The sequence below is a fragment of the Strongylocentrotus purpuratus genome, unplaced genomic scaffold (assembly GCF_000002235.5).
Source record: "Strongylocentrotus purpuratus isolate Spur 01 unplaced genomic scaffold, Spur_5.0 spur5_scaffold_4, whole genome shotgun sequence".
In the NCBI taxonomy this organism is placed as follows: domain Eukaryota; kingdom Metazoa; phylum Echinodermata; class Echinoidea; order Camarodonta; family Strongylocentrotidae; genus Strongylocentrotus; species Strongylocentrotus purpuratus.
Genome location: NW_022145610.1, coordinates 19,810,597 through 20,066,149, shown reverse-complemented (window position 1 = coordinate 20,066,149; position 255,553 = coordinate 19,810,597). Strand labels below are relative to the sequence as shown.

General features: G+C 37.3%; 8 protein-coding genes and 8 long non-coding RNA genes across 17 annotated transcripts; 8 read left to right on the top strand and 8 right to left on the bottom strand.

Moving 5' to 3' along the window:
• Positions 1–51,469: 51,469 nt before the first annotated feature.
• LOC115917944 (probable ATP-dependent RNA helicase DDX58) lies at positions 51,470–59,953 on the bottom strand. The gene is made up of 10 exons (XM_030997218.1): positions 59,782–59,953; positions 59,007–59,372; positions 57,870–57,989; positions 57,018–57,263; positions 56,432–56,704; positions 55,927–56,103; positions 54,990–55,155; positions 53,572–53,695; positions 52,562–52,844; positions 51,470–52,040 (listed from the first exon to the last, which is right to left on the bottom strand). Exons 1-10 carry the CDS (start codon positions 59,951–59,953, stop codon positions 52,000–52,002), a joined length of 1,968 nt encoding a protein of 655 aa, XP_030853078.1. The 3' UTR covers positions 51,470–51,999.
• An 8,122-nt stretch (positions 59,954–68,075) lies between these two features.
• LOC591092 (probable ATP-dependent RNA helicase DDX58) lies at positions 68,076–82,444 on the top strand. Its single transcript, XM_030997863.1, has 8 exons — positions 68,076–68,406; positions 70,871–72,793; positions 73,903–74,547; positions 75,029–75,211; positions 76,491–76,656; positions 77,547–77,670; positions 78,317–78,554; positions 79,952–82,444. The coding sequence occupies exons 1-8, from the start codon at positions 68,124–68,126 to the stop codon at positions 80,143–80,145; spliced, it is 3,756 nt and encodes a 1,251-aa protein (XP_030853723.1). The 5' UTR covers positions 68,076–68,123; the 3' UTR covers positions 80,146–82,444.
• Positions 82,445–89,745: 7,301 nt separating this feature from the next.
• On the bottom strand, positions 89,746–102,184 carry LOC105441782 (probable ATP-dependent RNA helicase DHX58). The gene is made up of 7 exons (XM_030997834.1): positions 101,167–102,184; positions 97,917–98,570; positions 97,198–97,380; positions 94,800–94,965; positions 94,330–94,453; positions 92,693–92,924; positions 89,746–91,921 (listed from the first exon to the last, which is right to left on the bottom strand). The coding sequence occupies exons 1-7, from the start codon at positions 102,137–102,139 to the stop codon at positions 91,731–91,733; spliced, it is 2,523 nt and encodes an 840-aa protein (XP_030853694.1). The 5' UTR covers positions 102,140–102,184; the 3' UTR covers positions 89,746–91,730.
• LOC115929069 (skin secretory protein xP2-like) lies at positions 102,180–105,441 on the bottom strand. Its single transcript, XM_030997216.1, has 3 exons — positions 105,330–105,441; positions 102,395–103,074; positions 102,180–102,212 (listed from the first exon to the last, which is right to left on the bottom strand). The coding sequence occupies exons 1-3, from the start codon at positions 105,439–105,441 to the stop codon at positions 102,180–102,182; spliced, it is 825 nt and encodes a 274-aa protein (XP_030853076.1).
• A 6,716-nt stretch (positions 105,442–112,157) lies between these two features.
• LOC100889605 (nuclear hormone receptor FTZ-F1 beta) lies at positions 112,158–153,238 on the top strand. Its single transcript, XM_030997116.1, has 5 exons — positions 112,158–112,295; positions 114,546–116,067; positions 133,068–133,615; positions 144,980–145,235; positions 151,817–153,238. The coding sequence occupies exons 2-5, from the start codon at positions 114,642–114,644 to the stop codon at positions 152,065–152,067; spliced, it is 2,481 nt and encodes an 826-aa protein (XP_030852976.1). The 5' UTR covers positions 112,158–112,295; positions 114,546–114,641; the 3' UTR covers positions 152,068–153,238.
• Positions 117,304–122,573, top strand: LOC105441635. Its single transcript, XR_004066307.1, has 4 exons — positions 117,304–117,403; positions 119,777–119,886; positions 120,282–120,412; positions 122,087–122,573. It is a non-coding gene; the product is annotated as an uncharacterized LOC105441635 (long non-coding RNA).
• On the bottom strand, positions 123,620–124,963 carry LOC115929039. Its single transcript, XR_004066309.1, has 2 exons — positions 124,048–124,963; positions 123,620–124,004 (listed from the first exon to the last, which is right to left on the bottom strand). It is a non-coding gene; the product is annotated as an uncharacterized LOC115929039 (long non-coding RNA).
• Positions 125,693–129,519, bottom strand: LOC115929038. The gene is made up of 3 exons (XR_004066308.1): positions 129,140–129,519; positions 126,765–126,874; positions 125,693–126,486 (listed from the first exon to the last, which is right to left on the bottom strand). It is a non-coding gene; the product is annotated as an uncharacterized LOC115929038 (long non-coding RNA).
• LOC115929040 lies at positions 136,251–141,361 on the top strand. Its single transcript, XR_004066310.1, has 2 exons — positions 136,251–136,410; positions 141,212–141,361. It is a non-coding gene; the product is annotated as an uncharacterized LOC115929040 (long non-coding RNA).
• Positions 153,239–164,950: 11,712 nt separating the features above from the next.
• Positions 164,951–168,344, top strand: LOC105436941. The gene is made up of 3 exons (XR_004066423.1): positions 164,951–165,156; positions 166,326–166,638; positions 167,596–168,344. It is a non-coding gene; the product is annotated as an uncharacterized LOC105436941 (long non-coding RNA).
• Positions 168,345–170,328: 1,984 nt separating this feature from the next.
• Positions 170,329–176,898, bottom strand: LOC115919025 (acyl-CoA-binding domain-containing protein 6-like). The gene is made up of 5 exons (XM_030997215.1): positions 176,716–176,898; positions 174,981–175,045; positions 173,066–173,242; positions 172,298–172,524; positions 170,329–171,212 (listed from the first exon to the last, which is right to left on the bottom strand). The coding sequence occupies exons 1-5, from the start codon at positions 176,896–176,898 to the stop codon at positions 171,061–171,063; spliced, it is 804 nt and encodes a 267-aa protein (XP_030853075.1). The 3' UTR covers positions 170,329–171,060.
• A 775-nt stretch (positions 176,899–177,673) lies between these two features.
• Positions 177,674–197,411, top strand: LOC587663 (rab-like protein 6). 2 transcript variants are annotated; one of them, XM_030997741.1, is made up of 15 exons: positions 177,674–178,122; positions 179,443–179,615; positions 182,291–182,425; positions 183,355–183,556; positions 184,430–184,570; positions 185,637–185,742; positions 186,488–186,591; positions 187,541–187,638; positions 188,639–188,941; positions 189,517–189,772; positions 190,944–191,547; positions 192,121–192,241; positions 194,184–194,332; positions 195,161–195,461; positions 196,094–197,411. In XM_030997741.1, the coding sequence occupies exons 2-15, from the start codon at positions 179,489–179,491 to the stop codon at positions 196,099–196,101; spliced, it is 2,655 nt and encodes an 884-aa protein (XP_030853601.1). In that variant the 5' UTR covers positions 177,674–178,122; positions 179,443–179,488; the 3' UTR covers positions 196,102–197,411. The 2 variants fall into 2 exon arrangements, with proteins under 2 accessions (XP_030853601.1, XP_030853600.1); XM_030997740.1 differs by having other exon boundaries at positions 190,944–191,655.
• Positions 197,412–206,601: 9,190 nt separating this feature from the next.
• On the bottom strand, positions 206,602–208,303 carry LOC105437550. Its single transcript, XR_004066340.1, has 3 exons — positions 208,257–208,303; positions 207,497–207,616; positions 206,602–206,732 (listed from the first exon to the last, which is right to left on the bottom strand). It is a non-coding gene; the product is annotated as an uncharacterized LOC105437550 (long non-coding RNA).
• Positions 208,304–235,375: 27,072 nt separating this feature from the next.
• Positions 235,376–238,998, bottom strand: LOC115929370. Its single transcript, XR_004066448.1, has 3 exons — positions 238,642–238,998; positions 236,164–236,310; positions 235,376–235,396 (listed from the first exon to the last, which is right to left on the bottom strand). It is a non-coding gene; the product is annotated as an uncharacterized LOC115929370 (long non-coding RNA).
• Positions 238,999–239,891: 893 nt separating this feature from the next.
• On the top strand, positions 239,892–247,069 carry LOC100892682. The gene is made up of 4 exons (XM_030997214.1): positions 239,892–240,018; positions 242,726–243,324; positions 246,069–246,282; positions 246,843–247,069. Exons 1-4 carry the CDS (start codon positions 239,922–239,924, stop codon positions 247,067–247,069), a joined length of 1,137 nt encoding a protein of 378 aa, XP_030853074.1. The 5' UTR covers positions 239,892–239,921.
• A 439-nt stretch (positions 247,070–247,508) lies between these two features.
• Positions 247,509–249,281, top strand: LOC115929353. The gene is made up of 2 exons (XR_004066439.1): positions 247,509–247,775; positions 248,314–249,281. It is a non-coding gene; the product is annotated as an uncharacterized LOC115929353 (long non-coding RNA).
• The last annotated feature ends 6,272 nt before the right edge of the window (positions 249,282–255,553 follow it).

Genomic DNA, 255,553 nt, shown 5'->3' with positions numbered 1-255,553 from the left:
GGAGAAAATAATTAAAGTCAGGCAAACTGGACCTTCCTTGAAGATACGTAGACCAGGGATGTGATAGAGAAGGAGTTGAATCAAGTCGCTCTCCTTTGACCCCATGCTTCAAGTCCAAGCCGCCGAAAAGTTATGCGCAAAGTTACATACCACTTTCTCAAGTTAGCTTCATATTTTCACGAAGTAACGGTAGTGAGGAAAAGCCGCACGCAAATTGTACGCGATTTTCATTCGCTACCGCCACTTCGTAAAAATAGGGACAGATGATGTCACAGGTAGAATGAGATCTGGAGGATTTTTAGGGTGGAGCTTAGCAAGTTTGAAGAAGAAGACAAAATAGATGACACACATTCAGAAGTTTACATATTAAAATATGAGATGTTTGCAGGAATACACACCAACAGGAATAAACCTTCATTTGGATGACAGGGGTCCTTTAAATCATCATCATCATTAAATGGCTAGCACTTCCCCATTTATATTGTGGTACTATTCGTTTCTATTCATACCTGTATGATAAGCTTATGTAGCCTTGCTAGATGTTGAAAGTGATGTCCTAATCTATCATGCGAATTTATGTTCTGAAGGCTGTACAAATAATTATGTTTAATGGCTAAATTTACTTTATAGATGTAGTCCCACGAACATACAATAATTCTTCACCCCCCCCCCTCCTACCAACAAAATATGCACCGGGGGTATCAATTTTGACAGACATGGCGCATTATAAATGATGACTACTATTATCTTCTTTTTTAAAATTAAAAATAGCAAAAGATGAAGTGTCAGTCAGCAATCATTTTAGAGCGCGCGCATGTAAGCAACTACCAAACGAAATGTATGCATACTCTGAATTTAACTTTAATGAATTATAATATCAATTATTCCGTTTCCTTGACAGTCATTAGGAATATATTCTCCAAAATGACAAGGGTCAAGTTCTTAAAATATTTGCTACTGTTACGTCATGATGATGAGTTGATAAGTCGTGTATTAGGTGATGGTACAAACTGCACTGTTTTCCATGATATTATTAAGTTGGATTACATTTCACCCATTTCACAAAGCCCTTTTTCAATGACAAACGACAAAAATCAGTGACAAATCTGTTGATGACCAATCAGAAGCAAGGATTTCAGTAGCTAGTATAAAAAAAACCGTCATTTGTCACTGATGACAAGTTTTGTGAAACGCCCCCAGTTTCTCACCTCATTTCATGGAAATGATTGTGACAATAGTAATCTTGATAGATAAATGTTGTATCTTCTCAGAACTTTACTGATTAATAAAGACTGATCCATAAGATTGCTCAACAGAGTTCTGAAAATATATTCGTTTATCCGCTCATATCCATTTCAGAAGAAGAAAAAGATATACAGTGTAATACATAAAATAGAGACATTATATCATTAATAATTGTACATTTGATATCTAAATAACTGTGACAGAGTGCATTCATATAAATATGTTAGGTAATATGAAAATGAGAGGAAAAAAAAACTTTTAAAAGGCAACAGGGCCCTTATTAACTAAGTCCTCTTTGATGGATATAAACATTATCTATCAAAAATAAATCATATTGTCACAATCATTTTAATGAAAAGAGGAAATATTTTTCTAACTTCATGGGTAACGGTGTAATTAGCGAGCGGACTTTCTTGCGTGTAGCAGATGAAAATGCTTTCACTTGCATGCACGTACTCCATTAATCTGGTGGCGATTCTACCCCCCCCCCCCCATTTCGATGACATGGGCTTTTGATAATCAGGTCTTTTGTCATATCTGTTTACGTTGGGTCTTTACTTTGCATGCTTTGTAGACCCTACAGAATTTATACAAAAGGTCTTTTGTAATCATTCCAAGTCAGAAAATAGAATCTGCGTGCGTCATATTTGCTTTAGTCTTGTTTTGGGGCACATCGAGCTCGGGGGTATGGTAATTATAAAATAGAAAGTTGAATTTACAGTGAATTTGCTGTCATTTCCACAAGGCATTTGAGGGATTTTTAAAGAGTGATTGTGTTCAATCATAAGGTTTTAAAGATGATGTAACACATAAATAATCGTTCAAGATATCACGGTCATTGTAATTTGAAACTGTCAGAAGGTGAACGATTTCTTAAATCATAGGACGTTTCGAATGTGGAGCAGGAAGTCGCTGGAGTTTCATACTTGCATTCGTATTGCATATTGATTAATGAGTCTTATCATGAGTTCATCTGAAATAATTTGGAGGTAAATGTCAGGTTGGAGTCAGGGGTGAAATACCTTAAAGTCATCATGATCAATGTAATGTAAAACTGTCAGAAGGTGAACGCTTTCTTAAATATACTATGTCCCTTTTGCAGCCAACATCAAATTCTGTAGAACTTTGCAGGAATTATGAATATGTCATGTATGTCCTACCTGTGAAATTTAAACGTTAGCAGTGTCCTTAATAGTCAAATTATGCAAGGAAACCTGTTTACTTGCTAGACTTCACGGTCAGACACTATTGAGTGACTGTCTGTTATTTCTTCTTTGGTAATAACATACATAAAATGAGCAGTAAAGGGTACATGAGCATTTGTCTACATCAATAACCCACTTCTTGTAATGGCCAAAATTAAACTGATTGAATCTTTCTGCAGTATAAAACGTACGACCATTCGGTACAATGAAAATCTGACTATTACAGTACTGGCTCTATAGCTCTTAAGTCGATTCGACAACTAATAGTCTTTATTTTCCCACTTAAATATATTTTCAGCTCCCCCCTTTTTTTTAAGGAAAGTTCTCAATTAGTATTATCATTCAAATGCCGTTGGAATTTAACCTTTTCTTTTTTTTGGCCTGCAAATGGGACAAATGGGACATACCTTTAAATCATCGGGAATTTAGAATGTAGAGCGGGAATTTAGAATGTAGATCAGATATTCACTTGGTTTTTCATACTTGTATTATTACTCCTGATCAAAAGGAAGCACCGGGTCACTTCACAAAGTAACAATGAGCATTTCAAAAAGTCGATTCGTTTTCTTTTGAGGCATTCGTTTGAGTAAAAATCGTTTGTGACGTTTCAAATGAATCTCGGGGGTCAAACAAGTGTCAAATACCGGTGTTGATATACTACACCTGAGAAAAAAAAATTAAATTACACTGAAGGGATATGATGACAACCCATTGCTATATGCCTGATGTCCTGAAATTTATCATAATAAACCTGAATTATGTCATTTGTCAAAAATGTTGCATTTTCACTGCTACTGATGTATTGTTATCATTAATTTGTGTATCTAATGATCTAATGCGAATGATTTCTTATCAATAATTCATTTTAGATAAGATGAGTGATTATTATCTTCTAGATATAAACAGGTTTATATCATTTGAGCTTAAAACTTGTTATACGACCCATGCTCCTGCGACAATATTATTGTTCTGCAGTGAGTGAGTGCAGTCAGTTCTTGCAATAATTACACCTAACCCCAATCTTTAAACCATTCTCTAAAACCCAATCGCATCGCTAACTATAACCATATATATATTTAACGATATAAAGCCATGAGCAATCACCACTGGATGAAAGGTCGGATCTCCTTTAAAATTTTCCTTCTTTTCGATTAACTCTCAGGGTTTTTAAAAATCTTATCAAACAAAGTTATCCTCAGTCATGGGAGTAATCTATTTCTTTGAGAGCTTTGAAAACATTAACAAAATACACTTAATTTTTTTTTCTTCAAATGCTAAAACGCCCATTGCTCCTTTGTAGTTTCCGTACATAAATCACTTACAATAAGAACTACATGTATGTTCGCTCACCTATTGCATATATTGGGTTGCAGACAAAAAATAAATTAGTCATGAACCTGCATGTTGAAAGAAACTTTCTATAAAAACGGGCTAACCTGGCGTGAAGGAATGTTATTGTTAGGAGATATGTGGCGACATTGAAAGAGATTGTCTGAAAAACATGCAAATATCGTGAAGGTGGAGGCTCGAGTGATGACATCACCGTCAGAAATGCAAATTTGCTGTTTGCATATCTTACAAGCAACATTGTTCTCCTTCGTGCTAGGTACGCAAAATATTACCGAATCGATTCTCAATCTTGAATTGGCAATGTTACAATGTGGTCATAGGGACTTTTAGATTTGCGAGTCGACATAGTGGACTGCTACGTGTGATGTCCTTTTAAGGCACTGCGACTACGTGCAGGGGCGTACGCAGGATTTTTTCAAGGGGGGGGGGGTTTAAAATCTGGCCCAAAATATTTTGCTCCCGAAAATTTGAAAATCGCGCCGGCCGACCGAAAAGTCGCTAAGTGGGGGGGGGGGGGGGGGGGGGGGGGGGGGGGGGGGGGGGGGTAAGAGGACACTTTTTTTTTTTTTTTGGTATCGAAATTTGAAAATTTGACATTTTGCTCCGTTGGGGGGGGGGGGTAAGGTCATCTTTTTGAGGTCGGCCACGGGAAAAAAAAAAATCCAAAAGGGGGGGGGGGGGTTTAGGGAAATTTAGGGGGGGGGGTTTACACACAAAAAATTACCAAAGGGGGGGGGTTAACCCCCAAACCCCCCCCCCCCCTGTGTACGCGCCTGGCTACGTGTGATGTCCTTTTAAGGCACTGCGACTGCTACATGTGATGTCCTTTTAAGGCACTGTGACGTCCTTTTGATACACTGCCAGTGCCTTATAAGGACGTCACACGTAGCAGTCCACTATAATTATGTCGACGTGCAAATCTACAAGTCCCTAATTACAGAACGCCTCAATCGCTCTGAGAGGAGATGTTTGTGGCATATACACTGGTAGTAGATAGATGGCGCTATTTATTTCTTCTCGTGTTCATAACTTGCTTCCTTTCTTTGAATGGACAAGTTCATAGGCGAATCATACAATGACATTTGATATTAATGATAACACCACAGAGCTGTTTTAGTATCACTTTCATAACGCCCTTGTGCGTTTAGGAATTGATTCAAAAAGACCGACAGGAACTGAGGTTTGCTATATAGGCCTATTTATTTCCACGAGAGTTGCCAAAGCTTTTATGTAGGCTTTATTATCTTACATTTATATAACTATCTTGTATATGATCTGAGGATCAGGTAGAACGAGATGTACAGTTAATATAATCTAATTTAAATTCACGACGCTACATGGAATACACAAAAACCAAGTTTTAAATGTTAACAGGCCCTTTCAATTTATTCTCTTCAGGTAAAGTGATGGGAGTAAATTAAAAGCACATTCAAGTTCTTCTTAGGGAGTAAAATTAGACTTGTCGGGGAAGGAGGGGGATCATTTTCTGCTTAAAGTCATGAATTAAAAATATATATATATATTCAAAATACTTTATCTGTCCTAACAAAATCAGGAGTTTTGGAGCATCTAATTCATCTGTACATAGTTACTTTGTTATAACAAAGTGATTTGATATGATGTCTTTTCATGAAGACAACAAATCTTAGGTGTACTGCCCTCTAACAATAAAGGTTTTGAGAAAGATTCTTACATTTATAGAGATACCATGGATGAATCTTCGCAAGAGATGGCTAATCTCTAACAGTTGAGGGCAGTGTTGTCGAAACATTAGTAGAGCCATCGAGGCACAGTTTGGCCAACTTGGTTTCACTTGCGTTTATTCGTTTGTTTTGTGCTTGCCCAACAAAGCAGTATTAGCTAAATTTTTTCCGAGCTAGAAATTTGAATCATAAACCTCTGCCAAGTTTGCTTCATATGTCATATTTTTGTAATCTCTATCAAACGGTTGAGGAAATGTTGCAACATTTCATGGAATATAGGCTACCTAGTGTTTCTCCTTTATTAGGTTACAAATATGAACTGTCACTGTGGTATAAACTACACATAGGCTCATTACTATCCTGGCTGTGTATTGAAAGTTGTGCTATTGATTCTCAACATTTCAAACACTACTGTACAAACTCAACTTATTTCACTCGAAATCAGTACTTTAGTGACGATTGATAACACCTAATTAGCAATAAAATACAATTTTTTTTTAAATTTTCCGATGTTAAAAAGATCAGCTGCATCGGTATGATTGTGTGCATCTGTGTGTTTTAAGTGTATTGACTATTCGTGTATTCAAATGCTGCCTATTAACACGTATTGCAGTGCTAAAGGTCAATACGCATTAGCATTGACTCTCTATGCTTTGCTGGAGTGGTATAAAGCACTACTCTAGTAGTGAGTGTCTAGCTCACCATGGACTTAATACGGATGGACATTCAACGTGATTCTTCCTTTGATCCAATCATAGTCGCCGCCTTCTGATTATGTGCATCTTAAAGATAAACTCCAGTTCTGGTAAAAAAAAAAAGAAAATTAATTCTCACAGAATCAAACGAAACTTACACTGAATGTTCAAGATTACAAATAAATGACATGTGCCAAACAATTTGGAAGAAAATGTATACTTGCTGAGTAATGAGCATAGAAAGACAAGGAAATCAAGGTAGTACTAGCCCCGACACCATGTGTGTTATCCCATATATAGCTTTCTGTGTACAGTGATTGTTACTTTACCAAGACTCGGTCAAATTTATTATGATTTTGATGACTCCAGAACCTTGCAGTGCACACCAATACTTACATGCTACATGATCAACTGTTTCTGATCCTTTCCACACCTTTTCTTTCACAATGCAATCGCATTACCAGTACTAAAGTTTATCTTTAATGAGAACATTCAGCTGTTTTAACAATAACAACTGCGTAAGCATTTTCGGTCATTGACAAAGGAGCAGTTTCCTCTCTTGGGTTTTGTTTAGATGGTGTGCTCTGTAAGAGTGTGTCTCAAATAAAAGCATCCTCAATGGGGAGCAGCAAAGTTGAAAAGCAGACGATTTTGGTGATATGAAATGTATTATTACTGATTCGCAAATTTTCGCACACACCTATGACCTTATAAAACAATTAGAAGGCCATGGTCTGTATCAGCCCTGTGCGTTGTAACTCTGGAATATTATGAGGAAATAGGGGGAAACGGGATTTTAAATCACAATCAAAACATCCAAAAATAACCTCTATCTGGTAATATCAACATGTTTTTCAAAAAAAAAAATACATGTACAGTACACGGAACAACAATTTCCGATTATAAGCCAGAACTGCACATCTATTTTCCATGATTTAGGCGAGTAATAATCTTCTGCGCATGTAGATTAACATGTGTAAAATCACTATCTTGATTCTGTCCCGGCTTTTTGCCGGCGACCATGATGAGACCAAAGGGAAGAAACATGTACGGAATGTTATTGAGACGACATTGACGGAGACAATTACAATGAATTCGTTAAGAAAACGATGAATGTCCATCCGTAATAAATCCATGAGCCCAAGCACACCAACAACACAGCTAGTGGTCATTTTAGAACGATGCACTGTCATATTCTGTCAATTGTTGACAAATATCATTTCCCTTGCATGGCCCCATTCTACTCACTAAACTTTTCTTTTCATATAACAATATTGTTTCTTTCCCTTTTCTGTTTTCATTTTTGTTTCGAATATACTCCAACCATGGCGACTTTAAAGGGCCACTCTAACCAAAACGGGCTTTAAATAAAAATGAAAAAAAAGATAAGTAGAACAATTTTTGACGGATATTCCGAAAATGACAATGATTTTTTTTAGAAATCATCAATAACTCTGGAATCTAGCTTTAAAAATGACGACTCAGAACGCTCAGTTTCGGTGCTGTATTGCGCAATAGCATACGACGTCACTGCAGGAGCCTCTCCGGTGAAACGGAGGGTGATTTAGGTCTTTTAAAAGGCAAACTATGATATTAATTGGAGGAAAAATCGACATTTATTTGAAAAAATAATATGCACTTGATAATTATAATCCCAGTACGTTTCTGGCAATTTCGTCATTCCTAATAATGAATTGCAATGTTGTAGGACAAATGCAAGGACATTCCCACAATGACGTCAAATGCGTCATCAGGCCACGTGACCGTATGGGGCGTAGCCCAGCAAGCGTGAGATCTGTGAAAATGGATGGTTATTATCATTTTTTGGTCAATTTAGAGATTTTCTGAAAAATCAGAGGCTGGGATTTTAATAAGTAGAGGTGTATTAATGTTTTAAAAGGCTATGTTAGTTGGGTAAGAGTGACCCTTTAATAAAATATTAATAGTTAGACTTCTCAAGCTCAGTAGGGGGCTTATGATAATTTATTGTGACAGTTTATCTTTCATTTCGTACACAATGATCATTTGATTAATCACCGTAACTCTTCAAATCTGACATGATAAGAATAAAGGAATAATTTCAGCTTCGTTGAACATGATTTAGTATTATGTCTACAGATGTAGGTATGATCCCACGATGCTTTAAAGGCATTGCAATCTCTTATCCTTTGATAACAGTGATTATTTTAGAATTGTTAATGAGATTCTCAATCGAGGATAAAGGGATTCGAAATAGAGGAACTGCCTTCCAAGATAGAAGGTGGCAGGAGTTAGCTAAAGTAGATGGGCGTGTGAACGTTAACGCGCTTACTACATGCTTGTATGGAAGTTGACCAACAATAGATAAACACATAAAATTAATGAATGATTGAATGAATGCATGAATGAATGAGTGATCGAATGAAGTAATTAACTAATAAATAAGTAAACAATAACAAATTAATAAACAAATTAACAAATAAATTAATAAATGAGAAAATTAGCAAGATTAATCAATAAATGATTAAAAAATAAAAAAATAAGTAGGCCTATCTATAATTGTGTGTGTGTGTGTGTGTGTGTATTCTTTTGTTTTGTGCTTGCCCAACACAGCAGTAGTCGCTATATTGTGTCCAACTTGAACCGGGTTGGCCAAACTTTGTATAAAGATGGCTCTGATCCCCATCAGTGCCATCGATTAGGAGAGTTTGGCCAACCCGGTTCAAGTTGGACACTAGTATAGCGACTACTGCTTTGTTGGGCAAGCACAAAACGAAAGAACATACGCCATGTTGTAACCCAGTGAAACCAAGTTGGCCGAACTCTGTGTATAGACATTAGGGCCCCTCTATGGCTGGACACATCCTTCACCCCGTTTTCATTCAGTAAAAAAGATGTTACTTTATTATAAATGTAACATCTCGTATTGCACAATTTGAGGGATTTTATATTTCAGTTTGCGACTTTATTGTAGTTTTCGGTAAAGAAAAATAGTCTTAATATAAAATGATCTCTAATGCAAAAAAAAACAAAAACAAACAAACAAAATTAAAAAAACAAAAAAACATTTATCGTACATAAGGACCACAGTTCCCCAGCCGCCCACAATACCTAATTGATGATGTATAGGCCGTCTGGCCTTGGGAGATATTTCAAAATCTTCACAAAAGTTCGTGAGAATCCCCCGAGACAATAAAATGCAGAACCCTTTCCATCTGCATGCCCCCACACATTAGCCCTTTTGATATTTCCCTTTATGTTGGCCTTTAAAACAAAAGTATTTAAATGACGTTGGGGGCATTTTTGAAATGCCCCCAACGTACTATTTCGACAATGATATCTTTTTCTTTATTTTTCTTTATCTTTCGTTCTTCATTTCTTTTTACTTTCTTGAGTAATCCACAAAAATACAAGCACTGCTTTTTTGTGGATTTTTCAATTCCGTTGAAAATAGTAGGCCTATGCTTAAATACATGTATCTTATAAAATGCGTTTCTAAGTTATCAACATTGAATATTGAATAGTTACAAATAAGTTTAATTTTCTATGTTATATTGCGAATGTCATTTGTTACTAATTTTGTGTTAGCATTTTTTTTCATATTTTGATTGAGTTTGGGAAATAAAATAATTTGTATTGAATTGAATGGTAGTTGCCCGTGAAAGGACGTTAAAGTTAATCCCGCTGGTTAATATGAGTAAAGATGAGGGTTTTCGTTCCCCGAGTGTGCCTTTTCTTCGTGGAACTTTCGAAACCAGCTGAAGACTTTAAAAAAGAAAAAAAGACTCTTACCTTACTATCAGCGGAGCCAGCTTTCTTGATCAAGCAAATTTTGTTGTCGCATTGAGAGAAGAAAAAAAATACAATTATTACAAATTCATTTCCTCAGTGCATAGACAGAATATGGAGTATGGATGGGCCGGGGGAACTGACCCCATGACCACGTTAATTGTCATTATATATAATAACTGTTTATTATTATTATCATCATTGTATTATTGTTGTTAGTACTATTACTATTATTATTATCGTTATCATCATCATCATCATCTTCATCATCATCATTGTTATCATTATTATTCAATTCAATTCAATATCAACTTATTTTTACATTAAAACTATAATAATTACATCAGTGAATTCATTCTTGATTACAATGCCTTTAGCGCAATGATTGATAAACCAACAGGAATAAATGATCGGTCATCAACACATTACATTTTGTTTCCAATCTGGTTTGTTCTATCGTAATTCTTTTGATAATCTACCTATCTTTTGCCTTTTTCATGCGTTATGATTTACAAACTAACGGCCAAAAGAACAAAGAAAATATACAAACAATACATTTTTCTGAAGACAATTCAATTCAATTATCATCATCATCAGAATTTGTACGTCATACCGCAATAAAACCACGTGTAAATATGAATACGTCAACTCGTGGAGTATAAATTATTAAGCACAAGCTATTACTACATTTGGTTGGTTAACATGACAGATTAATATTTCAATCCAAATATGAAACAAATAACAACACCATCAACCAAAAGTGACAACTAACGAAATAAGTCATACCTGTTTCAATACTTCAAGGCTGCATTACTTCCGTTAATATGACATTATGTCGGAAGGCACCATTGACCTTTGACATCGTAACGCGGTGATGACATTATCGTCTGGGGCAGGTAGTCTCGGCTTTAGCTTTGAAGTTCACGTCCGAAGATTTAAAACTCTTTCAGGCATCTATAAGTCATACCTGTTGCAATACTTGATTTGATTTGATTTGATTTATTTCTTTCTTTTTGATTTTCTTTTTCTTTTGCATTTTAAAAAATATATAACAAACTAACATTGAAAATTTACACATGACAAAAGCAAATATGTAGAATAAAATAAGGCTGGCTGTAACTAATCGAAAACATCAAACAGGAGGGTTGACAAAGTAAGCAAAGATTGATAGTATGACTACCCTCAAAGGATACATAATAATACAAATATGGAGGAAAAAAATATTGGTAAAAGGGGAAAACGACAGAAAAAAGAAAAAAGAAAGAAAGAGGGGATGCACATCAAGATTCACAGATGTACGTGGTAGTTGGATTTCAATTTGTTATATAAAGATATAAAAGAAGAAGCAAATTTGAATATTGAGTGGCCAACTTGTGATATAATAGAATGAGAAGACTCGCGAGGTTCGGACAATATGAATGTGAATGTGAGATCAGCGAGCTGGTTTTAAACCTGGGTCTGCGAGTCGGAGCCTTGAAATGTTTGTATACAAAACAGTGTTTAGTCAGTATCCCAAGTAGGCCACTCTTTATTCATACGTTTATTCATGGCTTCATTATTCCGATTATGACAAGCAACACTGTGACCTTTGATATTGTAACGCGGTGATGACATTATCGCCTGGGGCAGGTAGTCGCGGTTTTAGCTTTGAAGTTCACGTCTGAAGATTTAAAACTCTTTCAGGCATCTATGATAGAGTGCAGGTGTTTCTTATAATAATGTCACATCTGCTTCCTCGATCATAAAATCCGACAGAGCATAAATTTGTATTACTTTGCGCATTTCCACGATGTCGAGTTGTCTGTCACTTGGATGGACCGTATAGTTCCCTCGATGATCGAAAACTGTTGATTAACGTTACTGGGAACTCCGACACACGATGATTTAAAAATGTCCAAAGAAATTAGCACGAATTATCATCACCAAATATCATGATATTAAAAAACCCTTCAATAATGGCATTTCAATGATACATTTAGTAACCCAATAGAGGAAGAATTTCTTTAAGCATACCGACGAACCGATAAACTCAAATTCAAATTTATCGTAACTCTATTTCTAACGTTTATTTATTTTATTCTAATCAGTGTCGTGAATAATCTGAAAATTGCCCCCTATACTTAAACCAAGCGCCCCAAAGACAATGTATATTTTAGTCAGGATACTACAAGATTCATCGTTACCAAAATGCCGTGAGTTAATTTCAGAATATGTAATCAGTCGTAGGTATATGCCACACGATGTATGAGTAATAGGCCTATTTCACAATAATAAATAGTTTTTTAAAACATCAAAGAATCATTCAGTATTCCCATTTCTCTTTGTAAAGGAGTCATGTCGGTGGTATATGTCATGCCATGTAAATGAAAGAACGCAATATAATTCCGTATAGATACAAGTTTAGGTTTCTTCCATGTAAATCTTCAGACATAAAACTTTTTATTCACATTTGTATACAAAATTAGATAAAGTGGCTTTTCATAATCCAAAGCAAAGCAAGATACGCTATTATCTGCAAAGTTCTTTCTGACTGACTTGTAAACGTATTATATGTGGCCTTAAATGTAAAGGTGGCATCAAATAAGAATATTAGTCGGCTTTTCATTCATCGGGGCTTATAATCATTGAAAAGAGAAGAGCCTGAATAGAAGGAAAATCGATATGTAATTATTATCCCTCGCAGAGAAATATTTCAATTTCATCGCCCGGCAATTCAATAAAGCCGACTGATTTATGAAAGGTATCTGTGTCGGTATGCAGTACGAATTTGTTTGTGTCGAAAATGTGTGTGTTTATGACCATCCAACCGCTTTGAACATGCCAATATTGAGAGAGAAACATACTGATTAGAATTTGGAAGAAGACACAAAAAAGGGATAAATGATACGGAAGAAATAGTTTATTTTCGTTTTGTACATAAAATTACCTGAAGCATTATTTTCTCATTTTTAAAATTGAATAACTTACTAATTCATCGAAGGGTAATAATGGAAATGCATAATTTGTGCAAAAACGTGTACTCTAAAAACAAGTCGTAAAATCAGCATCTAAGAGAGATAAGGAAGCTAAGAGCACTTTTCAGAATTGGATCCAGTATTTTGAAAGTGATCTTTCATTTTGTAAAGAGGTCACATCTCAGATCATATAAATGGTTTAATAATTTAGTTTTTAGAGTAGGCAAGGGAGGGGTTTCCAAAGTGGAAACAGAGAAATGTATTTGATACAAGCATAATAGACACACAGAACAATACATTGTTGTTACACATCACTAGCATGATGATGTTATGGTAAGATGGAAGGCAAACATGCACATGTGGGGATACACTGACAATAATTATTCAGCAGACTGAGAGAGAGAGAGAGGGGGGGGGGGGGGGGGGGTAGGGCCCCGGCCCAGACCATGAAACATAATATTACTGAGCGCTGGCATGCTGGCTGACACGTGCTCTGGGAGGAACCTAGCTGGCAGAGGCCAACCACGTTGCTCTTACTTTTGCTGGATGCAATATCAAAACGTTTGAAGCTAAATGGACCCTATTTTATGGTGGCTCTAAGGGACACGCAAACACAAAAAAATGACGTATACCTATGCAACAAATTTTTCGATTTTTATACGTCAAAGACGTGAAAATCCACAAAATTGACGTATACCTATGCACAAAATTTTCTTTTTTTTTACGTCCAAGACGTGAACAAAACAAAAAAATCTGCGTCCAATATTCACGTCTGCGTGTCCCTTTTGGGAGACGCAGACGTGAATATCGGACGCAGATTTTCATGTCTGCGTGTCCCTTCAGGGCTATTGAGTACAGAAAAACGAAAAAATTACCAGGCAAAGATATACGTCGATTATGTGGATTTTCACGTATTGAACGTAAAATACAGAAAAACTGTTTCATAGGTATACGTCAATTGTTTAGATTTTCGGAATTTTTGGAATTGAACAAAAATGCACCAGTCATGCTCTGAGCACACAAGAGATATTATGAACCTGTCATGAACTGACAGATCACTCATGATGATCTCTGTTTAGCCGGTACCGCTCCACCACTGTGCGTGGACCGTGACAGAGACTGTAGGCGACACAGTTTCAAAACTGCATCATCTCACCAAAAACTTTTTATTATTGTTCCACATTTAACCAAAAATATAGACATACATACAAAATTAAAAAAATTACAATACATGTAGTATAAACGAGCACGTCTAAATGATTTTCAATTCATATAATAGATTAAGTAGAATGTGAGGAACCTATTAAAAAGCAGTGCCTGTATATTATAGGTTCCTGGACAAATAAGTATTGCAGATGAAATAATTGTGGCAGTAGAAAAAGACGTAATTTAGAGGGGAGAATTTAAAACACAATGGAATAAGGAAGTTTGTACACAAAATAATGCATTATCACCGGGTGACCAGAGTCACCCGGCTAAACGAGTCTTATATGGTTGGAAAGATAAAGTTACATAGAAAAATGACTTTATTAAACTAAAATTTAGAAGAAGGCGGTATGCCAAATTGTGACATGGTCATGGTAATACATCTCTGTCGCCCGACCCGACACAGAAAACGAGCTGAAAAAACAGTAAATTGACTACTGTAACAAATAAAACGCGATAGTAAATCATAATAAAATTGTAATTTGTTTGCTTTACCCGAAATCCTCTGTCGTATTATAATAGTCAATATAGGCAAAATATGTGGTACTTTTAGCAGAAATAATGAGAATAGACGTAAAATATGACGTGTTTTTCACGTCATTCTCCATAGAAGATGTTTGGTAATAAAAAAAAGCACTGTTCAGTGACCCAAACGATTATGTTGGGAAGTAGAATTGTGTGATGACTCGGAATAATAATCACTAGCATGATAAGTCCGCCGATTATTTGACATTTCTGTGTTTCAATAATCTGATAATCAACAGTGACCTTTGATAAAGGCCTATAAATATTATAATACTTAATCTGGAATCGTTATCCTTTTATCTGTAATTGTCTCTCGATGCATGTGCTTTCACTCAGAGAAATGTATTTACCAATTTTGGATGCCAGAGTGTAATGGGAAAAAATATGGAAACAAATCTCTGCGTAAACAAACAAGCATTTTGAATTTTGTGAATTATTTTATTGAATCAAATAAACAGCAAAGTAAACAAGCACATCGTCTTATCACACCCATATAAAAGGAACAAGCATGTTTATAGTCATTCACTTTTCAAACATAAAGAGCATAGTACCATCTAATGAAAATGCATAATAGACAGATGAATTATTATGAATAACCAATCTTAACCTAATTCAACTTTTGAAATTGAGGTTATTTTGCTTGATATGATTGCAAAAGATATACACAATGGTTTGTAGAATAAATGATGCCGGCTTAGAGTAATCTTTGGATTTTTTAAAATGTTTTTAGTCGATGCTGAGCTGATACAAGGTTTGCCTTAGATATGATCAAATACACATGGGGAATGTAAATATACTCATATGTCATTGATCATATAAAAGGACTTAACCCATAGATGATGTCATCGAAATTATAAATTCCTATTTTCTGCTTTTCTTTTCTTTTCTTTATGTAATACGTTCTGCGCTATATATACAAGGACTATTATTATTATTATTATCATTATTATTACGAGGGGGGGGGGGGGGTGTTCAATAGGTTCATAGCCCGAATATGAAGGAGGAGGTATTCAAAGTTGGACCGTCTATAAACATATTGAAAGCCCATCGTATTGAATAAAAGTATAGCATTTGTTTAACGGACGGTGAATAAGATATTCACGCAGTCATCTTTTATACGCTGTTGGTCATAAAGGTGGAATAATCTATTTACCCCAATTTATGGAATGAATTTGACAATGATTTATTCCTAATAGATAATAATAATAATAATAATAAATCACATTTATAACGCGCCTAATACATTGTTTCTAGGCGCAGATCTAGATAATAGTATACATTCCCAGATTGCATTTCATTTATTTATTTCACTCTCTTTTAAAAAACCATCAAAAGTATATACGTCCTTATTTAAACATATTTCTGGCTTACACCCATGCAGTAAATAAGATAGATTGATCGATCTGTATTGAAAAACAAGTCAGAACAAATCTTGGAACCAGCGGATCGATCAATCGATCTTATTTACTGGGTTTAAGCCACAAATATGTTTAAATAAATTGAAATTTCTCCCAGGAAGCATTACATTTATATAAGTTATTATCCTATGGCGGACTAATGAATATTAATAAGTCAGAATAAATCGGGAGAGCTTGGGTATTTGTTTCTAGTTCATCGTGACTGTGCCATGGTCCAGTGATAGCCTGGTGGTAGAGTCGTTGCCCGGCAAGCAGTAGATGCAGGTTCAAATCCCGCTGGTTCCAAGATTTTTTCTGACTTGTTTTTCAATACAGATCGATCAATCGATCTTATTTACTGGGTGTAAGCCACAAATATTTTTAAATAATTGAAATTTCTCCCAGGAAGCATTACATTTATATATAATATATACGTCATGTTTGTTCAGGACTATAGCATAAGATAACATGAAGTGGGGAATCATGAAAGCCAAAATTGGCTTGATGAGAATGATCCCCAAATAAATACTTAGCATAAACAAGTTACAAACTTATATAAAAAAAAACATAGTACATACATTCACAACAAACGGAGGAAATATAAAGATAACATAAGGTAAAGACAGTTATAGGAAGGTAAGAAGAGATAGAAGATAAGAAGAAGGAAGTTACAGCTTGAATTTTTACATTCAACATTATAAATGACAATTTCATTTTGTTCCGCTTAAATAACCATTATACATATATTTGAAGCGTTTCAATGTATTGCACTGTTTTATGTCATCTGGCAAACTATTCCAAATTAATGGGCCATGAAAAAAATATGTAATCTTTAGAGGTTGAAGTACGGTGTACAGGTAAATGAAAATCAAGAACGTGTCTAGTACTATATCGTGGATTTGACAATTCATTGTGAAACATTCCCTAAATGAATCTGGTAAAGGTATATCTTTCAAAAGCATGAACATGAAAGTGGCAACATTGAATAATAATTTGCGAGTGTTTGTTTTGCGTGAATGCGAGAATGTATTCTATTATCTAGATCTATTATGAATAAATCATTGTCAAAATCATTCCATAAATATGGTTTTAAAAATAATTATTCCACCTTTATGACCAAAAGTGTACATTATTTAGGCAAGTATAGACACTGGCATTTTTTTAAATATTGAGAATAGAAATAAAAAATAAATTGATATAAACGGAAGGAGATTCATTTGATATCTGCCGTTTCTATTTTGAACTATATCATGTTAAATATTCTATAACACAAATGTGAAAATCGGAATACTGATGATGAGTGCGAACATGTTCTTCTAATTTTGACACAGATGGTGTACAAAACCTCGTTTCTTTGAAATCCTTTGTGTAGAGAGATGAATGATTAGTTGAGAAAAGAAAATGAACCGAAAAAGCGGTCTTAAATCATGACAAGGTACCAATTCTACCTATTCTACCCTATCGTATTTACTGTAATATAGTACGGGGAGATTGTGCTAAAACTCATTTAAATCGAATTTTAATTCTTCAGAAACGTGCTATACGAATTATATCTAACTTCTCCCACACTGCTCCTGTATTTAAAAAACATAGTATTTTAACAATTTATGATATTCATAAGCAAGAGATTGGTATCTTTATGTTTTCTTACTCTAAAAATATACTTCCAAAGTTTATAGAGGATTGTTTTATTTGTAATAGAAATGCGACTTAATTATGAAACTCACCAATCAAATCTTTTCCACCTACCAATGTTTACTTATGACTTCTCAAGAACAACAATTATTTATGCCGGACCAAAATTATGGAACAAATTGCCTCAAGAATTTCAAATATGCCAAACAGTGTCAATTTTTAAAAGAAAGCTTAAAAAATATATTGTAAATGAATATGTATAACTTGGATTATATTTTTTTTTTATATAAATGCCTTTTCTGTTTTTGTTTTTTGTAATGAATTTGTCTGGTTTAATTCTATATATTGATGTTTTGTGTTATTTTAATATTGGTATTTCTATCTTGTTTCTAGTATGTTTAAGAAACTTTTAATGTAAATTTTATTATCTTTGGGAATAACCTCGATAGGCCATTGGCCTCTGTTTTTTCCCACCACATTATGATTTAAATTGAAGATGTTTCATTTTAACGTTTGTTATTGTATATATAAATGCATATAAATTGTACTTGTGTTTTTAAAATCAGATGTGGAAATAAAACTTGAACTTGAACTTGGATGTCTAATTGAATACTTTTTACTTCATTGGTATTTAACAACTTCAGGACAAAAGAGGGGAAACAAAGGAAACAAACTATCAACAGCTTAATATCTTGTTCCTTTTGCAGGAAAGAAACCCATTCCGAAATATTACAGACAAATAATACACTCCATTTTCCAATGTCTTGCACTGCGCGAGGTTGAAAGAAACCCTGCCTACTGAACTATTTGAAATCAATGACGGTCATCCATGCAATGTTGAGCGAGTTCAAACATCACCGAAATCAAAGAAATATGGTTTCATGCATATCTATAAGCCATTTGATGACGAGACCTTAACCCATACACCTTGTCATAATACTATTATGGACCTACTGTTTCATCCAAAGGAGTCTATTCGAAGGACTGAAAAAGTTGAAACAACTTACCCGGTTATGCAAGCATACAGCTTTCAATTAAAATGCAAACAAAACAAATACCTCTTAATTTTCTTCTCGTAGGAAAATCGTTGTCTCCAGAGCCGTCTAAGCCTATACCACAAGTTGATGAAAGATGTTTCGCCCTCCCTCTGCCTTCTGAAAATCATAGGACCACGCCTAAAACTGAAAGCCACATTCTGCATCAAAACTGTATCATGAGATCCTACCATTGAGAATATGCGCGCTGAGAAGTTCGCGCCATACCAGTCACGTGATTAAACTTGTTTCGGTGGAGTCAATTCGAACGAGCGTCGAATGAATGACGATGTTGGCGATGAGCCAATATGAATGTTTTGAATGATCAAAATAGTAGTATTTCCAGACAGGTCAAGACATGAATGTCTACACATCAATGGGACATAACCATGCATGTGTTTTCTCTTCATGAATACAAATAATGCTTCACTTCGAACAGTTGTCTCTCTTTGGATTGTGGTAATCATCACAATGAAAACAAAAACCTGTCAATATTGAATCAAATCCTATATTATTCACGGCTGATGGTTATGCTGAGAATTTAAACAGATATGCCTATTCTGTACAAAATGTGCTTCTAGCATAATAATGCTGAAATAATGTTTTTTTTTTTTTTTTATATCTATCCATTCGTTGTACGGGATACCTGTTTAAATTGTCAAATTCCTTTGAAGGATCCTGTCAACGACGTTTCTTGTTATATCCCTCGTCTTTTCTTCAGCGATGAAATATATATATATATAATTTATATACTCTTTTTTAGGCAAAGAGTGTGCAAAGAGTGTGCAATAAGAAACCATGCACAAATCTTCAACAGTGTTTCTCCCTTTGTAAATTTCATTAGGGTTCTTGCGATAAACCTGACAGTGGGTCCTTCATTGTTATAACTGCGTACTACCCTTTTGTTAAACTCTTATGAACTTAGGATGCTGCACTTCTCTCTTTCTCTCTCTCTCTCTCTTTCTCCCTCTTTCTTTCTTTCTCACCCCCTCCTCCTTCCTGTTCCTTCACTTTTTTTTCTCCTTCTTCTTCCTTGTATATCCTATTCTCTCCATTACCCCTCTCGCTCTCTCTTTCTCTCTCTCTCTCTCTCTTCTCCCTCCTCCTTTTTTTTGTTTACCTTTTCCCTTCTCCTTCTTCTCTTTTTCCCTCTCTGTCCTTGCACTAAACTCTTCCACCCCCCCACCATTTTTTTCATTCTTGAAAACAAGTTTGATTTTTACCTAACAGGGGACCTATTGCTTCACAAGCTCTGCTTTCTGTTATAGGTTCCTCCACTTTTCCCAAATTATGATGTAATTAAGAATGATTATATTTTCTACAATTCTTTGATGATGATGCAATGTATATGTTCACTAAAGTATGTTTATTATTAAATAATGGCAACACTATTATTGTACCGATTCTGGTAATACACTGCTTTGTTTTGTTCATGTTTTATTATACATGTATGTGTAATATGATAAAGCGAAAATAAATTTGAACCATTGAACCAATTCAATTTCAAGTTTTCATGATCAGAATGCATTTGTCAACCAACGCCTTTGAAATGGACCTAATAGCTTCCTGTTTTTCCGAGAACAGCGCTTCACTTGACGACCTCAAAAGAACACCTTAGATATATATTTCCTTATTCTAATGTAGATCTAGAAAAAAGAGGAAAATTATGCATTGAGACCCAGAAAGGGGCCTTAGATCTATAAACAGTAGTCCAACAGTCCTGAAAATGCAAGTGTACCATTCAAAGTTAAAGAAAAGTTTAGTTCTGGTAGAGGTAAAAAAAAAAACACAATAATTTGAGAGCTTTCCTATTCTTTTAATGTCAGTCTTTAAAAGAAATATCACATTGGAAAATGTCCCCTGAGAAGGAACTCTCTTCGAATGCCCTGTTATTCGAAATATGTGAGAAATAACTGCAAGTTTGGACAAAACTTTCGCACCACATATTATGACTGTTTCTGTATGCAGTGCATGAAGCCAATTCTAATCAGTTTGATAATTCCAAACCCTCATAGTATACACCAATTCTTCGTGGTACATGATCGACCTTTTCAAACGCTTCCCGACAGTCTATGTCGCAATGTGATCACATGACTAGAACTAAACCTTTTCTTTCAACCAGAGAGATAGGAAATTAAAAAAAAAAAAGTTTTTCTGCATTTTTCAACATAATATATACATTGAAGTAATATACAAACTAGGTAAATAATTTAATATTTTAAAAAGGAAAAAGATATTATAATTATAATCATTTTAATCAATGATCATTTTAAATCTAAAATAGTTATACCTTTCTAAAAACAACATAGTTGGTTGTGCCCAGGCGCGTACGCAGGGGGGGGGGGGGGGGCTAAACCCCCCCTTGAGTTTTTTTAATGTGTATGTTTTGTGTATGTTTTTTGTGAACCCCCCCCCCCCCCTTTTGATTTTTTAAATTTTTTTTCTTTTAATAATAATAATTTAAAAAAAATCATGCCAATGGCTGACCTAAAAAAAGGTGACCTTACCCCCCCCCCCCCCAACGGAACAAAATGTCAAATTTTCCAAATTTCAAGACAAGGCTGACATAAATGATGCTTAGAATTTAAACAGGTACGCCTATTATGTACAAAATGTGCTTCTATAGCATAATAACGCTGAAATATTTAAAAAAAAAATCTATTTATTTATTGTACAGGTTACCTCTATCAATATTACAAGCATAAAGTATGGCAAACATTATAATGATAGGATAATATTACCATAGGCCGACAGGATACCTGTTTACACTTTCACATTCCTACCAACGACATTTTTGATTTTTTTTTTTTTATATACCTCTCGTCTTTTCTTTGAACGATGAAATATGAGGTGTTGACTCACAGTGTGCAATTCAATTTCAAGTTCCCGTCAGAATACTAATTTCAATCAACGCCTTTGAAATGGACCTAAGAACTTCCTGTATTTCCGAGAACAGCGCTTCCCTTGACAACCTCAAAAACACACCTGACAGACTCTCTTTATTCTAATGTAGATCTAGAAGAAAGAGGAAAATTATGCATTACGAGCTAGAAAGGGCCTTAGATCTATAAATAGTAGTCCATCAGTTCTGAAAATGCAGGTGTACAATTCAAAGTTAAAGAAAAGTTTAGTTCTGGCAGAGGTAAAAACAATAATTTGAGAGCTTTCCTATATTCTTTTAGTGTCAGTCTTTAAAGATATATCACATGGGAAAATGTCCACTGACAATGCCCTGTTATTCGAAATATGTGGAAATAGCTGCAAGTTTGGACAAAAATGTTCGCAGCACATAATTAAGACTGTTTCTGTATGCAGTGCATGAAGCCAATTTCTCATCATTTTGATAAGTCCAAATCCTCAGAGTATACACCAATTTTTCGACCTTTCCAATCGTTTCCCGACAGTAATTCTTTCGCAATGTAATCACATGACTATAGAACTCAACCTTTTCTTTCAACCAGATAGATCGGATTTTTTTTGGTATTATTATTATTATTCCTGCAAATAAAAAGGAATATACAAACTAGGTAAATATATATATTTTTAAAAGTAAATAAACATTATATAATCATATCCCAATTTGAATCAATAAAATAATTATACCTTTAAAAAATAAAGTCGACAAATCATTTTAAAAATTGAAAGATGAATTAAAAGCGATTCATACAGTCATGTCAAATAGTGCAAGACGAAGTTTTACTTTTAAACTACTGAGTAGGGCTAGATAAACAGGACATACAATAAATAACTTGGAATGTAGGCTTTATCTTGAGAAAGTGTTCAAAATTGAGCGAAAGACAATTTCGAGAACATTATTTTATACTTTATAATGATTACACCTTTACAGCAGCACGTATCTGTTTAAATCATTTTAGATTAAGGAATCAGATTGTGAAAATAAGATTTATGAATTACTATTTATACCAAACGGCCTCCAAAGAAGCCAACCATCAACGCCCTCCAATAATCCGAAATTGCAAATAAAAGTTTGTTGATTCTACCTGGACGTTTTTATGTCAATAGTTATATAGGAATACTAATATGCGGCATAGTATTCCTATATCAGTATTGGCATAAAAACGTCTATAGAAATTCACCGAATAACACTCTCATCTTGGGGGTAAGCAGCATTTGTTAACTCTCTCAGCCGAACGTCGCGGGGAGGCCGGTGGTAGGCATCGACCAGCAACTATTACCCCCTGAATTAAGCGTTCTGAATTAAAAGTCATGTAGCAATAATATACGCTATACGGAAAAATACATTCAGCACCGTCATTCAGCAGGATACGCGCCGGGAGCGGGCCCGGGAGAAGCGCCAGGAGCTGTTACCCTGGTAAAAACTCCGCAGATATCTGAAGTCCCTTCATAAAATGACAACGTTTAAAACTTTGCGATTGAACAGTACCACTTGAAATGATGTTAAATGTGTCCACTATTGTATTGGAATGAATAGCAACGAGTCAAATTACCATCAGACAATTTGATTTTTGCTTTTAGATTTTCGCTTATCTGATCTTCCTCCTTCTACAGTGCTTTCACATATTATCTCTCTCTCCACCCTCTTACTTATACTTTCTTGATAATTGTGTACACTCCTATTCTTTTAAAAGGTGTAGGAACATTTCAACAGTGTACGATTTAATGGTATAAGAGTATGTTAATATGTGTTTGTGATTTGTACAGAGCCCTGTTGAAGACCAGTACCGTTTTTAATGCATTTCTATTTTAATTTCTTTAAATTGGGAATGAGTTTTATACTTTAATAAATGCATATCTGTAACTAAAGAGGCAACTCTGGTTAAAATCATAAATAAATACCAAATAAATAATAAATCAATAGATCAATCTATAAATCCGAAAATAAATAACTAGCATACAAAGACATAAGCTTTAGAAACACGTGAATGACAAGAACGTTCGTTTTTTCTGACTTGTTTTTCTATAATTACAGGTCGACCAATCGATCTTATTTACTGGGTGTAAGCCACAAATATGTTTAAATAAAAGAACGTTTGTGTTGGGGAAATTAATTTGTTTGTCTTTTCATTGATTAACATACAGTGTAGTTTGGAAATTAATTGCAACTTGCAATTTATGCCTGAATGTGGAAAATATAACACAGGAGGACTATCTTTGATTTGTTCCTTCCCACTAGCCTTAATTTCATGAATTAAGGTGATGGTTTAATAGTAGGACGGTAAAAGTAAAAGATTTCTTATACAAAGCTCAGGTGCTAGTCTGAAAAAAAGGAAACTAAATCGGTTACATTAAAGTATTAGAACCATCAATTTAAAAACGAAAATCAATGTTTTCTCATGAATAGCACACATAAAATGAATGTCACATTGCCAGATTATAATTTCACTGTACAGATTTAATTTCATTTGAGACTACATTTGAATGTGACCCCAAAAGGCTTATAATCAAAGGTTCAAATAGGGCTAAAATATTGATATATACATATTTTTGTTATCATTATTATTCAAAATATATCAGAACATACATTGCAAGAGATATTCACTATTACATGCTTTTACATGGTACTGAAACAGAAATAGCTCGCAAATTATTTCTTAAATTTATAGTCTTCAACATTCCCGTCAAAGAAATTTATTACCCATAAATACATTATGTAACCTGCCAAGATAGGGCCAACCTATCTCTCAGCAATGTATTCGAAAATCAATCCTCTTCTTCTCGGTTTATTTATTTCGTACAATATTTTTTCTTCAATGCTATTGATTATTAAAATCTCAAACAATTTTAAGACAATAAGTGCACAACATCATACGATTGAAAACACAAGTTAAATGTCACAGATTATAGCATCTTAATAACTATTACACAATATAGCCTGTATCATCAAATGATGAAAGAGAAGAAACAAATTATTCTTGTTTGTTTCAAGCTGAAGAGAGAGCGTGGAGGACCCATACGAGAAGCGAAGCTTGTAATAGGTTCTCTTACATAAATAACTTACAAAATATAAAAGAAAACGTGACGAAAGAAAGAGAAAAAGAAGGAAAGAATGAGAAAGGGAGCGGGAGGAGGATGATGTGCGTTAGAAAAAGGGGGTCCAACTAAGATTATAGTTGAAAAAAGATAGATACAGAGAAACATATTGGAGAGGATACTTACAGAGAAGGATAGTAAAGAAGGGAAAGAGAGAGAGAATCACAAACTAATACATCAATGAAATCCATTTCGGGTTATACAAGCTTTATATATATAATGTGAAAATATAAAAAAAATGCTCAAAGCAATAAACAAATAGCATTTCCATCATTAAGTCACTTGATATTGCTTTAAAAGAAGCCCTTTTCAATTGAAGTCTAAATGTATACAATGTAGAAGCATTTTTCAGATTAGGTTCAAGTGAATTCTAAAATTTGGGTCCATTGTACATAAAGGTATTGATTGCCGATACTGTTCTAACACGCGGTAAAGAATACAGGTTTTGACTGTCTTGTAGGATATAATTATATTTAATATTGTTGATTTTCGGAAAAGAAAGTACTAAATATTTTTGGTAAATCTTTTGTATCCAGTTGAAACATAAATTGACCAAGGAATCCAGCGTTGTTTAAAATTCGCAGTGCCTTTTATTGCAATGAACGAATTCTGTCAATTTGAGTTTTTGAGGAATTTCCCCTGCAAATAATTCTATAATTTAGATAAGGGAGTACAAGTGTAAAGTAAAGCATTTTCAGAATGTTCGATGGAAAATAGTCTTTCATTTTATTATTCCAATATTTCGATTAATCGTCCAAGAAAGTTTATTGTCAATAATAAGGCCTAGGAATCATATAGAAGATACTTCCAGTATGTTAACATTATCAAAGATTATGTCACTACACGAGCCCGGTCCATATACTGTAACAGTAACCGCGTGTTATATTTTGTTGTCTTATACATTTATATAGCTTCGATACGAACTGCCGCCGCTAAACGCTTTACATATATTATTATTACCCCGGTCATCGAATTCAGTGTGCCCCAATTTGAATTCCAATGAGGAGTATTTCTACCATGAGGGCCATACAGTGAGGGAATAATTATGGCAATGTCTATCACAAAGGCTTTAGTCACCCTACCAGGTCGATCCACAGTTCTATCCTTGGTAGGGAGTGGCAAATGTAGATTAATCCAAATGACATAAGTGCCGTGACGGGAATCGAACCTTTGCCACGACCTTTGCATTTCAAGTCAAGTGCTTAAACCATTCGACTACGATGCCTCTTTCAATCACTTACAGCGAAAACTTTAAAGATAAGCTTGAGTTCTGGTAATGATAGAAAATATTTTCTCACAGAATCCAACAAACCTTACATTGAATGTTCAAGATTACAAATAAATTACATGTGTCAAACTATGATGTATAGGGGGTGAGTAATTAGCATAGAAAGATGAGGAAATCAAGGTAAGTAGGCCGTGACGCCATGTTTTAACACAGGTATCCACGTACAAAATAATGAGAGTTGTGGTTTTTTTATTGAAGATAATTTCCAGCAAGTTTTTGTGGGGTTGTTTTTATTTCACTGGTTAAAAACAACCACTCTAATGCAGGATAAACAATCCAATCTCGACAGACGATGCCATTACCAGAGCTTAAAATTAGGTTAAATAATTTCGCAGTACACGATCACACTTTCTGTTCTGTAATAATTATCGTCACAGCCTTCAGTGTACACTGATATCAATGAATATAAAGAATACAAGTGAAAATTCCCCTCAGGGGAAAATTGCACAATATCACTTTCGAGCGCTTAAAATGGTTGTCTGTGCTGTGACCCTAGCGATGGGTCAAGAGCAAATTGCACGCGTCGAACACGTGCCATTCAGATTTTGTCTTCTTCATTACGATAGTATATCCAGGATTCTCTGGCGGGGGGGGGGGGGGGGGGAGCGGGGAGTCAAAAAATGATGTGACAAGCAAAAACAAAGGAGTTATCTATTCCATGCTTCTTGTTTTCTTTTTCTTTTATTTCCGTCCTCCCTTTTCTCTGTATTTTTTGTGTGGTAGTGGGGGGAGGGGGTGGGCGCGTGCCCCATGACCCCCCAACGGTTTCGTCAGTGAAACAGGTCAGATAAATAGGTCACGCACGTAACATTCATTGGTAGTCAACAGTTCAGTAGGCTTATAGAATTCCCTTATATGGGAAGAAGAAAAAAGCATACGATCAGACTAAAACTCCCTTTTGAGAAAACATTGCGCAAAATTTAGATTACTAATGATCCTTGTAATTATATCGCATGATCACAAATTCGAGAAATCTACCTCAGGCAATTAATTTACAAAGGCCTTGTGAAATACCTTTTGAAATTTGTGAACAGTAAACTGACACATTTCTCAAGCTGAACATGTTTTCTAAAGGCATTGCAATTTAGGGTATGGAAATTAACCTCGTCATTGTGCTCGTGTTAAGATAATGAAGGCATACTAACATGTTACAATAAACTATCAAATTATACAGAAGCTTGTACAACGGGGCGTTGTGGCGTGCGCCTGTAATGCAGCTAAAAATGGAAGTTACAAACTGATTCAGCCGAGGTCGCAGGTTCGAAACTGAGTCACGTCTTTCGGATGGTGACGTCAAAAGGTCGGTCCCAAGATGTAAATAATCATATCTGATTGATACAATTCTTATACACATGATGGTGCAAAGTTAGAAATTAAAAAAGAAGACTATGTCAATATCAATATCATAACGCCACGAACATGGTACATTAAGTGAGATGACGTAAAATATAACGGTCAAATTTGGAAAACACTTTATAGGACTTCCATATGTTATAAATGTTACATGAAGTTAGATCATCCTTGTTACTGTTATACAAGACATAATGTGAGAACGTGATATTGAGTATTGAGGATGAAGCATTTTCTCGACTGGGGATGAATATGATACAGTAATGTAAAATGTGACTTTTATACAATAGGGAAGAACATTTTCTTTCCTGAATTAAAATAAAGATTGCCGAGATGAAAAGTTAATCCATTTCATTATTATCCGGGTTAAGAAATTTAGTCTAGATCAGTCACATGTATTATCTTTGATGATTTTTATACCTATGGTATATACAAGAATTCATTGTAAAGAAACACAAATCCACTTGAATTCAAATGCTCAGGAATATGGAAGAAGGGATTACTTAATTATAACAAGGAGATATGATTAGCTCCTTGATTATATTCGAAATCAAACAGATACTCAAAAAAAAAAATTTGCTCAACTATAATTGTGTTTAAACGTAATGCATAAGAATACATGTTGGAGGTTGTTGTTGTTTTGTTATGGGTGTGTTTTCTTTGCCCTTTTTTCGGGGAGGGGATACAATATTTATTATCCACTTGAATTTGAACTATTTCACTATATGCATACAAATATTCCACCTTGATAGTAATTTATCTACAGTTGGAATTATATTTTCAATTTAGTGGACCAGAATAAATAAACTATCAAATTTTCCAAATGATCAGATGATGTAACGTTTGATTAGAAAAGGTATAGAAATCTACATGTATTATCTCCTATTTCTTTTCTACCGATGCCCCCCCCCCCTCCATAACAAAAAAAGGGGGGGGGGGACACGAACTGCCTGAATATTATTTTTAATAGAAGCTATTTCCTCCGGGAAACGAAACAAGAAAGACCTTGGGCTGGAAATCTTGAATTCTACCACACTCAAATCAAGTTTACAGAAGTCTTTCCCCCCTGATTTTCCTGGGAAAAATCCATATCAATGTCCTTCCACACACACACTAAAAAAAACAGGCAATTTTCCCGCATTTTTGAAGTCAAGGCTAACCGCAGAGTTCGCGTCTGTAGCTCTGCATGATGACTCATCGTGAATCATGCACGTAGCAATATTACCACCATCGGGCCCGATTGGTCATCAAGCTGGTATACATAAATATTATCTACAATATGATCTATTGTCTGACTTCTCTCTCTCTCTCTCTATCTCTCTTCCCCCCCCCCCAAATCGGACACACCCACCATTCAATAGACCTGATAAAGCAAACATTATATTGGTAGAGTGAACATATATTATTTTGCCTTGCGGGACCTAAGCCAAGGCCAAGTTTACAATAACCGGGCATATATTATATAGCTATTCAGAAACACACTGCAAGGTCCTATGGGTTTGAAGAGGTTTTTTGATTATTTTTTGTCCCTACAATTTTGATTTCCCGCCTATGGTATTTCGAAATTAGTCGTAGTAAGATTTGATATGCCAGAAATATAGTCTTTCATTGTTGTTCGTGATTGTTTTTTATTGCAACTAAATATAACTTCTTAATATAGATGGAAATGTATAGGTAACATTATAACACATGCAGTTCATAAATTTGGTTATAACTGTAACACAAGAGAGCAACATAATGTCTATGCACGAGAGAGATAGGCACACTTGAGAGGCCTGCCTAAAGGGATATCAAAAGTATATTTATCTTGGTATTTGTGTGATCTAAGATTACATATTCTATCAGCTTAATACATAATACGATCCGGTATGCTACGCTGTTGCCTATACAGTTGGAATTATTTTTTCCTTACCTCTTTCCAGGAAACGGTTGTAACAATAATCTTCTCAGAACTTTACTGATCAATCTCTACGACTCTTCCGATTGATCAATAAAGTTCTGAAAACGAAAACGAATTATTATTGTCACAATCATTTCATGAAAAGAGATGAAGAAAACTCACACGGCCCCAATGGAAATCAGTCTTGTAACTGTTTGGGCTTTTTAACCGTGTATAAATGAAGATATCAATTCAATTCAATTCAATTTCAACTTCAAAGACAACAGTTTACAATCTTACTCTTATTGTTCTTTAGGACGTTATCATAATTCTGCTTCTGATTGAACACTGGCATCAGGTATATCGAACAGAATGAAACATGACGACACCGCGTTACCAATCATACTAACTGCTGGTGTTTTTATAAATGAATAAAAAAAAAACTTGTTTAAATTCCATGGTGATGTATTTTCTTGATAATTATAGAGTGCTCATATGTGAATTTCAAACGTAATCTAAATAAGTGTATGGAATCAAGAGCCATTAATGAGTAATCCCCGTCCCCTTTAAACATTTCATATGTATTTTTAGTGTATGTTGTATTTATTTTGTAATTATTATTTTGGATTATGTTGTATGTATGTTACTTTTATATGTATGTTTTTACGTGTGCACGGCTCTACTGAAGAATAGTCCATGGACTGAGTTGGCATTCGTGCTTAATAAATGAAATGAAATGAAATGTTAGTCTACAGTTGAAATAATTTCTTTGTAAGAAAAAAAATTGAATAAAAAGTTGACAATACTAATTAGTATATACTCTATTGGAAACAAAGAGAATACAATAAACAATACGCAATAAGTTATGTTTTCACCATGCATATATTGATTTTGCCGAAACTTTTGCTAGACTGCTTGTAATCACATGCAGGTCCATGTATATTGAGTCGATTTATACAACAAATGGTAGGTTTGCAAGAAGTGTACAATATAATGCAGATGATGGTTAAACACAAGACTGCAATGTTATATGTTAACAGTGTTTCGGATTATTTGCACCACTGTTTATCTAGGAACAAAAGAAAAATATAGGCAGTATGTTTTGCGAACATGTGTTCTAAAAAATAAAAAAATGTTATGCAGAACTGAATGAAGCATTAGCGCAGTGCATTGCTATTTTGTCTGACCAAACATTGTACAGAGAATTAACTGTTTTTTAAAAACTAATTCATTTGTTCATCTATTCATCAATTATTTGGCAAACTCGACATACATCAGATAAAACAATAATTTCAAATACAAAATGAAAGGAAAAATAAATGAAAACACTTGCTACATGCATGCACAAAAGGTGTTAAGTGGGTACCCGGTAGGATGCGACTGTCATTGTTGGTCAAACAGTTTTTGAGCGTCAAGTAACGCCTGACAAGTATTGAATGACCGGGGTAATAGTATATCAGTAAAGCGCTTAGAGCTATATAAAAATGAAATATTATTATTATTACTACAAAAAGAAAAAAAGTATTGACTGACAATACTGACAGCGCTATGTAGCTTGGTTGTCTGAGTATGGAAACAGCTACCAAATGACCATATGACCCGCAGGTCTTCCTCCCCAACCATGCCGGCGCAACCAGGGTGGTTATTGATACGTACATGTATTGCAAATACATGTATACAATTATGAAACAAATCAGAACTATGTATAGCTTTTGGGATGTCGGTTGATGAATAATAACAACAAGAAACATCTTCCTTCATTAATGATATCGCCAGAGTAATCAAAAACTAGGTTACAATAAATATAAATGTTGCTTAACTTAGGAAGTCAATTTTAATCTCATTTACACATATCTCAACATAACATTGCTGTAAATCAGCAAAGACGAAGTTGAACATAGTCAGAAGCCAGATATAGATATTGACAACTTGAATACAATAACAGATGTCGTACAAATATGGTAAAGAGAATAGAATCGAAAATACATTAAAGGAAATTACGATGTTGGTTACTATAACAAATAAGTTACATAAGCTTATAGGTAGATAATCAATCGGTTTCCCAGGCCTCTTTTCCTGCGGCTAGATATAAATATTAACAACTTGAATACAATAAAAGATTTCGTACAAAATGGTTAACACCACCTGCCATGACCACATCGTACAATATTTGATTTTCCAAGAAAGTCAAATATTAATGTAAGCAAATAGTATGGTGAAAACAAACTTCAAAAAATATTACGACCTATACAAATACATAATACACACATAGTGAATAAAACAATAGTCTCTTAAATGACTTGAAGTAAAACTGTCCTTTCTATAAATGACTACATGTATTTATATGATCGGTTGTAGTTTTATAATAGTTAAGGGCATTTTGAGAAAATTTGAAGCTATAATTATGCAGTATGAGATATATGCTGCATTATAATGCCAAAATCATCGCGGAGGAAAAAATCATCAAAGCAAATCAAGGTGGTTCATGTTGTTCTTGAGCGTAGTCATAATGGAGTAAATGTGTCACTGAGACGAGAAGAATCATATTACTCTACAATGATAAGTTCACAGGCCCTATCAACACGATGTCCTCTAACTACACATAATCTACCACTACCAAGGAAACATGAATGAAATTTTCCATAATGTAGTTTCGATCGTAGTAATATTGGTACGGTACAATGTGCCTCAGCTGCTACGATCTTATTAAATACAATTAACAAGCAAATTATTCATACCCCTTGTAAATTTAATGTTTTTGTGTTTTTGCAACTCTAGAATGAAAGATGGACTGGATGAATTAGGTCCTTTGTTAATTACCTTCAGATATAAGCTTTTATATGTCACATCATCATGATGAAACATATAGTTCAGAACTAAAAATCAAGTTTTTAGATAATTACAAAACTTGGTAAAGGTTTATAATTATGGATAATTTAGTTGGTAACTGTATATCTATTGAGTTTTGGTTCCAAAACTAAAACATTTTAATAATTATATTCTTTTTTTTAAAGTTTTGTATCAATTTCTAGCATTACTGCGACTCTCATTCCTGTACAAGCTTGAGGTCAATACTAATCGGTCTATGGCTACAAATAAAAATATTATAAGCAGGCTGCTGACAACATCACGGCTGTCATCGGCCTTTCGTAGGCCGATAATGTCCACACTGCCCTTGTGTTTTAGGCCTGTTGTGTGTTCAAATCGTGCTGTTAATATGTTTGTTTGTAAAACATATCTATTGATTTTGGTTTAGCTCACACTCATTTATAATTACAAACTTGACGTCAACTTTAATCGGTGTATGATTCCAAATAAAAGAAACTACGTTACTAACAACCATGATGACTACATCACTGTTATCGGCCTATTTTATAGGCCTACAATATAATTATGTGTGTTTTAGGTTTGTTATAATGCGTTCAAATCATGCTAATATATAAATGTGTATTAAATATGGAGTACGTAAATAAGGTTTTGTGAACATGACTTGTGTTCTAAAAAATAAAAAAATGTTATGCAGAACTGGATGAAGCATTAGCGCAGCTGCATTGCTATTTTGTCTTAACAAACATTATACATAGAATTAAATGTTTTTTAAAAACTAATTCATTTGTTCATCTATTCATCATTTATTTGGAGAACTGACATATATCAGGATAAGACAGTATATTCAAATACAAAATGAAAGAAAAAATAAATGAAAACACCTGCTACATGCATGTACAAAAGGTGTTAAATATGTAGGTACCGGTAGGATGCGACTGTCATTGTCGGTCTAACAGTTTTTGAGCGTCAAGTAACGCCTGACAAGTGTTGAATGACCGGGTTAATAGTATATCAGTAAAGCGCTTAGAGCTATATAAAAATGAAATATTATTATTATTATTACTACAAAAAGAAAAAAAGTATTGACTGACAATACTGACAGCGCTATGTAGCTTGGCTGTCTGAGCATGGAAACAGCTAACCAAATGACCATATGACCCGCAGGTCTTCCTCCCCAACCATGCCGGCGCAACCAGGGTGGTTATTGATACGTACATGTATTGCAAATACATGTATACAATTATGAAACAAATCAGAACTATGTATAGCTTTTGGGGTGCTGGTTGATGAATAATAACGAAAAGAAAGATCTTCATTCAGTAATAGTATAAGCCAAAGTAATTGAAAACTAGGTTACAATATGTAAATGTTGCTTAACCTATAGGATGTCAATTTTAATCTCATTTACACATAACTCAACATAACATACAGTATCAACGTAAGAGCAAAGACAAATTTATACATTATCAGAAGTATGAATGTAAGTTGTGGCCAGATATAAATATTAATAACTTGAATACAATAACAGATTTCGTACAAATATGGTAAAGAGAATGGAACGGAAAATACATTAAAGAGAATTACGATGTTGGTTAACTATTAAAAGAAAAAAGCTATATAAGCTTATAGGTAGATGATCAATCGGTTTCCCAGGCCTCTTTTTCCTCCTCTTTTCCTGCGGCCAGATATAGATATTAACAACTTGATTACAATAAAAGATTTCGTACACATATGGTTAACACCAACTGCCATGACCACATCGTACAATATTTGATTTTCCAAGAAAGGCAAATAGTAATGTTAGCGAATAGTATATGGTCACAGGAAACTACAAAAATATCACGAGCTACAAACATAGAAACACACACACAGTGAATAAAACAATAAATCTCTTATGACTTGAAGTAAAACTGTGCATTTCTATGGATTACTACATGTATTTATATGAGGTTGTATGTTGTTTTATAATATTTTGGAGCATTTTGAGAAATGTTGAAGCTATAATGCAGTATGAGGTATGCTGCATTATAATATCAAAATCATTGCGGAGGAAAAAATAATCATCAAAGCAAATCAAGGTGGTTCATGTTGTTCTTGAGCGTAGTCATAATGGAGTAAATGTGTCACTGAGACGAGAAGAATCATATTACTCTACAATGAAAAGTTCACAGGCTCTATCAACACGATGACCTCTAACTATACATAACCTACCACTGCCGAGGAAAGATGAATGAAATTTTCCATAATGTAGTTTCGATCGTAGTAATATTGGTACGGTACAATGTGCCTCAGCTGCTACGATCTTATTAAATACAATTAACAAGAAAATTATTCATATCCCTTGTAAATTTAATGTTTTTGTGTTTTTGCAACTCTACAATAAAAGATGGAATGGTTGAATTTGAATTTGAATTTTGAATTTGAATTTTATTAGTAAACTTTATTCATATACATGAACATTTTGTTTCACAATACATAAATAAAACAAATATATAAATAAGAAATTCAACAAGTGGTATAGTTTCTCAAGTAATCACAAATTAACAACAAACAATATAGCTTGTATATACAGTGGTAAATGATATTATTACAAAATAATTATATAAATGATATCATTAAAAAATAATTATATGGTTGAATTAGGACTTTTGTTAAATACCTTTAGATGTAAGCTTCAATATTTCACATCCTCAAGAAGCATAGCTCGGGACAAATCAAGTTTTCAAATAATCGAAAAATTACAAAACTTGGTAAGGGTATATTATGAGTAGTTCAGTTGGTAACTGTATATCTATTGAGTTTTGGTTTCAAAGCTATAACATTTTAATAATTATATTCTTTAAAATTTTTTGTATCAATGTCTAGCTTTACTGCGACTCTCATTCCTGTACAAGCTTGAGGTCAACAATAATCGGTCTATGGCTCCAGATAAAAATATTATAAGCAGGCTGCTGACAACAGCACGGCTGCCATCGGCCTATCGTAGGCCTATAATGTCCACACTGCCCTTGTGTTTTAGGCCTGTTGTGAGTTCAAATCGTGCTGCTATGTCTGTTTGTAAAATATATCTATTGATTACGGTTCAGCTCACACTGCGACTCTCATTCATAATTACAGACAAGCTTGAAGTCAACTTTAATCGGTCTATGATTCCAAATAAAAGAAACTAGGCTACTAACAACCATGATGACTACAGCACTGTTACCTGCCTATTTTATAGGCCTACAATATAATCATGTGTGTCTTAGGTTTGTTATAATGCGTTCAAATAATGCTGGTATATCAAATATCGTGTTTATCAATCAGGTTAAAATAGATTTCACGCTCGAGGGGAGGTTAGCACCGAGATAACATTACCTTGATGAGAATGGAACACAATATGTTTTGCCGTGCACAGACACGATTTGGATTTAATTCTGCAAGCTACAGCAACTATATTCATGTATGCATGTATAACATTGATAGGTGTTATTATTGACAGGTGAGAAGGGTGAAATTGAATAAGGCTGGACTTGTCAGTGCTTGTAGATGTAAATTTTCTTATCGTATTTCAGGTTCATTTGTTTTTCTTCCACATTATTTTTAAATAATAATACTTGACAGATTCATTTATTACACTAACCCTCTTCATAAATAACCTAAACTATACAAATGATTTGTCTAATAATAGTGGAGTATAATCATGATAATAGTAAAACATGCAAGTCAATTATAACATAATGCATAATTTCTTATCATTCATTGTATAAAGTATAGCTGAGGGCCTACAGTAAAGCAAGGCTTATTGTGGATAGGCCTGGAGAATGATTTGGTACAAAATGTAGAATTAAAAGCTGCAAATGCTAGTTTTAAATGTGCAAGTGTTCAGTTATCTTCATGTCTCTAACTCGGCAATTAATTTTTTTTTATCGGAATGACACTATTACTGATTAAAATCATGGCCATAGATTTAAAGTATTGTTCCACTTATTGTGGACAGCATAACATAATTTCTGGTTCAGTATTTAGCTCACAAACGCCAATCACTCGAAAGTAATATTTTCCGATTATTTCTGGTCAGTAACCATTTCGCTATATCACGCCCTAAACAGAATGAAGTTCAAATATTTCTGCCAATATGGTTACTCAAATTATATGATGAAATTAAAATCATATATATTCATTAGGCAATGTAACCAGCAAAATGAAAAGTGTAAAAATGTACATCATGGATAGAACCATAAGTAATATGATATTTTAATAGACCTGGTTGGAACCGTCAGAAATACTACCCTGAGCAAATTATAGTGTTCAAACAAAAATATATATTAAGGAAATAATAACACTGTGGGTCTTAAAATAAACTATGCACAGAAAACAAGGATGAAACTGTTTAGATGGTTGTGGAATCAAGAGAAGAGTATAGCTCTTGGAAACACAAAACGCGTTTTTAAATGTGCATGTCTGTCTAACTTATACGTTTAATTGTTTATTTTTTTTTTGTATAAGAGTGGTAACATTGCATAATAATATTGCTTAACAAAAGTTGAACAATGTAACCAAGCATTGTGGTGTTTTTCTTAGCTGCAATTAGAAGTTGCACAAAAGCACCATAACTAAAAAGCTTGCAAATTTATGATATAAATGAATAATATGATGGACAATTTTCGATGGTAATTTTGAAGGGGAAAGTGGCAATGAATCATCTTTCATATTTATTAAACTGTTCATTTATAGAACAAAACAAAAGATTTTTACAGGCTTACAAATAATTCATTTTAGAGTTAAGACATCACATAAAGCAAATATCGACTGGACCAACAAGTAATGATTTTTATTGTGATAAAAGAAGGCCAATCAGATTCCACTTATTAATAAGATTTAGTTGTTGAAGACAATAATGAAGATTTTATGATTCTGACATTCATAAAAAGCAGTGTGAAAAGTGTATTCATTCGAAATTCTAATTTCATTCACAATCTATACAATTAAAACATAGTGACAACAAATGGGAACGTCCTCAAATGAGATTGTAAAATTTCATGTACCATTCACAGCATAATTACAGAATTATATCTACCTATAAGAATACAATTTATTCATGATGACAATATTACATCCCTGTGACATTTTGAGCAAGTTATGAATAACATGATACTAGACTGCAATATGAAGCGGTGACAGGAGAAATATACAGTTCGATGACATGAAAATATGTCATGAGTCATTTTTTTATATCAGTTATATCAGTTATATCAGCCTCTTTTGTTTGAATTTATTTCAATTAAAGGACATTAAACATTCATAATCAAAAGGGGGTATCATCGTAATGATTTGATTATCAAAAATACATTTTCTGTATCTCTCTTATTTAAATGACGTTATATTGAATGAAAAAATATCTGAGAAAATTGAGAGAAGAGTCAAAAGTGTCTCCCTATTTCACCACTGTTTGATAACGGACATGAGATTGCAACGGTTAATGTAAAAAAAAAAAAATCAAAAAATCATACTGTCAATAATTGACCTAAAACCGTATCCCCGTGAAAGTACGGTGTAACAGATCAACACGTTTGCAAAAGAATGGCAAAATCACCTTCAAAATAAAGATTTACATCACATTTCAATTAATGGTATACAGTTTGTATACCTCATCGCTTAACAAATAATGCGAATTTGTTTTTGGAATGAGAAAGTGACCTTCAAAATTAAAGTTATGAATGAAATCTCTTACCTCATCATTCTACATGAATTGAGCTGATGACGAACGTATGCGGGTTTGCGATGCTAGTTTGTTTAACGAAGTAAATGGTAAAAATGCAACGAAGAAGATAGATCCAGACCATTCATTGCTCTTTGAACCATTAATTCGTCAACTACAAAGACTTTTATTGCAAAAACAGGCGATGAATAAACAACAAATCAGTCTCCCCATCTAAAGTCATGCATCCAGCATCAAGTCACGCGGTTGAACGGTCTAGTGTGAGATGCGACGCCCAACGTTCGGGCGGACATATCCCAGACATACACGGTGACACAAATAATAATTATCGGCACTCGAATTGGATGGGGTATAGAGTAAGGATGCACGTAGACGAACGTGCTTTTTGGTTAGGAATTAGATGCACTCTATTCAATTAGTAGTATTTAATTAGATAGATACAGGTTATAGTAAGTAAAAGGGGTTATAGACATATAGACTTATTAAAAATCAATTTTTATTTCATGAGCATTTTTTTAATCAATTGGCCTAAATTGTTATTATCAAAATACATACTGCTATAATAATCTCTTGTTTGATAGGCCTATATTGTTTTGTATTTATTATTACAATTCCTATGAGCGCCATATTATGGCCATGTAGGCTAACTTTGGTAACAATAGTTATTTTCATGCCATAACACTCGGTCAGGCACTGTTTAAATACGGCCAGTGCAGCTAGCTCCGAGCTCCACGCTATGTACAAGACAGTGTTCAGGGCCCGCATTGGTTTAGGCCGATAACTCCCTATATACAAGCTTATTGTGACTTCATGGTTAGGCCTACTTTGTTCCAAGTAGCACCTCATTATATACCTTAAGGAAGTAAGATGTAAATTGGCATGTATAGAAAAGAAAATTATATAACTGTTGTTTGGCAAAAATAGTGATCATAGCGATGAAATATTTTCAAAGACAATGAGATCACTTTGACGGATCATTGTTTTACCTCCATGGCACTTTCAAAAAGGCGATTCGCCAATCCCGACTGAATACAACTATAGAAATATCTCTAAAGGAGGCGTTAATCGTCGATTTTATCGTCGTTCAACAAAGGTTTCATTCAATGCATACTTCTTTATTATTCAGTAAAATTCTCAAGTGGGAGTGTCACGTATGACTATAATTTTTCAACAAGGAAATATTTCTTTAGGCCTATATGGGCCTACAGCAGAGTGTCGTCGCCTGAGTTTCGGGCATGCAGGCGGATGTGAAAACCAGGCAGCTGAGAGCTGAATACAACGTAGCTCCCATATAGGAAGTAGCCCGATGGGTTGGGCTGCGACCGGGCTGCGATGAACATCATGTTCCGTTGCTTCGTCTGAGCCGCGACTTACGCCTTAAAAGCATTATAATATAGGTGGATTAGGCGACCGTTATTCACGGCTATTTTGTCAAAATATCCCTAGCTTCGTATGAAGTTTAGCATATTTCACATTAGCATGTTTTATATTATGCAGGAAAAGAAAATCCTTAACCACATCGCTCATCGTGATTAATAGCAGATAGAAATGAAATCGAAAGTGCAACTCCTTCCTGCCTTGACCAAGCTTAGTTTCATGAAAGATGCTTATAGGCTCTATAAGCATGCATTGGCTAAATTTGGAACATTTCTTGACCACAACTTATTTTAGTACATATTGCACAATCGTCTTTTCAATATATCGGGGAAGTAAAACTATTCAGTTGCAAATACTTGCAAGTAAAACTAAAGCGACTAGTTGGCCTTGGGTTTGTTACTGACCGAAATGTCTGTTGAAACCCTTAATTAACATATGATCCTTATCATGCTTTGCAATTATATATATATATATATATATAACTAGACTTAATTCTCACTGCCAAGATTCCAATTATTTTTTTTAAACAGAGAAAAGCACTGTAACTAACTATTTTTAAAAAAATGATTGTTCTATAAATTTTATTTATAAATGAATATAAGACCCCCCCCCCCCAAAAAAAAAAAAATATATATATATTTATGTAAAAAAATGATGATGATGAAATATGACTACAGATAGGATATCTAATTTTGAGTTTTCCTACTTTTAATATTATTCCTCTCTTACATGACTTGTGGTATAGTTATGTAAATATGTTTAAGTAGAAAACGAGGCAAACAGTTAAAATCATTTTTGGAATTCAACAAGGTCAACATTTTATACTATTGCAATAATAATTATATAGTATGTTTTCATGCAGGATTTTTCCTATTAAAAAAAGAACTCATTTTTCCAATTGGCAAAATCATGAAACAGCAAAAAATGAACTCGTATTTGTTTTGTATTTTTGTATTTTTGGGGGGAGGGGGTGGGGGGAAGGGGCGATGCAGGGGTATTTGTCTTAGTGTTAGTTGTCCTAAATGCTTTGAATTTGTATCTGCTTTAAGATAATATACCACAGATTTCAAATCTATAAATAAAATTCTACGTTATTTCAATAGAAAAAATACATGTAATCGTGCTATACCATAAAGTCAGACAATAGCGTGAACACTTTATAGCAAAGCTTTTTTTTCCTTCAAATTGTTAACTTGCTCAAATCTCAGCATGAAAACAGGTGTCGCTAAGACAGAGAGTACCAAAACTTTATCCTTAAACACAATTAGGGGCAAAAATGTGATTGGTATCGTAACTCCGTTGAGCCAAGGATGCTGTTGGACTGGATTTCCATACTTTGAATGATTTAAAGATTATAGACAAAATGTGCAGTGGTCATTAATGCTTTCACCTCTTCGTACGTTGAGTAACAGAATGTTATGTATACATTTTATTCATGTCTCGCAGTAACGTGAATGAATCTTTTAAACAAATTGTGAATTACTTGATCATTTATTTTTTATTTTTTAAATAAGACCCCAAGAACACTCCAAAAAGTGTGGATTTAAATAACCGGGGACCGATGTTTCTAGATAAAACATTTGAGTTCCTATGTAGGATGTATGTGTAGCTGCTGCTGGACAGAACAAATAGCAAAAGACAATCGTGGATACCTCAATATACAGTACTTAAAGTACATTTCGAATGAAATATTTAGTGTGACTCCCAGCTCATTCTACCGTTTGCAGATAGAACTGACGTAGTTTCACTGATTATGAAATAATCATAAAGACAGACGTGGAAACCTCAATATACAGTACTTAAAGTACATTTCAAATGAAATATCTAGTGTAACTCCCGATTCATTATGCCATTTGCAGATAGAACTGACGTAGTTCCACTGATTATGAAATAATCATAAAATTATCATTTGGATTGATAGTTTGCAAAGATGGTACTATTAAAAAGAGATGTGCAGGTTGGATAAATATCTAATAGGTTATCTCGGTAAATGTAAATCGTGCAGTTCATAATCAAGCAACGTGGTACCCTTAATATATTAAAAGAAGCATTTGGGCACAGTGTAGATCGTTATCCAGTTTTATATTAACGGAACTTACAGAAGGAATCATGGGACTAGGAATGTTGTAATTCTCGTTAAAAAAAGGAGTCCCAGGAAATTATAATTGTAGGTATGTCAATATCACAATCATCAAAAGTTTGTAATTTTCAATTAGTTTATTTTATCCGCTCTGCTTGATAAAAAATGTGTTAATCTTTTTCATGAGTTTTGTCTGGGGCTGTCGTATTATCAAGCAATCTGCTTACAATGACAGTCCTTCTTCCGCCAATAATTGTATAATGTTTGAGGAAATTTAGTATTTATGACAGTTTATCATTTCGTTTCTTTAAAATAATGATTTATATATATATATATATATATATATATATATATATATATATTTGCTTATTTATGATTCATTGTCAGAGAAAAACGTATCGTACTTTATATTATTATCGGTTATCGAAAAACTGTGTAGTTACATGAATGCAGAAGAAAATCAAATCAAATCAAAATCAAATACGATTAGCCTTAACAAAAATTCAGTGTCACCATTGTAACTTATTTCGTACCAAAAATAAACGTTATAATCAAGTTATGTGGCATTGCCATTAAGTCAGTTCTTCCGGTGCACTCAAGCAACGTGTCGCTAACTTTAGATGTTGTACACTTCATTCACATTTGTGGTAGGTGGGAACAAAAGGAAGAGCAAATGCAGTCTTGGCTATTTGGTCAGGTAAATAATCTCATAACAAATTTGAATTTTCTAGTCTATATTATACTCTATCTCTTTTCCATCCATCGATGATTAATTGAAAGAGAGTAATAGCAGCATAGAACATTGGATCATAAAGTGGTACATTCGATTGCAATTTAGTTAGCCTAAATATTCCATTAAATCGATGATTTTATCAAAAGTAAATTAGTAAGAGTAACGTTAAAATACATTTATAACTTATCGTTACAGCTAGAATTTACAGTGAGTTCATAAGATGGTGACTAGTAATATTTTTGAAAACATACTAGATAAAATCACCAGCATTATAGCTAAAATGTGACGGAATTTCTGTGAAAAGTCATTCATGATCTCGTACGCATAGATTTCCACATTTTCTCGTTGCATAAGACCATCTTGGATAGTATTCTTGTATAATCTTTGATCAACACAATTCAAGTTATTACACAAGCTTATTTTTCCCGAGTGGAATACATAATTACGCCTTTAACATGTTCAGTATTATGAAAAGCAGTGATATAATTATATTTCCATATCTTTCAATCTTTAATACCTATGAATCTTAAATTTTACCCCAAAACCCAAAATGGAATGCCTTGTTATGACTAGATAAGAAATCATTTATTAATATTGGTTAGAATTTCAAGCCGGTTTGAATGAAAATACATATATCTAATGTCCACAGCTCTAACTGCACGTCAAACGCACCATGAAAAAACATGCGATATAAATAAAACAAACATGTTTTCTCATATTTTAACATAATTTAGATAGCCTAGGTGTTAGGATTGTTTTGTGAAACTATATAATTATATAACTGTAATTGTAGCAGAAAAAACAGTTAAAAAAATTAAACAGAATTATGAAAGTCACAATTTCTTTAAAAAATATTACACTAACTTCAGTGGTATCAAGACTGTATAGCCCAATGCATTTATGGAGACGTGTTTGGGGTGTTTTTTAAAAGCAACCATTGAACCATTCAGCACCATCTTCACTAAGTATAAAAACTGAAGAGCTAAATACACAAAAATTGAGGTTTTAAGCCGGGGTTTTAAGATAAGAAAGGAAACACTTTTCAATAAGCAATGATTTAAACAAAAATATATAAATGGAAAGAATTACATACCCCATTCAAGTGACAGCACTCTGACAGGCTTTCCTCATAACTTAACAGCAGCCATCTGCCCAGGAGCACAGTCGCATAGCTTCTGCCAAATCGCTGCACAACGCCTGGTAGGTATACCTATGGGTACGGACACGTGTGTGATTACGCAAAGGGGAATTCCCTATATATTTCGCGCCTTTTTCTCAAGCGCTGATTGGTTAATACTGTTTCCATGCATGGCACGTGATCGATCTCATTGGCTAAAAGGCCTTGACAACTGTCTACCAATCAGAGGCACTCTGATGGACCATGATCAGTCTCACTGATTCGCAAGGGCCAGGGTGACACCACCCTATAGTAATTCATTTGGCGGGAAACGCACCTTCGTGGCACATTTCGTGCGAGGAATGCCGGTGATATTTCTTTGATGATTGTTTTCGTATAGAAATAGAGCATTTAAGCGGGAATTTTGGGGTAAGGTTCTATATAATGATTTGAAGCCTTGATGTAAAAGCATAAAGTCTTTGCACGTTTGGTTATCATGTTGACTGTGATAATGACAAAGGGCATCATTGTAGATGTAACATCTTAAATTAATGCGGATGCTGAATATATAATTGTTTGTATTATTACGTCCTCTATGACTAAAGAGTTATATAAATCCAATGATATAAACCCAAGTGAATTCAAATACAGAACAGTGCCAGCTTGACTAAAACATCTCCACAAAAGGCGTTTACCTAGTACCCAAAGATGGTTCAATAAGCATGGAAGACGTCTGAAATATACTCATATTAAGCAGCTGACTTTACAAAACATAGGGCATGAGTCAAGTGAAAATCGATATAATATTATCAATCAATCAGTGGTGGATCCAGGATTTTAAAGCAGTAGGCCGAGGCAATAATCTGAAAAATCTGACAATTTCGGGGTTTTGGTTCCTTGTTGGGTCACAAATTGGAGATGCACATTAAAGATACTATGTCCCATTTGCAGCCAATGTCAAATTCTTTAGAACGTTGCAGGAATTATGCGTTTGTCCTATCTGTGAAATATAAATGTTAGCACTTAGCAGTGTCCTAATATTCAAATTATGCAAGGAAACCCGTTCACTTTCTAAACTTTAATGTCATACACTATTGAGTGACTGACTGACTGACCTTTTTTTTTGGTAATAACATACATAAAATGGGCTGTTAAGGGTACATGAGCATTTGTCTACATCAATAACCCACTTCTTGTAATAGCCAAAATCAAACGGATTGAATCTTTGCGCAGCACAAAACGTACGACCATTCGGTACAAGGGTATGAAAATTAGGCTATTACTTCAGTGATTGTAATCAGTCGATTCGACAACCAATGGTCGTTATTCCCACTTAAAGACATGTTCAAGCCCTTTCGTTTGGAGGGAAGTTCTAAATTAATATTATCTTTCAAATGCCGTTGGAATTTAACCTTTTCATTTTATTGGCCTGCAAACGGGACATAGTACCTTTAAATTCTGTGTACTAAGGTGTATCTGATTGGAATTTTCCAGGGGACATGTGAAGCCTCTCCGTACTCTGGAGTAAAGTAAAAGTATATACATGTACATGAGTTTGGGGTTTTTGCCAATGAGCATGTTATTATTGTTTGCAGTCTAATGAGCAATCATGTAATGGAATTAAAAGAATCAGGTGGAACTGGACGAGATTGAATCACATGGGGAAAACCCCCTCCTTGAGTGTGAGAGATTTATGGTAGACCATGGATTCCTCGCTTTCGAAATATCTCACCAAAAGGGAATTTTAAGAAAATTCAGGAATTCAAAGTTTAAAACAGAACATAACAAGGTCATTATGTAATTTCAAAATGACTTTTTATCTAAATCGAAAGACGGCACTCTGTATTCCTAAACGTTCTTCCAAGAGTTACACCATGAATCTTCAATTATGTTTCATGTTTCACTAGACTGAAAGCCCACGAGACCGAAAAAAAAAAAATACATGAGAAAACAAAGGAAAAAAAAACGAAGTTCCCAACGGCCCACGAACAAGATGAGACCGACAAAACGTGTTGTTTTAATGTCGGTCTCGGGGCTTTGGGCAGCTATTGAACATGTACATGCTTATGTAAACATAGTTACAATGTTTTAGGTGACCAATGCAACGTGTAAAAGCTTATAAAAAAATCAAAATGCTCGTAAAGGTCGCCAAAAATTGCAACTTTGTGTAAAGAACCTAACGAATGCAACCAAAACATGATCTGGATGCAACAGCTGCTTTCACTTCGTAATATTGCTCATGTTTCTTCTCTATTCAAATTGCCAAGGCACTCTTGAAATCAGGGGATAATGGACGGCACTATATATAGCGCATGAACCCGGATCTCCCTCTTCCCAGGCCAGGGATGACAAAACAAGGGAAAACAACGGACACTGGTCGATGAAGAAGATGATGAACGTATACCCAAGCACCTAACGATTATTTACTCAAACGTGTGGCTATTAATGATCTTTTTGTGTGCAAGCGCCTAAACGAGAACAAATTACGGCCTTTGAGTGATACAGACTGACGGAAACGTAGAAAGTGACAATGAAAATGTGCGAGAGAGAGAGAGAGAGAAATCAAAGTGAGAAGGGGAGCGGACATGATAAGGTGAGAGAGAGAGAGAGAGAGAAAGAGCAACACTATAATTCGAAATATTATGTCATTTGCTTGTAGTGTAAAAACCCGTTTCCACAAAAAGCTTGATGTTTCTTTTCGTCTTTTTTTAATAAAGGGGACCCCCCCCCCTGGCAAAAAAAGAAGGAAAAACAAGGAGGAAAAAAGGAAGGAAAAAATAAGAAGGAAAAAAAAAGAAGGAAAAAAAAGAAGGAAAAAATAAGAAGCAAAAAAAAAGAAGTAAAAAAAAAGAAGGAAAAAAAAAGAAGGGAAAAAAAAGAAGGAAATAAAAGTGAAAAGAAATCAAAGGTATCAAAATAAGCTCATCTGACCGTAATTAAATGCCTAAAACCCCTTGACTTCCGGTGGCTCTGCCCCTTGGACCCCACATAGGGTCCTAAGGCGGATGGCCGGATGCTAATCTGACTGTAATTTGGTGCTTAAAACCCTGAGCTTCTGGGGTCTCGGCCCCCTGGACCTTACGCTAATTAGTGTCCTGCCAGTGTCAACAAATAAAATAAAAACAAATATGTTCATCTGACCGTAATTAAATGCCTAAAACCCCTAAGTTTCCGGGGTTCCATTCCCTCGACCCCACCAGGGGCCCTAAGGCGGGCCCCTGGATGCTCATCTGACCGTAATCTATTACCCAACACCCCTGAGCTTCCGGGACTCCGCCCCCTGGACCCCACGCCAATTCGTGACCTGCCAGTGTCACAAATAAGGTATAAAATTATGCTCATCTGACCGTAATTTATTGCCCAAAACCCCTGAGCTTCTTAGGGCTCCGCCCCTGGACCCAACACCATTTTGGGTACTGCCAGTGTAACAAATAAGGTATCAAAATATGCTCATCTGACCGTTATTTATTGCCCCAAACCCCTGAGCTTCCAGGGGCTCCGCCCCCTGGATTCCACGCCAATTCGTGACCTGCCAGTGTCACAAATAAGGTATAAAATCATGCTCATCTGACAGTTATTTATTGCCCAAAACCCCTGAGCTTCTGGGGGCTCCGCCCCCTGGACCCAACACCAAATTGTGTCCTGCCTGTGTCACAAATAAGGTATAAAAAATGGACATCTGACGATAATTTAATGTATGAAACCCCTGAGCTCCTTGGGGCTCCGCCCCCTGGACCCAACACCAATTTGTAGCCTGCCAGTGTCACAAATACGGTATAAAAATAATGCTCATCTGACCGTTACTTATTGCCCAAAACCCCTGAGCTTCCGAATTTTCGAGGGCCAAAACAAAATGTAGTGCTTACTACCCCCCCCCCCCCCCCCCCCACTGAGTCTAACATGGCGGTTTAATTTGGGGATTCAAAGGCTAACTGTAGCCCGAATACACCATCATATCACAGCAATACTCGAAGTGCATGTGTAATGTATATCTAATCCCCAAACGATTCTCATGAATTTGCCGGTGAGATCTTGAAACATAATATTTTGTTTTCTCCGCCAGCCTTAGAATAAAACCAGCTTCATAATAATTATGCACCACGATGATAATGCTTCCTTCTCAAGTACTTGGCGGTGTGCAATAACAACCATTTGTTTCCTGTGATACTATTTTTAAATTCATAGATCAGGCAACAGACAGTAGTTGTGGTCAGACCATGAAAAGGCTATTTTTAGACAGGTTTGGAAGCAGTCTGTTTGCTCTTCTTTCGATGATTTGTGTTCATGGGGGGGGGGGGGGGGGGGGGGGGGGGGGGGGGGGGGGGGAGGGGGAGGGGAAGGGGTGTCTGTGTGCTGTAAATCACAATGCCTATACAAGTTCATTTTATTGCAGTTTCATTTTAAATGATGGACAAGAAACACGCCGATTGAAACTACTGTCGAAAAATCAACCTAACGCAACTTCAATAGTCCCGTGCGTGACATATTGAAATGAGCGAACAGTATACTATTGGAATTGCTCTTGAGGTTTTTTTCCCGAAAGTCGTTGCCAAAGGGAGTTTACACATGTCTACAGGGATAAAAAAAGAGAGAGATAGTGAGCAAAAAACAAAATGGAAGGGATGGGATGTGACGGAAGAGTAACCATGATGAATTGAGCTTAAATATAAAGTGGAATTCTGGTCATGTGATTGCATCGTGAAAGGAACGGTGAGGAATTGATCCGTAAAAGTTGATCATGTAGCGTTTAATTATGGTGTGTACTGCAAGGTTCTGGAATTATCAAAATGATGAGAAATTCGGCCCAGTCTTGATAAAAATAACAAGCACTGTACATAGAAAGATGTATATGGGACTACACAAACATGTGGCATAAAAATGAGGCCAGTATTTATGAGCTATTACATGTCATATTTAAAATATGAAGACATTTTGAAGAGCCATGCTTTTCAGAGATCATTTTTTCTCTGATGTTCTCTTCCTAACTTAATTGCATAATAACTATGCAAACGCTCACAAATTATTTTTTACCTCTCTCAAAACTCAACCTTCTCTTTAAAGGTAAAGACCAGTATTGGAAACGCCCCAATTTCAAAAAATGAAATGGAAGCTCTCATTACCAATCATGTGAAAGAATATGTTTTGACTAATACATGATGATAACAAATTTGCCGGGAAACCGCCTCCTAATTCATATATTTGGTAAATTTGTTTCTCTCATGGTCTGTGAGAGATATAGGGTAGTCCCATATACATCTTTCTGTGCATAGTGCTTGTAACTTTACAAAAGAAAGGGCCAAATTTCTTATCATTTTGATGATTCCAGAACCTTGCAGATGCTAGATGCTAGATGATCAACCTTTTCTGACCGATTCCACAACGTTTCTTTCACAATGCAATCGCATGAACATAACTGGTCTTTACCTTTAACGTCGAAATTGGGAAGGGCTGTTGTATCAAAAGAAAGAGGGGTTGGGTCGACAGAGAGTGGGATAGGGGTGGAGGGAAATGGAGCTAATGTTGTTGTGCTTTGTAGGAAGGCATTTTGAACTACAGTCGTCGATAGTCACAAACACTTAAGCTGCGAGACTATACCTGTATCGACAGACTGAGCGGTCTGCGACTTTTTTAAAACCTTGACCAACCATCCCAGCGCTGCATTTGATTGGCTCTAAAGAAACATATACGTCATGCGTTTTCATAAATATTCACAGAATCTGATGCGATAATGTATCATATAATGAGATGTCGTATAGTGCAAAGCTATGTTTACTTACAATAAATGACATCGCGAGAAAATCGGGAGGCTTAGCCTATCCTATCGTAAACGAATAACTACCTAGGTCGAAACTTGTCCTTAATAATTGCGACATACCGGTTAGTCCACTATCTGGCCGATTTAATTTTGATCTCCACCACACCGTACCAACGCAAATATTCAATTATTCAAGTGCAGCGCTAATATAAAAGTTGGTCTAGGTTAAAACAAGACGCGAATGGCCTTTTGCACCCCATATAGTCGCGGTATAATGATGGTCTTATTTGACATAGCCAGAGGCAGGCTCTTCTCAAGACTTTCAAGGAATTCTGTTAAATAAAAATTTACAGTCTGTGTCTGCAGTCTAAGTCATATATAAGAGTAATTCTTTCTTTTTTCTCTTTTGGGGCAGAATCTATGTGGTAGAGTGTTATTTAGACATGACTTTTGTTCTATATAATTGATTTTATTTTATTTTATTTCTGCATTTTTTCCAAATATAATAACAGAATAACAAAGAACATATAAACGTAAGGTATAACACAAAATCTACAAACAATGATAACTTCATGTCAAAATGTTTTTTTTTTTTTTTTTTTTTTTCATACGTACATAGGCCTATAATAAAGAAACTTAATATTTCTATTACATATTATTATAAATTTAGAGTATTATCCAAACTATCAGTTGAAAAAGTACAGGAGACCGCAATCATAAGCGAAGCTTGAATAGGATGTCGGCCTCAAAAAGAAGAAAAAATAATCTTAAGGTAAAACTTAAAATGAAAAAGTGTTTAAATGTTCTTTGTGTATAATGTGGGCCTCCTGCCGATATTAATTCTTTATATTGCATTTTATAGTGTATAACTTAATTTGCAATGGTTTAAATGAAATTTGTAAATAAATCGATACTGATCTCATCTAACACAGAATATGTCACTTATTTAAGTGATACACACACGCAAATTATAAAACAAAAGAACAGAATATACCCATAAGATCAAATATTTTACATTTCAAAGTAAAGAAAATATCAACATTGCACAATGAATACAATATGTGTCTTGCCCTCTCAACTTTCTCTCTGCTCTCTTTATTCATTTATCTTGATATATCCGTACCCCCTCTCTCCCCCTTTCCTTCTCTCTCTCACTCCTCTATACTTCCCGTATTTTAAGAAAAAGAAAAAAAAGCATGAGATCAATTTAAGAACAGGTAAGGATGCATTCCCCCAAAAATACGACATTTGGTCATCATATAGATGATTCAATTGCAGATTGTATGGAAAGCTGTATTCAATTGCATAGTATTGTATTTCAATTCAAAAGGGACAAAGCTTATTACAGATCGAACTAAACAAAACAAAAACTAAATACCTACATGTAGATAAGCACTACATGCATTAGTTTGAAATCCGATATTCAAGTATATTCATTATTATAATTATATAAAGCTCATAAACAAATGTGATTCTATCGTCATTGTCACTCATTAAAAAAAAATTGCTGCAGCAGACATTGCAAAATCACAACAGAAGTATTGTATTATATCTACATTTAATCGAGATTCTGACATTTGAATAAAACATAAAATATGTTCAGATTAATGACATCATATTTTTGAGTGATCAAGAAGAACTCATGATACAATTCAGCAATACAGACATTGTCTAATAAAACAAAGGTAATCGGGGCGCGTATTATAGTCTACACATAAATCACATAATAATGATATTTATTCTATAGATCTAGAATATATATTGAGAATAGGATATTATATATGTGATATACGTTGTATTGTGCTTCTCTTTGGTTAATGTCGCTTTACAGTGATAGTGAATTAAAGAAACAATACAGTAATACAGATAATTTTATAAGCAAAAAGGAGTACTCGGGGCGCCTATTATTGTCTAAACATAAATAAAAATTAATTAAATATTTGTACAAAAGATTTAGAATATCTATTAAGAATAAGATATTATATATATTATAAATGTTGTATTGTGCTTCTCTTTGGAGTGATAAATCCCTAAAGATACATACAGCGATACAGATATTTTATAAACAAAAAATGGTACTCGGGGCGCTTATTATAAAGTCTACACATAAATCACATGCTAGAATATTCATCGATAATATATATATAATTTATGTATATATAATTATATATATATGATATATGTTGTATTTTACTTCTCTTCGGTAAAGAGTCTCTTTACAGATGAACACAATATTCATCTCAGGTGGTAATAATGGGCATAATATTACAAATAGATGCAAAATAACTTTAAGCTATATAAAGGGAGCCTAGTATTTTTGACACTGATAATGAGAAACAAAGAATCAAATAAATTTCTAAAAACATTAACCTGTTGTTGATTGATGCAATTTTTATCCATCATTCACTACTAGTGTTTCCTCTAATAGACATGTGCGAATAACGTACACAACAGAAGCCTCTTTGAACACACATGTAAAAGGACTAAATCGTAATCAAAGTGCACAATTTACGTTTAAATTTATCATTATCATTATGATGATAATGATTACATTATTATCATTGTCATCTATTAATATTATCATGGCTTTTAAAAATTATTCGTCATTATTATTATCATTATTATTATTACCATCATCATCATTCTTGTAATCATTATAATAATAATTGTTTTTAATATGTTTGAAAAACCGTGTTCTCAGCCAAATTAACCTTTAAAACTTAAAACATGTGTGTATTGTTTTAAAGTTTAAAAAAAAAAATGTCTACATAAATGCAGATTCTGTCACGTCACAATCTTGGTGGTGAATTAATGTTAACAATATTTATATGAATAAGCGTTTTTGACTTTTTGAACTTCCAAGACTTTCCTGGAGAGATGGGGGTCACATCTATGAAAAAAGGACGATGGAAGTAGTGGTGGATGAGGGGGAGAGGGTAACCTTTTTAAAACCCAAGTGGTATACGTGAAATACCCACGCAGGCGATTATGCATCCCTAGTTGATAGGTGTCGTTTATGAAGCGCCTATAGGTCCCTTAAGAATGCCGCTCGTGGTTGTACTTGCGTACACAAAATTCTGCTCTTTTTTAAAGAGTGGCAGCCCCCTCCCCTCCCCCCTCCCCCATTCTGTAAACTTCTAGAACCACTCCTGGACTGAAGATCATCGACTGGTGACAGTTCTTCCACAGTTACGACAAGAATCTAGACGGGGGAAAAAAATGGAAAACGATAAACGGCTGAGAACAAAGAAAGCAGGTATATAAGTATAAAAACGATTCTCCACGTATGCTTCTTGTCGTAAATGTAATAGAGTGATACAAATCAACAAATGGATCCATGATTATTCATGAATTTCTATTTTGTCTAGCCTTGTCATCAAACTACGCATTTTAGAATGATAAATATTTGGATTAAGAAGGTTTAAAATCAAACAAACTGTCATTCTTTTAGAAATGAGTTCTACGGCCCATTTAAAATTAACTGGATTTTAGGTATAACAAAAACTTCTTTCTATAAATGTCCAAACAATCGTCATTATTGTTCAGCAACCTGTGATTCCGTTTTTAACAACTAACCACGTCTTTGTAAGGAAAGGGGCAAAACCATAACCTAATTAGGATAGGTCTTTTCAGATCGGACGTCAGGCAATTCCTAAATTTGTTTGGTAATATTTGTAATTCTTTACGTATAAACCTCATCAGGGTACTGGTCAATGTGCATACCTGCTCTTTGCCTCTGGCCTGCAGACATCCTAGAGAGTGACGTCACGGCTTGTTTTCTCGCTCTGTCCGAGAGCATGTTTCTCGCCGCCATCTGAACATGGTTGGGAGCCTCATCGTCATCATACAGCGCGTCGACGCCCGATCGTGCGTACTTTCTGCAGTGCGTGCATAGAGAGCGAGATGGATGGTTTGCGGTAGTTCGGATCGCTAATGACGATCGTGATGTTGAAGCCCGTGTTGAAGTAGCTTTCTGACTTGTTCCCTTTACTCCTAACATATCAAGCTGTGAGAGAGGAAATGACAGAGATTGGTCTTGCTATCCATAACAGTTTTCCGATATGAGCAAGGGACCCTTTACCCACATAACGAAATATGTACTGAAAAACCATGTTCCACTTAAATATTGATAATTGTGAAAGGATATGAGAAAATTTGAATTTCAAACGTCCCTCTTCGGAGTTTCTTCCCTCAAAACTGTCTCTCTTTACAACATAATGTGGACAAAACATTGCAAAAGGGGACAATATGTTACCTTCTTTTTTATTTACCATATCCATTTCCCCCCTCTCTGTTCGTGGAAGCATTGAAAATGTAAAGCTAAGTATATTTCTTTAATTATCTTTACAGTGCTTGATGAATTAAACCAAATCAAAATCGAATCCATTGAAATTACCTCAACCTCTAATCTGAAACCTCACATTTGCATACTCTTATATGACTATTTTATGTTGACATATTATGTACAGTAGCATTCATTTATAAGTAGATTCATTGTTGTTATGGCCTTGAATTATTATACTACCATATTTTGCATTACTATGATGTATTGCTTATTTTACTTTGTTATACTTTGTTATTTAACTCCTTTTTATATGATGTTTTTAATACCAGGTCCAAGATGCAAAACAGATTTACCTCTGATCTTGAGTACCTGTATAAATATGTTTGAATAAATAATAACATATAACATAAACGTCATCTGCATTTGATTCCGTAAAATTGTGTCTCACTTGTTTGTCTCCGACTTTGCCAAGCCATGTTTCTTTGTCCATGGTGTTGATCTTCTTGATTGCTGCGTCCATGTCTCTTACCCTTGTCCTGTTTTGATGTTCTCTCTTCTCATTTATGGAGTCTCTGTAACATTAAAGATAAAGGTAAGTTCTGGTCATGCAGTTGCATTGTGAAAGAAACGTTGTGGAATGGATCAGAAAAAGTTGATCATGTAGCGTGTAAGTATTTGTGTGTACTGCAAGGTTCTGGAGTCATCAAAATCATAATAAATTTTGCCCAGTCTCGGTAAAGGTACAACCACTGTACACAGAAAGATGTATATGGGACTACGCGACACGTGCGGGATATCTATCAGGTTACCAAATATATCAACTAGTAGGCGGTTTCTCAGCAAAATTTGTATCATCGCGTATTAGTCAAAACATATTCTTTCACATGATTGGTAATAAGAGCTTCCATTTAATTTTTTGAGAGGGGGGGGGGGCGTTTCAAAAACTGGTCTTTACCTTTAACCGTGAGATTATTTGACACTGTGGTTTTGTGTGAACAAGCCCGCCAGGAAGTACGGCTTCACAAATATTGCAGAAACATTGAACGCACAGTGTGTACACGTTCTCAACAACATGGAGATGTTCCAATGGTGTGGTTATACTGTGTTGGGGACACTTTGAGCTTCCCTATGTGACCACAGTATGCCCACAGTATACCTCCATCTTTTTACGTTGTTACTAGCATGGAAGGAATCTAGATATGCCATTATGGTCTCACTGTGGCGCGTACGCAATTGTTTAGTTTCTTTATGATCACAGTCTGCTGCCAGTGTGAACAATGTCTTGACACTGTAAAAAATGAAAGTGTGGTTATAATGCATTGTGTGCACTCTGATTCCGTATTACCACAGTCTGCACCAATAGTGGACGGTGTGTTTACATTGCTTCTACAATGAAAGTTGAAACCACAATGTGTGATCTCACTGTGGTGTGAATTTGGTGTGGTTCTTTCTGTGACCATAGTCTGGAATGTTGTTCACATAATTGAAAGTGTTCAAAACCCAGTGAGTGATCTCGATTAGAGGTGGACACAATGCGAAACTTCTATGCCCACAGTATGTAAAACTTTTTCACACTGCGGAAAAAAGTGTGAGCATAGCACTTTTGCGTAATCAAAACTATGGAAAGGCTTCTAACTCTATTTATACGCTTTTCTTTTTGAGAGAACATGGCGTATTGAAAAACCATCTAACTATATAATAAAAAAGGAAACTTAGAATAGAGCGCAGGTGAATCTTAACCCAATCTCGATCTCCTTCTCTATCGACTTTGTTAGAATAATCGAGGAATTAGTTACTAATTTCAAATCTGGCTTTGTACTTCCAAATTGAAGTTAAAAATACATGTGTAGGAGCATAATTATTTACTCTTCTACAAGGAGGAAGCACTGTGAATTTTGAGCTCTAGCTCGTCCTTTCGACTGCACCGTTCCGATCTCATTGCTGACGAAGTTGTACCGGATGATGAAATTACAGGCAGGGACGTCGAGGCCTTCCTGCACGATGTCAGTGGCGATCAGGAGATTGGCCTCGCCTTCGAAAGAGAATGAAATCGTCGGACATGAATGATTATAGGTGCCCCAATATTACGCCCAGAGGACTTTTGCTCCAGGCTGTATTTCGATAGGGTCAGAGTCATGATTGCCATTTTTCTTACGGTTGACTTTTAGTGTTAGGTATTGTGCTTGCTCTAAGGTTGAAGTTAATATTTCTGTTTTTACTGTAAGGATATTAATTGCGAACTATTGTTGTCTAAATGTATGAATAAAAAAAAAATCACATTTAGTAAAGCAACAGTATGTGATTTATCTTATTATATGTTTGTTTTGCTATCGACCTCGGTATATTTAAACAAAATGTACTGAAAACAACCACTTTCTAACGGCTCTAGTCTATACATCAAGTACATATCTCGTGGAAAATGTAATTTGTTGATAATGATGTGCTATTTCATCCAAGAACATCTCTTAACCGACGTGTAACTGATATTCACTGGTGAGTAGCACGTTGTATCCTGCAGCTTCCATCTCTTCGGCTTTAATAAAGCCTGGCTTATCCATCTTAGTAATAATAATAATAATAATAATATTCAGCTTTTATATCGCTTAATACATCTCGGACGTCTCTAAGCGCTTTACAGATATATTATTGCACCGGAAGTAAAAGAAAAGAAAAAAGTAAAGAAGATTCTAATATCAGGAAGAAAAAAAAGTTTTAAAACTTTGTATACAGTGCTTATAATACATCAATAAATGATGTTAGAAGGAACGGAAACAAAGTAAAAAAAAAACGCAAGACCATTCACCTGTCCTGAATTGATTAAGCGCAGCTTCTTGTTTTGCCGCAGTTTGGGCATCTTCCATTTCTTTGCCCTGACCGACGATCCGAGTCGGTCGTACCTTCGATGTCGAGTAACCGAAGTGGTATCCGATGAAGTCATACAGGGCTCGGGTAGCGAACCGTGTCCTTGCGAGTACAATGCCTGTAAAAGAAGACCAACATGTTTCCATAATGTCTGAGAATTCACTAAGGGAGCGGATCCAGGATTGTCGGAAAGAGGGTGGGGGCGAAATTGCTCCCCATATTACTTTATCTGGAGGAAATAGAGTACCGAAGCTGTGACATCATAAAAATCTATTTTCAGAATTTCTCAATTTTTACCTCATTTTCCGAAAGAGCATACAAAAATAATGTCCAAAGGTCAAAAACCAATTGAACATGTTCAGTATTGACTGAGATATGACCATCTGAATAAATAGATTGCCTATAGGAACTCGGTGTTATTTTGCTCTAGTTCGTAAAATATTTACCTCTCGAATTTGGTATTGTGGTGAATACATGTTTCAGCTTGTCAACCAGTTCTTTGAGTTTAGGAGTGCTCAGGGGATCCTCCTTGCGTGCCAGCTGCTTCAACTTGGCCACACGGTCTTCATACATTTCTCTGCACGCTTTTCCCGCCTTGTTCATGTCAAACTCGAGCCGCTTCTGTTCCTTAAAAGCCTCTAATGCATGCAAAACGTAGCCGGCTGGTAGATCCTCGTAGGTTTGGAGGGCCATGTTTAGCTTCAGAAGATAGGACGCGGCTGTAAAATAGCCACATTTGTTTTCATTGAATCAAGAAAAAAATATATAAATCGTGATAGTTGGCATGACTTACCGCTAGTATCCACTCTACCATTAATCTTGTAAATATCTATTTAATAAAAATCAATATCATAACTTCTTTCTTCAGTAATATAATGTGATGGAACTGTTTTACGCATCTGTTTATTTATTGTTTTTCTTCAGATTCATTGATTTTATAAACGCGATGGGACTTTTTGGTTTTAGCACTCCCAATTAACTGATATTGTAATTATTACTATTATTACTATTATTATCATTATCATTATTTACCAATAAAGAGGGACATGTTCTTCTGTTCTGCTGTGGATGCTATTTGCCCAATCCATGTCTCATATAAGATCGATCCGTACGGTCGGGAAGGATCACCGACCGCCTTTCCAATCAAGAAACGTTTCTCCATATCTACCATAAGAGTCTTTAGTGTCTTCAAGAAGCAGGTGCTGATTTCTGAGGGCGCCCTGGGAGGGGTAGAGATTATTTCATCCAGCTCGGGGGGTCTGTTGATACCTTCCAGCTCTGTGCGATGATAAAATATGAAAAATAATTGAGATCTTGATCCGAAATTTATTGTAAGACTCGACATCCCTGGCCTGCTGGAGTATAGTGAGTCGGACTGTGTGCACGTGCCCATGAAAAATTATTTAAAAAAACACAGGTGATCCGACGTTTGCTCTGGCGACACTTGCCCTTGACTTTATTTCGATAAAGGGATAGAGATAGGATTAGGGTTAAGATTGAAATTGGGTTTTATGTTAGATTTCGCGTAAGAGTTAGGGTTAGGCTTGGGGATACGGTTGATGTATTGTTATAGCGTTGGGTCCAGGGTTGAAGTTAAGAATTCGCTTATTGTAGGAAATGGACGCGGAGTAATCGTGCCAAAGACAATTGTCGTTCGATCCCCACCCCCAAAAAAGTGTTATTGATTATGTTTTTGCGAATACTAGTAAGCTTTTAAAGTTGCTCATGCGAGGGTATATAGAGGGCAGAGGGAAGACGCTCAAATCACTCGAGGAAATACTTCCTACCAGGTATTCTACACCTGGATGGGGAGAAGCATATGTAGAATAATGTCTTGCCACAGGACATGTGGGGAACAGAACGATGGGACATCTTTTTTCATACCTTTGACGTTGGAAGGATCTGTAACTGTTACAACACCAGTGCAGTCCAGGTTAGCGCACAGATTGACGACGTGTTTAACTGCGTCAGCTGACCCACCCGTCCCAAGAGATGCTGTTAAACCTGGATTTTCAAAGAGAACATGCACAAAGGGCCGACGAAATATATCATCATTTGCGAATCATATGCGATACAAATTCCCCTTCTCAATTCTTTGAAACTGAGGAATATGTATGTCAAAAGATTCCCCTTGATTAAAGGTGAAATGCTTCTATTCAAACACGATCACAAGACTTTCGAGAAATCAACTTAAAGGCAATTTCTATACCCTGTTGTATTGCCTTGGTAAACTTGTTGTGATTTTGTAATATGTCATTGTACTGGTTTAAGGTGACACAAAGGGCTATAGTAAATTATCTTAGGTTGACTTTTTGAGAGTGTGTACGATCTTGTTCGATTACAAGATTGCCCTCTTGCAAGAAAAGAAACGAAATTTCTTTTGAGATCCTTTAATTAAATCAAAATTATATTTTGAATCGTGCAAAGGAAGGACCCGTACGACTGGTTTGAAATCTTACCCAGATCAAGGAAAATGCACCTTGGAAGATGAAGTCTCATATTTGTAATAATTCTTATTTGTGTCTCATCTAGCCTGCATCATATCTTATTTCTCCTTCCCAGTCTTCTAAAAACACGATCACTCGGGCTTTCGCGAAATCAACAAGAGACATTTCTAAAACATATTGGTTTGCTGTTAGAAATTACGTTCCTGTTACGTAATGCCTATGAATGATATCCACTCGATCATTCCAATGTGACACACAAAGGCTTTTGAAAGTGTCATAGGTTCATTTTTCGAAAAAAAAGTTGCGACTTTCGAGATTTCTTTGGAAAGTTAAATCATCTACTGATCAGCCTCGAATATAGGAGGCGCGATAGCTCAGTAGAGCAGTGGTCTCGTAATCCGGTGACCCGGGTTCGAAACCAAGGCGATGCGCTAGTGCCCTTTGGTAAGGCATTAATCCTCATCGGAGAGGACCTAAAGCCGTCGTCCGTCTGGTTGCTTACTTACAAGCATTTATGCTTTCTTAGCAGTCAGGTAAAATTACCACCACCATTCATTCATGTGTAGCTGCTTACCGACAATCTGAGGCAGACCTCCAAATGGCAGCCCAACCAACCAAGCTCCTCTCGTCTTCCTATCAATCAGCCGCTTCTTCTCTTGCATATACGCCTTCATGATCTCATTGTAAGGGTGCTTCTGCGTCGTATGATGACACTCGTCAAAAACCAGCATCGAGAGCTCCTCAAACCGGAAGTGGCCATGGTGGAGGGCGTTGACCAGGATCTGAGCGGTGATCATGAGGACGTTGACGCGGGGATCGTCGAAGGTCCTTCGGAATTGGCTCGTCTTCGTAACGGCCACGGCCGAGGTCGGCTTAAAGATATCCCAGAATGCATCGCGTTGTTGACCCTTCAGATGACGTGTGGGGACGATGAAGGTGGCTGACTCCGGAGGGAGAGAGAGAGAGAGAGAGACGGATTCATAATTGCGAAAGGGAATTCAGATTTCATTGACAATGACAGTCAAGTAACATCATTGTTTTCAGTTCCCCTTCAAGGCTAAGAAGTATTAGAGATGGTAAAACATAATAAACATGCCCCCTTTGTTTTGCTGTTTTGTTAGTCGACGTATCTCTCCCCCCCCCCCAACAAACAAAATAATAAAGAAACAACCAGGTAAAGAATCCCGGTTATGTCTTGGAATTTTGTGGATGGTTAGATTCATCAGGATTTTCACTATTTTCTTAACAGGTAGAATACGTTTCCTGAGGTATGTCTGTCAGTTTCTGGGGAAAACCGTCAGACACAGATCGAAGGTGGAATATTGTACTTTAATGACTTGTAAAATTACCTTTAAAGCGCTCTCCTTGTTTCTGCAGTTCGACCATCCTACGATGGCAGAGCGAAGCAGCCGTCATAGTTTTACCGGAACCCGTAGGGGCACAGATGATGTAGTTATAGCCATTTAGCCCTGGAACAGCGAGCTCCTCCTGGTAGTGTCGAAGCCTCTTGCGCTGACTCATGGCTCTAATGATGTAAGATATCCTGGTATTTAGAAGGGCTAACGATGTCTTAGAAGACATTATTTTCCCTAAATGTTCGAAATATTCCTAAACGCAGATCAGTTTTCAATTAATCAAGTTTCGTAACGAATGGTTTGCTACAGAGTCTCGTCGGCTACCATAGTCGGGCCATTATAGTCTACAAAAGTCAATTGAGGCTCATAATCTTGGTAAAATAGATGTACTTTTAAAAACTCCTCCAACTATTGCGATATCTGTATAGGTACTGAAAAGATGGCCACGTGTCTCCAATATACATAATTAGATTTAGAGCGAAAATAAAGCATGGATTTATGACCAAAGTAGTTTTGCCGAACGTGCATGCGTTCATTCGTCTGATTAAAATTTGGTACAGTATATATTCCAAAAGAATAGCTTAAGCCTTAAAGGTACTATGTCCCATTTGCAGCCCCAAACAAATGAAAAGGTTAAATACCAACGGCATTTGAAAGATAATACTAAATTAGAACTTCCCTCAAAACGAAAGGGATTGAAAATGTCTTTTAGTGGGAAAATAACGACCATTAGTTGTCGAATCGACTTTAGTGATTGCAATCATTTTAGTAATAGTCTGATTTTCAGACCCTTGTACCGAATGGTCGTACGTTTTGTGCTGCGCAAAGATTCAATCAGTTTTATGTTGGCCATTGCACGAAGTGGGTTATTGATGTAGACAAATGCTCATGTACCTTTACAGCCCATTAATTTTTTATATGTTATTACCAAAGAAAGAAAAAAAGTCAGTCAGTCACTTAATAGTTTCTGACAGTGAAGTCTAGAAAGTCAACGGGTTTCCTTGTACTGTATAAACTTGACACTGCTAACGTTTAAATTTCACAGATAGGACATACTTGATATTTTCTTAATTCCTGCAAAGTTCTGCAGAATTTGATGTTGGCTGCAATTGGGACATAGTACCTTTAAGGTACCTTAAACAAAATGTAGGTGCCTTTGTTATTGTGGGATGAACCTTAGTCCGTAATGTCGGCAAAAAAAGAATAAGATCTGGTCATCTTTGAAACATGCTCTATATAAGATGGTCAATTGCTCTGAAACTATTACGTGCAATAAATGGAAATCAAATAGTCCAGGAAATATCGTTTTTGTAACATCAAAAATTTGTTCCAGAGATGTCGTTCTTTAGCCCATGAGGCTATTCGTCAACGATATTATTATTTTGAAATGTAGTGTGAAGACCAGGGGAAATTCCAGGATTTTCCAAGGGGGGGGGGGGGGGTCAAATGTACGAAAATGCGAGCTCGAAGCCTTTTCTGCGTGGGGTCTGGGGTCCGCTTAAGGGTCCCGCACAACTTTGAACCTTCGTACGTTCGTGTCTTCTTAGATCAAGATAATTGTATCTTGATCTTCGGAGTAGTTGCTACAACAGGCCGTGTCAGACACGTTGCCCCGGGGTGCGAGATAGGACTCTTGTAGCGTGCTCCCATTTAACACAATTATACAATAACAATTATCATTTCATTTAATTAAAAGAATGAAGCGATTAATATTACTCTCATGTTACGGGGAAAGATATTGTATATATTATTATGAATCAATTTATTTGGTCGATCCAGGTTGAGGGCACAAACACTGCACTACTGGACAGAGATCCTAATAATTATAGAGCTTGGTCATGTTGCTCTGTTCGCCAGCAGTTTAAGGATATGGACTGCTGGCGAACAGAGCACCAAGACCAAGCTAATCAAGTTAATAATGGACTTGTTAATATCAAAATGAGATTAGAAAATGGGGTTAATGTTGGTGTTAATGATGCATAACTAATTTTCTAATTCATAAAAGGGGTTATTGGTCATTTAGGAATAAATATATTCTAGGCAAGAGGTAACTAACTTGATATGAAAAGGATGGGTTTTATAACATGCCTATAATGTAACCAGGTATGTTATGCTCTGGTAAAGCCGTCATGCGATAGTGGATCTCCAGCGCAAAGCAACAAGAAACCAAGGGATAAATGGGTTGATTGTTTGTACACAGGATAATGCAAATTTAAATAGATATTTAATTTTAGCCCGTGGTCGCTTACAAATAAAATCTTGATAATGTTTCACTTCATCATTTCAAGCACGGTCAAAACCATGTGATTTCCAGACAGATGAACAGAGATAGGATATTGATTGACAGTTTAATAATAACGTATTTAGGTCTGTTTGGAGCCAGAACGACGTTAAAGGTAATACAAAGTTTGGGGAAATTTTGAAAATTGGGTGGATAGTGATTCTTTACAATTCTGATATATTTGGATGCCCCTGTGGTTATATTAAAAGCACTAGAAAATTTAGGCCCTAAAACACTTCTGCTTTCGAGAAAATTTGAATATAAAAATTTACCAGTGCTCCCGGTTAATTTTGATAAATTTCAAATAGCGTCTACGGCCGTATAATGGCAGCTGCGACCATGAAAATCTCAGTATATGTAGTTGTGATATATAATTTCCAAACGGGAATAGCTAATCGGTCGATTTTAGTCAAGAAACATTGTTTTATAGCTTAATTAATATCTTGACCTTGAGAGGGGGCTATACAACATAAAGAGTTTATTGTTTACAATTTCATAACTTTAGACTCGATTTCAACCGCGACAACGATCAATGAATATTGTAGGATCGCATATGCTTCCATTATGTTAATTTGAACCAAATTCATGACCCCATACCAAAACTTTGTATTACCTACATCCTCCTCGTTATTCCAAACAAACAAACTATTCCACCTTGTTTTAATACAGTCAAACCCGTCTATTGAGGCCACCCAAGGGAAACAGAAAAAGTGGCCATTGTAGACAGGTTTTACAACACACATTTGTTTCTCGAGGGAGACAAAATACATGGCCACTAAGACAGGTTTGACTGTAATTGAAAATCTAACCTGACAGAGAAACAAAGATTCTGTTCACAAGAGACTCTGGACTATATGCCCTAAAAGAAATCAACGCTTTATGGTACATTCTGAGGCATTTTGAAATTAGTAAACTGAACATTTACTTAAAAATATATTTTGGGAAGGTAAAAGGGAGCGTGCGCCCTCAGGCCCCCTGCACGGATCTGCCCCTGAAGACCACACCACACGATAATCTGACAACGATCAGATTTTGGAATAATTTGCTATAGCATTTCATAAGAATATTCAAATGTAAAATCTAAATGACCGTCGGATGATCTGAATGGTCACAGCCATAGAGTTAATGATATTGAAATTCCAAGGCGTTTCAAGCTTCCTTAGAAAAAGAAAAAAATCGTGATGTCAGTTTTGTCACACCAGTCGTGCGATTGTATACGATTCAATGGCTTTTATTCTGACTATAGAAGAGGTAGATTATGCACTAAAATTCAGATTGTTGGTATTCTTATCATAATTTAGAACTTACATCACGAGAGTGATGTGTTAAGACATCATTGTATTGAGCATTGCGTGTACGCATGCGCAGAGTTGAGACTTGGCATAAAACATTGGAAGTCAACAGTATGATGGTAACTTTGTTTAAATGTGTCCTGCTTACTGCGTCTTTGCAACAAACCCACATATTTAAAGCATAACAATTTTGGCGACGAGGAACGGATTAGATTATGGAACGACTGGATTGAATTGTTTTGCATGAGACACTGGGAAAAAAAATGGATGATTATGGATTCTGATTGGATTGCTCATCATAGTGATTGTGAGCCTGTCAATGTAATGACATCTCTAGTCCTACTCGTAGCTATGAAAAGAATTTGACAGCAAGACAACCTGGCTTAGAGGGAAGGTGATTTCCAGGGGCGGATCTACCATTTGAAATTTGATGTGCATAGAAAACGCCATCATATGTCCATACCCACACAGTATGAGTAGATATTAGTCATAGAGCTATATACTACTATCTCTATGATATAAGTAGATGCCAGAAAACATCACTCATGGGGGTTCAAAATAGCACCCCCAAGAATTTTTTTTTTAAAAGTCACTCCCCCCCCCCCCCCCCCCCCCCCCCCTTGGCAAAAAGCTAGATCCTCCCCTGATTTCCACAATTGCTTTGTCCACGTTCACCATAATATAGTTAGAAGATGATAGACAAGTACGTCGCCAACATTGTTATGTATACGTATGTGGGTTGGTGCAAAGACGCAGTCAGCAGGACACATTAATAGATCATCATAATGTTGACTTCCATTAACGCCATGTTTACTAGTGCAAAGTCTCAACAATGCATATACGTGCAAGCAATGACGTAAAACACAACTCGATACGTAACATGATGCTTGTTTAGATTTCCTTATCTGATACGATTGCCATTTCTTTGAAGATCAGGTCGCAGTAGGATCGTATAGTATGTGGTGGGATTGAACATTCTCGATCGTGCGATTTAGTCAACTGTATTGACCCATACAATTATATAAACACATGCATGTGTGTAGGCGTAGCCAATTAAGGAATTCCCCAACCAAATAATGAAACTCATTGGCACACTCAATATGTCGGCATAATTGAACCTACATGTATTTTATTTATATTCAATTTGTCGTTCTCCATGGCTGTATATATACTACTCCCCCCCCCCCCCAACAAAACAAAACAATATATATATATACATATTATTATTTGGTTATGTAGATCTATATTATAACGCTTATAATAAAATAATAATGATACAAAACATTGTAATAACAAATAAGAATTGAAAAATCTTACAACCATGAGCAGGGACTACATTATGATATAATACTCTCAACAATTGTAGAACCTTAACATTGAAGATATTTATTTAAAAAACTCTGTCAACCTTGTATTGCCGATCACGAGGCGGAAATAAACGTCACAGTCCAACTCAATTTAATTAAATGTGGAGCAGAGATAACAAAAAAATATAAAAATTGCATGCAGATATGATGTTATTTGATGGATCTATGCAATGGCTAGGTGAAATATTAAATTTGATATAATCTTACCTGGCAATGCTGTTATGTAGAATCTTCAGGCTGAAACAAGAGAGAGGTTTATTCAGGTCGCAGAATGCAAGAGTAAGACCAGAAAATGAATCTCAGAAGAAGATCCTGTTTATCTGTAGAAATACTGCTCTCTCTCTCTCTCTCTCTCTCTCTCTCTCGATTGATCGATCGATCGAACAAAGAGGGTTATTGAAGATATGAGCAAAACGCAGCAAATGAACAGTGTTGAATTCGAAATCGTCGCCTTGCACCAACTATTTCGCAATTGATCGCAGTTTTCCGCACTGCAGAGCACAGATTACTAACTGAATCTGCTATACGGAATGCTGGGAATCCCCCAAACTTGTCTTTAAAATCAGACGCTTTTAAGCTTTATGTTTCCAAAGTATTACTCTAGAATCATCCTCCAGCTTGCAATATTAGACAATTTAGGGATACATTTTGGCACACAGAACAGAACAATACAGGTTAATACCTCATCACACTAAATGTTCATTCTAAATTCATAAATCCTCAAAAACAGGTCTGAATTTGAGAGCCCATGTACGCATGCGCAGTTTTGGGGAATCCCAAAAGCATTGACCCGACTGGCGGGTGACCTCTGCTTCAGAGGAGAGGAGTATTGACAGTCATTTAAAATATACTGCTCCCATCTCTCTCTCTCTCTCTCACTCCCTCTTTCTCTCTACCTACCTCCTCATTCATCTAATTTCTTCCTTTCCCCTCTGCTTCAGCCTATCTATCTCAGTATCTCTCTCTCTCTCTCTCTCCCTCTCTCTCTCTCTCCCTCCCTCCCTCGCTCTCTCCCTCTCATATCCCATTACATGTTGGGGTTCATTCTCTTTAATAATTATTCTATCCCATGCAATCCATTAAGTATTTCATATAGTGCCTCTTCCTTGCAGCTATGAGGCAAGTCTTTGCTTGTGCTGGTAGAGAGTAGAAGAGAGAGAGAGAGAGAGAGAGAGAGAGAGAGAGAGAACAATGTCTTTCAGGGGCGGCGGAGCGACTTCCAAAGTGGGGGCACCAACAAAACAAAAAAACTTTCTGGACAAAAGAAAGCACATTACAACGGGAAATCTCAACAAAAAAATATACATTTCTCAGACATTGTTATAAACCCCTACATTGTGATTGCATCCCCCCAACCACTCAGTGGTAATAGGGTATACGCGTATGCATGTTCCCTCCTTTTGAAACACCCCCCCCCCCCCCTAAGTCCGGTGTGTAAAGTCAATACAGGCCGATTTTGTGTGTGCTACGAGCCAGACGCGTGCGTGAAAAGTACCCCTTTACCGGAAATTTTGGGAACATGAATGCGGTCCCTCTATTCCCGGTGTGGGGGGGGGGGGGGGGGGCGGGATTGCATTATCTGGGATGATTTCTTCATTTGTTTCTCTCTATGCATCATACAAGATATTGCTTAAGCATCGTATAATACTTTGCAGTTGGGTGGAATGGTCTGAATATTCATTTGCGAGTGAACGAAGCGAGCGTGGACAATGACATTATAAAGAGGAAACAAGGGAAACGCTTTTCGCGGTCTCGCCTGTATTGCGCAATTCGATATGATGAAAAATTGAGGTTTGGACACTTATCACACTTATCACACACAAAACGGAGCACATGTCAAATTATGAAAATGGAGCACTTCTTACACTTGAAAAGAGGCAGTCGCCGGCCAGGGATGAAAAAAGGCACTTATGAGAATGGGCATGAGTCGACGGAAAAGGGGCACCCATCAGATGTTGATAGATGCATTTATAAGAGGTGAAAGGGGCATTGACCAGATATGAAAGGGACACTTTTCATAGGTGGAAAGGGGCATTTATGAGAAGGGGAAGAGGCTCTTAAATCATAAGGAAAAAGGGGAACTCATTAGAAAGGAAAAGGGGCACATATGAAAATAAAAGGTGCGCTTATACGATTTAAAAAAGGGTAGTTATTAAAAAGGAAAGGGGCAATAATTATTGTCAAAGTAAAATGGGCATCTCTCAGATTTTTATAGGGCAATTATCAGGGGACACTTCTCGTACCTGAAAAGGGACACTTACTATAGAGATTAAAAAAGGGCACTTATGAGAATGGAAAAATGGGACCTTGTCGAAGAAAAAGGGGACGTGTAAAAAAAAAATGGGCACTTATCAGAGGTGAAAAGGGAAAGGAATACTTTTACAAAGTAATAGATGCACTTGTCAAAGAAAAGGGGGCACTTTTCTATGAAAGGGGCACTTTTTACAATGTTAAAGGGGCACTTTCTCTGTAAAAAGGGGGCACTTCTTACAATGTTAGAGGGACACTTTTCCTATGTAAAGGGGCACTTCTGGGGTACTTTAAAAAGTGGGGAGGAGGCACTGTGACCCCAGTGCCCCCCCCCCCCACCGGAGCGCCGTCTCTAATATATGTTGTATATATATATGAAATGGAAGCAACATTTTAATTATGCCAGAAAACACCATGTCAAGTCTCACGTTTGAAATTTTCTTTGTGAACAGAGTCTCTCCCTCTTTCTACCAGTACCAACAATAACATTCATTAGCAATAGCAGACATATTTGATTGGTGGATAGGCTTACTGCTTTAAACGATATAGGGTGGCCCCTGTTTATCTACTAATGGATGTCATGCACTTGAACTGCTAATTCCATTATTCCATCACATAAATTATGAAAATCAAAATTGTCATCGCAAAGATTCCATCAGCTTTAGTGACGTCATCCTGATGTATTCATCGTTTTGAACCTAGCAGCTAGCCCTTGTTCTCTTTACGTGAACAAAAATAAATTTTGGGGATTCCCCACTGTCAAGCAAGATCATACCACTCGTAAAAGTGGGGGATTACTCCTTCAAAACTTAATCCAGTTTTGATAACTTAATGCTATTTTATATATTTTTGACTGATATTATTTATACATAATCATATAAAGAGCAAAGTCAATAAGATGAATTAATTGATTTCTTAATAACAAAAACAAAAAGCCACACACAAAATCTTGACTAATAATTTGACCCCTCTTTGAATGCAATCGGGCGTCCGTAACCTCGATCATACCTTATGTGCAGCGCAACTATACCACCGGTGCGTGTACATACACTCTACTAGACTCGCCCGTCTACAGCTACGTGAGTGAAGGGACCTGAAAAAAGTTTACTTACAGTACATAATATTTCGTATAATTTTTCTTTCGCGATGGCTGCTGAATTCAAAATTAAGAAAAAGCCCACTTTCAGGAGTATTTTGCTGCATATTAAGAAAAATTTGACTAAAGAGGATCGAAAGGATTTGGTGTATTTAAAACAATTACCCAAGAAGGATACAGAAGAATGTGAGCAAGATTTCTACCATTTTCTTGATTACATGTCGAACAGACCAAACGATTTTGGTTATGGCGAGGACGATCCATGGGAACTGTTTGAAGACCTGAATGAGATTGGACGTCAGGATATATGCAACACAGTCATGCAGAAGTATGGTAATTATAATAAGCATTAAAAAAGATTAGCCTGTCATATGCCCGGCCAGGACGCGTCTTTTTCTAACCTAGACCAACAATTTCTGTCTCTTTCGTTCGTTGGGCTCTGATTTGGCCATTTTGGGTAGTCGACCCTACCCAAATCAGAGGCTAACGAACGAAAGAGACAGAAATTGTTGGTCTAGGTTAGAAAAAGACGCGTCCTGGGCCTCCAGCCGGGCATATAAGACGTATAAGTCTTCGCTACGCCTACGATTTGTGCGCTTGTCGTCCAAGTCAGATTTTTGCTAGATCTAAACAGTAGAAGTTTAACCATTCAGAAGAAATATTAATTCAATGACATGACACGCACACAGGACCAACTATCACAAGTACCAGAGGGCGCCGGTGGTTGGCGGTCACTAATATCCTTTTCATTGGCAACAGGTATAGACCCTAAAAATAAGTGATCTAACTTCAGTCAAAGAACTTTTGATAGTAAGCAAATATTAATCGACTACGAGGGTAATGGTGAAAACTATCATCGCCGAGGTGATCTCGGGGCTACTATCTATGGTAGCCCCGAGATCCCCGAGGCGATGAAATTTGTATCCATTGCCCGAGTAAAGGAGGTTAATATTTGTTTTATATCCCACATCGGCAATAATAAGGTCTATTTAAAGTGAATTTTACATAATAATAAGAACTGATTCTGCAGACAGTTTAGCTTCAGCTAGATTTTACAAAGCGTAACATGCATACATCTAATACAGTCGATGCGCGCTCATTTGACATTGACAATGACTCGCGTAAACTACTTTGCTATGCGTATTCAATGGGCAAGGGTGCGCAAGTGGGGTAGCAACAAAAAATTACTTTACAATAAGTACTATCTCAGGTAGATAGTACCTATACCTTTTTCGTGCTTTGTACAATCACAATGCAAACAACTATACATGAGGGATATAACAATTAATAACAATAATAATACACAATATTAATTAGGCGCTTAATACGGGTGTCTCTAAGGACACTATAGTCTGACTAAAAAATCATTTACCAAAACTTAACACACAACTTATACATCTGTATACACCTGGGGGGGGGGGGGGGTATGAGGACACTTTTTTTTTTTTTTGGTCTCGAAATTTGAAAATTTGACATTTTGCTCCGTTGGGGGGGGGGGGGGGGGGGGTATGAGGACACTTTTTTTTTTTTTTTGGTCTCGAAATTTGAAAATTTGACATTTTGCTCCGTTGGGGGGGGGGTAAGGTCATCTTTTTTAGGTCAGCAATTGGTATATATTTTTTTTTTTTTTTTTTTAATTTTTTTAAATTAATTTAAAAAAAAAAAAAAATTAAAAAAAGTTCACAAAAGGGGGGGGGGTTTAACCCTCAAACCCCCCCCCCCTGCGTCCGCGCCTGTACATAAGGGTTATCAAATATCACAACTCCTATGACACATATTCCAGGCCACAAAGTCAAGGTCAAAGGTCATTTTTAGGTCAGTAGACTTGGATGATGTTTCACAACTTAATATGAGAATTAATAAACCAATTTCTGTTATTTGTTCATATTCTATTAAAGGTAATACAAAGTTTTGGGAAATGTTGAAAATTGGGTGGATAGTGAATCTTTACAATTTTGATATATTTGGATGCCCCTGGGGATGAATTATAAGCACTAAAAAAATTAGCCCCTAAAACACTTCTGTTTTCGAGAAAAATTAAATATAAAAATTTACCGGTGCTCCCGGTAAATTTTGATGAATTTCAAATAGCGCCTATGGCCGTACAATGGTAGCTGCGACCATGAAAATCTCAGAATATGTAGTTGTGATATATAATTTCCAAACGGAAATAGCTAATCGGTCGATTTTAGTCAAGAAACATTGTTTCATAGCTAAATTAATATCTTGACCTTGAGAGGGAGCTATACAACATAAAGAGTTTATTATTTATTATTTCATAACTTTAGACTCAATTTCAACCGCGACAACGATCAATGAATATTGTAGGAACGCATGTGCTTCCAATATGTTAATTTGAACCAAATTCATGACCCCATACCAAAACTTTGTAATACCTTTAAAGTTATCGATCTTGGTACAAATTATAGTAAATAATTCTTCTGATGATTCTTAGTCAATATTCACTTCAAAATGCTGAATATATATATATTCAGAGGATTTTACTTTGAGGGGCCTGCTTATGGGCCATCCTGGCTATAAATAATGTCCCAACCTCAATTTTTCTTCATATCGAATTGCCTAATGCAGGCCATTTCCCTTGTTTTGTTAAAGCAGTGAAATTTCGGTATGCATGATTTTTGTTTATACAAGAGAAATAAAGAAATATAGTGCGGACACTTTCCTGTTCTTCCTATTTTAAAAATGTCATTGTTTTACAATTATGCTGCATGTATTTCATTGCCACTGAATCTATTCATTGTTTCCATCTTTTGTTTCACCTCAATCTGAATTGTAGAAGAGCTTAAACAGTACAAGGATTCTCAGACAAGAAGCCAGGGACAAGGATCTACAAGCCCTTCTGGATCAGGAACTCCTGCTCCAAACCCGCCGTCTCCTGGATCACCTGTTGTGGGTAGTAATATTAGCCAAGGTCCTATTCCATCCCCAAGCACACCCCAAGGTCAGCCTTCTGCATATTATCCAGTCTCTCCACCACACAACAGCCCAAGATATCATCAAGGTGGTACTTCACCTAGAGCAACAGCTTATGAACCACCATGCAAAGTCCCTGGCTCACAGTTTCAGGGTTCAACACCGGCAGCTTCACCTACCACTTCACCTGGAGCAACAGCTTATGAACCACCATGCAAAGTCCCTGGCTCACAGTTTCAGGGTTCAACACCGGCAGCTTCCCCTACCACTTCACCGGGAGCAACAGCTTATGAACCACCATGCAAAGTCCCTGGCTCACAGTTTCAGGGTTCAACACCGGAAGCTTTCCCTACCACTGGAAACCTACAACAGAGCTCAGCATTAAGCCCAAATCCTGGCGCTGGTACTACTTCAAGTCATGGATTAACGAGCACAGAGACATTACCACCAATGCTAAGCAATGTCGTCCAAATGCAAGGTTTACCCAGTGACCAGTCATCTGCTGGAGTGGTCCATGCCAACATTTGTCAAGATATCAGTTCAGTTAGTTTACCGAGATCTCTAAAAAGCAAGAAACCTGTGGGTAATTCTGCGGCTGTTGATCATGGCTTGAAGAGCTCAGAGCCACTCCGAACAGTGCAAAGTAATATGGTACCAGGGCAAGGTGAGCCTGCTTCAGCTACCCCTACTCATCTGTCTCCTGCTTACTCAAACTCGCTCATCAGTACAGCATCACCACTTATAAGCAACGATCCATCTGGAATTGGCCATTTAGGTAATGCTAATGCTGAGCAGCTTCCACATTCCAGTTCAGGATCGCTGATGAGTTCAGCAAGATCCTTGCGCACTAGCGATGAACAAGCAGCTTCACAGATACAAGTTCAAACACAAGCTTCATCCCTGGAGGCTGCTGGTAACATCAAACACACCCTAGAACATGCGATCCAACCATCCTCAACACCTGATCATCTAAGGGATGTTATCCAAGGACTTGTCTATCTCAGTCTCAGTGAGGCAGAGGAGATTGCATCAAGGGTTAAGAGTAATCCACACCAACAGCAGCCGGTCATTGGTGAAGGCGACACGGTAAGAGATTGTGCAAATGCACCTTCTGGAGCAGATGATCTCTCAGCAGATGTTGTCAAAGACTCTGCATCAGATCAAGAGCAAGTTGGTGAAACTGCAGCAGGGGCACGTGCTTCTTCCATTCTTGACTTCCCTCAACCTCGAACAGACAAGGAGGATCCAAAACCATTGAGAGGCTACCAGGTGGAATTAGCTGACCCAGGACTCCAAGGTGTCAACTATGTAATCTGTGCTCCAACGGGGTCAGGAAAGACCATCACCGCAGCTCACATTTGCTACAAAAATATGATGAAAATGAAGGAAGCTGGCAAAGAAGATGATTTCAAAGCCATCTTCATTGTTCCTACAAGGCACTTGAAGAAGCAGCAGCGAGATGGCTTCCAAGATGTATTCGTTCCAGGACAGGTTACATCACTTGCAGAAGGGCAGATGTTCCGTGATGCCTTTAAGAAAGGCAATGTTAGAGTCTTGATGATAACTTCCCAGGTGCTAGTGAATGCCCTGACCCAGAATGAATTCAAGCTACCTGAAGTGTCTATGCTGATATTTGATGAATGTCACCACACCACCCTGAACCATCCTTACAATGAAATCATGAGACATTACCTGAGGGAGAAGAAAGCTGTTCTAGTTCAGCAAGGAATACCTGAAGAGCAGTGGCCTGTAGGACGTCCCCAAGGAAGAATACCTCAGGTGGTTGGTAAGTTAATTGTCCAGAATTTAAATACATTCTTAAATGTTTGCCTGCTTTGGCTGACTAAAGACCTGTTCTCATATGCATGCAGCAGCAAAACCTCGCAAAAAACACCTGCATTTTTTAATGTGTATTTATAAGGGAATGGCAATGTTGAGTAGATTTTTTTTTTTAAACGCTGTGGCACCATCGGCAATTAAAAATTAACATTAGTATTCTAATTGTGTATTATGCGATTCTGGAATCATCATAATTAGACAAAGTGGGCTAGATCTTGCTGAAAATTACAAACAAAGAAAAGCTCTAGACAATTACAGAATGAGACATGGAAATATTTAAGTTATTTTGAGTCATAAATAATTGCAGTTTCAGGAGCAGTTATGTTGATGGTTAACGTTTTTTATAACACTACGGTCTTTTGGGGAATATGAGTATATTATTTAAAAAAACTGGTCATAACTCAAAGATTTTTACTTGTTTGAGGCACTTCATGATCATTTTTAAGCGCAACTTTTTTAGGCCTTCAACATTACACCATATCACAGATGCTGATAACACGTAGGTACGTTCGTGCATCTCAGATTTGGCATTTTTTAACAATGCCTTAAAGAGTTAGTAGATGCGATTAATTTCAAGTTATGATTGCTTCAAATCAATCATAACTCTTTATAAGATATGGCCCAACACTTAAAGGGATCGTTTCATAATGTTTAATCTGAGATGCACTGCCCTACAAGTACGTGTTATCAGTGTCTGTGATATGGTGTTACATCAAAACCCTACAAAAATTGCGCTTCAAAATGATCAATAAGTGCCTCAAAAAAGTAAAAACCTTTGAGTGACCGGTTTTACTATACTCGTTTTCCCCAATAGACTGTAGTGTTATGAAATCCGTTTGTCAAACGCAAAATTTGAATTTGTTTTTCAATCATAAATATCTTGATAATTAGACAGGCGATCGGCTTGTAAAAGTCATGGGGTTCTTGACTGACCTAAAGGTTTATAATTTTCATTGCAGCATGAGCTAAATCAAGGATTTTTTTAAAGGATCTAAGACAAAGTTACCGGATCCCTTTAATGTTCTTTTATTCTGTTTGAATACATTTCTTTTCTAGGGCTAACTGCATCGGTTGGTACTGGCACTTCTGATGATGCACATGGTCACATTGTTACGCTATGTGCAAACTTGGATAGCTCTGAAGTCAAGATTGTCACCGAGCCACACAATGTACAAGAACTGAAGAAATACAACAAGCCACCAGAACAGGATCAAATACTTGCACTCCCTAAGAAAGAGTCGACCCCAGAAAGTTCCCGTTTTATTGAGATCCTGAAAACCATCATGGAAGAGATTGAGCAGAAAGTCCTAGCCAAGCACCAGGACGACCATGAAGACATCACTTTCTCCTCCCCAGAAAATGGAACTCAAGTGTACGAGAACTGGATTGCCAAGATTCGTGCCGATGCAGAGCTTTGCTTCCCCAACCTTGAAATCTGTGCCAATTATCTGTTCCGTCTAAACCTAGCCCTACTGCTGTACGAGGATTTACGCGCCACAGATGCACTAGACTTTATTGAGAACTTCAAGCTACAGATAAAGGATGAATTAAGGGATGGGCGGGACTGCAGGATGATCTATGAGGAGAATTTGCAGGAACTGAAGGAACTAGCTAGTAAGGAGAATCCGTTGTCCAATCCCAAGTTACTCTGTCTACATGAGATGATCAAGAGGGTGTATAGCAAGGAACCTGAATCAAAAGGTGAGTATCGTGGCTTTTATCAGATCTTCAATCGTAAATCCTAATATATGATGCGAACAACTGCCACACAATAAAATAATTTTATGTGTGATGGAATGTTAAGTGGGGGAAAAGGTAGTGTCAAACAATATCTTTTATATCTTCATACGTTTTATTAAATAGTTTTAAATAAAGAATTACTTTTCAGCTTTGCACAAAACAACTCCTGTATTATAGATTTAAAAATGCAAGATGTGGATTTCCTTAAATTGATGTCAATTGAATATGAACTTAATTGTCCCATCTTGCCCAATACGTTTGGTTTAAATAATAATAATAATAATAATAGGCATTTCTATAGCGCCGTCTATCTAGATAGTTCTATTCCGAGGCTTATAAGATTTGTTTTTCACAAAACAAGAGTAGTGACAGACATCATGGCTCTGTACTTGAATGTACAGTGTATATTAACATTTTTTTTAATTGTTAATTTGCCTTGTAGGGATTGTGCTAGCAAGGACCCGTTTTGCAACGCATGCCTTGCTGAAATTCATCAATGAGTGTGATGAACTGAAGAAACTCAAACCTCCAATTCAGCCAGTCCGAATAGTTGGACAGAGCGGAGATATTGATCCAGGACTAACACTGGCAAGACAAGAAGCTGCGTTGAATGACTTCAAAAGCGGTAATATGCCTTAGAGTTTTCTTTTAGAATGATTGAGGATACTGTCTTCAAGGGTGCTACCGTGCTTGTTTGTAATACAGTGCAAGTAGCATATCAATCTGCTCTTGAAGATTGCTACCCCACAGATAATACAGATATTGTAAGGTAGTTTACAGAATAATTAAGACTCAAGATTGACACTTGGAATCCATGAAGAATTGAATGTTCCATTGAAAGTAAATCATCATGTTTTAATCTGCTGAAACCAAAGCTCAAGATAACTAAGGCTGGAGTGTACTTAAAGAACATATTATAAAAAAATCAAGTAGTCTTCGAGGGGTTGTAGGAATATACATGTGCATAATACTTGTTGATAACAGTACAACAAGGTGTTTAATACAATGCAGTATGCTTGCTGGTGCACCATGTGAGAGGGAGAGGGAGGACTGAAAAGGACTCTCTGTAATCTTTCTTGAGGGTGTGTAGTCCTGAAAAGGACTGTTGGTGTAGTGTTGAGAAAGACTGTTGATTATCTTTCTTAGCTTATAGTTCTAAGGAGAACTATAGCGCTTGGAGAGGATGAGTGGCGGGAGGGCTCGGCGTTTCGAACAGGTTGACTATCCATCGAGTGGAGAATAGCTGGCGTGCGTGAGCTTAATTCACAGGGGTGCGGACGTAGGGGAAATATATATGACCGTGTAGGCTTGAGTCATCGGGAAGTGCACATGGATGGTCTGCTCGTCCGTCTGCCTGTCCGTTTTGGCTGGAGTCCACGGGTTGCGGACTTCTGGGAGTTTCGAATCCATGAGTGGGGTGTGCTGTCGGCGAGACGCTGTGTGTGTCCCCGACGTAGGCGGTGTTGTAGTCTGCTGTCGTCTGCTGTGCATTGTAGCTGTGATGCTGGCGGCTGCTTTGAGGGTTCGGCGGGTGGCGGTGGTTGATGTACGGGTGTCTGCGGGGGTGGTGAAGGCGGTGATGGAGGTGGTGGTTGAGGAGGAGTGACAGGGTACTTGTTGATGAGGGGTTTCCAGATGTCGTTGATGTATAATCCTGAGTCTTGGGGCACGGTGTTGTGGCGGTAGATTTTGATGGCTTCTCGGATTTGTCGTGTATGCCAGTGCTTCATTATGGAGCTAGATGAGATGACTGTTATCCCATTCGATGGTGTGTTCGTGTTGCTGGGCGTGTTTGACGATGGCGGACTTATCCCAATCGCTGAGTCTGAAGCTGGTTCTGTGCTCCTTGAGTCTTGTTTCCAGATTCCAGTTTCAGTTTTTATTCTCTTTGTTTCATTATAAAGATCAAGCTAACCTCCTTGTGGCCACTGATATCGTCCAGGAAGGTCTGGATATTCCTGCTTGCAATGTAATCATCAGGTACAACTTTGTCAGCAATGAGATTGGAACGGTGCAATCAAAGGGACGAGCAAGAAAAGAAGGATCCAAATGCTTCCTCATCGTTGAAGAGTAAGTTGTAGATTGCTCCGAAAAAAGGGCTATTTTTCCTTTTTCATTCATTCAGGGGACTACTCTAACAGATTGTACAAACAAAGCAAACAATGTGAATGTAAAAAGAAACTTTATGCTGACCGAATACTGAAGAAATCTGAAATGGAGCCACTGAATTACTCACTTCTATAAAATTAAATTCAACTTTATCCTGTTTTGTTTTGTTGCTTTGTTGGAAATATCTAAACATTTGAAAATAAGTGACAATACAGTTATACAGTGTATACTGTATAGTTAAGAAAATCTAATGTTTTCATGTTGATTACTTAGTTAAAGGTACCCTGTAATACAAAGTTTTGGTATGGGGTCATGAACATATTGAAGGCATATGCGATTGTACAATATTCAATGATTGTTGTCGCGGTTGAAATTGAGTCTAAAGTGATGAAATTGTAAACAATAAACTATTTATGTTGTATAGCTCCCTCTCAAGACTAATATTACTTTTGCTTTAAAACAATGTTTCTTGACTACAATTGACCGATTTGCTATTCCCGTTTGGAAATTATATCGGAACTGCATATTCTGAGATTTTCATGGTCGCAGCTACCATGGAATGGCCTTATAAGCGCTATTTGAAATATTTGAAATTTACTGGGAGCACCTGTAAATTTTGATTATTCAATTCATGAAAGCAGAAGTGTTTTAGGGGCTAAATTTTCTAGTGCTTATAATAATACATCCACAGGGGCATCAATATATATCAAAATTTAAAAGAATTACTATCCATCCAATTTTCAAAATTTCTCAAAACTTTGCATTACCTTTAATGGGAAAGATTTTCTGGGATGAAGTTGACCTGGATTTTTAAGCTTTATTTTTGCCCAATCTACTTTTTTTGTGTGCAGCAAATCAGCAAACAAAGAAAGAGAACGGAAGAACAGAAAGAGGGTTGAGCAGATGGATAAAGCGATTCATGATGCAAACGACTTACCAAAACATGTGTGGCATCAGGAAGTACGTCAGAGGCAGGTATGTCTAAATCAAGAGAGTCTGCCATAAATGTCGAATGATAATAATATTCTGTTCTTTACAGTTCAAATCACATTATGATATCATGTTTCCATGCACTTCAGAAAAACTTTGGAAGTTATTGTGTGTCTCTTAAAATCAGCAGATTGATATGCAAAGTTTTTAGTGATTTTAAAGAGGAGGATTATAAAAAAAGTATGTTGCACTGTATGTTACGGGCTCTATGCAGCTATACTTGTACTATATTCAAAATATTAGCTTCAAATGTTACTTCTGTATTAAAAGATATTCAAATGTATGCAGTGGATCTGTATGCACTTGCTTAAGATAAGGATATGCAAGGAACCAGAGTCTGAGTTTATATATCTTTTATTTTCTTTATACTCTTAATAACTGTTAACAGATAATGTTGAGTACCGGTATTGTTTGAGGGGTTGATTTACAACATGTCCACCAATTATTTTACACATTTTACAGTGTGCTGTCCTTGATTTAAATTATCTACCTGTGTTGTTTCGTAACCCAACTCTTCAACTTACATAAGTCCTAAAGGCTTTTATGTGAATGTGAAAACAAATAAATTTCAAACTTATGAGATAATGAGCAAGACCTAAATAGACGGTTCTTTCACTTCCCTTTTTAATAGCTGACCATCATCAAGGATATTGAGGAGAAAGAAGAAATGAAGAGAATTCATCAAGCGGAGAGCCAGCGAGTAGATGTCAAGCTTCTGTGCCGCGGCAATAACTGTGGGAAATACATTTGCAAATCATCTGACCTGGAGAGGAGACTATTGAACTACACCTGTCTCGACCCCACTATCGCTGACAGGACATGCAATGTTCGCACCGTTTGTGACACTTTTAGAGAGTCCAGAACAATCGGTCAGTCTAAAAAAAATGATATTCTTTGAGGTGACCAATCACAACAAAAAATATTTTGCTTCGTATACATCGGGTTCTATTTAAGCAACGTGTTTAAAATACATGTATCAGCTTTATATACATGTATTTTTCTTATAAAGAAATATTTTAAGGGTAAATATGCTCTGATTAAAGTTAAAAAGTGACTTTTTATATTGTGTTTATTGATTTGTTTGCCACTGCCCACCGAAGGTGGTGCTGGAGGCACTATGTTTTTGAGTTGTTCGTTAGTTTCGCTTTCTTGTTAGTAGGGACTTTTAGATTTACACGACGAGAACGTGGACCACCACGTGTGACATCCTTTTAAGGTAATGTGACGTCCTTCTAAGGCACTGGCGAGCACGGCCCAGTGCCTTAACACAATGTCACACATGGCAGTCCACGCTCTTGTTATGACAATATGTCAAGAACTTCTTGAGGTATGAACTTCAAACATGGTGACAGTCAGTATTACTTTTTGGGGCTAGTAGTACAAGATCATACATAGTCGTCAGTAGACATTTTATCATATATGCTTTTTTGTTTTCATTGTGGTATGTCAGCAATAATTCCATCCTTTTCCTATACTGAATTTAGGGCAGAGGCATATAGAGTGGTGAAGTGTGACGTCATCAAAATCTATTTTTAGAATTTCTCAATTTTGTCTTCATTTTCTGAAAGAGCATCAAAAATAATGTCCAAATGTCGAAAACCAATTGATAATGTTAAGTATTGGCTGAGATATGACCATCTGAATAAATATACTCCCCATAGCTAGGAACTCAGTGTTATTTGCTCTGGCTCCTAACCATTAGGAGCCAGAGCAAATAACACTGAGTTCCCATAGGCAATCTTTTTATTCAGATGGTCACATCTCAGCCAATGCTTCACATATTCAATTGGTTTTCGACATTTGGACATTATTTTTGATGCTCTTTCAGAAAATGAAGAAAAAATTGAGAAATTCTAAAAATAGATTTTTATGATGTCACAGCTTCGGTACTCTATAGGAGTTTATTGCTTATATTGTGATTGGTGGGGGGGGGGGAGGCAGTATACTGATCCTTGCTTTTAACTCTCTATATATATGCCATACAAAATATTTAATATTTATTTTTCCAGTTCAAAATTAAAGATGCCAATCAAGACTGCAAATGGGTAATTTTGCAAAGCCATTGTGTTGCACAAAGCAATCGTTCAGTCAATTGGTGCCTATTGTTTTGTCCAGAATTGCATGTGTGGAAACGAGTGATAGTGCAGAGCCGTGAAGAAAGCAACCACAGTATCAAGTGCCCAATTGCATATCTCTGATACAGATGAACTATATAAACTATATATAACTATTATCCTCCCATTTCTACCATTCTTTACCGAAACAGGCTTTGTAAAATGCCTCCACTGTGATAACCAGCTTGGACAATTCTTGGAGTTCAAGCGTCTGGATGTATGGGAACCTGGATATAACCTGAGCCCAAAGAGCTTCTTCTTCATGTACAATGATGACCCAAACAGCAAGCGAGTCTTTGCCAAGTGGAAGAAGGTGGATTTTCATATTGCTTCCGAGGAGCAGTAAGCAAGGGGTTGATCCTTAAATTGGACACTCTTGCTAAGCCCAGAAAATTGATAAAGACATTTTTTAAACTTAAATGTAAATTTAAGTACGATTAGACTAACATTGCATGCATGTTTTCCATCATGACTCAAATTAATATCAGGTAAATATATTTGCAATAAAAAGGAATATGAATTAGTGTTGGAATAGATACCCTGATTATGTCTAGTGGAAAACAGAATAAGTGATGTATACTCCCTGCCCCCTCTTGAATCTGTTGGTCTGATCTGAGAATGGCTATGGGCAATTACAGCTGTATCTCAATATCAAATATATATTTTATAAGGATGTGATTATGGGTGCAAAGCAATGCAAATATTTGTGATTTAAAACAAAAATCTATGATGGGGCATAGCAAACTGGCCCCTGTGTTCCATCTTGTCAAACATATTCCAAGGCAAAATGAAATACAGTTATAAAACCTGCTTTAGTGACCACCTGTATTGGTTAATAGGAATGTATAGAAATACCACCTGTCTATAAAGACCACTTGTTGTGTTAAAGGGAAAATAAGGGAATACCAGGTATACTATAGTTATTCTCATTCAAGTATGTACTAAAGGAACCTGTACATACAGGCCATCCTTACCATAATAACCATCTTCTTGTCTCACCTGATAGGTCTTTATATACAGGTTTCACTGTATATGATATACATATAATGTTAAATTGTGTAATATAACATTATATTCATCATTGTCATGCTTCTTTATTTGCTTGTACATGTATGTATCCATTTTAAATGCTATTAATGCTTGTAATGACAAAATGTACTAGTATAGATATTGTAGGTGTAGCCTAAGGCATGCATGCTTCAGTAATGAATTTTTATTTTGAAGGAACCCCCCCCCTTTTTTTTTTTACCACATAGCCTCACATCAATGACCAATCCATCTTAGTGTACCGGTTGATTTGTTGGTAGAACAGTTTACTTGTGGATAAACCTACTAGCTATTGATATGCTGCATTTTTAGGCCCCTTGTAATTTTAAATTTTCATCTTTATTTTGTTTTGTTTGTTGCCATTTTTATATCTCTGTTATTTTGCAAATACTATAATGACATTATCTTGTTGTAGTACTAACGGAATATGTATCAGGAGATAATTCACAGCTTTTATGAAAATTGTACTACCTGCAGGAAAATTTGTAGACAAAAATTGACACAAAGTACTTATTCCTTAGGTTTTATTTTTGTATTAATTCAGAATTTCTGTTGTTCATATTAGTGCTAGTTACATGTGTGTTAATTGTTGTATAACGAACTGAAATTGCATGCTATATGCGATGTTCAAGCTACGCTCACACACGGCCAACTATCTACAGACATTTAACTACTATGGCTTGTTCTAATGTAGATTTGAGGTGACGGACACTAATTTAAAAAAAAATAGTTTTGAGAATACCACTCTAGATTGATAATCGGTGAAACTACAATGTGTATGTCTAGTGAAGGGGAGGGGTGTTTTCTGTATCTTTTTCTTTTCCATGATGATGCTGAGGATAATAAGAAACATTTAGTTATTAGAAGTAACGATTTTTTTTTGCATGAACTGTACTGTTGCAAGGACTGTATCTGTATTAATTAAGCCTTTCATGACAATTATTTCACATTTTGTTTTTGGGTCATACATTTTTAACAGAGCCCTAAAAAAATACCAGATACACAAGTATAAAGGGTAACTATTTCTGCTCCTACTTCATGCAATTTATGTTTCATGACTATATTTCATTTGATGCTAGGAATTTTAAAAAGAGAAATAACTTTTAAAATCCTTAAATTTACAGCACAATGAGAGATTGGAAATCTGTGTTTGTTTTTTGATAAAAATTGCCATTATAAAAAACTTGTTGACAAACTTCTTGCCCATGTTTATTGTTTTCAGTGAAATGGCATTTTTATTCTATCTTCGTAGTGATTAAAGAAAAATATTATTGTTGCCAATTTGAAGAACAACGTGTCATTGGCCGATTTAGCCCTAAAAATAAACCCTGTCCTAAACTGTTAAGCTAGGGAATAACTTTCACTTTTCCAATTCTATCCTGTGCCTTTCTTATGCTCATTATTTGTGTGTGTAGGCCCACTCGGTTTTCTGGGTTATCTGGAAATGACACTCATTAATAAGATTACTTTATCTTCTTCCAGATAAGTTTAGATATTGCATTAATTCTATTTCATAATTATGTTGCAGTACTGTGAAATAATTGTACTTTTAGATTCATCTCATCTCTTCAAGTAATAAATGATAAAACATGCCAGTAATAAATGGTAATACATGTACTTGATTTTTATTACTCTTTTCAATTATGTTGGTAATGTTATTAATTCTGTTATATAATCACATACTCTCAAACGAAAATTGGATAGTAAATAATAATTTCCAGTCTGAAGTTTGCTATTCTGGAAAAATTGATTTACAAGAAATCCTACTGTACATGCCCCCCCCCCCCACCTTCGTTGAGCCGAACAAAACAAATGGTGATCACAACAGTGACGGATCCAGGAATTTCTTACCGGGGGGGGGCATAAAATCGCAAGGGGTGAAATATATGAAAAACGATGGAGCGGAGCGACCAAGCGGGGGAGTGTCTTGGAAGGCATTTGCAATTTTAGAACCACATTAGGCACATTTTCAGGCACTTCCTGGAGTAATATGACGTAAAATTGCTTCCTCCTACCCCCTCCAAGAGTAGGCAGGCGCGGATTCACGGGGGGGGGGGGGTGCCGAATGGTCCGCCCCCCTGGCAAAAAAAACAAAAAAACTTTAAAATAAAAATTTTAAAAATCCCCCGCCAAAAAAAATAGTGCTCTTACCCCCCCCCCCCCCGCTTATTCAACGGCTGACCTCGTCTGAATTCAGTTCCCCCCCCCCCTCCGCGCAAAGCGCGGAAGCTTTGACGTTTCATTAAATTATTAGAGAAAGACGATTCGTTTACTCTTCCCGACTCTTAATCCTCGTCTGAATTCAGTCCCCCCCCCCCCCCGCTCTTCGCGCGGAAGCTTTTACGTTTCATTAAATCATTACAGAAAGAAGACGATTCGTTGTACCATTCTCGACTATTAATCCTTGTCTGAATTCAGTTCCACCCCCCCCCCCCTCGTGCGCGAAGCGTGGAAGCTTTGACGTTGCATTAAAATGATTAGAGAAAGAAGACGATTGGCTGTACCGTTCTCGACTCTTAAACCTTGTCTCAATTTAGTCCCCCCCCCCCCCTGCGCGAAGCACGAAAGCTTTGACGTTTCATTAAATTGTTAGAGAAAAGAAGACGATTCGTTTACTCTTCCCGACTCTTAATCCTCGTCTGAATTCAGTCCGCCCCCCCCCCCCCCCCGCTCTTCGCGCGGAAGCTTTTACGTTTCATTAAATCATTACAGAAAGAAGACGATTCGTTGTACCATTCTCGACTATTAATCCTTGTCTGAATTCAGTTTCCCCCCCCCCCTCTTGCGCGAAGCGCGGAAGCTTTGACGTTGCATTAAAATGATTAGAGAAAGAAGACGATTGGCCGTACCGTTCTCGACTCTTAAACCTTGTCTCAATTCAGTCCCCCCCCCCCCCCCCCCCTGCGCGAAGCACGAAAGCTTTGACGTTTCATTAAATTATTAGAGAAAGAAGACGATTCGTTGTACCATTCTCGACTATTAATTCTTGTCTGAATTCAGTTCCCCCCCCCCCCCTCTTGCGTGAAGCGTGGAAGCTTTGACGTTGCATTAAATTGTTAGAGAAAGAAGACGATTCGTTGTACCGTTCTCGACTCTTATTCCTTGTCTGAATTTCAAAATGTTCTTTGTCTGCTCCTTTTTCTTCCTACGTCCCTTTTCCTTTTCTCTCCTCTTTTTTTTTGGCCTGTGTTTTTTGGGGGAGAACCGCCCCCACCACGCCCCCCCCCCCCGCCCCGGCTAGGTGCCTTGTCCGCCCCCGGGCGCTAAAGGGTTTTAGGCATTTGATTACGGTCAGATGAACATATTTTTTATACCTTATTTGTGACACTGGCAGGACACTATTTGGCGTGAGGTCAAACAGGCAGAGCCCCCAGAAGCTCAGGGGTTTTAGGCATTAATATACGGTCAGATGAGTATCAAGGGGCCCGCCTTTGGGCCCTAGGCGGGGTACAGGGGGCAGAGCCCCGAAAGTTCAGGGGTTTTAGGCATTAATTACGGTCAGATGAGCATATTTTGATACCTTATTGTGACACTGACAGTTCAAAATTGGCGTGGGTTCAAGGGGCGGAGCCCCCGGTAGCTCAATGGTTTTAGGCACAAATATACGGTCAGATGAGTATCAAGGGGCCCGCTTTAGGGCCCTTGGTTGGGCCCAGGGAGCAGAACCCCCGGAAGCTCAGGGGTTTTAGGCGTTTAATTACGGTTAGATGAGCATTTTTTGATACCTCATTAGTTTGTGACACTGGCAGTTAACTATTCTTTCTTTCTTGTTCTCTTTAATATAATATACTTTTTCTAAAAAAACTGTAGGGGAGAGAGAGCTAGAGGCTCCCGATCCCCGCCGTTCCGCGGGCCCTGGCATGTAGGCATCTCAAGAAGCATAATTCTTGCCTGGCTGTAAATTTAGAAATTTGTCATTTTCCAACAAACGCATAAAGTGTATAATTTACTAAAAAGTGAGAAAAAACCTCGGAAAATAATGTCATTTCAGAATTGTGGGGGAGGGGCATCACTCAAGCCCCCCCCCCCCGATCTACACCTTGTTGGCGGGAAAATCGCAACTGATCTCCCCTACCTTTCTTCTTTCTCCTTTTTTTCTTGCTCTTTCTCTCTTCTTTCCCTTTCCTTTCCCTTCCTTTTCTCTCTTTTAGCTTTCAGCCCGCTCCACACGTTGTTGGCGGGATCAACCGCAAGTGATCATCCCTTCTTTTCACCCTTTTCTTTTCTTTTTCCTCTTTTTTGTTCCCTTTAAGCTCTCCTCTTTCCCTTTTCCCTCCTTCTTTCTCTTTTTTTTTAGCGGGGGTGGGGAGGCAAGTGCCTTTTGCCCCCCCCCCCAACCCCGATCCACAACTTGTCGGCGGGAAAATTGCAACCGATATCCCCCTTCTTTTCTTTTCTTCTTCCTCTTTTGTCCTTCCCTTTATCTCCTCTTTTCCTTCCCCCCTTTCCTTCGTTCTCTCTTATTTTTTATTCGGGGGGGGGGGGGGGGGGAGGCCACAGCCTGGAAAGCAAGGCCCTTTCGGCTCCCCCGATCTCTTTCTTCCCCTTTTCTTTTCTTCGTCCTCTTCTTTCTTTCCCTTGGTCTCCCTTTTCCCTTTCCCTTCTTTTCCTTCTCTCTCTCTCTCTTTTTTTTTTAGCGGGGGGGGGGGGGGGACAAGGCCCGCTCGCCCCCCCCCCCCCCTGGATTCGCGCCTGGTCTCCATCCCGCCCCTCTCTCTTGGTAGTATTAGTTACATAATATTATACAAATAATACACAGCAGTGAGGGCATTAGTAAGAAGTATACCCACACAAAATTTGGAACAGTCTATAGCTGAGGGTGTTTTGACCGTTTTTGAAGGTACCGAGTGTGGGTAGTTATACCATAGACGTAATACAAAATGCCCGAACAAAATGATGTGTATTATTTGTTTGATTATGTTTATATGTTTTATAAACTACCGTTTTATAACATGATTTTACTAATGACCGGTCATTATCAAATTTACGCCTGAGGCAAAATAAATGCCCGGTCACGTGTACGCTCGCGACCAATCATTTGATTAGAATCCACGTCATCATAATCTCAAATATATCTGCACAAAAAACATTGCTCCTATACCAGCACAAGCAAATTCTTGCTTCATAGACATAGATGCAACGACGGGCAGCATGTGAAATACTTTATGGATGCACCTTAAAATGTAATGGTATATGAGAGATAAAGAGAGAGAGAGAGAGAGAGAGAGAGAGGGAGAGAGAGAGAGAGAGAGGGGGGAGGGGGCATGTGCGGTAGGAATTCTTGTAAATCACTCAGGGGCGGATCTAGCTTTTGCTAAAAATGGGAGGGGTTGACCCAATGACGATGCCGCATAGCGGCAAGACGATTTTTCCCCCCTTCTATTTCACTTTTTTTTTTTTTGGGGGGGGGGGGGGTTGCTATTTCACTTGGCAGCCCAAGGTTTAAACCCCCTAACCCCTCCCCCCCCCCCCCCCCCCCAAAAAAAAAAAAATAAATAAATAAATAAATAAATAAATAAATAAAAATAAAAAAATCCGCCCCTGTCACTTCTTCTTCCGAAATAACAAACTTCAGACTTGAAATTATTATTTACGACCAATTTTTTTTTGAGAGTTTGGGATTATCATAACAGAATTACTAACAATACCAACACATTAGAAGAAGTACTACATAATTGAAAAGAGTTCTCTTAATCATATATTATGTTCCCATTTATTTCTTGAAGAGATGAGATGAATCTAAAAGTACAATTATTTCACAATAACGCAACATAATTGTATAATAAAATGCGACATATACATTTCAAATAATTATATGTTTTCATATCAGATGGCATCTGGAAGGGGATAAAATTATCTCATTCCATATTAATGATTGTCATTTCCAGATAATCTGGAAAACTGAGTACCCACGCACAAAAAAATAATGAGCATAAGAAAGGCACAGGATAGAAACGCAAAAGTGAAAGCTAAACATGTAAACCATCGCTTAACCCTTTCAGGACAGGGTTTATTTTAAATTGATCACGTGATGTTCTTAAAATTGGCAACAATATTATTTTTCTTTAATCACTACAAAGATAGAATAAACTACTAAGATAACAATAACCATGGACGAGATCGTTGTCAAAAAGTTGTTTTAAATGGCCAGTTTTTTAAAGTTTTTTTAAGCAATGATTTTAAATCTCTCAACGTGTTGCCAATTTAAGGTTTTTAAAACGTATTTTCTTATAAAATTCCTTGCATCAAATGCTATATAGTCATGAAACAAAAATGGATGAAGTATACGCAGAAATCTTTGCTCTTTCTACTTGTGTATCTGGTATATTTTATAGGGCTCTGTATCAAACAACAAAATGTAGAATAATCCTCATGAAAGGCTTAATACAATCATTGCAACAGTACAGTTCATGCAGAACAACACCCCTTCCCTTCACATGAAATACACATTGTAGTTTCACTGATTAATCTAGAGTGGTATTCTCAAAACTTGTTTTCTTTAATTAGTGTCATGTCAAATCTAAATTAGAATAAGCCAATAGTTAAATGTCTGTAGATAGTTGGCCGTGTGTGAGCGTATAGATTGGACATGTAATCTAGCTTGCAATTTCAGTTCATTACAACAATTAACACACACGAACTAGCATTAGTATGAGCAACCAAAATTCCAAATGTATAAAGAATGAAACCTAATGAATTAGTACATTGTTTCATTTTATTCTTCAAATATTCCTGCAGGTATTACCATTTTCATAAAGGCCGTGAATTATCTCCTGAATCATATTCCGTTAGTACTCCAACACAATAATGTCATTATAGTATTTTCAAAATAACAGAGATATAAAAATGGCAAAAAAACAAAAACAAGATAAAGATGAGGAATGCAAAATTGCAGGGGGCCTAATAAAAATGCAGCATATCAATAGTATCCACAAGAAAACTGTTCTACCAACAAATCAACCGGTACACTAAGATGGGATACTCGTTGATGTGATATGGCTATGTGGTAAAAAAGGGGGTTTTCCCCTTCAAATTAAAAAAATCATTACTGGAGCATGCCTCGCATCTAAACTATTACTAGTAACAGATTTCGTCATTACAAGCATTTAAAATGCTGCACACATACATGTACATGCAAATATAAAAGCAATGTCAATGATGGATATAATTTATACTACACAATTCAACATTATAGTGAAGCCTGTATATTAAGACCAATCAAGTGAGACTAGAAAGTGGTCTTTATGTACAGGTTCCTTTACTACATGTTTCATTGAGAATAAGGATTCATTTAAACACAAAATCTGGTCGTTATAGACAGTGGTATTTCTATACATTCCTATAGAACATTACATTGTCAGGGGTCACAAGTTTCAATGTTTTTCATTTTGCATTTACAAAGATGAAAAAAGGGGGCTAGATTGCTATTCCCCGTCATAGATTTTCTTTTTAAAATCACAAACATTTTCCTTGCCTTGCACCCATAATCACATCCTCCTCATAAAATAAATGTTTGATATTGAGATACAGCTGTAATTTCCCATAACCAATCTGGGGGGTGTTTCACAAAGATCCTAAGTTGAACTTATCTCTAAGTTGGACTTATCAGTTATGGAAAGCTGTTAGCATCTTTGAAAATATTTTGTTTAAGTTAGTTTAAAAAGCATAAAATGTTGATTCAAATCGTTCATATTTTCCATTATCAAGGAGATTTCATGTTCTTGCTGTGGAATTAAAAGTCTAAAATACCTGAATTTTTGCTTTTGAATATATTTTATTTCAAGGCTACAAATGACTGTAATTCAAACTTAGAGTTAAGTTCTACTTAAGATCTTTGTGAAACACCCCCCTGGTCTCAGATCAGATCAACAGAAATGGGAGGGGGCAGGGCAAAAATGCTTGCTCTTTTTACTGGGAGTATACATCACTTATTCTGTTTTCTGCTAAACCTTTGCTCTCTATTCCAACACTAATTCATATTCATTTTTATACAAATATATTTACCTGACGTAAATTTGAGTCATGGAGAACATGCATGCAATATTAGTCTACTCGTACTTAATTTTACATTTCAGTTTTAAAAATGATGTCTTCATCAATGGCAACAATTTCCACAATGGCATATTAATGGATGTTTTAATATTTTATTTCTGTTATCTAGTACAAATTCATTTATCAGAGCAGATATTTCGTTTGGCACTGAACCTTCTGCATGAAGTAGTTGTTGCTATGTTAGTTCAACCATAGACAATCTTCTGAATGTTAATTACAAAAATGTTAAATCTAAATACAGAAGAGGGTCTATTTTCTCCATTTCATATATATCAGATCATCAGAGCCCAGTTCAAAATGCGCAATTCAGGAACACTTCATAATGATAAATTGATGATAAAGAAATAAATATATATATAAATATTCTATAGAGTTAAAGATTACGTTGGTGTTGCATTCCATTTGGTCTTAAAGTGTACCGCTCACCTTTACAAAGAATTAAAAAAACATTGGATTTGACTACATTTACAAGCAGCTAGAGTGGATAAATCAACCTCAATAAAGCTCGACTCGGCTTTATATGGGCTAACGGATAAGGAGTATGTAGAAGATAATGAACAACATGAAATCCAAGTCAGATATGGGTTCTGTGCGGGCCCATAATTTTTATGCGAGTGCATACAGGTACATCACTTTGACTACTCACCAGTTCCTTTTATTAATGTTAATAGAGAGTGTACTGCAAAAAATCTCTTCACAGAAGTAATATTGAAACTCATATTTTGAAAACAGCATTACAACTTGGAACTGCTAACATACAGAGCAGAATACAATTTGGTAATCGATACACTTTAAGCCAACATCGTTCATTCTATACCGTCCAACTTTTGGATCAAAGTGGTTAGGCCTAATATAGGTAATGCTACCCTAAACCTAACCCTAAACCCTACCCTAATCCTGACCCTTAAACCTAACAAAATGTATCAACCATAGGGCCAATGGCATTTCATGGGTGTTTGCATTAAATATGTACTGGTAATACAAATAGGCATTCTGGATTAGGATTCAACTGTTTCAAGCTCAAATACAGTATATTGAACATCTATTCTAATATAGTCTGTTTGGAGCCAGAAGGGTGCTGACTCTGCATGACAGCCCTTCTTGCCCCGAACAGATGATAACTTCTTCTTCTCCTTCTTCTTCTTCTTCTTCTTCTTCTTCTTCTTCTTCTTCTTCTTCTTCTTCTTCTTCTTCTTCTTCTTCTTCTTCTTCTTTTCTTATTTGTTTTTCTCACCAGGCAAATTAGATTTAGCTAAAACAACTGGATATAAGTATCTATTCAAGATATATATATTACTTTTTCTCTGGTATTTAAATTCAGATATACATGCATATAAGTATTTGCTGTTTGCTTTGAGCTAACACAGAAATTGCAGAATATACCTTTACACATAAAAGAGAAACAAAAGAGAAAGAAATAATGATAACAATATATATTTTTAAAGCACAGTATCCCAAAACCAGCAGGTACTTGATTGCAATTTTAGAGCTAATCTTGAGATCATATCATGGAATTTTATTAGGATAAAAACTAGCTACAGGTCATGCTAAATTCATTATCATGCAAAAAATGAGTTGTATGGACTAGTAATATATCAGAAAATTAAAGAAGAGAAAAAATTACTGAAAATGACATTCACTGAAAAGCACAAGAATTAACCAATGCCAGTGACATACACTGATATTTCTTTCATAATCTTTAAGACATAATATACTTGAACATGTACCTCATGGGTACACCTTATCTGCTCATTGATTCTATGAAAGATGCTTGATTCTATAAACAACACTATCGACTCTATAAACAAGGTTTCTTTGTTAAAAATTTGTATACAACTTCTCCTCTCATAACGATTAGGGCTGTATGACTGGCCAATTCATTATTTCTTCTCTGCAGCAAAAGGAACATCGCACTTCTCCCACTCCGCAGGGACATATTATGAATATGTCTATTTTGGTCTCATCATCTGTAGATGGACCCAAGTGTAGCTTGCAAAATTCAAAGGTCAAAGCAGCAACATCTGATTTTGCAGAACGATTCTGATATAATCATATTAACATTCCATTCCTGTATTAAAGGCATGTATTACATCATGGAATAATGACTGCATACCCTTACAAAGCAGTATAAATATGGCATATCAAAATTCTAGGCCTTTGATTGGTCAAAGCTGCAGGCAAGAAATGCGCTAGTAATTGCGGGGCAGTATAGCAAAAAAATATTGACTGGGCATAGTTCTACTTGCACATAGAATAAAAGGATGCAATGGTTACGAGTGAAGATAACACGAGCAGTGAGAAGCGCAATGATCTTAGATGGGTAAATTTCCCCAGACTCGACAACTAAATTCATTTTGTCAGGCATGTTTTGTTAAACTATCTCTTTTTGTAAAGAATAGACACTGGGATGCAGTATATAAAACAAATATTGACTGCTCATTTTGTGGTCAAAGGTTAAATTATAGCTCCTCTGTGATCTCAAGACTGTACTATGCCCCTCAACATCATCTCAGGTCTCAGTACAGTTTTGAGATCACCTTGGGAAATAATTCTAACCATGCCCCTCAAAGCAGTCAATATTTGTATATTATTACCCCGGCTCTAGCTACGATATCCGTAGCTCTCGGTGCATTTATGGAATACATCCTACCAGGTACACAATGAGTTTACCTCGGAAAAGTGTCGCAATCGTAGACGTCAATTAAAATCTGTCTGTGGGAGGGAATCAAACCCTATACCTTGTGATCTAAAGTCCGATGACTTATTAACTCGACATCAACAACATTTTCCTGGGCTTAGCAAGAGTGTCCAATTTAAGGATCAACCCCTAGCTTACTGCTCCTCGGAAGCAATAGGAAAATCCACCTTCTTCCACTTGGCAAAGACTCGCTTGCTGTTTGGGTCATCATTGTACATGAAGAAGAAGCTTTTTGGGCTCAGGTTATATCCAGGTTTCCATAAATGCAGACGCTTGAACTCCAAGGCTTGTCCAAGCTGGTTACCACATCTGCATTTTACAATGCCTGCATTGGTAAAGAATGGTAGAAATGGGAGGATAATAGTTATATATAGTTTATATAGTTCACCTGTATCAGAGATACGCAATTGGGCACTTGATACTTTATCTGCTTTCTTCGCATCTCTGCTTTGTCACTCGTTGGCCACACATGCAATGTTAGACAAAACAATAGGCACCAATTGACGAAACGATTGCTTTGTGCAACACAATGGCTTTGCAAAATTACTCATTTATAGTCTTGATTGGCTACCTGACAACCCTTTTAAAGCTTGTATAACTTAATTTTGAACTGGAAACAGTCAAATATATTTAAGCCTCTGATATATCTATCTCATAATAAATACAATGTGGCCCTAGTTGACGTCAGTGACCTTTGACCTAGTTACTCCAAAATCTACTGGGATTGCTTTCCCATGGTGATACATACTATCATCAAGTTTGCAGTTAATATTTCAAGTGGTTCTTGAGATATTGCGATAACGAGAAAGCGGGACGTATGGACAGCCCCAAAACATAATGCCTCTGGCACCACCTTTAGTGGGCGAAGGCATAACAATTAATAACCACGTTATAAAAAGTCACTTTTTTAACTTTACCGTAATCAGATCATATTTACCCTTACAATTTTTGTCTTCATTTATAAGAATAATACATGTATATAAAGCTGATACATGTATTTCAAATACATTGCTTAAATAGAACCTGATGTATACAAAGCAAAGTATTTTTGTTGGTGATTGGTCACCTCAAAGAATATCACCTAGTTTAGACTTACCAATTGTTTTGGACTCTCTAAAAATTATACAGCCGGTGCGAACATTGCGTGTCCTTTCAGCAATAGTGGGGTCTAGACAGGTGTAGTTGGATAGTCTCCTCTCCAGGTCAGATGATTTGCAGATGAATTGCTCACATTTATTGCACAGAAGCTTGACATCTACTTGCTGGCTCTCCTTTTGCTGGATTCTCTTCATTTCTTCTTTCTCCTCAATATCCCTAATGATGGTCAGCTATTAAAGAGGGAAGTGAAAGAACCGTCTTTTATTAAGGTCTTGATCATTATTTCATAAGTTTGACATTTATTTGTTTTCACATTTACATGAAAAGTGATTCAGACTCATACAAGTTGAAGAGTTGGCTACGAAACAACGCAGGTAGATAACGTAAATCAAGGACAGCACACTGTAAAATCTGTAAATACAGTAAAGTTTTGAGGGAAGAATGATACAACAGGCAACAGGAAATTAAGGACAATACATAGTGTGAGGAGCCTAAATAAAAAAAGGACAGTTATACCGTAATTATGATTAGGCTCCATACACCTTTCAGTTTATGACAATGCAGCAAATCAGAGCCATCTATACACAGAGTTTGGTAAACTTGGTTTCACTGGGTCACAACATGGCGTATATTCTTTTGTTTTGTGCTTGCCCAACAAAGCAGTAGTCCCCATATTGTGTCCAACTCGAACCGGGTTGGCCAAACTCTGTGTATAGATGGCTCTGCAGTAAATATGCCAATTGCTCCACCCCCTCTCTCTCTCTCTCTCTCTTACTGTCTCTTTCTTTCTCTCTCTCTCTCTCTCTCTCTCTCTCTCATTTGTGAATTACAAGACATACAAAAAACATCAAATTCACAAGGGGTATGAATGATTTAGATGTTAACTGTATGTATGTATTTCCATCTCAATCTCTGTCTCCCTCTCGTCGTTCTTAAATGGGAGGAACAATCACCAATCAAAATAATTGGTGGACATGCTGTATATACAAAATCAACCTCTCAAACAATACTCAACGTTCTGGGTTAAAAGGTACTAAGAGTATGAAAGAAATATAAGATACATCTTTAACAACTTAAATTCGGGTTCCTTGCATATCCTTTTCTAAGCAAGTGCATTCAGGAAAATAGCCTAGTCTACTCGTCACTTTTACTCTTATTCAAATTTGAAATATCTCTTTTACAGAAGTATCATTGAAGGCTTGAAGCTAACATTTTGAATATAGAACCGGTTTAGCAGTATAGAGCCTGTTACATACAAAGCAAGATACTGTTTTGATGATACTTTAAAATCATTAAAAACTTTGAATATAAATCTGCTGATTTTTAAAGCGTATCTGCCATAGTTTACAGGAGGGATTAGACTGCCCTGCAAGGTCACTGGACAGGTGGTTATCTCATCAACTCAGCTCTCAGTTAACATAAGAAAAAGAGGATCATGGGGGACCAATGGTCACTGATTAGGCATGGTTTGTTATATAGAGGGCGCAAGTAGCTACAAGCAGTGCAGTGGGCCTTTAAGGGACACACAATACATTCCAAAGTCCATCTGAAGTGCATGGAAACATGATATCATTATGTGAATAGTGTGGTAAAAGTATAGAATATTATTGAGTCTCTGGATTTAGATCGACATACCTGCCTCTGACGAACTTCCCGATGCCATTCGTGTGGTTGTAAGTCGTTTGCGTCACGAATCGCTTTATCCATCTGCTCAACCCTCTCTCTGTTCTTATGTTCTCTTCCTTCGTTAATTGATCCACTGTACACAAAAAAGAATAGTAGATTGGGCAAAATTAAGCCTAAAAAATCCAGGACAACTTCATCCTGGAAAATCCTCATTAACTCTTTTCCCACTTTCCAGCATCCACCAAGAGACCCATGCTATGGTGACTCAACTTTCCTATGCAAGATAATGATTTGGGATACAGATATTTTCAGGGACAACAGGGACACCGGGCATTTTGGCAAGTAATTAAAGGCTTGTTCAGGTGCCCTAAACCCCCAACAAAAATCATGCATTAAAAAAGAACAGCCTGAATAACTTTGAATTGCATTGCATTGACCATATACATGCAGAGCTGTCAACCTTGCAAACTAGATCTTACCTCTCAACGATTAGGAAGCATTTGGAACCTTCTTTTCTTGCTCGTCCCTTTGATTGCACCGTTCCAATCTCATTGCTGACAAAGTTGTACCTGATGATTACATTGCAAGCAGGAATATCCAAACCTTCCTGGACGATATCAGTGGCCACAAGGAGATTAGCTCGGTCTTGAAACAAACAAAATAGAAACACCTTGTTGTACTATTATCAACAAGTAATTGAATATGGTGGTGGTTATTTTACCTGACAGCTAAGAAAGCATAAATGCTTGTAAATAAGCAACCAGACGGCCGACGGCTTTAGGTCCTCTCAGAGGGACCTGGTAATGAGGATAATGCCTTGCCAAAGGCAGAGCTGCCAACCTCTGAAACCAAAATCAGTAATCTGAAAGCTAAAAATCAGTAATTTTGGATGGAAATCAGTAATTTCAAGCGCGGCGCTTTCAACATCAAGAAGACTGCATTTGCACGTACATTGTAGAGCTGCACACAACACCACAACACAAATACTAGTACCATGGTAATAGCATCACTCTGAATGACAGGACTTGAAGTAAAAACAAGAACATTCTGTTTATAACATCATTTTAAGTGCTATAAAAAAACAATGGTTATTAGAGGATTGATGTATCATTACCCTGTTTCACTTACGTGTGTATATTCACTTCAGGTTTTTACAATTGCAATTTTACTGTCAGGGAAGGCATTTTTGACAAGTTGTGAAAGGTGGTCTGCTGCTGAAAACGCGATGTTGTGCTCTATCAAAAATTGAGTAAACTTCACTTCGGCGTTCGTGACAGAATTGTCCTTTGCGACGAAAAACTGGGCGATGTCATGACTGCGGGAATTGGAACTTGCCTCCGCCGCTGCAGTCCGGTGCTTCACCGACTTCAGATGTACCTGGATATCGTTCGAACCGCCATGACCAATTCCAAAATCGGATGAGCAATGTGTACAACAGGCACTGTTTGTATTCCTTTTCGACGGAACAATGCATTACCATTTCACCTGAGAAGGTTTGCAGTTTTTTAGAACGCTTCTTCGATGAAGTTGAAGTCATTTTTCTCCGTCGGTTACTCGAAGTTTGACGCGACCACGGCCGACCTGCTGCACATGCGGTAGTGTAACACTCGGCCAATGCATATTTCGCCTAGATAAATATCGTGCCACTTGTTTCAGCACATCCACCATGCATGCGCTTTCGTATCGGTCAAAACTTTGTGTGTCAGCTCATTCAAAATTTATTCGTGTATCATATTTTGTTGTCAACAATGAAAAGGGGTATATGAATAAAATGAAATGAATAAACATGATCCAACAAATAATGTGAAATAAAACACAATGACAATAATTGTTGAATATAAATTCAAGTTTAATCAAGGAAGTACATTCATTTTCCTTATGACAATTATCATCATCATCATCATCATCATCATCATCATCATCTTCATCATTAGTCGAGTCGTACTTTTATTATCATAACAATGAGAACCCATCACTAAGGGGAAAAAAATTGTAGACCTGCTATAAACTACACATGGACATGGTACCGTACGGGTTGGTTTGCAAGGTGGCTAAATGGACTTGTGACGAGTTTGCCGTCTCCCCGATATATATTGCATGCTGAAAGCTAGCACACGCAGCCCATATGGGCAGGGCGGTGTGTATATCTTTCGATGGTAGCTACATGTGTGTGCAGTGGTCGTGGCTGAGGCGTGGATGATATTTCCGTGCGCTCAAAAGTTAACCACCGGGCCGAGGCCCGGGAAGTATCGCGATCATTACCGCTAAAACACTCGCATATGCATAATGCATGTGTTAATACATAGGCATGTCCAGAAATCGGGGAATCCGTAATTTTTGAAGGGGTTTCCGTGCTTCCGTAATTGCCGTTGATTTCCGTACCAATTACGGAAAATCCGTACTAGTTGGCAGCTCTGCAAAGGGCACTAGCGCATCGACTTGGTTTCGAACCCGAGTCACCGGATCACGAGACCACTCCTCTACCGACTGAGCTATCGCGCCTCCTCAATTATTAGTCAAAGTATTATGTGCATGTATATTCCTACCAACCCCTTGAATATTACTTGATTGCTATATAATTTGTTCTTTAAAAACACTACACCGTGAGTTATCTTGGGCTTTGAATTCGGCAGGTTAAACATGATGACTTACTTTCTATAGAATGGTCAATTCATCATGAACTACCAGTGCAAAGTACTTGAGTCTTATTCTGCTCTGGATTCTGTAAACTACCTTACAATATCTGTATTATCTGTGGGGTAGCAATCTTTAAGAGCAGATTGATATGCTACTTGCACTGTATTACAAACAAGCACGGTAGCACCCTTAAAGACAGTATCCTCAAACATTCTAAAAGAAAACTCTAAGGCATATTACCGCTTTTGAAGTCATTCAACGCAGCTTCTTGTCTTGCCAGCGTTAGTCCTTGATCAATATCTCCGCTCTGTCCAACTATTCGGACTGGCTTAATTGGAGGTCTGAGTTTCTTCAGTTCATCACACTCGTTGATGAATTTCAGCAAGGCATGTGTTGCAAAACGGGTCCTTGCTAGCACGATCCCTACAACGAAAATGATATTTTTAAATGTTAATATACATTCAAGTACAGAGCCATGATGTCTGTCACTATACTCCTGTTTTGTGAAAAACAAAGCTATATAAACCAAACGTATTGGGCAAGATTGGACAAGTTCTAGGAAATCCACATCTTGCATTTCAATCTAAAATAATAATAATAGTTTTTAGTTTTTAGTTTTTATATAGCGCTTATTAGAATCCCTAAGCGCATCCAAACTTGGAGATTATTACCGGCTTTAGGTGTGATGCCATTTCGGTGCTCTAGCATTTCAAAGAATAATACAGGAGTTGTTTTGTGCAAAGCTGAAAAGTATGTTAATTCTTTATTTCATACATATGGTACAACTATTTAATAAAACGTATTTATATATTCATGAAGATATAAAAGGTATTATTTGACACTACCTTTTCCCCCACTTAACATTCCATCACACATAAAATTATTTTATTTTGTGGCAGTGGTTTACATCATATATTTGGCTTTACAATTGAAGATCTGATAAAATCCACGATACTCACCTTTTGATTTAGGTTCCTTGCTATACACCTTCTTGATCATCTCATGTAGACAGAGTAACTTGGGATTAGACAACGGATTCTCCTTACTTGCTAGTTCCTTCAGCTCCTGCAAGTTCTCCTCATAGATCATCCTGCAGTGTCGCCCATCCCTTAATTCATCCTGTCTTCCCCTTGTCTGTAGCTTGAAGATCTCCATAGACTCTAGTGCGTCCGTGGCGCGTAAGTCCTCGTACAGCAGTAGGGCTAGGTTTAGACGGAACAGATAATTGGCACAGATTTCAAGGTTGGGGAAGCGAAGCTCTGCATCAGCACGAATCTTGGCAATCCAGTTCTCGTACACTTGAGTTCCATATGTTGGGGAGGAGAAAGTGATGCCTTCATGGTCGTCCTGGTGCTTGGCTAGGACTTTCTGCTCAATCTCTTCCATGATGGTTTCCAGGATCTCAATAAAGCGGGAACTTTCTGGGGTTAACTCTCTCCTAGGGAGTGCAAGTATTTGATCCTGTTCTGGTGGCTTGTTGTATTTCTTCATTTCTTGCACACTTTCTGGCTTGTTGACAATCATGACTCCATAGCTATCCAAGTTTGCACATAGTGTAACAATGTGACCATGTGCATCGTCAGAGGTGCCTGTACCAACCGATGCAGTAAGCCCTACATGTAAGAAAGAAAAGTATTCAAACAGAATAAAAGAACATTAAAGGGATCAGGTAACTTTGTCTTAGATCCTTCAAAAAAATCCTTGTTTTAGCTCATGTTGCAATGAAAATTATAAACATTTAGGTCAGTTAGGAACCTCATGACTCTTACAAGCCGATCGCCTGTCTGATTATCAAGATATTTATGATTGAAAAAACAAAATCAAATTTTGCGTTTGCCAAACGGTTTTCATAACACTACAGTCTATTGGGGAAAATGAGAATGGAAAAACTGGTCACTCAACGGTTTTTACTTTTTTGAGGCACTTCTTGATCACTTTGAAGCGCAATTTTTGTAGGGCTTTAATGTAACACCATATCACAGACACTGATATCACGTAGGGCCGAGCATCTCAGATTTAACATTCTGAAATGTCCCTTTAAGTGTTGGGCCATGTCTTATAAAGAGTTATGATTGATTTGAAGCAATCATAACTTGAAACAAGTCAACGCAAAGCGTAGCATCCCCTCGCAGGGTTACCTCCATTGGTCTATTATATTACTAGGCAAGGAAGTTAACCACATTTTCACATATGTAATTAGGTGTTTTTGCATATTTAATGAGCTATGACCTTTCACCTTTGACCTACATACTCAGCAATTGAACTAAGGCTGTGTTTTGATACCATGTACCTTCATATCGAATTTCATTAAAATTTGTCAAATATTACTCAAGTTATGGAATGGAAACCAGATTCGCATATTTAATGAGCTATGACCTTTGACCTACATACTCGGAAATTGAACTTACTGTAGGCTGTGTTTTGATACCATGAACCTTCATATCAAATTTCATTAAAATCTGTCAAACATTACTAATGTTATCGATCGGAAACCAGATGTGTATTTTATCGCATATTTAATGAGCTATGACCTTTGACCTTTGACCTACGTACTCCACAATCAAACTTAGCCTGTATTTTGATATCATGTACTTTCATATCAAATTTCATTAAAATCCATCAATCATTACTGAAGTTATCAATTGGAAACCAAATTTGTTACGGACGCACGGACGGACGCATGGACTGGCGGACGGCAGCGATTCTATATCCCCTCCGACTTCGTCCGCGAGGAGATAATTAAACGCATCTACTATCTCTTAAAAGCATTAATTGTTCAAAAATGCCAAATCTGAGATGCATGATCAGCATCTGTGATATGGTGTAATGTTGAAGGCCTAAAAAAGTTGCGCCTCAAAATGATCATGAAGTGCCTCAAACAAGTAAAAAATCTTTGAGTGACCGATTTTTAATTTTCCCCGGCCAATAGACTGAAGTGTTATAAAAACCGTTGGGAAAAGGGTTGATGAAATTTTGAATGCCAATCATAAATATCTTGATAATCAGACGGGCGATCAGCTTGTAAACATCAAAGGATTCCTGACTGACCTAAAGGTTTGTAATTATGATTGCAGTATGAGCTAAATCCAGGATTTTGTTTAAAATCTGAGACAAATATACCCAATCCCTTTAATACACAGTTGCGATTAATTTTGAGTTGCAATCAATTTGAATCAATTCATTCCCAACTCTTTAAAGGGGAAGTCCACCCTGAAATTAAGTTAGTTTTAATAGGAGTAGAAAAATGAGAGAAACAAGTCAGTGAAAGTTTGAGCAAATTCCGATTAAAAATAAGGAAGTTAGGATTTTTTAAGTTGTGATCAATCAAACACAAATTGGCAACTCTATGACGTTAAATGCGAGCTCAACTTCCATTTGCTTAGTACTAAAAAAATCTAAAATTTTCATTTTCCCTCAAGAAAAATTTCAACCATACATGCACCCTAAATATAATAATTGCAAATATGTTTCTATACTCCCCCTGCAAGGAACAAATATATATTCCGTCATCAATAACGAAGAAAACATGATTTTATGGAATATTATGCACAAAGCAAATGAAGGAGAGCTCGTATAATAAGTCACAGAGTTGCCAATTTGTATTTGATTGATCACAACTTCAATAATTCATAACTTTCTTATTTTCATTCAGAATTTGCTCAAACTTTCACGCACCTGATTTTCTTATTATTCTGCCTCTATCGAAACAAACTTATTTTGGGGGTAGACTTTCCCTTTAAAATACAGTCCCCTTGTAAAGATAGAAAATAAATTGCTCAACTTTCATGTTAATATACTTTTTATTCACATGTGAAAGAAATTAGGTAGCAACATCCCAGCAACATAACTGCTCCTGAAACTGTAATTATTTATGACTCAAAATAACTTAAAGATTTCCATGTCTCATTCTGTAATTGTCTGGTGCCTTTCTTTGTTTGTAATTTTCAGCAATACATACCGGTAGCCCATTTGTCTAATTATGATGATTCGAAAATCTCATAATACACGATTAGAATAATAATGTTAATTTTTAATTGCCGATGGCGCCACAGCGTTTAAAAAAAATATGTATCCTCAAAATTGCCATTCGCTTATAAATACACAAACAAAAATGTAGGTGTTTTTTTGCAACGCTTTGCTGCTGCATATTTGAACAGGCAGCCTAAGCAGGCAAAAATTTAAGAATGTATTTAAATTTGGACAACTTACCAACCACCTGGGGTATTCCTCCTTGGGGACGTCCTACAGGCTGTCCTATAGGCCACTGCTCTTCAGGTACTCCTTGCTGAACTAGAACAGCTTTCTTCTCCCTCAGGTAATGTCGCATGATTTCATTGTAAGGGTGGTTCAAGGTCGTGTGGTGACATTCATCAAATACCAGCATAGACACTTCAGGTAGCTTGAATTCATTCTGGGTCAGGGCATTCACTAACACCTGGGAAGTTATCATCAAGACTCTTACATTGCCTTTCTCAAAGGCATCACGGAACATCTGCCCTTCCGCAAGAGATGTAACCTGCCCTGGAACGAATAAATCTTGGAAGCCATCTCGCTGCTGCTTCTTCAAGTGCCTTGTAGGAACAATGAAGATGGCTTTGAAGTCATCTTCTTTGCCAGCTTTCTTCATTTTCATCATATTTGTGTGGCAAATGTAAGCTGCGGTGATGGTCTTTCCTGACCCCGTTGGAGCACAGATGACATAGTTGACACCTTGGAGTCCTGGGTCAGCTAATTCCACCTGGTAGCCTCTCAATTTTTTTGTAACCTTCTTGTCTTTTCGAGGTTGGCGGAAGTCAAGAATGGAAGCAAGTGCCCCTGCTGCAGTTTCACCAACTTGCTCTTGATCTGATGCAGAGTCTCTGACAACATCTGCTGGGAGAACCTCTGCTCCAGAAGGGGCATTTGCACTGTCTCTTACAGTGTCGCCTTCACCAATGACAGGCTGCTGTTGGTTGGGATTACTTGTAATCCTTGACGCAATCTCCTCTGCCTCACTGAGACTGAGATCGACAAGTCGTTGGATGTTCCTTAGATGATCAGGTGTTGAGGATGGTTGGATCGCATGTTCTAGGGTGTGATTGATGTTACCAGCGGCCTCAAGGGATGAAGCGTGTGCTTGAACTTGTATCTGTGAAGCTGCTTGTTCATCACTAGTGCGCAAAGATCTTGCTGAACTCATCATCGATCCTGAACTGGAATGTGGAAGCTGCTCAGCATTAGCATTACCTGAATGGCTTATAAGTGGTGATGCTGTACTGATGAGAGAGTTTGAGTTAGCAGGAGACAGATGAGCAGGGGTCACTGAAACAGGCTCACCTTGCCCTGGTACCATATTACTTTGCATTGTTCGGAGTGGCTCTGAGCTCTTCAAGCCATGATTAACAACCGCAGGATTACCCACAGGTTCCTTGCTTTTTAGAGATGTCTGTAAACTAACTGAACTGACATCTTGACCAGTGTTGGCATGGACCACTCCAGCAGATGACTGGTCACTGGGTAAACCTTGCATTTGGACGACATTGCTTGGCATTGGTGGTAATGGCTCTGTGCTCTTTAATCCATGACTAAAAGTAGTACCAGCACCAGGATTTGGGCTTAATGCTGAGCTCTGTTGTAAGTATCCACTGGTAGGGGAAGCTGCTGGTGTTGAACCTGGAGACTGTGAGCTTGGGACTTTGCGTGGTGCTTCATAAGCTGTTGCTCCCGGTGAAGTGGTAGGGGAGGCTGCTGGTATTGAACCCGGAGACTGTGAGCTTGGGACTTTGCGTGGTGCTTCATAAGCTGTTGCTCCCGGTGAAGTGGTAGGGGAGGCTGCTGGTATTGAACCCGGAGACTGTGATCCTGGGACTTTGCGTGGTGCTTCATAAGCTGTTGCTCCAGGTGAAGGACCACCTTGATGATATCTTGGGCTGTTGTTTAGTGGAGAGACTGGATAATACGCAGGAAGCTGACCCTGGGGCGTGCTCGGGGAAGGACCAGGTCCTCGGCCAATATCACTACCCACACCAGGTGATCCAGGAGACGGCAGGTTTGGAGCAGGAGTTCCTGATCCAGAAGGGCTTGTAGATCCTTGTCCTTGGCTTCTTGCCTGAGACAGCTTGTACTGTTTAAGCTCTTCTATAATTCAGATTTAGGTGAAACAAAAGATGGAAACAATGAATAGAATGGGCCTGATCAATTGCCAGCTACATGTAGATTCCTCAAAGAGTGTGCCAAGGAGCTGGCTCCCATTTTATCAGCAATCTTTAACCAAAGCCTTAACTCAGGTGATCTTCCCTCTGACTGGCTTATGTCCCACATCACACCTATCTTCAAAAAGGGCAACAAAAACTCACCCGGCAACTATAGACCGATCGCACTAACCTCAATCTGCTGTAAGATCTTTGAACATATCCTTACTAGCAACATCATGTCACATTTAGACCGACTTGATATTCTTGTGGACTCTCAACATGGTTTTCGTAAAAGAAGGGGGTGTGATACTCAACTTGTATCTACAATCAGCGACATCGCAAAATATTTTGATATACATAAGCAAGTCGATGCTGTTCTATTGGACTTCTCAAAAGCGTTTGATCGCGTTCCGCATACACGACTGCTCAAGAAGCTCCACCACTACGGGATAAGAGGAAAAGAACTTGGCTGGATTAAAACCTTTCTAACACAAAGAAAACAAAGAGTAACACTTGATGGGAAACTATCTTCAGCTACAGAAGTTACATCAAGTGTCCCACAGGGTACTGTCATCGGCCCTCTGTGCTTCTTAATTTACATTAACAACATGCCTGACTGTATCTCCAAAGGTACCAAGATACGTTTATTCGCTGACGATGCATTAATCTACCGGGAAATAAATTCAGAAATGGACCCCCAAACTCTTCAAAAGGATCTCGACACCCTCTCTAAATGGGGCTCCGACTGGCAGATGGCTTTTAACACGGACAAATGCTTTACCATGCATTTCACATCAAAGAAATCTCCAAACATTACCCCCTATAAATTATGTAACAACACTCTACAGGTAACTTCTAGCCACCTACTTGGGCATCACCTTCAGCAGCGACCTAAAATGGAACTCTCACATTAACAACATCACCAAGAGCTCTAAGAAGGTACTGGGAGTCATCCGACGCAACTTCAAAGCATGTACTGTTGACGTCAAATCACGACTTTATCTATCACTTGTACAACCCATACAAGAGTACGGCACGACTGCATGGTACCCTAGCACACAAAAAGAAAACATCAGCTTGACATGGTCCAAAGAGCTGCTGCAAGAATGTGTCTCACAGACTACTCAAGAGAATCCAGCGTGACAGCCATTATAGCCTCTCTCCAGTGGACTGACCTCGAGACCAGACGAAAGATTGCCCGACATAATATGATGTACAAAATCAACGCAAACCTCGTAGACGTCGACTGGAACCCCTACTTAACCAGACCATCTCGCCAACTTAGACGCACACACCCAGCATCCTTCCAGAGACCTACATGTAGAACCAACTCAACAATTTACTCAAATAGCTTCTTCCCATGGACTGTTAAATATTGGAACGACCTGCTTCATTACATCCTAGACGCCCCAAACATAGATATTTTTAATAGAAGGCTCTGTGATTTTTTCACAAACACCACCAAACGGAAATAATTCCACCAATCCCGCTTTGTCGGAGTAAAATCCAGAACCAGAACCAGAATGCACAGTAAGGTTTTCAAAAAAAGGCCAATGTTCCTCGCATTTGTTTAAAGCCCCCAAAATACATAGCAATTATTCCTCTGAAAAAAGAATGGTTGGCAGCAATGGATAATGTGGAGTTTACAGGTTTGGTGAAATTAGCTGTACACTATACTTATTAACAATTAACATTCAGATTAAAATTACACTTGATAATTCTGTACAGAGCGAATTGGAGGGGACCTCACAAGATAAGTCACAGCTTTGCAAATTTGTGTTTGATATAATAATACAACTACAAAAATTCATATCGGCGTCAACATCAAACAAGGGAAACGCTCTCGGCGGTCTCGATAACGCAATTCGATTTGATGAAAAACTGAGGTTTGGACATTATTTATTGGCAGGTTGGCCCATTATCAGGCCCCAAAATAAAAAATCCTCTGAATATATATAATCAGCATTTTGAAGTGAATATTGAATAAGAATCATCAGAAGAATTATTTACTGTTATTTGTACCAAGAGCCAATATTGATAACTTTAATGAAATATGAACAAATAACAAAAATTGAAATCATAATTCCCATATTAAGTTGTGAAAATATAATCGCAGAAGAATTTAAATGCATACTGTATATGAATGATTATGACAGGCTATATTCTTGATGCACGCTAAATAATCATGATAATAATTACCATACTTCTCCTTGGCTTTGTTGTGTAGATCCTGACGTCCAATCTGAAGCAGATCATCAAACAGGTCACTCGGATCGTCTTCGCTATAATTAAAATCGTTTTGTCTCTTCATCATGTAAGACCAGAAATAGAGGAAATTTTTCTCACAATCTTCTGTATCCTTCGGGGGTAAATCTTTTAAAAACGCCCAATTATGTCTTTCTTCTTTAGACAAATGATTCTGAATATACAACAAGATACCCTTGTAGCTAGGCTTTTTAATTTTGACTTCGGCAGCCATCGCGATTGAAAAATTATACGAAATGTAACGTAGATCTAGGCCTAAGTAAACGTCTTTCGGCCTCGGGTCCCATTCATGTAAATGACAGGCGAGTAAATCATTTCATGTACACTATGATTAGACTAAGTAGAAGTACACGGTGCGAAGGATACACTCACCGCAGTTTTCTAAACCTGGAAGAAACCAAGAAGAAGAAGAAGGTGCGGTTGTAAAGTCACATTTCCCGTTTGTTTTTTGCGTTTGATAAATTAAGCGTGCAGATATAGGTATAGCTGATGGTGGTTGATGGGGCTGGTTGATGGCATCGCATTGCGTGCGTGGCTATCTGCGCTAGCGCTGATATGATCTGAGGTTGCTGAAGCGCGGTTGCATTTATTAAAGAGGGATCAAATTATTAATTTTATATTTTGTGAATGGCTTTTCATTACTCATATAAATCAATACATTTCATATTTTTAATTTATTACTTATATAATTAGATATGAATGAAAACAATCAAAAATTATGTAAAAACGCATTGATTTATTAAAACTCATATATATCAGAACCCCCATTTTGCAAGTGATATGATCCAAAAGCGAAAAGTCGGCTATGCAGTGGGGAATCCCCCACATTTATTTTTGTCAACGATGAATACACCAGGATGACGTCACTGAACCTGATGAAATGTTTGCGAATAACAATTTTGACTTTCATAAATTTTGTGAGAAAAATGGAAGGACAGCACATGTGATGGAATAATGGAATAGGCAGTTCAAGCTCACGACATCCATAACTGAATAAACATGGGCTTCCCTTGTATATATCGTTCAAAACAGTATGCACCAAGTCAGGCGCGTGCGCAGAGGGGGGGGGGGGGGGGTTACCCCCCCCCCCTTTAACGTTTCTTTTGTGTGTTTTTTTTTGTTTTTAATAAAAAAAAAAAGAAAAAAAAAAAATAGAGATCCCCTCCCCCCCCCCCCCCCAAAAAAAAAGTCCTCTTATCCCTAGAAAATAATTGAAAGGGTGTTTCGTGGCATATTTAAAATACTGCTTCCATCTTATATACATTTATATATAAAATATATTGTTGAGTCTCTCTCTCTCTCTCTCTCTCTCCCCTCTCTGTCCCTCTCCCTCTCTCCCTCTCTCTCTCTCTCTTTCTCTCCCTCCCTACCATTATGGGTTTAACATTTTGTCAAAATCTGATCTAACATGACTATCATGCAAGTGATTGGTGATTCTAGATAGCGCTCTCCGGTCTGCGCATATTTTTTTTACACAACTGTTTAGCCACTTCAGTCAAATATACTGTGCAAACGACTAGAGACAGAGTCTAGCATTAGTTGCATTACCCTTAGCAGTTTTGTTGGATTGCTGGAGTTGTACATGTGTACATACTCGTTATTTGTTTCGGGGTATATCTATCCTCTCTTCTCTTTCATTATGTATTTTGGTGTTCTCCTTCAATCTATCCTCTTCTCTTTTGTCATGTATTTCTTTTTTTTTATCTTCAATCTATCCTTTTTCTCATTCGTTAATTTTCTTTGTTTTTCCTTCAATCTATCCCCCAGTTCTCATTCGTTATGTATTTATTTTGTTCTCTTTTATTCTAACCTCTTCTCTTTTGTTTTATGTATTTCTTTGTTTCTCCTTCAATCTATCCTTTTCTCCTTCGTCATGCATCTATTTCTTTGTTTTAATGATAGATTCCCTTTAAAAAATTCTCCTTCTTTATGTATTTCCCTGTTTTTCCTTAGTCTAGATCTATGATCCTCTTAGCTCTTCAATTATGTATTTCTATGTTCTTCCTTTGACTTATCCTCTTCTCTTTCCTTATGTATGTCCTTGTTGTTCCTTCTCCATATCCTCTCCACTATCCTAATTGTTTTCCCCTTTCTATCATCTTCCCTTCCCTGGGTGTACGTGCTTGCACACAGTGCGCTGACGACCTAGACTCTTTCACCAGAGCACTTCTTGGAATTTTTTCGCGAAAATGGCTAAACAGTTGTGTAAAAAAAAATATGCGCCTCCGGTCTCTTGCAGCCCTTATAGCTACTTGCGCCCTCTATAAAGGAAACAATGACCCTCGGTCCCCTTTTTCTTATGTTAATTGAATTAGACAGGCGGCTGTCTTGCTAAATTCTGATTTGATGAAATAACCACCTGTCACTGACAGTGACCATGCAGGGAGGTCTAATCCCTCCTGGCCAAACTAGTGCAGTGGGGGCACTGTGTATAAATAGCTCTCTCTTGCATGATTCTTGGGTATTACCATCGATCATGCGTATTCAGTCATCATTTCCAGATTATAAGTATGGTATGATCAGTTAGAAGCCAGTCACAACGATAAGCGGTGTCACACAGAAAAATCCCGACCCATCTTGAATAAACCAGATTTTAGAAATCTAGTTTTTTCATTTGAGTCGGTGACAGACAGGCTACGAATAATCCGGATAACTAAAATCCGGATTTTGATGGGCCATTGCGCACGCGCCGTTTAGGTAGATAAAGCATTGTGACATTACATGTTCAATCGAAGTATGCGCCGTTTAGGTACATAAGCATTGTGACATCACACGTTCAATCGAAAGTATATGCGCCGTTTAGGTAGTATGACATCACACGTTTAAATGCGCGCATTTAAACGTGTGATGTCACAATGCTTATTAAAAGGGATTATTTCAACATTGGTGTCAGACAGAAAAATCCCTTTAAAAAACCCTTCAAAAATCCTTTCAAGAGAGAATAATCTTGCTTCATATGAGGTTTTTTGAAGGGATTTTTGAAGGAATAATTGATGTCAGACAGCCAAAAGAGGATAATTAAAAACCGGATAACTAAAATCCGGATTTGTTGGCCTCTGTGTGACACCGCCTGATGAGGACAATAAAACATTCAACAAAGTAACACTACATAATTATCGTATGACCAACAAAAAACAAAAAATATTGTTTATATAAAATTGTCAATTTAGAATCGGTTATGACTTTCGCCGATTTGACTGAGTTAAGGCCGAACCATATTTAAGGGAATACAAATGAAATATAAAAATGATAATTAAAACAGTTGAAATTTAAGTCCTCGATCGAGAGTTGAACTGTCAATGACTTTTATTTCAACTGTTTTAATTATAATATAGTGCTATGATTATTTCCTGACATTATCATCTTGTTGACCATCATTCTAAATCATACATGTATCACAATTAAAGCATTCGTTTGGATGTGGCTTGCCATTGCCCAAAAACTCATTTGCCCCGACAGAGGAATTATTTTCTGAATAATCTATTGGTATATCGGTCAATAAGTTTGGTGTCGCTGAAGCCACAAGTCCGTCTCGTTGGTAACGCGTGGTGGTCCCGGGTTCGATTCCCGACTGAGACATTTTTCAAATCTTTTCCAAACATTTCCTTTTCGCATTATATATAATTATATACACATAATCAAAGATAAGAAAGAAATGTATAGACTAATTATTCGTTATCTTTTGTTCCTTCCTTGAAATGAATCGAACTGAATTGACATCATATCTCCATGAGGTATATTGTAAATGCCCTGCATTTAAAGTGAATTTCATATACATATCTGTCAGCTTAGCTCAAATGTATGTATATTGTCCTATTTCGATTGGAATGTTACATAGAAGAAGTGGCATTTATGTTAAGTTGATACTAGTCTTATACAATTTTGTAAGTACATCTTTAGGCTACTCTATGCCTGTTGAGAGAAAAAATAATTGGAAACAAGGGAAAGAAGAATTATAAAGAAGGAGAAGAAGAAACATAAGAAAAACAAAGAGGAGGAGAGGAGGAGGAGGAGGATGAGAATAGAAAAAGGGGTAGTCTAAATACGTGGGCGTGCCAGTCAACCCACGTACGATTGGGTTAAGGGTTATGGGTGTCTGGACATAAAACCTTCTCTTTTGTATTCGGATTTAACGAAAAATGTTCATCAAAATATAGCTCTAATCATGAATAATGTCCTTTAGATGATCTATGAAATGTTGCTTGTAAACTTCTTAAAATTGCCGTTTCAATTCAACTGTCCGTAGAAAAAATACAACCAGGTGGCACACAACGTCTGGGTATAACTTCGTCTCGATATTCTAAACCACGATTACTATCTACAGTGACCCAATAATGTGCATGTACATTACACCCACAAGTACATGAGCATGAACCCCCTCCCCTGGCCAAAATAAAGAAGAAGGAGAAGACCCCCCCCCCCCCCATGGATTTTGTTTGTGTTTTTTTGTTAATGCTCAAAGGGTGGGGGAGGGGGGTGGGTGTTGATTAAAAAAAAAAATAGAGGTCCATACCCCCCCCCCCCCCCCCCCCCCCCCCCCCCCGTTGAGCCAAACTAAACAAATAGTGCTCACTACGTATACCCCGCTTATTCGGCCGGTCGGCTAAGTCGCCGCTTAATATTTTATCACGAATTGGGGCCCCTTCCTCGCCGCCGGATCCGCCCCTGGTATGAACAAACTCGTCATTGCAATGCGATTTTAATTTTAGAACATAATATTGTTATAATTTTGTACAGCGCCATGAGCGTCAGAGCCTGGCGGATACCGGCGTTACATTAATATCCATATTATTATTATTATAATACCCCAGGCGCGGATCTAGGGGGGCGAGCGGGCCTTGCCCCCCCCCGCAAAAGAGAGAGAGAGAGAGAGAGAGAGAGAGGGAAAAGGGAAAGAGGAGAGAAAGATTTAAGAGGAAGAAGTAAAGAAAAGGGGGGAAACTGTGAGATCGGCGCTGAAAGGGCCTTGCCTCCCCCCCCCATCAAAATAATAAGAGAGAAGGAAGGAAAGGGAAAGAAAAAGGAAAAGAGGAGATAAAGGGAAGGAGAAGAAAAGAAAAGAAGGGCCGAAAGGCCCTTGCCTCCCCCCCCCCCCCCCACCCCCTTACCCATAAACGAGAGAGAAAGAAGGGAAGTGAAAGGGAAAGAGGAGAGAAAGGGAAAGAAGAAGCACAAAGAGAAAGAAAAAAGGTAGGGGAGATCAGGTCCGATTTTCCCGCCAACAAGGTGTAATGGGGGGGGGGGGGGGGGCTTGGGGGAAATATAATTCTAATTCCATAACGGTCGTTTACAAATAATGCTAAAATGACATAATTTTCCGAATTTTTTTTCCTCAATATTTAGTAAATTATACTTTTGTATGCGTTTGTTGGAAAATGACAAATTCCTTGGGTTTACAGCCAGGCAAGATATATGAGATGCCTACATGTCAGGAACGGGGGGGGGGGGGGGGGGGATCGGGAGCCTCGAGCTCCCTCCCCCCTACTTTTTTTTGTGGTTAAAGAGAAATAGAAAGAAAGAGAGCAAGAAAGAGAGAATAGTTAACTGCCAGTGTCACAAAATAATGAGATATCAAACTATGCTCATCTGACTGTGATTAAATGCCTAAAACCCCAAAGCTTCCGGAGGCTCTGCCCCCTGGATTCTAGGGCCCTAAGGCGGGCCCTTAGATGCTCATCTGACGGTAATGTATTGCATTAAACCCCTGAGCTACCGGACAATTTTATTGTATCAAATTATGTTCATCTGACCGCAGGCGCTTAGCAAGGGCGGGGGGGGGGGGCGGTCCCCCCAAAAAACGCCAGCCCCCCCCCCCCAAAAAAAGAGGAGACAAAAGTGGGGAAAAAAAGGAGCAGACAAAGAACATTTTTGAAATTCAGACAAGGATTAAGAGTCGAGAACGCCGGGTACAACGAATCGTCTTCTTTCTCTAAGATTTTATGAAACGTAAAGCTTCCGCGCTCCGCGCAGGAGGGGGGGGGGGGGGGGGGGGGGGGGGGGGTGGGGGTGAAACTGAATTCAATTCAGACGAGAATTTAAGAGACGAGAACGGTACAACGAATCGTCTTCTTTCTCTATTAATGTAATGAAACGTCAAAGCTTCTGCGCTTCGCGCAGAAGGGGGGGGGGGGGTGTGAAACTGAATTCAGACGAGAATTTAAGAGACGAGAACGGAACAACGAATCGTCTTCTTTCTCTAATAATTTAATGAGGAGGGAGGGGGATCGAACTCGCCCCTCCCTGCATCCACCCCCTATTACGTCAATGCTGGTCTCCGATATTTGGCTCGCATAATTTAAAATTTGCCCCCCCCCCCCCAAGAAATCCTGGATCCGCGCTTGTATTACCCTAAATTAAAGATTTAGTTTGCATATGTTTTTGACTGTATATTTTAAAAGCGATTATTTAGAAATAACTCTATGGAAAAAAATTGAAAATGTATGTCATTGTCAGTTAAACATACTTGCTCCAATTAAGAGAATATGGCTTTTTAAAGTAGGCCTCCAATTTTTCACCAAGTCCGAGTTTGTTCCTATAGCCAACGGATCCATGCACAGTCAGTTGTTTAGCTCCAGCCACAGCGTACTGAGAAAAGGTTGCGACATGCGCAAGGGTACACACTATCCATTTGAGCTCCAAATAGTACCTCCCAGATGCTAAGGGAGGAAATTATTTCAGCGCTCCATGACTTGCGCATGTCACAACTATCTCTTTCATTATGCTACGTCTTAATTAGTTATCTCTGACGGCATGCGCATGCGCATTGCATGATTTGCTTCTGTATTACGCCGATATGCCATAGAAATATGGATGGAACCAGAGGACGGACGGGTCCTGTATGTAGTGTCGGGTCGTGAATTATGATGTTTATGGCACGGTGCATTCATCGTAAAATGCATGGTAGGTACAAAAATCTGTGACTTTGATCACGTTAAACAATATTTTCATCAATGAATGTGTGTAACCTAGCATAGCTGTAGGCTGTACCGGTACTAAGTTAAAACCGAACGAACGCTTGCCAGGCTAGCGCCTGCGCCAGCGCCACTCCGGGGCCACACATCACATCACAGCTGCATTACTGCTATCCTGGCTGTGTATTAAAACCTGTTCCATTGATTCTCAACATTTCAAACACCACCTGACCACTGTACAAAACTCAACTGATTTCACTCAAAATCGGTACTGTAGCTATCATGATCTAGATCTAGTGACAATCTAGCAGTGCAGTAGGGTGAGTAGGCTAGTAATAGTAAATTCAATGTTTTCAACTCGCTAAGACTAAGTCTATGTGTGATTTGTGTATTGACTATTCATGTGTGCATTTGCTTCCTATTAGCACATAGATCTAGTGCAGCGCTAGAGTTCAATATATGCATTAGCATTGACTCTCTAATCTGCTTTGCTGTAGATCTACATGCTGTATTTAACTCCAGGAAGCTCCGACGCCGATGAAGAGAAAGTAGGCACTACCAGTAGGGGCGCTGGTTCGAGAATACCGGTAAGGATCGTCTTCATAAACAAAGATTATCTTTGTAAATGTGGACTAATGCCCTCAAAAACAAGGATCGTCTGCAAAAAATGCAGATGTTCCATATTTTTGATCGGCACATTGGCGATGCAAAAAACGGATTACGGGATGATTTTCTTGATGCATTTTACATTGACTTTGTACAGAGACCTCCACATTATGAGCAATAAATCCTTTGGAAGACGGACAACCCATACAAGTAGACGGTCATCTAGGGTTAATTTCCCCTGGGGAATCCAAATTTGGCATTGCCAGCGGGCGGTTCGGTAACCCGAAACCCGCAGAGCGCCGATGAAAAAAAATGTCCGTGAAAATGCAGACGATCCTTGTTTATGAGGACGCATTTTGTCCGCGTTTATGAGGACGATCCTCATTCTCGGACCAGCGCCTCTACTGACTACCGCGCATGCGTACTTTCTCTTCGCCATGTTGAGTCGACGATACAACATGGAAGAATCGTCGGGGTAGGACGAAGAATCACCCCTTTTTCCCCCATATAAGACTTCTTCAAATTATAATTTCAAGTGGCCAGCCAGATGCCCAGTAGCCTTTGAACAAGGCCACATGTCTGATAGACGCCGAGCAACTAAAAAGAGACTAATCGCGAGTGAATGACAGAGCAAGAAGCACAGCCACGGTAGCCTTTGGTAATCCAGTTTGGATTTCTTATGTTAACCTTTGTTTCCGACTGGAATTCTCTACCGAAATGTTAGCGTCCAATCATCGAACGTATCCTTGCATTACATCAGCATATAGTATCCATCACAAACACACAGAGTAAACTGTACTTATAGTACAAACATTGACCTACTATAGATGAACTGACGTTCGGGCTATGACCACTGACCTCTACATGGAATGAAAACGAGACTGGTTCATTTTATATACAGGGAAAGTCCAATTATCTCACTAATGATTGTTAGCATAAGTCATCAAATGCTTCCTATTTCATTGTAATTTTGCATTTAAATTAAATTTGAATATAACGTATTTACGTCTTTTACCTTTTCTTACATGTTTTGATAATGAACGAGTCACGAACGAAGCCAACTGGGGGATGGGCCCATTCTATTTGTTCAATAAATCCAATGCTATGAATAATTCATGCGGAGCAGTAATATCTAGATTGCAAAAGGCTCTCGGGGCGGTTGCGCGTTCACCCCGGGTATCTAGACTCGTCTCAGCCGCTTAGCCAGAGTCACGAGGCCTTGTCAAAAGGTGCCCAGAGGAGTCGAGCAACCTATTAAAGTCCAAATTGTAATTATTCCCTTTGCATATTTTGAGATAATGTTTCCCAACCCGCTGTTTGAATATTTGCTGATGCACCTGCTAAAGCTTCGACATCGGCGTCGGAACTTCCTGGAGTTACTTTGCTGGAATGGCCAGGGCCCAGGCTTCAGTTTCTTATCGATGGCAATGCAATAGTAATTAGAGATGTAGCCTCTGTGACCATGTACTAGGTCTACTAATTGGTACACAATGAAAATATGCACCGACTTTGAAAACTTTCAATTGTACAGAACTACAATTGTACAGACATGATGATGTACCATTCCCCCAACTTCATAAAAAGAATCGGTTTCATTAAATACATAATCCATTTTCTTAAATTCTTTGTACAGATCGATGCACTTTGATGTGGACTTCCCAATATGATTCATGCAAACAACAAGAGGAGGAGGAACGATGATTTCTGCATTCCAAGATGATGTCTGACAATGTATAGACATCATGAGCACCAAAGTCTTGGGCAAGAACAACCTGCCAGTCCTACCACATCAACAGAAAGATGCATCCCTATTAAGCGTCGTTTGCTTAACAAATTTTACTCGTCCAAAAGAACTGCAAGTGCTCAAGCAAACGGTAGAATACCAGTGTCAGATGCAGAGCTGTCTTGTCATGGTGTTGAGCAAGCAGAGGCACTAGACTTACGCAAACGAAAGAAAGCAACGAGTAGCAGTTTACCTCGTTTCAAGTGGGAGAGTGCGGATAGGCAGGAACAGGCGAGCCAACAGCTGCAGAGTCCGGACACAATCTTGGAACAGTGCCTTAGAGGTGTGGATCCCGTAACTGGAAGGCCAACAGTGCAGAATGTCCTTCGATATCACGATCTCTCCAAACTATCCATTGGGGAAAGAACCGAGTTGGATAAGATGCGTGATGATGAGATTCTAGCAAAGTATTTGAAAACTGCTTGTGAACAACGTGATCGAGCATTGTACCATTCCGAGTCATCTGCCAGAAGGCCATCAAATTCAAAAGGTACGATATCAACTATGTTGTTTGATCAGGAGCCACACTGGGACGGGCCTGACAACTTGGGTTCAAGGCTTTCAAGAAAACCTTCAAGAGCTGATGCCTTTGGCCGTTCGAAAGGCACAACCCCCACAAGGCAACATCAACTATGTGAATCGCAAAGTGAAGCCTATTCTGCAATACCGCAAGATCTTGCAAGGATGGGAAGTGATCTCTCCACCATATCAGTCAATGATCTCTGGGCCCCTGTTATTGGTTCCCACGATCTTATTTCTGTGCATCAAATTTCATCACTCGCCGCAGATGAATCCGATAACTTTCCACAGATTGGAAACAGTAGTATTAGAACAGATTATGAGATTCCATCAAACTCGAGAAATGTGACGTTGAAACAACCAAAGGGGGAACAACATTTTGTTGCTCATTCTTGCCAGAGGACAACAAGCCATAGCAATGTTTCATCAGGGGGAACGGCAAGTTCAGGAGAAGCGGAACACTTACATGTAGGTGTGGTAGAGAGGTTGCACAATCATATTGAAAACATAGTTGTGAAAAGTGAAGCTGACACCTGTAGCTTCGCAGAAAATGGGCAGAACTTGACACAAGCAACTAATGCCAAAAGAGACCCAGAGTCAAAAGCCACTGTCGGTGTTAAGAACGCAGCAGGTGGAAAGTGCCCTATTTGTTCCGATGTAGTTTCTGGATACCATTATGGCACGCATTCTTGTGAGAGCTGCAAAGGTTTCTTCAAGCGAACTATCCAAAACAAGAGAAATGAGCGCTTAGCTTGTGCCTTAGCTGGCAGCTGTGTGATTATTTTGCAGAATCGTAAACACTGTGCCTACTGTCGTTTCAAAAAATGCCTGGATGTTGGCATGAAGCAGGAAGGTAAGTTTTTCCCTTTTTTTTTCTTCAAAAAGTTTTGATACACATGATGGCTGGAACAAATTTCCTTCAAGGTTTAATAAACACTACCACATTTTCTTGTTCTCCCTTTGGGGAAACAAATTTCAAGGGGAAATCCACCCTGGCATCATGTTTGCTTTGAAAGGACACAAGGGAAATAGATCAGTTAAAGCTTGAAGAAAATCAAAGGAGACACATATGTACAGTAAATGAAGTTCCAAAGTTGTGATTGTGCAAACAGAGATTGGCATTTCTGTGATTTGTTATGAGGCGCCGTTTGTAAAACAATTATATAGACAAATTATATGTTATATAATCATTATTTAACAAATAATAACCATTATTTACATATAATGCAAGATAATGTACGTTTTTATTTGTATATAATTCTTAACACATTTTTATTATTTATAAATAATGACAAAGAACTTTGCATTATTTATATATAATTGCCATTATTTATAAATAATCACAATTCACACTTTCATTATTTATATATAATGAAAAGCATATTTCCATTATATAATATATAATGAAAAGCACATTTCCATTATATAATATATAATGAAAAGCCATTTCCATTATATAATATATAATTAAAAGCGTATTTCCATTATATAATATATAATGAAACACACATTTCCATTATATAATAAATAATGAAAAGCCTATTTCCATTATATAATATATAATGAAAGCACATTTCCATTATATAATATATAATGAAAAGTGTATTTCCATTATATAATATATAATGAAAAGCACATTCCATTATATAATATATAATGAAAAGCACATTTCAATTATATAATATATAATGAGAGGCGTATTTCCATTATATAATATATAATGAAAAGCACATTTCCATTATATAATATATAATGAACAGCGCATTTCCATTATATAATATATAATGAAAAGCGCATTTCCATTATATATTAAATAACGATTGTGTATGCAAATGTCAATGGTTGGTAACGCCCATAATATGAATATTCATGAGCTTGACTGATATTATTATCCTCTATTCCAGGCACCTTTCCATTTTGTGTTCTTTGTGCATTCTTATCAGAACTCCTACGTGCGGTAAATAAGTCTCTGTATCACTATTCTCCTTCTTATTTGTATGCAGATTTGGTTATAATGATTGATAACTGTAATCATCCTCATTATTTTAATAAGAAATTTTTCTATATGTGATGGAAGTTTTTATGTACGATTGCCTGATCTGAAGACAAGACTTTCGCTGCATGCATATTTAATGTATGACGTCACCCACACAGAGTGAGAGCTCGAGGTTTTCTTTGAAAGTTTGATGGTGAGTACAGCTGTAATTACGTTCAAATCTCGTAAATTGAATCATATTTATAAACATATTTGCTGTAGGTATGAATCTGCTGATTTGTCTGTACATTGTGAAGTGGTTTATAATGGTTATATCTGATGAATTTAGGAGTAATCTACACTCGAACTTTTGATTCGTTATTTATCGTCGTAAGAATTATTGCAGCTCGATTGCCATCGTCACTCCTTGATCCTTGCCCAAACTTTCGGGCGAGACCCTCTCTGAAAATTAGATACGAGTATAGGGTCTATAGGCAGATCACTTCACTAGCGCTAGCTGCATCAATGATCCAAGCTTTTTGTTACTTTTAGGTCCAACTGTTGAAAAACTACTTTCATTGTTAGGTCAGAAGAAAGTTAATAGCTAACACTAAAAAGCATGGTCACAGTTGACATGAGTTGTGAACAAGCGCCAAAATTTGGACCAGATACCGAGATAGACGAGTACGAGAGTAGGCCTAGAAAATTTGAGGCCTAGGCCTACAGACCAGTAATTAATTGGACTACCTGTGAACAGGCGCGGATCCAGGATTTCTTAGTGGGGGGGGGGGGGGGGGGGGGGGGGGGGGGGGGAAATTATGCAAGCCAAATATTGGTACATAATAGTGACACCGGCAGTGGCGAAATGAGCAAAAAAAAAAACCGAGGGGGGGGGGGGGGGGTAGACAAAAAAATCTGCACCACCCCACTCTTACATACAGGTTCCGCTAGACGTTTCTCTATTAAAGTAGGTGGGGGGGGGGGGGGGGAGTATTTACGATCGAGTAGAGCGTTGTGAAATTGGCGTGGTGTCTAAGGGCGAAGAACCTGCGGGGGTCAAGGGGTGGAACCCCCAGAAGCTCAGGGGTATTGGCATTTAATTGCGGTCAGATGAGCATATCAGCATACCTTATTTGTGACACTGGCAGGACACTAATTGGCGTCACTATTCTTTCTTTCTTTATGAATTTGCCATTGTCCCACAAACGCATTAAAATAGTATAATTTATTAAATATTGAGGAAAATCTCAGAAAATTATGTCATTTCAGCAACATCTGTAAATCACGGTAATCACCGGTATCGAATTAGAAATAAACCACGTTTGAATTATATTTGGGGGCCATCTGTCAACCCCCCCCCCCCAAGTCCCCTTCCCCATCAGTACGCCAGTGCCCCACCCCCCCCCCCGATCTACACGTAACTGATCTCCCCTACCTTTCTTCTTTCTCTTTTTTTCTTTCCCTTTCTCTCCTATTTCCCTTTCCTTTCCCTTCCTACTCTCTGTTTTAGGTTTGCTAGGGGGAGGCAAGGGCCTTTTGGCCCCCCCTCCCAGATCCACACATTGTTGGCGGGATTAATCGCAACTGTTCTCCTCTTCTTATCACCCTTTTCTTTTCTTCTTCCTCTTTTTGTTCCCTTTTAGCTCTCTATCCCTTTCCCTTCCTTCTCCTTTTTTTGGGGGGGGGGGGGGGGAGGGAGGAGGAGGCAAGGGCCTTTGCCCCCCCCCCCCCGAACTACAACTTGTTGGCGGGAAAATTGCAACTGATTTCCCCCTTCTTTCTTCTTCCTCTTTTTTCCTTCTCTTTATCCCCTCTTTACTTTTTTCTTTCCCTTTCCTTCCTTCTCTTTTATTTTTTGATGGGGGAGGGGGAGAGGTTACAGCTGGGAGGCAAGGCTCTTTCGGCCCCCCGATCTCCTTCTTTTCCCCCTTTTCTTTCCTCTTCCTCTTCTTCTCTTTCCCTTTCTCTCCTTTTTCCTTCCCTTTTCTCCTTTTCCCTTCTTTTCCTTCTTTTCCTTCTCTCTCTCTCTCTCTCTTTTTATTTTTTGCGGGGGTGGGGGGGGGGGGGGGCGGCCCCCTGGATCCGTGCCTGCCTGTGAATGTGATACTCGTAGTCGTACAGAGTCTCATAGCTGTCTAACAAATTAAAACATGATCCCCCAAAATTAGACTACACTGTATAAAGGCGTACGTATAGTGGTGCCTGTGTGTTTCTTAAACTCTTTGTTGGCTTAGCCTAATTTGCCTCTGCTCTAGGCTCTATCTTTGAATTTTTGTTTGCTGTAAACACGATTAAGTTTTCTCTGTCATATATAGATCTAGGTCCATATCTATTTTGCGTTTTTTCAATTTGATAGAATGAACAGTTACGAGACATGCATCTAGATCATCTAGAGACTGTAGATCAACTAGATCTGGATCAAGGAATTGAATATAAATTTCAATGTTAGATAATGAAGGAGGGATTTTTTGGTAAAGAGAAAATCCAAAAGAGAACAGTTAATTCTGCAAATGCTCATCAATGTTTTAATGATCATGCTCATTTCCTTTTATTCTAAGAATTAAACCCCCCCCCCTCTCTTTTACAGGAACATGTACAGAGACTTGTCGCAGTTAATGCAGTACCAAATGCTTGCTTTCTTGGAGTATGTGCTTGAAACAAGAATGTCCTGGAGAAAACAGACCACCACAAGAGAAGGTAAACATATTTACTTTTGATCTAACTTGATCTGTTTAGTTTTTTTCAAGTAAAACAAAATTTTGAATAGGTGAGGTCAAGGTCAAACTGAAGGGGATGCAAAGGGCTGGTTTGAGAAGTATGTATTCATGGGATGGCTATGTATGAATCCACATGTCTACTAACACGTTGCTGAAGTGTTTCTCTTTTTAGAATTAACATTTTAAGCTCATGTGCGGGGGGAAAGGGGGGGGGGTCCAATACATGAAAAGGAACGACAAGCAAAAAAAAAAAAAAACAATTGACCTTCAAATTTTGCTGAAAAAGTAAACGTTAAAGACAACTAAAATATTAAATAGTGCTATTTATTTCAAATTTGGTTAATATTTATTGAATTGTTTATAATTCTGTTCCAGGGATTGAGAAGGAGGGCTTCCTGTTGACAGATCAGGGGGTGCCTTGAGGTTCCACTCTTGATGTTCTGCCCCTTACCTGAAAGCGATGGCCTCTTGTGCCTGACATATTAGGAGCAAAGCACAATGGACTGGTAATTAATAATGAATATTACAATGTTTTTTTTAAAATCTGGTAAAGAAACAGATAAAGTCATAGCAAGTGAGCCTGTCATGGCATTTCGAGTGACCAAACATTTGCTCCTGCAACGACTGCTCAAGGCTTTATTTGTCAAATGTGTAGGGTTAGGCCGAGGGTTGCAATTGGGATTGAGGTTAGGTATAGGGTAAGGTCTAGTGTTGGATCCTGGGATGAAGTTAAGTATTTGGATAATAGTGTAGGAAATTGATGTTGAGCAAATGTCTTGAGGAACAAGTGTCGTACAATCAGATTTTCCAGGTGCTGGTGGAGCTGTATGTATTGATACTCATCATTGGCAGTTTAAAAATCTTCCTTTGTATTAGTAAACTAAAAATACGCTGACCCCCAGTTTGTGAAACGTGTATCTGATTTTTACGACCTGCTCTATTGTTTAGTGGTTATGTTGTAACACAAAATGAATTCTTAATCTTAATCCTGGATCCATAGCTAAACGTAATATTAACCCTAAAGCTAATCTAAAACCCTATCACAACTTGAGCAATAACCATATCTTGATGAAATAAAGCTTGTGTTAAGCATTGGCAGACCCAAAGTCAGGTTATCCTAAATTCCTTTCTACATACTGCTATTGTACAAAGTTGATATTTAAGTACATCCCATTGCAAGTTCTAAAATTTCGGTAAAAACCTTACCCTGCTGCAAGATGATAGTGTGTGAAGTAAGTTGGCTCATAGTAGAGCATGAATTATTACCTGCAATTCTCAACCAATACACCCTTGCCACCTGCAATCCATCTCACTTTCATAATATATTCTTTAAACAACATTAACTGAAGTTCAAAATTTTGATTAGTTATCAAGAAAGGCTACAAAGAATTGTATTTTTTTTCACACTCGTATAATAGAGGGGGAGGGGGGGGGGGGCAGGCTAGCAGTACAACATCAAATTATCTTATATGATTATATCCTGCAAGTGTGATAAAGAAAAATATTTTTGTGTACTAAAAGTGAAACAAAAACAAATCACTGGAAACTTTTGGTTGTTAATAACTCAAAAGTTACACTCAAATCAAAACGAGGTTTTCAAAGCTTAAAGTTTAAGGATGTAAATTCTATGCCATTTCTATGAATGCTAATTGCTATTCTTAAAGCCCCACTGTCCTACTTGCTCTCTCTATATAGAAAACTTCCCCAATCGGTGTCTGTTGGTCCCCCATGATCCTCTCTTATGTTAGTTGAGAGCTGAGTTGATGAGATAGCCAACTGTCAGTGACCTGGCTGGGTGGTCTAATCCCTTCTGGCCCAGTAGTATTGACTGTCTTTAAAACAATGGTCGGAATGTTTGATTAGATCTTTTACTCAGACATGTAGTATATTAGTAATAAAATACATGTTTGGCAATATGGTATTTCATTTCAGACCATAATGAGAAGTAATATTTTAATCTGGGATCTCTCGTTGGCACAGAAAATAAGGAATGTACTCCTGTTGAGCAAACAGTGAATTTATATAAAACTAATAGCCCTTTGAAGATTACTAGAAGAAGAAAAACAACAAGAAAGAAGAAAAAGAAATATACTTGTGATGTCAGCTTTAGATCTTAAAGTGCTTGTAACAATATTGGATTTTTTTTTTCTTCTTTCAATTAACATTTTATTCATGAACAGCTGGCTTATTGGAATTGGTTACAAAGATACAAGTGGACTTGTCTGTAGTAGTTGCTGAAGAGGAGCAGTCAGCACAAGGAGCGTGTGCCTCCAAAACGACGTGGGAACTTCTCCCAAGTTCATCTCAAATCACAAGGCTCTTCGGGAATCAAGATGTAACAATGGAGGTTGAGAAGGAGTTTGCGACCCTCCAGATTTGGACTACTCGCTATATACATTCTCAAACAATGGATTGTAGCACTTCTGCACAAAACTCAACAAGTCATGATTGAGGAAAACGCAACAAATACTCAGTTGAGCATTGATTTATGTGACTGGTATTAGGGTAGGTTTCAGCTTGGTAATTTTATATAAACTATGTCCCAAAAGAACCTCGTTGGTCCTTATGGTTCCACGCCACAAGCTGCTCCCTCCCCTGTTTCGGTATACCGAACCCAGACTATCAAGGGATCAAATGAATTAAAATCCACACTTGAGTACAAATGAATTGATCTTTTGAATATTGTCATCATTTCAGGGTGGTTTTGGTTACGGGTTAGTGTGAGCTTTCTGTGCGTAAAATTGAGGGTACTTCATGCGGAGATCAGTGAATGGATATTTCATGTACAATGCAAGAGAGGTGTCTATCTTCATTGGAATTCAGGATGTGAATTCCAATGAAGATGGCTTGTTTATAAGGAGAGAAGCAAGATAGATTGATGTAAACTTAATGACATCAGGGAATGTTTGCCTGTATTGTTTGAATGACACGGATATTGAATAACATGAAGTTAAGTGGAAAGAATGGCATAATATATTCGATTTGTACACCATCCTATTGAATTTTTTAAAAATAGCATTATATGATAACATTTGTGCACAGGTCTATGGAAAACCAGTAAGTGGCATATACAATAAGATCATTTACCGCAGCTCAAGGAATACCGTAGATATCACTTACCGCAGTTGCTGCTATTTGTGCCCACATGCATATTAATATCAAACAGTTGAAGCTAAAACTAATATAATCTAATTAACAGGGTTTTTTTCTCCAATTATCATAACAAGAGAGAAAAACATACTTTTATAATAACTTCCATTATTTCTTTATTTGATCCACGAGAGAGTAGTCCAGCCCTTGTGAAACTGTATGTTCTCCAGATTTCATTGTCAGGGCCTATCAGGGGGGGGGGGGGGGGGGGGGGGGGGGGGGGGGCGGATCTAGCTTTTTGCTAAGGGGGGGGGGTTGTCCCTATGACGATGCAGAGCATCGCCCACGAGCCGCATTGCGGCGAGGCGATTAATGCATTTATAAGATGGATTTTTTTTTTTTTTTCTCTCTCTCGCTGTCTCACTGCATTATAAATTTTTCATTTTCACGACATCAACATCTCTCACCATTAAACAGTTCTCTCATTTCCTTTCCTTTCTCTTTTGCTCTCTCTCTCTCTCTGAACTCTCACCTTCTGTTTCCAGATTTTTTCCACATATGATTCTATTTATCCAACCATATATGCACACTAAAAAGAAAAGATATGAAGGGAATACTGTATATAAGATAATAAACATGTTTAATTTATTCATTTTATTACAACAAACTAATATGTTTACAGATTATAACATTGATGGTCAAATATTAAGCACAAATGACCTCATCTGCTACTTCCATTTGTAGATTACTTTTTTCTTTAAAAATTCAACAAAGCATACTTAGGCTAAATCTGAGCACTATTTTTTTCTCCAGGGAATGTATTGTATCATGACCTGCACCCTTCATTATAAAACACATTATAAAAACATTTCTTAAAAAAAAAAAAATACCTATGACTCAATGACTGCAATTTTTTCCAGAGAAACAATAATACTGTACAATAGTATATAACATCCTTTAGTGTGATGGTTACTCCGTGGTCCACACACGCACCAAGGTATATCAGACCTTTATTAACAGTTGCTTGTTTTATACAATATATAAATCATACTCATAGGCCCATTCCCAAATGTTATAATTATTATCAATAAACAGAAATTGATAAAAGATGACCCCTCCCCAAAACTCTTATATTCCAAAAGTTTGATCTTGGCTGACAGGTGGTAACTTGAGTACTTGACTACATCTTATTTGCCCTATAGACACATACTTAAAATGGATGCCTTGGCAAAGCCTCAGTTTTATAAATGATTGCTTGACTTAGACTGCCGATGAACATATTTGTTGTGTATTTATCTACACCATTAACTTTTCTCCACATCGTGCTGTCAGATTGAGATGCTTAGTGTGATATACTTAATGTTTTACATCATGTTTTTAATGAACTCCTACCTTGCTTAGTTATGCAGCATTGGGCCCTTTTTTTAAAACTTGCGATAGCAGTGGAAAGGATGTGCATAAAAGAAGAGGCGGGACATCCATACTACTACCATGTACTACTACAACATGGGTAAAATTGCATCATTGTATTATACCTTGGTTCCTGGTTACCTCTCCTCGGTAGTTTGAAAACTATGTTTCAGTACGGGTAATCATTGTAATAGTGTTTCTGTTTCATGGTGTCACTGGTGTGGTTGTGTGTATGAAGGCCAAATTTTCTATTTTCCTGCTTCGCCTGTCCACAATCACTAAACAATTTGAGCTGAAATACAGGGCCTAATATACAAGGTGATTAAAAAATTAAACATACTGCTTGCAAGGTGAAGTTACACGTACTGCTTGAAGAGAATTGTGAATGATATTTATCTATTGGGAGTTTGACAAAATCCAGGTTCAAAAATTCAGCTTTGGAGGGGGGCACATTACCCCTCAACCCCCCCCCCCCCCCTGTGCGCGCTTTTGACTGATGTGTCCCCCCAGGAGTGGCGGAGCGTCTTCCAAAGGGGGGGGGGGGGGCACCAACAAAATAGGCACTTTCTGGAAAAAAAGGGAATCTCAAAGCGAAAATATCCATTTTTTAGACAATGGTATATACCCCTACATTGTGATTACATTATCAGGGACGATTTCAACATTTGTTTCTCTTTATACACCATACATATATATCTTTAGTTCATGAATTAGTTGTTATGTGTAATTTTGTTGTATTAATATTGTAATATTGTAAAGCGCATTGCTATTTTCTTCGAAGATGAAATGCGCTATATAAGTCTAGGTTATTATTATTATTATTATACAAGATATTGCAGTACAAAAAATTGCATCTTATTAAGAGGGAAAAAACCAATCCTGATGGGGTTATAAGCACATTCTCACAATGGAAGACTGAAAAGACCTTTAATAAGTAACGTAATTATATCATCTATAAATGCGAGCGAGCTTTGGGGGAAGTTACTCTTAGTCGCTTGAAATTAGGGGCGCGTTAATGATGAGAGGAAAAGGGGACACTAAAGGGATAAGGGGAAAAGGAGCATGTGTCATGTAAAAGGGTAATTATCAGAGGTGAAAATGGGGCACTTCTTAGACCTACAGAAAGAGGCACTCACCAGGAATGAAAAAAGGCACTTATGAGAATGGGAATTCTCACGTGATTGGGAATACTTGATAACCCTATAGTCTAAGTTTCATTGACTAAAAACTTAAACTTTAAAAATTATATCAAAAATTCAAAAACTTAACCTTAGGTTAAGTTTTGATGTTGACGCCGTCGCCGCCGCCGTCACCGGAAAAGCAGCGCCTATGTCTCACTTTTTGCTTGTAGGCGAGACAAAAAGGGAGGTGCAGATCAGATTTTAATAGGGGCATTTATTGGAGGTGAAAGGGGGCTATTCTGAAAACGGGGAAGTGGCTCTTATTAAAAAGGAAAAGAGGCACATGTTAAAGTAAACAAGGCACTTATGAGAGATGAAAAGGGGTAATTATGAGAAGGGTAAGGGATACTTATGATCAGAAAAAAGAGCATTTATTAGGAAGGAAAAGGGGGCGTGTCAAATAAAAGTGGCAGTTATTAGAGACAAAATGGGACACTCATCAGAGATGAAAAGAGCACTAATCAGGAGATGGAGGGGGCACTTATCAAAAGTGAAAAGGGGCATTTCTCGTAGTTGAAAAGGGGCACTTACTAGAGATTAAAAAGGGCAGTTATGAGAATGGAAAATGAACACTTATTGCATAGAAGAATCGGAACTTGTCGAAGGATAAGGGGCACTTATCAGAGGTGAAATGGGGAAGGGGCAATTTTACAAATTTATAGGGGAACTTGTCAAAGTAATATGGCACTTTACCTATGTGAAAAGGCCATAAAAGGGGCATACTGGGGGTACTTGAAAAAGTGGGGGGGGGGGCACTGACCCCTACCCCCTGGCTAACAACATATCTCCGCCACTGGTTATGAAGTTTATAATACCAAGGTTTTGATACCCAGTCGCAGCTCCAGCAGTTCATTGAAGAGGCTAAGTAGAACTTCATAGTCCATACTGTACATGTATGTCTGTTGAATGAAAAGAGAAGAGAATGAAAGTAAAACATTGATACCTACTTCATACATGTATCTCTGTTGTAACATTAAAATGTCTTGCATGTACATTGTAGGCCTAGGCCTCAAATTTTTTCATGTGGAATCATACATAGCCATCCCATTAATACATACTTCTCAAACCAGCCCTTCGCATCCCCTCCAGCTTGGCCTTGACCTCACTCATTTCAAAATGTTGTTTTACTTGAAAAAAAATAAACAGATCAAGTTAGATCAAAAGTAAATATGTTTACCTTCTCTTGTGGTGGTCTGTTTTCTCCAGGACATTCTTGTTTCAAGCACATACTCCAAGAAAGCAAGTATTTGGTACTGCATTAACTGCGACAAGTCTCTGTACATTTTCCTGTAAAAGAGAGGGGGGGGGGGGGAATTCAATTCTTAGAATAAAAGGAAATGAGCATGATCATTTAAACATTGATGAGCATTTGCAGAATTAACTGTTCTATTTTAATTTGGATTTTCTCTTTACCAAAAAAGCCCTCCTTCATCCTTCATCCAGATCTAGTTGATCTACAGTCTCTAGATGATCTAGATGCATGTCTCGTAACTGTTCATTTTATCAAATTGAAAAAACGCAAAAAAGGTATGGACCTAGATCTATATATAACAGAGAAAACTTAATCGTGTTTACAGCAAACAAAAATTCAAAGATAGAGCCTAGAGCAGAGGCAAATTAGGCTAAGCCAACAAAGAGTTTAAGAAACACACAGGCACCACTATACGTATCCCTGTATACAATGTAGTCTAGACTGAATATTTTGTTTTGGGGGGGATCGTGTTTTAGTTTGTTAGATAGCTACAAGACTCTGTACGACTACGAGTATCACATTCACAGACAGGCGCGGCCGAGCGGGCCTTGGCCCCCCCCCCCCCCCCACCCCATCCAAAAAAAAAAAAAAAAAAAAGAGAGAGAGAGAGAGAGAGAGAGAGAAGGAAAAGAAGGGAAAAAGGAGAGAAAGGGAAAGAAAGAAGAGGAAGAAGAAAAGAAAATGGGGAAAAGGAGATCGGGGGGCCGAAAGGGCCTTGCCTCCCAGCTGTAACCTCTCCCCCTCCCCCCATCAAAAAATAAAAGAGAAGAAAGGAAAGGGAAAGAAAAAAAGTAAAGAGGGGATAAAGAGAAGGAAAAAGAGGAAGAAGAAAAGAAGGGGGAAATCAGTTGCAATTTTCCTGCCAACAAGTTGTAGTTTGAGGGGGGGGGGCCAAAGGCCCTTGCCTCCTCCTCCCTCCCCCCCCCCCCAAAAAAAAAAGGAGAAGGAAGGGAAAGGGATAGAGGAGAGCTAAAAGGGAACAAAAAAGAGGAAGAAGAAAAGAAAAGGGTGATAAGAAGGGGAGAACAGTTGCGATTAATCCCGCCAACAATGTGTGGATCGGGGGGGGGGGCCAAAAGGCCCTTGCTTCCCCCTAGCAAACCTAAAACAGAGAGTAGGAAGGGAAAGGAAAGGGAAATAGGAGAGAAAGGGAAAGAAAAAAAGAGAAAGAAGAAAGGTAGGGGAGATCAGTTACGTGTAGATCGGGGGGAGGGGCACTGGCGTACTGATGGGGAAGGGGACTTAGGGGGGGGGGGGGTTGACAGATGCCCCCCAAATATAATTCAAACGTGGTTTATTTCTAATTCGATACCGGTGATTACCGGTGATTTACAGATGTTGCTGAAATGACATAATTTTCTGAGATTTTTCCTCAAAGTTTAATAAATTATACTTTTTAATGCGTTTGTGGGACAATGGCAAATTCATAAAGAAAGAAAGAATAGTGACGCCAATTAGTGTCCTGCCAGTGTCACAAATAAGGTATGCTAATAGTAATATGCTCATCTGACCGCAATTAAATGCCTATACCCCTGAGCTTCTGGGGGTTCCGCCCCTTGACCCCCGCACGTTCTTTGCCCTTAGACACCACGCCAATTTCACAACGCTCTACTTGATCGTAAATACCTCCCCCCCCCCCCCCCCCCCCCCACCCTCACCTACTTAGAGAAACGTTTAGCGGAACCTGCATGTAAGAGTGGGGTGGTGCAGATTCTTTTCAAATTTGGGCCCCCCCTAAGAAATCCTGGATCCACGCCTGTTCACAGGTAGTCCAATTATCTACTGGTCTGTAGGCCGAACTTTGTTAGGCCTCAAATTTTCTACTCTCGTACTCGTCTAACTATCTCGGTATCTGGTCTAAATTTTGGCGCTTGTTCATGTCAACTGTGACCATGCTTTTTAGTGTTAGCTATTAACTTTCTTCTGACCCAACTATGAAAGTAGTTTTTCAACAGTTGGACCTAAAAGTAACAAAAAGCTTGTATCATTGATGCAGCTAGCGCTAGTGAAGTGATCTGCCTATAGACCCTATACTCGTATCTAATTTTCAGAGAGGGTCTCGCCCGAAAGTTTGGGCCAAGGATCAAGGAGTGACGATGGCAATCGAGCTGCAATATTTCTCACGACGATAAATAACGAATCAAAAGTTCGAGTGTAGATTACTCCTAAATTCATCAGATATAACCATTTTAAACCACTTCATAATGTACAGACATATCAACAGATTCATACCTACAGCAGATATGTTTATAAATATGATTCAATTTACGAGATTTGAACGTAATTACAGCTGTACTCACCATCAAACTTTCAAAGAAAACTTCGAGCTCTCACTCTGTGTGGGTGACGTCATACATTAAATATGCATGCAGCGAAAGTCTTGTCTTCAGATCAGGCAATCGTACATAAAAACTTCCATCACAGATAGAAAAATTTCTTATTAAAATAATGAGGATGATTACAGTTATCAATCATTATAACCAAATCTGCATACAAATAAGAAGGAGAATAGTGATACAGAGACTTATTTACCGAACGTAGGATTTCTGATAAGAATGCACAAAGAACACAAAATGGAAAGGTGCCTGGAATAGAGGATAATAATATCAGTCAAGCTCATGAATATTCATATTATGGGCGTTACCAACCATTGACATTTGCATACACAATCGTTATTTAATATATAATGGAAATGCGCTTTTCATTATATATTATATAATGGAAATGCGCTGTTCATTATATATTATATAATAGAAATGTGCTTTTCATTATATATTATATAATGAAAATACGCCTCTCATTATATATTATATAATTGAAATGTGCTTTACATTATATATTATATAATGGAATGTGCTTTTCATTATATATTATATAATGGAAATACGCTTTTCATTATATATTATATAATGGAAATGTGCTTTTCATTATATATTATATAATGGAAATACGCTTTTCATTATATATTATATAATGGAAATGTGCGTTTCATTATATATTATATAATGGAAATACGCTTTTCATTATATATTATATAATGGAAATGGCTTTTCATTATATATTATATAATGGAAATGTGCTTTTCATTATATATTATATAATTGAAATACGCTTTTTATTATATATAAATAATGAAAGTGTTAATTGTAATTATTTATAAATAATGGCAATTATATATAAATAATGAAACGTTCTTTGTCATTATTTATAAATAATAAAAATGTGTTAAGAATTATATACAAATAAAAATGTAAATTTTCTTGCATTATATGTAAATAATGGTTATTATTTGTTAAATAATGATTATATAACATATAATTTGTCTATATAATTGTTTTACAAACGGCGCCTCATAATTTGTTATCCTGGCCGGGTGAGCTGCTCTCCATTTATCATTTTTTTATGCCTCCGTTGCGAAGTAGCCGGAGGCATTATGTTTTCGGGTTGTCCGTCCGTCCGTACGTTAGTCATGTATGTATCTTTCAGAGCTGATGAACTGATTTGATTTTAAGGTCACGAGGTCAAAGGTCAAAGGTCACAGGGCTCATTATGTATGCAAAAACAGCTCTTGATCGCGTTATCTCAAGAACCGATTGATCGATTCCTGCCAAACTTAGGTCATGTATGTTACTTGCAGAGCCGATGAACTGATTAGATTTTGGGGTCATGAGGTCAAGGTCAAAGGTCATGCGGCTCATTATGTATGCAAAAATAGGCTGTGAACGCATTCTCATTAGAACTGACAGATGGATTACTATTTAACTCGGGACATCTTGCAGAGCCAATGAACTGAGTAGATGTTAGGGTCATGAGGTCAAAGATGAAAGGGTCATACATGTATATGTACATGTATATGAGAAATTGCTTGTAATCACGATATTCTGAGTACTGTTAATGGATTACAATTGAACTTGAATTTGAAAAATTTCTTCTATTTTGATTTGTAAATTGCTCTATGACGGAGGCATCATTTCAACTGCGCGCAGTCGAAGTTCCATCTAGTTTTTTTTTTAAGAGTATAATTCTCCAATTTTCTCCCAAAGTTTGTCGTTCCTTTACCCTTAACATTTGTACATGCCCCTCTTTGTTAAACAAGGAAGAAAAGGTTATTCTTAAAGTTAAATTCAATAAAAGTCACAGAATGATTGGGGAGATGGTTTCCAGCAAAGTCATGGATTCATCAGTTCAAAAATTCCTGTTTTTCAGATTTTCTTCAACCTTTTACAAACAAGTTTCTCGTATTTTTCCTGCTTTTATTTAAAAATAACTTTATATCAGGTTGGACTTTTGTTTAGTTGTCTTACTCTTGAGCCAAATTGATTGCCTACATTGTAAACGTAGTCAATAGTGTCTTTATCCTAAATGTAGTGAATATTGTCTTTATCCCAAATGTAGTCAATAGTGTCTCTATCCCAAATGTAGTCAATAGTGTCTCTATCCCAAATGTAGTCAATAGTGTCTTTATCCCAAATGTAGTCAATAGTAGTGCTGTAGCCGAACCGCCGAACCGAACGGAAGTTCGCCGAACATGGCACTTCCGAACCGAACCGAACTGAACCGAACGCAAAGGCCTGGTTCGGATGTTCGGCATAAAAATGTAAATGTTTTTGCAAGCTAATAAACTTGTCATTTTGTACATGTACCTAATTTTCATGTCATGATTGCTCATTTTTTACTTTTTTCCCATTTTCCACCTTTGTGATTTATGCCTATCCAGTGGTGGGCGCAACTTCACTGGCACCATTTAAATCCCAAATCCTGACCACGCTACGTCGCGATCGCAAGCCATATAAACAAGAATACATGTGTGTGATCAAAACAGTTTCAGCTCAAACCCACTCAACAAAAAAAAAATATTTTTATTGTAACCATATCGGACAAATTTTACAATATAAATAATGAAATGAATACATACATGTATATATTCTAGTATGGTATTTATTTATCCAGGAAAAATAGGGATTTTATATTTTTTTATTGAAAATAAAAAACTTATAAAAAAACAGTTATTGACAAGGCTGAGTCTCTGTTCAAGATGGCAGCTTTCATGACTCTAACATTAGACAAAAACCGTCTCGGAAAATCTTTAAAAAATATCATTTATCGACAAATTGAAAACATGATTTTTTTTTAAATTGAAAATAAAACACGATTCAAGACGGAATACGAATGTAAGTAGTATTTTTCTTCGCAAATAATTACGTTTAGAGCAGTTTTTAACGAAGTAGCCGGAGGCATTATGTTTTCGGGTTGTCCGTCCTTTGGTCATGTATGTATCTTGCAGGGCGATGAACTGATTAGATTTTGGGGTCACGAGGTCAAAGGTCACAGGGCTCATTATGTATGCAAAAACAGCTCGTGATCGCGTTATCTGAAGAACCTATTGATGGATTCCTGCCAAACTTTGGTCATGTATGTATCTTGCAGAGCCGATGAACTGACTAGATTTCGGGGTCACGAGGTCAAGGTCAAAGGTCATGCGGCATCATTTTCGACTGCGCGCAGTCGAAGTTCCATCTAGTATAATGTGAAATTCGTGCTAGTCGGAAGCAGTGTGTAGAAGTCCTCCGTGCTGGTCGGGCCTGGCAGGGCAGGCGGCTGCCGCGGCCGCCCAGTACCGACCGCCGTGGCTCTAATGCTGCTTGCTATTATATCACCGAACCCCGAACCGAACCAAGTTCGGGTGAAAAATCGCCGAACCGAACACGAATATAGCGTCTGACTTACAGCACTAGTCAATACATGTAGTGTCTTTATCCCAATTGTAGTCAGTGGTGTCTTTATCCAAAATGTAGTCAATAGTGTCTTTATCCCAAATGTAGTCAATAGTGTCTGTATCTCGAATGTACATGTACATGTAGTCAATAGTGTCTTTATAAATCCCCAAAGTTGTCAATAGTGTCTTTATCCCAAATGTAGTCAATAGTGTCTTTATCCCAAATGTAGTCAATAGTGTCTTTATCCCAAATGAAGTCAATAGTGTCTTTATCCCAAATGTAGTCAATAGTGTCTTTATCCCAAATGCAAATGTACTCTCTACTTCAATTTTCTCAATATTTGCAGTTTTGCACTGCTTTGGTACATTGTACATGTACATGTACATTTTTCATGTGTCTATTGAGTATGATGAAAATCTGCATAATATCATGTATCTATAATAATGACTGTGCTTTAGTTTTTATCAGTGTTTTCCAGTTCTCACTGCCTATGTCCTTTTATTCTATCTAGCTGTCAGAGGAGACAGGCAAAGGGGAGGAAGGAGTATGTACGAAGGATCCTCTGAGCAGAGAAGACGGCTGCAGCTGCAGACACAGCAGCAGCAAAACGAAGCCCTCGGACAAATCAAGAAACGTAAACCTCGTAAACGGGCCCCCAGTACAGCAACTCAACCTCCGGCGGGGGACAGAGACGATCAAAGTCTTGAAATCATGAGGATACTCCCTCAGCAAACTCTTGGACACCAGGAACGCATGCTGTCCAACCCTGTGACCTCATCTGCTTCAATACCCACAACTTCAACGGACATCTCTATTAAGCCGTCAACGTCCACTGGAAGCACAACAAGTAGTGACTCCTGTGACGAATACATTCTTTACCTCAGAAAACTGGAAAGCATTGAGGCAACGTTCTTCAATCCCTTTGGCTTGCCAAGGATCTCCATTGACCGGTGTCACAGTGAGAAGAGTCTCCTAACGGGGTCCTATTATCTTATGGATCATTTCTGCAAGAAGATGCCTTCATGGATTGAGATGCTGCCATACCTCCATGACCTAGAGGTAAGTAGCCTCCATTCCTGTAGATTCATACAAGTACATACGTATACATGTATGTATAATTTCAGGAATTTGTCTATGAACCCATTGACTGCTGAAATAGGTTAATCCCATAGCTTTAATACAGGAACTAGGGCTGTGCACAACAGTGTAATGAGGTACCGAGTACACTCCCATGCTCACAGGCGAATACTCGAATATTCAGACGCCATGTTTTTTTATAATTTTTTTGAATTTTTTTTGAATTTTTTTGAATTTTTTTGATTTTTTTTGATTTTTTTTGATTTTTTAAATTTTGTTTAATTTAATTTTTATTTTATTTTTTTATTTTTTTTTGCCACTACCATACCACTCGGCAGTTTCTCAGGTCCCTCGCTGAAAACGCATGCAACTTTACTTTGAGTTGCAGTTGAAGGCGCCGATTTAATAAGAATAATAACAGTAAACAATGCTGTTTTTAAAAACCAAAGATGGCAGAATAATCCATTTTCCTCCAAGTCCAAACAGAAATCTGGACATTTGGTCCCAGTTTCTGAAAGGTGAGTTTGACAGTGCTTGAGTTGGGAACATTTTTACCAACGGTACCATGCCAGCGGACGCCGCTCTCCCTGGCACGGGTAAGTCTGGGCCTGGACATTTAAAATTTTTTTTTTTTTTTTTTTTTTGCGGCCGAATATTCGGGTACAAGAAATCGTACCCGAGTAGTTGTCAACCGTGCGGGTACTCGAGCATTCGAATACCCGTCGCAGCCTTAACAGGAACCCCTCTGCTCTAGTAGGCAATGGGTTAAAGATAAAGTTGAGTTCTGGTCATGCGATTGCATTGTGAAAGAAAAGGTGTGGAATAGATCAGAACAAGTTGATCATCACTATGAATATGGCGGACAAAATATACAGTTCCTCAGGTAGACAAAGGAACATCCCTTCACTGTTATTATGTAAAAAGGTGAATATGCATGTGACACCTGTTCTACACATTTTTACATAATAGCAGTGACGGGATGTTCCTTTGTCTACCTGAGGAACTGTATATTTTGTCCGCTTTCTTTGTCAGTCATATTCATAGTGCATGTAGCATGTAAGTATTGGTGTGTACTGCAAAGTTCTGGAATCATCAAAATCATAATAAATTTGGCCCAGTCTTGGTAAAATAACAAACACTGTATACAGAAAGATGTATGGGACTATGTGACACGTTCGCGATATCTATCCGGTCCACATAGATATAATAATTTACCAAATATATTAATTAGTAGGCGGTTTCTCTGCAAAATTTGTATCATCACGTACTGTATTTGTATCATCACATATTTAATAGTCAAAACATATTCTTTCACATGATTGGTATTAAATAAGAGCTTCCATTTCATTTTTTTAGAGGGGGGCGTTTCCAAAACTGGTCTTTACCTTTAATACAGGAACCCCTCTGCTCTAGGAGGCAATGGGTACATGACATGTACTAGTTTGCTGACATCTCATTGAAACAGGTTGCCTGTGTATAGCCTGATGGGCAATAACTCAAACATTTACTGTACTTTAAAGTTAGCCGGTTGGCAGGTTTAGAGGGCAACAATCAATGACTTTGCGAAGCCAGTCCCATGACATTTACAATATTTTGGCGCACCTGTTTCATTAGAACGTTGGCCAACCTTTTACTTCTGATGGTTCCTTTAAGAAAAATGTGTTGTCGCTTTCCAGATTTGTTAAGAAAATGGGAAGGAAGTGCCATGTTGTTTGCTGTACATACACATGTACAGTTGTAGATGTTCCAACTCACAAAAATACTGAAAGGTGAATTTTGAAATTAATTTCCTGATAAAATTTCATGTTTCAGATGCTCAACAATTGTTTACATGTGGATTTTCAATGCCTCATTGTCTACATTTTTATGTCATCCAATACTTTTCCATCGGTGTTACAAGTATGCAATATATGATATCATGTGCTACAAAATGAAAACAAGTTGAAATTGAATTGAATTATTAACCTTTGACCTCGTGCTGCTTTTACTATGTCAATACAGTACACCCACTCTATTATTCACGGTGATACATTCATGTATTAAAAAAAGAGTGAAAAATTACAAGAGGTTTGTGCTCCATTCCAAAATAAGCGTTGCCAATTTTAGTGTCCAGATTTTTCAGAATATTCTCTCTTTTTTTGTGTCAATTCGATAGAATATCACATATTATTATCTACATATAAGGCTTCCAAGGGGTACAATAAATCAGTGTATTCAATATCTTTAGCGCAGTACCCGGATGACTGACCAATATTGTTTAAATTGTATTGCTCAGTCATCTGGGAACTTCAACAACTGTATGTATATTTACTGAGGTACACACACATACTTGTACATGTACACATGTATGTAAGTCAGACTGATATAGATAATGATATTGTATGGCTTTGTTTTCGTGTGATACAAGAACATATTGCTCTCGCTAAACTCGTCTTCGACTCGTCCAATATTGTCATACATGTGTGTACATGTAGCTCGATCAATATATTTTTGTTTTTCACTCAAAGCCATCCAATTAATTATATAAATATTACATAGGAGGTGGTAGGGGATGATAAACTAGGAAGCAGGTTTTTTTTCAAAATATAATATAACCTACAAGTACAAGTACAGTGTACATGTACACTACTGCCTAAAGGTTTTGGCAGCGGGCTGCGGGCGCGGGCAAGCTACTCGCGGGTCGCGTATTTTTTTTGAGTGTCAATTGCCAAAAATGTGAGCAAGTTCGGGCAGATTTCGGGCAGATTTCGGGCAGATTTCGGGCAGATTTCGGGCAGGTTTCGGGCAGTTGAATTGAACGCACGCGCGGAATTTGGGGGATCGCCCGAACTTCGAGCTGCTTTGTTTACTTTGTTGCTATGCGCCGTTGCTTTGCGCGCAATGTCTGTGAAAAAATGCGCATCTGCGTGGAATGCTAGTGCTACGCGGCTTTGTGATGTCATAATGGTTATCTCCAAACGTCACAATAGTCACTCTAACTCGATGTTTTTGTCAAGAAAACAACCATTAAACAGATTTAATTAACATGCGGTGAAAGTCTGCCGAGTCGGCGTTCTCGAACTCATGTCATTTTGTCAAAGTTAAAATAAACACGATGGAAGGACATAGCTAAAAATTAAATCAATTTACAATTTAAGTATTTAGTGTTGAAGTATTATCACTTATTTTGGTACAGTTGTCGCCTAACTTTTTTGTCAACTGCGGACTACCGCAGATTTTTTTCTTCTCCAGGCGGCTAATTACAAAATAGACGAAATTAACCGTCTGGTACGAGGATAAATGCTTTGATAAAACCAGGTAGGTGACCCACACGCATCCGGTAACCCTTGCTTCACACTCAAAGAGGGATTGACTGGCGATTTTTACCAGAATCTGGCGAACAGTTTACCTTTGCTTTTGTTCATCTGGAATCAACCGAAAATATCAAAACATCCAAATAATTATAAAGACTTACTTCAGAGTTCGTACACTTACACATTTTAAAAATTCCATGACTTTTCATGACTTTCCAGAGCAGGATAATGTAAATTTCCATGACCATTTTCAATGATGAACATGTCTTAATTTAAAGCGTACAACTATACATCATCGCAATACTAGAAAGCAAATCACAAAACTATAAGGCGCACCCCTATTTCGAAGATCCCCCCCCCCCAAAAAAAAAAAAAATCTGGAAAAAAAAAATCTGTTATCTTTAGTTGAAAAAAAAAACATTGTTAGTTGTTACTAGACCTAGGTCTAACTTAGTTCACAAGCACTTCAACTGTGCCTCGTATAATGAAAAGTGAAAGTATTTTTCGAACACTGAAATAAGACGCGATCTGATCTGGTTAACAAAAAGCCACCAAAAAAAAGCCAACATTGGTCTTTTTGTTAACATCAGATCGGCTCTTATTTCAGTGACAGTGTTAAAAAATACTTTCATTTTATTACGAGGCACGGTTGAAGTGCTTGTGAACTGAGTTAGACCCAGTAACAATGTTGTTTTTAAAACTAAAGATGACAGAATTTTCCTCCGAGTCCAAACAGAAATGTGGACAGGCTAGTTTTCGTGTGGTGATTCGTTATCCCTTGTGTGAGCTGCATCATACAGGTGAGTGAGCTGAAGACAAGGTAGAGCTTCGGCCGGCAAAGTGCCTTGTGACAGGGCATAATTTATCGAGACTGAAAATAAAAACTGAAAAAACCCTCTCTTCCTTTCAAATTAGGAACGTAGTTTAACTTCAAATAGTAGATCCTATTCTTAATTTGCATTATGTAATTCATGTTGAGACACAGAGATTTTTTGAAAACCACTAAAAAGTAGCATTTGAGGACTCAAATATCCTGTTCCTGACTATTTAAGGCGCACTCCCGACTTTCGATATTTTGCTGACGGAAAAAAGGTGTGCCTTAATTGCGGACGTTAGGGAAAGCAGCAACCACGAGGCTAAGCTAGTTAACTACTGGCTGTATTGCTCGTGCTCGCATAATGGACGCCAAATGTGGAATCAAATGCGATTCAGGGTTGCGATATTCGAGTAAAGAGCAACACAATATTTAAAGGGGTTCTTAAGAAAACACGAGTGGCTCATGATGCATAGTTATTTACATTTAAATTATTGTTTTATGAATATTCTGTGGCCGCTCGCGTGGCCCCTGTCAAATTCCACCAGCCTTCAGCATGGACCTACTACGAACCATCATGATGACAGAGAAAGTGCATGTTACGCAATGTTTACGCCTTTTCTGTTCTTTCTACAAACCGCAGCGGCATGCATGTCTGAAGTGAGAGGGCAACTTCACGAAACAAGGCTTTAGTAAACAAATCAAATTTCTAAAGGGAACCGCTTTGTGTGGAAAAGGAAAGTTATTGCCCAGTCACTGAAGAGATGTTGAGTTGTTCTGATGATACCGATTTATCGATGGTGACCGTAGTGATGATGATGGTGATGATATTGATGGACGATGATGAAAATGCTGGCTGTATGTATTGATGGCGATTAGTAAAATGATGATGTAGAGAGACTCCAGCCCCCCCCCCCCCCCCCCACTTCACAAAAATACACACACAAGATAGCATGGCGATAAACAATGAAAATACGTAATACGAGTAATACATAAGGAAATAACAAAGAAATACTTGAGGATTGAGGAAAAAATAGAAAATGATTGAAAAAATCTAAGAAATACATAAAGTGAACACATTTACGAAGGAAACCAGAAGAATGATTAATAATTGCTTCATAAAGCTCTACATACGTATGGAAAGAAAAAATGATAATCGAAAATACATGATTGATAGAAAGAAAAACATGGAATTAAACAAGGGGGTGATTGTGGAATGGGGTAATTTCCAGGGAAATGTAAATGTCCACGGGGGGGGGGGGGGGGGGGGGAGTAATTGGGGGGGTGATTGCCCAAGGGTAATTCTCCTAGAACTAGAACCGTAATGAACAAGAGAAGGGAATATACAAGCATAGAGAGAGAGAGGGAGAGAGGATGGAACAAAGAATTGCAAAAACAGAAAAGATGAGAAAGATTCGAACAAATGCATACGCTTAGTTTTCAGGGCAGAACTGCTCTCTCTCTCTCTCTCTCTCTCTCTCGAAGGTTCAATCATCACTACTAAGATCACGTGATCTTACCGCGCAAACATGATCTGTTTATAAATAACTTCTGAGATAAACGCATGTTGCCAGACACCTTGTCTCCAAAGTACCCTTTGTTTAGAAACACTTTTAACATAATACGAAATATACGCTACGCTAGCTCTCCTCATTCAAACATTCAATTCATTGGTGAACAAATTAAATTTGGAATTGATTAATAAGTTCTCTGCTTGTTTCGTGTGTCTATGTTTGTTCTTATTTTTAGTTAGATTGTCTTCTTCTTTTTCTTCTCCTTTCTTTTCTTCTCCCCCTTCTTCTTATTCCTCTCCCCTTCTTCTTATTCCTCTCCTTCCTTTTTTTCTTCCCCCACCCCTCTGCTTCTTCATATCCACTTCTTCTTTTTCTTCCACCCCCGGTCCCGCCCCTCTGCTTCTTCACCTACTCTTCCCCCCCCCCCCCTCTGCTTGTTTATCTCCCCTTCTTCTTTTTCCTCTCCTTCCTTTGTTTTCTTCCCCAATCCCCTCTGCTTCTTCATCTACTCTTCTTCTTTTTCTTTACCCTCACCCCTTTGCTTCTTCATCTATTCTTCTCCCCCCCCCCCCCTCTGCTTCTTTATATCCCCTTCCTTTTTTTCTTCCCCAATCCCCTCTGCTTCTTCATTTTCTTCTCCCCGCCCCCTCTGCTTTTCATCTACTCTTCATCTTTTTCTTCTCCTTCGTTTTCTCCCCCTGCTTCTTCATCTCCCCTTCTTCTTTTTCTTCTCCTTCCTTTTCTTCTCCCCCTTTTTCTTTTTCTTCTCCTTCCTTTTCTTCTCCCCCTTCTTCTTTTTCCTCTCCTTCCTTTGTTTTCTTCCCCAATCCCCTCTGCTTCTTCATCTACAGGTGTACTCTTCCATCTTTTTCTTCACCCCCACCCATTTGCTTCTTTATCAACTTCTCCCCCCCCCCCCTCTGCTTCTTTATATCCCCTGTTTTTTCCTCTCCTTGGGCCTTTTTTCCTTCCCCAATCCCCTCTGCTTCTTCATCTACTCTTCTTCATTTTCTTCTCCCCCGCCCCCTCTGCTTTTTATCTACTCTTCTTCTTTTCTTCTCCTTCCTTTTCTTCCCCCTCCCTCCTTCTACATATTTCCTTTCTTCTTTTTCCTCGCCTTCCTTTTTTTTTTTAAGGTCACGAACGTGATGCAAGTAGCGCGAGCATAGGTCCTAAGTTGACCTAGATATCTACGTAAGCTTCGCGTACCACGTGCGTCCAAAATCTAGATCCAGCATGCATAGTGTTATTAGCATAGGCTATGCCTACAGGCTACACAATGTAGCACTATTAGTATTAATTATGACTTAGCTGTTGCAAAGAAAGTATCTCTTAATCCTTGGAATTAAAATATGGAAACAGGGACTGATGTGTCATTGGCATAATGTAAGGTGAGACCAAATTGTTCATATCATTAGTCTGATGAATGCTCAATTGAACCATTTTATTAAGTTTAGGCTAGAGCCTAGGCTAGGCATGACGATGTGGTACGGTAGATCTATGCTAGCGTTTGCCGTCCCCGTTGCCGTCCGGCTAGCGACTGCTAACTTCATGGACCCTGGGCCTAGCTCCTCGAAGATGTTTGGCAGAAAAATATCTAAAGCCTACGGTGGTCATCCACTCTTAGATCTAAATCAGGGGGTCTAGACTAGACTTTAGGCTGCCTTACTCATATTGCTGTGAGAGTTGGTGAACACCAAAACAAATTAGTGAGCGTCTTTCCTAACAAACACTCGACTCTCCCATACACTCTACGTGTATTTGTGTATAATTTTCGTGCGGTGCGATTCATATTTTAACACGCAAATTGTATAGGCAAATTGATCTGCAGTTGAATCGCTCTTCTCGACCAGTTTTGACTTTTCAACGTGACGTCATCGGGTCTTGTCGCGTGCGAGTCTTAAAAACGCACGACTTCAGCACGCGCATCATTTCAAGGCGAATATAGTACGGGCAGATTTCGGGCAGATTTCGGGCAGATTTCGGGCTGATTTCGGGCAGATTTCGGGCGCGACTCGAACATCGGGCGCGACCCGAACATCGTTTCTTCAGCTACGCGCTTCGGGCATCGGGTCAGCCCGCTGCCAAAACCTTTAGGCAGTAGTGTACAATGTACATGTACAAGATATTTATGCTTAAAGGTTGTATTTAAGCCATTGTTATGATTTGACTGTGGATGATTGGATGATTGATGTCCCAAGTGTACAGTAAACAAACTCTTTGATGGCAGTGACTTACATGTATTAACTAAAATGATGTTTAAATAGAAAGTAATCTCCACAATAGTTCAACAGTAGTTCATGATACATGGCGGCTATTTTGAGCAGCCATTTTTTTTAGCAGCGTATTGTCAATGTCAAGGTACTGAAGGTAGTCCACCTAGAAATTGTGCAGCGAGGTCCTGTTAACACATTGATACCAAAGTTCATACAACCTTTAACATTTCATGTCTCGAGATCCAGCTGCTGTGCCCCCTGGGTATAGATCTACAACAGTAACAACACCCTATACAGAACATAAACATGTACAGTATGTACATGTATGCATGTTTAGCCAAATGACCAGCAAGTACATGCATGTACATGTGTATTGGGCTTGGTATGGGGTAATGAATTTGGTTCAAATGGAAAAATTGGGAAGCATGCGATTTTAAAATATTTAATGATCATTGTCGCTGTTCAAATTGAGTCTAAAGTGATGAAATTGTAAATAATACACTCTTTATGTTGTATAGCTCCCACTCAAGACTGATTACTTTAGCTTTAAAACAATGTTTTAAAACAATGTTACCGGACTATAACCAACCAATTTTTTCTATTCCCATTTGGAAATTATATATGAACTGCATATTCTGAGATTTTCATGGTCCCAGCTACCATGGAATGGCCTTAGCGTACAAGCCGTGCATGTATATATTTGAAATATTTGAAATTTACCCGGAGCACCAGTAAAATTGTGATTATTCAATTTCTCGAAAGCAAAAGGGTTTTAAGAGCTAAATTTTCTAGTGCTCATAATACATCCAAAGGGGCATCCGAATACTGGTATATCAACATTTAAAGAATTACTATCCATCCAATTTACAGAATTTCTCAAAACTTTGCATTACCTTTAAAGGCATCGTTTAATAATGTAAATCTGAGATGCATGGCCCTACATGTCTACAGTGACTGTGATATAGCATTGAAGCCCTAAAAGAACTGTGCTTCAAAGTGATCATGTATCGCCTCAAAAAAGTAAAAATCTTTGAGTGACTGGTTTTACTACTCATTTCCCCCAATAAGCCTTTAGTGTTATAAAAACCTTTGGAAACATTTCAATTTTTAATTATAAATATCTTGACAAACACGACAGGTGATCGGCCTAGTGATGGGATTCCGGGCTTAATATTATACTGTACTTACAGTATATATAGCTCATATCACAATACGTCTCTATGTGCTGTGATTATGATTGCAGCATGAGCTACATGTAAATCAAGGATTTTGTTTAGAATCTGAGGCCTAGATACTCAATCCCTTTAATACAATTTAAGTCTCCACTCTCCCCCAGCCCTCTATTCTATCTCTGTATTCAAAATGTATACCGGTACAATGTACATCTCTTTCATTTAGTTTTTTCCTAAACCTAAACTTATTATTACTGTTAGTTTGTTGTTGCTCTTTCTTTCTCCTACTTTTCCCCATTTCTTGCTGCCCCCCCCCCCCCCCCCCCCATTGAGGCAGGGGGTCGGGGGGGGGGGAGTATTGGTTGACTGCCCCCATCTCCCCAAATAATCTTCTGGTTGTCCTTCTGAATGTTCTCTAGGCCTGGATGCCACATTGACTTCCCAAGGTCATGTCTACCGGTAGTGCATGTAAAGGAGGCTGGGGGGGGGGGGGGGGGGGGGGGGGGGGTAATTGCTGGTCTTCTGGTTGTCCTTCTGAATGTTCTCTATGCCTATACAAGCCTGGAAGCCTCATTTTAACCTCCCAAGGTCATGTCTAGTGCATGTGAAGGAGGCTAAGGGGGGGGGGGGGGGGGGGGGGTGGGGGGGGGGGGGGGGGTAATTGCTGGTTTTGGTTGTCCTTCTGAATGTTCTCTATGTCTGTAGAGACCTAACCATGTCTGTAGAGACCTAACCAGAGTACCGTAATTAACAGTGTATTAACCGCACCTTTTTGCCGCCGAAAAAAAATTCAAAGTCGGGGGTGAGACTTATACACGGTACACCAAAATTATTATTATTTTTTTTTAAAGTTTCGATTTATGCTCCTCCACCTGGCGCTATGCCTGGAAATGTCTCCCAGCTCCGTAATCGGTGTGTTGACTTACCACTCTGAAACTAGAACAACATTCAAATTTGTCTGTCATCTTGGTTTGAAAGTAATCTTTCTGATAGATCTCAATATGTAGTTTATAATAATAATTCCTCCAATTTTTCTTCTATTACATGGTGTACCACAAGGTTCTATCCTAGGTCCCCTACTGTTTTTAATTTACATCAATGATCTTACACACACAAAAAAAAAATCTCGGCACAAAAAAAAAAATTAAAAAAATTAAAGGGTGAAAAAGAGGGGTGCGGTTATTACACGAGGGCGGTTTATACAACGTTAATTACAGTAATGTCTAGTGCATGAGAGGGAGGATTGAGGGGGGGGGGGGAATTGCTTCTCTTTACTTCAAACTTATACATGCATACATGATGGTATTGTGTCACACACACAGTATATTGTAGGGTTTCAATTATCTGGACTGTAGTAGGGTACGGTAATAGTGTACAATGTACAGGCGCCATGAGCATCGCCAGGTGATGTATTGTACACAACTATCAAGGATGTTTTAAAACGTGTTGGAAAAGGAGAGAGAGAGAATGAAAGAGAGAGGAAGAGAGACAAAGAGAGATGCTTGAGCATCACAGAGTGACGTACATGTACATAAGCGTCCATTATACTGTAGTGTAGATTTCTAAAGGCCTAGAATAGATCTGTTAGAGTGGGGGTGAGGGGAGGGGAAAAATATATTTTACATGATTTTTGATACAATGTAATTATTTGCTAATTGTGAGTCCCTTTCATGATTTATCATTGAAACATTTAATATTTTCACTGCTATCTTGTATCATTCAGATCGACTTGTATTGCATATAGTATACTGGACAAATCCCATTGTTTGCAGGCACAAACCCAAGGATGTCAGTTCTAATCCACACAGGGTTTGAAAATGTTAAAGGAGACACCAGTCCAATTACATGTACCTTGAACTTTAGCTCTAACTATACAATCAGACATCTTCATGTAGGAATACTTTAACCCTTACTGTACCGGGCTATTTTAAGCATCTCCATTACTACAGTGTAAGGGGGCGGGTGCCTCCAGTGTAGGGAGGCCCTATGACTTCGGCCTTGAATGTCAGATGAACACAAAAATGTGCATGTTTGTAGATATTCACGTACACTGTAAGAAACAAGATGCCCCCCCCCCCCCACCCCTCAGTACAGTAAGAGTTAGAATGTACCAAATTCTCGTATATATTTTGTGTACAGCTAGAATAAAATCTACCTAAAAAACTTAACCTGGCGTAGTGGCATTCTATGATTTTTAATGGATAAGAACTATGAATAAGATCAAGAATAACATGATGTACAAAATAAACCCAAGTTGGAATTGGGTTCCTTGCGGGCCCTATTCTACCGCAAACACATACAGTGACTCGTTTCATTTTTACCCCCTCTATGTTCTAGGTTGGTGATCGCTCAGTCTTGCTGAAAGCAAACTGGCTCCAAGTTCTCGTCTTGACCGTTTGCTTCCGTTGCCATGACAATGAAGGTCATCTCATCCTGCCGGACCGGTCACACTGTGACATGATGGCGGTGGTCAATTCTGTTGCCATTTTGGACATTGTGAGGAGGATGAAGCAGCTGGCCCAGAAGCTCCAAGCCTTGAAGACAACGCAAGATGAATATTTCTACCTCAAACTTCTCATTCTGCTGAACTCAGGTCAGTGCTTTTAAAAGCCTGTTTGTACTAGTTGGGCCAGGGGGGATTAGACTTCCCTGCAAGATCACTGCACTATGAACATGACAGACAAAGAAAGAGGACAAAATTCACTATGAACATGACTGACAAAGAAAGCAGACAAAATATACAGTTCCTCAGGTAGACAAAGGAACACCCCTTCACTGCTAGTATGTAAAAATGTGTAGAACAGGTGTCACATGCACATTCACCATTTTACATAATAGCAGTGAAGGGATGTTCCTTTGTCTACCTGAGGAACTGTATATTTTGTCTGCTTTCTTTGTCTGTCATATTCATAGTGTATACAGTTCCTCAGGTAGACAAAGGAACATCCCTTCACTGCTATTATGTAAAAATGTGTAGAACAGGTGAATATGCATGTGACACCTGTTCTACACATTTGTAGATAATAGCAGTGAAGGGATGTTTCTTTGTCTACCTGAGGAACTGTATATTTTGTCCTCTCTCTTTGTCCGCCATGTTCATAGTGCTGACAGGTGGTTATCTCATCAACTCAGCTCTCAATTAACATAAGAAAAAGAGGATCATTGGGGACCAACAGGCACCGATTAGGCATTGTTTGCTATATGGGCGCAAGTAACTATACATTGTAAGTTGTGCAGTGGGGCTTTTACACTGATTTTTAAGCCCAGTGAAGTTGTTCTCAATTGACATTAAAGGGCAATGCCAATCCTGCCCTTGTAATAACTTCATTGGTATGGTATGTGATATGTGGGAAATCAGAATAGCGAAAGTTTGCAATAAATCAGACAAATAATTCAGAGGGGTAACATGTAGGAGGAATCTTTAAAAAGTATTAAAAGCGGTCCAGATTTTGTAAGTTTTCGTGTACACATACGATCAATATAGCATAGCGTAGGTAGAGTCATGACGATGCATAGTATGCTAAAATGTGTGTATAGAGGTCACTTCGATCATTTAACAAAGGGGCTGGAGAAACGAATTGGGTAATGTATTGTAAGAAACCAAATTATAAACTCAAATTTTACAGACTGCCCAATAGAATTTTTTGAAAATTCAAAAAGCATATTGATATTTAATAAGAAAATACATTTCAAGATTATAGAACGAAAACCTTAATTTTTTTTATCACTCAGCTCTATAAAGAGGGAGAGAAGGGAGAGAGAGAGAGAGAGAGAGAGAGATGGGACTAGTGCTGTAAGTCAGACGCTATGTTCGTGTTCGGTTCGGTTCGGCAGAGTTCGGCAATATTTCACCCGAACTTGGTTCGGTTCGGGGTTCGGTAATATTATGGCAAGCAGCGTTATAGCCACGGCGGTCGCCACTGGGCGGGCCGCCCGGCCTGCCGGGCCCGACCAGCACGGAGGACTTCTGCACACTGCCACCGACCAGCACGAATTTCACATTAAATAACTGCTCTAAACGTAATTATTTGTGAAGAAAAATGCTACTTACATTTGTATTTCCGTCTTGAATCGTGTTTTATTTTCAATTTTAAAAGAATCATGGTTTCAATTTGTCAATAAATGATATTTTTTCAAGATTTTCCGAGACGGTTGTTGTCTAATGTTAGAGTCATGAAAGCTGCCATCTTGAATAGAGAATTCAGGCTCGTCAATAACTGTTTTTTATAAGATTTTATTTTCAATAGGAAAAATATAAAATCCCTATTTTTCCTGAATAAATAAATACCATACTGAATTGAATATTTATTTCAATATTTATATTGTAAAATTTGTCCGATATTGTTACAATTAAAATATTAATTTGAATGGGTTTGAGCTGAACTTGTTTTGATCACGCAAATGCCACATGTATTCTTGTTTATGGCTTGCGATCGCGACGTAGCGTGGTCAGGATTTGGGATTTAAATGGCGCCAGTGAAGTCGTGCCCACCACTGGATAGGCATAAATCTCAAAGGCAGAAAATGGGGAAAAAGTAAATATAAAATGAGCAATCATGACATGAAAATTAGGTACAAAATTGACAAGTTTATTAGCTTGCAAAAACGTTAACATTTTTCTGCCGAACATCCGAACCAGGCCTTTGTGTTCGGTTCGGTTCGGTTCGGTTCGGAAGTGCCATGTTCGGCGAACTTCCGTTCGGTTCGGCGGTTCGGCTACAGCACTAGATGGGACAGAGGCAAGTTTTGATTATTTGTCTTGCATCGACCTTTATTTGGTCACATTACAGTAATAAAAAGCTAAAATACATTCATGTACAACTAGAATAAAGATATGAAGATTAATTATTAACAAACATGATATTGATATGTTATGTTGGTCATTATTTTGTTTTTAAATGTCCTCTTTTAAATCTATTCGCTTTACCACTAAAAAGGATCACTTAAATTCACAGTGATATAGTTCTTTAAAGATATCTATGAATCAGCGAATAAAATACATCAGAGCAGAGAACTACTTAGCTCTCAAAAGCTCCAAAAAGCGCTGGTGAATTGATAAAGAGCTTTGTTTAAAAATACAACAAAATTAATAAATGAGAAAAATTTAATATCATTATGAGAAGAAAATTGGACTTATTTTTTGTTTAAAGCTCCCATGAACAGATTTGTGTTGTTGTTACTTTATACTATACAAGTACAGCGAGACATGACTCAAATCCTTTAAGTAGCAACATGACTCAAATCCTTTAGGTAGCAACAGATGACAGACATTTTCTCATTTGAAGTTGATAAAATTCTGCTTTTGTGATTTTATTATTTGATGTCCCGAAAGTGTGGAGCAATTTTGTAACTACAAAGAAAAGTGCTACCGGTATATCAAATATATTTTTGCATCAAATTTGGATTGGATGAATTAAGCACTTATTAATATTTATTTCACAGATATCGGTAGATTTTAGATACCGGTATACGTTTAGCTATCCCAATTTAGCATAGAAAAAAAAACCTTGGGTTTTGTTTGAGTATACAATGAACAAGAAGTCATGATCAAGAAATCGTGATTAAGAAAAAAATTGTGATCCACATGATCACGAAATCATGATTGAGAAATTATGATCAAGAAATCATGATCAAGTAATCATGAATAAGACATCATGAATAAGAAATCATGATCAAGAAATCATGAATAAGAAATCATGACCAAGAAATGATGATCAAGAAATGATGAATAAGAAATGATGATCAAGAAATCGTCATCATAATAGGCTGTATTGTACATGTATTCTACACTTGTAAAGCTTTGCCCCTCGCATCTAAATGAGGCCAAAATATGGTGTTCTTTGTCCTAGGGAATGCAATTTTAATGAGAAAATCATGGAAAGAAAACAAAGAAAGTATCATCATAATAGGCCGTATTTAATAGAATAACCCATCTTTTATTTCACATGTACCTTATTCTACACTTGTAATGCTTTTCTCGCATCTTAATGAGGCCAACGTATGGTGTTCTTTGTCCTTGTGAATTCAATTTTAATGAGAAAATCATGGAAAGAAAACAAAGGATGATTGCTGTTATCATGATAATGATGGGAACAGCTTTTGTTCCTACTTTTTTTTCACACAAGTCCGTCATAGACCCCCCGCAGAGATTCATGTTTGAATTGAAGGTTTTGTCTATTCTTTGTTTAGGTCCCCCCCCCCCCCCCCCCCCCCCTGCGTACAGCCTGTAAACCAACCACTAGAATTATAGCTCCTGATATTACTGAAATCATACAACCTATCCAAATAGCTAGTCTACAAGCACAGACTTAAATTTGACACTTTATCACAATTTCTTAAAGGGCAATCCAACCCTTGTAATAAGTTGATTTGAATGAAAGCAGAAAAAATACCGGTACACAATGGCTAAAGTTTGAAATGAATTGCACCAATAGTAAGGAAGTTGTGAATGTTAAAACATGAGATCACTATTGGAAGTTTGGTATTGTGTTGTGACGTAGGACGTGGATAACTCTCCCATTTGCTGTGTACAAAATTATCTCTAATTTCTTTTTTTTTTTTGGTACTGAATGGTCGTACATTTTATGCTGTGCAAAGATTCAATCAGATTAATTTTGGCCATTACAAGAAGTGGGTTATTGACTGTAGACAAATGCTCATGTATCCTTTACAGCTCATTTTATGTATGTTATCACCAAAGAAGAAAAAGAAGCCAGTCAGTCACTCAATAGTGTCTGACAGTAAAGTCTACCCGTTTACTTGCATAATTTGAATATTAGGACACTGCTAACGTTTAAATTTCACAGATTGGACAAACATGACATATTCATAATTCCTGCATAGTTCTACACAATTTGATGTTGATTGCAAAAGGGACATATTATCTTTAAGGTACAGAGCCTGGTGTAGTCTCATAGTGCAGGCACTGTTACGCACAACAACAGTCAAGGGTCTGTGTGTACAAAATACCAAACAACTTGAGAATAGAATAGATTTGCTTCTGATGGTACTGAAATCACTGGACAATTAATAGCAGAAGGCCAAATTGTTTGTTTTGAAAATTTGGAAAGAGTTTGTAGAAAAGAAATTAGGAGTGCAGATGTTAGACTGGCATTATTTTAACATCTGTGAGGTACAATAATTGTTTTATGTAATTTTGCATTTAGTTTGCCTAGTAACACAACTGCGCCAGGAGTGTCATTTTTGACAGACATGGCGCATTATAAATGTTCACTATTATTATAGTCCTCATGTAGCACAGATTAAAAACTATCCGTTACATGTGATTACACATTTATAATATCAAAGAACATCACATTTCCAATATTACGCATGATAAGATGATGATGCAAAAAAAGGATGAAGAAGAGAAGGTTTAATAAAACCTTAACCCTGATGAGGCCGGGGTATTTGAGATCTTTCAAGTACTGGGGGGGGGGGGCATAATGCTCTCGGCCATGAAAAGGCTTGTCGCGGCAAAAATGTGCACGCATGTCAAGTGAAGCTGTGTATCAAATACTATGGTAAATTCAATTTTTTGAAAAATTCACTCATTTGCATATTTATGATAACTAATGCAATTAAGGTCATAAAATACACATTTTTACGCCAAAATCATATATTCTTCATATTCAAGCATTCTTTTTTACAACATATATTTGTTAGACCATTTGGAACAATAATAGAACAAAAATTTTCTTATTTTATCTTTTGACTTGATAATTTCTTATGTATTTCTTTGTTTTTTTTAACTTACGTATTTTATTGTTTTTGTTGTTTTATTTCATTTTTAACTACAATTCAACTATTTTGACCCCCAAAACAACCACCTAATCTTTAAAAAAGACCAAATAACCATTGTTTTATTTCTTTTTAGGAAAAATGACATTTCCATATATATGTTTTGTACACAAATCTAAAAAATGAGCAATTTTCGAGCTGACATGCAATGACAAAAGGTCATGTGACTTTGTAACTGTACAGTATGTCCAATTTTCAAAAAAATTGTTTTAAAAGATACACATGTATGCAAGACTCGAAAGAAAAAAGTCAGCGAGCAGCAGGGCCTCATCCGTATGCGTTCCCGAACAATCAGAAAAAATCTGGGGGGGGGGGGGAATAATGCCCCCCCCCCCCCCCCGGCCTTATTAGGGTAAAATGGGTGTAGCATTACAACTTACAAGACTATTTGTTTTCCAGTGGCCTGACTCAGGTATTCACGTGCGTGCAACATACATGTACGCGATTCCGAAAAGTGAGGAGAACTTTGGTCTGTTTCGCGAACGCTAGCGTGCGCTGACCGTTAATCAAGTCCATTTGTTTACCACCAGTTGTCCAAAAGAAGTAGTTGATTGCGTTAACCAGTATTTGCCATGCTACACCCCCTTAGAAAGCCCACTGCACTACAGGGTGTACTTACACATCTTTTATGTTTATGGATCCTTGGAACATGAGTATGTTTCATTAGGCGCGTCTTCATCATCTCGAGATTGCCAAATATCTCGAGATTGCCAAATAGCCCGCTATTTGGGAAATAATCCCAAAGTAACAAATCGCGTCTTCACTATCTCGAGATTCGACCTCGAAACTTGAAACTCGACCTTGAGAAATTAGCTCGAGATATTTTGCTCAGCGTTAGCGCATGTTGCGAATCTTCGGTCTAATGAAGACGCACAGGACAAATAGCTGGATATTTTGCAAACTATCCCAAGATATCTTGGGATGACAATCCCGACCAAATATCCTTCTAATTGCTACTTCGGTCTGATGAAGATGCAAATTAGCTGGATAGTTTGCGATCGGGATAGTTCAAATAGCTGGATATTTGGCAATCTCGAGATAGTGAAAACAGGCCTATTGCATCTTCCCCATGTAAAAACACTCCCTTCTTCAAATCGTCTGTGCTTTATGCATTTTCAATGTGTATATGTCCATATGCATGTAAACTAATCTGGAGCAACTCTTGTGTTTTAGGGGTAGGCTTTCATATAAAGAGTCCTTCCTTTCTGCCTATTCCAAATGCTCTCATAAATTGCCATTGTTATTTGTTATCACTATTTTGTTTTTTATCATTCCATTCTGTAATTGTATGTTTTAAATGTTTTTAATTATGGAGAGTGTTGAATAAACTTTGAATTGAATTGAATTGAATTGTTTTTTCTTTGCATCCTCCAGATGTGAAAAACCTCTCTCAGCCTTCAAGGATACGCAGTTACCAGGAGAAAGTGCAGGAGCATCTCTTTGACCTGGGCATGGCGAGGGAAGGCATCTCAGCGAGCATGAAGATAGGGAGGCTCCTCCTCAAGCTCTCGGAGCTGGAGCGTCTCTCTCATCTCATCAAGGAGCACTTGGTCTTTACTCAGGTCGCAGGTCAGCTCGGTCACAGGAAGTATTCAAACCTAGAGGATATGCTGGAGGATTACTAAGGTATACCTCTCGCAAAAATAATGATAATAGCTAGTTCTTATATAGCGCTTTTCAGGACCGAAGGACCTCTCAAAGCGCTTTACAGATATATATATATATTATTACCCCGGTCATCGGATTCAGGCTTACCCGCCCACAGCGCATGTACATTCTCCGCTCCCTAGGGAGCGTTCCAGCCGGGCATCATTTTACGAGCACACACTTGCTAATCCAATTACATTAGCTTTCGCATCCTACCGGGTACCCATTTCACACCTGGGTAGAGAGTGGCAAATGTAGATCAATGTCTTGCCAAAGGACATGAGTGCCGCGGTGGGACTTGAACCGCCGATCTTGTGATCCACAGTCCGGTGACATAACCACTCGTCCAGGATACCTTGTCAATCGTGAGTTGAGACTTGGCCCCGTTTCATCAAACTTGTCTGACGTTGCGGGACGTCCGGGTCGGATCCGGGAACTGCTCCAAGCTATGAAGAACTCCGGCATCACACATTAAAGTATGAAGATACATATATTTCATATTTTTTATCATAAAAAAAGGGTCTACCTTTATATAAGGATTATGTTTCCTTTCAGGTTGCAACCTATTCAGTTTATTTTATGTCCTTGTCAAATATGTTCACAATGTGTATTTTATGTGATATATAGCTGATTGTTATATGAAATGTTGTCGTTTTAACTGAATGAAATAAAATTGAATTGAATTGAATACATCCAAGTTAGATTTATTTGAACAGCATTCCTAAAAAGAAAAGAAAATATACTAAAATGTATTTTAATTAGTTATTTAAATCTCCCTATAATTTGACTTTTTGGAGAGTTATGCACACGTTATACTCCTGTCGCAAGAAGGAGACCAATCCCAGACAAAAGAACACAGATTACCTTTCCCCAATGGCCAACAAACGTTGTGGAGCGTTAACATTGTATTGTGCAAGTGTGGAAGAAAATCAGAGAAAATATGTTATCTGAAAAGCATGGCTCTTCAAATGCTTTAATATTCTAAATATGGCATGTAACATCATACAAATCGGGACAGATTTTTTTATGCCATATGTTCGTGTAGTACCATATACATCTTTCTGTGTACAGTGCTTGTAACTTTATCAAGACTAGGCCAAATTTCTTATCATTTTGATGATTCCAGAACCTTGCAGTACACACAAATACTTATATGCTAGATGATCAACCTTTTATGATCGTTCCACAACGTTTCTTTCACAATGCAATCGGATGACCATAACTCACCTCTATCTTTAATGCTGTAGCCATTCAAATTCAATTCATGTAGGTGAGGGATTAATACTACCGTATATGTTGCTGAGGTACTTTATATCTTGTACATGTAGCAACATGTCACATGTTGCATTGTATCATTCCCATGGCATAGGCTATTATACAGAAGCCATTCAAATTCAATCCCGGTAGGTGAGGAGTTAATAATATGTCAAGGCTGGAAACGTGTTTGTCAAATGTCCTTGTCTGTTTCATGTCTGGAATCATATTCATTGTTCGTATTCTCTTATTGATCAGGTGGAACATGTTTAGAATTAAACGTCTAGGAGAAAAAAGTGTTATTTTTAGAATAAAAGCAATCGATTTGATCACGATATGATCACGAATGGAAATATTTCTGTTAACAGGTGTTCTCCAATATGTTTGTCCACCAAACGGAAGTGAGCAAAGGAAACAATTTTAATTCCTTTAATAAATGAAGACTCTTTAAAGTAAAAAATCATAAATGTCAGTTTGGGTACCGTACTTGCAAATTTTCAAACATTCACAAACATGTAAAGGGCCATTCCATGGTAACTCGCGTTACACTTAATGGGTACATTGACACGATAATGTGCCTATATCTTTAGAACTGCTAGGATCTACAAGATACTTTTTTCAAACATGGACAGGGTAGATATAGAACAACTGAATGAAACAAAAAAGAAAATTGAAGAACAAACATTTTTAGATTCTTGGATTATTGAATTTCGGTAACTCGCGTTACAAAAAAAGGACATGGTCAATTCTACGAGACCCTCTTTTCTCCTCATACTAGACAATCTTGACAAAATCTTTCCTACTTTAATTTGATAGTAGGTTGTGACTTACTAGTATAAGATCACAATATTAAAGATAAGAAACAATGGACTAGTAAAATGCAGGAAGCAAATATGTCGGTAACTCACGTTACGGTAACTCGCGTTACATTTTGTCCGGAGGCCATTTTCACCCCTATGTAATAGATTAAATATCACAGGACCCCTTAGAATATGGAAATATATTCATCTTTTTCCATTTAGCGAAATTTTCAGGAAAAAATATTACAAGAATCCTGTGTAATCCGCAATAAATTGTTTTTTTTCAGCTACAGTCCCACATGTACGTTTTTGATGATAGTTTGAGATCTTAGGAAATCAACAAAAATGAAAAAAAAATTGTATTGAATTTGAAAGGCCCTAATGTTTTATGAACATCCATGGCATAAGGTTAGTGATAAATCAAAGAATTAACATAAGAGGTACATTTCTTTTTTTGATGTCATGTCCTTCTTCTCATGGAATGGCCCTAAAGACCAATCATCTCAATTTTAAAAGTAAATAATAAAATTAGTCAATACAATTAAAGGAAACCCATAAACAAGCCTCGATATCTAAAAAAAATGAAGTAATTTTGCTGAAATATGAGATGATAGTTTGATAGTTGAAAAAGTCTTCGCATCAAAATGACACTGTATATAAGCAGTGTGGAATGTAATGTGTGCACTGTGTTGAAAATTGGAAAATTGATCAATCGTTATAAATTTAATATCCAGTTTTGTTTGTACTTGTATTGTCTAGTATAAGAGTTGTTTGTTCTTTGACCTTAACTATGATGTAGTGTGAATATACAAATTATATGTGCAGGACAACTTTAGTTTTGTTTGTGATGTTGATGTAAAAGTATATTTTGAAATATATTCTGAAATTCTACCAATTTATGCTGTATGTGCAATGATTGAACTTGTAATATATACTGATAAATACAAATTATCATACTATTGTACTTAATATGCGAACCAGTACATAGAAAGAGAAATAATAGAAAAACACATGGTCAAACATATTGAAAAGATCTGGGGGTGTTTCACAAAGATGCTAAGTTGAACTCATCTCTAAGTTGGACTTAACAACTATGGAAAGCCGTTAGCATCCTTGAAAATATTTTGTAAAAGTTATTTTAAAAGGCATAACATGTTGATTCAAATCATCCATATTTTCTATTTTAATGGGAGATCTCATGTTCTTGATGTGGAATTCATGAAAAGTCTGAAATACTTGAATTTTTGCTTTTGAACATATTTTATTATGAGGCTACAAATGGCTCTCCATCATTTTTAAGTCCAACTTAGAGTTACAGTACATGTAAGTTCGACTAAGGATCTTTGTGAAACACCCCTCCCCCCCCCCCCCCCCCCCCCCCATCTCATTTTGAATGACGATTACTAGAAGGCAAGGTAAAAGAATTTGCTGTTTTTATAGGCCAGAAGGTCTTAAAGATACTTCACATGAAGTGAAATTCAAAGTACTATTTTTCTCTTTCAAAATTGTGTGTGGTAGATTTTCCATGGAGTTAATGTAAAGTAATTATTACATAGGTACACTGTACAGAGTGATAGTTAAAATATCATACCGAATCTCTTAAAGCCCACCGCTCACTGTACAATCTGACTGCGATCCGGTCTTGGAAGACTTGCAATAGCATTAGATATGAATATTTAATGACAAACCAAATTATCAGGGTTCTAAATAGTCATATGAGCATGGAAACTACATATTTTGGCCATTGCAAGCCTCCGTGTGGCAGGAAAACTAAATATTTTGGCCATTGCAAGCCTCCTTGTTGCAGGAAAGCTAAATTAGCAATTAGAATCGGCTTATTAGTGCAATCGTCTATGATCCAGCTTTTATATTGACTCGAGAGTTCTGCATGAAAATTCAGGTTGTTAGTATTTTACAATATGTCATTATTGACATCTTAAATCAGGAAGATGATGCTTTTCTTCAAAAATCTGATGGCAGTAGAATTGTAAAGTGTGTAGTGGGCTTTAGTGTATGCGGTTGGATCTCAATAGGCCTGTTTTCACTATCTCGAGATTGCCAAATACCCAGCTATTTGAACTATCCCGATCGTAGACTATCCAGCTAATTTGCGTCTTCATCAGACCGAAGTAGCAATTAGGGGGATATTTGGTCAGGATTGTCATCCCAAGATATCTTGGGATAGTTTGCAAAATATCCCACTATTTGGCAAAATATCCAGCTATTTGTCCGGTGCGTCTTCACCGGACCGAAGACTCGCACTACGGGCTAATGCTGAGAAAAATATCTCAAGCTAATTTCTCAAGGTCGAGTTTCAAGTTTCTAGGTCGAATCTCGAGCTGATGAGGACGCGATTTGTAACTTCAGGATTATTTCCCAACTCAGAAGCAGCGGGCTATTTGGCAATCTCGAGATGATGAAGATGCGCCTAATGTTTGTTTCAATAGAGTATAGGATTAGGAATAGTAATAGGGATACACTGTAGCTAGATATGTCAAAGTACAATGAAGCCAATTACATGATTATAATGTACATTACGCAGGGTTTAAAAGTTATACACTGGAAGTGTCTTACATATAAAATATATGGACGTGTACATTATACGTATTGTTAGCTGAAATACCAAGGAGGATATAGCTGGTATCTCTTTGGAAATACTGATGAGAACAGTGTACCGGTATAGAGTTAGTAACATGCACATTGTACATCGACAATCTACATGATTGTAATGTTTCTGGAAATTCTTAACCTGATGAATTGTATGTATCATACTGATGCCTAAAAGTTTGTATTGCAGTTTCACAGTAGACACCATGAGATGGGTATACAAGTGTTATGCAGGCACGTAAAAAGACTGTTATTATATGGAAAATGTATAATTGTGAAATTTTGTATTTGAATTTTGAATTATATACAGCATAACCTCGGGAGGTTACCTTAAGTCATGTTAGATGGTCTAGCACGACTTCAATTTTACCTTGCGTTTGTGCTGTTATGAGCAGGGTATTAGACAATTCACCGGAGTGTGAAATTGTGAACCTATCTAGGCGTACATGTACTGTGTCTCAATATTGCATGAATATGGAGTGAAGATAGAGATCGAGTCACAAATGCTCTTAAAATGAATTCTATGGTATACTTATAGGGTACGTTTATGCTCAACTTTTTCTGGCCAGAATGAGGCATTTGTTACGCGTTTCGTTCAAAACACGGTTGCGTCCTTACTCATTTTTGTAGAATCACAGAAAAACGGCGATCGTAAACTCACAAAAAGGTGCGTTTTGGATCGGCGATTCTGGGGAAGCATAAACGCACAATCATTTGTAAACACGTTTAAATGGGGTCAACGTAATATGCGCAGTGCAGACTCTGCACTGCACTTCTCCAGGCATGATTCTGGCTCTGAGCCTGAATCATGTCTGGAGGAGCCAGAGAAGTGAGCATAAACAGTACACCGTGGAACTGCGATTACGATGAGCGTTTCAAATCGCTCATTCTGCCTTCAAAATTGAGCATATGCATTTTTTTTTTAAACATGTACTTCTGAAGCTACCTCACACAAAAACAAAAGTAACTCTTGGAAATTTGCGCTGATCCAAAGCTTTGGAATAACCTATCACTAGACTTGAAGTAAGATACATGTTCCTGTAAGCCTTATCTGTTGTTGTCTTCAAAGTTTTGTTGAAGTCACACTTGTTCTAGGAGATGTCAAATTGTTTTTGTGTATCGTGTCTGTATTAAAGAAGTACCGGTAATGTTGAGAGTTTTGTGTTCACCACATGGCGGTAGAGTATATTTATTTCTATAAATTGATCTAATCGTGAGAATGACGTCACAAATCTATTTTGTCAACCGTGTCGTTGACATTCTGCAAACAAGATGATATATTTTTGTAAATCAGTGATGCGTTTTGAACACAGTGGAGATAACGTGATGAGACATTGATATTTTCTTTCAATGTATCAATTTTAGTGTCTTTTACACAGTATTAATTTTCTTTCTGTGAAAGGTCACACACAATATATTATTTATGATTGTAATACAGTGTCATTTTTTGTTTTGTTTTGTTTTCCTTTAGAGTTCGATCCCATTTTTGGTCGTATAAATACCAGGTAGTGGATATTCAAACGGTATCAATCAAAGGGATTATTTAACTTTAAAAAAATGATTGTTCACTTGTAAACGTTCATTGGAAGCACATACGTGAAGCCCAAGATGTTTGGTCATCATAATTTCTTAGAAGACTTGAAGTGACTTGGTCATTCTTTTTGTTAGGAAAATGAAAGTTTTACCACAGCCTTTACACCATGCAACACTGTGAATTACCTTGATTATAGTAACTACAGTAACTATTAATGAGAAAGACGCGCCATGTTGTGAATGAGTACAAATTTCAATATATTAATTCCATAATATTACTTTATAATGAACACCTAAATAGAGTATGAACTTGACACTGTAATACATGGGGTAAAGTTCTTCATTTGCATTGTTTGTGAGAGTGTATGCAAATACTTATAATGATTAATATGCTGCAATCGTGTAATGTTCAAAATTTGTATTAATGTAAGTATTTAAAGTGCAAGTAGAATTATATAATGTAGAGTATAACTTTGGACTCTCTTCTAAAGAATTTACACAAGACTAAAGAGAATACTCGTCCTTCACGATTAGTGTTGCGGTGGTACAGGATATTATATCCAGATAATTCTGATAATTTTACCAAATTTTGGAATGCGATTTTACAGATAATTTTAATAGTATATCACAATTATATGTTTATGTGAGGGTATCGACTCGAAGTCATAAATGAGACGAAGCAGTTGTTGCGGTTCTATTGGGTATGAGGCCAATCTTTATTTCACAATGTTCAACTAAACAAAAGAGGGTAGAAGACCCTTGACTGCATGCATGAAGTCACTTCAGTTGCTGTAGAAAATTAAAAGACACAAAAACTACAGTAAGTATTGCATCATTATGATCACAAATAATTACTTGCTACATCTGCTTTCCAGATCATCTTCCATATTATACAGTGTATGCATTTTAGTTCATACATGTATATTGTATATATATTGAGTTTACCTCAGCCTATGAAATTCATGTAGTAAATAGATCTGCAATGAAGGCCACTCCCTATTTATTACTTTCACATATATATAACACAATTCTCCAAATGAGTGAGCTACCATAATTATTCTATCAGCCTTAAGCAATATAGAAACATACTCCAACTAATCACAATACAAGGCTTACCAAAAAGCAATGTCCAACCACGCCTTCCTAGCATTAATAGGCATAACTCAATTACTACCAGCATGCATCCTTCATGTAAATTAAAGTTAAATCTCCCTCTTCTTCACACAAATCATAATCTATCCAATCAAGCACCTCTTAACATTAGAGAGTTAATAATATACTGTACTCACATAATAAGGTGTCCAAAATCAACTATATACATCAAGAATATCAGGATGAGACATCAATTACAGCTTCATGTAGGCACAGCTACAGCCAGTCCCATCTCTGCTCACTGCATGTATGAGCTTTTACCTGCATACAGTGAGTGTATGTTGGGGCATAACACTCCTCCTTAGGTACATTCCTTTTGTCCCTGACTAATTTGCATTATAAAGAAAGGGCTATTTCTCATTCCCTCACATTTACATATTAATCTTGTGTGTATTATTATTGTGTTATTCCTTCAGGGCGATACAAAGACTACTGTACATGTAAAGCTGATTTTCATATTTTGTCATTCAGCAGAAATGAAAAAATGCTCATGTACTTGATAAACAATATTTTAATATAGATAGATAAATTGTATTTTATTGCATCTTTCATAAATGGCAATCTCTCAACTGAATTGCACATGAATTACACAAATTGAAAATATGTATATCATAAAAAATTACAAACCATTTAGTTAAAATTTATTCAGACGTGTAAAGAAAGTTATATTTTTTTAAATAGCAGGTACAGGTGTAATACATAGGTTTCAATGAGAAGCCATTTTATGGAAAATGTGGTCTTTATAGACAGGTAGTCTCTCTATGCAGGTGGTCGCAGCTGCAGGTTTCGCTTAAAGATAAACTTGAGTTCTGGTAAAAAAAGAAAATGAATTCTCACAGAATCTAACGAAACTTACACTGAATGTTCAAGATTACAAATAAATGTCATGTGCCAAACAATTTTGGAAGAAAATGTATACTGGCTTAGAAATGAGCATAGAAAGATGAGGAAATCAGGGTAGTACTAACCCCGACACCATCTGTGTTGTCCCATATACATCTTTCTGTGTAAGTGATTGTTACTTTACCAAGAATCTGCCAAATTTCTGATGATTTTGATGACTCCAGAGCCTTGCATTACACACCATTACTTACATGCTATATGATCAACTTTTCTGATCCATTCCACACCTTTTCTTTCACAATGCAATCGCATCACCAGAACTCAAGTTTATCTTTAATTTGGAAGGTTCTTGAAATTGAGTAGAAAATAATTTTCAAGAATGTGCAAACATGATATACTCTTTTAAAAGATATTTACAATATAAATTGGATATTAATTGAATGATACTAAACTTTTTGGAATTTTGGCTACCGGGTACTTCCAAAATCTTTTTTTTTTTAGGGTCATTCCATTTCCATCATATTCGTTAATATTACAACATTATGTCCGACAGTCTAGAAAGAAAACAGGTTTTCTTGCCTAATTTGAATACTAGGACACTGCCAACGTTTAAATTTCACAGATAGGACATACATGACATATTCATAATTCCTGCAAAGTTCTACAGACTTTGATGTTGGCTGCAAAAGGGATACCCTACCTTTAAAGATAACAAATTAGAAAAATGAAGATATTTTTTAATATTTGTTTTCTTAAAAAAAAAAACCTCGTTATTCAAACGATGGTTGTCGACTGTTCAAAACATCAGGCAAGCCCCGGCCCCCCCCCCCCCCCCCCCAAGCTGCCCTTAAGGTTTAGAAATCACTCAAAACAATTTTGATAAATTATGTAAGTTGTATTTGTTGATTTTCTTGCATTTTTGTGATTACATGTCGAGGTGATGGGTCGCTGCAGCCGTGTATTGTTTTACAGATATTGTTATATATATTATTGAGAAAAGCGTTATGTATTTGTTATATATTAAATACATGTACGTCTATATTCCAACTACAGCTTGTTTTGGTTGTCATTTTTATTCAAGTTACTTTCTTTTCTCTCTCATTTCTCTCTCATTACATTTACACATTCATGTACAGTCAAACCTGTCTATAGCAACCATCCAAGGGAAACAGAAACAGTGGCCTTTGTAGACAGGTGGTCTTTGTAGACAGGTTCATTTAGTACATGTTTCAATGAGAAACCATTTTCAAGGAAAACAAAAAATGTGGTCTTTATAGACAGGTGGTCACTAAAGCAGGTGATCGACTGGTCGCCAAGGCAGGTTTGACTGTACAAGGCTTTGAAATTCTCCTCACCACAATACATCTCTTCTCTTGTCAACCTTCACAAACCATAATGGTCTCTGCTTGTCTAACGAATCTACCCGACTTGTCCCCAAAACAAAATGATCATTGGGAGATTTAAGACAGCAGCTCCCTGGGTGTGGAACAGACTCCCAAATTCAGTGGAGGATTGCGAGACTGTAGAAGACTTTGAGAGAAAAACTGAAAACACACCTTATGACAAGTGTTATGGTACCATACCTCAAGAGCTTCTTATAAAATTATACAACATACCGTATGGTAGATGCTGCTTGTAAGTGTCGACTTGCATGGTGATGTAGATATACAGTAGGTTTGCGGGTGCACCATGTGAGAGAGAGAGAGAGGGTTGAGGAGTCCTGGCGACGGATAGTCGACCTGTTCGAAACATCGAGCCACTCATCTTCTCCAAGCGCTATAGTTCTCCTTAGAACTATATGCCAAGAAAGATAACAACAGTCCTTTTCAGGACTACACACCCCCAAGAAAGATTACCGAGTCGGGAGTCCTTCTCAGGACTCCAAAACCCTCTCTCTCTCTCTCTCTCTCTCTCTCTCACATGGTGCACCCGCAAACCTACTGTATATACCGTATGTTGTATAATTTCATAAGAAGCACTTTAGGAGTATTATTGTCATTGAATCTGTCAATTGTAAGCGCCACAAGTACTATCTGGGTGTATATATTGTACATGATTTATAAATGTCTGCATTATTATTATTATTATTATTAATTTCAATTATTACAGTGGAACCTCATAAACAAAATCCTTGAGAAAAGGGAAATTGCCTTGTTTTATCTCTTTCAAGACAGGACTTATTTTAAGGGCTAAATTGATCACACATTGCTCTTCAAATTGGCAAAAATAACATTTTTCTTTTATTGCTGCATTGTTTAACAAATTGAAATGCAATGTCTCTAAAAACAATAGATAACATCAAACAGGTGTGAATATTGCCAAAAAGTTGAACAAGGGCTAATTTTCAAAAATAACATTTTTATTTTCATTGCTGCATTGTTTAACAAATTGAAATGCAATGTCTCTAAAAACAACAGATAACATCAAACAGGAGTGAATATTGTCAAAAAGTTAAACAAGAGCAAACTTTGATTGAAAAACAATTATTTTGAACCTCTCAACATATTGTCAATTTAAGGATTATAAAGCTTAATTCATTTCAAAATTTCCCAGCATCAAACACAATATAGTCATGAAACAAAACTGGATGCAATTTGTACAAAATTTTTTGCCCTCTCCACTCATGCATCTGGCATGTTTTTTTAGGGCCCAGAATAAAATGTTTCTGAGCCAAACCACAAAATGTTGAATGATTGTTGCCAAAGGGTTATTGAAATCTTGTTATATCAGGAGGGTGTTTCACAAAGATCGTAAGTTGAATTTATCCCCAAGGTGGACTTAAAATTATGGAGAGCCATTTGTAGCCTTAAAATAAAATAAAATATATTCAAAAGCAAAAATTCATTCCAGTATTTCAGGCTTTATATAAATTCCCCATCAAGAACATGAAATCTCCGCTGATAACATAAAATATGAATGCTTTGAATCAACAGTTTATGCCTTTTAAAATAACCTTTACAAAACATTTTCATGGATGCTAACGGCTTTCCATAATTGTTAAGTTCAACTTAGGATCTTTGTGAAACACCCCACAGGATACTACCTACAGTATACTGGCATTGAAAAAACACATACAAAAGAACAAAACGGTAATAAAAGAGTACACCCAGCATCAAAATTCACACCATTAATTCCCTTGTGAATATTTTTATAAGATGCAGGGTGTATTTTATTTTAAATTTTTCATTATAAAAGAACATCTAGGGGTCGCTGATCTAGAGCTCACTCACATGAGCCGATGAAAGTTGGGGCCTCGCATCAAGGGACCTAGCTCCCACCCCCTTCGCACCAGAAACATATGATTTATTGGAACAGTAGGTCAAGTTAGGTATCCTGAGGGGTGTTTCACAAAGATCCTAAGTTAAACTTATCTCTAAGTTGGACTTAACAATTATGGAAAGCCATTAGCATCAATGAAAATATTTTGTAAAAAATATTTTAAAAGGTATTAAATGTTGATTCAAATCATTCTTATTGTTTATTATCAAGGAGATTTCATGTTCTTGATGTGGAATTTATAAAAAGTCTAAAATACTTGAATATTCGCTTTTGAATATATATTGTCTTTTTAGGCTACAAATGGATCTCCATAATTTTTAAGTCTAACTTGGAGTTAAGTTTTAATTTGGATCTTTGTGAAACACCCCCTGGTATGAAATCATATCAATACTTCATGATCTATCAGAGTATGAAATAAGAAATGAGGGTAACCAGGTATTTTAAAGAGATATCCTTCATTCAAACGGAACAATTCTTAAAACCATTTTTCGACAGTTTTCAAGAGGCAAGCATGTCTACATTTTAAAGTTTGCCATGCTAGTAGTGCTGTTTGAATGGTGGATATTAAAGGCTGCCTCCAAGCCCCTTTGGAGGGCATATACCCTAATTAAACAACTAGAGATCTCCCTCTCTTGCAGGTGATTCCTACAAATTTTGGTTAAAATTCAGACGTGGGTTTTCAAGAAGAAGAAATGTGCAGATACTGTCGCCGAGGAACTTGGGCGGCGCTACCCCCAAGGCCACCCTGGGGGTACATACCCAATTTGAATAGTTTTAAATCTCCCTTGCCTAACGATAATTCCTAGAACGTTTTGTTAAAAACAAAGAAGAAGTTGAAAATGTAAAAAGTTTAGGGGTGACTGGCTCGGGTGAGCTAAAAAAAAAAATACACCCAGCATCTTTTGCAAAAAATGTCATTAATTTCCAACATGTTATTCAGACATTGGGTAAAGACTGTTCTTTATTCCTGAAAAAAACAGAAGGACATTAAGGAATATCAATGCAGATTTGTATCCCTGTATTAACACATTTAAGGAAGCCTGACGACCCGTCTCATCTTACAGTAGTGTTGTATTTTTCTCTATATGTATGTTAACTAATCTTCTTATAGGGATTGGGTCTCAGATTCTTAAGAAAATCCTGGATTTAGCTCATGCTGCAATCATAATTGTAAACCTTTGGGTCAGTCAGGAATCCCATGACGTTTAAAAGCCAATCACCAGTCTGATTTTCAAGATATTTATGATTGGAATTTGAAATTCCAAAAAAGGTTTTCCCAGTGGTGTTTATAACACTAGTCTATTGAGGAAAATGAGTATGGTAAAACTGGTCACTCAAAGATTTTTACTTTTTTGAGGCACTTAGGGTGGTATTCTCGAAAGCGGCCTAAGTTAAATCAGTGGCCTAAACCTGGTTTAAACCATGGACTATCTTTTTTCCTATTCTCGAAGGTGGCCTAAAGATAAGCCAGGCTTAAATACGTCATAGTTCGGCCTAACTTTAGGCCGCTCAGAGGGCAGGTTTAAATACGTCATAGTTCGGCCTAACTTCACGTGACGTCACTTTTTAGTTAAATCGACTGTCCGCGGAGAGTGAACGGTAAGTTTTGCATTTGAATTTCTATATTTGATAACAATTTACACTCTTTTGTATGGATAAGCGCTCATGAAAGTTACACCAGCTAATAAAGTATTTTTGTTACTTTCATGTTGCTGTACTGGTGATAATCTAAAATGCTTTTAACTGAATACATTTTGGGGAAACTTGGTAAAGTTTCATGGTGTTCGCAGACCAGTCCCATACGTGCAAATAATTGTCGGTTAACATTTTCGTTTCCTGAGATTGAGCAATTTCTTACCGGGTAATTTTTTTCTTGGCACTATTGTACTTTCGTACGCATATACCACCTTAACACCACCTTAAAACTATCATTGCTAGACGTAGAAACTACTTTTATAGTGGATTTTTGAGACGCTGTTGCCCAAAAGTGGACTAGCATGCAGTCTCTTTCGTTCGTTAGCCTCTGATTTGGGTAGTGTCGGCTGTTGTGTTGTGGGTTGGAAAGTAATAACTATTAAGCTAAATAAATGCAAGTATAGAGACAAACAAAATGGAGCTTTCAGAAGCACGTGTGGTTGCTTTGGTAGTTTATCCAGACTCAATATCCATGTGCTTTTACATGTATAATGTAGTGAACAGAGGACCTTGCATACATTCATTGTGTGTATGCATCTAATATGAATAACAATGAACTGTGCCTTAACAGCTGCAGTGCATTTCTAAGTGGCATGTTAATTTCAATTGCATGTTAGTTTCAATGAACCTGTTTTTAAACATAACATCGGCTCCTCTCTTTCAGGAGCCGACCCTACCCAAATCAGAGGCTAACGATTGAAGAGACAGAAATTTCGGTCTGGTATCACCTCTGCCTGAGCTGCAGTGCTAGTAGTGGCTGTTGGTGCAATAATTTTTTACAGGACGATGATGATTTTCAGAACCACCCCCCCCCCCCAAGAAAAACATTTTTTTTTAAAACAATATTACTAGACCTAGATCTAAATTTCATCAATAAGAGTCTAGTCTAGACAGGTCTAATAGAAATTGAAAGGAAATGGACAGAAGCTTCCTTTTTTTGACATACATTTGTTGATAATGTTACAGTAGTTTAGTCTAATAATACTATTAGTTAGTAAACTACAAAGAAAGAGAAATTATAATATCTTATCAAATATCAACATATTTTTCATCTTGATTTTCTGCTATTTCAGGTTCTTTTCAATTGATGCATGGGGATGAAAAAAGAAGGCCTCTCCCAAGCTACGGTGTCCCGCCTTGTGAAGTCCATCTCAATAGCCATTGCCAGGAGATGGGAGCAATACATCTCAATTCCTTCAACAAGAGAGGCAGTCCTGCAGAGTGCAGACCCAACATGAATTTTATAATTACTGCCATTTCCCTGGCGTTAATATCGTCGGTGCTATTGATTGCACCCACATAGGCGTCTCCAAGCCAGTTGGCCAAACACCAGTTATTTCCTGAACAGGAAAAATAGATACTCCATTTTTCTTGGAAAGTCTGCTGGTGAGTAAAGCTGTAATTACGCCTAAATCTTGTAAACTAAATCATGTTTATACAATTTTTATTAAACAGATCTGCTGATTTTATGAATCTGCAGATGTGTCTACAGGTACATTATGAAGTGATTTAAAATTGTTTTGTCTGATGAATGTAGGTGCAATCTACACTCAAACTTTTATTCATTTGAAATCGGCATGAGCTAATATTTTCAGCTCGATTGCCATGGCTACCAGTCACTCCTGACAGTGACAGCTTGGCCTAGACTTCTGGGCGGAACTATCTGAAAATAAGACACAAATAATCAACAGTTGATTAATTACTTTCAAATTTGGGTCAGAAGAAAATTCAACAATTATGGACCATATAAGACTTAGAGACCTACAAACTGCAGTACAGTATAGTGCAGTAAATTTTCATTTTACTTTTTCCCTTTTACGAAGCTCATTTTGGGAGATAACATAAACAAAGACAATCTTTGGTCTAATGCTAGAACTAAAATGGAAAAGTTGGGCTCTAACGATTAGGGCCTTGTAAAATCTCCATTCCAGGCTACGTTTACATCTAGGTTAGGCCAACTGTCGGCTGGTTATCTAAGTAAGATGTAGACCTCTAGACTTGATTTTAGGGAAGGGACTAACTTGGCTATAGACTTTAACTACTTAGGGCTTTCTTAGGCCATGACATGGCAAGTACAACTTGGTGCAAGCATATGTATGAGATAGTACTGCAAGAATGTGTATGTTTGTTCTTGACTTTAAAAGAGAAACCGGTAGTCATTCTGTAAATCAATGATTACTAGTAACTGAGTGGGGAGGGGGTGCCTAGTCACTGCCTACATGAAAGGCGCCTTAAGTTTTTTTTAAAGTTAGAATATGATTGACACTATAACTAAGACCAATTATCAATGGAGTAGATCTTTGATATTTTAATGAGGTATAAACCTTTTTATTTTTGTTTCAGGATGATGTTTTTCTTCAGTAAAATAAATGAAATCAAATTCCCTGATAACTGAGACAAATTCAGAGAGAGGAAGGAGAACTACTGAGCTGCTGAATATCTGACAGGTAGGCTGTACGAATAAGTTGTTGTTTGTATGCCCAGGTACTTCAAGGATGGCATTTGTTCATTCACATTTTTCAATCAATACTTTCATGTAATTGATTATGTACTCCACTTTTACCACAATGTACATGCAAGACCTTTTTAATGTTTAACAGAAATAGGTTTCAATGTGCTTCCTTTCATTCTTTTCTCTTTTCATTCAACAGACATACTTGCAAGGACTATGAAGTTCTACTTAGCCTCTTCAATGAACCAGACTCCATCTGCTGTAACTGTGACTGCATGGGGATCAAAACCTTTGTATTATAATCCTCATAACATGAAGCTATGGTAACAAACAAGCAACCATTGATAAAAAGCCTGATATGTCCTTGTTGTGTATGTGAACCACAAAGCAACCATCACTTATAAGGATGTTTTTATGTACATCAGATGTTCATTGTTTCACTGGAAAAATTGTGATTTAGAATCATTTAAGAAATCATGTTTCATGATGTGTTTTATAATATAGTGCAAGTCATGAAACACGGCTCAAAAGTAGACTATGCTTTGTTTTAACAAAAATGGGAAAAAGTAATGAAACAAATACATAACATTTAATTCTAATAGTTTCAAGTAGCAGATTATGAGGCTATTGGAGCTTTATATTTGACCTTCAATTTTATAATCGTATTCATTGTGAATTACAATCTTTTCTGTTTTAAGAAAAATAAATAAATTAAACATAATTGTTGATATGTTATATACAATATTCCTTTCATATCTTTTGATTTTAAGTCTGCATACTGTTGGGTTCATTGAATTATACATGGAAAAGTCTTGAAAAAGAACAGTGAGAGAACAGAGAGGGAGAGAGAGAGAGATAGAGTAAAAGAGAAAGGGAACCAAATGAGAAAGAACAATTTAATGGTGGGAGAAATAAACAATGATGTGAGATAGTGTGTGTGTGAGAGAGAGAGAGAGAGAGAGAGAGAGATGGAGATAGGGAGAAAGAGTTGGGGGGTACAGTGCCCCCTTTTTCAAATGCCCCTTTTTATATAGGAAAGTTCCCTTTTAACTTTGTAAGAAGTGCCCCTTCCCCTTTTCACCTCTGATAAGTGCCCCTTTAATTTTGACACGCACCCCTTTTCCTTTGACAAGTTTCCATTTTCCTTTGCAATAAGTGCCCCTTTTTCACTTTTAAGAAGTGCCCCTTCACCTCTGATAATTGCCCTATTAAAATTTGAGAGGTGCCCCTATTATCAACAAATGCACATTTCCTTTTTTTTTAAGTGCCTCTTTTTCATTCTCATAAGTGCCCCTTTTAAAATATGTTCAATGCCCCTTTTCAGGTGTGATATGTGACCCTTTTCACCTCTGATAATTTCCCTTTTAACAATGATACAATTCCAGCAAGTGCCCTTTTAGTTGGTGCTGCCCCCCGCTTTGGAAGTCGCTCTGCCGCCCCTGGACGTCATATTGCTCAAGTTGTCAAAGTGATGCATCCTCTCTACACTGCGCGCATCTATTGTCTTAGCCCATTGTCTTAGTGCATTGTGACGTCATATTGCTCAAGTTATCGAGGTGATGCATCCTCTCCACACTGCGCGCATCCATTGTCTTAGTGCATTGTGACGTCGCAGCTTCGGTACTGAGCATGTGCAGAAACCGTAACCATGGTGAATAATCCATGGACTAAGTTAGGCCAGGTTTAAACCATGGATCAGTTAGGCCACCTTTCGAGAAATGAAAATGACTTAGGTCAGCGGCCTAAGTTAAGCCTGGCCTAACTAAACCACGGTTTAACTTAGGCCAGGTTTAACTTAGGCCGCTTTCGAGAATACCACCCTTAGTGATCATTTTGAAGCGCAATTTTATTAGGGCTTCGATATTACACCATATCACAGGCGCTGATAACACGTCTCAGATTTTACATTGTTAAACAATGCCTTTAATGTAAAGTACATAGAGAATTTATTTAAATTATTATGGGCAAGACAAGTAGAACGTCATCATTATAAACATATTTAACCCTTTACATACCGATAAAAAACAATATCCCCTTGACACATTGTATTTCTAAATGGGTTAGCAATGGATTTTAGTTTATTTCTAAATTTCCTGTATTTCACAACTACGAACAGGTGAAAACAGGGTATCCATAAGGTCAATTCAAGGCATGAAAATGATGAAATAGTTTAGTGTGTGAAGAAGATTTGCAACACACAGTGCCATCCTTTTGTTAATGGAGGTCTATAATATGTGTCAATCAAAACTCATGGAAATCCTGGTACTCTTGGCAAAGGAGAGGTTAAAAGTCTAGGGTTATAAATCGCCTCATTTGCATTATATTGGCTTCAACCAATAAATAAATAATAATAAATCAAAATTATTATATATATATATACAGTCAAACCTGCTTTAGTGACCACCTGTCTACAAAGACCACCAGTCTACAAGGACCACATTTTTTGTTTCCCTTGAAAATGGTTTCTCATTGAAACATGTACTAAAGGAACCTGTCTACAAAGACCACCTGTCTACAAAGACCACTTTTTGCGTTTCCCTTAGGCGGTCGCTATAGACAAGTTTGACTGTATATATATATATATATATATATATATATATATATACCAGTATATATAAATATATAGTGATTTAGGACAAAGAACTTTCCCCACCAAAATTAATTCCCTTTATCTACTACAATGCCACAGCTGACATTTTAGGCGACCTTTCCCATGATGCATCACTCAAAATTGACTAAACATGGGTTGTCACTAGGTGGCGCTGTGGATTGTGAATCTGTCATATTGATTCTTCCAATCATCCTCTCAATTGCCATGCTAGCACCTTGATACATGTTACTGAACACATTTCAATTAATGTCCAGTTTCAATGGATCTATCAAAAAAAGTATTTGACTTTGTAATCCACAAATATTTTGACCTTTGTCAATACAAAATAGGGGACTCATATAATAAGACACTTTTTCACATAATATTTAAAAACTGTAATTCTATTTACATGTGTATAAACTTATGAAAGCATTAATAAAACACAACACCATCTGAAGATTCTTGGGGGTGTTTCACAAAGATTCTAAGTCAAACTTAACTCTAAGTTTGACTTAAACATTACGGAAAGCCATTAGTAGCCCTAAAATGAACCATATTCAAAAGCAAAAATTCAAGTATTTTAGCCTCTTCATAAATTCCGCATCAAGAACATGAAATCTCCCATGATAATAGAAAATATGAATGATTTGAATCAAAATTTTATGCCTTTTAAAATAACTTTTACTAAATATTTTAAAGGATGCTAAAGGCTTTCCATAATTGTTAGGATTTTAGGATCTTTGTGGAACACCCCCCTGATCTAATATCATGTTACATCACGGCTTATTGCTAGTAATTGATGGATGTCTTTCCTGTATGTGTTGTCAGCCGGCAGGTTCCCATCTGCATCCTTTGCGTTCACGTTGCCACCATGTTTGACCAAAGCTTCGATGATTGGGAGGTGTTCACACGTGCAGGCTAAAGAAGGGAAAGAGAGAAAGAGATAGTGAGAGAGAGAGAGAGATATATATCATTAGAATAGAGGTAAACAATATGTAACAGTAATAAAAACTGTAAATTTAAATATTACAATTTCTAAAAAGGCCGAGTCGACTGCACATTATACAAATAATACACATCAGTGAGGGCATTAGTAAGAATTACGTTTTATTTGTTTTATAAAATGATGTTTTATCACATGATTTTACTAATGACCGGACATTATCCAAAGTACGCGTTAGGCAAAGTAAATTCCTACCGGTAGTCAGTGTACGCTTTCAACCAATCATTTGTTTAAGATTCATGTCATCATCTTATAATATAATATATAACAAACAACAACAAAAAGAAAAAAAGTGGAGACAGGACACTCAATATAAGGTACGTGGATAATTTGGTGTTGCATACGCTATCAAGTATTGTGGAGTTTCGAACATCAATTCACACCAGATTTCCCAAAAATTTTGCATCATATTTTGTCTGACCTCAGCTCCAGTAGGGCTAATAAAATGATACAACGATCAGATGTTCTAAAATCTTTATTACATGTGGTCAGGGAAAATAGCTTGGACTTGCCAAAGAAAATATTTGATAAAATAGAGAGAAAGATATTTAATAAGGCCAATTGCCTACTGGAATCGGGTAGTTCCTGTATTATATCTATAGGAAATATTAGAATTCAGTAGTCAAAGGGTTCATAGATAATATTTGTCTACAGAATTTGTTCATTATCAAATTTCAATGGAGGTATACCATAATTACTCTTTAAGATTCAGGATATTTTTATGGCACTGCATAATGATTTAAAGCCTATCTTTACTTGTTTGGCCAGGAGGAATTAGACCACCCAGTGTGGTCACTAACAGGTGGCTATCTCATCAACTCAGCTCTCAATTACCATAATCTTGACAAAGAGGATCATGGAAGACCAACAGGCACTGCTTAGGCATTGTTTTCTATATAGACGGAGCAAGTAGTTACAAGTAGTGCAGTGGGGCTTTAAAGAAAAATTATTTACTTTAATAAAAAAATACAAAGGGAAAAACACTAACGGGAGCCATTACCATAATGAAGTGGGGTTTGGGCATCTTGGTCCAGAGCATTCACGTTGACCTCTCGCTCCAGGAGTAAGGTCACGACCTCCAGGTGACCTCTGTCACACGCCCAATGAAACAGGGTCAAACCATCCTCGTCCACTTGTTCGATGTTGGTGCCCTCACTGGATAGAAGAAGTCGCACTTGTTCAACCTCGCCCTCCTTGCACCAGTCAAAAATGGATTTCTCCTGATCACTTTGAAGAAAACAGGTAACATAATAATTGGCTATAACCAGGGCTCAACAATAATACTTATCTGGATTTATAAAGCGCTTAAAACAGCATACCATCTAAAAGCGCTTTACAGATTTATTACCCCAGTCATTGGATACATTCATGCACAATGTGCACCGTCTCCACTTCCTGGGGAGTATTCCTACCATATGATCATCGCGAGCATAGGCAATTACTAACATAAATTCTTTTGTCATTCTATCGGGTCCCCATTTCTCTCTTGGGTATTGAGTGGCAAATGTAGATTAATGCCTTGCCAAAGGACATTAGTGCCGTGTCGGGGATCGAACCACGACCTTTGAATTTCAAGTCAAGTGCTTAAACCACTCGACTACGATACTTATAGGATTTAATCAAGGCTACCTAAGTAAAGCTTATCTGGTCTTGACCTCCTCTACAAATAACAGGTGCCAACAATTTGGACGCTCAAAATCAAAATTTGGACCACCCAACTTAAAAGTCTTTTTTTTTCTTTCTTAGTTAAAGCTATTACCCATCTTACCTCAATTCCTCTTCTTCTTCGACCAGCATGGTACTGACTCCAACACCAAAACCTCTGGAAGATGACTTCTGACCTATGGCCTTTGAGCTCCAGTCTGGGTCAACTTCATCCATTGCTTCAATGTATTCTATCATGGCCTGTTCTCTGCTAATATCCTTCAAGGCATTCCATGCATCCCTACAAATGGTATTGAGCAAAGGAGCCTATGTTTACTATATTATTATGACACTACATGCCAGGGGGGGGGGGTGTTTCACAAAGATCCTACAGTGTACGTCGAACTTAACTCTAAGTTGGATTTAAAAATTATGGAGAATCATTTCTAGCCTTAAAATAAAATGTGTTCAAAAGCGAAAACTCAAGTATTTTAGACTTTTCATATATTCCACATCAAGAACATGAAATCCCCTTGATAACAGAAAATATGAATGATTGGAATCAACATTTTATGCCTTTTAAAATAACTTTTACAAAATATTTTCAAAGATGCTAACAGCTTTCCATAATTGTTAAGTCCAACTTAGAGATAAGTTTGACTTAAAATCTTAGTGAAACACCCCCAGGTCAAATAAAAGAAATAGAGGACGGGGACGACATCAAAATCATTGACAGTGCATAGGTCCAGAATCCAGAATTTTCAGAGCAGATTGCTTGGTCTATATTGACCCTCTTGGCCTCTTTATTGTTCTTGCTCTCGTTCAGCTCTCCTATTCAGAGGAATCATCTTCTACCTTCCCAAAACTATAAAAAAAGGCAGTTTTCATGGTTATTGGTAGACTTTCCTTTCAGTTTAAAAAAAAAAAGGGGACATAAGAGGTAATCAACACTACCACATTTAAGCTCATCGGGGGGGGGGGGGGGGGGGGGGGGGGGGGGGGGCGTTTCACAAAGCCTGTTTTCAATGACAAGTTATATGACAAAAATCAGTGACAAATCTGATGATAACCAATCAGGAGCAAGGATTTCAGTAGCTTACAACAAAAACTGTCATTTGTCACTGATGACAAGTTTTGTAAAACGCCCCCCAGGTCTTGACTCTGACCGCCTCTAGACCAAAAGCTTCAGTCTCTGATATATCAATGGTTGTTTCACTGGAATGTCAGGCTTCACTGACCGCCTCTTTATAGAGACTGAAGTGCATTGTACGGGTTAGTGAGGGGAGTTTACACAACGCAGTTTGTGTGTGATTGTCGATCTCATCAAGCGAAGTAGCTACAAGAAAACGAACAGATATTAGCTTAAAATAACTAAGTCTTATATATTTTGATGTTTCACAATAATTTCATAATAATAAGTTTTTAAGTATGATCTTTTTATAGTATAAAAATCTTCATTTTGTCTAAATCAAACTGTTAGGATTAGATAAAGCAAAAAAAAACAGTAAACTTTTTTTTGCAGAAAATTGCTAGTTATTCCCTTAGTGTGTGTTTGGAAAGGGTTTCTGTCTGTGTATGGGGAAGGTTGACATATGCCATTTAAAAGAAGAGAAGAAATTCCCAATACCAAATGGTCTTTGCTGTCTAGTGTCCCTACCCAGCCACCACCCCCCCCCCCCCCCCCCCACTCCGGGAACGGAGGGACTGCATGGAGTGCATGCATGTTCTCAAAATCTACGGCTCGTAACAAAGAAAAAGATCTACCCGTATTGACTTTACACACTGGACTTATGTTGAAAAGGGGGGGGGTGCTAAAGAGGCTTGTATAACAAAAGAAAAAGATCTACCCGTACTGACTTTATATACACACCAGACTTATGCTGGAAAGGGAGGGGGGGGGGGGAGGATGCTGGGAACACGCATATATGCATACCTAAATAACACTGAGTGGAGGGCCGGGTGTCCCTAACAGTTGGGTCCATGATTTAATACAGAATTTCCACTTTGGAGTCATATGACCTTTTTTCCTGCACACTTACCATTTTTGTTTCCCTTGAAAATTGAACATACCAGGCCTGCATATGTTGCATTTTCCAACTGTTGCCTGAAGACATTGGAGAGAGAGAAATAAAAGTTTGATCAGCTGATTTAGACCAAAGTCATTAGGCATTTCGACCCCATGTGAGAATCAATATGCACCCCGTTCGCCTGAACCCCCCCAAAAAAAAAAAAAAATTAAAAAAAATTAAAAAAAATAAAAAAAAAATAAAAATAAATAAATAAATAAAAATAAATAAATAAATAAATAAATAAATAAATTTAAAAAAAAAGAAATTATTAATTTTTTTTTGTGCTCATGATAGATTTAAAAAAATGGGGCTCCATACTAAGAGTAATTCATTTCAATTCAATAGATAAGTATAAAGTATAAGTAACAGTAAATTAACCAAGGTTATAGGCCAATGCGGGGCTTTCCATGAAGGTTGCGAAAACCTGTAAAGTTGGATCGCCCATTACAGCAATACAAAATATTTTAAGCCAGGTTATAAGCACACAACAATAAATTAAGTAAAGCACAGTAGATCTACAGACATTTCTAGGCTAAGGCGAGGAGAAAGTGAAATAGAAAAAAATATATATATGGCAGTGTGACCAAAGTTCGCGCGTGACCAAAGTTCGCTTTCTCAAAAAATCGGTAAGATTTCGAAAATCTGATATCACCAATGGAAAGAGGGTCTTAAAATTACCCAGTCACGAAATTTTCTTTAGAATTGGTTGCAAAATTGTGAAAATATTGACAAAAGATCGGCAAATTTTGCAGTTATTTGCGTCCGTTCCGAAAAATTATCAACTTACCGATAAGGTTAAGGGTCTGGAAATCTTCATTTTGAGATCAGAAATCCTGAAAATTGTAAGTAAAGAGTGGTACGAACTGATTATACGATATCTTTCCTTGCAAATTATGATATTACCTTATTTTTGATGGATCGCATTTTTTGATAAATCAACTGTAAACCACCGTGCGTGAAGTTAGGTCTCATTGTTTTTATGACTTTTTTAGATGCAGCGCACACGCACGATCGGACATCGAATTTTTAGATCGCGATATCTCCGAAATCCTTCGACGGTAAATTTTTCTAGTTGAACCAATCTGTAGTAAAAAACTTTGCCGTCCATTTGGTAATAATTGAAATAAATAAAGTTGTGTAGAATGTGAGAAATCATAGATCGAATATCACATTTTGTAATATGTTCTAAAATGTCCGCGAACTTTGGTCACCCCTTCATAGATCTAGAACTCTAGACCTATAAAGGGGGGGGGGGGAAGAAAACAACAATGAAAGGGGGTTAATAAGATAAACAAAATCAATACCAGTAATTGTGATGATCAATTAACAATTTAGTAGTAAGATTTTATATTGTTTTTTAAAGGAAGATATGAAATTTGATTTTGTTATAACTTGGGGAATCATATTCCACTAGATAGACCAAGACTAGGGCTATACGAGTAAGAGACGGTGACAGACCAACAGTGGAGCTCCATATCGTCTGAGGTACGTATCTAGTTCAGCAGAACAAATGGCATTGAATGATCGATACACTGCACTATATAGAGACGAGTCTGAACTCTGAAGCTTTGTCTAATTTGTTGTACTAATTAATTGGAAGCCCAAGATTAAATTTCTTTAAAACAATATTCTTCAACTCTCTGGAGGGGGGGGGGGGGGGGTTACGTTACTGCATGGTACTATTGGTATCACAATAAATGATCACCTGCTTGAATCTTGCATAGAAATATAAAAGCTTGGTACTGCCAAGATTCCCAGCCACTGAAGTCATAAATGTTGTTGCTCGATCAAAATCCCTCTGAAGATCAGTCTGCTCTTGTTCCGCCAACACGTACATCAGCTTTCCACTTTCACTGGTGTCTTCTAATTCCTCGGCCTCGAAATTCATTTTCGTTTGAAAACTTTGATAAAGTTATCTAGATTTCTACATCTAACTTAGAAATCTAACTACTACTAGATCAAGAACAGAGGTTAGATCATTTTCATACACTGAATGAAGGCCCAAGAGGCAAGACCATGAAGACAAGTTCAAGTTCAAGTTCAATTCAACTTAAATTTCAAGTTCCAAATTATTTAGACTCAGACTCAAGTCTCAAGTCAAGACTCCGGCCCGCTGCACTCCCAGTCCAAGAGTCAGAAGTCAAAATGAGCTCCGGGCTACCTGTAAATCATGTCATTGTTTGGTACTAGGCCTAGATATAATATGCATGATCTGACAAGCATTGAATTGACTTCGAGTCCGTTCTTTTTGTAGCTTTATTCCATTGTAAATGGACAGAGAATAAAAAGCGGAGATCATACTCATCATGTACACATGTGTGAATCGGAGAGATGTTATGGTTTGCAAAGGTCGAACTACTTTCGCTGCCGTCACACACTGGATGCATATCAGCGCTATACAACATGACTGATATGATCCATACCTTCCCTCCACTGTCAATGATTCTATTTTAAAGATGACACTTCACTATCTTTACAAAATTCATGCCCATCGCCTGCACTCCATACCCTCCAACTAAGGATTTTATAACATATTTACAGCAGCCTACTACTTCGAATGCGATATACTCGCTGATCTCCGAAAAGCGGAGGGACAACAACAGAGAGAGACGCGCGCGACGCAGCGAAATTAGTGCGCCAAATCAGCTGTCGCGCGCGCCGTACCGGTATAGTCTCACAGTCACGTTAAACCAATTTTCACCTTACAATCCAGCCTTTTTAGGGTAATTGCTTCATCGGAATGTCATGAAGTATTAAATGTACGTGCATTCGTAGCCAGCATCATTCCTGATTTTACCTGAAATACATTAATTGTAAATATATCAACGAGTTAACCGTACTATCAGGATTCAGGGAGCAGTCAGGAGCAGCCAGCAGACTTCGACTGCAGCTTAGCCAAGGCTAGAAACTGAGTTCTGTTCGTCGACGTTGTCATCAGTGCAGCGCATCTAGCTACTATACTACATACAGTAGCACTGCACTGTAGGAGTATGTAGCTTGCATGTATTGCACGTCTATGAATCATCTGCACTATACTTGACAGTTGACACATCACAACATTGCACAGCTGATTGGGATACCACGACAAGGAGCTGATCCAATCTAGTTGCGTGTAAGCCTGCAGTATCTTTAATTTTTTTAACAACTAATTAGGAGCTAAACCATAAATTATTACAGTCTACGTACTCACTGACTCAGTAGAGAATGACTATGAATTATGGGGTGTTGTGTGTGTGTCCGACCACTGTCTCTTTACCAAAATAAAGCCTTCTCTTTTGTGTTCGGATTTCATGAAATACCACTGAACGTCATAAATATTTGTCCTGTATTAATCTTTTCTAACATGAGCAGAAGTGGCGCTGGTCTGAGAATGAGGATATCCTTGTTGTAAAGGCGGACAAATCACATCCGAAAAAAATAAGGATTAGGTCTATCCTTATTGTTCGGCACTCTGCGGGTGTAGGGTTCTGCGTAATAAAATACCCCCAGTTAATTGTCCATCTTCCTAAGGAAATTCTCTGTGCATCATCGCAGAATCTGTTTTTTGTATCGGCAACGCGCAGATCGGAAATGAGAATCGCCCACGAAAATGCGGACGATCCTTATTTTTAGGATGTGTCTGTCTGGGCTTACGAAGATGATCCTCGTTTATCCTTATTCTCGGACCAGCGCCCCTACTCTTCTCTCTAGTCTCTACTGATAAGTAAAATTAGACTTATGAAATATTACTTGTAGTCTAGATATTTTAATGTTACTTATCAACTGTGTGGTATACGTGATCTTATTCTTAAATTGCTAATTCTTTCAAATTGTAATTCTGTCCTGCATGATCCAGTCAGTGTGATTGCGTTGGAATGACAGATTGACTCTTCCAGATTGTGATAAATTAACATTTTGTTTCTAGTTTATCACATCTAGTTTTTTCTAATTAATGAAAGAGGAAAAGACAAAGATGAAGAGGAAAATAAAGTAGCAGAGGAAAAAAGAGAAATGAGGAGAGAATGGATGATGATTGATTTTTTCTAAGTTGATAAAGACATGCCACTTGCTTTCTTGACTTAATTAACAGTACATTGACCGCTATTTTTTTAACTGTAATAATTCAATTTGTACATGAACATTACGGTATGTTAAAGTAAACAGATGTAAAAAAACTACATTATTACATGTAGACTATCCTAATATTTCTGTAATCATGCAAGCCTAAAAAATCAAGATTAAAAAAATAAACTTTTGCTATCAATATCGACCACATCATGAGTTGATTAATGATACAGGATGCTTGATTGCCAAAACGGATCTACTAAATATTCATAAAATCATGTGTACTGTAGCTGTGGAAGTATTGCAGTGTTATGAAAATAAGTAATATACATGAACATGTAATGTAGCTCTGATTCAAAGTCAATCTACCTCATTTTCGTCATTTCAGGTTGAATTCTTGGTGTCATTGATGTGCCGATGAGAAAGCAATCAGGATGTTTTCGGCATTGAAGAAGCTGGTTACCAATGAACAAGGGGAAACCAGGCCCAACATCCCCTCGGGGATGCAGGCCATGGGGGTCAGTCTGCAGCGCAAGTTTGCCAGAGGGGTACAATACAACAGTGAGTATATTACATGCACAAACAAGTTTTTACATCAGCAGCAAATAGCTGACACATGCCTTCCTCTCTTCCAGGGCTCAAATTAATTTTTTGTCCACGGGGGCTCTTCCCCTAAAAAAGAGCCCCCGTGAGCCTTCTCACTGGGGCTCTTTTAGTACTGAAGGGGGCTCTTTTTTTATACAAATATCCATTGAATTGGTACCTATGATACTCCTCAATTATTTGCTATTTCATCATTATCATTTCAATCAGCATTTTCCCTCTTACAAATTTGCAAGCTACATAGCTGTTACTGGCCTGTGTACACAATATATACGCATACAACACTGATCTTTATGATGTCTTTAATGTGACAACATCTTCTTCTCCCCTTGCAAACGAGAAAGAAAACAAGGTCATTAAAAGGGATTAAGCGACAAATAATGATTGTGATTCAAATTGATGCGAATATTTGTTTGAATAAACAAAAAAGAAAACAAGGTTATTTAATAAAAGAATCATGCGACAAATAATCATTGTGATTCAAATTGATGCAAGGATTTTTTTGAATAAGCAATGCTTTTCACTCGAATCTTCTTTGTAAAAACAACTTTTACAAATCTCAGCCATGCTTACTGAGTTGAGACGTTCCATTCAATGTAAAATACTCATTAAAGAATACACTTCTCCTAATCTGAAAGTGATCTTACAACACAGTGGCAGATTTGCATGGCTGAGATTTGTAAAAGTCGTTTTTACAAAGAAGATTCTGGTGAAAAGCATTGCTTATTCAAAAAAATCCTTGCATCAATTTGAATCACAATGATTATTTGTCGCATGATTCTTTTATTAAATAACCTTGTTTTCTTTTTTGTTTGCAGGGGGAAAAGAAGCTATGTCACGTTAAGAAATCATAAAGATCAGTTGTATTATGCGTATATACATTATGATACCAGAACAAATGTTGATTATCAGAATGTCATTTTGGAATACCTCTATACAAATACCACATTGTCTTTAGCCCGTATCAGTATTAGTATGATCCAGTATAAAGCTATTATTCTTTATTTAATTCAGTATAATGCTTTTCCTCAAAAATAGTTTTGTTATTTTTTTAGGGTTGAGACGCTAAGAAATGGTTTCAAATGTACATTACACGAACCCTGAACCACTGCAAAATGATGGTGGTTCTCTCTCTCTCTCTCTCTCTCTCTTATTTTAATCATGCATTATCAACTACATATAAAGCAGCAACCAAAAACTTAGGGTTATCTGAGATAGGTGAAAGTAAGAGTTAAAAAGAAAGTCATGCTAAAACGGCGCTTCACTTCCCCCCGCCCCCTGAAAAAAATTAAATAGATTAGTAGTCCTCCTCTCCAGCACCCCCTCCCCCGCTTTAATATCACATTTTCACTTGGCAGCCCAAGGGGGCCGGGGGGGGGGGGGGGGGGGGGGGGGGGAGGAGGGGGTTAAACCCCCTAACCCCCCCTGTAGATCTGCCCATGTTACCATATCCTTCCACGACATCTTGTTCTCTTCATCTTCCTCTTCTTCTCAATAGGGACTTTTAGATTTGCGTGGACGTGTTACTTCCTTTTAAGGCACTGGCAGTCACATGTGACGTCCTTTTAAGCACTGGCAGTGCCTTAAAAGGAGGTCACACGTTGCAGTCCACATTCTCAACGTGCAAATCTAAAAGTCCCTAATATTGATTTACTAGTCGAGGTTCATTATTTGCTGACAACGAAAAACTGACCATGTTTCTGCCCTTGCGCGATCGCCTCCAGCTCCAGCAGACATGGCGCGGCAGCGTGCACACGTACCGCTTCTAACGGCGCAGTAGGCCTATAACCACTGCTGACGGCGGCACTGCACTGCGAGCTGAATCGGTAATAATAGGCCTATAAAACGAGAAATCTTGCACGCTAATCTTAGTTCCATTTCATTGGTTTAAGGTTTGAAAATTGAAACTCAATATTGTGTTAAAGTTATAACAGAAAAGATAATCTTTATTTTATAATTCCACCGGGGCGATTTTTAATTTTGCAATCGCCCCCGTCCGCAACCTGACGGGGGCGATTATGTAGCTCACGGGGGCGAATCGCCCACCGCCCCCGTGTATTTTGAGCGCTGCTCTCTTCCCTTTTAAATCTATACCTCGGGCCCCGTTTCTTGAAACCATCATAAGTCTAACTTCTTGTAGATCCCATTGAAACGTGTGTTATAAGATTAACATGCGTATCTAATGGATGTCTACAAACTTAGACTCTTGACTGTATTGAGAAACTGGCCCCAGAGGGGTACAATACATTATACCACAGTGAGTATATTACAGACACAAACAAGTTATTACATCAGTGAAAAATATGGGGAGGAGGGGGGGGGGGGTTGACCCATGCTTCCCTCTCTCTCCTTTTAAACCCATTTGGATAGTTTATTCACTATAAAACAATAATGTTGCCCATTTATTATGTGATATTATATTTACCTGCCAGTTAAATCAGTCAGTTGCCTCTGGGACTCGGGGGGGGGGGGGGGGGGGGGGAACAAGCACAACTAGCCTGTCCTGTCCTAAAAAGGATATTGGAGGGAATTGAGGCACCTTGAGCACCCTACATGGACAGCTACATGGTTAATATGAGTACATAAGAAGCCAGTGCTACTGTTCTCATTGTTTATTTCATTTGTTTTGATAGTGAGAGTAATCATAAAAGGTGACAGGAACACAGGGAAGACGACGCTCTTTCATCGGCTACAGGGAGGCAAGTTCACAGAAAGTTATCTTCCAACAGCTGAGATTCAAGTAGCCAGTATACAGTGGAACTACAAAGGTAATTTAATTATCATCCTCTCTCTCTCTCTGATCATCTTCTTGTCATGATTGATTTTCTGACTTGTTAAAGAGGATTATCTATTCGGCGATAAAATATTGAAAATTACCAATTGTTCTTTTTTTGTTTATAAGCAGTGGAAAATTACCGTAAATCTCTGTGTACAAGACGTACCCTATTTTTTTTTTTTTTTTTTTTTTTTTGGTTTTGGTTTTTTGCCGACACCGAAGGCAGCAAGCCAGATCAAATAGCGTCTTATTTCAGCGTTCGATCCCATTCTGAAACCAAAGCCATGCAGGGAATTGGGAAGGACTTTTATTTAAGTAATTTATAAGTAATTTCCAATGTTCTTCTGACTGTTTTAGCAACCACACCTGAGGTATTCGACATGCACCATTATTAGTTTTTGATACGTTTCTTCAAAATTCTTTTAGTTGCAAGGACAGAGACCACCTTGCGACCCCTAGTGATGTTTGCTACCGCCTCACGGGGGGTAGCTCCATGTTGGATGGAGGGGGTAACGATACCGGGTACATTTTTGTATTGGTATTGGGCAAGTCCAAGGTTTTGTGTTGCATATATGTAACTGACATCGTCAACAATTTTAGTATTTCTATCGATGTTATCAATCTGATGCATGTAGTTCCACTCTGATTGGATGAGAGAAAATATCAAGGATAATGACACTTTTTATGTTGATTATATTGAGGACTCTTTAATATTTTGGGAATGTATTGGACACAAAAAGACTCAAATACCTTTGACATTCCCATTATAATTTATCTGACTATTTTACTTCATAATTATATACATGTATATATATATACATGTATATGAAAAACTTCCCTCTGACTATTCATAAAATAACGAAGAAACTTCAAACGTAAGTTCTCCTTTAATCTTACTATTATTCTTGTTTCAACAAACAGCTACCGATGATGTCGTCAAAGTGGAAGTCTGGGATGTGGTTGACAAGGGGAAGCCCCGGAAACGAGAGAGAAACACCCTGAAGATAGACAACAAAGATACAGACGAAGATGACCCTGACAACCCCTGCCTGGACGCATCGTTCCTTGATGTATACAAGGGAACCAATGGTGTGGTGATGATGCTGGACATCTCTAAGAAATGGTAAGCCAGTGACATGAGGAGGAGGGAGACGAGGAGGAGGAGGAATTTGAAGATGGTGGTGATGGTGAAGGGATGGTAAAGGTGATGATGGTGATAATGATGATGATGTTGATGAAAATGGTGGTGGTGTGGTGATGATGATGATGATGATGGTGATGGTAATGATGATGATGATGATGATGATATTGATGGTGATGATTGATGATGGTGATGATGATGATGATGATGATGATGAAGATGACCCAGACAACCCCTGCCTGGATGCTTTGTTCCTTGATGTATACAAGGGAACTAATGGTGTGGTGATGATGCTCGACATCTCTAAGAAATGGTAAGCCAGTGACATGAGGAGGAAGGGGTGTTCTTTATGTGCTTAAAATTCAAAAGCACGTATACAAAAATTGAGGTTTATAGAAAACTCAGTTCATTCATACAAACAAACTGAGTAACACCGTCAGGGAGAGAAGCAAAAATAACAGTGATAGTTTTCGCAATTAAATAAATTAAATAACTTAAACAAGTGCAATCTTGTCTTTAATAACAATAATCCCTCCCCTGTGTCCCAATTAGGAGGCAAGCGTCACCAATTAGGCATACAGTTTAGCTTATAGATATCTCTTGTCTCTCTCTCCCCCCCTCCCCCTCTCTCTCTATCTCTCTCCCCTCTCTCCCCCTCTCTATATCTCCATCTCTCTCTCTCTCCTTCTCTCTCTCTCTCTCTCTCTCACACACTCTCCTTCTCTCCTTCTCTCTCTCTCTCTCTCTCACACACACTCTCTCTCTCTCACACACACTCTCTCTCCCTCCCTCCCTCTCTCTCTCTCTCTCTCTCCCGCTCTCCATCACTCTCTGTCTCTGTATTCCCTCCTGCAGGACATGGCAATACGTTGAGAAAGAGCTTCCCAAGGTTCCTACACATATACCGGTATTAGTCATGGCCAGCTTCAAAGACTTGCATGAAGAGCAGGCAGTCTACAGAGAAGAAATTGAGTACTTCATCAAAGAACTAGACAGGTGAGAAGACGGGTCCTTGTGTAACTGTAAGATTTTAAGTTCCATTTTGTTTTGTCTGCTTTTTGTTCGTTTTTTAAATTGAAAAATATGTGAATGAGATGAGTATGCATTGATGATTCCCCTTACTCTCTTGTTCTACACCCACCCCTACCCCCTGGTATTTCCTTTATCTTCTTCTTCTTTGTTGTTGTTGTTGTTTCTTTTTCCTGTATGACTTTAGTCTTGTATTGTTTTTAGTTCCGTTTTGTTTTGTCTGCTTTTTTTTTTTTTTTTAATTTGAAAAATATGTGAATGAGATGAATATGCATGGATGATTCCTCTTACTTCCTTGTTCTACACCCACCCCTATCCCCTGGTATTTCCTTTTTCTTCTTCTTCTTTTGTTGTTGTTGTTTTTGTTGCTTTTCCTATATGACTATTGTCCTATCTTCATACCCTTTTTCCTCCTGCTGTTCTTTCACATTTTCTTGCGCTCTTTTCAAGTTTCAATTTTTTTTGTTTCACATTTTAGACATACATATCAAATAAAAATTATACAACTGAGTCATGTAGTATAAATGGCCATGTCTCAATGATTCTCAATTTCTTTTCTCTATGTTGTTGTGTATTTAAGTCATAAAGAAAATTAGTAACAAACAGATTCTGCTATGTTCTTCATAATCTGATACCCCTGTTATCAAGTGCTGCATGCACATTTTTTATTATGTAACACTCCAGTACATGTCATTTTGCATGTCAAGTTATTTCCACTTTTTCTTCTATCCCCAATATTAGAGAAACTTAAAAAGCAAATTTTATAAAATATTAAAACACTGAAAATTTCCCAGAGGATCTACATCTTAGCTTTGTTATACTAGTGCATTGAATATAGTTACTAGTACCATGCTTATTTAAAAACAAAATGTCAATAGTTTTTTTTATTGATTTCAAACAATACAAATCAATCACAGAAATAAAATACAGTTGCTTTTCCTTGACATGAATTCAAACCATTTTTTTTACATAGATTGTATGATTAATGAAAACAATATGATATTAATTTTTTCTCTTCTTTTTTGTCTTGTAGACCTCCAGGTTCAGCCCACATTCGAGTAGCGGAATCTTCCATGAAAAACGGTTTTGGCCTAAAATATCTGCATTCTTTCTTCAACATCCCATTCTTACAGTTACAGGTATGTCTAATTTTATCATGGACCTGCAGAAACAAAATGACCTTCCATGCATACAAAATGAATGCCTAGAGTACTGGGCCAAGTAATGAATTTCTTTTGTTTTTCTTAGTTTTTACTTTTTTATTGATTTTCTTGGCGATGCTTAAGGACTAAAGTGGGAAATAGCAGATTGCAGTGAGGGTTTAATTCAAGAAAAGCACTTACCAATGTGAAATGTGCAAATTACCCTTGAAGTGTATACTTAGGTCATAAACTTTCCATCTTCTCTTAAAAATGAAAAAAATCACCATTTAATCTGAACTCAATTATTCTCATTCTATATTTCCAAAGTAAACTTAGTAATGCATTTGAAGGAAAGTAATCTGGAAATATCATATCTCACAAGGCGAACAGTGCTGTTTAAATAAAAACAGGAAACAGTGTCATACGATAATACTCTAGATATGTTGTTCAATTCAATTCATTTCGTATTCATTTCATTTCCAACTGAAAGATAAACAAATGTATTCAGAAAGTGTGAAGGAAAAAAATGTATGTACATATTCAATTTTTCTTTACACATAATAAAATTATTACAAGAAATTCTTAATTTCAGTTATTCTTGTTCACACATTTACTTTTATGACTTTCAGTCTTTGGGCTTGGGAATTATTTTACTAAACGATCCACTTGAGAGGCTTTTTATTAGTACATCATGTTATTTCATGAACCAAGCATTAATTCTTTTTCTTTCTTTTTTTGGCAGAGGGAAACACTTCTACAACAGCTGCAGAGGAATCAGTTAGAAACCGATGCAACGCTAGAAGAACTAGATGCAAGAATAGAGTCAGAAGATCAGGATTACGATATGTAAGCAACTTCTGCAATTTTATCTTTTCAGTGCTTTAAACAAAATTGCTGAATGTTTTTAAGTACAAGCATCATTCTTTTCTTTTTCTGAATATTCAGAAACCAATCCACCATATTTCATTTCATTTTCAACTTTATTGTTGGTTTCTTTTTGGATCCATCCCAGCCATGCTCATTAAACAATTTTACATTTAACTGTATCATCCATGTTTCTTAATGTCGGTTGATACCTCCTTCCCTTTGGTCATTTTCTTTATGATTTATACCCTCAATCTTTAATTTTTCTTTGACTCACTCTGAATTTTTGGTATTTGCGAAATTTGCCCACAAGCAAACTTAGAAATTCAGAAGGTCAGCATGATCTCTACGTCTCATTCTGTTTTTTAAAGGGGATGTAGCATGGCATATATACTGGTCAACGCCATCAACGATTTCTTTTGGACAACTGCACATAAACAAATGGACTTGATTAACAGTCAGCATCTCTGAACTCTTTATCCACCACATATTGAAATCCTAGACTGCCACATAGCTTTGCACGAGGTTCTCCATATACTCTGTCTGTTTATCTATCTAAGTATCTTTTCCCGGTTCGGAAGTTGATTGCAACATCTCTCCATTTTACTCTATCTTCTGACATTCTGGTGCACTCTTGCAGTTTTAGTCCACTCCAGTTCTTGACATTCTCTTCCCAGTTGATTCTGGGTCTCCCTCTCGGTCTTGTTCCTTCCACTTTTCCCTCCAACACATCCTTTAAGAGGCTTTGGTGCCTTATAACATGACCAAAGTATCTGATTTTTCCCTCCTTAACTAATCCTACTGCAATTTGTTTACGCCCTGCCATGTGCAATATCTCTTTGTTGGTTTTCATTCGTATCCAGGATTATATTCCATTATAAAGCAGAAAGAGAGTAAATATTTCTTTCATCTCTCTCTCTCTCTATTTCAGGTATTTGTCAAGTCTTTCCCACAAGCAAACAGATAAGTCTAAAGGTTCTTCATCGTCTCTCAACGTACCCAATGGCCAGACACCGAGGAGAGCTTCAGGTGAGGGAAACAATAGGCCGACTTCATCAGCTCGAGATTGCCAAATATCCAGCTATTTTAACATTCGCAAATTATCCAGTTAATTTGCATCTTCATCAGCCCAAATTTGCAATTAGCGCGATATTTGGTCGAGATAATCATCCCAAGATATCTAGGGCTAGTTTGCAAAATGTCCCGCTTTTTGTCCAGTGCGTCTTCACCAGCCCAAAGACTCGCACTATGCGCGAACGCTGAGCAAAATTTCTCGAGCTCGAGTTTCAAGTTTCAAGGTCGAGTCTTGAGCTGATGAAGATGCAATTCGTAACTTCTGGATTATTTCCCAAATCAGAAATAGCGGGCTATTTGGTAATCTCGAGCTGATGAAGACATACCTAAGGATCCAGAATGTTATCTTGCAGTAGTTACTTTGGTCTAGGGCTTGAATTGCGATTGGGTTTTCGGTTATGTTTAGAGTTAGGGTTATGTATAGCATATCGACTCAAGTGGTCACTCTTTCATATATCTTGATGATTATATTTTACAATTTGATTTTTGTTGAATATAAAATGTGTGATAATTTTTTCTTTTTATGCTTGGTTTTGTAGAGTATTCAATTTAATTCAATTCAATTCAATTCAAATGAACATTTATTTTCTTCCATTCAATTTGACAACATATTTGACATCTGTTCAAACAATACAATTTATATGTAGGAACATAAATATAATTTAAGAACTTGTATTACAAGGAAGAAGGCGCGAATTCCTGTACGCATAGCTTGCAATGGGTACACCTGAATACACAAATACATAATATACATTATAAATAGAAGAAAGGAAGAAAGGTATAGGCAAGAAGGAGAAGAGGATAGAGAGCTTGGAGAAAGAGAAAGGAAGATGACTGCAACATAGTAGCAATGGAGGGTATGGCATGCATAAACAACATTAAGTATAAATGTCAATATCACATATCATTATTCACCTGTGTTTACTTTGCTGTTTTCAACCCAACACTACAACAGATACAAGCAGTAATCGAAGCTCATCCGCATCTGCTACTCCTGCCAAAGTAAGCCCCGCCCACTCACCAAGCCAGCTTACCCCTAGCTCAACTCCGCCCACAACCAGACATATACAGCAGCTACAGCCAATCAAACAGCAGCAGCAGCAACAAGCCCCTCCCACAAGGCCTGCTCCATCCCCCGTCGTCACCCAGGAGGGGGAGGAGGATCAGACTACGCTAGGCAACAGGTTCAGCAAGTGGTTTGCTCCGAGCGAGTCCAAGGTCCAACAAGGAACAAGAGTGGAGGATGAGAAATCGGCAGGTAGGTGACATATGCCCTCAGTGTTCCATTTTGTATAGGGTCAGGTCATAGTTTGGTGGAAATATGTGTGCTCTGCAGGCCACATTTCTTTCAAACTCTCTATACAGATGCATTATACTCTAATTTTCAAACATATTTCTTTGGTGATGCTACTCCTAGTCTTGACAATAGTCCGAGCCACTAGTAGCGATCTCTACCTCATCCTTTTGTTTTAGGGAGGGTAGAGGGGATCTTTGTCCCTCCTTCGAACATAAGGATGACACAAAATCACTGCCACTGCCGGGGGATACATTCGCATTGCGCAGAACTGGAGATTGCGATATTTCTAGTAAATTTTCAGGATTAAGATCTGTTAGGAGTACAATACTTATCTTTCTGGTGATTTCCCATTGTATAGACATCTTTACAGTGTGTTGAATATAAAATACGTTTTGTTCTTCTTTTTCAAATGGGGGTCGTGATACCCCACCAAAATGACATTGGTTCCTGTGTTATAGTGGTGGTGTATATTTTTAACGAGAGCTTTTCGTAATGTCTTGATGTATGTATGTAACTATGCATGTATCTGTTCACAGTCATTGAAGCTCCAGCTGAGATCCACCATTCCCGTAAGCAGCAGCCCCAGGGCAAGATCAGCAACGTTGATGAGTTCATCCCCGACGATGGCATCGACAAGGGATTCTTTGATGAGACGGACTCTAGACCCGCAGCAGAGGCCCCCAAGAAGAGCAGTATATTCAGCTTTGGAAGGAAAGCAAAGCCTAAACCCAAACCAGAGCCCCCGGCTCCGGCACCGGTCGTAGCTCAAGCTCCAAATCCGGACTCAGACAGGTATCCACAATAATAATAATAATAAGATTCCACTTTTATATAGCGCCCAATACATCGATACAATGATGTGCCTAAGCACTTTACAGATATGTTATTACCACGGTTATCAGATTTGGGCTAACCCGCACACAATATATGCACATTTTCCACTTCCTGGGGAGCATTCTTGTTAAAGGATGATGACAGTTTATGTTTAGAAAATTATTCATACCCCTTGTAAATTTGTTTTTGTTTTTTGCTTTGGACTGGGTGAATTAGGGCCTTTGTTGAATACTTTTAGATGTAAGCTTTAAAGGGATCCGGTAACTTTGTCTCAGATTCTGAAACAAAGTCCTGGATCTAGCTCATGCTGCAATAATAATTATAAACATTTAGGTCAGTCAGGAACCCCATGACTTTTACAAGCCGATCGCCTGTCTGATTATCAAGATATTTATGATTGGAATTACAAATTTTACACTGCAGTCTATTGGGGAAAATGAGTATGGTAAAACCGGTCACTCAAAGATTTTGACTTTTTTGAGGCACTTCTTGATCATTTTGAAGTGCAATTTTGTTTGGGCTTCAATATTACACCATATCATAGACACTCACTGATATTAAACACATAGGGCCGTGCATCTCAGATTCAACATTGTTAAACGATGCCTTTAATATGTCACATTTCCAAGAAATCTAAATCAGGACAAATCAATTATTCACATACTTTAAAAAAAAATTACATAACTTGGTAACGGTATGAATAATTTAGTTGTTAACGGTAGGTGTTATTCAAAGCTTTTTAAAATGTTAATTATGATATAATGATTTAAACAAAAAGCAAGAAATGTACCCTTGAAGGTTAAATCTTTGTTGTTATTCATGCCTGTTCATGAAGGTCATTGAGAACATATTCATTGTAACTCATAGAAACAAAATGCTAACATGAAGTAGTTGTATGTACATCAAGCCTATAATTGAAGGATTGTTAAATATTTTTTAAAATTGAATATTATCCATTCTCGCAGTTCAAGGGCTGAAATGCAATGGTTACAACAGTTTACAATGTATATACATGATAAAAGCAATTACCGGTATACAATAATTATTAAAACAGTCCAAGCCTATTTGGGGTAGTAGTTATTTCCACTCTGGGTGATATCACTTTCACTGTTTTGTTTCTCTATGACAGCGATGATGGAATGAATCCAATGGTTGCTGGATTCCAAGAGGAGCTGGACTCCGAAGACGAGGTGATTGGAGAAGGGGAGGAAGTCCAGGCAGTGACCCTCGTTACCCCCGACACAGAGGGACCCGATTCACCGTTCGATACATTCTCAAGGATGCCTCCCAGGCTTGCAAGTATGGACATGTCCAGCGATGAATCCGCTGATGATAGGCCAGTCGTAGCAATGGACGGAGTCGATGACGATTCGGATGACGACGCAACAACGTCATCAACACGGTCAAAGCTATCGAGTGGGAACATGGGGTGGAGCTTCGAAAAGAAACTGTCGTCGACGAAAGAGTCTAGCAGGAATTCAGCAACCTCTAGCATGCCGTCCAAACCGAACGTTGAAACGAAAAGACAACCCAAGGTCTCGACGTCGTCATCCTCGTCGTTACCGGACACTCAAGAGGTGATGTCCTCAAGGACACAGGGGGCTTCAAAGACACATGGGGCTTCAGGATCCCAGGTGACTTCCAACCAGGATATTGTCTCTTCAGGAGAAGACGAAGGGGAAGGGATCAAGGTTTTACAGGATTGTGAGGACATTTCAGAGGACGAAGCAGTGGTGAGACCAACATCTTTAAGAACTGGTGATGGTGGATTTAACACTGATGTAAGACCGTCCAAGGTTGTCCTAGAGGATAGTGATGAAGAGGGAACAGAACCTGTAGAGGTAATTACATTCTTTCATGAAGTCTTGCAAATCAGACTGCTGTGCAATGTCAAAGCAGCATGTTTCTTTTTTTTTTCCAGTTTAAGGATAGTAATATATATTCTGACTGATTTTTTTTTTTTTTCATTGTCATATTTAGTTTTTAATTTGTCAAGTGCATTATTTAATGTTTATGGACTTCTTTATGCCACTTTTTTTACTGACACCTTTTGTTACTCTATTACAGGCTTATCTATTTATCTCACGCACTGCAATGTCTTTTATCATGGAATGCTTTATAATCCTTGTTCCATTGTCTTTATAGTGTGCCCCATGGATTTATTGTTATTTATATATAAAGCAAAAGTGATCAAGATCTACACAAGAATATATCATCATTTTATATTCTTTTATTGTTGTATTGTTGTATAGCAGTAACCAAGATTTGTTTCTTGTAATGATTGTTTCCTTTAATTCTTTTGCAAGGTACCAACTACCCCAAGTCAAGAAGTATCGTCACCAACAACTCTTGGTCTGACGTTACAATTAGAAGACCTCAATTTCTTAGAGAGTGTAACTTCAAAACCTGCCAAACAAACAGTCTCAAGTAAGATCATCTAACATATGTAATATTCATATTCTGTCATAAGGGGAGATGAGGAATGTATGGAAATTTAAAGGTACTATGTCCCATTTGCAGGCCAAAAAAAATGAAAAGGTTAAATTCCAACTGCATTTGAAAGATAATACTAATTTAGAACTTCCCTAAAAAAGGTGGGGCTTGAAATTGTCTTCAAGTGGGAAAATAATGACTATTTGTTGTCAAATCGACTTTAGGGCTATAGAGCCCAAAAGTAATAGTCTTGATTTTCAGACAATTGTACCAAATGGTCATACGTTTTATGCTGCGCAAAGATTCAATCAGTTTAATCTTGGCCATCACAAGAAGTGGGTTATTGATGTAGACAAATGCTCATGTACCCTTTACAACTCTTTTCATGTATGTTATTACCAAAGAAGAAAAAAAGCCAGTCAGTCACTCAATAGTGTCTGACAGTGAAGTCTAGCAAGTAAACGGGTTTCATTGCATAATTTGCATATGAGGACACTGCTAACATTTAAATTTCACAGATAGGACATATATGACATATTCATAATTCCTGCAAAGTTCTACAGAATTTGAGGTTGGCTGCAAAAGGGACATAGTACCTTTAAGATGGAAAACAAGACAGCATGTCTGCTATGAATAATCTACCAACCATCCTTGATTTTAGATTGCCATCTTAATAACTCTAACAGCACATGTATCCCAATTTCAGGACTTCATGTCTGAAATAAAAGTTTGAGTAAAACTTCCCACCCCACCCTATCAAAAACAATTCTTTGATTTTAGATCACCGTCTTACTAACTCTAACAGCACATGTATCCCAATTTCAGGACTTCTTGTCTGAAAAATAAATTGAGTAAAAGTTCCCACCCCATCAAAAACAATTCATGACAAATATTCAGTATTCAATCTCACATCCAGAAAGATATACTGCAAATGTTTTGAATGATTTTGAAGAACAAAAGCAACTCATGAGTAGATTATCCGACGCCCCCATAGGCACTTGAGTAGAAAAGGGTGCACATGGTCGTGGTCGAATGGATATGTCACCAGCCTGGGGATCACAAGGTATGCGGGTCGAGTCCCGCTGCGCCACTAATGTCCTTTGGCAAGATATTAATATGCATTTGTCACACTCAACCCAGGTGAGGTAAATGGGTACTTGGTAGGATTATTCCTTGAAATTCACTGTGCACTGAAAACGGCTGTCGGAGCTAAAGCTAGGGTAATAATTTCAAAAACTCTTTGGAAGCGCATAGATATGGTATTTCATAATGTATTATGCGCTATACAAGAACTGAATATTATTATTATAAAACTTAAGTCCGACTTTGGTTCCCTGCACAAGATTTTTGTTATCCTCCCATTTCCTTCATAGTCCTTAACAAGGTAACACTCAAAATGTAAGGTTAAGTTTCCTGAGGTTGATTTTATACATACCAGCTGTACACAAATGATTTATTATGATATTTGTACTCTCCAAAGAAGCTGCTGCAGTACTAAGAAACATATATACAGTGATGATGTTTAGATATTTATCTAAACAATTAATGCTCAATTTTAACCTATTACAGGGATTGGGTAACTTTGTCTCAGATTTTGAAACAAAATCCTGTATTTAGCTCATAGCTCATCCTGCAATCATAATTATAAACATTTAGGTCAGTCAGGAATCCCATGACTTTTACAAGCCGATCGTCTGTCTGATTATCAAGATATTTATGAATGGAAATAGAAATATATTTCGTTTTCTTAACGAGTTTTATAACACTACAGTCTATTGAGGAAAATGAGTATGGTAAAACCGTTTTTTTTAATTTTGAAGCGCAATTTTTTTAGGGCTTCAATATTACACCATATCACAAACACTGAGAACACGTAGGGTCATGCATCTCAGATTTAAGATTGTTAAATGATTTTAACCTATTAATCTGTTTCTAGGAAACCTATCACGAGCCAGTGATGAGTTTGATGTCCTCGTCTCCGTGGTCCAGGATGAAGACATCAGTGATTGTGAGACCAACACCAGTACTAGCACCAGCAGCTCAGCCAAGAAGAAAAAGAAACACAGGAGCAAAGACAAGGAAGAGGTACGTCAATAAAGCCTTTAAAAAAAAGACGTATTGCCCTTAAGGTGCCAAAACATGGGTCGGTCGGTCGGTTGGTCAGAAATCTTTTTTTTCCAGTTATATATTGATATTTCTCAGTTTTTAATGATTTAAAACATTTTGTTTTGGTCGGTCGCAAAGGGCAATACAATATCTTTTTTTTTACGCCCAAGAGGAGTGATCAATAAAGTAGGGTTCTCTGATTTTATTTCTGTTAATTTGCAGATTTCACCATCACCTACTTGCACCTGTTTGATATACAGTCAAACCTGTCTATAGCAACCACCCAAGGGAAACACAAAAAGTGGTCTTTGTAGACAGGTTCCTTTAGTACATGTTTCAATGAGAAACCTTTTTTAAGGGAAACAAGAAACGTGATCTTTGTAGACAGGTGTTCTTTGTAGACAGGTGGTCACTAAAAGCAGGTTTGACTGTATTTATGAATCCTTGGTCACAATAATCACCACTCATCATTTTACAAAGGACTTCAGACTTGAGTTACACCATGTGACTGTTCTTTGTAAATTGTGAATGGACCTGTGGGATGCATTATTAAAGACATTGACAAGAACAGCACACTTGTGCTTGGGTAAAGCATTGATCATCAATTACCTTGTTCGTCAAAGCCGATGTGCTCTGTTTATTTGTATCCATTCGAAATCAGGGACCCGTTTCACAAAGCCTTTTTTTCAATGACAAATGACTAAAATCAGTGACAAATCTGCTGATAACCAATCAGAAGCAGTAATTTCTCACTGATGACAAGTTTTGTGAAATGCCCCCCTGTATTATTGTACAAACTCTCTGCAGGATGATGAGGAGAGGATACACAAGAAACACAAACACAAGAAGCATAGAGAAAAGGACAGAGAGGACAGACACTCTAGGAGAGACTCCAACCAAGACGGTGGCGAAGAACAACGCAAGAAGAAGAAGAAGAGCAGCTCCAGCTCCGGCTCCAAGAAGAAGTCCTCCTTGGGAGAGAAACGAGAGAAGAAACGGGATGGAGCCTCTGGAGGAGGAGGTGGAGCAGGATCCACAGGAGCAGGAGGAGGAGGAGGGGGAGGAGATGCAATGGATGATGATGCAGCTTTGGAGGCATTTCTGGAAGGTATGGATGCTCCCACATCCAGTGGTGGAAAATATGAAGCAATATAAAATCGTGGAGCTTATTATGTATTCAAAAATAGCTTGTGATCGCATTATCTTGAGGACCGATAGACAGATTACAATCAAACTCAAGACATGTTTATGTATCTTGCAGAGCCAATGAACTGATTAGATTTTAGGGTCATGTCATCGAGAGAGAGAAACGAGAGAAGAAACAGGATGGAGCCTTTGGAGGAGGTGGAACAGAATCCACATACATACCATGTTAAAATACCTTTATCTAACCCGAAAAACATAACATTTTTGTTGTTCTTGTGGGAGGTGACTCCATAGCAAGCTTGTTTTAGGTTTCTCATACCATAATGATTATTATAATCCTGTAAATTTCCAAATTGAAGTGATTTTAAATGATTGTTATAGATATTATAAAACTGTTTGATATCATAAAATGACAATAAGCCATTGGGCTCTGTGTTAAAGGCCTCCTCAAGAATAATAATGTAAAGCCATACGTGTGCTATCTTCTGTTAACAGTGAACTTGCAGTGTAGTATTCCACCAGTGAAGAAATCTTGTATTAACACCAAACTTTGATGTTTTCTCTTCCCTTGTTTAACTTTTTGTCTCAATGCAGGATTATAAATGCCCAAGCATGAGAACATTATCTTGCCTTCCAAAACCAAAGGTTATGTCTATAAGTTTTTAATTTTGGGCTTTGCAGCAATATGCGTTTTATTTCTTCATCCTTTTAATATGTGTTTTTCATCTGCTACTAACAATAATTATTAGAACTACTGTTAGAAAATGGTTGATATTTCATTTTGTAGTTCCCACATGGAGAGAAAAAGAGAAAGAAATGAGGGTTTGGATGAGGTCAAAGTTTATCATTAATATTTCATTTATCCTTGTTCCTTGTACATGTACTGCAAATAGTGTTCCATGACATTCAATTCACAATTCATTGAATCCATTTTGAATTTCATTGGTAGAGAAAAACAAGCCTTTTGTTGGTCCAAAATAGTATGTAAAATGTTATGATATGTACTGATATAAACCATAGCCTCTACACTTCTCTGAAAGTGTTTAAAACGTTCTTCCCTTGGAGTCGGTTTCATTTCCATGTAATGTACACTACCAGTGGTTGTCATCACAATTTATCCTCGGTTTGGTATAGGAGTTATTAACCATTAGGATATCATATAATTTTTGTTTCATTTATCAGTTATTTAGGGATATGTCTACAATAATAATAATAATAATAATAGCTCATTCTTATATAGCGCTTTTCAGTACCGCAGGCCATCTCAATGCGCTTTACAGATATATATTATTACCCCGGTCATCTGATTCAGGCTAACCCACACACAATGTATGCACATTCTTCACTCCCTGGGGAGCATTCAAGCCGGGTGTCATTTTTACAACACTAACTTTCGCATCCTACCGGGTACCCATTTAACACCTGGGTGAAGAGTGGCAAATGTTTTGCAGATTTAGTTCTCCCTGTTGATTGAGATTGCTTTCTTACTAATCCGTTTTCTGATTCTAACTAATCCTAATCCTATTTCGGCTTCAAGTAAGGCTTCAACCAGGCTCTGATTGAATCTGTGTTAGTTTTCACTGCAATGATCAGGGACCCGTTTCACAAGACCTGTCATCAGTGACAAATGACAGTCTTTGTTATAAGCTACTGCAATCCTTGCTTCTGATTGGTTATCAGCAGACTTGTCACTGAATTTTGTCACTTGTCATTGAAAAAAGGCTTTGTGAAACGGTTCCCAGAAATATTAACCATTAAACTTGTATTACCTGCATGTCGCAGGGCGGTCCACAGACAAACATTAAAACGTGTCAAATTGAAAGTTTGAACTTTGAAGGTGTGTGAACTGGGGGGTGTTTCACAAAGATCTTAAGTTGAACTTCTAATCTCTAAGTTGGACTTAACAATTATGGAAAGCTGTTAGCATCTTTGAAAATATTTTGTAAAAGTTATTTTAAAAGGCATAAAATGTTGATTCAAATCGTTCATATTTTCTATTATCATGGGAGATTTCATGTTCTTGAAGTGGAATTTATAAAAAGTCTAAGATACTTGAATTTTTGCTCTTGAATATATTTCATTATAAGGCTACAATTGGCTCTCCATAATGTTTATGTCCGACTTAAGTTAATTTCGAATTACGATTTTTGTGAAACACCCCCTGATAAGTTCAAAGTCTCTTGTTGCCAGGGTCCACTTATCTATAAAGACCACACATTTTGTTTTCCTTGAAAATCAGTTCTCTCTGAAACCTGTACATAAAGGCCAATTTCCTTTTCTAGTGATCTTTATGTACAGGTTTCACTGTACCACTATACATGTTTTATCGACCTTTCATCCATCCTCTTCTTTTTTTAGGATATACTCTCTCTTTTATGTCTCTTTTTTTTTTTTTCTGTCTCTTTTTTTCTTTCTTTCTGTTCATTCAATTCCATCTCCATTTCAATTTCAATTTTCAATTCCTGCTCCATCTCCAAGTCTGTAGCTCTGCCATTGTCATAACTAATACAATTTAGCTGGTACGAATTTTCATGATAATGTGGTGTGTTTTAATACATGCTTTGCCGTTGTAACATATCTGCTGCAAAATGGAGAATATTTGATGCGTAACCATGAACTATGAATTGTCACCTGTTACAAGCTTTTTCCACCATAAACTGTAGTTTCTGTGCTTTGCATTGCTACAAACGTGTTCATACATGTATTAAAAATATTTACATGAACATTTTAATAAATATGATAGAAAGGTCAGGTGATGACAAAAGTGAACGTATTTAGAAAAAAATAATTGACCTTAAAGACCCTGTCGGAAGTAAAAATTGGAATAGATGAATTGTATCTCAATGGAAAGCTTATAAGACATAGATTACAATAATATCAATTATATGCTATTTGCTTTGTGCTATTCTGAAAGGGACATGATTTTGTATTCCTTTATATTTGTTTTCTACATTCATGCAGCTTTCCATTGATAGAACGTTGCATTTTCATTGGATAGGGCCTTTAACGCCTGTCTGCACTAGTTTAGCCAGGAGGGAATAGACCTACCTGCAAGGTCACTGACAGGTGGTTATCTCATCAAATCAGCTCTCAATTAACAAAAGAAAAATGGGGAATCATAACCATGGGGGACCAATGGGCACTGCTTAGGCATTGCTTGCTATATGTTAATTGAGAGCTGATTTGATGAGATAACCACCTGTCTGTGACCATGCTGGGAGGTCTAATCCTTCCTGGCCAAACTAGTGCAGATAGGCTTAAATGAGTCGGGCATTTCTAGTACAAATTCAAGTTGAACAATCAGTGGTAGAAGAAAACCCCAAGAAATTCATATTTTTATCACTAAATGCTATTTAACCATTTGTCTTGTCAAGGTTTCATGACATAAGCATACTTGCAATTTTAAAATAATTTCCCTTATAAGAATTCTATCGTGCACAGTTAAGAAAAGCAAACATGCATCATCACTACAAAACATGACACCAATAGTATTTTTCTTTTCATGTGAAAACAACAACTAAGCAATGATCTACTGTGCTTTTAAATATTAGTACTTAGTTGTCCAATGTGTTTTCCAAGGAGGTCACAACTTGACAATAGATAACATGGCGAGTTGCCATGACAATGGACTATAGATCAACACAAACCCTTCTGTTTCGATTACTTCCATAACAATGAGGTCATAGTATTTAGTTGTCCAATGTGTTTTCCAAGGAGGTCACAGCTTGACAATAGATAACACTGAGACCTTACAAGTTTCCATGAATTGCACTACAGTGTGAGTCCAAAAAAAAATTACACCTAGAAAATTGCTAATTATATAAAAAATCATCTATGAACAGATAATTATTATACACCTTATGAAAGAGTGTTTTATCCTGAATAAGTTGGTATTATTTTTGTGTGGTGTGTGTTCACAGTTGGGTGACCAGGAGACATTGTTTAAGAGAGTGCAAAAATTGACTTGCGCCAAACGGCTTATCTGGTTGTTCATAGCTGACTTTTAAATTAAAGATAAAGTTGAGTTCTGGTCATGTGATTGCATTGTGAAAGAAACGGTGTGGAATCTATCAGGACAGGTTGATCATCTAGTATATAAGTATTTGTGTGTATTGCAAGGTTCTGGAATCATCAAAATGATAAGAAATTTGGCCAAATCTTGGCAAAGTTACAAGCACTGTACACAGAATGATGTATATGGGACTACACAAGCACATGGTGAAAAAAAACCTACCCCCTGATTTTTACGATGTTTCATGTCATATTTAGAATATGAAGGCATTTGAAGAGCCATGCTTTTCATGGAACATGTTTAATCTGATGTTCTTCCACCCTTGCATAATAACAATGATAACGCTCACAAATTATTTTTTTACCTCTTCCCATAACTCAACCTTCTCTTTAAATGACAATTTTCTGAGTGTAAATTTTGTTTTGACTCGCACAGTATAGAACAACACGAACCCTACTCATAAAGCATTGCTCAATAGAGCAGAACCACAAGGTCATCTTTCTCTCAATACTTTACTCACATTATTTCAAAGGGCTGGGCACATCTTTGACAAAGGCTTGTCTAGTCATCGATTGTTCTTTCACACTTCAGGGTGTGGTTGTATTTCTTGCCATATTTTCTCAGAGGTCGAGCAAAGCAGAGAAATGGACGATTTCAACACCTACTGTAACAGGGTTTGTCCATATATATACTCTATACATAATAAATACTTGAGCATGATGATGTTGATGATGAACAAACTTCTTGAATTCATTGAGTTTGAATTGCTGGAGCTATTTCAAAAGAAAAACAATCTTTTTTTTCAAAGGGCTGAATAACAAGCGCTGTGATATAGTGTACTATGAATAGCGTAGCTAAATGCCTAATAATAATAATAATAATAATAATAATCTTTGTCTTGTCCTATTCTTCTGCAGATTATAAATCGATTTAAGAAGTAACCCTATTGTCTTTTTAATTTAATTCATTGGAGGGGGTGGGTAGTGTCATAATTTGCCTTAATTTCATCCAAAAGAGAAAAGTTGAACCTAAAATATGGTACATGCTACACTTAAAAAAACATAAAGACTTGTTTTCTTTTACTGATTATTTTTGTTGTCATTGAAGAAATAGACAGTGAATGTTAAGTATTATCAACTTCATCCGTTTAACTGAGCTTGCCAACAAAAATTGCTGAATATCTCTTGAATGGTTCACTTGGAATATGTGAATACAGTCATAATCAATCACCTCTTACATGGGTATTGTACAAATTTAAATTTTGTTTAATGTTTACAGGAATAGTTATGATTTTAGTAATATTATGACAAAGTATTTTTGGGGAGGGGGTTTATCTGAGCTTCCTTATACACGTGTGTAGGGCATATGTTTTGTTAAAAAGAATGAAGAAAGACTAATGTTATTTGCAAATGGTTATTAATACGGTACACCTTTAATAGTTATTAGGGAGTTGTAAATCTATATCCTCAAAAATGTGTATTGTCATGAACTTAAGACGAGTAAAACATACAGGGCAGAGTGTAGAAGCTTTCAAATTTGTATGGTCACATGTTAGAAAAACGTATTCCATGATACATATTAATTAAAACCGATTTTGAAATGTGTATTATTTATCAATGGTGTCCTCCAATGTATGAACTTATATATGAAATGTGCAATGCAATAATGAAAATTGGATCATAGAATTAATACAATTTCATGGATTTTGTTTTTCTTTAGTTTTTAGTTGTTAGCTTGCTATTAATTTGAGTTGTAAATGGACAGTTTTGTAGTGATGTCAAAACCTCATTAGCGACGTGACGACCTCATTAGTGGTACATGGATGTAACATAACTTTATTCAACCCTCGTTGATCCAAACACTAGCGATTTCTAGAAATTATATGCAAAGAAAAAAATTGAAGTTGATAGGCAGCGAAAAGAAAGTAGTTTTGTGTTTTATGTATATATCAGATTTATAGTGATATTTAGAGCTGCTATGAAACAGAGAATTTACTCTCTGTAATGCAGTTTTTATTTGCCATGTTCGATGAATACTATGTGTAGTTGCTAAATGTGTTCAGCCATCCAACATTCTTCACAGAATTAAAGGGAAGATACACATTTTATGTTCTTTCAGAAATAACAGGATTATTTGTACCTCATGTTTGGGTTGGCATTTGATTAACGATTGTCCATCCTTAAGTGAACATACACAAAATCTTATTTGAATCTTAAAACGTAAATGGAAACAATATAATTGATGTAACCCTCCATTAATAAAAACACAACCACTCCCATATGTTGCTTATATATATTTTTATTTATGCACAGCAACTAGCTATATATTTTTTTTATAGACCACTGTTTCAAAAAATATCTTTTCATTCGGTACTACTGATAACAAAAAACACCTGTTGCAAGGTCTCTTTGCCTCGGTTATTGAAATGTGCAAATACAGTATTACAAGGTCTTCTTATGCAAACACAATACATGTCGCCCATGGGTAATAAAGGTCTTGAAACATTGATTTCTTTAGAGCACTCGTGACCATGTTTGTTTTGCGGTACCATCTTTTCTTTATCCATATGATATCATCTGTTTAGAGCCAAAAGGGCATTAACTCGGTGCTAAAGTATTTGAGTTAACACCCTTCTGGCGCCAAACAGACGAGTTATTACAGCAAACACATAGTGTATAAAAGATGATTGGTACTGCATAAGCAAAGCATGGTTTTGAGCAAAGACTTGCTGGAGCTTTTTCTCCCGCACTTATCAGAGTAAATTGCGAGAACGGACAGAAAGTCAAAATCAAACAATATTTTAAAAAATCAAAAGGGAAGGGAAACAAGTATTTCAGTTTCAAAATCTTTTTCATTGTCTTGTCCCTGTTTTTGTTTGACTTTGTCTCTTTGTTCTTTCTTACTCAATCTTAGACTACACTTAAATACACAATACAATATTAAAACTTTAACCTGTGTAAAGACTAATATCAAATTTCAGCTGCTGTTCTATACAAATGTTGCGTTATTTACTTTCATAAATGCATGATGAATAGAGCACATGTAGCTTCCTCCATCATAAAATGTGCTCTATGGTATTCAAAAGGTATTTAGAAATCTACCATTCCATAGATACTAACCATTTGAGAAAATGTTTGCTGGAAATCAGTAAAAGCAAGAAGTATTTATACATTTTTAAAACACTTTTACTATTATTTGAAAAGGATAATTACTTGTCATCATATTTGAAATCTCATTTTTTGATTTCTTAACTTGAGATTTTCTTAAATAAAATATTGAAGGTAACGTTCAACATTTTAAATGGGCATCAACAAGTCTGCTGTAGAATGGCAAAGGGGTGAAAAAAGATTGGTAAGTTGAAAATGAACCGTCACTTCTGGTGCAACAGAAACTTATTTGTTTTGTTTCTAAATACATTTATGAAATGAAATGTAAGACAATGACAAATTTTGGTAAATAGTTATGGCTGATTTTCATCAGAGTCAAATATACATGTAAGTTGGAAAGGTAATATAAGCTGTTGTCATGAGCCAATATGTCAAAAATATTTTATATGACTCTTTGCAGATTACATTCCTAAAAATCAATTGTTTAAAAACCATACCAGAAATGTCTGAAATGCCCTTACATTCCTGATGTGTTTTATGTTGAAAGCATTATATTTTCTTTTTATCTGGACGAAAAACATAACGTTCCAAATCTTACCTCTATTGTTGTATTAATACAGTTGTGAGCCATTATATAACTTGATATATATTTTCAACTGCAATTTCAATTGCATTTTTACTACTGCATCTGTTATTAAAGCCCCACTGTTAGTTGAGAGCTTGTTTGATGAGATAACCACCTGTAGGTGACCTTGCATGGAGGTCTAATCCCTCCTGGCTAAACTAGTGCAGACAGGCTTTAAGATAAATTATGCATGTATGCATGATTTCTCTAAGATTTTGTTGATTTCTATGGTGAGCAAAATTGTTTAATTACTAACATTAATAAAAGTACTCAATTATGTGACGTCAGTATTATACTATCATAAACCAATACTTCCTACCGGTATTGAAGGCATTATATATTATAATTCAAATCATTTCAATATTGAATTATAATTGTGTTCAAATGTAATTACTTCTTGTATTTTCCCCCTGAAACTGTTCATCCTTGGGGGCGTTTCACAAAACTTGTCATCAGTGACAAACGACAGTTTTTGTTGTAAGCTACTGAAATCTTTGGTTCTGATTGGTTATCAGCAGATTTGTCACTGATTTTTGTCATTTGTCATTGAAAAAGGGCTTTGTGAAACGGGTCCCAGGTTTCCTATGTTAAAACAGTTGTGAAGCCCTCTCTACTGTCGCACTGAGGCTACCTGCATTGCATGAAGACTGCAGATGCCCCTAATATATGTACATGTAATGCCCAACTATTTCGCTCTATTATCCGCATGCAAGTATAACATGACTGATAAACATCATTACTGTATGTAGTGACAAAGCATTTGTATCATTTACAACATTTGATGATTTGCTAGCATTAATATCAACATTGGTCATATTTTAGCATTTTAACTTTTTCTTCCTTGTTAAATGATTTTAAAGATTCCTAGCTGAATACTTAAAGAAAACATGAAAAGTATAACTTTGGGTTTATTTTTCCATGTATTCATCGCATAGAAACATCCAATTCTGAGTACTTTATATGTGTAAATATTATTATATATAGTAACAAATTAATACAGTAACTACATGTAGTATGGTGTATTATAAATAAGCCAAAATAAATATTGACATGTTCAAAGTGGTAACAATTAAGTTGTTCTCGACTGTGTTTAGTATTCTAGTCCTTTATATCTTGTGACCTGTGGAGAGCCAGGGCCCCGTTCCTAGAAACCGTCATAAGTCTAACTTCTTGACTATCCCATTGAAACGTGTGTTATAGGATTAACACGCGTTTCAATGGGATAGTCAAGAAGTTAGACTTATGACGGCTTCTAGGAACGGGCCCCTGAAGGATTAAAACTCTGTGAACACTAATACCCTTCTTGCTCTCGGGAGATGATATTTTTGATTTTTTGATATAAAGGTTTGATTTGATTTGATTTATTGGCTGTAACTAATCGAAAACATCAAACAGGAGGGTTGACAAAAAAAGCAAAGCTTGATAGCATGACTACCCTCAATGGATACATAATAATAATAATACAAATATGGAGGGAAAAATATTGGTAAATGGGGGGAAAGAGAGAGAGAGAGAGAGAGAGAGAGAGGGAAAGATTCACAGATGTTTGTGGTAGTTGGATTTCAATTTGATATATGAAGATAAAAAAAGAAGATGCACATTTGAATATTGGGTGGCCAACTAAGTTGGGATATATTATACACTGAGAAAGACTCACGAGGTTTCTGGACAATATGAAAAAGAATGTAAGATCAGCGACCTGGTTTATAAAGACTGTAAACCTGGGCCTGCATTTGTAGTGACAATTACAACTTCGATCAGGGAGGGGGAGAGGTTGTTGCCCCATGAAATTGGTACATCAGGCATGTAGAAATTAGTGCAAATTTCCAATCATGCTTTTGCCAGGAATTGGTGATGGGGGCGGGGGGGGGGGGGGGGGCATAGACCAAATTTGCCAAACGGTCTGATAGAAAGAAAAAAATTATTTCACCCCACCCTTTTTTATAGCAATGCTAGAATTCTTAAATTGACCAATGAATACTTTAAATAAATAAATAAATAACATGACATTTCACAGTTACTATATCAAGTTTGCATCTTTGGCCAATCAATTAGAAAGCCACCACAAGGGCCGTCACCGACAGATTTCAAACATGAGGGTGTCTTACCAAAGTTGCTTTGATACAACTCGAGGGGTCAGTAACACAAAGACGTGACTCCATTTTGAAAAAAGTGGTTTATGTATGTCACTGAGCACTTGGGCCTTGAGGAGTTAAAGGTACTATGTCCCATTTGCAGGCCAAAAAAATGAAAAAGTTAAATTCAAACTGTATTTAAAAGATAATACTAATTTAGCACTTCCCTAAAAAAGGTGGGGCTTGAAAATGTCTTCAAGTGGGAAAATAACGACTATTAGTTTTCAAATTGACTTTAGGGCTATAGAGCCCAAAAGTAATAGTCTTGATTTTCAGACAATTGTACCATGGACCCTACCACCATGGTCATACGTTTTATGCTGCGCAAAGATTCAATCAGTTTAATCTTGGCCATCACAAGAAGTGGGTTATTGATGTAGACAAATGCTCATGTACCCTTTACAACTCTTTTCGTGTATGTTATTACCAAAGAAGAAAAAAAGCCAGTCAGTCACTCAATAGTGTCTGACAGTGAAGTCTAGCAAGTACACGGGTTTCCTTGCATAATTTGAATATGAGGACACTGCTAACGTTTAAATTTCACAGATAGGACATACATGACATATTAATAATTCCTGCAAAGTTCTACAGAATTTGAGGTTGGCTGCAAAAGGGACATAGTACCTTTAAATCTATATGTTTCACTAGCCATTGACTGACTTCAATGGGGTGTTGGATGGAGTTAAGTCTTTGTGTTTCCTGGAAAGCCCACATTTTTCTGAACATTTTGATATCAAATACTCATTTTGGCAAGATATGGAGTTACGTCTTTGTGTTACTGAACCCTCGAACTGATGATTTGTCAAAAAGTTGAAAACAAACTCTGTAAAGATAGATCGGAACCAGAGTTACATATATAAGCAGCTGGAAGATGAAGGCTGCGCAGCATGAGGATTTTTTAAGTTCCAATATTTGAGCATATTAGGGCGGCGAGCTGCCCAAATAGCGTATTTGAGCAGCAACGTTTCTGAGTAATTTATTACCGGTATGTAGTGTATTTTCATGATCATATAACATTTCAAACATAATACAGACTTTATTCTCGCCCACTTTGCTCACAAAGTTTAAAAACAGAACTGTTTCGGGCAGCCGCGAGATTCCGAATATCCTGTTTGACAGCTAGTTGCCCAAACGCGTAATTAGTATCCCTTATCTTTGGTATTTTAATGTTGAAATCTTTGCATTTAACCATCACCAGGACCATCACAAATTGGCTTGGGTGCTTCTCCTTTGATTAAAACCATGCTTCGACAGGCATTTGAGCATGGTTTGAACCGCCACGAAGGGACCTGCGGCGAGGATTGGCCAAACCACTGTGGTAAGACGGGGGTGGTACAGCTCCCCTGACAAATCTCTGCAAAGAAAGAAATAGTGAAATGATAATTATGTCAAGCATGTATCGTTATATTTTCGTTTTGCCCAGCATGGGTAGGCTAGTGGGAAGAGATGGAGGAATACGGGGTAGGCGCCTGTAAAAAAAAAAGAGGAAATGTTAATGCAAAAGTAACCTGGATCGCAGGGTGCACTGACAAATGAAATGAAATTGTAAGTTTGAGCAATTAATGACTCCACTAAATGAGGAGTACTTTTCATGTTTTTCTGTCAGACTTTGTGAAAGAAAAATGTCATCACTTTCCTCTCTTTTTTCCCCTTTGCATTTGCTCTTCCCTATATACGAGTACCACTTCAGTGAGAGGTAGACTCACAAGACAAAGTCTTACGATGCCTGCCCTACAAATTTTCCAAATCTTCCTGTTCCTATAGAGGTTACCATTTTTTTAGTGCAGCATCCCAAGGCGTGATAGCCGAAGAGTAGCATTTCGAGGGTTCAGTGACACAAAGACGTAACTCTTATTTTTGGCCATTTTGAGAAAAAGTAGTTCATGTGTCACTGAGCACTTGGAGTTAAGTCTACGTTTTACTAGCCATCGACTTCAATGGGGTGTTGGGTGGAGTTGAGTCTTTGTGTTTCCTGGAAAGCCCACATTTTTCTAAACATTTTGATATCAAATACTAATTTTGGCAAAATATGGAGTTACGTCTTTGTGTCACTGAACCCTCGATTTGTTATACCTCAACTTCCCATAATTTGCCAAACAATATTTCTAGCCTACTTACTGCTGATTCTTCTCCTGTTGCTAGGTAGGGCAATGTGAATTGATCGCTTGACGTCATGGTATCCTCGTCTGTAGTACCATAAATTGATGATCCTCGTGGAGGGGCATGGGCATATGGCAGCTGCATGTGAATAAATCGAGATCAGATCTTAATAAATTACCAAACTATATAAAAAGGAGAGAGAGAGAGAGAGAGAGGCAGAGGCCGGGGAGATAAGAGAGGGGAAGAAGGAGAGAGAGGGAAAGAGAGAGAGAGAGTGGGGTGGGGGGGGGGGGGAGAATGGAGAACGAACGAAAATGAGATTGTGGTCGGGGGTGGCAGGAGTGGGATATTCTCTCTCTCTTTCTCTCTCCCCTTTTTCTTCTTCTTTTTCGGGTCGCTTTCTATTTCTACTTCTTTTCCTCCCCTCCCTCTTTCTCACTTTCTCTTTCTTGCCCCTTCTCTCTCTCTCTATTTAATTTTCTTTTCCCTCTCTCTTTCCTTCCCTTCATTTTTCTCGCCTCCCTCCTTTTCCTAGCTCTCTCTCTCTCTCTCTCCTACTTTCTCTCTTGTCTTCTCGCATGTCATTCTTCATTATAATGTGTCTTTATTACTTACGCCTCTCTCTCTCTCTCTCTCTCTCTCTCTCTCTCTCTCTCATTCCCCCTCTCTCTCTCTCTCTATCTTTCTCTCCCCCTCTCTCTTTCTCTCTCTCTCTCTCTCTCTCTCTCTCCCTCTCTCTTTCTCCCTCTCTCTTTCATCCACCAACCAATCAGCTTACCTCCCGTATCCTGCCCGCGTTCTGTAGCACCCTGGTCAGGTGAGTCATTCGGTTCCTGTCCTGGTCGTTGAAGGAGAAGACCCGCTGAGGTGTCCTGTACGAGACCCCTGCATCGTCTCGAGATCCCCTAGCATGCGTAGGACGTGTTGCTGAAGATGTCTGGTGGCGACGCTGGTTGTATGACTAAAATGGGAATCCAATACGATTGTAATAATAACAATTATAAGCATCATTTTCTATGGCGCCGGCTATCTAGAAATCTATCTAGAAATTCCATTCCGAGGCGCATTAATTATTACCCTGGCTTTATCTACTAGCTGCCATTACAGCGCTCCATCATTTCAAGGAATTACTTCTTGCCAGATTACCCATTTACCTCACCTGGGTCGAGTGTGGCAAATGAAGATTAATGATCAAACCACGTGAAACGTCTTTCTTTTAGTTCAGGGCCTTGTACTTACAGTTGATATTTGCGACTGATTGCATTGATCATTATCAGGTGCAAGCATTCCCCAACATTAATATACGATCAGTTGCTAATTAGCCTTGTGTTACGGGGCCATGATCTTGCTTCATTTGAATTATTTTCCACGTCATTTGAAAACTTTTCATCATTTTTATATTTAAGATTTCTTCCTTTATATAGCCCACCCGGCTTCTCCATTGTTTTCTTTGATAATGACGATGGTATAGATTTATTCATTTGAATGGCGCCGTCTATCTATATCTAGCTATATCTATTCCAAACAATCATAGTTCTAATTCTAAGTTCTTTTTATGATGATCTTGACTTTTCATGTACGGTCTCGGTCTTTCGGTTTTTTAAATCAACTTAATCTACTCAATCTAATTAAATCTACTTAAAGGAAACTTAAACCCAAAGAATAAGTGTAGGTATTCTGAAAAATGAGATGTATTCCTGCCCATTGATGTACAATATTCCTTACGAAAATGTACAAGATATATATAAATGAAGATATTCCTGGCATAATGTGCGCCTGTCAGCATGACATGGGCGCAGCCATTTTCTTAAAAATGTGACGTATCTGTTGAAGTTGTACATGTATCATGCACCAAGCTTTAGTTGGAAAGAATTTTTAAATCAATATCGAAACCTTTACTTTTCAATGAAAAAAAATAACAACTGAGATGATAGAAATTATATTAGGTGAAAAATAAATAACAGGGACACAATTGTAACAAATTAATTTATAAATACTACACTATAACAGTTGACAAATCTATTTCATTTATGAGAAACCTTCAACCTAGAAGAGCACTAACTAATTTATGCAATTTGCGTTCTGGCATTTATAGTACAAAGGATAATAGCAGGTGAATGAAATGCTTCATCACCACACACGTCTGGAAAAGAAGCATCCATAAATTTGAATACATTTACTTGATAAACGACTTCGCATAGTACGTCACATTATCAAGAAAATGGCGATGCCCATGTCGTGCTGAGAAACTGTACTTTATTTTTGCTTTATACCTCTCTCATACACGTTGATGGGGAATCTTTTAGATGTATGGGTAATAACATAATAAATCTCTCAGAATAAGTAAAGTTATTACTTGGGGTTCGGTTTCCTTTAATCTCTATTTTCTAGGGCCAATGGAGACAACACTGAAACAAATATATTTGCATGCGTCAAATAGTTTTAATGTGATAGATAAGAGTACCAGAGGACCGAAAGCGCTCTAGCATCGCGTTGGATTCGAGCCCGGGTTCGCCGGATTACGAGACCACTGCTCTGCCGACTGAGCTGTCGCGCCTCTTTTATTTCTTATGAAATATATCATGTTATATGATTGATCTTACCGCTGCTTCTTCGCCTGTAGCCACGTATGGGACGGAGAACTCGGAGCCTTCAATACTTCCTGCAATGTATCCTACATTTACATGTGCGTGTGGAATCTGAATGGAAGGTGAAAGAAGAAGTATATAAGTGCCGTAGTCGAGTGGTTTATACCGTCACTCGACTACATACGCGAAGGTCTTGGGTTCGAGCCCCGGCATGTTCGCCTCCTTCTTTTTCATCTTAGCCTCCTCTTCTTCTTGTTCTTCTTGTTCTTGTTCTTCGTCATCTTCCATTATTCTCCATCTTTATCATTTCATCTTCATTTCACTATTTATCGCTATACTGTTATCTTCTTATCGAGACCTATAATCAATATTTACAAGCATACAACAGTGATATGCTACATTTACATTAATAACTTTTATTATTTTATGTCAACTCATACCTAAATATTTCCAGAGACAATAATTGTTACTATATCACTGATCTATGACATTATATTGATTACACTAATCTGTTTTTTTTTTTTTTTTTTTTGGGGGGGGGGGTCATAGTGCATTATATGAAACTACAACCTTCCTCATTCTATAATAAACGGAGAGACAGAGTCTTTGTTATTCTTTACAAGATATATAAAAATGAAGAACATAAATCCAACATACATATCGCCGTATTGTGTTCTTCCTGTGCTCCAAGACCCTCATCATGTGATCAATTCGATTGTCATTGTCATTGTCGTCGTCGAAGAGCTCACTCGACCTGTTGAACTCAGAGCCCGACGATCGCGTCAAGCTGTCATCGTCCTTGATCACGCGGGGTCTAATGGCGGTGATGTCAGGGTAGAGGAGGGGATCTTGTGTGTCCACGTAGGCCTGGGCACCGTGTACCTTCTCGAAGTAGTTGCGACGACCGAACGCCATGAGCATCAGACAACCGCAGAGGAAGATGACGATGAGAAAGAAAATGGCGCCCACTACCAACCCGATGATCAACCCGAGGTTGCGCTCTGTAGTGCCAGGTTGAATAGTCGTGCTTGGGACAACGGCTTGTGGTGTTGACGTTGGTTGATCTGTTCAGAATAAGAATGATTGAATGATGAGGAACTTCTAGGAATGAAGAAAAAATACAACATTTTTCCTGTCCGTTTAGCTCATGTTTCTAGATAATTATACAGAGGACAGTATTTTTATCTATCACATCCGTTTCTTTTTAAGCGTACGAGAAGATTATATATATATATTTAAATGTCTGTATTTTCTACATAATGAATATAACATTTAAGTGGCTTCTATATAAGGAATATTACATCGGAGCGCCCAAACCGGAAATGTTTCGAAGCTGAAATGCTAAAGATGTTGATCCAAACAAAGTAATGTGTATGCATTACATCAGTAGCCAATGGGGACGCTCCTTTTCCTTCATGGATAGAATAATAGAAATATAAAGTAAGATCAATGGAGAAAAATGAAATGACGATAAGACCTCTAAATTTCACGCCGCGCTTGCCACTTGCTAGCATCTTTTTGCTCCCTCTATATCAAACAAATCAGAACACCAAACCACCCCCCCCCCCCTCACCTCCATGCAGGCCTGCCTCCATGTCGGGAAATTCCTCAAAGTGACGAGATACACGCTATCGTGACCATTGTATTATGAAATAAAGTGACAATTATTGATTCAGCTCTGAAATAGGGTTAGCGTTTCAATCATGATTGGAGCTTCGCCTCAGGAGGGGCAAAATACCATATAGCTTTTGTTATAATGCATGTATATTTCAAATGCATATCTGTTTCAGCACGGGTGGGGGGGGGGGGGGGGTGTCTCCCGGAACAAATACTAGTACTGTTTTATCACGAGCAACTTTTCTGGGCGTTTTCAATAGCAATCGTACGACTATAATCTTTGAAATAATCTCCAAATGTGCTTAATACTAACCTGAAGTTTGTTCTCTCAATTTAAAAAAAATAGTCAGTACGGGCAAATCGCTCCCCTTGCCCCTCCTTCAATTCCCTTCAAATGAAAGAAAAAAGCGAAACTAGATTCTCACCAAAGAACATGATGCTGCTTAAATCGAGTAAAAGGGAGAGATTCGAGTTGTCGAAGGCCGCTACAAGGTAAAAGACATTGGTAAGCGAAGCCCGAAAATCTGCATCGAATTGAGCAGCATTGGCTCCTTGGCCACGATAGGCCACGATGTCAAATCCTGTTATGATGCTCCCGTTCACCAGGCTAGTAACATTCACCGATTGGACCATACTGTTCCGCTGCTTCATGTTGAAAAACATCTGCACGAATTGAAGAAAATTAATACATTGTCATGGGATGAAATATTGCCCTATTCTATTCCCTCATCGGCCTTTGGTATGATGGCCCCTATGCCGGGGGGGGGGATACTCAGGTTTGGTTTGGACGGGGGTGTGCCGCTCAAACCTCGAAACCCCTACCCATTATTAGTGGTCATTTTTCTCAAAAAAGACCAACTTTTCACAATTTTGGGGTGTTTTTCAGGTGTTTGCATGCACACCGGAACTTTGCAAATTTTGGAGAAAAAAAAACGGACCTATTCTTAATGGTATTTTTATTAAAAGTGGGACCCATGCTGTTTAGGAATTGTTGGTGAAAAAGTGAACCATTAGAGCGGCACACCACTGTATATCGTAATGTGTGAGTAATCTCCCCCCCCCCCGGGCCCCTATGGTCTAATTGCCCTCACTGCCAAAGAAAACTCACGGCTCGGATGGCCCTTCATAGTCTGGTTGACCAAAATGATGAAAAATTATCATCTTCTCTTCTGAGAAGGACAAATCAAATCAATACTTTACAGTGGAATATATTTTAAACGAAAGTGGCTTGAAATTGAATGAGTCGCATTTTCTTAAATTACATCGAATTAGAGAAATTGCCAGTGGAAAAGTATTGTATTATCTCCTTATCCTTCATGAAAGGTTTTGTAACGATATTGTAGAGAACTACCTACGTGGACCCCGAGCAAAAGAGAAAACGAGAGAATGGAGGAAGACAGTGTGGGGAGGGAGAGAAAAGGGGAAGAAGAAAGATATGATATAGAGAAATATCAATGTAAAGAGAAAAAGGAATTATTAAAAAGCAAGCTTGGAGTTATAAATACAGCAAGAGAGAGAAAGAGAAAGATAAAGTTTTTTAAACTTCAATGATCAATCTTTATTTATTAATGTTTGATATTTTATCAGTGAAGATTTGAGAAGATACAAACTTTATCTTTCAAGAATAAATCATATTGGCATATTCATTTCATGAAAAGAGGTTGGAAAACTTATTTCCAACTTTATGGGCATCGGTTTCTAGTTTAATGCCCTTCTGGCTCTGGTTCTGCTTTCAAAAATCCGGCCACCTCCCAGGGGGAGGGTGGGGAATGCTTTCAAAGGGAGGGTATATGCATTCGCGTACCCTAAATAACACTGAGTGGGAGGGGCCAGGCTCTGAACAGACGAATTGTGGTTACTTAAGGCTACTAGTAGGGACTTTTAGATTTGCGTGGACTCATACGTGTGACGTCCATTCAAGGCAGTGCATTAAAAGGACGTCGACCGTAGCAATCCCCATTGTCTTCGTGTGAATCTAAAAGTCCTTAATAACTCACATTTAAGACGAATTCTTGAATGTATTCATTGTAGTCTGCACTGAGTGGATCCAATAGAGACGCTGTGAACTCGGCGGCATTGCCGTTTCGTTCCAAGACTCGAACTGATCCAGGAATCACCAGAAGGGCTATATCATGTACCAGAAAGAAAACAACATGTTAGTCAAAGTACATTCAAAGGAGGTTTGACATCATCATGATGATCATCGTCCAAGTGGGGTTTCTAATGATAATCAAGATCAGTGCTAATTTTTATTAAAGAGATTTTTTTAACTTTGCAAAATTTGAATAAATCGGACTGAGTGGTGTAAAATCTTGTTTATAAGTATAATTAATAACGTCTGAAAGTGTCAGAAAAATTGGAATTCATTTACTATCTTAAAAAAGTGAAATAAATGATTTTCTTGAAGCGCAATATTGACCGAAGTAGCCAATAAACGCAACCTAATGTTTAGTACATATCACATCTTGTTTAAAAAAAGAAAAAAAAAAGAAGGAATATATTATGTATATATATATATATATATATATATATATATACATAATAATTTGTATACACTATATATACACGTCGGTAGGCCTAAGAATAAGGGTGAATGAATTGCAGAAATAGAGCAAGAAGGAAAAGGAGGTAGAGAACAAAGACGAGAGAGAAATAAAAAGAAATATAAAGAAAGAGGAGATGAGAGGGGGAGAGAAGGGGAGGGAGGGGGATGGGGAGGGTAGAGAAAGAAAGGGAGGAAGATAAACAAAGAGAGTGAGTAAAGGAGAAATAGATATTATGTAGAAAGAAGGGGAGAGGGAGAGTGAAAGAGAGAGAGAGAGAGAGAGAAAAGATTCCACTCCTGCCACCCTTTTGAAGGAGAACTAACCCCAAAGAATAAGTGTAGGTATTCTGAAAAAGAGATGAATTCCTGCCTTTTGATGTACAAAAATACAACCAGATATACAAATATATATAGATTTCTTGGCATGATGTAATGCCTAGCTTTTAGCATGACATGGGTGCAGCCATTTTCTTGAAATTGTGACATACCAGGCGAAGTTGTAGTATCATGCACCAAGCTTTAATTGGAAAGAATTTTTAATTCAATGACAAAACCTTTACTTTTAAATGAGGGAAATCATCATAGCCGCGAAGGTAAAAATTAGATTTGGTGAAAAATATATGATAGGGTAACAATTCTAACTCATTTACTTAAAAATACTTCAGTATAGCGGTTGAAAAATCTATTTCATTTATGCCAAACCTTCACCCCAGAACAGCACCAAATTATTTATGCAATTTGCGCTCTGGCAATTGGAGTACAAATGATAATAGCAGGTGAATGAAATGTGTCAACACTATTAACACCTTTGAAGGAAGAATCCATAAATTTGAATACATTTAGTTGATAAACGACTCCACGTCTTGCTGAGAAACTGTACTTTATTCTTGCTTCATGCCTTTCTCAAAAAGTTGTGGGGAATATCGTAGATTGATGGGCAAGAGTGCAATAAATCTCTCAGAACAACTGAAGTTATTTTGGGGAGTTAGTTCTCCTTTTTAATTAAAACAATTAATAAATAGATCTTCTTAAGGTTTCAACTTACATTGGAAGAATATACTACTGGGTATGGCACGATACATTGCTTCTCCTCCAGTGAAGTCTGTTCCACCATCCAATGAAGCAATAAGGTCGTCGGTTAAATTTCTATCATTTATATTGGAGAATGGATCGAGGATTACATTGTACTGGGCCACAACACGGTTGTTTGTTCCAGGTTGAAAACCGAGAATTTGTACTCCACGAATAGCTGCGGAGTTTGCCGAACGCTGCCGAAGTTTTGTTAAGAGCTGTCAATTAAACAAAAGATGAAAATGGAACATATGAAACATTATGTTTAGTTTTCATTCAATAAAGAGTCCTCGATTCTCATCTAAAGTTTGATAAATATGTTAAATAGACTAAATGCAGGGATTGTGGGGCAGATAATATAATTGTTCTTAAATGAATATCCAAGCGATTTGAAAATTAGAATGACATAATTCTTCCAATAATGTCGTTCTGACTTTAGTATCACCATCTATAAAGTTATTGTTAAAGGTTCGAATGCATGTCCAGTGCCACATCCGTAAATTTCATATATTGTTGTTTCATTCGTTTGACCCTTAGTTCATCATAGTTTACGTGCAATATCCAAAGAAGGAAATATAAATACTTTATAGTTACACTTCTACCGAATGTTTCAAGTTTGATTAATTTTGCAAAATGACTGGCTATTCTAAATACGCCTCTTGTAAAGAATGATGAATGTTTCTCTAGACGGGGTCGTATATGACACCTTTTCTTATAAAAAAAACTAGATTGTTATAACAGCATGATTTGGCGGGGGTGTTTTTTTTTAAAGATAAAAACTCTTGAATTCAATTCATACCCCATCCTGGAGCTCAGCTGCTAACTGGATGTATTCTGGATTGGTGGAATCCTGAAGGCTGTCAGTGAAAGTCAGCTGGGCACCGTCCCTCGACTCAAGTTCTATAGAACCAGCCACAGTAACCGTTTCTAGAATTACACAGGTAACAAGAGCATGACAAATATATGTTTGATTGCTTTAGCATTTTTTTCTTCATTTTCATTAAGATAAATACAAAGTCATGATAGACAGAGTCATTTTTTTTTAAATTGTGTGCTATACCATTATTAGATAATTGAGGTATTTAATAAAAACAATATTGACTGCCCCTAAGTCGGATATGGGAGTACATTTTCTTTTAACTTAGAGTTAAGTTCGACTGAGAATCTTTGTGAAACACTCCCAGGGCTTGAATAAATGCAGATTCCCTTGGGTAAAGATGATAATGCACTCTTTGAAATTCTAAGTGAAGCGAATATTTGAAAGGCTTTTAGTGGAGGTTTTTCTTAATTACCTGGACCCGTCGTGGGAGCTGTCACATTTGTTGTCACTGCCGGAGTTACCGATGACGCCGTAGATGTGGTAATCGCACTTGTTGTCGTTGCTATGGGTACACTTGCTGTAGGTGGTGGTGCTAACGTGGTCGATTGGGCAGTTGTGGAGGTTGTTGATGTAAGTGTCGGTGTTGTTGTCGAAGATGTTGATTGTGTGCTAATCGGATCAGTTACATTCTCATCTGTTACAAATTCTGTCGCATCTGTTACATCTGTAGGGTTTGTCGCATCTGTTACATCTGTTGGGTTGTTAGTTGCATCAGAAATTGACTCGGTCCCGTCGGTTACAACGCCTGATGTATCGGGTTCTATCGAGAAATCGGTGGATTTCACTGTTTCTTCTGTAAACTCATCTTCAGTCACATCCGTTACAAAGTTAGTCACATCAGTGACGATTTCTGTTTGATCGGTATCAATGTCAGTGACTTCTGTAAATTTGTTAGTTGCTCCGGTTAAATCAGTAATTATACCTGTGTTGTCAGTAAATTCCTCTTCAGTCACATCCGTGACAAAGTTTGTCACATCAGTAACAATATTTGTTTGATCGGTCTCATTTTCATTGACTTCTGTGAATTCGTCAGTGGCTCTCGTGAAATCATTAGTTATTTCTGTTTCTTCAGTAAATGTTTTAGTCACATCCGTGACGACGTTAGTCACATCAGTGACGATTTCTGTTTGATCGGTCTCAATTTCATTGACTTCTGTGAATTCGTCAGTTGCTCTCGTTAAATCCAAACTTATTTCCGTTTCTTCTGTAAATTCTTCAGTTTCATCCGTGACGAAGTTAGTCACATCAGTGACGATTTCTGTTTGTTTGGTCTCAATTTCATTGACTTCTGTGAATTCGTCAGTTGCTCTCGTTAAATCCAAACTTATTTCTGTTTCTCCTGTAAATTCTTCAGTTTCATCCGTGACGATTTCTGTTTGATCGGTCTCAATTTCATTGACTTCTGTGAATTCGTCAGTTGCTCTCGTTAAATCCAAACTTATTTCCGTTTCTTCTGTAAATTCTTCAGTTTCATCTGTGACGATTTCTGTTTGATCGGTCTCAATTTCAGTGACTTCTGTGAATTTGTTAGTCGCTCTAGTTAAATCCGTAATTATTTCTGTTTCGTTGGTAAATTCTTCAGTCACATCCGTGACAAAGTTAGTCACATCAGTGACGATTTCTGTTTGTTCGGTCTCAAATTCAGTGACTTCTGTGAATTCGTCAGTTGCTCTCGTTAAATCCGTAATTATTTCTGTTTCGTCGGTAAATTCTTCAGTCACATCCGTGACGAAGTTAGTCACATCAGTGATGATTTCTGTTTGTTCGGTCTCAATTTCAGTGACTTCTGTGAATTCGTCAGTCGCTCTCGTTAAATCCGTAATTACTTCTGTTTCGTCGGTAAATTCTTCAGTCACATCCGTGACGAAGTTAGTCACATCAGTGACGATTTCTGTCTGATCGGTCTCGATTTCAGTGACTTCTGTGAATTCTTCAGTTGCTCTCGTTAAATCCGTAATTATTTCTGTTTCGTCGGTAAATTCTTCAGTCACATCCGTGACGAAGTTAGTCACATCAGTGACGATTTCTGTCTGATCGGTCTCGATTTCAGTGACTTCTGTGAATTCTTCAGTTGCTCTCGTTAAATCCGTAATTATTTCTGTTTCGTCTGTAAATTCTTCAGTCACATCTGTGACAAAGTTAGTCGAATCAGTGACGATTTCTGTCTGATCGGTCTCGATTTCAGTGACTTCTGTGAATTCTTCAGTTGCTCTCGTTAAATCTGTAATTATTTCTGTTTCATCGGTAAATTCTTCAGTCACATCCGTGACGAAGTTAGTCACATCAGTGATGATTTCTGTCTGATCGGTCTCGATTTCAGTGACTTCTGTGAATTCTTCAGTTGCTCTTGTTAAATCCGTAATTATTTCTGTTTCCTCTGTAAATTCTTCAGTCACATCCGTGACAAAGTTAGTCACATCAGTGATGATTTCTGTCTGATCGGTCTCGATTTCAGTGACTTCTGTGAATTCTTCAGTTGCTCTTGTTAAATCCGTAATTATTTCTGTTTTGTCTGTAAATTCTTCAGTCACATCTGTGACAAAGTTTGTCACATCAGTGACAATATTTGTTTGATTGGTCTCGAATACAGTGACTTCTGTGAATTCTTCAGTTACTCTCGTTAAATCCGTAATTATTTCTGTTTCCTCTGTAAATTCTTCAGTCACATCCGTGACAAAGTCTGTCACATCAGTAACAATATTTGTTTGATCGGTCTCGATTTCAGTGACTTCTGTGAATTCTTCAGTTGCTCTTGTTAAATCCGTAATTATTTCTGTTTCATCTGTAAATTCTTCAGTCACATCTGTGACAAAGTTTGTCACATCAGTAACAATATTTGTTTGATCGGTCTCGATTTCAGTGACTTCTGTGAATTCTTCAGTTGCTCTCGTTAAATCCGTAATTATTTCTGTTTCGTCGGTAAATTCTTCAGTCACATCCGTGACGAAGTTAGTCACATCAGTGACGATTTCTGTCTGATCGGTCTCGATTTCAGTGACTTCTGTGAATTCTTCAGTTGCTCTCGTTAAATCCGTAATTATTTCTGTTTCGTCTGTAAATTCTTCAGACACAATTGTTACTATTTCTGTGGAATCTTCGGTGACGATTTCGGTAGCAAGTTTATCAGTACCTAGTTCAGTTACGACTTCTGTGATGAGCTCAGTCCCAAACACACTGACATCTGTTGCCGTGACATTCTCATCATCTTTGTCTAAAATTGTGATGATATCTGTCACGTCGTCGGTCACAGTGTCGACTTCATTGTCAAGTTCAGTCACCATTTCGGTGACTATGACCGTTGTCACGTCTTCCGTCGTTTCTTGGGCTGAAAAAAATGATAAGAGAAGTTTTAGTGAAATCATGATAAATTTACACCTATTATAGGGTTGCGCTTTGAAGTATAATGAGTAATGATTCCAAGTATTGTAGTTCAGTCATTAATAACACGTTATTGAAATAACTCTTCCCTAGGTCCCGAGGAAAGAAACATCCATGAATTTGAATATGCCAAGGGTTAAACAAATCGAACAAAAATGTTAACGCTCGGCTATTTTTTTTCATACTTGTGTTGTCTGATTTGTTGATGTACAGGATACAAAATTGTATCAAGACAAAATGTAATGGACTGAAGATGGATTTGATTTTGACATTTTGATTGCTTTGCGTAGTAAGGCCCAAAAAACAAACATGTTTAGCGTCATGTTATTCGAAAAATAGGAAGGAGGAGGCCCCTTTTTTTTCTTTCCTTCTTTCAAAATGGCTGCTCAAAATGGCCGCTCGGTACATTTTCCCTGACATTCGGGCTATTTTTCAAGATGGCGGCCAACATTCTTTTTTTTTTTTTAAATCAGAAATAGATCCATTTAGCAGTGTTTTTCAACAAAAAAAATTCTTTAAAAAAAAAAAATCAAAAAAAAAAAAAATAGGAGGCGGCCCCCAAAAGGAAGCGGGCCGGGACGCTAAACATATATATATTTTTTAATGGCCTTATCTCTGTTAAAAGTAATATGCTATGTATCGGATATTAACAACAGTATGTTTCAATTCATACCTGTATTATATTAAGCGAATGTAACCTTGCTTTTAGGTTAAAAAGGATATTGTAATTATGTTATTGCAAAATTATGTCCTGAATTAAGTAAGTTTAATTCAAACTTATCTTTTTTTTACTTTCTTTCTTGAATTACTTGATAGTCGTATGCAAACAATTTATACAATTTTCACACAATAAGCCAGTTTACGGTTGCAGTCTGAGCATGAGCAGATAAAGGTCATTTGTAAAAAAAAAAGGTAAAACCCACAGAGATGAATACTGGGTATGTGCTCATGAAAGTTATTTAACATTATTCATTTATGCATCAACGGTACATTCTAAGATACGCAGGTGAAAGTATTCTTTTCAAGAAGGCAAACAAAAGGTATTCATGAAGCACATCTAGGACTTTGGCAAATATTCTAAGATGCTCAAAGTGGAACTTCTCCGTGTGTAAAAGATCTGTGGATATTTGGGGTTATTTGTACCATGTGCTCTCTGTAATCTCCCTTATTGCTCCAGTAGTGTCATTTTTGACAGACATGGCGCATCATCGTTTTAATGTTTAATTTGCAGAGGCATGTCTCTAAATCAAAATCACAATCCTAACCCCCAACTCTGACCTTAACCCTAACCCTATCTGATGCAATGGATGTTGTTTGGACTGAAATGGATCTCAGATACATTACTTTGTGAATTGTGGCTCGAAAGACACATGTAGGAAATGAATGCAAGAACTCTTTCTGCATGAATTTTCTGCAAGTCAGAATAGTCGTTCTAGATTCGCATGGTAACAGACAATACAGTCGCACTTCCCAATGCCAAACTACAATTAAGAAAGGGCACGGATACTTTCAAAGTTGTAAACTGTTTTTCTAAGCGTTTGATGTAAAGTGTTTAATGGAGCGAGAAATGGGTCATTGCCAGGACTGGTCAATGCTATCAACATATTGTGAACTATAATTGCTAGCCACTTTGAAATAGAATACAAAGTACACATCTTGAAGAGACTATGCATGGACGGGTACAAGGGAATTATGTAGAACACCAACTAAAATCCTTTTGTAATTGAATTTTGTTTCTGCTCACAAAAATCCTTTCTTTCAAATGAATTTCAAAGGTTAGCTTGTGTGCTATTTTTGATTTCCCTCCAATTTCATTCGACCAAAAGACAATATATTATATAAATAATATTTTTAGTTTCCGTTTATATAGTTCGATTTGGGCTTTCTGTTTCATTCTTGCGTTTTACTATATGATGAGTGCAAGACGAAAAGCGTAAGCATGGCTCTTTTAAACGCGATTCTCCGATAAAAAAGTGCTTATCGCTTAATAGCTCTACACGTTCCTGATCGCAAGAGGTATATCATAGCGGTGGCGAAGTCGGAGGGTCGGGGGGGGGGGGGGGGGGAGGGCTATTGACTTCCATTGAATTTCATTTCGGTAATATTGCAGCCTCGAGGCCTATATTTTTCAACTTTCCGTTAGTGTATAATTGCTCCATGATGCAGTTCACTTGATTGACTTTCTTTAAATGGGAAGGAAGTACACCCTGATATTAAGTTGTTTTTAATAGAAGCATACAAATGAGAAGAACGGGTCAGTGAAAGTTTGAGCGAAATGTGATATAAACATAAGTAAAGTTATGAGTTTTAAGTTGCGATCGATCAAACACATATTGGTAACTTTGTGACGTATCTTGCGAGGCTCCCTCCCCGTTTTCTCTGTACTAACAAGATCAGAAATGTTTTTTTCTCCCTAAAGAAAATATTCAATTATACAAGCACCAAAATATAATTATTGCAAATAAATATGTTTCTATACAACTCCTGCATGAAATAAATCTATCCCGTCATCCTTTACTGAAAACAAATATAGTTTTTGATATTTCTGTTCAAAGCAAATTGGAGAAGACCTCGCAAAATACGTCATGGTGTTCCAAATTTGTCTTTCACTGATGATAACTTTACAAATTCATACCCTTTTTTTTTTAAATCGAATTTTGCTCAAACTTTCACTGACATGTTTCTCTAACTCGGTGCCTCTATCAAAACCAACTTAATATCAGGGTGGATTTTCCCCTTTAACTGTTACTGTGTCAAAGGGCTTTACTTGTTTTTAATTTAATGTGAATGTGAACGATGCCCAGTTTACAACTGGCCTTAAAGGGACTTGGTAACATTGTTCAGACGAGAGAATATGGTGCTAAGGTTGTGACTTCAATGCTAGATGTACAATTAAAGATGATCTGAAAGTTTGAGTGAAAACATACCTTTTCATGACTTTTTATCACATTAACTGATGTTGTTTGATTTCCCCTTTTAATCCTTTTTTTTTAAATTTTATGTTTGATGTTAATTACTAGTTATTTGTGATGTTTTGTGCAGATTGTAATCTTCCAGTAAACACGGATTCATTCACTTGTTCCCATTGCAGAAACTACCATGTGATCTTCATACTTCTATGTATGATTTACGTGATATATGTCAATGGCAATTTCCACGATGCTTCCATTCTATTTTCCTTTCAATGATAGCCACGATACTGAATTGATTGATATGTATGTTGACAGCGCCAATACTCAATCGCTCAAAACTCAAGATTTGAATAACTTGTATAATTTTTTTTATTCGAATAGTGATTCTGATTTTGATTTGGAATTTGATTTTAATTGCAAATACTATTTAGATGATCAATTTATAGACAGTTTTAAAAACGTAATTATAGCTTAAGTTTACTACATTTTAACTCACGTAGTTTGAACAAAAACTTCGATGCAATATCTGAATTTGTATCTACATTGTCGTTCATCTTTTTTATCTCTGGATTTTCAGAAACCTGGATTAATAACAGTACCCCTTTATTGTTTGATATGAATGGTTATGCATGTGTTCCTTCTGATCGGAATCTTGGGAAAGGTTGAGGAGTAGCTCTTTTGATTTCTGATTCATTGAATTATGTAGTTCGGACAGATTTATTAGAACAATCACAACATTATGAATCACTTTTTATTGAAATAATGCTATCACAAAGAAAGAATATTATTGTGGGTATTCTTTACAGAAAACCCTCATCAAATATTATTGATTTTAATTGTGACTTTGAAGATTGTTTGAAGAAAATCGATTTAGAATGTAAGCATGCATAAGTATATAATGGGTGACTTTGATATTGATTTGATGAAGCATTCTAATTGTAATTCTGTAAATCAATTTCTTAGTATAATATTATGCCTATAGTTTGTTTGCCTCTAATAGATAAACCGTCTAGGATTACTCAGTCATCATTTTCTTTAATTGACAATATTATTACAAACAATTTCAATTCTGACATTTCATCTGGCCTATTTCTGAATGACATCTCTGACCATTTCCCTGTACTCCAGGTTTCAAAGAAATACAATTTATCTAAAAATGCTCCGATATATGAACGTCGTAATATCAATGGAAATACTATTATTACTTTCAAAGAAAAACTTGCTGCTATTGACTGGAATCAAACATATTTTTTGTGAAAATGCTGAAATTACTTGGAAATAGATTTTTAATGAAATTCAGTAAGTTATATGATAGTATATTTCAAAAAGTTTCCAAAATCAAAGGGAATAAGAAAAGGAAGAAGACTTAGATCGATTCAACATTATTACAAAAGATTCGGAGAAAAAATAAATTATTTAAGAAATTATTTAAGAAAATATGCATAGATAAGAAATGATGTTAACAAGTCGTTATAGAACGCTTGGAAAAGGTTTTACGAACATAAACTTCAGGAATCTAGTGGTAATGTAAAAAAAGACATGGAACATTATTAAAGAGGTACTTGGTAGTAAAAAAAAAATTTGCCTAATTTTGTATATGATAATGGGAACGCTGTATGCGGGGATAAGAATATAGGACATAGTTTTAATCAGATTTTTATAAAAATTGGATTATTAATAAATGATTCTGGAAATCACCTTAATGACAATGATTATGCCAAATTCTTGCTGCAGAAATGTTCTAAATCATTGTTATTTAAACTTGTAACTGAAAATGAAATAATTGAAGTTACTAAAAAAAATCAGATGTAGTACTACACTGTAAAATAATAATAGTCGAAATAACTCAATTAAATTGAGGAAAAGAATTGCCTTATTTTTATTAAGTAAATATTACCTACGGCATCTTAAGTAGAATTTACTTATTTTGCTGAATAATTTTTACTCAGTTAAATCGAGTTACATTAACGTAAATAATTTAAGTATTGTAATCATTTTAGATAATTAAAAAAAAAGCTATGATAGGATTACATATTGCACGATTTGGTACCCATCTAATCTAACAAGTAACATCCACTAATCACTAACACTACTTCTATTTAAGATTTAACCGTATATATATATATATATATACCACCATCACAAACTATTACATACGCTTCAATTCGACACATATTGAAAGGCTCCAAATTTTATATATACTTGATCGTAGCATCTTAAAAGGAAAATTGGTTAACAATTTCCTGAAATATCAAGTTTTGATTTGTTTTGAACTGGGTAACAATTAAAAATTGTCTTGTCTTTGCTTAGCCATGTTAAATGAATTAGTAAATGTTTTAAAGTCCTTAAATTTTCATTCAACCACAAAAAAGATTTGTTTTATTTAAAAAAAGAGTTTAATTTGGTCTTAATGAATATTCATAAATTATGTAAATATTTCTATTACGCACTGCATCGGTCCTTACTTTAAAAAGATAAGAATAATCAACATAAATTGTTTGAGTAATACGTATAATTTCTGATTTTGAGTTAAAATTACTAAATTAATACAAGCTGAAATTACTTAAAGTTCTTATGTATTTGATTTTACTTAAATATTCCACGTATGTTCTACTAAATTGAAAGTTTGAGTTAGCAAGACTTAAATTCAGTGCGTAAGTGGTAAAACTAATGTTTGCAAGTAAATTCTACATGGAAAAAATACGTAAAAATTACCAATGAACAAATTCTTTTTTACAGTGTAGTTGTGGTATTGACACTTTGAGTCCGGTAGTTATTAAGAAAATAATAATACTTATTTTGCAAACATTATGCCATATTTAAACTTATCCTTGTCTTCTGGTATTGTTCCTTTTTAACATAAACTTTCTAAAGTGATCCCCAAATACAAAAAAGATAACCTACATAATTTGTCTAACTATCGCCCCATTTCACTACTCCCATTCTTTTCAAAGGTCTTAGAAAGAATTGTGTATAATCGATTGTACGATTTTCTTGTTAGTAATCATGTTTTAAGTGATTATCAGTTTTGTTTTTAAAAAATGTAACTACAGAAATGGCCTTGATTAACCTGCATGATTATATAATGAATGCATTAAATAAGAAACTTAATACTGTTGGAATATGTTTAGACTTAAGTAAGTAAGTCTTACATTATTTTGCAATGCTATTAAGTGATTACCCTAATCGTTTAGAAAATCTATTATTAGACATAGTCTTTTGATTATAACGTCACAATCAGAAATTATGTACGAATTGTATTAGAAGAGATTTGGGCGGAGAACATATTTCAATAAATACTATGTAATTCTCCGACATCTCCCTAGAGTCGAACTGATTCTTTACGTTTTTTATTTTCTCATTATTTTCATCTACATTTCCCTCTTCCTCCTTAATATTGATAAAGGACAGTTTTTTTCTTACTTTCTCCATGCCATACGATGCACATGAGTAACGATGCCACCAGAAGAATTCTTCGCCGATCCACCATCATGATGATTCAGTCTCTCAAATCTTGTCGTCTGAAGTAATGCTCAGTAAATTCCAGATATTCCCAATATGGCGACACGGTATTGCATCTTATATCTCACTCAAAACCATTCGTATTTCGTGTTCCTTTTCTCCACTTTCTGTTAAACGGGATTTCAAACTATGACTGAAAACGGACAGAGTGTCCGGTCATACGTAGTGCATACGGAATGCTTGTATATGAAAAGGTAAACTAATATCATATAGGACAATAAGGGAATGTCAGAGGAAAGAGATCGACATAAGGGCGGTGTCTCCGTGATTTTTTTGACACCTTTAAGTTGTTCTTGGCCCTTTTCTTTTCACTGACTGACCTGACCCACAACACCCTTTCCCACGTTTTTGTATTTCGATCATCTTTGCAAGACTGTAGTACGTCAGAACTTGCTTTACCTTGGAAATGTTTTTCTTGGTTTTGTTCTCTCTATCTCAATACGTCATGTGTAGCTTGTTTTGGTGGTGCTCTCCTTCAAAGGATTAGAGCAATACAAATTCACTTAATCATTACAAATATATATTTTATTTACTATACATCTAAAGATTCACTGCTGATCAATATTGCCTTCCGAGACTTCTCGTCTATCTCTGCCAATTAGGCCAGGTTATTTATACTTACAATAAGAAAATGAATGCTATCCCTTCGCCTTTCATAAGGCCCCCCCCCCCAAAAAAAAAAAAAAGTTTTCTCATATTATGTACCCAACTAGACTTTGTGATGAAATTCATTTACCTCTTCTATAAGAACCCTTCTCGCTCAAAATACATTTTTCTATATACAGGCCACACATATTTTGGATCTCTCTACGTTATGACATCAAAAGAAAATTAAAATGGTTTCTTTTACAATCTTACGAAACAAACTAAATCTTTCCGTAGTTAATTGTTCTACCTAATCCCCCCTTACCTTCATTTAGTTTTCTCTCCCGTCACGTCCTCTTGTCTTTTTTTTTTAACGTTAGGGACTTTTAAATTTGCACGACGGCATAGTGGACTGCTACGTGTGTCGTGTGACGTCCTTATAAGGCACTGTGATGTCACAGTACACGTAGCAGTCCACTACGTGTCGTGCAAATCTAAAAGTCCCTAATATTTTATAACACGCAACTGGTCATTGTCTATGCATCATTCACACCGTGCGCTCTCTTCTTTCTCCTCTTCTTCTCTTTTCTCATGTGCAGCCATCTTTATACCATTGTACTTTCCTGTGGGAAAGAAGGAGAAGGGAAGAAGGAGGATACTTTGGATGGACAGTCTGCAGAAATTGTTGGAAGAGAGAGGAGTGAAAGAACTGGGAGTGGTACTAATACAGAAGGCTAGGAACCGAGGGTTGTGGAACAGCATGATCGCCAAAGTCAATCGATATGGCACTTAGAGAGAGACTTTCCTGTTCCCCTGCCCTGATGTTCCTTTGGTCTTGTACTCTTGTAAATTGATATAAATATCTGCGTTTCTGTCTTATCATGCCTTCACAATCATGATCATCCAGATGTATAATAGGCCTATATGCATGTTATTGTACATTTTCAAATCATGGCACTTTAATGATTATGTTATCGTTTCCCACTTATAGATTTATCTTTTTATTTTCCTTCTCCCCCTTTTTTGTTCTTCAAATTTATATGTAGTTCAGATTACATAAGTTTATGATTATCATTATTTTAGAGATACACATCTATAAACCCTGTAACGTAGTGGGTCTCTCCATTTCCACAGTTTAGGAAGCTATTATACATAAATTACAGCAAATGTATACATTCTCTCTCGCAATTCAATTAATGATTTGCAAATACATTATATTAATGAACATTGATTTCTGTGATTGTCTTTTTGTTATAATTATTGTTTATTTTGATTGTTCTGTTGAAAATGAAAATAAAATTGAAACTGAACTCAGACTAAGAGTGAAATGGTATATACGTGAGGAATGATGATCCGACATGACGTGTATGTCACAAACATATTATGATAATAATGATAATGAAGAAGGTGATGGTGATGATGATAATGATGATGATAATAATAATAATGATTAAACCGAAATATATAACAATAGTAATAACAAATAGGTTTTTCCGCCCAATTTCATCAGAGTTGCATCCGATTTAACTATGCAATCATTCAATTTCGAGCGAATTAGAATGATCACCGAGATCAACATTAAAAAAGTTAACTGGTTTATTCAATTTGATTATATTAGCATGCGAGTTCATGATTTTCCCACATAAACGTGTAAATAGCACGTTCAAATTTAAAAAAATGCACGTAAATACATTCACATTCGCACCTGCACCGCCTTGATGAAAGTTAAGGTATTCAAATTCACGAAAAGGCCAGGATATATATCATCTGAGCAGTCGTTTTATAAATATTGTTTACTGTTTATGTTCTGCATCTGTTTGAATGTATTATGTAAACTTTATGTACTTTGAAATGGGATCTTTGCCTTATATATTTGAAATATCTCATTCCTCTGACAAACCGTCATTGAAGCAAGAGCTCGTATAACTCCACTTTTATAAATAAATTCATTTATACATGACTATGGCGGCGGGTCGAGGAGAGTACATGAATATCTCGAATAGAAAGAAAATAAATATATTTAAAAAATATGAAAAATTGCGGTAAGAATTACATAGAACTACAAAACTTGTTCATTTAATTCGAACGTTCAAAGTGCGAAGGTGTGTGCCTATGAATTAAATTGAAGTTGGTATTTAGGACGAAATTGAACGTCTATCCAGCTTGGGCGAAATTGAACGACAACTTCGCGTCACTACATTGAATGGGTTTCTCTCTTACTTGAATGAAATAAAATTTAAAAGAAATGATATAAAATGAAATTGAATGCTGAGAGTTGACGAAGATTGTTCGAACTTAAATGCCTATTCATTAAGAATTTAAAACTTAAAGGTAATACAAAGTAATCGTTGTCGCGGTTGAAATTTTTTAATTTATCAAAATTTACTGGGAGCACCGGTAAGTTTTTATGTTCAATTTTTCTCGAAAGCAGAAGTGTTTTAGGGGCTAAATTTTCTATTGCTTATAATCCATCCACAAGGGCATACATCAAAATATATCAAAATTGTAAATAATCCCTATCAACCCAATTTTCAAAATTTCCCAAAACTTTTTATTACCTTTAAGACAACAGCCGATTCTAACATGGCCAATCCCTTTGCATCATAAATACATATTGGCGGTGGGAGTTCATTGCAGGATTTTTATCCAATGTGTTTTTAGGAAATTTGAATACGGTTTTTGTAAATCTAGTATTCTAATATACATTGCGCCACAATGTAGGACAATGCAAGCTGTTATATAAGAATGGCAGTCACAAAGTCAAAAGATTTGGCAAACAATTTTATTTTAATGATTACCCTTCCATTCTCATGGCTCAAAGAGGCTGATCCTCTGCCCGTAGAGGGCGAACATCCCTTTTGACCTTATCATAATTAGCCTATTGGCGGTTGGAGTTCAATGAAATATCTTTTTCTTCAAATAAAGTATTTATTCAATTTTTCTCAAAGCACAAAACAGTATAAGCAAATGTACAAAATGATGGATACATACATTTGACGAAGAAAGTTACAATGAAGATTCTAGTATTGAGATAAGTTGAACGTGCCTATATACATATATATATATATATATATATATATATATATATATATATATATATATATAATTTTATATACAAAAAGTAAACGTATATTTTGTTATATTCATATACTTTTTTGAAAACATGGACATTATAACGATCCTTTTAGTTGGAAATATGTGATATATTGCATACAAAATAACAAAATTAAAAGAGGAATAATTTCCACCTGGGATGCCAAAGATTACACTTTTAGAAAAGGTTGAGTTCTGGGAAGAGGTGAAAAATAATTTGTAAGGGTTCAAGTTTCAAGTTTTATTTCAATTCAAGTCCATACAAAATATATAAGATACAGATTATATACAATATAGAAAACAGAGAACACACACAAGTTCCAACTATTGCCTATACGAGATATAATAATAACAAAACAGTGTACAAAACATAGGAGACGTATTAACATGCGAATATTAATATTGATGGTGAAAGAAACAGTGTGGAGTCGATCAAAAAAGGTTGATCATCTAGCAAATCTTTAAAGGTAAAGACCAGTATTGGAAACGCCCCAAATTCAAAAAATGAAATGAAAGCTTTCATTACCAATCATGTGAAAGAATATGTTTTGACTAATACATGATGATAAAAACTTTGCCGAGAAACCGCCTACTAATTCATATATTTGGTAAATTTGTTTCTCTCATGGTCTGTGAAAGATATAGGGTAGTCCCATATACATCTTTCTGTGTATAGTGCTTGTAACTTTACGAAGAATGGGCCAAATTTCTTATCATTTTGATGATTCCAGAACCTTGCAGATGCTAGATGCTAGATGATCAACCTTTTCTGATCGATTCCACAACGTTTCTTTCACAATGCAATCGCATGACCATAACTGATCTTTACCTTTAAGAGCTAACTGATTTCACTTTTGAGGTTTTTGTAAATGTATTTAGGCTTTACAAAAATTTCGCACATAGATTCTTGTTATGTAAATAATGAATAAATTAAGGCTTTAAATTAAAAATCGTAGCATATAAATGGATTCTTTTAAAAACTATTTGGGAGAATATTGTATCCAATAACTTGTTAAATATCAAATCAACGTTTGTACCCATCGTACTTCCAAACAATCAACGTTTAAGTATTTAGGCCTACAGAGTGGCACACGGTTCAATCGGCTATCCATATCCACACAATTCATGAAGCACCGTTTTCGCAAAACCTGCAATATTTTTAAGTTTATTAAACTGTTTGTCCCTACATTGTCTTATACATTGGCCCACTCGTAATCTTGTATTATAGCCTTATTTCAAATGAAGTGTTTTTATTTCGTTAGTGATATCCTCTCATATAAAGATTGGTGAAAAGTATGTGTCTGAAACAAGTGTTATAGGTACAAATTTTAGGGTAAAGATACCAGCGCATTGTTTCGTCATAACAAACAAACTATGTGAAAATCCAAGAACTGGTGGTGGTGGTGGTGTTACATTTTGTCCCCCCCCCCCTCCCCCTCCACCATCGGATATTTACCTCAACATATTTTCACTCTCTTGAATAACATCTTTTGTGCGTAGGATTGTCATCCCTTATTATACAGGAATCTCGTATCATTCATGAAGCTGGCAAATCGTTTGTTAAATGGCCTGAAGAAATCTTGTAAGAGATCGCGAGTTGTGTTCCACATGGCAGGACCTCGGGCCTTACTGTCATTCACGTTCTTTGGCTTTCTTCCAGTTATGCGCGAGATTTTATCTTTTGGAAGAGCAGCTAATATACATTCGTATGTCAGGTAAAGGCAGGGGCGTCGCCAAAGGGGGGGGGGGGGTTGTGGGGGGGGGGGGTGCGACACCCCCCACCTGTCAGGATATTGTCGGTAAAATTGCGCTGCCGTCGCGGAAAAGAGAAAAGGGGGAGGGAAAAAAAGAGAGGGAAAAAAAGAGAGGGGAAGGGAAAGAAAAGAAAAAATGAAAAGGAAAAGAAAAGAAAGAAAGGAAAGAAAGGAAAAGAAAGGAAAGAAAGGAAAAGAAAGGAAAGAAAAGAGAAGAAAGAGAAAAAAGAAAAAGAGGGGGGAGAGGAAAGAAAGGAAAAGAAAGAAAAGAAAGAAAAGGAAAAAAAGAAGAAAAAAGAGTAAAAGGGAAACAAAAGAAACGGGGGATGAAAGAAAGGAGAGAGAGGGGAGGTAAGAGTCTGAGAGAGGAGGAGTGGGAGTAAAAGAGAAAAGGGGGTTGTTGGGTGGAGTCGTCTCGTCGAGGGAGCAAGAAAGACACGGGTAAATATGTTGCTGTGTCGGTATTCTTGCTCGATCCTCATCAATGCATAAGTTTGAAGTCGGTGAGATATATATTGTCGGTCGGCCGACAAGTTTTTATTTCTACGAACTGCGACTTCTTATCCGCTGTGACGACTTCGAGAGTGACTACAACTACAATACTTGTATTTTCTCGAAGTTTCACTTCCCTATAATATCAGCTAAAGAAATCAGAGGTTTAAAATTTTTGGGGAAACTAAATTCAAACAAGGTTTAAGAGTCAACAACGGTACGACGAATCATTTTCCTTTCTTTATATTGTGATAAAACGCCAAAAATTCCGCGCTTCGCACGGAAGGGGAAACTTCATTTAGACGAATCGAGAACGGTACAACGAATCGTCTTCTTTCTCTAATAATTTAAGGAAACGTCAAAGCTTCCGCGCTTCGCGCGAAAGTGGGAAACTGAATTCAGACAAATAGGGCTTAATAAGATTCGAAAACGGTACGAGGAATCGTCTTCCTTTCTCTATATTGTGATGAAACGCCAAAACGAGGCCATTGCTTTGTCATTGAACCATAATTGTACGCAGCGGGGGCTAGGGTGGGGGGCAGTTTCCATAAATTTAAAAAAAACCCAGAAAATGCAATAAATGTTCAATTATTTATTGCATTTTACCCCGGTCCCCAACATAAAAAAAATCCTCTGGACGGCCATGCATTATGGCTCAAGGCATGGGCACAGTCATGGTTCAGTGACAAAGCAATGGCCTCGTAACTGTGAGGCCCCATGATCAAAATCGTGTCGATGTGCTATATTAGTGCCCTTTTGTGTGTTGGGCATTAATCCTCATTACTGTCATTTATGACTTAAGGTCCCCTAGTTGATAAGCATAGTAGCATATACATGCTTTAACAGTCACGCAAAACACACATTGTCAAATTATTATTCAATAAAATGTGAGAATGTATACTATTATCTAAATCTATTATTTCTAAATTATTTTAAAAATAATTCCATAAATTGGGGTAAAACAAAAATATTCCAATGTTATGAGCGACAGTGTATATCATACAAATATCAAAATATAAATAAATATAGAAAATTACAAAATACAATTTTAACAAACAAAAAATTGCAAACCAGGTTATAAATAAAGATTTGAACATAGAGAATAACGAAATGATTAAGAATGTAAATGATATAAATCTATAAATGCCATATATCCTAATTGAAGCAAACAGTAAAAAATTATTTAAAAAAAAAGCAACATACAACCACTATAACAAACCAACAAGAGAAAACAAGAAGAAGATATGATAAAGTATATACAAAGAGGAGAGAAAGAAGAGTTATATCATACCATAATCATATTACAACGTGGATGTCTTTTGCAATTTTGCCAATTCTTGTTTAAATGGTTTCATATTTTTTATAAATCTAATGCGTTCGGGTAATTTATTCCAGTTTGATGGACCTGTGACAAGAAATGACTTCTGATAAAAGGTCGTACGAGCATAGAGGGTAATCCCATTTCATAGCAGTCAATATATATATATATATATATATATATATATATATGTATATATATATATATATATATTAGTGCCACGTTGGGGACTTGAACCGTGGACCATATAAGCCACAATCCGGTGACATATCCATTTGACCACGACACCTCAACAAATCTTCACTTTTTTGTTTTATTTTCTTTTGTTTTATAATGTTTTATTAAGGTGTTTTTCTTGTTTCTGTTTGTTTTTTTGACTTGTGATTACCCCCTCCCTCCCTCCCCCTCCCACACTAGAGAATCCGGGTTCCTCCACTTTATTACATTCCACTAGAATAGAATGAAACTCGATTAAGATGTGACTTCATCGGGAGATGATAAAGTAGGATGATCAACTTACACATGGCGCTGTATAAATGCAGTATCTTTCTGAATGTTTTTGCAGACAGCTGGTGAAGCACCGGATATTCTTTTTGGCTACGTGGTCAAGGACAGCGGCACTTTTATCTAGGTAATTGAACTGCGAAACAAATCTGATGGAGGAGAAAATAAGAAAATTTGGGATTTAATGATGTGATAGGTTGTCGAGAGCTACAATGTCATTGTCTTACTAAATTGTCATCGTAAAACATGATTATAACAACGCAGGGCGTAGCGTGGCTCCAGCTATAGAGTACCGAAGCTGTGACATCATAAAAATCTGTTTTTAGAATTTCTCAATTTGTCTTCATTTTCCAAAAGAGCATCAAAAATAATGTCCGAATGTCGAAACCCAATTATGTTAAGTATTGACCGAGATATGACCATCTGAATAAATATATGTCCTATGTGAACTCGGTGTTATAGTGCTCTGGTTCCTAATAAAAATTGAGAAATTCTTAAAATAGATTTTTTTTTTGGATGACGTCACACTTCACCACTCCATCGCGGGGCGTCTGGTATCATGAAGGCGGGGGGGGGGGGGGCGGTGGTGCCAATGAAACGCGAATTAACCACAGATTTAAGGATTATTATCAAGGCGGACCTCCGATTGGGGAAGAATGTACGGGAAGTAGGCGTATCATTTTCTTTTCTCATCCTTTTCCCTCTCCCATTCTTATCTCTACTTTTGTCTATGACGATTATTGACTAGTCTTTTGCTTCTTTTTGAAACCTGTGTGCATTGTGTACAAAAGAACATAATGCAAATCTCCATTTACTTCGAATAAAATCCCTGTTTCTCCCCATTCTTTCACTTTCCTTCGACACTTTGCCTCGGAACAGATTTCTCGATAAACCACAGAATTTAACCGAATCCTCCCCCCCCCCCCCAAAAAAAGAAAGAAATATATTTAACTATAGTTTGTATGTAAAAAATGTATCGTTTCAGTAAGCCTATACACTTCGAATTCATTTCATGCAAAAAAATCAATATATCGGGACAGGCGCGTACGCAGGATTTTTTCAAGGGGGGGGGGGGGGGTTTTAACATTTATAAATCGGGCCGAAAATTTCGCAACGACTCAGCCAGCCGCTGAATAAGCGGGGGGGGGGGGGGTAAGAGGTCACTTTTTTTTTTTTTTTTTTGGTCCCAAAAAAAATCGCAACGACTCAGCCGACCGCTGAATAAGCGGGGGGGGGGGGGGGGGGGGGGGGGGTAAGAGGACACATTTTTTTTTTTTTTTGGTCTCGAAATTTGAAAATTTGACATTTTGCTCCGTTGGGGGGGGGGGGGGGGGTAAGGTCAGCTTTTTTAGGTCAACCATGGGAATTTTTTTTTTTTTTTTTTTTTAATAAAAAAAAAAAATCCAAAAGGGGGGGGGGGGTTTTAGAGAAATTTAGGGGGGTGTTTACACACAAAAAATTACCAAAGGGGGGGGGGGGTTTAACCCCCCAAACACCCCCCTGTGTACGCGCCTGTATCGGGATACCTTTGAGTTGGATTTCTGACGATCATGATGATTTTAGCCTGTGGTTGGACCGCGTGGATAAGGTCAGCATTGGTATAGTTCTCTTCTTCCCAAGTTTTCCCAAGGTCCCAAGACGTACTGATCGATGCATCGCCTTCCATGGAGAAAAGGAGTACAGTAAAGATTAGTGAGAAGTGGATTCTGGCTTTTCAAAAAGGGGAGAGTCACAATGGCAATTTTTGTTCTGACAAGCAGTTATAAAAAAAAAAATGTTTTTGCCTGGTGCCCCCCCCCCACACACAAACGAGAAAAGTGCCCATTCAGCAACAAAATGTGATATCCTTCCAGAGGACTACATGTCCCTCCCGCAATATATTAAGTGCCCCTAGTATTATAAATTTGCCCTTTCTTCATTTGTTGTATCCTAAGTTTTTTTTAATAAAAACACATATGACAAAGCAGATTCCCTATATGCATGCCTGCATCTGTTTGTATGCGTTTTGTTCCGTTATTACAGTTTTTCCTCTTGTATAGCCAAGCTAAATGCAGCTATTTATTTTAAAAACGATGTTCGATCCTAGCCCTCCGGCGGCAAAAGAATCCCCTTAGCAAGAGAAAATATTGTCCCTCCTGATCCGTGACATAAGCAAATATCCTTTCTGCAATAGGTGTAAGTTGGCCTAACAATGTTTTTTGCACTTTATTCCATCTGTGCAGTTTCCCCCAAGTTTTATGATGCGAAACCAGGATTGTTTTCCTTCTGGGCAATGTTTAATGCTTTTCCTGCTCCGGTGACAAACGGTTGCCCCTTCAAAGCAAAGAAACGCCCCTCCCCCTTGCTGCTTCCGCGATAGAATTCGAGACACTGTCATGACCAAACACAATGTAGAGTAGAACTACAGAAACGTCCTGACAGCTTACAGAAAACCTTGGGGAAAGTGACATCACCGTCAGCGTTCTGAGAAGGACTTGACTCAATCGATTTAACTCCAAAAGTCTTGAACCAGTTGAGATACCAGTCGATAGACGAGTCTTCTTTCTCTCCTATCATCTCGCTTATTTGACGTGCTGTTTAAAGTGGTAAAGATACGGGGACAGGCGCGCCGGAAGCAGTTTGGGATTGGGGGGGCAAACATTCCAGGGGGCTCACCTTCCGAGGGCAGTGACGTAATGAGAAAAAACGTTCGGAAGGGGGGGGGGGGCAGACGAAAAATCTGCATCACCACCAGTCTTACACGTTACATGCAGGTCCCGCGGAACGTTTTTCAAAGTGAAGTATTAACGATCAGGTAGAGCGTAAATTGGCGTGGGGTCCAGCCTCGGCAGGGTGTCAAGGGGCTGAACCCCCGGAAGCTCAGGGATTTTAGGTATTTAATTACGGTTAGATGAGCATCCAGGGGCCTCTTTAAGGCCATTGACGTGTTCCAGAGGGGGGGGGGGAGCCCCCAGAAGCTCAGAGGTTTTAATATTTGACTACGGTCAGATGAGCAACCAGGGGCCGCCCTAGGGCACTTGGTGGGGTCCAGGGGGCAGGGCCCCCGGAAGCTCAGGGGTTTTAGGTATTGAATAATGGTCAGATGAGCATCCAGGGGCCCGCCTTATAGGGCCCTTGGTGGGGTCCAGGGGGCAGAGCCCCCGGAAGCTCAGGGGTTTTAGGTATTTAATAATGGTCAGATGAGCATCCAGGGGCCCGCCTTATAGGGCCCTTGGTGGGGTCCAGGGGGCAGAGCCCCCAGAAGCTCAGGGGTTTTAGGTATTTAACTACGGTCAGATGAGCAACCAGGGGCCGCCCTAGGGCACTTGGTGGGGTCCAGGGGGCAGGGCCCCCGGAAGCTCAGGGGTTTTAGGTATTGAATAATGGTCAGATGAGCATCCAGGGGCCCGCCTTATAGGGCCCTTGGTGGGGTCCAGGGGGCAGAGCCCCCGGAAGCTCAGGGGTTTTAGGTATTTAATAATGGTCAGATGAGCATCCAGGGGCCCGCCTTAGAGCCCTTGGTGGGGTCCAGGGGGCAGAGCCCCCGGAAGCTCAGGGGTTTTAGGTATTTAATTACGGTCAGATGAGCATCCAGGGGCCCGCCTTAGGGCCCTTGGTGGGGTCCGGGGGCGGAGCACCCGTCAGCTCTGGGGTTTTAGGCATTTAATTACGGTCAGATGAGCATTTTTTATGCCTTATTTGTGACATTGGCAGGTCACTTATTTTTTCTCTCCGTCTTTCTTTCTTTTTCTCTTTAACATACTTTTTCAAAAAGTGAGGGGGGAGGGGCTCGAGCCCAGCAACTTTGCAGACCATGTCATAAAGGCTTCTAAATAAGCGTATTTTTCGCCCGACTGTAATTTGGGAATTTCTTATTTTCCAACAAACGCATAAAAAGGTATGACTTTAAAAAAAATGGAGAAAAAATACCGGAAAATCATGTCATAATAGCAACATGTGTAAATCACTGGTATCGTATAGATATACCCCCCCCCCCCCCCCCATCAGTACGCCAGCGTTCAGGGGCTCATGTCTTCTCACCCCTATAACAAAACCAAAAAAAACAGACACGTTTTCCCATTCTCGCACAATATGTCCACGATATGCGCGTATCGCTATTATAAACCGTATAGGTAGCATGCGCAATGTTTATAAAAATTTAATTCCTGTGAACTTTCCTTTTCTTTGAATGGAATGGTATATGTGCTTTAATTCAGGTTTTTATTATTGTTATGTTCTTTTGGGTTAAAAATACAAACCATGTTTATTCCTTTACTGCTTTTTTTTTGTTTTTTTGGAGGGGGGGGCGTTTTGGGGGGGCAAAAATGCGTTTTGCCCCCCCACTTTTTGACTGGGGGGGCAACTGCCCCCCCTGCCCCCCCCCCCACTTCCGGCGCCTATGTACGGGGAGGGGTTAAAGAAATGCTTCGGGAGTAGAAGAACGGGGACAAATGACGTCTCCGATCTCGTCATTCGCGTCACGTATACCTCAGTCACACCGGCAAACCGACTCAACGCCGAAGGCTCCAAACAGACTGATTTATAGCCACTGGGGGTAATGCAATCGTTTGTTCGATCTGTTGTTGGTCTCGGTAGTGTGACTGAGGTATTGACGTTTCTTCATAATTCCATCAGAACTTTTACCATGTCGTCATTATATAGATATTAAAATTAACGAACATCAGTCTTTGTAATGTCTATATTCGGCTTTTACATTATTATGTATGTAAAAGGGTAATAACAGTGGGGAAAGGGGGGGGGGGCGGGGGTGCATGGAAACAATGATACTTTAAGTCTGACGAAGGCTTTATTGAATGAAGTCGTGGATATGACAGTAAATATCATGTGCAATAGTTCCTTGTATAATCATGACGTATTGGTATTAATCCATTGAAGAATAATGTAAGCCTAGCTCTGAAACCTACCTTCCTTTTGGTGAATTGGTATGTTACGTGTATCAATTCCACGCCTACGTCTATAGACCACCAATGTGGTTCCTTCGGGACGCTGGCCAGGACATGTGGGTGTTGGGTGATCTTATCCCACAGATCTGTTGTACCGCATTTATGCATGCCAATGATATAGAAATATGGCAAGCAGTAGAGTTCATTCTGTTTGTTGAACCAACATGGACTCTTGTAATTCGGCAAAAACTGACGAGGAACTATTTCGAAAATCTGCGATTTGGGAGAGTAAAAAGTGTAGGTATTATTATTAAGCTATACGATGCTGACTAGTCTTGACGAAATAAACCTACGTGGTCGAGGAAAATGACCATGTGCGCATACGCAAGTAGGCCTATTAATAGAAAACTAATTTACCCCCAGTCCCGGGTTTATAGGGTTATATGTGTAGACATTGGGAGTCATAATTGGTGGCTAGTTTTGTAAGTAATCGGTGGCCTCTACACCCCCGCCCCCGCCCCCACCCTCACTGAAAAGGTCTAAAGGCGATGCCCCCCTGAGTCCATCCTAGCAGAAATTTAAGATTGTGTCTTATAGGGGTGTCGGCCTTTTCAATTATTGGCCCATGAAATTCTACTGCTAATGGCTGTGAAGATTGCCTCATACGGTACAGTCATACATGTCGGTGTGTACAGGGTTTCACAGGGTGTTTTCCCCTCAAAATGTGCATTTTGTAAAAAGATATGAATTAATTTGGGAAAGCAAAAAATGGTCCATCCGCCACATTATCTGATCATTTATTTTCGTTGTGAGACATGTCTGCCCCCTCCCAGGCCCGTAGCCACGGAGGGGGGGGGGGGGGCACGTGCCAAGGTTTCCAAGATCGGTTGAACTTTTTTAGACCCCTCCCCAGGACGTCGATCAATAATGAATGTGCCCCCCCAAAAAAAAAATAAAAAAAATATCAACCTCTGGCTACGGCCTTGCCCCCTCCTCATTCTGGGGTCGGAGGGACCGCATTCGTGTTCCCCAAATCTTCGGTAAAGGGGGGGGGGGGGTAAGAGGACATTTTTTTGGTCTCCCCCCCCCCCCCCCCCCCCCCTGCGTACGCGCCTGACCCCGAAATACCGTCCAAAGTACTAGTTAAAAAAACATAAACAAAATCACGTCATAATATAATTTAAACGTCTTTGGCGGTCTTTGGTATTTATATATCGATACTGCGCATTTGTCGATTAGATATCGATATCATTAATACTGTCTGCATGATATCTTATAATTGTTGGAGAAAAAGGTCGAAAATGATGGAAGTCATGGTGGTGTTAACATGGAAGTTCGTCTTCTTAGTGATCACATCTCACCTTGCAATTACTGGTTCTGGCGTAAGGGCAAATGAGAGTAAGTTTAATGAAATAAAACTCCAGTCATTGATTTGCTGTTACTTGTCAGTCTCATTCGTCATCTGAGCTGAGGACTGAGCCGAGTCCGATTTGGGTGATGATATGCGTTCACCCAGCCCGGCCGTAGCGGTAGGCGCGGCTTTAGAGCTGCGCGTAGGTTAGGTACGGCCTAGGGCTAGGCGTTCAGTATTTGAATGCAGCTGCAAGACTAGACCTTCTAGATCTAGTAGAAAAGAGATTGTTTCTAGCCGGTGTAGATCTAAGTTAGATCTAGACATATTCCTAGTCTATAGGCCTAGGTCTAGAGACTAAAGTAGACCTAGACCTAGATCTAGATCTAGATGTGTTTGCATCAATAGGCTGAATGAACACATTGGATTGTACCATGGCATGGTAGTAATGAAACCATCGTGACGTTGGTGAATCAGAGAGAGAGAGAGAGAGAGGTTTAACCCCCCCCCCCCGGGGGGTTTAAACCATGGTTTCAAAAACCTAGGAGGGGGTTTAAACCCCCGGGGGGTTTTGTACCACTGTTGTGAATTCGGGCCATGAATGATGTCTGTGAGTGTGATGATAGATCTAGATCTAGATCTAGAAGTAGATTCTAGATCTAGAAGTTAAAAAAGTTAGAACTAGACTAGATCTAGGGCTAGGCTAGGCCTAGACCTAGCCGCCTAACTTTAGATCTAGGCCTGGCTTAGGGTCTAGACTATTCATTAATTGAAAAAGCAGATGAAAATGAAGAATGATTAGCCTGGTCTAGATCTAGATCTAGAGGTCTAACGTACGTTAGTCTAGTCTAGGTCTAACAAGTTAGGCCTAGATCTAGGCCTAGACTCTATAGTCTAAGTAGTAAGTATGAATGATCTCCATTTTATTTTGAGGGGGCCCAAGTCTAGATCTAGGCCTAGATTCTAGTCTAGATCTAGACCTAGATACAGCTGGTTACTTTTTCTTTCTTTCTTTCTTTCCCTTCTCTTTGAAATCAAAATTTCTGGCAATTTTGTGTGTGTAGTCTAGAGAACTAGGTCTAGAGTCTAACTGTTACTGTTAGACATCTACGAGTATGATCTAGATCTAGATCTAGATCAGGAGATGATGATAGATCTAGTAGTAGACCTACGTAGACTAGACTAGTAGATCTAGACTAGATCTAGATCTAGATCTATTATTACTAAAATCTAGCCTAGATGATTAGATCTAGATCTAGACTAGGTCTAGTTCTGATGAGAATGTACCGTAGAATCTTCTACTTCTAGTTCTACGACGATAATGATAAACTCAGCAGGATCCATAAGTCAGGATGTACTGAGGAATAAACTATCTAGTTCTTGGTCTAGATGCTGGATGAAAGCGCTCCCTTGAAGCCCTCCAGTAAAGTAGCGTCAAGGGTAGCGTCAAGGGTAGCGTCAATCTAGATCTAGACCTAGTATGTACTAGATCTAGTCTAGATCTAGGCCTAGTTTAAATAGGATGTCCTTGTCAGACTTTGTGGGTATCAGACGCCCCCCCCCCCCCCCCTAAGCCAACAAACGCAACTGTTGACAACAGTGTTGCCATAACTAGCATTAGGCCTACTTCATACTAGCAAGTAGCATAGCTCCAGAGAGCCTCAGCATGTGTGCAAATAGATCTAGACAGTAGACTCTAGATCTAGATCTAGTCTAGGCCTACAATTTTTTTTTTTTTTTGAGTGGTCGAAAAACACTTAAAAAATTGACCGAGGAAATTATCATTATTAAAGAGAGCAACCTGGTACTGGTAGCCTCTTGTCGATGGCTCTGGCTCGCTTCGCTCGAGCGCTAGGGCCATTGACCAAGAGGCTAGCACCCTGGTAATTTGACAACCAAGGCTTAGACCTATGAAAGAGTTGGTTAGTTTGTTTTTGCTTTTTTTCACACTTTAACTTTATTGCTCTCAGTGAAATTTTGTTTTGAGTCTTGATAAAGTAGACTAGATTCTACAGTAGGCCTATGAATGATGACTTTCATGTTTTTCCATTAATTTGGATAAAACACTTTCATTGTAATTGAGAGCAGGGAAAACCCCATTTTCCTATTCTTTTTCCACTTTAAACAGTATCTCAGAAATGTTTTGTCAATCATATTTTGTAGTTTGTACATATGACTGTGTTGTAGGTCAATTGAGGCAATAATATGAAAACATGGCTATGCCATGTATGCTGTGAGTTATTCATCTGTCCATCTACTGATCCATTTTTTATTTATTTGTTTAATAATCATTCAGTTTTTATATAGATATGGTATGAGACATTGGTTACAAGACTAACAAATTTAAAAGTAGGGTCTAAATGATGTACATATAAATGAATATAAGATCAATTTATTTCGTGAAAAAAAAAATCCTTATAGTCTAGGTCTAGTGCTAATACAGACACAACCAAAATCTATTCAAAGGCTTTTGAAAACGGGTGTTTGAAGATTTTTTTAATATATATGGAGCTTTTCTTATCACTGAAAGAGTAAGATTCATTTTTGAAAAATATTTTTTTTGCATTTAACATTGAAGTACTAGATTGATATCAACACTGCTTTTATTCTTGGTTTTTTGTATCTTTTAGAGTGTTTATTTTTGTTTTTGTTTTTTCTCTAAGTTGTAGAAAATAAGGTTTGTAGATCCAAATGGTATTCGATTGTAGCTCCATGATTTTATGACATTTTCTCCATGTTTTCTCTCCACCTCAGATTTGTTTACAGTGAGCACCCCCTCTCTAGTGAAAGTGAATCAAACATTCGAAATCGCATTCTGGACAGACTTTACATTGTTCTTTGAGTGCTACTGGGACTTCAATGACAACATTACCTACACTACAAATGCCACTGATCTTCAGGAACAGCTAACGCACAAATATACACAACCAGCTGCATACAACATTTTCACAAACTGTTGTATGGCAGGCCAACCGGAAGCCCACTTCTCAGAAGTTTTGGTCTATTCTGAGATATATTATGAAATATGTTCCTACAGAAGTGTGAATCTGACCTATAACTATGACATTTACATCCTTGGAGAGTCAGATCTTTTGATCTTCAATCACCATGAGTTTCCAGATCCATTGTATTATTATATGGAACTTGATGGTTACCCGGTCTTTGATGAGGTATTCTCCCATGGTGCACTGCAAAATGATGACCTGTATGCGGTGCTCTTGGATACTTTACCATTTCCCATGGAACTTCAAAACATCGTTGGATTAGGATCACACAATGTGTCTGTGACTGTTTACAGTGAGATTAACAATACAGCAGTGTATTGTGAGTCACAAATCAAGTTTGTGGAGCTAGTAAGTATAATTCATTATTATCTATATAAGGGTTCCAAGTGGTACAATAAGTAGTGTATTCAATATCTCTAGCGCAGTACCCAGATGAGATGTCGAACCAGTATTGTTTTCATATTTCTCAGTCATCCAGGAACTTCAATTATCGATATCGATATAATGGCGATATCACATGAAAACAATTAAAGCCATATTTAGTATTAAAAAAATATTTCGCTAGTCAGACTATTAAATATACATGTAGATAATAATGATAATATCGTATGGCTATGTTTTCGTGTCAAACATGAATATATTGCTTTCGCTAGGACTTGTCCAATATTATATAACTATTGATGGATGATCGAGAAGTGGATTTTTTAAACAAAAGAAGAAAGCGGAGGAAGTACACTATATAGTTCATTGTCATTCAAACTTTTGCCATTTTTAAAAAGAAAACTTTCATTCAGGCTATTCATCTTACACTCATCAGAATGATAAGTGCGAGATGGAAAACTTAAAAATATGTCTTTGATTCTCTAGCACCAATCAAAAGTTTTATGAAGAAGTTATATTGGAAAAAGTGTATACACATAGATTTTGTTGTTGATCTTTATCCAATTACGACTATCAATTAAAAGATTATGTCTTGATTCGTTTCTGGAGAAGAAAAGAATTTTTCTATTTTTTTACAACAGTTTGAATGAAAGTTATCATGTCTTGGGCTTTTTATGCCTTCGTTACAAAGTAGGCGGAGGCATTATGTTTTCGGGTTGTCCGTCCGTCCGTACGTCCCGTTCTCGTGATCACGTTATCTGAAGAACCGATTGATGGATTCCTGCCAAACTTTGGTCTTGTATGTATCTGGCAAAGCCGATGAACTGAGTAGATTTTTGGGTCACGAGGTAAAATGTCAAAGGTCACAGGGCTCATTATGTAATTGTATGCAATAACAGCTCGTGATCGCGTTATCATTAGAACAGATTGATGGATTCCTGCCAAACTTTGGTCATGTATGTATCTTGCAGAGTTGATGAACTGAATAGATTTTGGGGTCACGAGGTCAAAGGTCAAAGGTCACAGGGCTAATTATGTATGCAAAAATAGCTCGATCGTGATCGCGTTATCTCAAGAACCGATTGACGAATTCCTGCCAAACTTAGGTCATGTATGTTACTTGCAGAGCCGATGAACTGATTAGATTTTGGGGTCATGATGTCAAGGTCAAAGGTCATGCGGCTCATGTATGCAAAAATAGCTTGTGATCGCATTATCATTAGAACAGATGGATGGATTCCTGCCAAACTTTGGTCATGTATGTATCTTGCAGAGCCGATGAACTGAATAGATTTGGGGTCATGAGGTCAAGGTCAAAGGTCATGGGCTCATTATGTATGCAAAATAGCTTGTGAACGCATTCTCATTAGAACTGAATGGTAGATTACTATTTAACTCAGGACAAGTTAACTGCAGAGCCAATGAACTGAGTAGATTTTAGGGTCATGAGGTCAAAGATCAAAGGGTCATATGAGAAATTGCTTGTTATCACGATATTCTGAGAACCTGTTAATGGATTACAATTGAACTTGAATTTGAAAAATTTCTTCTGTTTTGGTTTGTAAAATTGTACTATGACGGAGGCATATCATTTTCGACTGCGCGCAGTCGAAGTTCTATCTAGTTTTTTCTTCACTGTAGTACATGTACCGGTAATCAAATTATTCAACAAGAATAAGATGCATATGTTTAAAAGAATCAATTAGCACATAATGTAAATGAACTTTATGTAATTTCACAGACCATGATTATCTCAGTATAGTATGTTATTTATTTAAGGCCCGGTCACACAGGGAGGACGCATGGGGAACGCACGGCCAGCGCATTGGACATTTGCAATTTGGGCCAGTGCGTTGTCGTTCGCTAGGCGTGCGTCGTCATTCGTTACTCGTTCGTCGAGCGCGCTGGACCAACGCTGGACCAGCGCTATGCATGCGTCGTCATTCGCTGTGTGCGTCGGGATTTTTTGAGCATGCTCAAAAACGTGCGCCGAGCTCGACGCATGAATATACACGCCAAAGGCACGCCAGACATGCGCCGGAGCGCGCTAGACCAGCGCCAGACATGCGTGGAGCGCGCTAGACCAGCGCCAGACATACGCGGAGCACACGCTCTGTATACGCACAGCGCGCTAGCTACACGCCGTGCATTTTGTGTCAGCTCGCTAGCTTTTCCAAAATTATGACAAAAGTTAGGCACACGTTCTTTTCCGATTTCCAATGCGCTGGCCGTGCGTCGTAGAACGCGGTGCATGCGTGGACCATTCGTCCAGCGCGCTAGCAACACGCTGTGCATTCGTGGAAGTTGTTATCATGTGCGCTCTGTGTACGGTCTGTATGCGCACTGTATGCGCCCTGTATGCGCTCAGCGCGCTAGCAACACGCTATGCATTTGGTGTCAGCTCGCTGTAGCTTCGACAAAAGTTGGGCGCACGACAACGCACTGGCCAAAATTGCAAATTTCCAATGCGCTGGCCGTGCGTTCCCCATGCGTCCCCTCTGTGTGACCGGGCCTTAAGAAGTTGTGGGTCACTTATTCATGAATTTTGATCATTTTGGTAGTGCAAGCAAATTTGTTTTGTATAGTGCTTGGAGACTTATTACAGGAAATAAAAGCTAATAGATTTCTTTTTAAGAGATGAAAAGGGAAATGTATGAATTGGTCTGTTGGATGTTATATGTTAATTGTGTTTTGTTCATTTTGTTCACCAGATTACAGGAATGGTGTTTTATGTCAGTGAGTATTTTGTTCAGACCAACCATCCTTTCATTGGCTCTCTTGCTGCGGAGTCTGGTTGGCCTGCTCTCATTGAATGGAGTGCCTATAATGAAGATACGTTTGAACTAGAATTCTACTTTGATTCCTACCGCCAAGCTAGAAGACCAGATGAAGTGGATGAAGTGTGGTTGTTTATTTCGAAGCCAGGTAAAGAAGACATCCTATCTTTTATTTTTATTCTGTGCAATTCCTATAAGAAAAGCTACATGGTACATTTTACTTGCTTCTTTGTGTGTTTTATGTTTTCTTTTATTCATTGTATACCATGGTAATTGTATAAGAACATTAAAAAATGTATTTTCCAATTTGTAAAAGCTTACCGGTATGATTTTCATAATTAGAAAGTTTTTAGAGTATGGAAATAAATGATGAAAAGTAATTAATAAAAATCTTGTTTGTAACTTATTTGGAACACAGGAAACTATAAAGAGCAAAAAAATGTATTTTCCAATTTGTAAAAGCTTACCGGTATGATTTTCATAATTAGAAAGTTTTTAGAGTATGCAAATAAATGATGAAAAGTAAGTAATACAAATCTTGTTTGTAACTTATTTGGAACACAGGAAACTATAGAGCAAAAAAATGTATTTTCCAATTTGTAAAAGCTTACCGGTATGATTTTCATAATTAGAAAGTTTTTAGAGTAGGGAAATAAATGATGAAAAGTAATTAATACAAATCTTGTTTGTAACTTATTTGGAACACAGGAAACTATACTCTGAGAGCAACTATGTACCATGAGATTAACGAGGCTTCAGAGTATACCACCATCATCGTTGAAAACCCTATCACTACGCTGGATATATTCCTCAATGCACCACTTCACTATCCCCTGGAGGATACACTTCAGATGTATGTTAACTATACAAGTGATGGAATACCCACTGATATTCATGGTGACATAGATTATGGAGATGGAGCTATAGGTTGGTAACCTTTTTCAGCATTTAATATCTAATTGACATATTGTATTAGCAGGTCGAGCATACTTGCACCCCACTCCCCCCCCCCCCAACTGTTCAATTCTCTGTGGTCTTGGGGAGTTAGCCCTTGTATTTGCTGAATAAAGTTTGGGGCTTATACCTCTTGAAGAGTATGAGTACCATAATAGTAGTTTTTAAATTAAATTCACTTTTCAGTTTTGCTCCTCCAGCAGTCACCACTTAAATGGAGATGACATTCTCCCAATCTGAAATTTGCATGAGATCCCTGTATTAATGTTTATGTCTTATATGGTCCCTCCAATAAATAAGATGGAAAGCCAAATGTGTAATACATGTACTTACATTACATTAGAATGACTGTATATTTTGGCCAACACCGTAAAATGCCCATTGATAAATGTCATGATTTCTAAAGTTGTTAATTTGTGTGTTATGAATACTTTTATTTTTGTTAACTCATTATTAAAACTAGCCTGAATTGCACAATTCACATTTTTGTCTTCAATTTATCAGAATCGTGGGAACCAATTCCATATGAGCAAGACTACAGAAATTTGACTTTTAACCACACATATGCCGTCCCAGATTTATACACAGTCCAACTCTTTCTCTACAATTATGTGAGCAGTGCTCATCGCGAATTGTATATTGCTGTGTTGGAAGATATTGAAGATCTCACAATAGATAGCTTCTCAGGTAAGACATAACAATTCTTATAAAAGTTATACAACAATTATAGCATTGTACATCAAAGGACATGTGTTTCATCAAGTAGATCTTGTCCAAAAATGGCAAAACAGATATATTGAAATGAAATCGTACACATACAAGTATATCACCTAAAGTGTAGAAAGATTGGCAGATAAGTACCGTAAGGAACTTGAATTAAATTTAGGTTCCTTTCAGTTTACTCCTCTTGGCTCTGTACTTACCCTGACCCTAAGTCTTACTGTCTAAAAGATTTTCATATATATTTATTTAAAAAAATTGTAACTGGGAAAATGTGAACTATGGTTATACTGAGCCAAGTGGACTAATAGTAGTCCATAACTATTCCTCATGATTGCTGAAAGAGCATAATATTGTCAGCTTGTGTAACAATGCAAGCTACATGTACACATTCCGAACATCGCAAAAATACAAATTATTACCTGAACTTTTATTCAGATATAAAACTATTAACACTTGATTGTGTAATACAATACCTGATTTTTTTTATTCTTCTCATATTAAGGCGAGGATGGGACTTGGACTACCACCCTGCCAATGGAATTTCCTGTGATATTGACTGCTCAACCTCTGAAGGGGACCATAGAGCTGTGTGAATGGAATGTAGGGGGACATCTCTTTAACTCCACCGACCCCACTATAGAGTACGAATTCGATGCAGAAGGGGTCTATGATATTGAGGTCCGTGCCATAAATGCTTTTTCTAGTGACAGAGCTAACACGAGTGTGACCATCATGTAGAGCATTACAATGTACCGAAGGTATACCCTTGTACATATCCTGAACACTTAATTGTTCAGTGGCATTACAACAAGGTAGATTAACTTACAGATACTAAGCGTGTTGTGTTTTATTGTAAATGAGTTGAAAAGAAATGCAGGGGAAAAAATGATATTCATGTAACCATCTTGGCAGACTTTCCCGTTTTTAGAATGAATGGTGTATCGATTATACCTTATATAACATTATGCCCACTACAGAAAACCGGACATAATGATACATTTCGAGAAAGGGGGTACAACCAAGGCAATTTTTATAGAGCTCACTGTCCCCACCGAGCCAAATGTTTTGAAAGCCAAAGAGAGAAAATTAGAACGTTATCAAGAATTATTGAAAGAAGATATCAAGTCCAGCAACAGTAAATCACATCAGGTTATGTAACAAAGGAAAACAAAAGAAAAAAAGAACAGATCCAGAAAATCTTTATTCATGTGAATACCAGAGTATGTAAGAATGTTTCAGTTTCAGTTTCAGTTTCAGTTTATTTTCATATTTCACATGTTGTATAATACATCATTACATTTAGCATGTTACATTTTGTACTCCATTTAGGATGCGTTTATACAAACAAAAAGAATAATACATAAGACTAAGTTGTATAAAGGAAAAAATATGATGGAGCCTAAAGAGAAAGCAATGCTTGTAGGTCATAGGCTCCGGAAGTTACAACAATGACATAATCTTGTGTAAATTCATGATATGCCAATACTCCCCACCAACAAGCCAAGCTCAAAAATCTAAACCTACGGAAAGATAAAACAAATCTTTCCTTTTGTTATTCCTTTCCTCCTTTTTTGTTTCTTTTTTAAGAATAATCTAAACAAGCCTAACGACCTGGTGGTGTACCTGCCTCCTGTCCCCATCTCCTTCTTCCTGCCTTTCTCTCGCTCTCTATTTCTCTCTTGCTCTCTCCCCTTTCTCTCTCTCTCTCTCTCTGTTACTATATTTATCTTACTTTTATTTTTACTTTTACTTTTTCTTTTTTTTTGTATTCCCTTTTAGTGTGTTTTACTGGTATTAGCTTTCGACCATAATTATTTAAGCGTATCCATGTAACTAAGTCAGGGGCTTGCCTCATACAAGCTCTGCTTTTTTAGCAAGCCCCTCCGTTTTGAATTACTTCATCAAGGTCATTTTTTTTTTCTATTGTTCAGTACTGTTTTTTCCCAATATTTCTTATCAACTAAATTTTGTTCTACATAATACTGAATTTACTTTGTTTATATTATATTTGACTGTATTATATTATGTCTGTTTATATTTTGTTTGTTTTGAAACGGAAATAAAATCTGAATCTGAATCTGAATCTATGCAAATTAGCTCTTGTAGGATCTTATGTCATAGACAATTCAAGGACATAACCGCAGTGGACTGATATGACTCTCCTAGATTCATGACTTGTATATAAAGAGTGTTCTCCCCATCATTTTCTGTCACAAAGACTCTCTCCTTCCCAAATTTCTTTCGTCTCTATCTATTTTTCATTAATTCACACCTTCCCTTCTTTTCCTTCCTCTCTTCTTTTTGTTCTACACCATAATTACCAAATCCTTCTTCTTGCTCTAATTCTGTTCTGCATTTTTGCCTCCTTCCTCTCTAAACATTATTACGTCTTATTCATTCTTTTCCCTTTTCAGCTTCTCTATTTTTACAGGATATATTCTACTTAGTAATTGGTTTCAAATGATACTGTAATAATTTCATGATCTTTTTTTCAATATATTTGTAAGTACTTAAACGGAAGTTATCTTTATATAAATTACCGTTATACCAGGTATAATACAAGTTGCATTGCAACAAATCAATCCCCAGGAAGACTTATTATCATTTACGATTTTTTTTTTCTTCAATATATTTGTCACGTATACATGTTTCATTGTAATAAATCGAGGCCCAGGAAAACTTGTTATCATCTTCTTTCCTCATTCTGTTTTACTTATTTATTTTACAATTTCTCATCGCAATTTCAAACCTATCATAAAATTCAATGGTTCATAACTAGCCAAATGGCTATGCCTTAATAATATGTAACAAAAAATGTGTGTATATTTCATGTTTTATTGTAATATGTCTTGTATAATGTTTGCCACGTTTCATTGTAATATAGTCCTGTACATTGTTTCTAAAAAAATAAATTTAACCTTGACTTACTTTTTCCCTCTCGGGAACATTACATGATGTAACGTCCCATTGAGCCTATAAAAACAACTATCCCTCTCATAGCAGTTATTTTGTTTGTGTCTATCTTTTCCTCCGTTCGACCTGAAAAGACGTAACAGATTATATTAATTATGTTAATGGTAAATTCGTTGCAGTAAAATTAAAAAAATCAGCAATTTTGCCTATATCTGCAGCTGAATTTGTTATTCTACTGCAACGAACTTACCATTAACATAATTAATAATCTGTTACGTTTTTTCTTATTGTCATATACGAATCCGAATCACAATCGATACTAGGCCTTACACTACTGTACATTTAAAAGAAAGTTTATATCGTTTGATATTGTTAAAGTGACTCGGTAACGTTGTTGAAGGTTGATGTAAAAAAAATGCGTAATGTTTGTATGAAATGTTACGTATTACATTCCTTTTAGTGAACTAAGGCTCTAACATGCAAACAATCCTGAATTCTCAAACCACAAAGAAATGTATGTTTTTCACTTTGCGACACCCTCTAACAGTAAAGTCTCCCACCAATTTTTGAACTTTTGCACGCGTTTTTCGATGAAAATAAGACCTATAAAACAGGCTTTTCAAAATCTTTCCACACTTAAATGGAATGGCATATAGAGCTAATTCATTGCTTTGTAACGATTTACATTCACCTAAAATGTATTGCAATAATGTAGTTTGGAGAATAAGGAATCGATCAGATCAGCTTTTACCAATTTTTATCATTAATAATGGTCTGTTTTCACTCAAACTTTCAAATATCTCTTTAACTGGACATCTAGCATTGAAGTCAGTACCTTAGCACCATTTTCTCTCATCTGAACAATGTTGCCATGACCCTTTAAAGGGGACAAAAGTCCACAAATTCCCAGTTATTCCCAGTTATTAGAAGAAGAAAAAAGATGGACGTATAATAGTAAAGGGACACTCGACGAAGATAAAATAAGGTACTTGTGAAAATGAAAATGGGGCATCTGTTGAAGGAAAAGAGCACCTATCAGATGTAAAAAGGGGCTCATATAAAATAAAAAAGGAAAACCTATCCAAAGGAAATATAGTACTAAGTAGAAAGTAAAGGGACACGTGTCATATTACCCCCCCCCCCCCAACTCCGTGATCGGAGGGATACCATGCGTGTTACCAAAATGTCCGGTAAAGGGGTACTTTTCACGCACCAAAGTCCGGCTCGTAGTACACAAAAGCCCGTTTTACACACCGGACTTGGGGGGGGGGGGGGGGGGTGTTTTCAAAAGGAGGGAACATGCAGATGCATACCCTAAATAACACTGAGTGGGGGGGGGGGCGGGCGGGAATAATACGTGTACCTCTCATATTTGTACAGGAGCGCTCTTTAGAGGTAAAGGGGGAACTTATATGTGGTAAGGGGTACTTCTCGTACCTAAAACGGGGCATTTATGAGAAGGGAAAAGGGCACTTGTTAGAAAGGGAAGGGGGAAATTATTACAAAGGAAAAAACGCACTTTTATAAAGGAAAGGGGCACGTGTCATAATAAAAAGGGAATTCATCAGAGGTGATGAAAAAAAATGGGGGCGGGGGGGGGCAACTTATCAAAATGAAAAGGGCACTTATTAGAAGATTAGATGGGGAAGTGGCAGTTTTTCTGAGTAAAACCGTGTAGTAAACTGAAATACAAAAGATAAGTTCAGACGGTTTGTACATTTAAAGCTATAGAGCATTTTTTTTGTCCACAAATTTTAATTTTTTTATTATACCTTTTTCAATACACAACACCTTTTTCCCAACTTAACATGACCTCAAGCGGCTCATATTACATTGCAACCAATGGCGGTGCTACAGGGGGCAGGGGGCGACGCGCCCCTCCCTATGATTTTTTTTAAGTGATAAAAGGAAAAGGGAAAGAAAGAAGAGCATGGGGAAAGAGAGGGGGGGGGGGGGGGGGGGGGACAAAAGAAAATTCTGCATCACTACCTCTCGCACACGTTACATGCAGGCCCCGCGGAACGTTTTTGAAAGTGGAGTATTAACGATCAGGCAGAGCGTAAATTGGCGTTGGGTCCGGGGGATGAGCCCAGGAAGCTCAGGGGATTTAGGTATTTAATTACCGTTAGAGCATCCAGGGGCCCGCCTTACGGCCCTTGGTGGGGTCCGGGGGCGGAGCCCCCGTATAAGCTCTGGGGTTTTAGGCATTTTTTATTTTAATTACGGTCAGATGAGCATATTTTGATACCTCATTTGTGACATCGGCAGGTCACTTTCGCTCGCTTTCTTTCTTTTTCTCTGTAACATAATTTTTCAAAAAGAGTGAGGGGGCTCCAGCCCCCGAGCCCAGCCGTTCTCGGGCCCTGACATGAAGGTTTCTAAGTAAGCATATTTTTCGCCCGACTGTAAATTAGGGAATTTCTAAATTTCCAACAAACGCATATAGGTATGACTTACAAAAAAATTGAGAATAAACTGGAAGGAAAATCATGTCATTTCAGCAACATTTTTAAATCACTGGTATCGAATAAGAAATATCCCCCTCCTCCATCAATACGCCAGTGTTCAGTGCCTCATGTATTCTCACCCCTATAACAAAAAACACACACGCTTTCCCATCGTCTCACAATATTTCCACGATATGCGCGTGTCGCTATTATGAAAACCTCAATTGATAAACATAAGTGGCATGCGGAATGTTTAGGGAATTTAATTCCTGTTAACTTTCCTTTTCATTGAATGGAATTTTAAATGTTATTTAATTCAGGTTTTTATTATTGTTATTTTCTTTTGGGTTAAAAATACAAACCATGTTTGCTCCTTTAATGCTCTTTTTTTTTTTTGGGGGGGGGGGGAGGCCGGGCGGTTTTTTTTTCGGCCCCCCCCCCACTTTTTGGTTGGGACGCGAGTACCCCCCCCCCCCCCTCCCCCTGCCCCAATACCAGCGCCATGCCAATGTCGTCTCCTTTCTCTTAAAATTTGACGAAAGTGTAAAGCTTCTAGCTGTGCTTTGCACGGGGGGGGGGGATCTCTCACCTTCATACACCCACCCCCTACCCCCGCTAGGCCCGCTTTGCGTGCTTACTATTGGCCTAATGGCTATATTTCTCGAAATCAAGATCCTTGATCAGTGACCATCGAATTAGAGTCGATGAAGCTGTACTATGAGTCGTCTTCTTTCTTTAAAAATTTGATATTAAAAACGTTTTCTTGCAATCAAGTATCTTCATCATACAGAAGCGGGCTCAGTGAATTAAAAAACAAATTACTGCGAAGCGTGTTCCTCCTCTCAAAATAGTGATGAATGAACGTCAACGTTTCTGCACGCACCCACCTCCTCCCCTGTTTTACCTGCTCAATATGGCTAACATATTTTTTCACACAATTATTCAAGTTTCTACATCATCAAAATCAAAATACCGTGAGAAGTCTTATTTCTCTAAAAATTTGATGAAACTTCAAAGCTTCCGCGCTTCGTGAGGGAGTAGGAAACTCTATCTATCCTCTTTTGCACTCGCCCCTCCCCCATGTTATGTGTTCATTTATATGGCTATGATTACTTCTCGCAATCATTCAGTTCCTTCGTCATATACAGAAGCAGCTAGGCATCGAATTCGAGTTCAAAGGGAGAGAACGAGCATACGCGTATCCTAAATAACACCGCATGAGTGGGGTGGGGGGGGGGGGGGGGTGGCATAACAAAATAAGTTATATTTTTTAATCAAGAAAATGTGCCTGAATGCCTTGGACAGAATGATGTATCTTGTTTTGAAAAATAAATTTGAATATGATTGACCCCACATTCTGAGTAAATCACTTTTGTGTTTCATTGCGCCTCACATATGTAATGTCCCACTTTCAAATGTATACTTAACAGGCTTATTACTACAAACTCATACTAAAAAAAATATATAATTGAAAAGGTCTTTATGAAGAGTAGGCTATTTGGTAAAAACCTAAGCAATGAACTATTTCATGAATTTGACACTCTTTCAAATTTTTAGCAAAACAAAGAGATATTTTAGTCATAAATGCGCGTGGCATCACCCTTATGTTATTCGGTAGTATTTTATCAAAAGTTTTATGCAAATATGCCATAACGCATTACACCGAACTACTATAACAAAAAGCATAAACAAAATCATGACTTACTATTTAAATGTCTTTGGCGGTCTTTGTTACAGGTTCATCTATACCGCGCATTTATCGATTAACAGTTAGATATCGATATCATTAATATTGTCTGCATGATGACACCACCACATCATGACATAATTTTTGGAAAGAAATGTCGAAAATGACGGAAGTCATGGAGGTGTTAACGTGGAAGTTCGTCTTCTTAGTGATCACATCTCACCTTGCAATTACTGGTTCTGGCGTAAGGGCAAATGAGAGTAAGTTTAATGAAATAAAATTCCAGTCATTGATTTACTGTCACTTGTACTTGTCAGTCTCATTCGTCATCTGAGGGCTGAGCCGAGTCAAATATGGGTAATGATATGCGTTCACCCCGCCGTCGCGGTCGGCGCGGCTTTAGACCTGCGGTAGGTTAGGTAGATCTACGGCATAGACTAGACTACACTTAATGCAGCAGCAAGACTGGAGATTGTTTCTAGCCGGTGTAGGTCTAGACCTCTAGATCTAAGTTAGATCTAGACATATTCCTAATCTAGATCTAGAGACTAAAGTAGATGTGTTTGCATCAATAGGCTGAATGAACTGATGATGTCTGTGATGATAGAAGTCTAACAGTTAGGTCTAAGTCTAACAGTTAACGTACTTAGACAGTTCTAGATCTAGATCTAACAGTAACAGTCTAGTCTAGACTA

What these genes read in the sequence shown, in the direction of transcription:
- LOC115917944 (XM_030997218.1), bottom strand. Translation starts at nt 59,953, where the DNA reads ATGAGTCAGCGCAAGAGGCTTCGACACTACCAGGAGGAGCTCGCTGTT. An exon ending in GAACATGTCCCTCTTTATTG is followed by an intron (nt 56,705 to 57,017) that starts GTAAATAATGAT and finishes GCTATTTTACAG; the next exon opens with CCGCGTCCTATCTTCTGAAG. An exon ending in TGCTTCCTCCTTGTAGAAGA is followed by an intron (nt 53,696 to 54,989) that starts GTAAATAATTAT and finishes TTAATGTTACAG; the next exon opens with AGACTCCATAAATGAGAAGA.
- LOC591092 (XM_030997863.1), top strand. Translation starts at nt 68,124, where the DNA reads ATGGCTGCTGAATTCAAAATTAAGAAAAAGCCCACTTTCAGGAGTATT. An exon ending in TGCTTCCTCATCGTTGAAGA is followed by an intron (nt 76,657 to 77,546) that starts GTAAGTTGTAGA and finishes TTTTGTGTGCAG; the next exon opens with CAAATCAGCAAACAAAGAAA. An exon ending in TAGAGAGTCCAGAACAATCG is followed by an intron (nt 78,555 to 79,951) that starts GTCAGTCTAAAA and finishes TTACCGAAACAG; the next exon opens with GCTTTGTAAAATGCCTCCAC.
- LOC105441782 (XM_030997834.1), bottom strand. Translation starts at nt 102,139, where the DNA reads ATGATGAGTTCAGCAAGATCTTTGCGCACTAGTGATGAACAAGCAGCT. An exon ending in CAAGGAACCTAAATCAAAAG is followed by an intron (nt 97,381 to 97,916) that starts GTGAGTATCGTG and finishes TTTTCGTTGTAG; the next exon opens with GGATCGTGCTAGCAAGGACC. An exon ending in TAGAGAGTCCAAAACAATTG is followed by an intron (nt 91,922 to 92,692) that starts GTAAGTCTAAAC and finishes TTACCAATGCAG; the next exon opens with GCATTGTAAAATGCAGATGT.
- LOC115929069 (XM_030997216.1), bottom strand. Translation starts at nt 105,441, where the DNA reads ATGAAGAGACAAAACGATTTTAATTATAGCGAAGACGATCCGAGTGAC. An exon ending in CAAAGCCAAGGAGAAGTATG is followed by an intron (nt 103,075 to 105,329) that starts GTAATTATTATC and finishes TCTGAATTATAG; the next exon opens with AAGAGCTTAAACAGTACAAG. An exon ending in CTGGTCAAGATGTCAGTTCA is followed by an intron (nt 102,213 to 102,394) that starts GTTAGTTTACAG and finishes CTCTCTCATCAG; the next exon opens with TACAGCATCACCACTTATAA.
- LOC100889605 (XM_030997116.1), top strand. Translation starts at nt 114,642, where the DNA reads ATGTATAGACATCATGAGCACCAAAGTCTTGGGCAAGAACAACCTGCC. An exon ending in TGTTGGCATGAAGCAGGAAG is followed by an intron (nt 116,068 to 133,067) that starts GTAAGTTTTTCC and finishes TATTCTATCTAG; the next exon opens with CTGTCAGAGGAGACAGGCAA. An exon ending in CATACCTCCATGACCTAGAG is followed by an intron (nt 133,616 to 144,979) that starts GTAAGTAGCCTC and finishes TCTATGTTCTAG; the next exon opens with GTTGGTGATCGCTCAGTCTT.
- LOC115919025 (XM_030997215.1), bottom strand. Translation starts at nt 176,898, where the DNA reads ATGAATTTCGAGGCCGAGGAATTAGAAGACACCAGTGAAAGTGGAAAG. An exon ending in TCTATGCAAGATTCAAGCAG is followed by an intron (nt 175,046 to 176,715) that starts GTGATCATTTAT and finishes CAATGTCTTCAG; the next exon opens with GCAACAGTTGGAAAATGCAA. An exon ending in GAAGAAGAAGAGGAATTGAG is followed by an intron (nt 172,525 to 173,065) that starts GTAAGATGGGTA and finishes TTTTCTTCAAAG; the next exon opens with TGATCAGGAGAAATCCATTT.
- LOC587663 (XM_030997740.1), top strand. Translation starts at nt 179,489, where the DNA reads ATGTTTTCGGCATTGAAGAAGCTGGTTACCAATGAACAAGGGGAAACC. An exon ending in TATACAGTGGAACTACAAAG is followed by an intron (nt 182,426 to 183,354) that starts GTAATTTAATTA and finishes TTCAACAAACAG; the next exon opens with CTACCGATGATGTCGTCAAA. An exon ending in GGAGGATGAGAAATCGGCAG is followed by an intron (nt 188,942 to 189,516) that starts GTAGGTGACATA and finishes ATCTGTTCACAG; the next exon opens with TCATTGAAGCTCCAGCTGAG.
- LOC100892682 (XM_030997214.1), top strand. Translation starts at nt 239,922, where the DNA reads ATGATGGAAGTCATGGTGGTGTTAACATGGAAGTTCGTCTTCTTAGTG. An exon ending in AAATCAAGTTTGTGGAGCTA is followed by an intron (nt 243,325 to 246,068) that starts GTAAGTATAATT and finishes TTTGTTCACCAG; the next exon opens with ATTACAGGAATGGTGTTTTA. An exon ending in GTTGTTTATTTCGAAGCCAG is followed by an intron (nt 246,283 to 246,842) that starts GTAAAGAAGACA and finishes TTTGGAACACAG; the next exon opens with GAAACTATACTCTGAGAGCA.